This window comes from Salmo trutta, chromosome 16, assembly GCF_901001165.1.
Source record: "Salmo trutta chromosome 16, fSalTru1.1, whole genome shotgun sequence".
NCBI classification, from domain to species: domain Eukaryota; kingdom Metazoa; phylum Chordata; class Actinopteri; order Salmoniformes; family Salmonidae; genus Salmo; species Salmo trutta.
In genome coordinates, this window is record NC_042972.1 from 53977626 (window position 1) to 54265983 (window position 288358).

The 288358-nt window shown below is 42.7% G+C and overlaps 5 protein-coding genes and 2 long non-coding RNA genes across 21 annotated transcripts; 6 read left to right on the forward strand and 1 right to left on the reverse strand.

Moving 5' to 3' along the window:
• The first annotated feature begins 6939 nt into the window (after nucleotides 1-6939).
• On the forward strand, nucleotides 6940-56578 carry LOC115151042 (interleukin-17 receptor D-like). Of its 2 annotated transcripts, none has more exons than XM_029694965.1 (14): nucleotides 6940-7345; nucleotides 39480-39546; nucleotides 40325-40450; nucleotides 47224-47342; nucleotides 47588-47705; nucleotides 47935-47979; nucleotides 48254-48405; nucleotides 49415-49480; nucleotides 49641-49695; nucleotides 49902-50012; nucleotides 51652-51836; nucleotides 52294-52453; nucleotides 52700-53590; nucleotides 54409-56578. In XM_029694965.1, the coding sequence occupies exons 1-14, from the start codon at nucleotides 7226-7228 to the stop codon at nucleotides 54537-54539; spliced, it is 2346 nt and encodes a 781-aa protein (XP_029550825.1). In that variant the 5' UTR covers nucleotides 6940-7225; the 3' UTR covers nucleotides 54540-56578. The 2 variants fall into 2 exon arrangements, with proteins under 2 accessions (XP_029550825.1, XP_029550824.1); XM_029694964.1 differs by having other exon boundaries at nucleotides 6944-7345; nucleotides 47585-47705.
• Nucleotides 33334-40324, reverse strand: LOC115151043 (uncharacterized). Its single transcript, XR_003867198.1, has 3 exons — nucleotides 40044-40324; nucleotides 34644-34818; nucleotides 33334-33554 (listed from the first exon to the last, which is right to left on the reverse strand). It is a non-coding gene; the product is annotated as an uncharacterized LOC115151043 (long non-coding RNA).
• Nucleotides 56579-61474: 4896 nt separating the features above from the next.
• Nucleotides 61475-191192, forward strand: LOC115151044 (rho guanine nucleotide exchange factor 3). 7 transcript variants are annotated; one of them, XM_029694966.1, is made up of 12 exons: nucleotides 61475-61955; nucleotides 96655-96721; nucleotides 109629-109691; nucleotides 169407-169514; nucleotides 174076-174252; nucleotides 183592-183654; nucleotides 184411-184507; nucleotides 184671-184747; nucleotides 188011-188268; nucleotides 188362-188532; nucleotides 189938-190124; nucleotides 190327-191192. In XM_029694966.1, exons 1-12 carry the CDS (start codon nucleotides 61921-61923, stop codon nucleotides 190692-190694), a joined length of 1671 nt encoding a protein of 556 aa, XP_029550826.1. In that variant the 5' UTR covers nucleotides 61475-61920; the 3' UTR covers nucleotides 190695-191192. The 7 variants fall into 7 exon arrangements, with proteins under 7 accessions (XP_029550826.1, XP_029550830.1, XP_029550829.1 ...); XM_029694970.1 differs by lacking the exon at nucleotides 61475-61955 and adding an exon at nucleotides 89453-89480; XM_029694969.1 differs by lacking the exon at nucleotides 61475-61955 and having other exon boundaries at nucleotides 96522-96721.
• Nucleotides 191193-200919: 9727 nt separating this feature from the next.
• LOC115151045 (protein TASOR) lies at nucleotides 200920-221585 on the forward strand. Of its 5 annotated transcripts, XM_029694975.1 has the most exons (19): nucleotides 200922-201341; nucleotides 201484-201697; nucleotides 203350-203495; nucleotides 203592-203684; nucleotides 203772-203844; nucleotides 204526-204617; nucleotides 204700-204834; nucleotides 204998-205128; nucleotides 205214-205245; nucleotides 205427-205532; nucleotides 211757-211860; nucleotides 212497-212600; nucleotides 212708-212780; nucleotides 212902-213149; nucleotides 213373-213922; nucleotides 214827-215104; nucleotides 218159-218282; nucleotides 219201-221085; nucleotides 221281-221585. In XM_029694975.1, the coding sequence occupies exons 2-18, from the start codon at nucleotides 201484-201486 to the stop codon at nucleotides 220370-220372; spliced, it is 3675 nt and encodes a 1224-aa protein (XP_029550835.1). In that variant the 5' UTR covers nucleotides 200922-201341; the 3' UTR covers nucleotides 220373-221085; nucleotides 221281-221585. The 5 variants fall into 5 exon arrangements, with proteins under 5 accessions (XP_029550838.1, XP_029550835.1, XP_029550837.1 ...); XM_029694977.1 differs by having other exon boundaries at nucleotides 200922-201697; nucleotides 212953-213149; XM_029694974.1 differs by having other exon boundaries at nucleotides 200923-201697.
• A 9698-nt stretch (nucleotides 221586-231283) lies between these two features.
• LOC115151046 (zinc finger protein 90) lies at nucleotides 231284-234598 on the forward strand. Its single transcript, XM_029694979.1, has 2 exons — nucleotides 231284-231542; nucleotides 231991-234598. The coding sequence occupies exons 1-2, from the start codon at nucleotides 231362-231364 to the stop codon at nucleotides 232911-232913; spliced, it is 1104 nt and encodes a 367-aa protein (XP_029550839.1). The 5' UTR covers nucleotides 231284-231361; the 3' UTR covers nucleotides 232914-234598.
• Nucleotides 234599-236623: 2025 nt separating this feature from the next.
• On the forward strand, nucleotides 236624-246529 carry LOC115151047 (zinc finger protein Gfi-1b). Of its 4 annotated transcripts, none has more exons than XR_003867200.1 (6): nucleotides 236640-237295; nucleotides 238021-238421; nucleotides 241268-241472; nucleotides 245726-245849; nucleotides 245952-246035; nucleotides 246166-246529. XR_003867200.1 is itself a non-coding variant. In XM_029694982.1 (4 exons), the coding sequence occupies exons 1-3, from the start codon at nucleotides 237118-237120 to the stop codon at nucleotides 241469-241471; spliced, it is 783 nt and encodes a 260-aa protein (XP_029550842.1). In that variant the 5' UTR covers nucleotides 236651-237117; the 3' UTR covers nucleotide 241472; nucleotides 245726-245816. The 4 variants fall into 4 exon arrangements, 2 of the variants coding, with proteins under 2 accessions (XP_029550841.1, XP_029550842.1); XR_003867199.1 differs by having other exon boundaries at nucleotides 246208-246529; XM_029694982.1 differs by lacking the exons at nucleotides 245952-246035; nucleotides 246166-246529 and having other exon boundaries at nucleotides 236651-237295; nucleotides 245726-245816.
• Nucleotides 246530-249003: 2474 nt separating this feature from the next.
• On the forward strand, nucleotides 249004-256518 carry LOC115151048 (uncharacterized). The gene is made up of 7 exons (XR_003867201.1): nucleotides 249004-249154; nucleotides 249319-249375; nucleotides 249493-249554; nucleotides 249759-249964; nucleotides 250097-250350; nucleotides 251886-251977; nucleotides 256075-256518. It is a non-coding gene; the product is annotated as an uncharacterized LOC115151048 (long non-coding RNA).
• Nucleotides 256519-288358: the final 31840 nt, after the last annotated feature.

Consider the following 288358-nt stretch of genomic DNA (forward strand, 5'->3'; position numbering starts at 1 on the left):
AGTGCAGTTCAAGAAGAGTTAAGAAAATATTTACCAAGTAGACTCAAATAAAAAGTAACACAATAAGAATAACGAGGCTATATACAGGGGGCACCGGTACCGAGTCAGTGTGCGGGGGTACAGGTTAGTTGGGGTAATTTGTACATATAGGTGCGGGTGAAGTGACTATGCATAGATAATAAACAGCGAGTAGCAGCAGTATACAAAAGGGAGCGGGGGTCAATGTAAATTGTCCGGAGGCGATTTTATTAACTGTTCAATGGAGACACCAGATCACCTGAAATGTGTGATGGGTGTAACTACACAGATATTGTCCCACATGCATCACTTTCCCATTAGATTCTGAGTCAATTCCCACTTTGATCTCTACATCTTATTTCTGTAGAAATCAGAGAACCTTGGCCAGCAGGAGTGCCACCATTTTTTTGTCTCTGCATCCAGAATGCAGGAAGTTGGAGGTCGTTTCGAATCCACAACTCTGGTGTTGCTAGTGCCATACTCTTACTATACTTTTTTTTTTCTCTCACTCTGGTGCAATTTTCACAAGTATGTGGTACATTTTCACAACTCTATGTACAGAAATCAAAACAGATCAAAATGGTTCATGTTTCAAAACTCTAAGCACATTTTCAATTGACTTTTCACTGCACCAAATCACTCTTTAAATTGATACATATTCAATCTAAGTATAGTTTTTCAAACTGCAATATTCCCTTTACTTTAGATTTTCTTGTCATGTGTTAATACATTTACACTGTAGTGTCACGACGTCCTGACCATAGAAAGCTGTTATTTTCTATGGTAGAGTAGGTCAGGGTGTGACAGGGGTTTTCTAGTTTAGTTTTTATGTTATGTTCTAGTTTTGTATTTCTATGTTGGGTTTTGTTTGGGATGATCTCCAATTAGAGGCAGCTGTCTCTGCCTGGCCGGTTTCCCCTCTTTCCACTGGGATTCTCTGCCTCTATCCCTATTACGGGGGCTGAGTCACTGGCTTACTGGTGTACTTCCATGCCGTCCCTGGGAGGGGTGTGTCACTTGAATGGGTTGAGTCACTGACGTGGTCTTCCTGTCTGGGTTGGCGCCCCCCCTTGGGCTGTGCCGTGGCGGAGATCTTTGTGGGCTATACTCGGCCTTGTCCCGGGATGGTATGTTGGTGGTTGGAGATATCCCTCCAGTGGTGTGGAGGCTGTGCTTTGGCAAAGTGGGTGGGGTTATATCCTACCTGTTTGGCCTTGTCCGGGGGTTTCATCGGATGGGGCCACAGTGTCTCCTGACCCCTCCTGTCTCAGCCTCCAGTATTTATGCTGCAGTAGTTTATGTGTCGGGGGGATAGAGTCAGTCTGTCACATCTGGAGTATTTCTCTTGTCTTTTCCGGTGTCCTGTGTGAATTTAAATATGCTCTCTCTAATTCTCTCTTTCTCTTTCGTTCTTTCTCTCTCTCGGAGGACCTGAGCCCTAGGACCATGCCTCAGGACTACCTGGCTTGATAACTCCTTGCTGTCCCCAGTTCACCTGGCCGTGCTGCTGCTCCAGTTCCAACTGTTCTGCCTGCAGCTATGGAACCCTGACCTGTTCACCGGACGTGCTACCTGTCCCAGACCTGCTGGAACCCTGACCTATTCACCGGACATGCTACTTGTCCCAGACCTGCTGTTTTCAACTCTCTAGAGACAGCAGGAGCGGTAGAGATACTCTCAAAGATCGGCTATGAATAAGCCAACTGACTCTTACTCTTGTGTTACTGACTTGTTGCACCCTCGACAACTACTATGATTATTATTATTTGACCATGCTGGTCACTTATGAACATTTGAACATCTTGGCCATGTGCTGTTATAATCTCCACCCGACACAGCCAGAAGAGGACTGGCCACCCCTCATAGCCTGGTTCCTCTTTAGGTTTCTTCCTAGGTTTTGGCCTTTCTAGGGAGTTTTTCCTAGCCACCGTGCTTCTACACCTGCATTGCTTGCTGTTTGGGGTTTTAGGCTGGGTTTCTGTACAGCACTTTGACATATCAGCTGATGTAAGAAGGGCTATATAAATAAATTTGATTTGATTTGATCATTGTCTCTAATTGGAAATCATACTTATGTAGGTGTTTTTCCCACCTGGGTTTGTGGGAGATTGTTTTTGAGTACGTGCATGTTAACTCTTCGTCACGGTTTGTTGTTTTTGTTTATTCAGTTTATTTTGTATGTATTGCATAGTTTCACAGTTCAATAAAATATGTGGAACGATAATCACGCTGCACTTTGGTCCGCTTCATCCTACGACAATCGTGACATGTAGAACTTTTTGTTTTACCTCAAATGTATCAATTTGGCATACATTTATGTTGGAAGTTGAAACAAAATTATATATGGATGAGCCTGTAAATACTACATCATTCTCCATCACCCAGTGTGCTACAATAAGACAAAGTGGAAAGAGTCACTATGTCAAATCAAATTTTATTGGTCACATACACATGGTTAGCAGATGTTAATGTGAGTGTAGCGAAGGGCTTGTGCTTCTAGTTCCGACAGTGGAGTAATATCTAACAAGTAATCTAACACTTCTGCAACAACTACCTAATACACACAAATCTAAGTAAAGGGATGCAATAAGAATATGTACATATAAATATATGGATGACCGAGCGGCATAGGCGAGATGCAATAGATGGTATAGAGTACAGTATATACACAGATGAGTAATGCAAGATATGTAAACATTATTAAAGTGTCATTATTAAAGTGACTAGTGATCCATTTTTTAAAGTGGTCAATGATTTCGAATCTGTATGTAGGCGGCAGCCGCTCTGTCAGTGATGGCTGTGGAACAGTCTGATGGCCTTGAGATAGAAGCTGTTTTTCAGTCTCTCGGTCCCAGCTTTGATGCACCTGTACTGACCTCACCTTCTGGATGGTAGTGGGGTGAACAGGCAGTGGCTCGGTGGTGGTTGTCCTTGATTATCTTTTTGGCCTTCCTGTGACATCAGGTGCTGTAGGTGTCCTGGAGGGCAGGTAGTTTGCCCCCGGTGATGCACTGTGCAGACTGCACCACCCTCTGGAGAGCCTTGCAGTTGTGGGCAGTGCAGTTGCCGTACCAGGCAGTGATACAGCCCGACAGGATGCTCTCAATTGTGCATCTGTAAAAGTTTGTGAGGGTTTTAGGTGACAAGACACATTTCTTAAGTCTCTTGAGGTTGAAACTGTGGGTTAACTGCCTTGTTCAGGGGCAGAACGACAGATTTTTACCTTGTCAGCTCGGGGATTCAATCTAGCAATCTTTCGGTAACTGGCCCAACGCTCTAACCACTAGGGTACCTGCCGCCCCAAATTACATAGAGTAGCAGCAGAGTAAGGGGGGGGGGGGGACATGCAAATAGTCTGGGTAGCCATTTGATTAGATGTTCAGGAGAAGCTATTTAGCTTTTTTTGATGAAAAGTAACTCTCTTCTGATGTGTATTTGGGTTATTTGAGATTCCCTGTGAGGGTCTTCGTGTCCAAACCCATGCAGTGTGATAAATGTAAATGATTTGATTATGTGTCCTGTTAGGGTGAAGGAGACGGAGCTGGTAAGAATAAGAGCTGTCCAGAATGTCTCCTGTCCGGAGGCATTGAGAAGAGTGTAAGAAAGGCTTGAAGTTGATGAAGTAATGGTAGTAGGAGTAGAGACACAAGATGATGTTCCTTGTCAACAGAGGGATCCTGACATGTTGCATGTTAAGAAGGTGGACTTTGTAGTGTTTATTACTTTAGTTATCAACTTCACAGTGCAAACGGAGAGAAATTCTGAGAAAATATGCATTTTTGTGAGTGGGGCTGAGCGTTTTTTGGGACTCAGGATCTTTTCTTTAGAGGCATTACAAGTAATCCTGTCATTGAATGCTCCGTCCTCACAGGCACCTGAGCCTGTGTAGGGATGTAATTTGAATGTGACTGAAGGAGTGGAATGGTTGTTTTGATTTATTTTTGTATTTTGTATTATCTCAAAACCCGTCTAGTAGGTGGTGGCAGTACACCAATAGGTGTAGTCTGCCATAAAACTTTAAAGAAGAAGAACAAACATGAGCTGTGTTCGAATAACCATACTAACATACTGTATACTGTACTACATACTTAATGGGTTTGTACTACATACTATAAGTTCATTTTAGTATACTGTAAACGAACTGTATCGTTTCAGTTGAGCATACTAGAGCTTTGCCTGTCTACAGGAAGTTGATGCTGTTTCTCAGTGGCGGATTTAGTTATAGGCGACATGGGCAGCCGCCCGTGGCGGGGCACGGGGCGCCCGCACAAAAACATTTGGAATGGTGACATTTGCGCGATTGCTTTTCTATCGCTCATTTGCACGTCACGTCAATTATATCATGTCACCATGTGGGACTGTGGGTCAATTAACCTTATTGGAGTGGGCGCCCTGATTCTAGTTTGTGTGCTAGGCAGGCTACTGCCTGGGAAGGTCTCCCACTCAGAAGTACGAGATGGGCGGGGGTGAGGGTAGGTTGACCTCAGATCTCCCCACTGGAAGTCCAAGAGTAGGGGGAGTGGGGGAATCTATCAAATAGCGCACCTCTAACTTTGTACAGTATTAATGCAATTAGTAAAATCAGTCACCCTACGAAATGCTACCAAATATACCACAATTCATTTATAATACTGTGAATATATAGTTTCACAGACATATTGTTGCATTTTTTTCTGGTTTGTACGAAGTAGTTAACAATAATATAAAACCAGTCTGCACACCACCAAGTTGAATTGGTTTAGCCTTGACTCTTGGTTGACAGTGTTGGGGGATGGGTAATGTATTGATGCTCGAGTGCCAAATCAACACAAATTTGTTTCTATTTGTCTTTGTTACTTCTTTTTGATATTTATGTGTCTTATTTTTGCATATATTTGTATATTTATATAGTTTTAAATGTTATGATTATTTATTTGTGTTATTACAAATGTCTGAATAAAAATTACAGTTAGTGCAGAATGGTGCTTTTTTTTGAGGGGGACGGGGGGGCGCTGTAGGGGCGGTTCGCCCAGGGAGCCATACAAGTTAGAACCGCCACTGCTGTTTCTATGCAACCTCTTGCTAGCTTGTTAGCATAACAAATGACTAGGTAAACATTTTACGATTTCGGGTGTGTTCGTAAATTCAATCTGCAGTGCCAGAGTGTGCTCTGGGCGTTCCAGAGCGTTATCAGATTGTAAATTCAGAGCGTTTCGCTCTTGGAGAGTTCAGAGCACACACTGGACTCTCTGGGCGAGGAGTAGGGTTGATCCGAGCGTTCAACAGCAGTCAAGCATCCAAGCCAACTGGCTAACGTTGGCTAGCTACTTCCAGACACAAATGAGAGAACACCTCACTCTGACCATTTTACTTGCCATAGCAGAGCTGGTTAGGCTGTTTTCATGTTATCCAGAGCGTTGGTGACTGTAACTGTGCTGCTGGCAACAATTTATTACACTTTTTTCCCCCCACGTTTACTGACACCGGCCATATTCAACGGGGCACTAGAGTGCTCTGAAATTTAACCAGGAAAAGCCCATTGAGACCCAGAGTCTCTTTTTCAAGGGAGAACCGGCCAAGAAGGCAGCAACAATCAATACATTACATAACTAAAACATACAACAATACAACATTTTTAAAAAGCATTTACACTCCTCTGTAACAGTCTCCCATCCATATTTTTTATTCATTCAGTGGCAGTAACATATCTATATGAAGCATGGATTGTAGATTATTCCATGCATCTAGTGCACAAGAAGAGAAGGCAGTCTTGACTAATACTGTGAATGTCCTGGGGACTTTAAGTAGCAACCACCTAGCAGACCGGGTATGGTAACTGCTGGTGGTGAAGGAGACTAGACCCAAAAGTGCTTTGTAGATGAACACATACAAATGTATCTTTCTGCGCATAGAAAGTGAGGTCCAACCTACCATTTGGTACAATGTGCAATGGTGGGTGAGTGACTTGGCATTTGTAATAAAGTGCAAAGATGCATGATAAACAGAGTCCAGTCTCTGTAAGACGGAGGAGGTTGCATGCACATACAACAAGTCACCATAAACAATTACAGAGAGAAAAGTGGCCTGAATAAAGCTTCTTTCTAGCCATAAGCGGGAAGCAAGCCTTATTACAAAAAATTAAAATCCAATTTAATTTTAAGCTTTGTCACAAGATTATCCACATGAACTTCAAAGGACAACTTGTCATCCAACCAAATACCTAGGTATTTGTAGGTTGACACTTTTTCAACGGATAAGCCACCAGATGTGACAATGCTAACGTTCTCAATGTCCATTGAAACGCACAACGACTATACCACTTAGCTAAGAATGATGTGAATAAGTCAATAAACGTTGGTTAGTTAGTTACATAGCAGATAGTTAATATACTGCCTGGCAAGTTTGATGTATTAGTATCCAACTAATGTTAGGTAACTAGCTAACATACCTGTACATACTGCTGCAATGCTATGCGGTTCGTAAGGATAGTGTGGCTAACAAATTGTCAGCCAACATAACGTGTAACATAACTTATTTGAAAAGTCATGCCCACTTTCGGAAGAATTGCATTATGGGCCCTAAAAGTATGAAATAGTGTCCTCTGCATGTATACTTTGTATTTTGGCGAATTTAGTACAACATCCGGGAACTTTTGGCATACTAACTATATCCATACTATGACCAATAAGCATACTCAATTCACGTCACAAATAGTATGGTTAGTGCGGTGAGTATGAGATGAGTATGAGTATTCGAACACAGTTTATGTTGTTTTGTAATATGTAAATTATGTCAAATGTAGGCTACAGATACCGGTAGCCCTTATGGAAACTTGAAAATGTAAGGTTTTCAACCCATAGGAGTCAATTGTCAAATGTTCTCTGTATTTGCGTAAGTGAACAGCCTTGGGGTGCTTCAAGACATATTACAGGTTGAAAGGGGGGCGTATACCTGAGGAGCTTGTGAACAGGTGGTGACAATTTAGCAACTTTATTGGAGATTTCCAAGAAGAGGTCTGTGTGATTCCAGGGTGAAAGAACATGATATCACATATTTACGGTGGGCAGATAAAAAGTGACCAAATAGCCTACTAACTTTATGCAAACCAACTTCAAGAGCTGTAGGTAGGCTACTACAGGCCACAGCCCCACTACACCAGCATCACAGAGACAACATTCTGGGACGGATCGAGCTCCACAGTAGATAGTCTGCATGGACTAGAGAGGGTATGGCTGCGCGAGCGAGACTACTTAATCTAGCCACAATTGTATTCCTGTTTTCGAACTACTACTCCGCCTCACAGGCACCAGGCACCAAGAAAGGAAACTCGGAAAAATGCAACAATAAGGTAAAAAAAAATATCCGAGATTTCTGAAAAAGCTACAGATTAACGTCGTGTCATGAGTGCGCGTCAAATTCCAAATCTCGTAGCTTGCTGAGTCCTTCTCATGTTCAATTTCACATTTTGTTTAAACCTAGATGTGGAAATTATAGCTAAACATTTTGGCCGGAAGTTTTTTTAAACAAAAGAAGTGAACACTTCAAGAAGTCCAAGCTTTGGTTGAAAGATATGTATCTTCTACTTTACCTTTTCCGTCAGTGATCTTTTATTATAATAATAGACTATCCCAATAAACCCACGAAGGATTTACATACAACCATGTTACCAGTGGTGGGAAAAGTACCCAATTGTCCTACTTGAGTAAAAGTAAAGAACTTGTTTTTAATTTATGGATAGGCAGGGTATTTGTGTTTAGTGCGTCCTCCAGGTCAGAGGCGGTAGGGATGACCAAGGGATGTTCTCTTGATAAATGTGTGAATTGGACCATTTTCTTGTTCTGCTAAGCATTCAAAATGTAACGAGTACTTTTGGGTGTCAGGGAAAAGGGAGTAAAAAGTACGTTATTTTCTTTAGGAAATGTAGTGAAGTAAAAGTTAAATGGTAAAGTACAGATACTACTTAAGTAGTACTTTAAAGTGTTTTTACACAAGTACTTTACACCTACAAAAAGGTGGAATCTAGCCAGTAGTGGACAGTTTGTAGCCCAACTACAGTTGGAAATGGCTATTAGTTGTAAAAGGTGAAACTGTTGCAGGTGAGGTGTGTGTGTGTGTGTGTGTGTGTGTGTGTGTGTGTGTGTGTCAGATCCATTGTCTCCAAAAAGGTGTTGACCATAGTACAGTCCCATTTCACTGCCAATTGTCATTACAATGTTGTGACAGTAGACATGGCACAAGGGGTGGCATGAAGTATAGAGGGGGCATGAAGTATAATGATTAGAGAATAATCATTGTCATTATGCCTAATTCTGTGTAATAATAATGAAAAAAGTGCCAAGCAACATTCAAAGTTCTTGACATTTTCCGGATTGACTGACCTTCATGTCTTAAAGCAATGATGCACTGTCGTTTTCTCTTTGCTTATTTGAGCTGTTCTTGGTATTTTACCAAATAGGGCTATCTTCTGTATACCACCCCTACCTTGTCACAATACAACTGATTTGGCTCAAACGCATTTAGAAGGAAAGAAATTCCACAAATGAAATGTAACAAAAATGTATCATGTTTAAAAATGCTTGTTAGAACTGTTTCACCGATGGCACAAACCGTCATTCTGTAACGTCAGCCAAACTATGAAACATATTCGTTTGCAAGTGATCGACAGTTGAAGAATGGAACTTTTTCATAATGGATAAATCTGGGAATTGCATCCTTGGTTTCAGCGGAAGTCTGGAGGAAAAATGCAATCAACACATTTTATGTAACAGGCCATGTGTCCCAAATGGCACCCTATTCCCTATGTAGTACACAACTTTTGACACAGTGAAAGTGGTGCACTATAACGGGAATAAGGTTCCGTTTGGGACGCAGGCCAGGTGAAATCACCCCTTTGGTTTCCTTTTGTGCTTACAACCACAAAGTCCCGCCATACTACCTGGGACAACGAGAGTTGTTTGAAGAGGGTCCCTGTTTTACCTCTATGGACCGGTTAAAATGTTTAAAAACATTGCAGAGAACTCGACACGTAACGTTTCTCTGAACTAAATGTAATAAGGGAAATGCATTAGTCTATTTTGAAGAGTACACGGTCCACACACAATGTGTATTTTGTTGGCATAAAATAAATGTTCTGATTTGTAATTTGGAAGACTGCTGCCCAATTGTTTCAATGGTCTGCTGTACTTCCTTTTATGTGGACAGCCATGCGATCAGAGGCAACAATAACATTGATAGCAGCAATAGCACTAATCACAATACGACTCTGTTTTAGGTTCCTTGTTGTGAATAGACTCCAAAAGACAAAACCATAAAACAAGATGTCAATTTGTGTCTGATGTATGAGAAAAGACAGAATTGTGAATTCCTGGAGTGTAACCCTACATTAGTGTGTTTTGCACGCATTGTCAATGTCCTTATGATTCCTAGTCATGCCTTGATTTACAGTGTCAAAGGGATGGAAAGAAAAAGGACAATGTTTTACAATGTCTCCAGACGTACACAAACAGTGGCCTGGCCAAGTCTTTTATTGTGGTGGCCTTGGGATCTCTTACCAGCCCTGGCTTGACTGCACATGTGGGACACATGTTTCCTTCACTTTGTCTTTGTTAATCACAAACTCCAAAGAAAAAAACCCGCTCTTGTTCTCTCTTTTCTTATGTCTGTAACATCTGGCTGCAGATGAATGATGTCGGGGAGGGAGGTGCATTTGCTTCATGGGGTTGATGGTGTGTGGAGGGAGAGAGAGTTTGTAAGAGGGAGAGTGTGTGTTCATGCTGAAATTTGTTCTGTTTATTTTTTTTATTTAACCAGGTAGGCCAGTTGAGAACGCGTTCTCATTTACAACTGCGACCTGCCCAAGATAAAAGTAAAGCAGTGCGACACAAACGACAACACAGAGTTACACATGGAAACTGTGTGCTCCATGCTCGCACCTGTGTGTGTATTGTGGTAACAAGGTTTAGAGTTATTCCTCTCCAGCACCTTGAGGGAGCATTGAAAACCACCCAACCAGCTCGTATCCTTGGAGGCAGTTTTGTGTCTGTTCTGTGGGAAAGTTCCTGGTTGGCTAGCTCTGAATCGGGACAGAGCCATCGCCCCGGAGCTTTTCTCAATGAGGAGGCCTGAGCCTTTCAGATGCATGGCTGCCTGCCTTTGACTGGCAGGGAGGGAGGGAATCCTGCTGCTAGGGAAGAATGGCTGCTTGGCCCTGGTAAACGGGAGGTATGTTAAAAGTGAATTAAAAGTCCAGTGTGTCTGTCCACCCTACCAGGGTGCACTGCATTGTTGATGGGCTGCTCAGAAGCTAGCTTTATGAATGAACCCGTGCAAGAAATGAATAAATAATGAAATGGTCAGAGTTAGAAATAAGTTTTGCTTTTGTGTGGAATTGTTTATCTAATTAAATTTTGTAGAAACGTGTGCAGCCGCACACTTTCAATGACTGGCCGTGTCTGAATACCCATATTAGCGTATTAAATAGTATGCGAAAAAAGAATGTGAAATTTGGAAAATACTACTCTGAATGCGTCATCTAATGCGCGATTGCGTTGAGTCCCGCCATTCGTTCATTTTGGTACAGCGTGTAAATGTATATGATTATCAGCTGTAGTGAAACACGCAAGTCGGGAAAGACCAGTGACTTCTACTAGATCAAACGCCGAATTAGTATGCAGTTTAAGTGTGTAGTACGCTAGTATGGGTATTCAGACACAGCGACTGTATGAGTCTGACAGACTGAAGTCATTACCACCAATTATCCAATCATTCCTCTTTACCTCATCAGTGATCTGCTACCCGGGTCACTTCCTACTTCCTGCCAAAGGCTCAGAGCCCAGAATGAGATTATACAGTGGTCTCTTCAAAAGCTCCAGAGTCAGACATCTCTATGAAGTTACGATACAAGGTACTCTCCTGTGTTTCAATATGACCCGACTGACCAGTATTTTAATTATGACTACTGTGACACAAAGGCGCAGACCCCCAGAGTGAGATTACACAGTGGTCCCTTCAAATGCTAAAGAAACACAAGGTACACTCCGGTGTTCATTGTTAGTCCTCAGTAGTTATTTTATGACTACCACCATACAACGTGAGCAGCCACAGAGGTTAGGGTGCTCAATATAGTAGTTTTGTTACCTTGTGTTGCCGTAGGAAGTGTTACTGCACTTTATGTTGATTTGGTGGCTCAATATCCACAATTTTAGATAGTAAATATAATGTATGCATTTATTCAAGTGAGGGACCCCCCCCCCCTCAAAGACCGCTTAATGTGAGCTCTCACATTTTTCAACATGTTTTTTTTACAAAAAGATAGATTTGGAGTGAGAGAAACTTGGATTTTTCGGCAGGTACATATGCAAGATGCTACACTCCACAGCATGGCCTTTGCTCCAGATCAATTCCAAACCTACAACTTAATTTTGACCATAATTAACTGGAGAAATTACTGCTTCCAAGTTATTTAATTTTGCAAGCTATACGGAGGGTGCTCTAGTCAACAAACAGCAGAGACCTGAGGACACCATTCTAACCTTGAACTCAGCCAGATACAAATTCAATTAGCACTAAGGTGTGAAGTAAAAGGTATTTGGACCCAACAAGTGTGAGCCTTTGACGTGTCCTCTGAAGCCCCCTCCTACTGTTCAAAGACCATTCATTGGCATCTTCAACAAGAAATCTGCCTCCAGAAATAAAAGCTTCTCCCAAGTGGGTGTGACACCTACTCCCTTTGCCTGCTGCACTGCTGCTTGGATTCCACCTGGTGATCTGTTTACTGTCTGTCCTGGCCCGTCTCCCCATCTGGTACAGGTGCCCCCCACCACCCTCCCGCCTCTCTCCCGAGCTTTCACTGCCTCCAGCACACACGCACTGTTGGGGCAAGTGAGTCTGAACTTACGATGGCTAGCTCCAAGTCGTTTTATATATTGAATTTTTTTCTTGTGCATTTTGCTTTTTGCCTCATGACTCCTGCATACTTTGACTAGAAACTTTCTTTACCCAACCGTGGGACAGACTGTTTGTTCCCACACTCGGGATGCTGACTCACTATTGGTTAGACTTTTGGCCTCCACAGCCTATTCTATCCACCTCTCGCTGACTTTGTATTCATGTCACCTGATGAAATTGCTGTACAAAATGATCTTGTTTCCATCTGATGCACATTGATGTCATAAATCAACACTGCAGAGCTCGCCCTGTCCTATGCCATGCCTTGATTCTATTACTGTTGATATCTGGAAATGGTCCAGGGTGTACATGCACATCTACTGTTGCTAGCCCCAATTCTGACTTGTGCTCTATCTGCTTCACTGATTTCTGCTCTTGTAAAAGCCTGTGTTTTCTGCACGTTAACACTAGATGCTTATTACCTAAAATGGATCAATTGAAAGTGTGGGTTCACAGCTCCAATCCAGATGTTGGTCATTACTGAGATGTGGTTAAGAGTGTTTTGAATACTGATGTTAACCTTTCTGGTTATAACCTTTTTCGGCAAGACAGATCTTCCAAAGGTGGGTGAGTGGCAATCTTTACCAAGGATCACCTTCAGTGCTCGGTTGTCTCCACCAAGTCTGTCCCCAAACAATTTGATTTGCTGGTTTTAAGATTTAAACTTTCTAATAGCTCTTTGTTGACTGTTGCTGGGTGCTATCGTCCTCCATCAGCACTGGCCTGTACCCTACCTGCCCTAAGCTCTCTCCTGGTCCCTTACACTAAGTCTGAATTTGTCCTGCTAGGTGACCTAAACTGGGACATGCTTAAACCACTTTACCATGTCCTAAAGCAATGGGACTCCCTAAATCTTTCTGATTGTCACCAATCCCACAAGGTATGACTCCAACCACCCAGAAAAGGCTACTCAATGTTATCCTCACAAATAATCCTTATAGGTATCAGTCTGATGTTTTCTGTAATGACCTTAGTGATCACTGTTTTACAGCCTGTGTTCATAATGGCTTCTCAGCGAAACGACCTGTCCTGATTTGTCATGGACGCTTGCTAAAAAAACTTTAATGAGCAAGCCATCCTTAATGAACTGGCCTCTGTAAAATAGTATAGAATCAGCTTGATCCCCTCTGTCGAAGACGCTTGGACCTTCTTTTTTTTATATATTCAGTGGTGTTAACACGCCCCCATAAAGAAAATGAGAATTAAAAACAGGTTCAGCCCCTGGTTTGACCGTGATCTTGCAGTTACTCTACCTTAAGAATTGCATTTGGCGAAAGGCTTGGCACACGCATACTCGGGCTGACTGGCTCGCGTTCAGGCAAATGAGAAATAAGTGCACTCAGGCTATCCAGAACGCCAAAGTTAGTTACTTTAAGGAGCAGATCTCTCTCTCTGGGTCTAACCCCAAGAAGTTCTGGAAAACGGTTAAAGACCTGGAGAATAAACCCTCCTTCTCACAGCTGCCCATGTCCCTTAATATTGATGTTGTTGTTACTGACAAGAAGCACATGGCTGAGCTCTGTAATCACCACTTCATTAAGTCAGGATTCCTATTTAACTCAGCCATGCCTCCTTGCCCATTCAACATTTGCTCATCTCCCACCCCTTCTAATGCGACTATCCCCAATGCTTCTCCCTCTTCCCCCCCCCCCCTGCCCCGCTACAAAGTTTCTCCCTGCAGGCAGTCACTGAGTCCGAGGTGCTAAAGGAGCTCCTTATACCCCAAAAAACATCTGGGTCTGATGGTTTAGACCCTTTCTTCTTTAAGGTTGGTGCCCCTATCATCGCCAAGCCTATCTCCAACCTTTTTAACCTGTCTCTCATTCCTGGGGAGGTTCCCATTGCTTGGAAGGCAGCCACAGTTCATCCTTTTATTTAAAGGGGGAGATCAAGCTGATCCTAACTGTTATAGACCTATTTTAATTTCCCCTGTTTTATCAAAAGTGTTAGAAAAACTTGTCAATAATCAACTGACTGGCTTTCTTGATGTCTGTAGTATTCTCTCTGATATGCAATCGGGTTTCCACTCAGGTTATGGATGAGTCACTGCAACCTTAAATTGTCACCATTGCCCTTGATTCTAAGCAACATTTTGTTGCTGTTTTTATTGACTTGACCAAAGCGTTTGATACGGTAGACCATTCCATGCTGCGGGCTGGCTAAGGTGTATTGGTGTCTCTGAGGGGTCTTTGGCCTGGTTTGCTAACTACCTCTCAAAGAGTGCAGTGTATATAGTCAGAAAATCTGCTGTCTCAGCCACTGCCTGTCACCAAGGGAGTACCCCAAGGCTCAATCCTAGGCCCCACGCTCTTCTCAATTTACATCAACAGCATAGATCAAGCAGTAGGAAGCTCTCTCATCCATTTATATGCAGATGATAGTCTTATACTCAGCTGGCCCCTCCCTGGATTTTGTGATAAATGCTCTACAACAAAGCTTTCTTAGTGTCCAACAAGCTTTCTCTACCCTTAACCTTGTTCTGAACACCTCCAAAACAAAGGTCATGTGGTTTGGTAAGAAGAATGCCCCTCGTCCCACAGGTGTTAGTACTACCTCTGAGGGTTTAGAGCTTGAGGCAGTCACCTCATACAAGTATTTGGGAGTATGGCTAGACGGTGCACTGTCCTTCTCTCAGCACATATCAAAGCTGCAGGCTAAAGTTAAATGTAGACTTTGTTTCCTTGATTGTAATTGCTCCTCTTTCACCCCAGCTGCCAAACTAACCCTGATTCAGATGACCACGCTACCCATGATAGATTACGGAGACATAATTTATAGCTTGGCAGGTAAGGGTGCTCTTGAGCGGCTAGACGTTCTTTACCATTCGGCCATCAGATTTGCCTCAATGCTTCTTATAGGACACATCACTGCACTCTATTATACTCTGTAAACTGGTCATCTCTGTGTACCTGTCGCAAGATCCACTGGTTGATGCTTATTTATAAAACCCTCTTAGGCCTCCCTCCTATCTGATATCTACTGCAGCCCTCATCCTCCACATACAAAACCTGTTCTGCCAGTCACATTCTGTTAACGGTCCCCAAAGCACACACATCCCTGGGTCGCTCCTCTTTTCAGTTCACTGCAGCTACGACTGGAACGAGCTGCATCAAACATTACATCTGGCGAGTTTTATCTCAATCTCTTCATTCAAAGACTAAATCATGGACACTCTTACTGACAGTTGTGGCTGCTTTGTGTGATGTATTGTTGTCTCTACCTTTTTGACCTTTGTGCTGTTGACTGTGCCCAATAATGTTTGTACCATGTTTTGTGCTGCTACCATGCTGTGTTGTCATGTGTTGCTGCCTTGCTATGTTGTCTTAGGTATCTCTTTATGTAGTGTTGTGTGTTTGTGCCCTATATTTATGTTGTATTTATTTCTTTATTTTAATCCCAGGCCCCCGTCCCCGCAGGAGGCCTTTTGCATTTTGGTAGGCCGTCACTGTGAATAAGAATTTGTTCTTAGCTGACTTGCCTAGTTAAATTAAAAAATATATATATAAAATAAATATCGAGTCAGAGGAGAGGAGCGAGCCGCTTTCTTGTCATTATCCATCATTCTTACAGCATGAACCACAACACTCCAAATCCCACTGTCCCTCACCATGCAGACATTTTCTTGCTGTGTGTTTGTGTTGTAACGGTGTGTTTGGTAATGTCATTTTGCAGATTAGCTCTCTCTCTTTCAGCTAAACCTGGCTGGCCAGGACTAGAACAGACAGGAAGCCCTTCAGCTCTTTAGTACCTGGATCACTGGATCAGGCTTTGGATCATCACTCCGCAGTGTCCTGCTTTAGCAAAGCACACATTGAGAAACCACGTTGTTTATTTATAAGGCTCTCTTTCAGCCCACCATAGGGCTACAGTCTTCAAAAAGCTTGAGTCCAAGACTATTCTTTTCACAATGTCTTCACATATAAGGAAATGTTTTTTATTTTTAATTAAAACAATTAAATTGAATGTTTTATTGGTGTCTAAAGCTTCCCTTTATGGCTTTCTCCCTTTAAAAGGTCTGTCTGAACTTGCCACAGCTTCAAACTTTAATTGAATGTCAAATCCTAATTGACTAAACACAGTTATTGTGTCAACTTTGAGCGGCTGGGGGCAGGTCAGCCCTGCTCTGCCCATGTCTGCTGGGTAAGACATGGGGGGGGTCAGCTATTCTCTCCCCCTGTCTGCTGGGTGAAACAGAGGAGTCAGCCTTGCTCTGCCCTTGTTTGCTACATGGACCAGGGGGTCAGCCAATCTCTGCCCCTGTCCACTGTGAATACCAAGGGGTCAGCTTTGCCTCTGGCCCTGTCTGCTGTGAATACCAGGGAGTAAGCTCTGCCTCTCTGGCCCTGTTTGCTGGGCTATGTCCCAAATGGCATCCTATTTCCTATTTAGTGCACTATGCTCTGGCCCTGTCTGCTGGTCAGGATATGGGGTTAGCGACCATCCTCAACAGGCACGTGTGGTGTGACTGCTAAGGTCAACTGTGCAGAAGCTCCCTAAATCCATTTAACATGGAGAGGGGAGAGAAGAGACTGTGTGTGGTTTCAAAGCTGGAAAAGCCATCAGCTTAGCAGAGAAGCCTGACAAAGTCAAGCTTTCATGGAAGGATAGGACTGTGTCTGGTAAAGGCATGAGTGTTAAAACGCATGTGTTCACTTGCACTTGGCATCCCTCCTCCTGAGGGTAGTTGGGGCATTCTTCACTGCCACGGAGATTTGTCTCTCGCGGATACCAAGGAGGCCCACATATTTGTGTGTGTGTGTGTGTGTGTGTGATCATTCCTCTGTGTCTAAGCACCTGTTTTTGCCTTTGTGTGAGAAACTTGGCCCCTCCGCAGGTTAAAAACAGGCCCTCTGTTTACAAAAATTATCCAGTGAGTTCTTGCTCAGTAATGTCATAGCATATGGTAATGTTTCAGACCGAGGGTCAGGCATGCAGGCTGGAAACAAAATGCATCCAATTCCCTATATTTAGTGCACTACTTTTATCAGGGCCTATACGCCTCTAGTCAAAAGTAGTGCACTTTGTAGGGACACTGGCGTACCGGACAACGCCGCAGCCATTCATAAACCTTTTTAATTTCCGTATGTACTAGGAAGCTAAATATTTGTTTCTTGGGCTTCAAGAATGTAACTGATCAAAGTGCCTCAGGCCTTGAAAAATAAATAATTTAACTGATTGAATGTAAGGGGATATCGGTAAACAAATTCCTTGGTCAAGGCTACGACGAGGCCAGCGCAGTATGTGGAGCTCACTCATGTTCAAAAGCGCATATCAGACCGAGAGGCTGATGCTTCTTAGGTAGACCTTTTTAGTTTAGAAAGCGATCTCCTCGCAGAAGTGACAGTTACAAGGATGGTTAAAAACAGCTTGATTGCCATAGCAACATCAGAGAATCAGGGAAGAAGGGAGTGGTGTATGCAGAACTGCTGTATTTGAAGCATCTTTAATTGAGCCCCTCACATTTGAGGGCAACTCGAGGTAAGCAACCTGTATTCGAAATAAAGCTGTGATTTTTATAGTTGATCAGAAGCAAATTATAGTTTCATGCATGTTTCAATTGCGTACACTTCTTAATGATTGCTACCTGACCTTAGCTAGTTTACGTTAGCTACGTTAGCTTCTAAGTTGGCATGTTTACATTACCACCCGCTTTCCTCAGAACTTTGTTGCCTCCGCTTACTTCACTTCTGTGTAATAACCCACGGAACACTTATAAGCAAGGGAGTAGATTTATAAGCTTGGTTTCTGTATTACGTAGCACAGGTAGGCAGCTGCACAAAAACGGTGTAGGTTGGGGGTGTGACGTTCCAATACTCTAACAATGAATAATGGTGTTTCTCATATCAAAATGAATGACTGAGCACAGAATGCATCCCTATGCGTCCTACAAATAGAATATCAGAGTAAAGAGCGTGATGTCATATCAGAATGAGTGCTTCAACCACTGCCATAGAGGAGCACGGTGACTGTCATGCTTGCACCTTTTACATAACTGAAAACCGCAAGTTTCTAACCCAAACTACTCAAAAGTTACGCTCCATAATACCGGAGCTACCTTACCGCGAATTGGCGCAGATTTTACATTTTATAACCATGTCACCGGCCGTTTCAAACTACTCGCAGGCTGTGAGTTTTCAGTTTATCAAAAACGATCTTGTTTAGTCATGTTACCTGGCTAGCTAACATGGTACCTTGGCTATGCACAAATTTGGATGGTACAGGGAAAAATAGCCTACTCAATGAGATGCTTCAAAGTTAGGATGCATATGCCTAATGTATTCTAAGCTAAATCTGAATTAAAAAGAATCTCTTATGGTGTGAAATTCTGTTGGATGCCTAACTTTTTGAAGCTGTGTGTGTGTGTGTGTTTGCAGTTTAGTTTTTAGTTTTTTTTTTTCGTGCGAAACATGTATCAACTTTTTTTTGACCCTGAAGTTTGCATCCCTGTAGGGAATAGCACGTAGCGTGTAAAAAAAAAAAAAGTAAAAAAATAAAACATCTGTCCTCGGTTGCAGCACCCACTACTGAGTTCCAAACTGCCTCTGGAAACAACGTCAGCACAAGAACTGTTCGTTGGGAGCTTCGTGAAATGGGTTTTGATGGCCGAGCAGCTGCACACAAGCCTAAGATCATAATGCGCAATGCTAAGCGTCTGCTGGAGGGGTGTAAAACTCGCTGCCATTGGACACTGGCGCAGTGGAAACGTGTTCTCTGGAGTAATGAATCACGCTTCACCATCTGGCAGTCCAACAGACGAATCTGGGTTTGGCGGATGCCAAGAGAACGCTACCTGCCCGAATGCATAGGGTCAAGTTTGGTGGAGGAGGAATAATGGTCTGGGGCTGTTTTTCATGGTTCGGGTTAGGCCCCTTAGTTCCAGTGAAGGGAAATCTTAACGCTACAGCCTACAGTTACATTCTAGACGATTCTGTGCTTCCAACTTTGTGGCAACAGTTTGGGGAAGGCCCTTTCCTGTTTCAGCATGACAATGCCCCCGTGCACAAAGCGAGGTCCATACAGAAATGGTTTGTCGAGATCAGTGTGGCCTGCACAGAGTCCTGACCTCAACCACATCGAACACCTTTGGGATGAATTGGAATGCGAACTGACAGCCAGGCCTAATCGCCCAACATAGGTGCCCAACCTCACTAATGAATGGAAGGACATCCCAGCAATGTTCTAACATCTAGTGGAAAGCCTTTGCAGAAGGCTGTTATAGCAGCAAAGGGGGGACCAACTCCATATTAATGCCCATGATTTTGGAATGAGATGTTTGACAAACAACTAAATGACCATGCATTTTTCTTCTATTGGAATATTAGTGCTAGGTTCCAACGAACAGACACTTGGGATATTACTACAACAAACTTATTTTTTATAAAAACAATTCCCCTTGGACATCTATGTATTGCAAAAAAAACATTAACATAGGTGCGGGGCAAACAGTGGTGGCGTTTTCCCCAAATGCAGATTCCATCTTTAAGACGACTTAACTTATTCAACCTCCTTATCCCGAATCCAGAGAGAATTCAGTCTGGATTTCATGTGATGCATACCCATTCATGTTCTTACCAGTCGAGGCTACATAGGGGAGGACGGCTCATAATATTAGCGGAGCAAATGGAATGGCTTCAAACACACAGAAACCATATATTTTGACGTATTTGATATCATTCCAGCCATTTCCACGAGCCCGTCCTCCCCAATTAAGGTGCCACCAACCTTTATGTGGTTCTTACATCGTGTGGATGAAATACCAAGTGGAGAATTTTTATTTATCATCTCTGCATATGAATGTGGCGGTTTAAGACGTCCATTACATTTTCATTAATGCTAGTCTGTCAGTGTGAAGAACGTATTGGGTTTTGACATGGGTCTACGGAGCGGTTTCTTGAACCAGACCCCTAGAGAGATGGAACTGGGCCTCCAGTGAAGCATACACCACTCCTGGAGCATACATCCATTCATGCACGTATACACACACATTTGCACACACAGCCGTGGGAAAAGGAGGGGAGTAAAGAACGAGTGATTAATTAGCGTTAAAAAAGCTTGATAAAGGACACAGGCAATTGTCCCAGGAAAAAAGGTTCGGAATGTGAAATGGGAGCCATATGTTGGGGTAATGAGAACCGCATGGTGGATAGGTACTGGAGAGCAGAGCAGAGCAGTGCAGGGAGGGAGAACTCTGATTAGTCCAGCCCTGCCCTGTTGGAGGACAGCCTGGGATGGGACTGGAGTTAGGGGAAGAACCACAGAGAACCATAGACCACTAGCGTTGGGATAGGGCTGAAATAAAACCGTATAGCCAGGGGAGGGTTAGGGGAAGGACTGAAACCAGCCCCTACATCTATGGTAGGGGCTGGGATAAGGATTGTATCGTTCATTTGTTTATTTAACTAAGCAAGTCGGTTAAGAACAAATTTCTTATTTACAATGACGGCCTACCAAAAGGCCTCCTACGGGGGCTGGGATTAAAATAAAAAATAATAGGACGAAACACACATCACAACATTTGTAGAGCGGGTCAGGGGTGGAATGATTTTATTAGAAATGGCTTTCAGTACCATAAGTATCTACAATTTGGATCTGTCGTTACCATTCAGCTGTCAAGCCATCAGAATCACATCTGCTGCAGTGAAGCTCTGATTAACTGTCTATAAGATGGATCCTTCAGGCCAACCATCTCTCAGGCATAATCTACTATGATTATTTATACTGCCTCACAGATAAATAAACACTGTTGAACCTTCCATTTAATCAAACAATCCAAGTGAAAGTAAGTAGATGTGGCTGCTGCATGTTTTCTCCGTTGTTTTGCTGTTCCTGGTGATTTGTTGGACAAACAGAGGCGTGGTATAGCGTTTTTGGGTTTGTTCGTTTTTCTTTGATCAGTTCAGCCTTGGACTTAGTCCCTCTGAACTGGCTAGCTAAGAACGTCATTATCTGAGCAGACCAATCAGGGCCTGGTTTCCCAAAAGCGTCTTAAGGCTACGTTCGTTAGAACCTTCGTAGGAGCATTGTGAGATTCTGAGTTTCCCAAAACCATTGTTACTAAAGTTGATCTTGAAATTGATCGTTATTTAACGACTGCCTCAGACCAGTGGTGGAAAAAGTATCCAATTGACCCGAAGCTAAACTCTGCCACTGAACAGTGATTGCCCAATCAGAGATTAGCAACCGTAACCAGTCACTTGGACCTCAGACACTTTTTGCAAAAAATCTTCATGGTGTCTATGGGCTGCAGGCAGAAATCCTTTCTCTGCTACAAGTGAACAGAACATTTTAAAACGGTGTGCTTGGGGCACATGTAAAGGCTGGTTTACAGTTCATCTATCAACATGTCTGTAGACAATTGTCATAGCTACATCATGAACAATCTACTGTCGTCCGACATCACTTGTCATTGTAGTTTAAAAAGTACAAAACGTCAGCCTCTGCATGACATCAGCAGCCCGGTGCTCCAGATAGAAAGTACACTATTTTAATACCAGTAAACTACGCCGTTTTAAAAAGGAATTCAGTAAATGTCAACCTAACAAGCCAGGCAACTAAAAAGCAATTTTCTAAGTGTTTTGGTTCGTTCCTAGCTAGCTGGATAGCCAGTTCAAATAAGGACAAGAGTATAGCTGACAATGTCTTCAGCTGCTTTTTTAAAATTCATTATTACAGGAAAATACACCCACAACATTATTTACAAGGTAATGGAGAGCTTACAGAAAATAGCTCCACAATGTGACTAAATAAAAGTAGAATGACCTATCTGAGAATTTTAGAACTCCTGCATCTTGTCACAAGAGGATTTGGTCTGGTTGCTGTGGCAGTCTGGTAACCATGACAACAGACCATGACAGGTGCAGAGACTTAGTGGCAATATGTAACTTTTTGGGCGACCTGACCAAATTCACATAGATCTATAACTCACATTTCTATCATTTTACGTGAAAGAAAGTCTAAGAAGCGGTAGGTATGTTCTGTGTGCTATTTCTATTCATCCCGTTCCTAAGTTTTGTTTTTGCGTCTTTTACTTTCGATTTTGTACACCAGCTTGAAACAGCTGAAACAACACTATTTTCGTTCATGGAAAATTATACTGAACAAAAATATAAACGTAACATGCAACAATTTAATAGAAGGAAATCAGTCAATTGAAATATATAAAACGGCTCTGGTGGACATTCCTGCAGTCAGCATGCCAATTGCACGCTTCCTCAACTTGAGACTTCTGTGGCGTTGTGACACAACTGCACATTTTTAAAGTGTCCTTTTATTGTCCCCAGCACAAGGTGCACCTGTGTAATTGTGCTGTTTAATCAGCTTCTAGATATGCCAAACCTGTCAGGTGGATGGTGAATCTTGGCAAAGGAGAAGTGCTCACTCACAGGGATGTAAACACATTTCTGCACAACATTTTGAGAGAGAAGCTTTTTGTGCATATGAAACATTTCTGGAATTTATTTCAGCTCATGAAACATGGGACCAACACTTTTACATGTTGCGTTTATTTTTGTTCAGTTTAGATTGCACAGAGTTAAAGATGGAGTAACCAAGCTCACTGCTACTGTAAAATCAAACTTATTACAACTACAAGTCTACCAACACACTGAAGCCTCTGATAATGTGATCCACATGACTCAGTTATATTTGCATCCACCCTCTACACAGGATCCATTTCTGACAGAGAAAAATTTATAAAGTGCAGTAACTCTGATGTTACAAAGTCTGCTTCAATGTGGCTACCTTAAGATAGGTGATGGGCTCATGGCAGACAAGGGGTTTCTCATTGAGAAAGGTGAGGAGGAAATTGGCCTGAGATTGAACATTCCTTCCAACCTACAAATGCCAGAACCAGATGTCAAGATGACAAAGAGCAAAGCATAGGGTGCACGTGGAAAGGACAATAGCCAAAATTAAGATGATTTTTTTATACAGTATATGGTAAGATTCCAGATTCGAAACATAAACCAGATATGATTTGCGGTTAGTACGCTGTCCAACTTCCAGCCACACATTCTTAAGAAGTAGGTTAGTCCTCACACACCCATGCAGACAGAAATCTGTATAGGTATTCTTCCTAACATACAGTTGAAGTCAGAAGTTTACATAAACTGAGTTTAAATGTATTTAGCTAAGGTGTTTCACAATTCCTGACATTTAATCCTAGTAAAAATTCCCTGTCTTAAGGCAGTTAGGATCACCACTTTATTTTAAGAATGTGAAATGCCAGAATAATAATTATTTCATCTTTTATTTCTTTCATCACATTCCCAGTGGGTCAGAAGTCTACATACACTCAATTGGTATTTGGTAGCCTTGCCTTTAAATTGTTTAACTTGGGTCAAATGTTTCAGGTAACCTTCCACAAGCTTCCCACAATAAGTTGGGTAAATTTTGGCCCATTCCTCCTCACAGAGCTGATGTAACTGAGTCAGGTTTGTAGGCCTCCTTGCTAGCACACGCTTTTTCAGTTCTGCCTACATATTTTCTATAGGATTGAGGTCAGGGCTTTGTGATGGCCACTCCAATACCTTGACTTTGTTGTCCTTCAGCTATTTCTCCACAACTTTGGAAGTATGCTTGGGGTCATTGTCCATTTGGAAGACCCATTTGCGACCAAGCTTTAACTTCCCGACTGATGTCTTGAGTTGTTGCTTCAATATATCCCAATAATTTTTCTATCTCATGATGCCATCTATTTTGTAAAGTGCACCAGTCCTTCCTGCAGCAAAGCACCCCCACAACATGATGCTGCCACCCCTGTGCTTCACGGTTGGGATGGTGTTCTTCGGCTTGCAAGCCTTCCCCTTTTTCCTCCAAACATAGTGATGGTCATTATGGCCAAACAGTTCTATTTTTGTTTCAACAGACCAGAGGACATTTCTCCAAAAAGTACGATCTTTGTCCCCATGTGCAGTTGCAAACTGTAGTCTGGCTTTTTTATGGCAGTTTTTGGAGCAGTGGCTTCTTCCTTGCTGAGCGGCCTTTCAGGTTATGTCGATTTATAGGACTCGTTTTACTGTGGATATAGATACTTTTGTACCCGTTTCCTCCTGCATCTTCACAAGGTACTTTGCTGTTGTTCTGGGATTGATTTGCACTTTTTGTGCCAAAGTACGTTCATCTCTAGGAGACAGAATGTGTCTCCCTCCTGAGCGGTATGACTGCTGCGTGGTCCCATGGTGTTTATACTTGCGTACTATTGTTTGTACAGATGAATGTGGTACCTTCAGGTGTTTTGGAAATTGCTCCCAAGGATGAACCAGACTTGTGGAGGTCTACAATTTTTTTTCTGATGTCTTGGCTGATTTTCTTTTGATTTTCCCATGATGTCAAGCAAAGAGGCACTGAGTTTGAAGGTAGGCCTTGAAATACATCCACAGGTACACCTCCAATTGACTCAAATGATGTCAATTAGCCTATCAGAAGCTTCTAAAGCCATGACATAACTTTCTGGAAATAATCTGTCTGTAAACAATTGTTGGAAAAATGACTTGTCATGCACAAAGTAGATGTCCTAACCGACTTTCCAAAAGTATAGTTTGTTAAGAAGAAATTTGTGGAGTGGTTGAAAAACGAGTTTTGATGACTCCAACCTAAGTGTATGTAAACTTCCGACTGCATGCATGCATGCATGCATACATACATACATACATACATGCATGAGGGGACTGAGGATGCACCCTTGTGGGGCGTCCCCGTGTTGATAATCTATGTCAGGTAATGTTGCTTATCTTCACCCCCTGTGGTCCAGGACCTAGTTGCATAGGAAGGAGTTCAGACCCAGGGCCATGAGTTTATAGGGCACTATGGTATTGAAGACTGAGCTGTAGTCTGAACAGCATCCTCACATATGCATTCCTTTTTTCTGGGTGGGTAAGAGCATTGTGCAGTGTAATGGCGGTTGTGTTGTCCATAGATCTTTCAGGGCTGTAGGCGAATTGGAGAGGGTTGAGTGTCGGGGAGCGAGGAGGTGATATGGTCTTTGACTAGCCTCTTGAAGCACTTCTTGATGACGGAAGTTAGTACTACTGGTTGGTAGTCATCCAGTTCAGTTACTTTCCCTTTCTTGGCACTGGGATGATCGTGGACATCTTGAAGCAGGTGGGTATAGCGGCCTGAGCTAGAGAGATTTGAATAATGTCTGAGAACACACCAGCCAGCTGGTCTGCACATGCTTTGAGGGCACAGCTAGGGATGCAGTTTGGGCCGGCAGCCTTGCGAGGGTTAGCACGTTTTAATGACTTGCGTACATCCTCAGTGTGTACCTGAACTGTAGTTTGCACGTTTTGTTATTACTTTGAAGCATTTTATATCATATTGGCCAGCAAGCAGATTCCCTTTGACAGCTAGGTGTATTACTGAAGAGAAACCTTGCCTGTTTTGAAGACCAGAATTGCATATGGTTACACTACTATGGTGATGTGTTAGTACTATAGCTCACTAGCAAGCCAAACTTGTATAGTTAGCGAGTAACTGCTACTTGCTAGCTAGGAAAACTCTTGCTGTAGCACCACCATGCACACGTCTCCTGAAACAAGGCATCCCAGCTGTTTACATTTCACCTATACACTTCCACTCATCAGAATAATATACTGTAGGTCTTTTCTTACTCACCGTTTCACCAGCCCATCCAACATCTCCCAACAGTCGAAGTGCATTGCAAGACCACAGTATGCCACAGTAGCAACAGGTTAACAGGAAATGAGGAGCCCACACGGGTCCTATTTACTTACCAAAGTCATAAACCCCACCTATTTCTACAACTTATTTTCTTAAAATCTGATTTTTAACCTAACCATAAACTTAACCACACTGCTAACCTTAAATAAGTCAAGACCAAAAAGCAATTTTTTTGGGGGGGTTTTCCTTCATTTGTACTAAATAGCCAATTTGACTTTGTTGCTGTGGTAACTAGTGACAATGCCCACATGTGTTAGCTCTAACATGTTTGTACGTAGGTGGTTCCAAATGAACTAAAGCCAGCCCTATAACTAACACGTAAGTCAGAAAACACTTGCACGTCATTGACACGTACTTCTGCAAAGTTCCTACTTCAGATTTCCGACTTCAAGCATAAATATATCATACTTTTACTAAAAGGTTGAAACATGGTGAAACTGCAACGTCCGTTTGCGGTATTACATCAATAAAGAAGGTACAGCAAACATTGAGCGTCCCCCCCCCCCCCCCCCCCCCCTAGATGGCATTTCATACGCGATAGAAGAGCACGATGTCATACTGCTTGAAGTTCCTTAGCTCTGCACAAAAAGCAATAATAGTGGTGCGGCGCTGTTTCCCACCTACTTTAGATGGGTTTAATTTTCTATTTTATTTCTTATTTGTGTTGTCCATTTTATTTCTGATTAACAGTCATATTGCTCACACAAACAAGGTCTGCCTGTCCCTTTTTCAAAAGTGGGGTGATTTGTAGTTTTAGGACAAGGGGGTTAGTTGAACCTTACAACACACAACCAACAAATGTTACTGATTTTAATTAAGAGCAAGTCTTTCTTTCCTTCCCTCCAGGCAGTAAGATTAGTTGCCCCCCTCCCCTTTTCCTGCCTACCTCTCTTCTTCCTGCCCTCTCCTACGCCCCCCTCCACCCTCTCCCTCTCCTCCCCTTTCCCTACTCCACAGTGGTGTAAAGTACTTAAGTAGTACTTTAGTATTTTACTTTTTTTTTTTGTATCTGTACTTTACTATTTATATTGTCAAACTTTTCCTTTGACTCCACTACATTCCTAAAGAAAATAATGTAATTTTTACTACATACATTTTCCCTGACACCCAAAAGTACTCTTTACATTATGAATGTTCAGCAGGACACGAACATTTTCTCATTTACACACTTAACAAGAGAATATCCCTGGTCATCCCTACTTCCTCTGCTCTGGCGGACTCACTAAACACAATCTTAATTTGTAAATTAAGTTTAAGTGTTGGAGTGTGCCTCTGGCTATCCGTTAAAAAGAAAATAAGAAAATGGTGCCGTCTGTTTTGCTTAATATAAGGAATTTGAAATTATTTACTTTTGATTAAGTATATTTTAGCAATTACATTTACTTTTGATATTTAAAACAAAATACTTTTAGACTTACTCAAGTTATATTTTACTGGGTGACTTTTACTTAAGTCATTTTCTAATAAGGTATCTTTTACTCTGACAATTGTGTACTTTTTCCACCACTGCTCCTCCCCCTCCATCTCTCCCTCCCTCCTTCCAAGGGTGAAGCTGTAATTTAAGTGTAATTAATCAGTGTTTGGGATTTCTCTCAATGAGGCGTGCATTCTATTTACCAAATGAGAGATGATGGTGTACATGTTTCTTCAAAAAAGTAAAAAAAAAAAAATGGCTCTGATGTTCAGGAGAAGAAATGGATGGGGGCAGAACATAGGCAGGGGATCAAAGAAATAGTTGCCTTTTTACAGATTTCTCAGTTGCTTTGTGTGGAGTTGTCTCCATATGTTCAGCTGCTAATGGGTGATTTTGAAAGGGAACCATCTCCACCTGTAATAATGCTGGATCTGCTTAGTTCTGCTGTGTTCTCTTCAATTAATTACACGTGTTGTGAGGTTATATCACGCCAGAAAGAAAAACAAGTTGTCTTTTAATCCTCTTGGCTCTTCTGAACACTTTGCGCAACTGTGACCAACCGATAGAATAATATTCAAATCTTTTTGCTATTAACTACATTCTAATTTTGACCAACTAAACATCTGTCCTTGTGAGTGGATTTAGCATAGAGGCCTGTGTTTTAACGATATCCTAACAGGGTGAGAGACGCTCATGTTTCCTTAACCGAACAAGCATCTTGAAGGGTTTTGCTGGGCTCGGGGCAGAAGGCTGGCGTGCGTGTGTGTGCGTGAGAAGCGGCTGTCTCTCACATGATATAATTATTGTTATTCTGGAGAGAGGAGCAGGAAGGAACACCTGGTTTTGATAGGTCTGGTCCCGGCAGCTAGAGAGGAGGACGCCCATAGCAGACCTGGGTTCAAATTGTATTTGAAATCATTCCAAAAACTTTAGCTGTGCTTGATTGAGAACTGGAGACGGGCTAATTTACAAACGTGAAAGTATTTGAACGCATTCAAACAGTATTTGAACCCAAGTCTGGCCCATAGATAGCAGCCCTCAGCTACTGTCTACCTGCTGCTGCAGAGCTGTATTCAGACAAGTCCCCACTGAGATTTTGCACTTTCCTTATGATCATACCCTGTCCTGGCTACAAAGCTACTGCTGCCCAAATGTTGTCTGTATGGTGGTGCAGGTTGGGTGTAGAATAAGTGCCTTTGTCTTTATTCCTATTGTGTACAACCACAACTTCCTGTTTTTTTTGTCTCTTTTGATCTTGGAACTCATTCAGTAGTAGTTAGGAGACCTCTAAAGCACTTTGAGAACCTGTTGAAAAAGCACTATATATGAATCAAAATATATATTTTAAATTATAATGATTTTAGTTGGAATTGTGGGCCTGCATTATCAGTTGATCCACAACAACTAACTAAACCCCTTTCCTCCCCTCCCAGCTCCAGAGAGTATGGTATGTTATTAGTCCGGTCCGGCCCAGCCCCCCTGTGTCCTCTACAGCCCTATAATATTCAGGGAGCAGTGTGACCGGGGCCTGACCCTCCCCTCACGCTCAGCCAACAACATGGGACCCCGCTGGTCTGCCACATGGGATACAGCCAGTTAATTGCACCACACCACCACCCCATTCCCTCTCACCCTGAGCTGTTCATTTGAAGTTTTAAGATGCCAGTTGACTCTTGAGGCCATTTGACACACAGGGGGAGAGAAGGAGAGGGAACATCAGAAGGAAGTAAGGAGTGCTGGAGTCTCCCCTGCCTCTCTCAATTCCCTCTCTCAATTCAACTCCTCAAGGGCTTTATTGTCATGGGAAACATATGTTTACACTGCCAAAGCAAGTGAAGTAAATGATAAACAAAAGTGAAATAAACAATACAAATTAACAGTGAACATTACACTCACAAAGTTCCAAAGGAATAAAGATGTTTCAAATGTCATTGTCTATACACAGCGTTGTAAAGATGTACAAAGGGGAAAAGAAATAAACATAAATATGGGTTGTATTTACAATGGTGTTTGTTCTTCACTGGTTGCCCTTGTGGCAACAGGTCACACATCTTGCTGCTGTGATGGTACACTGTGGTATTTCACCCAGTAGATATGGGAGTTTATTCTTTTTATTTATGTTTTATTTCACCTTTATTTAACCAGGTAGGCTAGTTGAGAACAAGTTCTCATTTGCAACTGCGACCTGGCCAAGATAAAGCAAAGCAGTTCGACACATACTACAGCACAGTTACACATGGAATAAACAAACATACAATCAATAATACAGTAGAAAAATCTATATACAGCATGTGCAAATGAGGTAGGATAAGAGGTAAGGCAATAAATAGGCCATGGTGGTGAAGTAATTACAATATAGCAATTAAACACTGGAATGGTAGGATCTGCCGAAGATGAATGTGCAAGTTGAGATACTGAGGTGCAAAGGAGCAAGATAAATACAGTATGGAGATGAGGTAGATTGGATGGGCTATTTACAGTGATCTGTGAGCTGCTCTGACAGCTGGTGCTTAAAGCTTGTGAGGGAGGTAAGAGTCTCCAGCTTCAGAGATTTTTGCAGCTGTTCCAGTCATTGGCAGCAGAGAACTGGAAGGAGAGGCGGCCAAAGGAAGAATTGGCTTTGGGGGTGGCCAGTGAGATTTTCCTGCTGGAGCGCGTGCTACGGGTGGGTGCTGCTACGGTGACCAGTGAGCTGAGATAAGGCGGGGCTTTACCTAGCAGAGACTTGTAGATGACCTGGAGCCAATGGGTCTGGCGACGAGTATGAAGCGAGGGCCAGCCAACAAGATCATACAGGTCACAGTGGTGGGTAGTATATGGGGCTTTGGTGACAAAACAGATGGCACTGTGATATACTGCATCCAATTTGTTGAGTAGAGTGTTGGAGGCTATTTTGTAAATGACATCGCCGAAGTCGAGGATCGGAAGGATGGTCAGTTTTCCGAGGGTATGTTTGGCAGCATTAGTGAAGGATGCTTTGTTGCGAAATAGGAAGCCGATTCTAGATTTAATTTAGAATTGGAGATGTTTAATGTGAGTCTGGTTGAAGAGCATGCATTTAGTTTACTTGCTTTTAAGAGCAGTCGGAGGCCCCGGAAGGAGAGTTGTATGGCATTGAAGCTCATCTGGAGGTTAGTTAACACAGTGTCCAACAAAGGGCCAGAGGTATACAGAATGGTGTCGTCTACGTAGAGGTGGATCAAAGAATCACCAGCAGCGAGAGCAACATCATTGATATATACAGAGAAGAGTCGGCCCGAGAATTGAACCGTGTGGCACCCCCATAGACACTGCCAGAGGTCCGGACAACAGGCCCTCCGATTTGACATACTGAACTCTATCGGAGAAGTAGTTGGTGAACAAAGCGAGGCAATCATTTGAGAAACCAAGGCTTTTGAGTCTGCCAATAAGAATGTTGTGATTGATAGTCGAAAGCCTTAGCCAGGTCGATGAATACGGCTGCACAGTAATGTCTCTTATCGATGGCGGTTATGATATCGTTTAGGACCTTGAGCGTGGCTGAGGTGCACCCATGACCAGCTCTGAAACCAGATTGCATAGCGGAGAAGGTACGGTGGGATTCGAAATGGTCGGTAATCTGTTTTGTTAACTTGGCTTTTGAAGGCCTTAGAAAGACAGGGTAGGATAGATATAGGTCTGTGGCAGTTTGGGTCTAGAGTGTCACCCCCTTTGGAAAGCTGCCGCGGTCATCCCCCTCTTCAATCTATGGGTATCTCAGACAATACAAAAGAGGTTGAACAGGCTTGTAATAGGGGTTGCAATAATTTTGGCAGATCATTTTAGAACGAGAGGGTCCAGATTGTCTAGTCCGGCTGATTTTATAGGGGACCAGATTTTGCAGCTCTTTCAGAACATCAGCTATCTGAATTTGAGTGAAGGAGAAGTGGGGGAGGTTTGGGCGAGTTGCTGTGGGGAGCGCAGGGCTGTTGACCGGGGTAGGGGTAGCCAGGTGGAAAGCATGGCCAGCCGTAGAAAAATGCTTATTGACATTCTCAATTATTGTGGATTTATCAGTAGTGACAGTGTTTCCTAGCCTCAGTGCAGTGGGCAGCACAAAATTGGGTTTGTTTTTGAATTCATCTGTGTAATCTGAGAGAAATATATGTCTGATATGGTCATACATTTGGCAGGAGGTTGGGGAGTGCCTATCTCCCCCTATCCCCCCCGGCATGCAGGCAGGGAAGACCAAACCAACATCCTCTAGCAGCAGGAACAAAGGCATGTATATTGAGGCTGTAAATGGCCATCGGGGGGGGGGGGAGGGTGTCGTAGAGAGTGCGGTGTTGTCGACCCCCCCCCCCCCCCCCCCCGCCCTCCCACACACACCCCTCGGCCTGTATCAGAGGTGTGATGCTGTGGTTGGGCTGTTAGCCTACTGATTGGATACAGGTGAGGCGGGTGGCAAGGGTTTGTTGCAGGTTACTGTGTGTTTTGTCGTCTGTGTGTGAGAGTTGTGACCTCCTGCTGAGAGCAGGGTGTTAAACCCCAGGACGGCAGGCCCAGGAGCCCATAAGTACAACCCCAAGGCACCACTTCATTCCCCTGCTAAATGAGAAATTAGGGAGCTACCGCCTTCCTCTCTGTGGCAGTAAACATTTTGTTAGTTAGTAGTTAGCCTTGTAGCTACCTCTGAAAATGTCCCTTTTAAAACTTTGAAAAAGCCGTGAGCAACGTTCATTTGACTCACAATAAAATGTCAGGTCTTTGCTCTGAAGATTGAATTGAGAGGAGTAAAGCCCAAATCTCACACATACGCTGTCAACTGAGTAAAAATGTGCACGCGATAGTAGAGAACGTCGATTCACATACACTACGCAGTGTATGCCAATGTAATTGTCACCAGCACCCATAATAAACAGTTGTAATTATGTTCGCTATGTAGCCCATGTGCATTATTGTTGTGTGTTCCTTTTTGACTCCCCTTATGTCCTACGGGAGCCACCCTACCTGTCTGCTTTAAACAGTATATAAAGAATTTAGCTAGTCTCGTTCTTTCTTCTAACAGTATTCTCTATTTGAAATTGGACTTCCTGGAGTTTCCCAGCCGTAGCCTGCCTCGGCTATATGCCTGTGATCCAATCAACACCGGTAGGCATAACGTTGTTGTTTTCAAATACGTATTATCATCATCATCAACACTAAATAGACACTTTAACTAAACATGTCACAATTCCAGACGTCACAGTGCACAAAGTCTATTTTCTGGCAATTTATCCTCATATTTTTCCAGCATTGCTTTGCATAGCCCGTGAGAATATACTTGCTTTCTAATTTGACACGCAACGACACTCACTGCCTGTCTATTTTCTCTCCTTTACTACCATGCATTCTAATTCCAGCGTTCACACGCGTAAAAAAAAAAAAGGTTTTTGTTTGATTTGGCCGTTTGATTTGATTGTTTAATTCATCCACGGTGGAAGGGTTACGGTTCAACAAACGCCTTGCAGGCCTGAGGGTTTTCCATGGCTTGTCACATAATGCACTTCAGGTCGGTACAGAACTACCCATACTTCAAATATGGCGTTAACAGAGCGCTGACTGACAAGGTACTTAAAAATAAATGGTTCAAATTGGTCAACAACTCAAGTTTCCTCTCCAGGAGAATGTGTCTTGGTCAGCAACCTTACTGCCCAGGATAAGCAGAGCTCGCTTCCAGAAGAATTCCTCAGCGGAGTGGCCCTTTTCTAGCACATCCTGACCACAAGTGATGGGTTAAAACGCACACGGTATCTGACACGCACAGTACTTGAGTTCTCTATAGGGATATACAGTATGTTGGATTAGAATAATTAAGGATCATTTGCTTCAGCTCCTTGTAAAAGACTGAGGTGTGTTTTTAGCCTAAAGTGTGGGATGGAGAGACTGAGAGAAAAAAAAGTGTTGAAATGTGGAAAAACCTGTTTAAGAGCATGGAGCCTCTCCTGTATGACCTTTGGGAAATCTATTGATGAATAGGTAATGGTTGGGTTAAGAACACATGGAAGTGATGCGGATGGTGGTGGAAGGTGGATACCACAGTTAATGGCTTTTCCTGTTCAGCCGTGGTGGTCTAGTCTCTAGCCGGTCTCCCTCTTTCTGCTTCACTCCAAACACACACACACACATTTTTAATTTATTTAACCTTTATTTAACTAGGCAAGTCAGTTGAGAACAAATTCTTATTTACAATGACTTGCCTACACCGCCCAAACCCGGACGACGCTGGGCCAATTGTGCACCGCCCTATGGGACTCCCAATCACGGCCGGATGTGATACAGCCTGGATTCGAACCAGGGACTGTAGTGACGACTCTTGCACTGAGATGAGGTGCCTTAGACCGCTGGGCCACTCGGGAGCCCACATCTGGAGGTGCAGGTCGGAATCTGTGGGTAGGGGCAGGGAGAGGTGGGAGTTTGTGTGTGTGTTGATGGGAGCGTGTGTATGGGTGTGTGTTGATGGGAGCGTGTGTGTGTTGGTGGGAGAAAGGTTTGAACTTGTTGGGGGCCTCAACACATCCTGAGAGGAGGAGAGAAACGGGCAAGTTAAAGACTCGCTTAAATCCTGCATTGACGTCAGTGGAACATTTTTGCAAAAACTCAAGTTCCACATGGGGATCTGAAGTTAGGACTCAGGGTTTTGTCAATTTGATAAATGAACGGATGCAAATTCCGCTCCATTACATGTATTTACTTAATGCCATTTAACTACCATAGGCCTCACAGTAACAAGGCTTACTATGGTCTGAATGGTCTGTTATTGTTTCCCAGGCTTTGTATAAATCTATTTCCCTAGTTGGGGTTAATTGTGTGGCATTCTGTCTCAGCGATAAGGGCATCCTTTTCTACAACAGCATGATGGATAAGATCTTTGATATACTGGCAGTGCCAGCCAGCTATCCAGACTGTCAGTCAGCGATACAGTAGGGACAGGACTCTTTAGTGGCATGGCAAGGAAACAAAACATGAAGCGGATTTAACTTATTTAGGAAAACAGCCCTAATGTTTGAAACATACATCATGTATTTATTTTGACAAGCTATAACACACAATACTTTACATACTGTAGGTTTTTGAAGAACCAGAGTTTGGTCCACTTTGTTAGAATTATTGCCCTGGAAAAAATATTGCGATACTGGAATCTTCCCGGCCCTACTATACAGTCAGCCAGTTATACAGCCAGGTAGCCGATCCCCATCCCTCAACTGTAGGGTCTAGTTTACATTGCGTTTTCCTTATATTGTAGAATTGTTTTGAGTTTTTACCTTTTTTAAATTGTAGTAACAGCAGTGGTGTAAAAATACTTTGAAGTACTAAAGTAGTTTTTGGGGGTATATGTATTTTACTATTTATAGTTTTAACTACTTTTACATCACTACATTCCTTAAGAAAATGATGCACTTTTTAATCCATACATTGTCATTGACACCCAAAAGTACTAGTTACATTTAGAATGCTTAGCAGGACAGAAAAATGGTCCAATTCACACATTTATCAACAGAACATCCCAACTGCCTGTTTTTTTTGTGTTTTTTTTGCCCCCAGTAACACAAATGAGCATACAAGTATGTTTTAAGCATACATGACTGTTGGGAGTGTGTTGCCATACCTTTTTAGCCCCAGGTGCAGCAGAGCCGACACACTAAAGATGAACTTGCAGCAGATGTCTTGACCACACCCTGGCTGTTGTTCAGACAGCGGTAGCGCTGGAAGGTGTGTCCATGTCACCTCCCTCAGAACCAGTGAATTATCTCCAGGTTCTTACAGCGGGGCATCAGCATAATCTATAGAGTGCAGAACAATACAGGATATGGAATTAGGTTTAGTCTCAATTTTAAAATCCTTAGACATGGGTAAATAGGTAAACGAATGTAGGGCACTGGAGTTTGAGGAAGGTTGAGCGATACAGTATGTGCTAAGTTGTGTATGTAAGGCATTAGAAGACTTGGTGATTCCTCTCAGCGCAATGAAGCGGAAGCCTGACTCCACCTGGTCAAGCGTGTTATCTCTACAGACACTGTACCTGTCTCCTGAGAACTGGAGTGAGAGAAAGGAAAATAAGATGTCAAATGTCGGAGTTGAAGTGTTTTAACATCTTAATGTCCAGTCCATTTCAAGACTGCTGTGGCTGTATCAAAGGAGGCATCTATGGATAATCATTTAGTTAAATGAGTGACAACGCGACGTAGGACTGAATCGAGCTGTAGGGCAATTCCATTCCCGTAGAGTTATGCTACATTCAGATTTTTCAAACAACCAATGCTGTCAAAGTGAAACAAACCATACAAGTCTATGCACAAGGACTACTTTTAACAATTTCCAATCGTTGGTTTGTTTAACACACATTTTAAAAGGGAAAAATCTGAGTCTCGGCATCACTCCGTTTATCATGGAATTGCCCTGTACCAATCCACGCCACTTGTCAGTCAGCATGGCTCAGAATTTAACAGCTTGCTGTCCTTTCATGCCCAACCCACCTTGTGGAGAGCTATCCTCCTATAGGTTTTCACTTCATCCCTTACCTACACTACTCATTGCTGTGCATTAGCTAGGTTTCTATCCAATAGGTGACAGATTTTCATGCAAATATTCCAAAATCTGCATTAAGAAAATCTGCATATTTTCCCACCAGTGGTATGTTTCCACCAAACTGAGGTAGTGCACACAAAATGTACTTTTTCTGCTTAAGTTTTCATGTACCGAATGTTCAATGTGTTTCCATCTCATTGTCAACTTGAACGATAGTTTTGTTACAAACTGTTGCCTGTGCATACTCTGGTCTTGGCACGTGCGCTCTAGCCAACAGCTTGCAGAAAGGCCTACAGTGCGGGGTAGGCACTGCGGGTTGGTTAGTCTATATGATGAGATTATTATGGATAATATTTGTATTTGTCAAACGGCATCAAATCATCGATCATCATGTCACCAGAATAAGACCCTTGACATTTATTCAAAAGGAGCATCAAACTCACACCGAGCACTTTCACCATCCAGTGAAATGATTTATTTTTCATTTTATTTCACCTTTAAATAAATAGTCTGTAGCCTAATGAACTGCATGGTTTCCAGAATCGTAAGTGGGAGGACCACACATTTCATCACATGACTCCCAAGTTTACTTCGATATGACGGTTATTATACAAGATACATTTTTACAGACACAATGTCCCACCATACAGTATAGAACCATCTTTCTAACCAATAGACAGAAGCTGGTCATCCTCTCTATGTGACAAATGTCCTGTGCACAATGTCTTCATACAGCATCAAAGAAATTGGAGGAATTCTCAGTATCACTAATGATTAAGTTACGGGATGATTGGTGGATGACATGGTTACCTACAGGAAGTCCCCAGAGTGCTGTGCATAGAATGGACTCCTGTCTCTGTCAGCTGAGCAGAGAACAACTTCAAATTGTATGCGGCTAGCGGTTTACAATGTTGGCTATCATTTGATTCAGAGCCTGACGTCTGTTGGCTCCCCCTTCTCAGTCACTGACCTCTTCCCTGTCTGTTCTCAACCTGCCTCTCCCCCCTCTTCTGCCACCCAGTCATGCAAATCCTCCTCCTCTACTAAGCCCCTCCTCGACTTAGGTACAATGCTCTTAGTTAAACCAGAGTTGTATAGAAAACGAAACCACCTTGGCTTTGGTTAAACCACATGGTTAAATATTGGCTAGATAGCTAACATTAACCTCGCTTGCCCTTATCAATAGCCTGCTTTTAATAACAGAAGAACAAATAGCTACTTCAATTTCAATATTGAAATCCATAGTTGATTATCTAGCTAGTTGGTTAGCTAGTTTCTCTACTGGAAAACTATCAAACTTACCTCTTATTGTCAGCCATCATTCACCAGAGTTCAGTGTTTGCCCAACATTTGTGTACAAGGCGTCACTTTCAATCGCCAGAGAGGTGACTTCTGCATGTCTTTCAACTCTTAGTCACTGGAAAAGTCCCTCGATCTTTGTTCCTGGCATTCCCTTAGGCTTAGGGGTAGTGGTGACGACAGATGCGTCACTCACGGGCTGGGGCGCAGTTCATGATGAAAATGCAAAAAAACAGAGTATGGACCTCATCTCCATATTGCACACACAAATTACCTTGAATTGCTGGCAGTGCTTCTTTCAATGAAAAACCTTCTACACTTCCTTCGGAATTGTTACGTCTTGATCAGAATGGACAATACGACTGTAGTGGCGTGCATCAACAGCCAGGGTAGCACTCGCTTCCTGTGCTTACACAGACTATCCATCAGGATTATTCTGCTGAGCAGAGCACACCTACTGTCTCTACATGCGACTCATGTCTCGGGCATGCTGAACATAGGAGCAGACTTCCCCATCAAGGGGACCGGAGACTCCTTCCCTAAGTGGTGAAACATATCTGGTAGCGATACGGTCAAGCATCTGCAGATCTCTTTGCATCTCAACAAAACATGCACTGCTCGTTGTTCTTTGCGCTAGCGTGAGACGCACCACTGGGGGTGGACGCGCTAGCACACCCTTGGCCAAGGATTTTACTTCACGCTTTTCCTCAGCTTCGTACTCCCCACTCTGGCCAGAGTGAGGGAAGAAGGCTTATCTCTCATCTTGGTAGCCCCTCGATGGCAAGGCAAGCTCTGGATAGCAGAGATGATTCTCCTGCTACACGGTGAGCCTTGGCAACTCCTGTTAGAGGGCTCTGCTGACCCAAGTGAACAAAGCAATTATTTTTTATTTATAAAAATAAATAAATATCCAACCTCACCCGGAAGCCATGGCCCTCTGGGCCTGGTCTGTGAGAGGTTAAATCTGGATGCGACAGGCTTGGTTCTCTGGATCATAGAGACTATCCAGAGTGCTAGGGCCCCTTCTACATGCTCACTGTACGGAAATAAGTGATGTATTTTGACAAGCTGTGTGACTGAAAAGGGGATCATTCCTTACCAATGCTCTGTATGCAAGGTTGTATGCTTCCTGCAGGACCTTTTGGACAGAGGGAAGGCTTTCTCTTCACTGTTGAGGTCTATCTCGGCCTGTCATGTAAGCTTGTAAGCTTCGGAAAGAACACGGTGGGACCCCCCTCCCACGTTATGTTGTTTCAGGAAGGGGGCACGTTGCTTACGTCAAGTTCCCAGGCATTTAGTCCCGTTATGGGATTTGTCAATTGTGCTTGAGGCTATTTCACAGCTGGCTTTTTTTGAGCTGCTGGAAAGCGTGGAGATGAAATATCTCTCCGTTTTAAGACGCTCTGCTGGTCATCCTTACATCCACAAAGTGAGTGAATTAGCACTGTTAGTTCACCATTCGTGCCTACAGTTTGCCCAGGGCTTTTCCAAGGTTACGTATTTGCCCAACCCCGCCTTTATGCCTAAGGTTAACAGCAATTACAATTGTCTCGCCTTGGAGCTTGTGGCGTTCCACCCGCCGACTTTTCTATGTCCAGTATGCTCATTGCGCATATACTTGGATAGGATGAGAGCTTTGCACAAGTGTGTCTGACTCTTTCTCCTGGGCACCTCCCCTTTCTCGTCAACAATTGTCACATTGCATTGTGAAAGATAATATATTGGCCTATAATAGCAAGGGGTTACTGCCTCCGCAGTGCCTCTGGGCTCACTCCACCAAGGGGTATGGCACTGTTCAAGGTCATCTCCTTACAGGATATTTGCGATGCGGCTTGTTGGGCATCCCCTGTTACTTTCGAGGTTCTACCGACTAGACGTCACTGCACCTTTTGTTGGCGCATACTGTCCTCCGTGTCGAGCCTCTGAGGGTTGATACGTTGATCTACCTGGCTTCGAACTCATGTGCGATCCGAGAGTTGGCCATATCCCACCGTAAAATTGAAAGAGAACTTAAGGTTACTTGCATAACCCCGATTCTCTGATATAATGAGGGAGACATCTCACCACATTCCCCTACTTGCAAGAGTGTGAGGAAGTTTGGTTTGCTCGATGATCAGAGGGCAGGCGAGTAGCTCTTTAGTATGAAGGTAGGGGCTTCCTCATTCGCCACTGTCTCCGACAGACGTGTGTGATTTTGGTTCTTCAAGCTACTTAGGAGATTCTGGTGAATCCCGCTGTAAGATGTCTCACTCATAATTTAAGAGAACTGGGGTCACTCAAGTAACCTTAAGTTTTTCTTTTGGAGTACATTTTAAAGTGAAAAATCTTGAGTCCTCGCCGTAATTCCATTACCATGGAATTGCCCCTCTTACTTTCAGTTTGGCTGTCAATACAACAGTATTCCAACTGCTGGGTTATTGTATACAGATCAAATATTTCATGTAAGTACGTAATTCTATGGATTATTGTTCATTTAAGCAGGCTGATTTTCTACGCATTCCTGTGAGGCTACAGCCTGTCCGTCTGAGCATCGGCAACATGAGGTGGTTGTGTTGTATTGGTATGTATTACTGTCTGCCAGTTGTCCTTGTGGTTTCACCATCTTTCTTTCTTGCAGGGGCTCCAGGTCCAGTCAAGTTCTGACGAGAATGGTCGGAAGCGAGGGGTCACATTCCGAACAGACAGTGAGTCCTTTCTTCTTCTCTCTCGCTATCGCTCTCAATGTGTTCACTATTTCACATGGCCTTGCATGAGAACTGCCTGCCCTTTCCATTCCATACTAAAGTTGACATTTTACCACCTCAAGTTGCCAATTCTGTCTCAGACCCTCCACCAACTAGAAGTTAATATCTCGAAGTCAACGTTTTCTCTCCTGTAACAAATCCTGATTTAAAAAATAAATAAATAAATAATAAATTCTCCCCAGCAGTCAGCTGCTGTTATCCATGACTGTCAGAGGGAACAGCTTTTCTGAAAAGCCCCTCTCTGGTTTAGCATCACAATCGACTGCAGCTCAGAGCCAGGGGGCGTGTGACACAGCCCACTGCTCCTCTTCCTCTACCTCTACCTGAGAGGACATGGGGATCATAGTCAAAAGAGATGGGAGAGGAGGGGACAGCTCCTTGCATGGCTGCACATTCTTGTCCCCAGGCTTGGCTCAGAGAGAATCTCACCCACTCACCTGTCCATCAGTCTTCATCCAGGGAGCCCTGTTCTGAGCTTCCCATCTTAACCACGCTCTGTGATCCATCCTCTTTCTTCTCTTTAAGGTGTGATTTGGGGGTGATTCTCTGTGCGGTAGAAGAGGGAGTCTAATTTTAGGACTCTAAACACTGTAAACAAGTTTAATTGTGACAGTAAGGTTGTTTTGACTTTTAAAAAAATCAACAACCTCTCGTCTCCATCATTAGCATACTCTAACTCTGATATCCTCTTATCGTCTCCTCTGTTCTCCTCCGCCAGACTGCTCTGTGAACTGGAGTCCATTGGGGAAGCATGCCATCCATGGGGTGAACAATATGACATTCAGCCACCTCTCCTGTGACAGCCAGGCTGCTGTGGTGGTCCACTGGATGACCAGCCCTCTAGGTATGAACCATATGCCCTACGCATTTTAAATTCTTCCATATGATAAAATAGTCATTATACAGACGAGATCAACGGGCAAAATCGAATCCAGTGTCTGAGGTTAGATTTGAGCAGTCACTCCTAGTGAGCGGAAATCCGTATCCAGAACTTAGTGGTTGACCTACTTTGAATTGTTTCAAACCAAGATTGTTTTGGGTAGATCATATTACATCTGGGAGACACAAACATTTTAAAACCTCGGTATGTGTGCGGGAAGACACGTGTGCTTCCTACACCTGGTTGCACACAGGAGTCGTTTGTTTATCTTCAGTATCTCAGGCCAAAGAGTCATTTGTGGAGGTAAGAGGTTTGGGAACAGAGAAGAGAAGGGTAAAGAAAAGGCTCATCTTCAAAGCCCCGTGCTGTGTTGTTGGGCCTGTCCTGATCAAAGACCCAGGGCAGTTTACCTTCCCCCCCAGTAGGCTTACTCTGCTACCCTGACAGTCACAGATCTGGCCCTCAGAGGGGAGGAAGGGATCCATATCTTACACCACAACGAGGTTATATGTTTGAAGAAGTGTGTGTGTGTGTGTGTGTGTGTGTGTGTGTGTGTGTGCGTGCGTGCAAGCACTGTGTGTGTTTGTCTTAAGTGTCTCAGTTTGCATGCTATATGTGCATGTGTGTGACAGAGAGAGCAAGACTGCGAGAAAGGGAGGCTTCCGCTTCTTCCGTCAACTGAGGCACTGCTGAAGCCATGGCTGATCCTCAGAACAATGTAGCCTGTTATTCTCCAGGGGTTAATCCCTAAGACAGGGGCACCACTGCTCAGGTAGAGGGTTAAAGAAAGAAGCAGGAAAAATAAAGTAAAAGGGCAGAAGTGAGGGAGAGGGGGGGGGCTCTTTCCTACTTTGAATCAAGTAGAGAGCTGAAGCTACTGACGCCGGGGGGGGAACACGCCGAAAGACAGCCCAACCTGTCTGACAGCTTTTTCCTTCCAGTTTCTCTCTCCTCTGTGTCTGACGTGTTGACATTGAGGTTGATGGTATCTGTGTGGCGGTAAAGGTAGAAGAGGTAAAGGACGGAGTGGAGGTGGTGTAGAGTTACCACCACCGCAAAGAGGAGGCTCTTTCAGCTTCTAAGCGTACACACACACACACACACACACACACACACACACACACACACAGAGCCTCCGCTCCCCACAGTGGTAATAGAAGTCACAGGGAATGTGTGTTTTCTGCCTCTGCTGATGCCTCGGACTGATAAGGCAGAAATGTAATTAACGTGGGAGGTGCGCTGGCACACTTTGAAGGGCACGGGAATACTTCCTTGGCACGCAGACACCCTCCCTCTTGTCCTCTGCATACCTGCATTCAAATACTATTAAAAATATATTTCAAATGCTTAGCTGTGCTTGCTTGAGCTTGCCTGTTGCTATGAACCAATAGAGAAGTTCTAAAAGTGCAAATCCTGCCCACTTGGTACTCCAGAAAGGATAAAACAAACACTCAAATTATTTTAGATTTCAAATGGTCTTTGAACCAAGGTGTGGTCCTCTGCCAGGGCACAGCCTCTCTCTCCTGCCAGCTCAAATCATGGTCTCATAAAAACCTTACCTCAAGCGTGTGTGAGTGTGACTAGCTAATGTGTGTGGACTCCTACTAACTTCACAAACAACATCCGCTTCATGATTAGGATTTACAGCATCTTAAAAGGTTTCCTCACAATATTTGTACTTTGGTCATGTTTGGCCATGTTTTTATTCATTGTTTTGGGCCCCAGTTAATATTGTTTCTTTGTGCTTTATGGAAGTTATCCTAGAAATTATATTACAGTTGCTAACGGTAGAGGACGTATTGTGACCTTGGATTTTATCTGACATGTTTGCTAAAAAAAAGTGTTATTCACATAGTTGCAATTTTTAGATGGTCCTTTACATGTGAGATACAGTGAGCTCCTAAAGTATTGGGTCAGTGACAGATTTTTTTGTTGTTTTGGCTCTGTAATCCAGGACTTTTGAAATGATACAATGACTGAGGCTAAAGTGCAGCCTGTCAGCTTGCATTTTAGGGTATTTTCATTCATATCGGGTGAACTGTTTAGAAATTACAGCACTTTTTGTACATAGTCCCTCCATTTTAGGGGACCAAAGTATTGGGACAAATTTAGATATATCACACAGTTGAAGTCGGAGGGTTACATACACTTAAGTTGGAGTCATTAAAACTTGTTTTTCAACCACTCCACACATTTCTTGTTAACAAACTATAGTCTACTTTGTGCATGATACAATTCGATTCCATACGATTCCAACAATTGTTTACAGACAGATTTCTTCACTTATTCATTGTATCACAATTCCAGTGGGTCAGAAGTTTACATACACCAATTTGACTGTGCCTTTAATTAAACAGCTTGGGAAATTATGTCATGGCTTTAGAAGCTTCTGATAGGCTAATTGACATCATTTGAGTCAATTGGAAGTGTACCTGTGGAGGTATTTCAAGGCCTACCTTCAAACTCAGTGCCTCTTTGCTTGACATCATGGGAAAATCAAAAGAAATCCGAAAATGTTTTGTAGACCTCCACAAGTCTGGTTCATCCTTGGGAGCAATAGTACGCAAGTATAAACACCATGGGACCATGCAGCCGTCATATCGCTCAGGAAGGAGACACGTTCCGTCTCCTAGAGATGAATGTATTTTGGTGTGAAAAGTGTAAATCAATCCCAACAGCAAAGGACCTTGTGAAGATGCTGGAGGACACAGGTACAAAAGTATCTATATCCACAGTAAAACAAGTCTTATATCGACACAACCTGAAAGACCGCTCGGCAAGGAAGAAGCCACTGCTCCAAACCGCCATAACAAAGCCAAACTACGGTTTGCACCTGGACATGGGGACAAAGATCGTACTTTTTGGAGAAATGTCCTCTGGTCTGATGAAACAAAAATAGAACTGTTTGGCCATAATGACCATCGTTATGTTTGAAGGAAAAAAAGGAAGGCTTGCAAGCCAAAGAACACCATCCCAACCGTGACGCACGGGTGGTGGCAGCATCATGTTGTGGGGGTGCTTTGCTGCAGGAGGGACTAGTGCACTTCACAAAATAGATGGCATCATGAGGTAGGAAAATTATGTGGATATATTGAAGCAACATCTCAAGACCTCAGTCAGGAAGTTGATGCTTGGTCGCAAATGGGTCTCCCAAATGGACATTGACCCCAAGCATACTTCCAAAGTAGTGGCAAAATGGCTTAAGGACAACAAAGCCAAGGTATTAGAGTGGCCATCACAAAGCCCTGACCTCAATCCTATAGAAAATGTGTGGGCAGAACTGAAAAAGTGTGTGTGTGCAAGGAGGCCTACAAACCTGACTCAGTTACACCAGCTCTTTCAGGAGGAATGGCCCAAAATTCACCCAAAAATTGTGGGAAGCTTGTGGAAGGCTACCTGAAACGTTTGACCCAAGTTAAACAATTTAAAGGCAAGGCTACCAAATACCAATTGAGTGTATGTGAAATTCTGACCCACTGGGAATGTGACGAAAGAAATAAAAGATGAAATCATTCTCTCCATTTCCTTTCCTTGACATTTCACATTCTTAAAATAAAGTGGTGGTCCTAAAACAGGGAATTTTTACTAGGATTAAATGTCAGGAATTGTGAAAAACTGAGTGTAAATGTATTTGGCTAAGGTGTATGTAAACGTCTGACTTCTACTGTATGTTAAAGTAGTCATAAGTTTAGTATTTGGTCCTATATTCATAATTACATCAAGCTTGAACCCAGATTATTTTGTGCCCAAAAGAATTGAATGGTAAATAATGTATTGCGTCATATTGGAGTCACTTTTATTGTATATAAGAATATATGTTGCTATACACTTCGACATTAGTGTGGATGCTACCATTATTATGGATAGTACGGAATGAATCACACATCACCCCCCGTAATCAAAACTTGTTCCTACTTTAATACACACATGTGAATTGTCCCAATACTTTTGGTCACCTACTGTTGGCGGTACTATTTACAAAAATGTCTATACGGTTCTCTCGATGTGGATGAAAATGCCCTCAAATTAAAGCTGACCGTCTGCACTTTAACCTCCATAATCATTTCAAATCCAAAGTGCTGGCACACAGAGCCAAAACAACAACACAAATGTAATTGTCCCAATACTTTTGGTACTCAATGTATGTCAGATTTTCTTTAAAGTAAATTTATGATAAAAAAAGGGAAAATATGAAAGTTCTATCTGTGCAAACACCTTTTTAACTTGGTGCTATTAGATTAAATCCAATCACACAATGCTTGGTTGTCAGTCAAAAATAATTGCATGTAAGGTGATCTACATATTGAGTCATGAAAGAGGAAGACAAACTACAGTGCATTCAGAAAGTATTCAGACCCCTTCCCTTTTTCCACATTTTGTTATGTTACAGCCTTATTCTAAAAGGGCTTAAATACATGTTTTCCATCATCAATCTACACACAATACCCCATAATGACAAAGCGAGAACAGAGAAAACAAACTGAAATAGCTTATTTACATTTGTATTCAGACTCTTTGCTATGAGACTCAATTGAGCTCAGGTGCATCCTGTTTCCATTGATCATCCTTGAGATGTTTCTACAACTTGATTGGAGTCCACCTGTGGTAAATTCAATTGATTGGACGTGATTTGGAAAGGCACAGACGTGTCTATATAAGGTCCCACAGTTGACAGTGCATGTCAGAGCAAAAACCAAGCCATGAGGTCGAAGGAATTGTCCGTAGAGCGTCGAGACAAGATTGTGTCAAGGCACAGATCTAGGAAAGGGTACCAAAATGTTTCTGCAGCGTTGAAGGTCCCAAAGAACACAGTGGCTTCCATCATTCTTAAATGGAAGAAGTTTGGAACCACCAAGACTCTTCCTAGAGCTGGCCGCCTGGCCAAACTGCGCAATCAGTGGATTAGGGCCTTGGTCAGGGAGGAGACCAAGAACCCCATGGTCAATCTGACAGCGCTCCAGAGTTCCTCTGTGGAGATGGGAGAACCTTCCAGAAGGACAACCACCTCTGCAGCACTCCACCAATCAGGCCTTTATGGTAGAGTGAGCAGACGAAAGCCACTCCTCAGTAAAAGGTTACATGACAGCCGCTTGGAGTTTGCCAAAAGGTACCTAAAGGACACTCCAGACTATGAGAAACAAGATTCTCTGGTCTGATGAAACCAAGATTGAACTTTTTGGCTTAAATGCCAAGCGACACGTCTGGAGGAAACCTGGAACTATCCCTACGGTGAAGCATGGTGGTGGCGTTATCATGCTGTGGGGATGTTTTTCAGTGGCAGGGACTGGGAGACTAGTCAGGACCGAGGGAAAGATGAATGGAGCAAAGTACAGAGAGATTCTTGATGGAAATCTGCTCAGGACCTCCGACTGGGGCGAAGGTTCACCTTCCAATAGCACAACGACCCTAAGCACACAGCCAAGACAACGCAGAAGTGGCTTCGGGACAAGTCTCTGAATGTCCTTGAGTCACCCAGCCAGAGCCCAGACTTGAACTGATCGAGCATCTCTGGGGAGACTTGAAAATAGCTGTGTAGCGACTCTCCCCATCCAACCTGACAGAGCTTCAGAGGATCTGCAGAGAAGAATGTGAGAAACTCCCCAATTACAGGTGTGCCAAGATTGTAGCGCCATACCCAAGAAGACTCGGGCTGTAATCGCTGCCAAATGTGCTTCAACAAAGTACTGAGTACTCTGAATACTTATATAAATGTGATATTTCCATTTTTCTACATTTCTAAAAACCAGTTTTTACTTTGTCATTATGGGTTATTGTGTGTAGCTTGATGACAATTTAAACGATTGAATCAATTTTAGAATAATGCTGTAACGTAACCAAATGTGGAAAAAGTGAAGGGGTCTGAATACTTTCCGAATGCACTGTTACTTTTGTCCCTGTTCTCGCCTAGTAAGCTATAGGCCTACTAAAATGCATTTTTGCTTTTATTGGAATAGACACCATAATATGAATTAAGCTAAAATATCAGAAATACTTAAGTAATAATGGCCAGAATCGGCTTCTTTTCATAAATTATGTGCAAAGAAGCAAGCACCAAGACAGAAACACACACGTGAAAGCTTAATTACATAACGGACTGTTAGTGGGACTATAGCCATATCAACAAGAGAATGGAACGGGAGTTGAATGAGTCACATTTAAATTGAAATGACCGATTTGTCGGCCTTTGACCATACAAATATTTTATATAATATTCTGCCCATATAAGGACTTGTATTAACAGATGTTTTAGGTACAGTGAGCTATAGGCCTACATAGGCAAGTGTAAAATGCATTTTGTTATAGAAACACAAATTCATTAATATTATGGAAACACCGTAATATCCATCAATCCAGCTAAAATATCAGAAATAAATCTTAAAGGCCAGGATCATCTTTCTTTTCGTCAAGAGAAGGGAATACATAATCTAACTGCTGCGGTCAAAAGATGTAGTAGATCGAGTAGATGTGCTCAACGATTCCCTCTGGTGGTTTGAACAAGCATTAACGGTAAGCACGTAAAGTACCACAGCATACCGCACGCTATACTGCTGTATGACTCAACTTTTAATTGAGGAACTTCTGTATGTGATACGTTGAGGATAGTGTCATGGGTGTGTTAGTGGGGATGTTATGCTGTCATCTGACATGGGTGCATTTTTTTGTCACTGATTGAATGTGCATGTTTCTATTCAGGTATTGAACGTGTGCATTGTCTATGTGTGTGTTATTCTGTTCAGGTATTGAGCATGTGAAGGGCTTCAGAGTATACCTAGAGGATAAGAACCCAGAGGGCAAACAGTGTCAGCACATGATCCTCAAAGACCCCCGACCACTCAACTTCTCCTACAAGACTGTGGTAAGTCACACCGTAGACTCAGCTAACAGTTGTTTTTCTTCTTCCATGCACCTGGAAGTAAGGTGTGCGAATGAGTTTAGCTCAAGTCTTACCAAGTTATGTGTTTGGGTGCCGTAGCCGTTCAAAGAATTGATGACCGAAACACATCCATTTTTGACGGCTGATCATACATCGAAGCAATACTTAATTTGTGAGTGCTGGCTGACTTTTACCCTGAAGTATGCGCTGTTATTCCCTGACAGAAGATGAGCTCACAGCCCTTCCCTGGCCTGGCCTTTGAGACAGATTACATGGTCCGTGTTGTTCCCTTCCCCACCGTCATGAACGACAGCTTCTTCCCCCCATCCTTCCTGCGCACAAACTGTAAGTGGAATGCAGCTCAAACTGCAGGCCCTAGTTGTAGGCTAGAACTAGAGCTCAGAGTTAAGTCACTACCACCAACTTGGAATATCAATACAGCCAGGACAGGAGTTTTTCTTAACCTGATCGGGAGGAAAACTCTTGGTCCTATTGATAGCGTTGTAGCTAACAGTAATTGTAATAGTATTATAACTGTTGTTGAAGACTCCTGTTGTCTTTGTTTGTTTTTCAGCCTGCGAAGTTCTGCTGGGCCCAGACAACCTGGTCTGCAAACCATGTAAGTTATCAAGTTTCCCATATCTGTTTGCTAATACTGTAATTACTCTCGTAACAGCATTGTGTTAACATGTACTATATTGTGTAACATAGTAATATTATATCCTAATTGTTTTGTAATTGTATAGTAATTGAGTTGTGTCCGCTACTGTTTATTGAAATAATGTTATGAAAGAATTATGATTTATGGATGAATCCACGAGAAATTCCTATAACGCTCATATACATGAATTAATCTCTTTCTGTCTCTGTCTTTGTCTGGTGGTTGTGACCAGTCTGGAAGCCCAAGACTCTCAACATCTCCCAGCTGGGCTCCAACCTCCATGTTGTCTTCGACCACGCCCCCTCCACCTTCGGCTTCACCATCTACTACCTGTACTACAAACTACGACAGGAGGGACCATTCAGACTTAAACGCTGCAAACCGGTAAGAGCGTGATTACATTATGATTTGGCCACATCGTTTTTACTGCGTCGCTAAGAGTGCTGATCTGCCCCAAAGTCCGTATAATCTCATTCATTATTATCTAATAGGTAAAGGTGAAATCCGAGATAAGCACTCCCACTCTGAGACATTTTTGTAATATGGACCCTGAGCTGCTTCTAATGTGTTTCCCAGACATTGAGGAGGGTGTAGTACGGTTATGGTATGTTGACGGGCCTCTTTCTACCGGGGCCCCTACCGTCTGGGCCTCTCTCTGACATCCTATAACCTCCTGGGACACATCATAGACTGTCCTACTTTCACTGTCAGTCAGTCAGTGACAATCAGAATCACTCTGAGGTAGACCACAGTTTAAATAGTATTTAAATCATTTCAATACTTGACCTGTGCTTGTTTAGGTTTACCTGTTGAAATTGAACCATTATAAAAGTCAAGGTGCAAACCCTGTCCGTCTGGCTGGCAAAAGCAAATCACATTTGAAAGGACGTGTTTGATCAGACCTACTGAGTTACTGAAGATATTCCCAGCAGAACATAATTATTCAGGGCTGGTGGAAAGAAGTCTCCTCTCTCTCTCGCTCTCTCGCTCTCTCGCTCGCTCACTCACTCACGTTGCCAGAACAGACAGCACTTTGTATCCAGGATGCATTGTTTCAGCTGTGGAGAGAAAGAGAAAAATCATATCTCCCCTGTTCCTCCTACTGTCAGTCAAGTCTTCTAGCTGCCCTACTTGTTCTGTCTTCGAACAATGATAAAAGCCAAAGCCCTCCTAGCTAGCTGTAGCTCTCATTCAGGTCCCCTCTCTCTCACATACTGTGTTTAGAAACAGGACCTACTTAGGTCATCAACAATATGATTGGTTAAGAGGTGAAAAAATGAACAATTATGATGTCAGTATTCCAAACCCTCAGTCAGACTCCTCAGCTCTGGACATTGTATCACTACAGAAACAGCACGATAATAATGCACCATTCTACTCTATTTTTGCAAAGGAGTTTCATCTGCCCATAACAACATGCGTTCTTCAAGATGTGATACCAGGAACCTATGCGATTGAGGTAAAGAGTGATTCTCATGGCGCTGGTTAAAAGTAGTGCACTATAGGGAATAATAAGGTGCTATTGTGGACGCACCACTGACATAAACCATGAAGAAACCCACTGAAGCCATCTCAGCTGACGCACATATTTCCTTCCATATACATCTTTTGTCCTTCAGCTGAGAGATGACACCAACACTACCAGAAGACAGGCCCAGTACCACGTAAGCCAAGGTGAGCTGCCTGCTACTAGCTAGCATCAGTCTTGCCTCTGGACTGACACCCTCTTACTAAACTCACATTACATAAGCCTGGATGACTGGGGAGTTGTCCAAGTCTTCCCGGGTGTTTATGTTCACTTTGCTGAGTAAAAGCACATTTATAGTTCATTGGAAATGGATTTGCTTGTTACTTAAATGTCTTTCTGTTGTCCGTCTCAGTCCACTCCCCGTGGGCAGGGCCTATCAGAGCCATGGCCATCACTGTCCCGCTAGTCATCATGTCTGCCTTCGCTACACTCTTCACTGTAATGTGCCGGAAGAAACAGCAAGGTACTTTTCGTTATTCATAATAATAAAACATTTCACGTTCAGGGCTCTATTTGCAGGTGGTATTAAGCCAGTGCAATTGTCAAATGCAATTTTTGACCTGTTAAAAGCTGGCACTCTTCTATTTTCAAACCCTAGCTCCAGGATTGGTAGTTTACCAGTCTTGTCTTAGCAGTCACTTGCGCTGAGGTGGGATGGGTGGCAATATCTGAGGTGTGTCCTTAAAAACATGCGCCAAAGTGCCAATTTCAGTATTCGCTGGTGGGGATATTTAAGACCAACCAAAATCTGGTCTTAGCGGTAACGCGGTTGGTTATGGTGTGGATTTTGACAACGGAAGCGCAGCCTATCCAGCCATGACGTACAGTGCCCATATACACATGGAACAAGAGAGACGTGCATTTTGTGCCCATAAACCTCGTATTTAGAAACATAAGAAACAAATGTTTTTTTCCCCCGTTTTATTTTGATTATAAAGCATAGCCTCCCCTCTCAATGAAGTTTTTTTTTTTGTCATGCCCACTACATTCGCCAAGTAGTCAAGACTATCGATAAAGGGTTTGGCTTGAGACTGCTTTGGAATAATTCTTAATCACCAAGCTTTTATTAAAAGATCAAGTTTGGCAGCTGCGAAACAGTGAGCAGACATCCCCTTTTTGTAGGCTATTACATTATTTTAGATGTATGTTAAAGAAATTTAAATAATTAGGCTATATGCCCATCATGGAAGGAGAGATGAGATAATCTGGTATCTGGTAGATAATCTGGTACATAGGACTACCTGCAGTGCGTACTCCAATTCGGCATGGATCCATCCCATTTCCGAATAGCGCCTCCTTGTTCCGTTACCAAAGATGTGCTCCTTCAAACATAGGACTGACATAGCCTATAACGCCATCTCAGTTGTAGGCCCAGGCTACAGTATCTCTTGCCTATTAAGAACGTTATGTGCCTCACACATACAATAGAATTTACGGGAACCTAGTATTTTTATTTGAGGAGATTCCTAAAGGCCTATACTCGTTGAAGCCAATTACAACAATGTTGACTGTCAACACTGGATTTAAACATTTTTTTTTTACTGTGTCTATCACTCGTTACTGTAGCCTGTGCTATTTAATAAACTGTAGTAGCCCATCAACCCACAATGGACTAGGATGAGATTACTCCGTCCCCCCCAGGCGATTGAAGTTGATGACAATGCAAATACCGTCAATAACCTACAGAACTAGAGACAAATGCATGCATTATTAAGCCATGAAATGCCTTGATTGGCCAAGCCCTCGTCACACCTACAACTTGTTTATTCATCAAACCCAACCATTTCGCATCACCGCCAGCTATTGTGCTCATAATAACGGCTGTTAAAATAGCAACAAAAACCAATCTGACACACCCCCGAACCCATAATGATTCTTACCGCCAGCACTTAGATTTACCAATGACTTAGGTTTGTAAAAAAAGTCCCTCAGTCTACATTCTGTCTGTTTACTGAATCTACCTTTTAAAAAAATCTGTATCCAACATTTACAAACATTAGTAGACGTTTAGTACAATAGGCCAATGCATTTCCCTCCACCTTTCTTCATTGTCTTCATATTGTATTAATACCGTATATTGTGTTGTAACTTGATTTGTGCAGAGAATATCTACTCCCATCTGGACGAGGAGAGCTCGGAGTCATCGTCTCACACCACAGCTCTGAATGCAGACAGACCCTGGCCCCGGACTAAGGTGTTTGTCTGCTACTCCACTAAGGACTGCCCCAAACACCTCACAGTCATACAGAGCTTCGCCTTCTTCCTCCAGGACTTCTGTGGCTGTGAGGTAGGCACTAAACTTCCAAAATAATGCTCCTTCAAGCACACAACTTTGTAGCTAGGTTATAGCTCCTTAGTTTAGCTCTAAGGGTTGGCTCGGGCCAGAGAATTGAATGTGATGGGGTTGGAAATGGAAATCAGGAGTGTGTGTTTTGTGCCACCTGCTGGTGGATCCCATGCAGTGTGTGACTTCATAGTTGAATTAGTAGTAGCGGCGTATATTTTACAGGAACGGCTCAGTAATAGTCTCGTCCACCAGCCCGACGTGATGAGTTTAGCTCAGTAAATACTCAAAAATAGTTTACTGTTCTGTAATATTAATCAATAATAGTAACGATGATGATGATAATATACCATCGGAATCTGACTACGTCTCTCTCTGGTTGTTAGTCCTGGAGGTGATATTATAGTTTAACCTCGCCTCATTCCATTCCCCTGTTCCTATTTCATTTTTTTTATTCCAGGTGACTCTGGACCTGTGGGAGCACCTGCAGATCTGTAAGGAGGGCCAGATGTCCTGGCTGAGTCGGCAGATAGATGAGGCTCACTACATCATCACTGTCTGCTCCAAGGGCCTCAAGTACTATATAGAGAAGAGCCGCAGGGGGAAATCACCAGCCAGAGGTGATTTGATATATCTTTGGGGGGATGATTGTTTGATTTAATTTGTTTGACAAATGAAAACCAAAAGTGTCCAAAACATTGTCCGACCTCTACTGAATTAACATCGGCAGTTACAACAGGTGTCCTTTTGGTTATGTTCAGTTGAATAAATACATATACAGCCAGTACATGCATTTTAACAAACGATCAAGGATAAACGCAATAAAGTCACTGACTTACTTATGTCCATTGTTTCTTTTGGTGTAGGAGGAGGTGGAGCAGCAGCAGCAGCAGCAAACGGATCAGAGCTCTTCATCGTCGCAGTGGCCATGATTGCGGAGAAGCTCTGTGAGGCACGCCAGAAAGACCAGGACCTGTCTCGCTTCATGGCCGTCTACTTCGACTACTCCCACGAGAGCGACGTCCCGACCATGCTGAGCCTCGCTCCCAAGTTCAAGCTCATGGATCAGCTCCCTCAGATGTTTGGCCGCCTCCACTCCCGCCAGCTCAGTTTACCGGAATGCGAGCCGCAGCCGCTCAACATCAGCAAGAGGAACTACTTCCGGAGCAAGTCAGGGCGGTCTCTATACGTGGCCATCTGCAACATGCACCAGCACATCTCGTTGGAGCCAGATTGGTTCGAGAGGCAGGTGAAACCCGCTCCACCGGCACCGTCTCTGAAGCAGCGTGACAGTGCCGGAGCGTCATTGTCATCATCGTCGCCTCACATGGAGAAGTTTGACTCTGGGCTGGTGCTCAACGAGGTTCTATTTAAGTTGCCATCAGAAAGCGAGGGTACTCTGAAGAGGAACGTGCTGCTCACGTCTCTCCCTCCCAGCCTGGCCCACTGTTCCCTGGACAGACCCGGGGGACCTGGCAACAGCCTCTCCAGCTCCAGCTTTTCTCAGGGGGAATCTGGGGTCATGTCGGGGGCCTCGTCTGGTTTGGGTCCTCTGGGTCTGGGGTCTCTGAGGCCTGCCGTCCCTCCCCAGGCTGGAGATGGGTCAGCCAGTCCCCCAGAAATGCCCCGAGACTCTGGGATCTATGATTTGTCAGTGCCCTCTTCTGAGCTGTCCATCCCCCTCATGGAGGGCCTGTCACCTGACCAGGCTGACTTCTCCTCCCTGGCCGACAGCGAATCATCTTCTTCCGGACTGGGTAAGAGACCAATGATGTTTTATGTCTAAAAATGCCTACAATTATGCATGACATTTTCACTTGCAAAATAGTAAGTGGTCATGAACCATAAGTCAAATTGAGAATGAGTCAGATTTAAAGCCCTATTCCTAAAATTATGCTGTATGACATTTTCACATTTAAGTACAAAAGGACTGATAATGAACCATGAGTCAGATTTAAGAATGAATCATCGGAGATGATCTCATTCGGAGATGATTCAGTCAGATGAGTCAGTGACATCATTTCAGACATATACGGACATCATACCAGAAATATTTCTTAATCCACTCCTCACTCGTTTCCACCACTGATTGTTTCTATTCCACCATTAGTACCATTTAGGGTTGCAAAACTACTGTTAATTTACCAAAGTTACCAGAATCGTATGTAATTTTGGTAATTAACAGGTAATCTATGGTAACTCTGGTCATTTATACTTGAATAACTTCAACAAAAAAATGTTTGTCCAAATCGTCCACGAGTTTCTAGCAGATAGATCAAATGGTTCAAGAGAAAATTGCCTAATTAAAAAGGCATCTAATCAACAATGGCATTTTCAATTAAGTCTGCAACTCTTCCAACTATTGACTGCCACCAGTTTGGCACCAAAACATTTAAAACAAAGACATATTGATGTAATAAAATAAATAGAAGTGTGTAAAAACAATGTAAAGGATATTTTATGCTGAAACCCTCATATTAAACACCAATGTTATTCACTAGTGAAGTCCTGTGTGTTTGTTGTGCCTCTGAAATTTGCTGAATATCTCTTCATTGTGTGCGTCTGTTATCTCCAGGTGATGAGGAGCCCCCTGCTGTCAACTCTCTGCACGGCATAGTGCAGTCCATCTGTAAAGCTGAGCTACACAGCCACCACCATCTACAGCAGTCTGAAGGACTGGGACTCGTTCCTGTTCCTCCCTTGTAGTGAACTTAACAACATTACATTACCTGGACATGCATGGCCTGTTCATAAGGAATCATCGGATCCAAGCCCAGTGACCAAGCCCATGGATCCTAGTGATGTCATCTGCTTCAGAATCTCTGTGGACTGTGGGCTGATAAAACACGGAGGAATGATGACAAAGTTTTAGAACGCCGAGGGTGATGTCACTGTTTTGTGAACCTTCTAAGTAGCGGTTGTGTGACTGTGAAGGCAAGGCATTATTTAACCAAATGGTTGTATGTTGTTTTGCAGTGCTGTCCTGTAATTGTTAGTGGTGTAAAGATATTTAATTCAGACTACACCAGATCTGCCCTTTAAAACACCCCACCCCATATCAGGTTACCAGTTCATCAAATGGCCGACATCAATGTTTCTCAACCTTGGTCCTCTGGTGCATCGAAGAGGTGACACATTTTTGTTCTAGACCAGCGCAGAAACACTTGCTTCTACTCCTCTACTGATAATCAACTCCATGATTACTTGAATCTGGTGTGTTAGTGCTGGGCTTGAACACAAATGTGTGACTTCAACGATGTTGTTTGTTAAATACTGGGACAATTATGTTTTGAATGAAAGAGCATTTGTTTGTATGTTACTTTATTTTAATTTATTGTCAATTATGAAATATGAAATCACTTTTTAAAGTATTGTACACCAAGACAAGGATACAAGGTGCTGGAACTGAGTGTCAAAGCACTTTTTTACTTGTTAAAAAAAAAAATGTAATTCTCGCACCAATTTGGTTAACTAATAGAAAAGGTTTTGGCAACTGTTGTGTAAGAGAGCAGATGGGTTGGGAGTACTCCCACATTTCTATCATATTTTTCAAACCAGCAGTTATGAAAATGTTATATCGCACTCACAGTAATGGACAGGGGTTTGATTTTAGGAGCGTTCTCATGTTATAAACTAAATGCCTTTATTTGGAACTTGGGAAATATACTGTTATTCAACTCTTACAGAGCAAAAAGTAACCCCATCTTTGTGGGTCTACTCCAGTGTACGTTCTAACAATGTTTTTCAGTGCCAGTCATTTTGACAACACTTTGTTTTTGGAAATAATCAGTTTTATATAGTTTTTAGATCCTTTTTTCCCCTATGTTTTTATATATACACTTTGTACTGTTTTATAGTACTCTAATGTAGGAATAAGCAAAAAATGAAATTGTAAGTCTCGGACAACCAAGTCAAGGAGACGAGATTTAGAAGGATGGCTCGGCGAGACAAAACCATTTTCCTGCTCAGTGTGTAACTAAACATGTCATTGCAAGAACACAATCTGTAATATTTACACCCTTTACATGGCAACATAGATGTATATTTGATATCTGTCCAATTGAAGTAGTATTTGAAGTATCAATCCAATTGAGTGAGCAACTGATTTCACCAGTAGCACTGTGCCAAGTGCTACTGGTAGTTAAAGTACAATGTAACCTATTGCATGTTTTAGTAACTGTCAAATGTGTTGTAATAATTGGTTGGGATAGAAATATTCCCCCCACACACATTTCTTTTCACCCAACCCCTACATTTAAGTCACGTTAGTTTGCCTATTGTAAACATGGCTTGCATTAGGACTGACAGTCCATCAGCACTGCTCAAGTTCAGTAGCAATATGGAACGTTTATCCATTATTAATCTACATTGTTTTTAGATTATGTAGATTACCATCCCACGATGAATAGACTACTATTCAAAAGAGAAAATCACTGTAAAGAGTATTAGAAATCACACCAATGACTACACTTCCTATAGGCCTACTTGGTGCTGAGTAATGTAGTGTGTTACACTCTACACAACTAGAACATAATTACAGATCATTTGACTGCAAACCTTGCTTACATTTGTATACGATCACGTCTCTTATGCGTGGGAATACTTGAACAGATTTCCAAAATTAAAATCTCTTGAAGCAGATGTCCAACAGTGAAAAATCTATAAAACAAACATGTTTTTATTTATTATGTTTTGCTCAGAAAACTTGGGGGTCCAAATAAAACTATCGGCCACCAGTTGGGGAACCCTGCTGTACTGTGTTATCTCACTGTAAAAGACCCCTTGGGTCTCTCTCACACACACACACAAGGTAAATGTAGTTCAATATTGGATATTCGGTTTTCTCTCGTCAACAGCAATTGAACCAAGCATGCCAATGACTATGAAAATGTTATATTCTGAATCAGGTTTGAATGGAGAACAATCCACAACTTAAAAACAAATATCAAAAAATGATTTATAAATAATACATTTTCGGATTTCAATCTTCAATAGCTCTTAAAGCGTGCCATGCCTATGAAAATTATATATTCTGAATTGGGAATTAAAATCATACTTTATAATTTAGCTAGGCATGTTGGCAAAAAACAAACGTTCAAATTATGCCCACCTGACCCAGATTGCAATTTATAATGGAACATTTTGGGATTGCGTAAACAACAATACTTATCCCAAAATGTTCCATTATAAATTGCAATCTGGGTCAGGTGGGCATAATTTGTAAAGGTGTGGATGCAGGGCTGTGTTCCAAACAAAACAACTACACGTGTGCCTGGTCTAGTTCCTTGATGGCACAGCTACTGTAGGAGGATTCAAAAAGCATCTTTAAATTCAATACTTTAAAAAAAAAAAACGTTTATTTAACTAGGCTAGTCAGTTAAGAACAAATTCTTATTTACAATGAGTCATACAAGTGCATTGAAATTACTTAGGAACTGTACACACTTTGGAGAGGTGTGTGGCCATTGGAAACACCAGTTAAACCTCTCACTCAAACCCCTGTCATTTTTTTGTCCATTGTTGCACCTAGCCCACATTTTCCAATAATATTCTTATCATGCTACTGAATGTATCCAGAATATTTTCAGATTTCGTTATCAACAAATGCGGTGAAACGTACAGTAAATATAAAATGCACATGAATCAACAGTGTAATGTTTTTGGATTCAGTCTCGTCAGGTGAAATGTTGTGTCCTCACCTTTTAGTCTAATAATTTTACCATAATCTCCAAACTGTTCCTTTTGAATTTCTACCATGTTTTTTTCCCAGTGGTGTACTTAAGTAGTACCTTAAAGTATTTTTATTTAAGTCGTTTTTTTGGGGTATCTACTTTAGTTAACAATTAATATTTTTGACAACTTTTACTTCACTACATTCCTAATGAAAAGTATGTACTTTTTACTCCATACATTTTCCCTGACACCCAAAAGTACTCTTTACATTTTGAATGCTTAGCAGGACAGGAAAATGGTCCAGTTCACACACTAATCAAGAGAACATCGCTGGTCATCCCTACTGCTTCTTATCTGGTGGACACACAAAACACACATGCTTAGTTTGTAAATTATGTCTGATTGTTGGAGCATGCCTGTGGCTATCTGTAAATGTAAGAAAAGAAAATTGTGCTGTCTGGTTTGCTTAATATAAGGAATTTGAAATTATTTATACTTTTACTTTTCATACTTAAGTATATTTTAGCAATTGCATTTACTTTTGATATTTAAGTATATTTAAAACCAAATACTTTTAGACTTTTACTCAAGTAGTATTTTACTGGGGGACTTTCACTTTTACTTGAGTAATTTTTTTTATTAAATTATCTGTATTTTTACTCAAGTATGACAATTGGATACTTTTTCCACCACTGGTTATTTAACCTGTAAGAAACATTTTAATTTCGTCCTATCCATATAGACTAATTTCCACGAGTCTAAGGGGTCAGACAAAGCATGCTATGACTATAAAGATTATATATTTTTCTCCATCCTCCCCTGATTCAAAATATAATTTGACATATTACTCATTTATCAGACACTTATCCAGAGTAATTAGGCTTAAGTGCCTTGCTCAAGGGTAAAGACAGATGTTCACCTAGTCAGCTTGGGGATTCGAACCAGCAACTGTTCAATTGATGGTCCAACTCTTTTAACCGCTAGGCTACCTGTCAACTGTGTTTATTTTCAGCCAACTTAACATGTTTAAATATTTGTATGAACATAAGATTCAACAACTGAGACATAAACTGAACAAGTTCCACAGATATGTGACTAACAGATATTGAATAATGTGTCCCTGAACAAAGGGGGGGGGTCAAAATCAAAAGTAACAGTCAGTATCTGGTGTAGCCAGCAGCTGCATTAAGTACTGCAGTGCATCTCTTCATGGACTGCAACAGAAATGCCAGTTCTTGCTGTGAGATATTACCCCACTCTCCCACCAAGGCACCTGCAGGTTCCAGGACATTTCTGGGGGGGAATGACCCTAGCCCTCACCCTCCAATCCAACAGTGCCCAGACATGCTCAATGGGATTGAGATCCGGACTCTTCGCTGGCCATGGTAGAAACACTGACCTTCCTGTCTTGCAGGAAATCACGCACAGAATGAGCAATATGTGGCATTGTCATGCTGGAGGGTCATGTCAGGATGAGCCTGCAGGAAGGGTACCACATGAGGGAGCAGGATGTCTTCCCTGTAATGCACAGCGTTGAGATTGCCTGCAATGACAAGCTCAGTCCGATGATGCTGTGACACACCGCCCCAGACCATGGCGGACCCTTTCCTCCAAATCGATCCTGCTCCAGAGTACAGGCCTCGGTGTAAAGCTCATTCCTTCGACGATAAACGCGAATCCGACCACCACCCCTGGTGAGACAAAAGCGCAACTCGTCAGTGAAGAGCACTTTTTGCCAGTCCTGTCTGGTCCAGTGACGGTGGGTTTGTGCCCATTGATGCCGGTGATGTCTGGTGAGGACCTGCCTTACAACAGGCCTACAAGCCCTCAGTCCAGCCTCTCTCAGCCTATTGCAGACAGTCTGAGCACTGATGGAGGGATTGTGCGTTCCTGGTGTAACTCGGGTAGTTGTTGTTGCCATCCTGTACCTGTCCCGCAGGTGTGATGTTCGGATGTACCGCTCCTGTGCTGGTGTTGTTACACGTGGTCTGCCACTGCGAGGATGATCAGCTGTCCGTCCTGTCTCCCTGTAACTTTGTCTTAGGCGTCTCATAGTACGGACATTGCAATTTATTGCCCTGGCCACATCTGCAGTCCTCATGCCTCCTTGCAGCATGCCTAAGGCACGTTCACGCAGATGAGCAGGGACCCTGGGCATCTTTCTTTTGGTGTTTTTCAGAGTCAGTAGAAAGGCCTCTTTAGTGTCCTAAGTTTTCATAACTGTGACCTTAATTGCCTACCGTCTGTAAGCTATTAGTGTCTTAACGACCGTTCCACAGGTGCATGTTCATGAATTGTTTATGGTTCATTGAACAAGCATAGGAAAGTGTTTAAACCCTTTACAATGAAGATCTGTGAAGTTATTTTGATTTTTACGAATTATCTTTGAAACAAAGGGTCCTGAAAAGGGGACGTTTCTTTTTTGCTGAGTTTACGTGTTGTGATAATTGCGTTGTTTGTTCTACAACCTGTTAGTTCATATGTCTTGCCACAGTGATATATAAGCCTAAGGCTGAGAAAATAAGACAGTGGCAAAATAAATTCAACCACACCTTTGTTTCATCACAAATCCGGACAGCAACATCTGTCTGGTGAATTCCACAAAGCATATTGCATGTAACAAACCGTTACATGACCTATCAATTAATCAAGTTAATATTTCCGATGTTTACGGACCACTGAACAACTATTGATTTAGAACACCGGAGAGTTACCGCAAGTCGCAAAGAAAACAAGAGCTGCCTCCACTATTCCAGCACCATTCCAAAAACAAATTAGTCCAATCAACGTAAGCTAAATATCATGTGGCTGTTCAAGGTACTGATTTGTGTGTGTGTGTGTGTGTGTGTGTGTGTGCGTGCGTGCGTAAGTATAAAAAACATGTTGACCCACCCTACTTGTAAAGAAACACCAATGCCATCCTCCTCTCTTTCATGTTGCCGAAACGGTCTATGACTCTGTCATATAGTACCCGATTTTAGTTTTTGTAGTCCCAGGCTACCTAGCTAACATGCTTGCTCGCTTGCCTAATAGGAGCTGGCAGGGTGAAAAATGCACTAAAATAAGGCCTGTTTTTTCCATGATTACTTCAAAACAACAGCAAGCAGTTAGGAAATATGGTCATCTTATGAAACTAGGTTCAAATAAACTAGTTTGTATCAGAAAAGAACGTTGTTAAAAACTGCAGTATAACAGAACTTTTAAAGGAGGAACCACTAACTTCCTTTCATGGGCAACGATTAGCCAGGTAGTTAACATTAGCCTACTACATCTAGCTACATATTGATCTTTCATTCTTTCAGGCCAGAGGCACAATGTATGAATTTATGGTTGGATCAGAATCACCATTATTATCATGGGCCAGTAAGGAGAACTAAGTAAAGTCCAAATCCTGATCTCCATCCATGGTTAATTTAGCAAAGGGCTAGTTTTAGCTAGCTAGCTAGACACCAGAGAACAACAAAACAACAAGATGCAACAATACAAGTTTTTTTCTGTAAATTACATTTGGCTTCTGATGTGATTGTTGTGAAGCCAAACCACACACATAAATGGTGTGCTAAGACGATTCAGACTAGAGCTCACTCAGTTTAGCTCAACACTGATTGGCTATTATTGTATTTTTTTTATCAAGGGAGGCCAAATGCTCGCTGGCTTCCCTTATGTTCAATGCTACGGGCAGCAACAATATCATACTATTTTTGACCAGACAGCATTAGATAGATGGGCTACACATACAGAGACAGAGGGGCGCTGTTTTGCTCGCTCGGATGCTTTCTCCAGCGAGATTCATTCAGTCTCTTGTGAATTGAATGAAAATTAGGAAACACAGAGAGAAGAAATATACATAATTGCTGGGGGTTTTTCATCCTTTTTGGGGGGAAGCCTGGCTTCCATTGGCATCCCTGAATACACGCCACTGTTTCATCATCATGGCATGTTTGGTTCAATAACTATTGACGAGAGAACCGAATATCCAATATAAAACACATTTTACATTGGTCTCTGGCTCTCTCACACACACACACAGACACACTGTTGATGGGCGGTGCTTGAAGCGGCGATACAACTCCACAGTGGACCATAGTCTGTGTTTCGTGAAGCGTCAACGCATGAAACAACAGTAGCCACAGAAAAAAATAAACCAAAAACCTGATGGTTAAAAAACGACAGCTATGCTACTTAAAGGGCGATGCGTTATGGATGTAGATTTTGGCGAGTCAAAGTGAAAGTTTGCCATTGACGACTTATTTTATTAATATCGGGAAAACTGTTTTATTCAGATTTTATGATCGGGCTGTTTTGAGTTTACAGTCTATGTATGACGACAGAAGATCATAGTCTTGTTTCCTCTTTCCAATAACTTTACCGTTTTGGGGAATAACCTACATCACGTTGGAACACATCTAATCACATGCAAACAGGCGATGGAAACAAAGAAGTTTCAAGGTAAGATGTTTTTTTCTATCATACAAACTTTCTTATTTAGAAAGCTGAAACCCAACCAATAGGACTTGCCATAATTGCTTAATCCATGCAGTCGACACCAACTACGAAATGTTATTATATGCTACTTTTCGTGGGATCCATTGTGATGTTGCAGCCTAGTGTCAATAAAAACAGGTTTTTGTCATTAAGTATTATATCCATATTCTGATTTGAGCTAAATTATACCTTGCCTGAACCTGAGGAAACTCATCAGCGACACTAAAAATGTACTTCCGGGTCACGGAATTTCAAAACTTTCTAAATAATAGTCCTCTACTTAATAGTAGAAGTGTCAATAATATGTATTTATTCATAATATATGAAAAATAATTGTCTAAACATGAATAATGATTCATAATTGGTCATATTTAAGTGACATTTGCATTACATGTATGTTTTAAAACGTCTTCCAAGGAGAAATAAATGCCCCCACTGCAAATAACTGTATATGAAATACATATTGGCTTATAGAGCAAAAATTATTCTAGGTGCCGCAGTAAAAGTATTGTAGGAAATACTCAGTAGGGTCTGTAGAATGCATAGATGGTGTCCTTTCATGGGGCACTGAATAATTAGATCCCCTATACTGGTCTTGACGAGAAGAAGAAAAAAAACTGTCAGGGGAGTTTCTCTTTTGCACTGTGGTGGGGAAAAAGTACCCAATTGTCATACTTGAGTAAAAGTACAGATAACTTAATAAAAGATGACTCAAGTAAAAGTGAAAGTCACCCAGTAATATACTACCTGAGTAAAAGTGTAAAAGTATTTGGTTTTAAATATACTGAAATATCAAAAGTAGCATTGTTAAAATATACTTAAGTATCAAAAGTAAAAGTATAAATCATTTCAAATTCCTTATTAAGCAAACCAGACGGCACAATTGTCTTGTTTTTTTGTAATTTATGGATAGCCAGAGGCACACTTCAACACTCAGACATAATTTACAAATGAAGCATGTGTGTTTAGTGAGTCCACCAGATCAAAGGCAGTAGGGATGACCAGCGATGTTCTCTTGATATGTGCGCGAATTGGATCATTTTCCTGTCCTGCTAAGCATTCAAAGTGTAACAAGTACTTTTGTGTGTTAAGGAAAATGTATGCAGTAAAAAGTACATACTTTGATTTAGGAATGTAGTGAAGTAAAAGTTGTCAAAAATATAAAAAGTAAAGTACAGATACCCCCCAAAAATACTTAAGTAGTACTTTAAAGTATTTTTATTTATGTACTTTACACCTCTGCTGTTCAACCAATCCATTAAATGTATTTGAGGAGTTAAGATGGAGTGTCGCCAGAGATACTTTGGAGGAGATCGGAAACAACATTTACATCGTATTAACGGCCATTGTGTATTTTGCCCATGCGTCGTCAATGGGCCATGCCGTGCATTCTGCGATTCTGAGACAAGGAGAACTCTCCTTGGAGTCAATTGGGCGCTAGCTCAAAAACTCAACATGAGCATGAATTTCGTCAACAAGAAGTACAACATTACAAATCTTTTATGAGATGTGCGATAATTAACTCTGCAATATCGTATAGCTTTGGAATCTTGACGTTATGTACTTTTGAGGAAAATCGTCAGGTTTCTCCACTCATACCCTGACTAGCTTAGCATAACAATGTGAACGCGATTGGTCGATAGTCTGCTGGGCGTTATACGTTCCTCCATTCATTGCCTAATGCGATTCCTATCTCCTCCTTTCTCTAATATCTCTGGTGTCGCAGAGGCTAGAACCTGAGTGGCATTGAGTAATATTCTTATTCTTCTGTAGTAACATAGTCATTGAGTAGGTTGGGTAGTGCTATGAACAGTTAGCATATTGTAGACTCAGTTACTGTGTTGAGGATGATCATGATATAGTAGTTTATAATAGGAAGTGTATCTCAATAAGGCATCTCCATCTCCCAACATTCTCCAATTGTCTTTTTGTCCATCTCTCACATATTGACCAGAGTGAGGTCAGTATGAGCTTACAGTGTATGATGTCACTAAGGAGTTAAAACTATCAGAACATCTCCTTATTCTACTGTAGCTGATGACTCGAGTTTCCCTAGTCGTCTGTGATTTGCTGTCTGTGTCTGTCTATCTACCCAGCAGAGTCAGTCCTCAGGGTCAGACGCTGGTGGCCTCTGCTACTTGTAATGTTTTGTCACCTTTGTCCTCCCATTCATGGTCTTTAGGAGAGCAAACATAGCATCAAGCTGTTGCCTCTCTGTGGCTTGTTTTTTACATTTTATTTCTTTATTTAACCTTTATTTAACTAAGCAAGTCAGTTAAGAACAAATTCTTATTTACAATGACGGCCTACACCGGCCAAACCTGGACGACGCTGGGCTAATTCTCCGCCCTATGGGACTCCCGATCACGGCTGGTTGTGATACTGCCTGTATTGTTGGAACCTTCAGGAATTACAGCCACTGCCTGGGAGTTCTGATTCTTCTTCACAATTCCATTTGTTCCAGTTCTCAGAATGCTTTCTGTTCCATTCTGTCTCATCCACGTGCTTATGACTGTCACATGATGACAGAAATGAACTATAAAGGAACTGTATGATTGTTCTTATCAGCCTCTGCCATTCATACACTTTTAGATGTCTTTGATGGAGAAATAGGAACGTTTCTCTGGTTAAGCTCAGTCGGTATCCTAAACAGTCAAAAGCCATCGTGACAGACGAGGGCGACTGGCTTTTCACCTGTTGTATCTTTCTAGTCAGCAGTTGTTCAGGCCTCAGCTCTTGAGGCAACTGTTAAGTTGAGTTGTAGTAGTACCCTGGTTGTCTACACTGTCTCAGGCTGGTGCATACCAGGATTTGTGTGGTATGTGGGCAAGTCACATCTTTGACTGTGAACACATGGTGTGAACTGAACAGAACAGTAGTGGGTGAACCCAGGGATGTGTCCCAATTAGCACCCTATCCCCTACATAGTGCACTACTTTTGACCAGAGAGAGAATAGGGTGCCATTTGGGACCAGCCGGGCCAGGCCAGGGGAGAGGACCAGCGGAGCGTGCTCACCAGTAATCCCCAACCTAATCCCCTTTCAATGTGTCTGACGAAATCATCTTTTGATATGGACTGATGGCCGCGCTGCTCCTCCGCGGTTCCCACTCCACGTCCCCTTCCCGGGATTAGCTCTCTCGCTTTCGAACTCTCGCTCTCTCAGAGTCCTTCCCTGTGTTTTCTACAGATGGTAGTAGTTCTCACTCGGTCAGGCTTCCCTCAGCTCAGTCCTCTCACAGTCAGCCTCTACTTATATATGGTTTCTCTCCGTCTCTATTTGCACCCAGGGTAGATAGGGACTTTCTATCTCTTCCTCACACACAAGTTCACTCACTGAGTTCAGCATGGCCAGTGAGGTAATGGCAGATTTCGGGGAGATTGTGTGCATGCCTGATTGCGTAGTGGGAGTCACAGAGTGCTGCTGGAAACCTTCTGCGTAGGACTGGACTCTCTCTCTCTCTCTCTCTCTCTCTCTCTCTCTCTCTCTCTCTCTCTCTCTCTCTCAGGGCAGAAGGTGGCAGTGTGTTAAGTAGCGTTCTGTTATACAGTATTCCACTCCCCTCTTTACAAACAATCCCCATATACTGTAATTTTTCATTTTCTGTCACAAATCTCAATGATCGAAGCATTTCTCTCTGGAAAGAAAGGGAGATTCTTTTTACAGTGACAACACTTCTCTATTAGTTTCAGGTGAAAGTGAACGTTCTAACAGTCAGAGACTCAAGGTTATGTCGTCCCTACTATGCCCTGCTGTCCTTAATGAGGGAGAAATTAATTCTGCTCATGTTGCATGCAGTCTCTATGTAGTGCCTCAGTTGATAAGTGTCTTATTACTATGTATTACTTTAGTATTATCATTATATAATAGCTAATTTGATGGGGTTGTCCTTTGCCCTTGAACCATATGTGTTGTAGAGTGAGTCAATACTGTGTTCCCACAGGAAATGGAGGCAGATGGAGTTCTGAGAGCACATTGTGGTGTTTCAATGATATACAGTTTTGTGGTCTGGGGCTTGGGGCTGGTCCTCCTAGCAGTTACAGGGAGGAGGGTGTGGGCAGTGTGAATCTTTCCCTCCCTGCAAACTATGGTACACTGCTACTAACAGAAAGGGGGATACCTAGTCAGTTGTACAACTGAATGCATTCAACTGAAATGTGTCTTCTGCATTTAACCCAACCCCTCTGAATCAGAGAGGTGTGGGGGGCTGCCATAAATCGACATCCACGTCTTCAGCGCACGGGGAACAGTGGGTTAACTGCCTTGCTTAGGGGCAGAATTTCAGATTTTTACCTTGTCAGCTCTGGGATTCGATCCAGCAACCTTTCGTTTACTGGCCCAACACTCTAACCACTAGGCTACTTGCCACTCAAATACTAGGGCTGCATGATATGGGCAGAAAATCTTATTTGCGATTTTTGTACCAAATATTGCGATTTGCGGTTTTACTTGCGATTATACACTGAACAAAAATATAAACGCAACATGTAAAGTGTTAGTCCCATGTTTCATGAGCTGAAATAAAAGTTCCCCATAAATTTTCCATATGCACAAAAAACGTATTTCTCTCAAATTTTCTGCACACATTTGTTTATATCCCTGTATCATTTCTCCTTTGCCAAGATAATCTATCCACCTGACAGATGTGGCATATCAAGTAGCTGATTAAACAGTATGATCAGTACACAGGTGCACCTTGTGCTGGGGACAATAAAAGGCCACTCTGAAATGTGCAGTTTTGTCACACAACACAATGCCACAGATGTCTCAAGTTTTGAGAGAGTATGCAATTTGCATGCTGACTGCAGGAATGTCCACCAGAGCTGTTGCCAGAGAATTGAATGTTATTTTCTCTACCATAACCCGCCTCCAACGCAGTTTTAGAGAATCTGGCAGGACGTCCAACCAGCCGCGGACAACAGCAGAACACATGTAACCACGCCAGCACAGGACCTTGATGGTTAAAGTAATTGACCCTAGGGCCTCCTGAGTGGCGCAGTGGTCTAAGGCACTGCATCGCAGTGCTAAAGGCGTCACTACAGATCCGGGTTCAATCCCGGGCTGTGTCACAGCCGGCCGCAACCGGGAGACCCATGAGGCGGCGCACAATTGGCCCAGTTCGGGTTAGGGGAGGGTTTGGCCGGCTGGGATGTCCTTGTCCCATCGCGCTCTAGCGACTCCATGTGGCTGTATGGTGCCAGCTGTACGGTGTTTCCTGTGATACGTTGGTGCGGCTGGCTTTCGGGTTACGCGAGCAGTGTGTCAAGAAACAGTGCAGCTTGGCAGGGTCGTGTTTCGGTGGATGCATGGCTCTCGACCTTCACCTCTCCCGAGCCCATACGGGAGTTGCAGAGATAGGACAAGACTAACTACCAATTGGGGAGAAAAAAAGAGGTAAAAATAAATACAAATAAAACATAAATGAAAACAAGTAATTGACACATTGTCAAATGCACTGTTAAAGATGCACTATGCAGAAATCGCTCTGGGACTTTTTGGTTGCAAATTTTATTGTTTCAGTTTGTGACAAAACAACCACGTATAGTGTATAGAATCATTGTACCATCTAAACCACTGTGAAATATATTGTCCGTAACCAAAAATATTGTATTTTCAGCTGTTTGAAGCTGGTTACAAAAGTGAAAGTAAAAAATGCAAAAATGAAACTTAAGAACAAGAAGCATAGCATTAACGCACATAGGACAGATCTACTGCTTCTTAGACTTGCTTTCAATGCGAATGACAGATCTATAACACACATTTGTAAGTCGCTCTGGATAAGAGCGTCTGCTAAATGACTTAAATGTAAATGTAAATGTAAATTTCTATGTGAATTTGGTCGGGTTGCCCAGAAAGTTACATATTGCCGCTTTAAGAATGGGAAGCATAGAAATAGTGCACATAGAACAGATCTACCGCGTCTTAGACTTTCAATGTGAATGACAGATCTATAACACACATTTCTATGTGTATTTGGTCAGGTCACCCAAAAAGTTACATATTGCAGCTTTAAATTATTTAACAATTTAATTATTTATTTTTTTGAACTGTTTGTGAACCTTTTTCCCATCAGACTCCACATTTTTATTGCAGAGTTGGTGAGGTGGTCGGTTTTCAATTGGCTTACACTTATCACGTGGTTTGTGCAGGCTGAAATATGGTGAGTTGGGATGCTATTGGAAACTTCAACATTTGTAACAAGCATGGTAACAAGCATTCATTGTTATACCCCTGTAGTTTCAGACTGCAATTACCACCAGTTACATGTTATTACAGTGTAACTATAAATTGTTACAATTAATTACAATACTTGTTACAGTGTAACACTGTTTAATTCATGAGGGTCCTTTGCCAGAACTTTATCAGTAGTTCACTATGGTTGTAAGAGTTGGCTTAATCTCAGCAACCAGAAACAAATCACAGAATGTTAAGGCAGTGAGGAAAGACTATAGTTGGCTAAACATACAGTACCAGTCAAAAGTTTGGACACACCTACTCATTCAAGGGTTTTTCTTTATTTTGACTATTTTCTACATTGTAGAATAATAGTGAAGACATCAAAACTATGAAATAACACATTTGGAATCATGCAGTAACCAAAAAAGTGTTACATCAAAATATATTTTAGATTTTAGAATTTTCAAAGTAGCCACCCTTTCTTTGCCTTGATGACAGCTTTACACACTCTTGGCTTTCTCTTAACCAGTCTTATGAGGAATGCTTTTCCAACAGTCTTGAAGGAGTTCCCACATATGCTGAGCACTTGTTGACTGCTTTTTCTTCACTCTGTGGTCCAACTCATCCCAAACCATCTCAATTTGGTTGAGGTCGGGTGATTGTGGAGGCCAGGTCATCTGATGCAACACTCCATCACTCTCCTTCTTAGTCAAATAGCCCTTACACAGCCTGGAGGTGTGTTTTGGGTCATTGTCCTGTTGAAAAACAAATGATAGTCCCACTAAGCACAAACCAGATGGGATGGCGTATCGCTGCAGAATGCTGTGGTAGCCATGCTGCTTAAGTGTAGCTTGAATTCTAAATAAATCACAGACAGTGTCACCAGCAAAGCACCCCCACACCATCACACCCCCTCCTCCATGCTTCATGGTGAGAACCACACATGCAAAGATCATCCTTTCACCTACTCTGTGTCTCACAAGACACGGCGGTTGGAACCAAAAATCTCAAATTGGGACTCATCAGATCAAAAGGACAGATTTCTACCGGTCTAATGTCCATTGCTCGTGTTTCTTGGCCCAAGCAAGTCTCTTCTTCTTATTGGTGTTCTTTAGTAGTGGTTTCTTTGCAGCAGAGGTAACTCTGGGTCTTTCTTTCCTGTGGCGGTCCTCATGAGAGCCAGTTTCATCATAGCACTTGATTTTTGCGACTGCACTTGAAGAAACTTTCAAAGTTCTTGAAACTTTCCAGATTGACTGACTTTCATGTCTTAAAGTAATGATGGACTGTCATTTCTCTTTGCTTATTTGAGCTGTTCTTGCCATAATATAGACTTACCAAATAGGGCTATCTTCCGTGTACCACTCCTACCTTGTCACAGCACAACTGATTGGTGCAAACACGGAAAGAAATTCCACAAATTCACTTTTAACAAGGCACACCTGTTAATTGAAATGCATTCCAGGTGACTACCTCATGAAGCTGGTTGAGAGAATGCCAAGAGTGCGCAAAGCTGTCATCAAGGCAAAGGGTGGGTACTTTGAATAATCTCATTTGTTGAAGACTTTTTTGGTTACTACATGATTCCATATTTGTTATTTCATAGTTGTGATGTCTTCACTATTATTCTACAATGTAGAAAATAGTAAAATAACTAAATAACCCTTGAATGAGTAGGTGTGTCCAAGCTTTTGACTGGTACTGTATGCGCATACAACAGACCTGAGATTAGGGCAGGCTATAGCCATGCCAGTTTTTGCTGTAGTTGTCTGCCAACACGTGTGTGTGTGTGTGTGTGTGTGTGTGTGTGTCTTTGTGCTGGAAGTGTTTGGATGTCAGTTTCCCTCGCTGTAGAACGGAAAGTGTGAGAGCAGCACCCTCGGGTCTGGGCTGGAAGGCCTGCTGACACACACACGCATGCATACACCCACTCATGCTCATGCTTACTCAAACACTCACAACATCCAACAGGCTCTACCCACACACACCCACACACACATGCACACTGAGGACTGAAAATGTATATTTTTAAGATACACATTCAGTCAATCCAGCCATTCAATTCAATCGTATTATTTTACAAAGCCCTTCTATAATTTCTGCTCCTAATCTGACCATGATATTATTGAACCCAGACTGTGAGCGTTGCAGCTATAGGGCTGAGACTGCAGCTATAGGGCCAAGACTGCATCTAATGACTTTAGCAGGTGTAGACAAATAGCCATAGAGCATGATCCTAAAATAAGACGTCTTCTCCCCTGCAGCTCATTTGAAGCCTATGGTCCCAGACACTGGATAGCCCTGTATTGCCGGGGCCGTGGACTGGCCTCTATCCCATAATATGTCATATTCTGCTGCTGTGAAGAGAGACTTTCTCAGACTGAAACCTGAGAGCTAGGCCAACGCTTTGATATGGAGCTGAGGGGCGAGAGGGGAGGGAATGAGGGATAAAGGGATGGGAGAGAGGGGGAGTGTGGAGAGGGAGGGGTGAGGTGAATCTGTGGCATTCTGTCAGATCATAACATACTGCAGACAGGAGCTCTGGCTAACTCTCTCCTCCTCTCTCTCCCTCTCTCTCCCTCTCTCTCCCTCTATCAATTCAAGTACATTCAAAGGGGCGTTATTGGCACGGGAGACGTTGCCTAAGCACGTGCAATGAACAATAAACAAAAGTGAAGACACAAAACAACATCAACAAAAAAACATTTGAATTTAACAGTAAACATTGCCCTCGAAAAGGTTTTAAAAATATAGACATTTCAAGTGATATATTATCAGCTATGTACAGTGTATTTACAATGTTGTTTGTGCTCCACTGGTTGCCCAAGACAAAATATTTAAGTGCCTTTGAAAGGGTTAGGTGCCAGGCTCACCGGTTTGTGTCAAGAACTGCCATGCTGCCGGGTTTCTTTAACGTTCAACGGTTTCCTGTGTGTATAAAGAATGGTCCACAACCCAAAGGACATCCAACTCAACATTAGGAAGGTGTTCCTAATGTTTCGTACACAATCCATGTCTCAATTTTCTTAAGGCTTAAAAAAATCCTTCTTTAACCTATCTCCTCCCCTTCGTCTACACTGATTGAAGTGGATTTAACAAGTGACCTCAATAAGGGATCATAGCGTTTACCTGGTCAGTCGTGGAAAGAGCAGGTGTTTACTTATTTCACTCACCTCGACATCATCGCGTTCAACGTGTAGTGACGTGTACGAATCCATATCACCAACCAACATAGGTACAGCCTCTTCCACAGTGAAAAGTTATGGCCGCTTCGGCATGATCATTTTTGTGTAATGAAGTGATAAATATATATATATCAAATGACAGCATACCCTATTTTCTGGTGGATGACGACAGGTTGTAAGCAAGTTCATTTTGCAATATTGACACAGATATTATCGTTAGAAAAACAAGGCCGTTAGCGGCTGTTATACTAATTTGAAGAAAGGCCGTCGACGACCGCTACGTGTTTTTATTAATCAGTTGTTTATGATCTGATGAGGTGTGGAGTTGGAGTTATATTGTGTACCTCGCGGGGTGTATCGCGTGTTCCCGGGAGTTGCAATGCTGAAGAATGTTGGGTGGGGTTAGGAGGGCACACATTGCTAAGGAAGCAGCTGTAAGGGCGAGTGTGTGTGCGTGAGCTGACTTTCCTTTCCTGTCCCAGGTACAGTGAGCGAGATCAGGAAACGGAGCACTGTGAATCTCTCGCAGTGCCCCTCCCTTCTCTTGCTCCCTTCTCGCTCTTTCTCGCTCTCTCAATTCAATTCAAAGGGGCTTTATTAGCATGGGAAACAGAATCAAAATCAAATTTATTGGTCACATACAAATATTTAGCAGATGTTATTGCGGGTGTAGCGAAATGCTTGTGTTCCTAGCTCCAACAGTGCAGTAGTATATAACAATACACACAAATCTAAAAGTAAAATAATTTAATTAAAAAATATATAAATATTAGGATAATCAATGTCGGCGTGGCAAAATACAGTAGAATAGAATACTGTATATACATATGAGATGAGCATTATGTAAACATTATTAAAGTGACTAGTGTTCCATTATTAAAGTGGACAGTGATTCCATGTCTGTGTATACAGGGCAGCAGCCTCTAAGGTGGAGGGTTGAGTAGCCGTATGGTAGCCGGTTAGTAATGGCTATTTAACAATCTGATGGCCTTGAGATAGAAGCAGTTTTTCAGTCAATCGGTCCCAGCTTTGATGCACCTGTACTGACCTCGCCTTCTGGATGATAGTGTGGTGAACAGGCCGTGGCTCAGGTGGTTGATGACCTTGATGATCTTTTTGGCCTTCCTGTGACATCGGGTGCTGTAGGTGTCCTGGAGGGCAGGCAGTGTGCCCCCGGTGATGCGTTGGGCAGACCGTACCACCCTCTGGAGAGCCCTGCGGTTGCGGGCGGTGATACAGCCCGACAGGATGCTCTCAATTGTGCATCTGTAAAAGTTTCTGAGGGTCTTAGGGGCCAAGCTGAATTTCTCCAGCCTCCTGTGGTTGAAGATGCGCTGTTGCGCCTTCTACACCACACTGTCTGTATAGGTGGACCAATACAAAATGTCAGTGATGTGTACGTCAAGGAACCTGAAACTTTCCACCACATCGGTCCCGTCGATGTGGATAGTGGCGTGCTCCCTCTGCTGTTTCCTAAAGTCCACGATCAGCTCCTTCGTTTTGTTGAGGGAGAGGTTATTTTCCTGTCACCACTCCGCCAGTGCCCTCACCTCCTCCCTGTAGGTTGTCTCGTCATTGTTGGTAATCAGGCGTACTACTGTTGTGTCATCTGCAAACTTCATGATTGAGTTGGAGGCGTGTGTGGCCACACAGCCATGGGTGAACAGGGAGTACAGGAGGGGGCTGAGCACGCACCCTTGTGGGGCCCCAGTGTTGAGGGTCAGCGAAGTGGAGATGTTGTTTCCTACCTTCACCACCTGGGGGCAGCCCGTCAGAAAGTCCAGGACCCAATTGCACAAGGCGGGGTTCAGACCTTTGACCCCAAGCTTAATGATGAGCTTGGAAGGTACTATGGTGTTGAAGGCTGAGCTGTAGTCAATGAACAGCATTCTGACGTAGGTATTCCTCTTGTCCAGATGAGATAGGGCAGTGTGATGGTGATTGCATCGTCTGTGGATCTATTGGGGTGGTAAGCAAATTGAAGTGGGTCTAGGGTGTCAGGAAAGGTAGAGTTGATATGATCCTTAACTAGCCTCTCAAAGCACTTTATGATGACAGAAGTGAGTGCTATGGGGTGATAGTCATTTAGTTCAGTTATCTTTGCTTTCTTGGGTACAGGAACAATGGTGGACAGAGATTGAATATGTCCGTAAACACTCCAGCCAGCAGGTCTGCGCATGCTCTCAGGACGCAGCTGGTGATGCCGTCTGGGCCGGCAGCCTTGCGAGGGTTAACAGGCTTAAATGTCGTACTCACGTTGGCCACGGAGAATGAGAAGCCGCAGTCCTTGGGGGCGGGCTGCGTCGGTGGCACTGTGTTATCCTCAAAGCGGGCAAAGAAGGTTTTTAGCTTGTCTGGGAGCAAGACATCAGTGTCCGCGACATGTTGGTTTTCACTTTGTAATCCGTGATTGTCTGTAGACCCTGCCACATACGTCTCGTGTCTTAGCCGTTGAATTGCGACTCCACTTTGTCTCTGTACGGACATTTGTCTGTTTGATTGCCTTATGGAGGGAATAACTACACTGTTTGTATTAGACCGTATTCCCACTCACCTTGCTATGGTTAATTGCGGTGGTTCGCGCTTTCAGTTTTGCGCAAATGCTGCCATCGATCCATAGTTTCTGGTTTGGGTAGGTTTTAATTGTCACAGTGGGAACAACATCCCATATACACTTCCTGATGAACTCAGTTACCGTATCCATGTAAGCGTCAATGTTATTCTCAGAGGCTACCCGGAACATATCCCATTCCGCGTGATCAAAACAATCTTGAAGCATGGATTTCGATTGGTCAAACTAGCGTTGAATAGACCATAGCATGTGTACTTCCTGTTTGAGTTTCTGCTTATAGGAAGAGAGGAGAAAAATGGAGTTGTGATCTGATTTGCCAAAGGCAGGGCGTGGGAGGGCATTATAGGCATTTGTCAATGTGTTGATAGAACTTCGGTAGCGTTTTCCTCAAATTTGCTTTGTTAAAATCCCCAGCTGCAATAAATGCGGCTTCAGGATATGTGGTTTACAGTTTGTAAAAAGTCCAATGTAGTTCCTTGAGGGCCGTCGTGGTATCGGCTTGAGGGGGAATATACACTGCTGTCACTATAACCGAAGAGAATTCTCTTGGGAGGTAATACAGTCGGCATTTGATTGTGAGGTATTCTAGGTCGGGTGAACAAAAGGACTTTCTGTATGTTATCACAATCACATCATGAGTAGTTAATCATGAAGCATACACCCCCGCCTTTCTTCTTCCCGGAGAGTTCTTTGTTCCTGTCTGCACGATGAACTGAGGACAGTATATGGGGACAGTATATCCTGAGAGAGCCATGATTCCGTGAAACAGAGTATGTTACGGTCCCTGATGTCTCTCTGGAAGAAGATCCTCGCCCTGAGCTCATCTACTTTATTGTCCACCGACTGAACATTAGCGAGTAATATACTCGGAAGTGGTGGATGGTGTGCTCACTTCCTGAGTTGGACTATGAAGTGAGTTACAGCTGCTCTGATATCCAAAAGTTATTCCCGGCTGTATGTAATAACACAATAAACATTCTGGGCTAATAATGTAAGAAATAGCACACAAAAACACTAAATACTGCAAAGTTGCTTAGGAGCTAGAAGCAGAGCTTCCATGTCTGCCTGCGCCATCTTACTCTGTTTACATCTTACATATGTTTACATTGCCAAAGAAAGTGAAATAAACAATAAACAAAAGTGAGAACAAACAAAAAACTACATCAACAAAAATATAAAATAATGTACAGTTAACATTGCACTCAAAGGTTTCAAAAGGATAAAGACGTTTCAAATGTTATTCACAAATGATGTATTATTTACATTTTTAAATAGTATGGGCAACCGAGAAAAACAAATTGATACAATTTAAGGCCAAGTGGCAAACAATAATGGAGGCACTAGGAATGGGGATGTGATTATGCGGGTTTGGGCAGATGAGATGTAGTCATTGTTTGTGTGCGTCAGTAAGTTGTTTTTCGTATGTATAAGTTGAAATTACCTTTATGTCCTGAATATTGTATTCAGGACATAAAGGTTGTTTCAACTTATACATACGAACAACAACTTACTCTTATGTTTGGGGTTAATCCAACACAACGCATCACTAAGTACCATTCTTCATATTTTCAAGCATGGTGGTGGCTGCATCATGTTATGGGTTATGCTTGTCATCGACAAGTACTGGGGAGCTTTTTAGGATAAAGACAAACGGAATAGAGCTAAGCACAGGAAATCCTAGAGGAAAACCTGGTTCAATCTGCCTTCCAACATACACTGGGAGCAAATTCACCTTTCAGCAGGACAATAACCTAATGTAAAACACAAGGCCAAATATACACTGGAGTTCCTTGCCAAGATGACATTGAATGTTACTGAGTGGCCTAGTTACAGTTTTGACTTAAATCAGCTTTAAAACCAATGGAAAAAACCTGAAAATGGCTGTCTAGCAATGATCAACAAACAATTTGACAGAGCTTGAAGGATTTTGAAAAGAATAATGGGAAAATATTGTACGATCTAGGTTTACAAACTCTTAGAGATTTACCCAGAAAGGCTCACAGCTGTAATTGCTGCCAAAGGTGATTCTAACATGTATTGACTCAGGGGTGTGAATGCTTATGTAAATTCGTTTTTTTCTGCATTTGATTTTCAATACATTTTCTAAAATTGAAAAAAAAAATGTTTTCACTTTGTCATTATGGGATATTGTGTGTAGAATGGGCTCGTGGTAATGACTGGAGCGGAATGGGTGGAATGGTATCAAATACATCAAACACATGGTTTCCAGGTGTTTGATGCCATTCCATAGGAAAAAGTCCTTAGAAGACAGGAACCTAGGGAGACACTGTAGGGGCCAACCAGACAGAATATAACCCCACCCACTTTACCAAAGCACACCCCCCACACAATTTAAAGGATATCAACAGACCACTAACTTACTACCCTGAGACAAGGCCGAGTATAGTATGTTTTCCTAGATTGGCTTTTGAAACCTAACAGTCACTTGTGGCCTGTGAGTTTTGTTTTAAAGTTTATCTTTATTTAACTAGGCAAGTCAGTTAAGAACAAATTCTTATTTTCAATAACTGCCTTGTTCAGGGGCAGAACAACAGATTTGTACCCTGTCAGCTCAGGGATTCAAACTTGCAACCTTTTGGTTACTAGCCCAACACTCTAACCACTAGGCTACCCTGCCACCCCAAAGTGAAGGTTCATCTTCCCTCATATGCTGTTACTGGGCCAGGAATTGTTCCAAGTCAGGTCCCCTGGTTAGAAAAAAAAACTCTGTTGATCAGGAAAAGTCCTGGCCCTACTCTGTCATAACTGCGTAACCATTCAGTGTAGACTAGAGATGCATTAGTTGATGTTGTGCACCTTCTTAACCACTAGATGGCCCCAGAAGTTTGTTTTACTGAGAGGGGATTAACTGTAGAATGGAGGAACATGAGTGAAGTGGCATTTTGTCTGCCCTTTCTAAACAGATGGAAATGGTCACCATATTCTCATCAGGCCTGTTCTAGCCATCCATTTTGAAGATGCATTGTACTGTCATCATTTTATCTAAAAGTATTTTTTAAACATCCTTATCTTGCATTCTGAAGTGCTGTTTTGGCAAATGTTCATATTCTGCATGATATTTCTTCATTTTTTAGTTATGGAGCTTTCCATTACTTTGCTTTTAATGGATTACATAAAACATGCAAGGGGAAGAGGGGAGTGCAGTAGGGTGTATGGAACAATGGAAGCAGAACTGCCCTGAGAGTTCTGACTGTTGAGTGGACATGGGCTCATTAGACCCCAGTCCATTTATGGTCATTTCCTGCTCAAGGGCTAGGTGTAAAATAACAAAGGTTAAAGGCAAACTCCACCCAAAAACAATCTTTTAGTATTTGTTTCATTAGTCCATTGTTGACATAGTCCCAGAATGTTTTGCTTGTCATTAATCATGTTTTCATATGTAACTTTCAAAGTACAGAAATCATCCCCGTTATGATGCGTTTTGAATCATATGATGCTGCGTGTTTTGTACAGATGGAGGACAGGAGAGAGGCTTTGGTTGTGGAGTCATCTGACTGAAAGACGGGTTGATACTGAATTTGGAACTCAGCATAAAAATGAACTTTTTATTGTCTATTGTTATTATTGAATCTAATGGTACTATCAATGGGGGGGTGTAAGGGACACAATACAGGAAGGTATAACGACTGACGTCATTTGGCAAGGTAGCCCCAGCACCACCAGACAAACTGTTGCTATGTACAGTATCTGTATTAGCTGCGAATGACAACTAAAGTTATCAAAACACTGTTTATAATATCTACACAAGTTCAGCAATTGCATTCTTCTCGTATTACTCTGTAGGCTACTCAGTAAGAGAAGTGTGCCATCCTCCTGCATCTCACATCTGCCTGTAGTTATTGAACTCTGCCTGCTGGACCCATGAGGCAAACTCTGTCATGTCCAGGATGGAATGTCATGCACTCATGTCCATAACCTGTAATACATTACATAGATGAAAGGGGCTTCATCACCCACTGGAGACATGAAGACAGAACCTCAGCCAGAGAGCTGTGCATGTCAGTGTGTTAGACAGAACCTCAGCCAGAGAGCTGTGCATGTCAGTGTGTTAGACAGAACCTCACTAACTAGCTAGCGAGCATAGACTAACAATGCTACCTGCTCCCATAAGAGGAGATCTGCAATTGATACTAATCTATTAGCCCTATAATATATTCTGAAATTTCATCTGATGGTTTCTTTGAATCAGTACACCACACACACGATTTCTAGCCAGTGACAGCCACCCAGCTAGAATTGACTCGCCCCTACCAAAATGTAAAAACCTACCTAGCTAGCATTAGCATGAAGCAATAGATTTGTGCTACATGGTCCCATAAGAGACAACCAGTAATTTATACTAGCTTTAATTTCTTATCCTTATAATGAATATCATCCCTATAATTTTATTCTGACATTCCATGGGCTATTTGAATCAGTAACATTCCACCACACAAACGATCTCTAGCCAGCTGACAGTCAGTTAGACCCCATACTGAATTGTCAAAAGCCACGCTCCCTCGTTTTCTGGTTGAGCACACACACAGCATTGCTACCTCATTCATAATATATCTACTGACATGTCCAGGGTTATCTTTTATATTCCAGTATTGAGTGAGTGTCCAAGGTCAGGAAAGTTAAAATCCCAAATTTTATCCATTACCTTTGTTGGTGGTGTATGTACAGTGCCTTGCAAAAGTATTCATCCCCCTTGGCGTTTTTCCTATGTTGTTGCATTACAACCTGTAATTTAATTTGATTTTTATTTGGATTTCATATAATGGACATACACAAAATAGTCCAAAAAAATCGAAGTGTCACATGATCTTAGTATATACACACCTGTTCTGAAAGGCCCCAGAGTCTGCAACACCACTAAGCAAGGGGCACCACCAAGCAAGTGGCACCATGAAGACCAAGGAGCTCTCCAAACAGGTCAGGGACAAAGTTGTGGGGAAGTACAGGTCAGGGTTGGGTTATAAAAAATATCTGAAACTTTGATCATCCCACGGAGCACCATTAAATCCATTATTAAAAAATGGAAAGAATATGGCACCACAACAAACCTGCCAAGAGAGGGCCGCCCACCAAAACTCACGGACCAGGCAAGGAGGGCATTAACCAGAGAGGCAGCAAAGAGACCAAAGATAACCCTGAAGGAGCTCCACAGCGGAGATTGGAGTGTCTGTCCATAGGACCACTTTAAGCCGTACACTCCATAGAGCTGGGCTTTATGGAAGAGTGACCAGAAAAAAAACATTGCTTCAAGAAAAAAATAAGCGAACACCTTTGGTGTTCACCAAAAGGCATGTGGACACTCCCCAAACATATGGAAGAAGGTACTCTGGTCAGATGAGACTAAAATTGAGTTTTTTGGCATCAAGGAAAACGCTATGTCTGGCGCAAACCCAACACCTCTCATCACCCCGATGGTGGCAGGTTCATGCTGTGGGGATGTTTTTCACCGGCAGGGACTTGGAAACTGGTCAGAATTGAAGGAATGATGGATGGCGCTAAATACAGGGAAATCCTTGAGGGAAACCTGTTTCAGTCTTCCAGAGATTTGAGACTGGGACGGAGGTTCACCTTCCAGCAGGATAATGACCCTAAGCATACTGCTAAAGCAACACTCAAGTGGTTTAAGAGGAAACATTTAAATGTCTTGGAATGGCCTAGTCAAAGCCCAGACCTCAATCCAATTGAGAATCTGTGGTATGACTTAAAGATTGCTGTACACCAGCGGAACCCAAACAACTTGAAGGAGCTGGAGCAGTTTTGACTTGAAGAATGGGCAAAAGTCCTAATGGCTAGATGTGCCAAGCTTATAGAGACATACCCCAAGAGACTTGCAGCGCTAATTGCGGCAAAAGGTGGCTCTACAAAGTATTGACTTAGGGGAGGAGGGGGGGGGGGGTGAATAGTTACACACGCTCAAGTTATCCATTTTTTGTCTTGTTTGTTTCACAATAAAAAAATATTTTGCATCTTCAAGGTGGTAGGCATGTTGTGTAAATCAAATGATACAAACCTCCAAAAAAATCTATTTTAATTCCAGGTTGTAAGGCAACAAAATAAGAAAAATGCCAAGGGGGGTGAATACTTTCACAAGCCACTGTAATTAGCTTAATAACAAGCTGTGGCATGCCCAATGTGTGCTCAATGTGTCTGCTTCAGTGCCATCATTACATGAAAGCGAGAAAAAACTGTTTTGCCAAAATGACGTCCACCAATCCCTGTGGCCTAGATGATTATAGTATCCATGGGAATCAAAGTTGCCATGTGAGGGTGCATTAGGACTGTACAACCACGTCAATGCTAGGTTTTCTTTCCTGTCAATGTCCATCCATGCAATCTAAATAAGCATTAGGGCAATAAGAGTCCAATAAGATGGACATCATCACCAAGCTGTGTCCTCTGATGCCTGCAAATCTAAGTCCTGGAATGCCTTGGCTGTGAACAGCATTGCTGAGGACGAGGAGTGATATGGAAGAGCACTTTAGTTTTACTTAAAAATGAAATGAAAATGATACTTAAAAATAAAATGTAACTATTCAGCATTTTATCAATTGTAGGTACTGTAAATGTCATTTGTGTCCTCTTATGAAAATGTAAATCTGTTTAAAATACATTTTTAAAGCTGTTATTTATAAAAAATTGTCTATGTAACTATATATATATATATATATATATATATATTTTTTTTTTTATATATATACAAGTAATTTAATTTGCAATCTCATGCTAATTTTTTATAATTAATATTACCTTACATCATACTTTTATCATGTTCCAATACATCATTATATATTGCAAGATAGGTAATCCTTTCATGTAATTCAAACAATTGCAGCGCTGTTTTTCACATTTATTCTTATAACAAGACATGGGCAACATGTAAAACACAGTATGTTATGTGACTGACGCAGAACCTACATCTCCATGTAAATGTAACTGGCATCTTAGTGGAAGACACAAAGGATGCCGTTTCAACTCTGTTACACTGTCAGTAAATACACTGCTATTTTATTAATATCATAAATGAGAGGTATAGTAAACTAACAAATTAAAATGACAGATACTGCTTTTTGCTTTGGTATTACCCTGCAATTTGTAAAATATCATGCCAATGAAGAAGGCAGTAACTGCCATTTAAGGGTCAAAGGTCATGTCAGAGGTCAGGGTCAACATGAATAAACAAATTGCTTACAGTAAGACAACAGATCACTACATCTCCAATTATCTCCCTAGAATTCATTGGGGCGGCAGCATAGCTTAGTGGTTAGAGTGTTGGACTAGTAACCGCAAGGTTGCAAGATTGAATCCCTGAGCTGACAAGGTACTGTTCTGCCTGAACAAGGCAGTTAACCCTCAGTTCATTGAAAATAAGAATGTGTTCTTAACTGACTTGCCTAGTTAAATAAAAGTAAAAATTTGGCTGGACAATTAAAAACTGAAGTCATTTTTCTCAGTTCCACGCTATGAATAGTTACTGCCTTTTTGCTTAGTAGGGCAGTGTGGTTGTCAGTGTGTTAGACAGACAGAACCTCACCCAGAGAGCTGTGCATGTCAGTGTGCTAGACAGACAGAACCTCAGCCAGAGAGCTGTGCATGTCAGTGTGTTAGACAGACAGAACCTCACCCAGAGAGCTGTGCATGTCAGTGTGCTAGACAGACAGAACCTCACCCAGAGAGCTGTGCATGTCAGTGTGCTAGACAGACAGAACCTCACCCAGAGAGCTGTACATGTCAGTGTGTTTGACAGACAGACAGAACCTCACCCAGAGAGCTGTGCATGTCAGTGTGCTAGACAGACAGAACCTCACCCAGAGAGATGTGCATGTCAGTGTGCTAGACAGACAGAACCTCACCCAGAGAGCTGTGCATGTCAGTGTGCTAGACAGACAGAACCTCACCCAGAGAGCTGTGCATGTCAGTGTGTTAGACAGACAGAACCTCACCCAGAGAGCTGTACATGTCAGTGTGTTAGACAGACAGAACCTCACCCAGAGAGCTGTGCATGTCAGTGTGCTAGACAGACAGAACCTCACCCAAAGAGCTGTGCATGTCAGTGTGCTAGACAGACAGAACCTCACCCAGAGAGCTGTGCATGTCAGTGTGCTAGACAGACAGAACCTCACCCAGAGAGCTGTGCATGTCAGTGTGCTAGACAGACAGAACCTCACCCAGAGAGCTGTGCATGTCAGTGTGTTAGACAGACAGAACCTCACCCAGAGAGCTGTGCATGTCAGTGTGTTAGACAGACAGAACCTCACCCAGAGAGCTGTGCATGTCAGTGTGTTAGACAGACAGAACCTCACCCAGAGAGCTGTGCATGTCAGTGTGTTAGAAGACAAATCCTTAGATATGGGCAAATAGACCATTAAACTAGAAATGCCATTCTAGTTCTGTTTAGATAGCTGAAGTTGTACTCTACACACAACTGATTTGTATTTTGGACGATATGGGTCCCATTATGTCTTGCGAAAACCAAACACTGCATTCCATAGTAAGAACCTCATACCAACGGTCAATGGTTTTGGGAGGCTTTGCTGCCTCAGGATCTGGACGACATGCTTTGATAGAAGGAATCATGAATTCTGCTCTGTATCAGAGAGTTCTGCAGGAGAATGTCAGGCCATCCTTCTGTGAGCTGAAGCTGAAGTGCAGCTGGGTCATGCAGCAAGATAATGACCCAAAACACACAACCAAGGCTACATGAAAATGGTTAAAAGGCAACAAATTTGAAGTTTTGGAAGGCTCTAGTCAAAGTCCAGAACTAATCCCAATTGAGATGTTGTGGCAGGACTTGAAACGAGCAGTTCATACTTGAAAACTCACAAATGTCGTTGAGTAAAAGCAGTTCTGCATGCAAGAGTGGGCCAAAATTCATCCACAGCGATGTGAGAGACTGATCAACAACTACAGGAAGCATTTGGTTGCAGTCATTGCAGGTAAAGGTAGCACAACCAGTTATTGAGTTTACATTACTTTTTCACACAGGGGAATTGGGTGTTGCATAACTTTGTTAATTAAATAAATAAAATAAGTATACTTCTATTTTCTTATTTGTAAACTCAGGTTCTCTTTATCTAATATTAGGTTTTTGTTGAAGATCTGATAACATTTAGTATCAAAAATAGAATTTTTCATGGCACTGTATGTAAATAAGATTTTTCTGTATTTAATTTTCAATAAATTAGCTAAAATTCTAAAAACATGTTTTTACCTTGTTATTTAGGGGTGTTGTGTGTAGATGAGTGAGTAAAAAAATAAATGTAATACATTTTCAATTCAGGCTGTAACCCGACAAAATGTGGAATAAGTCAAGTGGTATGAATACTTTCTGAAGGCACTGTATGTAAAGAAGCACGGACTCTTCTATGAACCAACAACACATGGAATGGTCAGATATACACTCTTGTGGAGGGATAGGGTTCTTCCAAGAACCGTTTTGATCAGAATAACCCTTTCTGGAGACAAGGGTTCTTTGTAAGTCAAAGGTTTCTACTTAGAACCTTTAACATCCTAATAACTGTTTTTAGAAGAAAGGGTTCTTTGATGATTCTTTGGAAGGCAAGAAGGATTGTTTGGAAGGCAAGAAGGGTTATACATAGAACCATATATAATATTTCCCAGCATGCTCTATTACAGGGAGATTTTCAGAATTTTTTGTTTTACTGACATACCTGTGTTTTTGATTTGTTGATAAATTTTATACTACACAAAGGTAACATAGCATATTCTAAACTAATCCAATCTGTTAGTAATTGGATTTATTGCAACCGTTACTGAGATGGTTGTTCCAGTTTAGATGACTGAGGTAGTCTTAATAATCAGTCAGTCATTCTGAATGTAGGTTTTTGGGTAATTAACAATTCCACTTGTTAGATAGCCTAACTCTGGATTCCGATAGGAATTACACATCACTTTGCAAGGCAGCATGATGTAACTTGCCGGTGTGATGTGGCCTGTAAACTAGGAGATTCCCAACACCACTGTGTTAGGATATACAGTTGAAGTTGGAAGTTTACATACACTTACATTGGAGTCATTAAAACTCGTTTTTCAACCACTCCACAAATGTATTGTTAACAAACTATAGTTTTGGCAAGTCGGTTAGGATATCTACCTTGTGCATGACACAAGTAATTTTTCCAACAATTGTTTACAGAGATTATTTCAATTATAATTCACTGTATCACAATTCCAGTGGGTCAGAAGTTTACATACACTAAGTTGACTGTGCCTTTTAAGAGCTTGGAAAATTCCAGAAAATTATGTCATGGCTTTAGAAGCTTCTGATAGGCTAATTGACATAATTTAAGTCGATTGAAGGTGTACGTGTGGATGTATTTCAAGGCCTACCTTCAAACCCAGTGCCTCTTTGCTTGACATCATGGGAAAATCAAAAGAAATCAGCCAAGACCTCAGAAAATAAATTGTAGACCTCCACAAGTCTGGTTCATCCTTGGGAGCAATTTCCAAATGCCTGAAGGTACCACGTTCATCTGTATAAACAATTGTACGCAAGTATAAACACCATGGGACCACGTAGCAGTCATACCGCTTAGGAAGGAGACGCGTTCTGTCTCCTAGAGATGAATGTACTGTGGTGTGAAAAGTGCAGATCAATCTCATAACAACAGCAAAGGACCTTGTGAAGATGCTGGAGGAAACAGGTACAAAAGTATCTATATCCACAGTTAAACGAGTCCTATATTGACATAAACTGAAAGGGCGCCCAGCAAGGAAGAAGCCACTGTGCCAAAACCTGCAGTATGCAACTGCACATGGGGACAAAGATCGTACTTTCTGGAGAAATGTCCTCTGGTCTGATGAAAAAAAATAGAACTGTTTGGCCATAATGACCATCGTTATGTTTGGAGGAAAAAGGGGGAGGCTTGCAAGCCGAAGAACACCATCCCAACCGTGAAGCACGGGGGTGGCAGCATCAGGTTGTGGGGGTGCTTTGTTGCAGGAGGGACAGGTGCACTTCACAAAATAGATGGCATCATGAGGAAGGGAAATGATGTGGATATATTGAAGCAACATCTCAAGACATCAGTCAGGAAGTTAAAGCTTGGTTGCAAATGGGTTTTCCAAATGGACAATGACCCCAAGCATACTTCCAAAGTTGTGGCAAAATGGCTTAAGGACAACAAAGTCAAGGTATTGGAGTGGACATCACAAAGCCCTGACCTCAAGCCCATAGAAAATTTGTGGGCAGAACTGAAAAAGTGTGTGCGAGCAAGGAGGCCTACAAACCTGAGTCAGTTACACCAGCTCTGTCAGGAGGAATGGCCCAAAATTCACCCAACTTATTGTGGAAGGCTACCTGAAACGTTTGACCCAAGTTAAACAATTTAAAGGCAATGCTACCAAATACTAATTGAGTGTATGTAAACTTCTGAACCCCTGGGAATGTGATGAAAGAAATAAAACTGAAATAAATAATTCTCTCTACTATTATTCTGACATTTACATTTACATTTCAGTCATTTAGCAGATGCTCTTATCCAGAGCGACTTACAGTAGTGAATGCATACATTTCATTTCATGCATTTGTTTTTTGTACTGGCCCCCCGTGGGAATCGAACCCACAACCCTGGCGTTGCACACACCATGCTGGCGTTGCAAACACCATGCTCTACCAACTGAGCCACATTCTTAAAATAAAGCGGTGATCCTAACTGACCTAAGACAGGGAATTTTTACTAGGATTAAATGTCAGGAATTGTGAAAAAGTAAGTTTAAAATGTATTTGGCTAAGGTGTATGTAAACTTCGACTTCAACTGTAACTAGGCCCTCAAAGAAGGGCCTTATTGTCACGTTCGTCGTAGGAAGGAGACCAAAGCGTAGCGTGGGTATCGTTCCACATCTTTTATTTCAATGTGAAACTTTGAAAGACAAACAATAAACGATAAACAAAACACAGACCGTGACGACAGAGGTGTAACATGCACTAACTCAAAATAATCTCCCACAAACACAGGTGGGAAAAACAACTATTTAAAAATGATCCCCAATTAGAGACAACGATGACCAGCTGCCTCTAATTGGGAATCATACAAAAACCCGAACATAGAAAAAATAAACTAGATTTTTTAAAAAAACAGTCACACCCTGACCTACTCTACCATAGCAAATAAGAGCACTCTATGGTCAGGACGTGACACTTATGGTATACACTACCGGTCCAAAGTTTTAGAATGTCTACTCATTCAAGGATTTTTCTTTATTTTTACTATTTTCTACATTGTAGAATAATAGTGAAGACATCAAAACTATGAAATAACAAATATAGAATCATGTCGGAAGCAAAAAAGTGTTACACAAATCAAAATATATTTTATATTTGAGATTCTTCCAATAGCCACCCTTTGCCTTGATGACAGCTTTGCACACTCTTGGCATTCTCTCAACCAGCTTCATGAGGTAGTCATCTGGAATGCATTTCAATTAACAGGTATGTCTTCTTAAAAGTTAATTTGTGGATTTTTTTTCCTTCTTAATGCGTTTCAGCCAATCAGTTGTGTTGTGACAAGGTAGGTGTGGTATACAGAAGATAGCCCTATTTGGTAAAAGACCAAGTCCATATTATGGCCAGAACAGCTCAAATAAGCAAAGAGAAAGGACAGTCCATCATTACTTTAAGACATGAAGGTCAGTCAATTCTGAAAATGTCAAGAACTTTGAATATTTCTTCAAGTGCAGTCGCAAAAACCATCAAGCGCTTTGATGATACTGGCTCTCATGAGGACTGCCACAGGAATGGAATACCTAGAGTTACCTCTGCTGTAGAGGATAAGTTCATTAGAGTTACCAACCTGAGAAATTGCAGCCCAAATAAATGCTTCACAGAGTTCAAGTAGCAGACACATTTCAACATCAACTGTTCAGAGTTGACTGCATGAATCAGGCCTTCATGGTCAAATTGCTGCAAAGAAACCACTACTAAAGGACACCAATAAGGATAAGAGACTTACTTGGGCCAAGAAACACGAGCAATGTCCATTAGACCGGTGGAAATTTGTTCTTTGGTCTGGAGTCCAAATTGGAGATTTTTTGTTTCAACCTCTGTGTCTTTGTGAGATGCGGTGTGGATGAACGGATGATCTCCGCATGTGTATTTCCCACCGTAAAGCATGGAGGAGGTGGTGTTATGGTGTGGTGGTGCTTTGCTGGTGACACCGTTTGTGATTTATTTAGAATTCAAGGCACACTTAACCAGCATGGCTACCACAGGATTATGCAGCGATACGCCATCCCATCTGGTTTGGGTTTAGTGGGACTATGATTTGTTTTTCAACAGGACAATGACCCAACACAACTCCAGGCTGTGTAAGGGCTATTTTACCAAGAAGGAGAGTGATGGAGTGCTGCATCAGATGACCTGGCCTCCACAATCCCCCGACCTCAACGAAATTGAGATGGTTTGGGATGAGCCGGATCACAGAGTGAAGGAAAAGCAGCCAACAAGTGCTCAGCATATGTGGGAACTCCTTCAAGACTGTTGGAAAAGCACTCCATGTCAAGCTGGTTGAGAGAATGTCAAGAGTGTGCAAAGCTGTCATCAAGGCAAAGGGTGGCTATTTGAAGAATTTCACATCTAAAATATATATTAACACTTTTTTGGTTATAACATGATTCCATATGTGTTACTTCATAGTTTTGATGTCTTCACTATTATTCTACAATGTAGAAAATAGTAAGAATAACCGGCAGTGTATGTTATGTATTGTCATAAATCATTCAATTTTAAAGTCTAATAAGGCTGGTGGGTTCTACCCGTTCATAGAGGGTTCTTGGAAGAAACCTCCAAAAATAAAAGGGTTCTTGGTAGAACCCTTCATAGACGGTTCTAGGAAGACCCTTCAGATGATAAAATGGTTCTAGGTATAACCTTTCATAGAGGGTTCTAGGTAAAACCCTCTGCAAAGGGTTCTACCCAGCACTTAAAAGGGTGGTTCCCCTATGGGGACAAACCGAAGAACCTTGTATGGTTCTACTTAGCACCTTTTTTTCTAAGAGTGTACTACTCTGTGCAATGATGATGAAAAACAGAGCTAGATGAAGTTAGGCAACAGACTCACATGCAAGGAATCGCACAGGATCAATCTTTTATCCATGGAGTTAGGAGTATCTAGGAAAATAATATTAGCATTATAATATTATGTTATACACTAAGATCATATTAATATACACTTACATCACATTAGGATTTTATATTTATCTCATAATTAAGTTAACCCTAGGAAAATAAAGCACAAATCTAATCAGCTATACTGACTAGAATATTATTACTGTCAAACAGTGGGTTAATGTTCTTCCTGAGTGACCTAAACTAACTTATATTTGTGTAAGGTGTGCAGTAACGAATGGTTGACCCAGGTTGTCAGTAGGTGATTTTAGTGGAGAGTTTCGCAGGGTGTCAATAGCTCCTGGTCAGAGTTTGGGGCAGAAGCTAAGGTAAAGCTTTTAGGTGAGATACAGGAGTGTTTTCTTCCTGCAGGGGGTGAGGGAGAGAGAGAGAAAGTGTGAATGAGAGAGGTAGATAGAGAGAGAAGAGGAATGTTGGTATGTGGATGATGATTGATGCTTGGAGTTCTCAGACAGAGAACAGTAGTCTACTCTACTAGCCTCGTCCTCAGAGCATGCGCAGACCAGCTGGCTGGTGTGTTCACAGACATATTCAATCGCTCCCTATCCCAGTCTGTTGTCCCCACATGCTTCAAGATTGCTACCATTGTTCCTGTACCCAAGAAGGCAAAGATAACTGAACTAAATGACTACTGCCCCGTAACACTCACTTCTGTCATCATGAAGTGCTTTGAGAGACTAGTCAAGGATCATGTCACCTCCACTTTACCAGCCACCCTAGACCCACTTCAGTTTGCATACCGCCCCAACAGGTCCACAGACGACGCAATCGCCATCACAAAAGGAATACCTATGTAAGGATAGTAGAAAGAGGAGGAAGGGAAGCGCTACTAAGGTACACAATAGTAAATGTTGGTAGACAGAAGGTGCTCTTTGGTAAAAGGGTTGAGTTGGTCTTCAAAAAGAAAGGAGGACCAAGGCACTCTTCATATAATTTATTAAAATGCCTTTATTAGTATGGCATGTTCAATAGAAACAATGTTTTTAAAAAACCGACGCGTTTCGGCTGCATGGCCTTCATCAGGGTGCACAAAGAAATAATACAATGTTCTCTGTTTAACAGCTTTTCCAATTAACCCTAATTAGAAGGGGGAGTGGTTAAAATTGATTGGACACACCTAGTAAGCAATAGTATACACACTTTAAAGTGAAATGCTGTAGCTATGTTATCATAAAAATGTAACTCCAAACTAGAAGTATCAGAACACTTAGAAAGGTAGTTCTAACCTTAAATATGTCTGGGCGAAGTGTCAAGAATAAGAAAGCAATACATTCCATAGTACACTAGAACACAGCAAAACATGAACAACAAGAGTCTAAACATAGCTGAGGGCAATTGAGCAAAAATATCCACTAGATGACAGCAAATGTACCCATCACAACCCTACAGGAAGGGTGAGAAATCCATATCTTCATTTAAACCCGGGTATTTAGTGGCCTGTAGTTTGTAAATCCAAAAACTTTCCATTTGGTTTAACTGTTTAAGGCGGTCCCCTTTTCTAATAGAGGCCGGGATATGATCAATACCCATAGCTTGTAGGGAGGCAGGGTTGCCATGGTGTAAGGACTTGTAGTGCCTTGCCATGGGGTAGTCTTCATTTCCTACCCGTATGGCGTACTTGTGTTCCGCTAGGCGATCTTGAAGGTGTCTCTTTGTCCGTCCAATGTAGAACACCTTGCACTGAGGACATTCCAATCTATAGATGACATGAGTGGTTTTGCAGTTAATGAAATGCTTGACGTAATACTCCATTTTGGAAGCTGTATCAACGAAATACTTTTTCTGTGCAATATTTCTGCAATGGTTGCACTGGTTACATTTAAAAGAGCCCTTGGGTTTGTGCCCAAGCCAAGTTTTTTGAGAGTCACCCGGAAGATAACTGTGGACTAATTTGTCCTTTAGGGTAGGACATCTCTTAAAGCTTATGACTGGTGGCTCAGGAAAGACTTGGCGTAGTAGCGTATCACTTTGGATGATTCCCCAATTATTTTTTATGATTCTTTTAATGTTCTCTGCTTCAGTGCTGTATTTTGTAACAAAATACACTCTCTCTGATGCATCACGAGGCACTCCTCTTCGCAACAAGTTCTCTCTGTCAAGTAATCCAGCCCTTATACCTGCATCTTTCAGGACCTGGACGCTGTAGCCCCGATTCAAGAAACGATTCTCCAATTCAGCAGATTTGACAACATAGTCTGTTTCCTGATCGCAAATTCTGCGGACTCTTTGGAATTGGCCATATGGAATATTCTCTTTTAGCCTTTTGGGGTGAAAGCTGTCTGCCCTCAGAATGGTATTCCCATCTGTAGGCTTCCTAAAGATTGATGTGTGCAAACAACCTTTGTCATTTTTACTGATGTCGAGGTCCAAAAAATGAATGTTATCCTTGCTATACTCCATAGTTAGTTTGATGTTAGGGTTAAGGCTGTTAAGGTATTGGTGGAAGGAAATAAGTTCATCTTCTGAGCCGGACCAAAAAAGGCAAACATCATCAATATAGCGTCCCCACCATATAATCCGGTCAAAGAAATGGTTATTAGAAGGATCCAAAATGAAGTCATTTTCCCATTTACCTAAGTACAAACCAGCATAGGAAGGGCTATAGCAAGCTCCCATGGCACATCCTTTGACCTGTTTAAAAATACGGTCCTGAAAGATAAAGATGTTATGATTAAGAGTCCATTCAGTCAGTGAGACAATGAATTCTGTAGGAGGCATCTCAGTTTCAGGTCGGGTACTCAAGAAATGGTGCATAGCTGCCAAACCTTGTTCGTGTTCAATGGTGGTGTAAAGAGACTCCACATCCATGGTGACTAAAAAGGAAGCTGTACCTATATTATCCAATTCCTTAATTTTGTTCAACACATCTGTGGTATCTTGAAGATAGGCTGGGAGTGACGTCAGAAAAGGCTTAATAAAGTAATCAATGTACTTAGAGATGGGTTCTGTCAGACTTTCATTACCACTAATGACTGGCCTGCCTGGGGGATTTTCAAGATTTTTGTGGACTTTTGGAAGAAGGTAAAAAGAAGCCATACATGGACTGCCATTGAAAAGAAATTTGAACTCATTGTCTGAAATGTAGCCATTCTCCTTAGCTTCTGTGAGGATCCCTTTCAACTCAATTTTTAGGTTCTCTGTAGGGTTGAAGCTAAGAGATTGGTAGAATTCATCATTGTCTAATTGACGGTAGGCTTCTGTCACATATTTGTCTTTACTCCACACTACTGTAGCGCCACCTTTGTCTGCTTTTTTATCCACAACCCGTTCATTTTTGGACAATGATTCAACTGCATCCCTCTCTATCTTAGAAAGGTTACGTAGTGATTGGTTGGAGTCAATTTTACCCTTAAACAGATTTTCCACATCAAAATTCACCTTCTTGGCAAATGTATTTAGTGTGGCATTCTGTACAATGGGACAAAAGGTGGACTTGGGCTTAAAAGGTGTTTTTGAGGGAACAGAAACTGCCTGACCTGAGACACTGGCGTCTGTAGTTTGAGAGATGTTTTGCTTATACCAGGCCTTCAGATGTAGATTCCTGTAGAAACGAAAAAGGTCAATCTTTGTATTAAATTCATTAGTTGAGTATGTGGGAGCAAAGGACAGTCCTTTAGACAATACCCTTAGGCAATCATCAGAAAGGGGTTCTCCAGAAATGTTGATCACAGCCTTGTTCTGGTCCTGCTCCGTGTGGTTGGGTAGTCTTGATTTCTTCCTCCCCCTCCGTCTTGGCCTCTTCCGCGTCCTCTCCCTCTCTTGTTGAGGTACCTGCGTGACTCCTCTTCCTGATCTAAAAAATCTTGGGAGGAGCTGGCCTCTGAATGTCTGGGGTGATCCTCATCGTCACTGCTTGTAAAGTTGAAAGAGACAGATCTAGGCTTCCTCCTCTGCAGATATGATTCTGAATGATGATGGGTACATTTGCTGTCATCTAGTGGATATTTTTGCTCAATTGCCCTCAGCTATGTTTAGACTCTTGTTGTTCATGTTTTGCTGTGTTCTAGTGTACTATGGAATGTATTGCTTTCTTATTCTTGACACTTCGCCCAGACATATTTAAGGTTAGAACTACCTTTCTAAGTGTTCTGATACTTCTAGTTTGGAGTTACATTTTTATGATAACATAGCTACAGCATTTCACTTTAAAGTGTGTATACTATTGCTTACTAGGTGTGTCCAAACAATTTTAACCACTCCCCCTTCTAATTAGGGTTAATTGGAAAAGCTGTTAAACAGAGAACATTGTATTATTTCTTTGTGCACCCTGATGAAGGCCAAGCAGCCAAAACGCGTCGGTTTTTTAAAAACATTGTTTCTATTGAACATGCCATACTAATAAATGCATTTTAATAAATTATATGAAGAGTGCCTTGGTCCTCCTTTCTTTTTGAAGACCTATGTAAGGATGCTGTTCATTGACTACAGCTCAGCATTCAACACCATAGTACCCTCCAAGCTCATCATCAAGATGGAGGCCCTGGGTCTCAACCCCGCCCTGTGCAATTGGGTCCTGGACTTTCTGACGGGCTGCCCCCAGGTGGTGAAGGTAGGAAACAACATCTCCACTTCGCTGACCCTCAACACTGGGACCCCACAAGGGTGCGTGCTCAGCCCCCTCCTGTACTCCCTTTTCACTCATGACTGCGTGGCCATGCACGCCTCCAACGCAATCATCAAGTTTGCAGACGACACAACAGTAGTGGGCTTGATTACCAGCAACGACGAGACAGCCTACAGGGAGAAGGTAAGGGGACTCGGAGTGGGGTGTCAGGAAAACAACCTCACTCAACGTCAACAAAACAAAGGAGATCATCGTGGACTTCAGGAAACAGCAGAGGGAGAACCCCTCTATCCACATTGAAGGGACAGCAGTGGAGAAGGTGGAAAGTTTTAAGTTCCTCGGCGTACACATCACAGAAACTGAAATGGTCCACCCACACAGACAGTATGGTAAAGAAGGCGCAGTAGCGCCTCTTCATCGTCAGGAGGCTGAAGAAATTTGAATTGTCACCCAAAACCCTGACAAACTTTTACAGATGCACAATCGAGAGTATCCTGTCTGCAACTGCATCGCCCTCAACTGCAAGGCTCTCCAGAGGGTGGTGCGGTCTGCACAACACTTCACTGGGGGCAAACTACCTGCCCTCCATGACACCTACAGCACCCGATGCCATAGGAAGGCCAAAAAGAGCATCAAGGACAACAACCACCCGAGCCACTGCCTCTTTACACCGCTACCATCCAGAAGGCAAGGTTAGTAAAGGTGCATCAAAGCTGGGACCGAGAGACTGAAAAACAGCTTCTATCTCAAGGCCATCAGACTGCTAAACAGCCATCACTAACTCAGAGAGGCTGCTGCCTACATTGAGACCCAGTCACTGGCCACTTTAATAAATGGATCACTAGTCACTTTATACAATGCCACTTTAAATAATGCCACTTTCATAATGTTTACATATCTTACATTACTCATATAACATGTATAAACTCTATTCTATACCATCTATTGCACCTTGCCTATGCCACTTGGCCATCCATATACTTATATGTACATATTCTCATTCACCCCTTTAGATGTGTGTGTATTAGGTAGTTGTTGGTGAATTGTTAGATTACTTGTTAGATGTTACTGCACTGCCAGAACCAGAAGCACAAGTATTTCGCTACACTCGCAATAACATCTGCTAATCATGTGTATGTGACCAATAAAATTGAATTTGCTTCGATATTTTACTGACATGTGCTTAGCTTGTTAACAGACTTAGGCCTGAAGCCTTTTATCTAACTCTGACCTTACGGTGGAGCCAAGACCTATGGTTGTTGAACTCGGTTATTGTATTTGTGTGCTAGTGACTACTGACTGAACTTATTTCCTATTGTGTGACCCTGACTGTTATTTATTTCAGCTCGTAGCTACTTACTGGCTGGCCACCTTTTGGACTAAGGTCTGAACCCAGAACAAAATCTCCCGTGCGCTGGCCAGTTAACATTTATGTTACAGTGTGTCACAGGAGACTAACCTGGGAGTAGAGGTTGGAATCATGTCTGCTCTTCAGACCGTCCAAGGCACACACTCCACTCATCTCTCCCCCCCCCCAGACATCAAGGCCTTAATGTAACCTCACTGTAGCAGCTGCAGCTGTTTAAACAAAACCCTGCTATCTGTCTCTGTCATTCCTACAGTCTGTGACTCAAGTCTGGCTTCCCAGTTTTGAACTCTTTAGCACACTTTAAACACACCGTCACATAAATACATGGCTCTGATTGTCACCATCGTCAGGTCTTTGAAGGGTCCTGAATCATCAATGAACCATGTATCATGGCCATCTTCAGACTCTTCAGACAATGCTGCTTCTGTCCATTAGCTCCGAGACCCTTAGAAAAAAGGGTTCCAAAAGGGTTCTTTGGCTGTCCCCGTTGGAGAACTCTTTTTGGTTCCAGGTCAAACCCTTTTTGGTTCCAGGTAGAACCCTTTTGTGTTCCATGTAGGACCCGCTGTGGAAAGGGTTCTACATGGAACCAAAAATGATTCTTCAAAGGGTTCTCCAATGGGGACAGCCGATAAACCCTTTTAGGTTCTAGATAGCACCTTTATTTCTAAGAGTGTACCAGAAAGGCACTGGCGTACCACACACCCCTGAACCCCAAACTCTCTGGAGATCTCACCCCCATAGAATTAGGAATTAAAATACTACATAGAAGGGACATGAACCTGCTTATGATGGAATAAAGTTCAGCCATTTTGGTCAGGGAGTTGGTCGACCATGGTTTGCCAGTGCTTTGATAAGATATTGTGTAAAATAATGAATTAGAAGATTTTATCTGCACTCTAGGCTTATGTTTGTTAGCTAGTTAGACAGCCAATTGTAGAGGAATGATTCCATACATTTTTCTAATTAACTGCCAATACATCAACATTCCATTTAAACAATGTAGTCAATCCACAGCCATACACTAGTTGAAATCAGTAGCTGATAGGACTTAGACAAGTTGTAAATGCAACAAGTACTGATATTGCATCATATAATAGCACGCTTAGCTTTCCAGGAAAACAACAATTGAGACATTTATGGTCTGTTTACATATACAGTGTATTTTAGAGGCTATTTATTCAGAAAATAGATATAAAACCTGTAAACACTGCTCTTGCCATTTTTTTATTTTTTTATTTTTTTCACCTTTATTTTACCAGGTAGGCTAGTTGAGAACGAGTGCAGAATGCTGTTGTAGCCATGCTGGTTAAATGTGCCTTGAATTCTAAATAAATCACAGACAGTGTCACCAGAAAAGCACCCCCACACCATCACACCTCCTCCTCCATGCTTCACGGTGGGAACCACACATGCAGAGATAATCCGCTCACAAAGACACAGAGGTCGGAACAAAACATCTCAAATTTGGACTCATCAGACCAAAGGACAGATTTGCACCAGTCCAATGTCCATTGCTCATGTTTCTTGGCCCAAGCAAGTCTCTTCTTCTTATTGGTGTCCTTTAGTAGTGGTTTCTTTGCAGCAATTTGAGGCCTGATTCACTCAGTCTGCTCTGAACAGTTGATGTTGAGATGTGTGTGTTACTTGAACTCTGTGAAGCATTTATTTGGGCTGCAATTTCTGAGGCTGGTAACTCTAATGAACTTATCCTCTGCAGCAGAGGTAACTCTGGGTCTTCCTTTCCTGTGGCGGTCCTCATGAGAGCCAATTTCATCATAGCGCTAGATGGATTTTGCGACTGCACTTGAAGAAACATTCGAAGTTCTTGACATTTTCAGAGCTGACTGACCTTCATGTCTTAAACTAATGATGGACTGTTCTTTCTCTTTGCTTATTTGAACGGTTCTTGCCATAATATGGACTTGGTCTTTTACCAAATAGGGCTATCTTCTGTGTACCACCCCTACAATGTCACAACAAAACTGATTGGCTCAAACGCATTAAGGAAAGAAATTCCACAAATTAACTTTTAACAAGGCACACTTATTAATTACTTTCAAGAATCTCAAATATAAAATATATTTAGATTTTTAACACTTTTTTGGTTACTACATGATTCCATATGTGTTATTTCATCGTTTTGATGTCTTCTCTGTTATTCTACAATGTAGAAAATATTTTTTAAATAAAATAAACTTGAATAAGTGTTTAGGGACCTGCATGGGTGTCGCTTCCGTCAGCTGTGTGTGTGTGTGTGTGTGTGTGTGTGTGTGTGTGTGTGTGTGTGTGTGTGTGTGTGTGTGTGTGTGTGTGTGTGTGTGTGTGTGTGTGTGTGTGTGTGTGTGTGTGTGTGTGTGTGTGTGTGTGTGCGTGCATGCGTGTGTTCAGGTTCCATTAGCTGTTTCCTGAAGTTCAAAGGGCCACTCCACCAGTGCAAGTCCACATTAACAGAGTGGTGATGTCATTTGTTTGGTCTCTGAGGGTATGACTTGAGTGAATGTGATTAGAGGCTGGGGCTGCTGCAGTATCTTCAATGTCTTTGTTTGGACTGTACTGTGGTTTAATGGACAGAGATTTATACTGCTTTTCTTTTCTTTCTCTGACCCTCTCTTACTCTCCTCTCCTTCTTCAGGCAGACACTGCAAAAAAAGAGCTCCTTCTCTCTCCTCCCGTCGCCCGACAGCTGGATGTTCAGAGGGGTAAGTGGTTTACACAATGTTAGAACTATTGTTAGTCAGCATCCGAATGAGACTGTGTGCGCGTGTGTGTGTGTGTGTGTGTGTGTGTGCGCACATGGGTGAATGCATTAACACAGTCATATTCATACTCCCCTGAATCTTCCTCAGAGCAATTTGATTGATTATGATTCCCAATCATTCTGACTACGATGGATCTCTTATCCCCACTTAAATTAAGTAATGTTTGTTTATTTTTTATTTACCAGTAGGACATTATGACATCATGCATGATTTGGGCTCCCGAGTGGCGCAGCGGTCTAAGGCACTGCATCTCAGTGCAAGAGGTGTCACTACAGTCCCTGCTTCGAATCCAGGCTGTATCACATCCGGCCGTGATTGGGAGTCTCATAGGGTGGCGCACAATTGGCCCAGTGTCGTCGGGTTTGGACCGGGGTAGGCTGTCATTGTAAATAAGAATTTGTTCTTAACTGACTTGCCTAGTTAAATGAAGTAATTTTTTTATCCTCACCCAAGATGCCCTGCAATTGTCTCTCCCCTGTATGTGTGTCTGGAGTTAGATTGAAGGACTGGCTCTGCCTGAGAGAGAGGTGCCTGTATGTTCCCTGGTCAAAATTAGTGCACTCTTATGTATGGAAATGGGTGCAATTTCGGACTCAGCCTAAATGTGTTTTGGCCTATAGAATAATTTTGCTTTCACTCTGAAAAGTGTGAACAAACTGGATTGATCTTTAAAGCATTTGATTACTGTTTATATTTCAAATGAAACTGAAGGGCAGAGGAATTAAGAACTTGACGGTTTTGCTTTTGAGAGTCTTGAATTTATTACAGCTTCAGGTATTACTGTCGGGCAGGGAGGAAACAAAGACATCAAAATGTATGTTGTGTAACGTTTTAGAACCCAATGGCCTTATGTAAGAGCAGTTATTATTACATTGTAATGATAAGATAGGTAGGCCCAGAGCCTTCTATTTGGATTGTATCCAAGCCTTCTATAAGGAATATGTTTGGAATATCTAAATGTTAGGCTCTGGGTAAGACTAGTGTCTTTGGAAGTAACATCATCTTTAACACTTACACACTCTTTGGCTGTAGATCAGTTGACTCAGGTCAAAGAACCTATCATCTGAGGTCCTAGTAGCTTGAGGACTCTTGTCAGTCAATATGAAGACATTCCTGTCCTGCCCTGTCCTGTCCTACCTGACAGTCAATATGATAAAGAGAGTGATTCATTGCCCCGCCTTTCCTCTTCCTGCCGTGGCTTTCGGCCTCAGCTCAGCTCGCCCTCCTACACATTGCTGTGACGCAACGCTGGGATTGAGACGTGGTCGGTTGGGCGAGCAGACAGTGAGTATGTTGGTTGGAACGGCCAACATAAACAAGGCCAGGGGCTGGCACCGCTCTGGCAACTCACACTCAGGGATGAGCTCTGGAATCCTGGACTAATTCACCCACTGGAGAACAGAGCCGTGGCCTTGCTTTCTTACTTAGGTTAGGACACAGCGCTATTTGTCTGCTCTGCTGCATCTCTGGTCAGGATGTCGTAGAAGATGAAAGTTTGTTTGAAATATTAGTGTTTTATTGTTAAGCCCAACACATTTTGGAAAATGCCTTCTTTTGGGTTTGAAGCGTCAGAATGTTGTGTTGCACTTCAAGGCTTTGAAGTTTTAAACATTCCAGAGATTTCAGTTGGAGCCACAGTGTATACCGTGTCTTTGATATATCAAACACACTTTGACATATTTATTATCTCTTCGGTAATTACTGGCTTGTTACTTATTTGTTAACATATTATTAATGTAACGTGAAAAGAACAATCCTGCGGGTGTCAAGTGGATCTTTAACATTCTTGAGTCCTTTACAACAGCTTTTGAAGCACAGACCAGCACTTTTTCTTGCTTGTATTTCCTTGATTCTCCTCGCAGTTGCTTTTGATTGCATACAGTTTTCGTTTGGGTTCGTATGATTAGAACAACTTAGCATGACTCTGGTTTACATTGGCAGTGAGTGGATGTTTGATGGTATCATGAGTATGGTATTATTGTACCAGTGACTGTGCCAGTCCATGCCTGGAAAGCACACTGTGTTGTCAGGATAGGAGCAGGGTTTGTCTGGGACTGGGAGGGGGTGTGCCGGAAGAGGCTTGAACACAAATAGGAGTTTCCCCCAAATACGATGCTTTATAGACACAGTAACATCATTTACAGCAGCCAAGTTATCTTAGAGAACATTCCCATCAAAGTTATACAGTTGGCTTTTTCTGTACAACTGTGTTTCTCATAGGATTCCTTCAAATTAAAATAATTTTAAAAAATACATTTATAAATTACCTATCAAATCGTACACAATGTGTAATGGCGGATGGTTGCAAATCTGAGTCCATAGAGGTGTGCTCAGGTGTTCCGCAAGGTTCTATTTTAGGCCCACTGTTGTTCATTTTGTATATCAACAACATTGGGGGTCTTATTGAAACAGCAGATGTTCATTTTTATGCAGATGATACTGTTCTTTATTCAAGTGGTAGTAGTTTATCTTTAGCTTTTGAAAATGCCCAAAGTGCATTTAACATCATACAACGGAATCTGTATGATTTAAAGCTGATTCTAAATTCGGGTAAAACAAAATGCATGGTATTTTCAAATGCCAGGCATGTTACAAATCATGTCATTGCTACATTGGCTGGACATAATATAGAGCAAGTTAAAGTGTACAAATATTTGGGTGTGTGGGTTGATGATAAGCTGAGCCTCACTGTGCATGTAGAGAACTTGATAAGGAAGCTCAAGCTGAAAATAGGATTTTATTACCGGCATAAGGCTTGTTTTTCTTTTGAGGCCAGGAAGGAGCTGGTATCATGTACATTACTGTCGGTTTTAGATTTTAGTGATGTTATATACAGTGGATTTAAAAAGTCTACACACACCTGTTAAAATGCCAGGTTTTTGTGATGTAAAATAATGAGACAAAGATAAATCATGTCAGAACTTTTTCCACCTTTAATGTGACCTATAACGTGAACAATTCAATTGAAAAACAAACAAATCTTTGAGGGGGGAAAATAAAAAATAAAAACTCACAATAACCTGGTTGCATAAGTGTGCACACCCTTAAACTAATACTTTGTTGAAGCACCTTTTGATTTTATTACAGCACTCAGTCTTTTTGGGTAGGAGTCTATTAGCATGGCACATCTTGATGTGACAATATTTGCCCACTCTTCTTTGCAAAAGCGCTCCAAATCTGTCAGATTGTGAGGACATCTCCTGTGCACAGCCCTCTTCAGATCACCCCAGAGATGTTCAATTGGATTCAGGTCTGGGCTCTGGCTGGGCCATTCCAAAACGTTAATCTTCTTCTGGTGAAGCCATGCTTTCGTGGATTTGGATGTGTGCTTTGGGTCGTTGTCGTGCTGAAAGGTGAACTTCCTCTTCATCTTCAGCTTTCTAATGGACGCCTGAAGGTTTTGTGCCAAAATTGCCTGGTATTTGGAACTGTTCATAATTCCCTCCACCCTGACTAAGGCCCCGGTTCCAGCTGAAGAAAAACAGCCCCAATGCATGATGCTGCCACCACCATGCTTCACTGTGGGTATGGTGTTCTTTGGGTGATGTGCAGTGTTGTTTTTGCGCCAAACATACCTTTTGGAATTATGGGCAAAAAGTTCAACCTTGATTTCATCAGACCATAACACATTTTCCCACGTGCTTTTGGGGGACTGGATGTTTGTTTTTGCAAACTTCAGCCGGGCTTGGATGTTTTTCATTGTAAGAAAAGGCTTCCGTCTTGCCACCCTACCCCATAGCCCATTCATATGAAGAATACGGGAGATTGTTGTCACATGTAGCACACAGCCAGTACTTGCCAGAAATTCCTGCAGTTCCTTTAATGTTGCTGTAGGCCTCTTGGAAGCCTCCCTGACCAGTTTTCTTCTTGTCTTTTCATACATTTTGGAGGGATGTCCAGTTCTTGGTAATGTCTCTGTGGTGCCATATTTTCTCCACGTGATGATGACTGTCTTCACTGTGTTCCATGGTATATGTAATGCTTTGGAAATTATTTTGTACCCTTCTCCTGACTGATATCTTTCAACAATGAGATCCCTCTGATGCTTTGGAAGCTCTCTGCGGACCATGGCTTTTGCTCTGAGATGCAACTAAGAAAATGTCAGGAAAATCCTACTAGAACAGCTGAACTTTATTTGTGATTAATCAGAGTTACTTTAAATGATGGCAGGTGTGTAATGACTTCTATTTAACATGAGGTTGAATGTGATTGGTTAATTCTGAACACAGCCACATCCCCAGTTATAAGAGGGTGTGTACACTGATGCAACCAGGTTATTGTAAGGTTTTTATTTTTCATTTTTCCCCCTCGAAGATTTAGGTTTGTTTTTCAATTGAATTATTCACATTATAGGTCACATTAACAGTAGAAAAAGTTCGGACATGATTTATTTTTGTCTCATTCTTTTACATCACAAAAACCTGGCATTTTAACAGGGGTGTAGACTTTTTATATCCACTGTATATGCAGGCCTCAGCCACTACCCTGAGAGCACTTGATTCAGTGTATCATGCAGCCCTCAGGTTCATTACAAATCAGAAACGTCTAACACATCATTGTGATCTCTACAGCGCTGTTGGCTGGTCGTCATTGACCTTGCGTAGGCTTAAACACTGGTATACACTGATTTATAAGACCATATTGGGTAATATGCCATTTTATCTCTGTTCTTTTTTAGTTAGGTCAGTAAATAAGTATCAATTACGGTCCCATTCTGATTTGCTTCTAACAGTACCATAAATTAGAACAGGTCATGGTAGAAATAGTTTTAGTTACTTAGCACTCCTGAACATTTTAAAATGTGATGGTCTAGTTTCGTTGGTGGAGTTCCAACACTTGATCGATGTATATATCATAGAAGAGTGTAATTGTTTTTAGGCCAGCTGTTTTTAGTCAAGATGTTTGTGTTTTTAAATGTAATATGTTTTTGTTGTACTGTATGTGTGTTTATAGTTGTGTTTAATGTTGTGTTAGTGTATGTAATTTGGTTTGTCTGAAACGTTGTTCCCCTTGCTGCTATTGGACCAGGTCTCTCTTGGAAAAGAGATATTTATCTCAATGAGAATAAACCTGTATAAATAAAGGTAAAAAAAAAAAAAAAAAGGTTTTCATTAGATTTGTTTTATCTAGCTAAAGAATAAGAGTTTTGGACATTTGGAGCACATTGCAAATTTGTCCATTTTTGATCACAAGTCATTAACGCTTGCCTTAGACTTGGGCCTCCTTAATCTATCTAGGCCTATACGTCTTTGTCATTGCTATTCACTGTCAGGATATATATTTTTTTGCTTGTCAATGTCTCATTTGGCAGAGTTCTCTCTCAGTTTTGTGATAGTCAGGAACAGGAGATCAGAACAGGGCAGTAGGGCGGGCCTTCTCTGGGTCTGGACCGGGACCTAGTCATGCTGCTGCAGCGTTTGTTTCTGTCTGGTCAGCTCCTAACGGACAGGACAGCATGACCGTTTCTCCTACCTGGCTCCTCATCAAAGCCTTTTGTCTTCAACACACACACACGTGCATGCACGCGGACGCACGCACGTACACACACACACGCGCAGCAAACGGACCAATTTGACTTTGTTTTTTCCCTACTCCAAGGCCCGGCAAAGCAGCCAAGTTGAGTATGAAGAGAATAGAAAAGCAATACCCTCTACTCTTTGAGATGTCGTATCCATCTCAAAGAAAAGACCATGTCCTGACTAGATAAGGGGCCTGGAGGCGTGCTACATCTAAACCATGGTAACCAGAACAGCTTCTCTCTAACTGTTTCGATAGCTGAATAATAGAGGAGGAGTGAATGAAACAAAGTGTTTCAGCGTGAATCCTTCATCAGAGTGTTATTATGTGATATTTTAGGGTCCCATCACATTGTCAGCTGCTATAAGTGCCTGATCTGAAGGATGTACGTCATTGTATACAATAAGTATCCTTGCTTGAAGACAGGGTGGAAAGAAGACTATTGTATAGGTGACTGACTAGTACGTACCTCCTTAGAGACTGGCAGGGTATTCTTGGTTTATTTCAGTCTTTCCTGGTACATAACAGCACAGAACTTGGGAGTAGTCCCGCCTCCCTGTCTCCTCCCTGCCTTATTCTGCCTGTTATGTCATAGCAGGGAGAGCTGGAGGGGAGTTGATGCCGTTTTCCACTCAACTCAGCCTTTATCCAACTCAGATGATTTATCCCTGCTTACTGAAGAGGTTTCATTTGTCTTCTGATTTGTTCATTTTTGAATGACCTGGCTATGTGCCCAAAATTAGAATGGCACACATAGCAAATGTTCATTCAAATTCATTAGTGCATAGTTCATACACTAAATAGGCCTGCAAATGATTATTCATGATATACTGTAATGTTACAATAAATCATTCTAAAGGGCAGCCATGTTCTTTGTTGTGTTAAGTCCCAAGACAACACTATCTTTCTCCAGGGCATGAATGTCCTGTTCCCTAAACCAGGAGCTCAGCCAACCAGGGCTGTGTCCCAAATGGCACCCTACTCCCTATATAGTGCACTAGGGGAAAGGGAGCCATTTGGGACATGCCCTAATGATTTCTATTATTATTATTTAAGTTCACTGCTGTCCTCACCAACTCTCCCCTCCACCATTTAGACTGACACAGAGTTTAAAGGAAACCTGTTCCGGCTAAATGTTGCTCCATTTCCCCATAAATAGTTGAGTCTGTGCTTTTAATAATTTTCCTCTTACACTTCTTAGTGAGATGTGTTGTTTGCGTGACCTCTCATTTTAGTGTTATTGGAGCTGTAGCTGTCTGATACATTGGTTTGCCCTGTTCCTAAGAGTGCAATAGACACTATTGAATGCTCCCATATTCTTAATTGCAACGCTTCAACCAGAGACGTTAGTTAGCTGGGCACAGTTATCTATTTCTCTCTGAGGATTTCTTTCCCCAAGGAGAGTGGAATTACGCTCTGGGACACGTGTAGTCCGTGTTGACAGCAGCACCAGTAGACCAGACTCTACCTGGCACCTTCTGAAATGTTTTGCACCCTCTGCACCTGGGTAATTGGTGACTGTGTGTACACTACAGACGAACTGGGTGCGCTGACGTGTGCCCCGTTCTTAACCTTCAGAGTAACGTGCAGCCTCCTACCCTGCGGCAAAGAACAAGACCGTAAATCTGGAAAGTATTCTTGTAATCTCGAACCACAAGATTATGACAAGACTATAACATTTTGTTTCCAGTGAGGTTATCTAATATTTTTATAACATCATGTCTATGTTGTAGTATGTACGCCTGCTAGGCTAGGGCCTCTGTTTAATCTGTATTGTTGAAGCGTCACCAATTCCCGAGATATAAATGTGAAGGTAATCTCTGATTGAGCCGACATATGCAGCGTTTACTGTGAATGCAGTCTCCGCTAATGCGGGCATATTGCCTTTACATTTAAAATCACGCTGAACTTCCGCGATACAGACTGTATAGAGCCCTTTGTCTAGCTTCAACTCAAAATGCTACGTTTCTCATATTGATCAAACACCTTAAGTGTGGCTTTCAGACAGGAATTGGATTAAAGCCTAAAGTAACAGGCAGTGAATGTGATGACATCATTAATGGTAAATACAGTTGGAGTTATTCAAATGTGAACCTGTACTGCAGCACATAAAACACTCGCTTTAAAGTGGATGTAACTCCACCTTCAGGGGCATATTTCAGAAATGTGGGGGACCACTACGTTTTCAAAAACTCACTCTGGGAACAACCACATGTTAAACAATTCAAACTTCTGCAAAGGACAACAGAAAACACACCTCTTTTAACAGGGAAATCATAATGAGTACATTGGACACACCTGAGTGTAGTTAATGTCTCTAGGACGGTCTCTGCTGCCCTCTGGTGACAGGTGGAACCATGACAATAACAAAGAGATTTCCAAACCTCTGCCAGTAACAGCTAGTTTTCAGTTTTGTGTATGATTGACTAAATACTTTACCATCCACTGTACAGTATGACGTTTGTTTTATATGGCCTCGCCCTGGTAAGTGTATTTATGTCATCAGGGTTAGAATGACAAATTATTGAATAAACTTTAATTTCCCCAAAGGAAAGGCAGTGAGATGATCAAATTGATCGTGAGGGTAAACATTGATTTGCAGGATATAAAGTATTTCATACTATCACGCATTTCCAATAGCATGGATTTTTTCTGTGGAAATAGAGATTTTAAGGCCTGTACTACTTCCAGATCATTATTGACCCCCAGTAGTGGCCTAGCTAATGGATGCATTGTACTAGTCATAGGGAGAGGGCAGAAGCATGGCACCACAGGACTTTTCACACTACTGAACCAATCAGAACTGAGCCAAACCAAGCTGTAGTTACTGGAACTGTGCTCGAAAGGACAATGTGAAAAGAAAACGACGAAGCCATTACATTGCGGTTCAGGTTAGCAAGATAGTGGGATGGGGGTATCTCTGTGACCGGGGACAGAACTGTCTGTCTGTGTGTCCGAGAGGTTGCAAACCAGGCAGTGCACAAACTCTCCGGGACAACGAAAATAATAAAAAAAAACAAGGTTGTCTACCGGCCATTGTGGCTCCACAGGCCGATATAACATCAGCTCAGTTTCCCCTCTCGCTAGCACATCCTGTTACGAAGCAGCACAACTCGGCCTCTCTCTCACATACACTCATACAGATACAGACACACACCTCTGCGGACCTTGTGTGTGAAGAGCAAGCTGGATGTGAGACCTTGTGTCCTTGGCTAGCAGAGGAGCAGACTAGATTTGAGTTTGTGTGCCCTGGGCTAATGGTGGTAGAAGCCTGGATCTAAATGTGTGTGTCCATGGGCTAGCTGAGGAGCTGGATCAGAGTGTGTGTGACCCGCACTATCTAAGGAGCGGGCTGGATCCGGGCTAGCAGTGGCCCTTACTGTGGAGGGAAAGCATTGCCGTGACTTTGTGACTCTGGGGAGCAAACCGGCTCAGGGGTCCCTCATGATGGGGTGCTGTCTATTTGTGCATCAGAAGGTGAGTGAGAGGATAGGTCCTATATGTACCAACCATGCTGTGAAAGATATTTATGGTGAGAGAGTCCTACCAGAGCTGCTCTGTTGTTGAGTACAGTTATTGTCCTACAGTAGTCTGCCAACGCTGGTAACACTGACAAAATGGTACTCTTGATGTTTGAATCAGAGCATAGCATGTAATTACCATGTATTTTCTAGATTTCTGTTTCAGGCTGCATTATAAGGTCAGCGGTAGTTGAGTTGCATAACTTGTTAGTAGTAGTCAGGCAATGTTAGTACATGATATGCATAAATGCATAAACAAGCATGTCTCAAAATAATTGATTCTTTATTCAACCTTGAATTCTGCAATGTTCTATTGGTAGGTTATCCAATTTTAGCTGACCTTTTTGTTTTTTTGCTGCATCATCCAATCACATACTTACCACCTTTTAGGACAGACCGGTCACATATTAGTGAGACAAACAGTTGTGCTCAACATCCTCTGGTCTGGAGGGAACAGAGGTAGTTTCACTGTACAGATGTAGGATCTTAATTTAAGCACGTTTGTTACAGCAGGAAAATAATGTGTAGAGGTTGACATTTCAAAGTGGAAGTTAAACTTCAGAAGCCTTTTTTTAAATCTCAAATACACTACAATTTTAACATTTTCCTGCATTGCAGGAAAGTTTTCCTGCAACAGGGTGATCAAATTAAGATCCTACATCTGCATAGTGAAACAGAGAGCTACAGTAGTCACCATCTGTTGTGTCCCCATGCACTCGGTGCCCTGTGTGTGTGTGTGTGTGTGCGTGTGTGTGCGTTTGTGGAGGAAGGCTCTTGTCGCCTGTTACTCTGCACAGGAAGTGTTGTTGCATGTTCCCTGGGGCGGCTGCACCTGCTGTGCCTCTGCAGCAAAGACCTGAGTTACTATAAACTAGGCTGAGTAAAAGTTTTGAAATTAAGTCAGGTCGACAGTTTCTATGTGTATGATTTCTTTCAAATATTGACCGCCGAGTTTCCTACTGGATGAAAATTGTGTTAAATTGTCTTTTTACCTAGCGATGGGGAGATGGGGGCTGGGCGTTATAGGGCTGGGGAAGTTGCACTGGAGAAGAAAAGGGGGTTGGTAATGGAGATGCTGAATTGTTTCCAGGCTTCATCATATTCTCCATGTCAGAAAGTCTCTCAGCTAACTAACTGCAGAAAATAATGTGTGTAGGGGTTGATACATTTTTTGCAAGGGAAAATCAAGTCTGTCATTTCAAAGTGGAAATTGCATACCGGTAAATATCAGATACAGAGCTCTGACTAAGGATCCAAACCATTTTTTCCATTTTCGCCTAAAATGACATACAGGCAAGGATGCAAGGATGTGCATATTCTTGATACCATTTGAAAGGAAACGCTTGAAAGTTTCTGGAAATGTGAAATTAATGTAGGAGAATATAACACATTACATCTGGTAAAAGATAATACAAACATTTTCAAGTGCATAACTATAGAGAACATACAAAAATTCTATGGTAATACAACATACATGATGGATCATTAGCTTTTACACTAACTTTCACACATCTAGATGGCCGTCCGGGGTGGGTGTGGAGACAGAGACAGCAGGGGTTCAAACTGTAGAACCCAGTTCCTACATTTGAATATAAAAATAGATTTTATCAAACAAAACTATGCTACATTTTATCTCTGGGACCCTCAGGATGACAAATCAGAGCAAGATTACAGAATGTAAGTACATTATTTACCTTCAGAGGTAAATGTATCAAACCAGTTGCCGTAATAAGTTTTTTGTTGTTGTGCACTCTCCTAAAACAATAGCATGGTATTTTTTCACTGTAATAGCTACTGTAAATTGGACAGTGCAGTTAGATTAACAAGAATTTAAGCTTTCTGCCCTTATAAGACATGTCTATGTCCTGGGAAATGTTCTTGTTACTTACAACATCATGCTAATCACATTAGCGCACGTTAGCTCAACCGTCCCGGTATAGGGACATCGATCCCATAGAGGTTAAAATATGAGCAGGAAATGTTAATCATAAGGAAATATCTCTGATGCAGATGATATTTAAACCTTCAGAAATGTATTAAGACAGTGACCCTCTCTTCCATGAACTATTACTAATTATATTTTCAGTCTGACTGACCAGTTATTTTTCTCTGAATGCTCAATATCATAGTTAAAGGATGATCTAGAATAGTCCGATTACAGGAAAACATTTACTCCACTGGATATCATAAGGTGAATGCACCAATTTGTAAGTCGCTCTGGATAAGAGCGTCTGCTAAATGACTTAAATGTAAATGTAAATGTACTCCAGAAACCACAGTGGGCCTATGGGCACCAGTCATTCCCTGTTAATCCCCTGTGTATTTCCTAAGCAAAATAAATAGACCAACATCACAGGTTGTTGGTGGAACCTTATTGGGGGAGAACGGGCTCGTGGGAATGAGTGGAACGGAATCAGTGGAATGGTTTCAAATACATCAAACACATGGTTTCTAGGCGTTTGATGCCATTCCGTTTGCTCATTTCCAGCCATTATTATGAGCCTTTTTTCCCGTCAGCAGCCTCCTGTGACCTACATTTAGAACCTGATTTGTTTGGGTCTGTTGGATGTTGTGTTCAATCAGCAAAAAATTGAATTCTGGAATGAGTTTTTTGGCCAGTCTTCAGCGATCAGAGAAATGAATGTAGCTTTATCTGGACTTCAGAGTTCTTTGAGTTCACCTGCGTTAGAGAAAAGTGTTTACATCATATGTAACGTAATTGTAACAATGCCCTTTGCGTAAGGGTTCCATATACGTAACAACTCCAACCAACACATCTGTGTTGAGCTCCACTTGCCCGATTGTTCGGTCTGGAAGATCCGTTGGAGTGTGCTGTGGGAGTTCTGTTGTAGTAACGACGTGTCATTGTTGTGTTCAGCTCCATAAGATGTGTGTGGGTCAGCTCTCCTGTTAGAAGGCTATGTAATGTTGTGTTCCATTATAGAAGGACTTCTATCTGTGTCATATAGAACATAGTCAGGCCTCAGAAATATGCAGATTTATCGCAGAGTTGTTCTGGTCTCATATTCACCAAGAGTAGGACTGCTGTTTTAGGATACATTTGCCTGTTCATTTTTTTTTTTTTTGAAATCATACTGAATACGATTATATGGACAGAGGGGACTCAGGGGACCTGATCCTAGATCCGTGCTTCTAGTCTTAAGAGATTTTTTTTTAAAACACAGGCTTGAGTTCATACTGTATACATAACGCACCTCAACACAACTCTTTTTCTGACACAACCCTTTGCTTCCCATGTCCCATTGTTCAACTCCTCTCCCTGACCTCAGAGAAGCCTCCCGGTAGCCAGGCAGGAGAATTCTTGTTGTCATGGGAATTAAACTGTTATACGGCAACAATAATAACACACTACAGCTTGTGTAGAATACAATGCCAAGTAGAAGGAAACAGTGGACGGAATCCATTTAGATTGACTGCTGCTAGGCCTGTAAATATAGCATCCTAGTTTATCTACTAAATGGTTGGAGATGAGCCAAAACTATTAAGTGCTCCACTGATTGGCTTATTATATGTTGGATTTATGTTAGCCTAAAGGCATCAGCATGCTTCAGTTCGGCTGGCGGCTAGCCGAAGTCGGCTAGGCAAACCGAACGAGTGTGCTCGCATACTCCCTTAAAAGACCATTTCTTGAAAAACCTCTTTTGGTTTTCACAGGGCAACCTGTAGTTTAGCAAACGTATTGAGTGTGTGCCAGTAAATTACTTTTATTCAGTTCCTCACATGTTACCTAGCTTCCATGTTCTCTATAAAAACTCACCCTTTGTGTTGTTTTTGTTGTGTGTTTACAGAAGAAGAGGAAACAGAGGAGGAGGGATGTGGACTCTCTCAGCCTGTGCAGCCTGGACATCAACGTGAGTACAGCTCATTCTCAGAATACTGGCTTTTCCTTTGCCCCTTTCTCCTCACTCTCTTCCTTTCTCTATCGTTATTGCTATCTCGCTCTCTCACTTTCTGCCCCCCTCTCGCTGTTCCTAATGCCTCTGACATAAACTTGTAACGACCATCTTAGCGTCCATCTTTGACTTATGGTCCCTCCGGTTTTTTTTCTGTTTTTAAACTTCGTACGGTTACCCCCTTCCCCTCCTCTTACCAATAAGTGATAACTGAGGAACCTGCAGAAAGTACGATTGTACAACACTGATCAGAGGGAGAACACTGTCTCTCTCGACCCCCTCTCCCCTCTCTCTTTCGATGGGCTGTGTGATTGATACAAACAACAACTTACATTACGAGACTCTCTGCTTCCCTAAAGGTCAGGCCATTTCCACGCTTATTTCTATCTCCTAAGGTCCGTGCTACGAAGACCCTTCCCAGTCCTATAGTACATTGTGGTAGGCAACCTGTCTGTCTAGGCTAGGGAGACTAGTAAATAGCAGCAGTAATAGCTGGATACTTATTTCACTATTTTGTTCTCCTTGGTTGGGCCTGTGTGTATGAGTGCTGTGTATGAACCACTGAATGCTGATCTACTGTGTGTCTTGTACTGAAGTACCTTACAATACTACACAGCAAATTCTCCATTGTTAAAAAAGGGCCTCCCAAGTGCCGCAGCGGTCTAAGGCACTGCATCGCAGTGCTAGAGGCGTCACACGGATCCGGGTTCAATCCCGGGCTGTGTCACAGCTAGCCGCAACTGGGAGACCCATGAGTTGGCGCACAATTGGCCCAGCGTCGTCTGGGTTAGGGGAGGGTTTGGCCGGCTGGGATGTCCTTGTCCCATCGCGCTCTAGCGACTCCTTGTGGCGGCCGGGCGAATGCACGCTGACTTCGGTCACCAGCTGGACAGTGTTTCCTCCAACACTTTGGTGCGGCTAGCTTCCAGGTTAAGTGAGCAGTGTGGCTTGGCAGGGTTGTGTTTTGGAGGACGCATGGCTATCCACCTTCGCCTCTCCCGAGTCCATATGGGAGTTGCAGCGATGTGACAAGACTAACTACTGTACCAATTGGATATCATGGAATTGGGAAGAAAAAAGGGTAAAAATTACAAAACAATATATATGAACACTGAAAACCACTGGAACAGTGTTAAATTAACACACTGCTTAGTGTAAAGCCTTATTCAAATAAGTTTTTCCCATTTTCGGTCCTATGGACCAAGTGAGAACTTAAGCGAATATGTTATCATGAAAAAAAACATTATTTAACACAATACATATTTCAGAAAGCCTTATTTTGAGGGCCTAGTTTTACCCTATTTCAGAAGCCTGAAACTCATAAACATCACTTTGAATCAAAACCACATCCATCATTATCATATTTCCCAGCATGCTCTATTGCAGGTAGATTTTTAGAATGTTTGTTTCAACTTAGTTAGATTTTCTGCACCCGTTTCTGAAATGTTTGTTCCAGTTTAAGGTAGTCCTCACAATGTTCCGAACCTTGGCACTCATTCTGAATAGAGAACGACTGATATGGATTTTTTTTTAGAACCAATACCGATTTTTGGGGGTCAAGGAGGCCAATATTTAATATCATTAAATTACAAAATGTTGACAAAATATCCCAGAGACAGCCATGTATGCATTAATGCATACATTTTTTAATCAAACAAAGATTTGACTTTACCAATCTAACTACATAAAAACATAATGGTAATAATTGTATTTTAATTATACATTTTTGAAAAAAGTGGGTAAATTAAGATGGCATAGGCCTACTCACAATACAGGTGAATACATATTCAATAGGAGTGTGTGCATGCATTGTGTTATTGAGCTTGTTTTGGCTGATCAGTGGAGTCTATGTTGCCACTGATGACAAACAATGAGTTTGCCTTCAATTTGGGACAGCTGAAAATGGTTGTGCTGATTTAAAGAAGCAATAAAACTGGCCTTCTTTAGACTAGTTGAGTATCGGGGCGGCAGGTAGCCTAGTGGGGCGGCAGGTAGCCTAGTGGGGCGGCAGGTAGCCTAGTGGGGCGGCAGGTAGCCTAGTGGGGCGGCAGGTAGTCTAGTGGTTAGCATGTCGGACTAGTAACCAAAACGTTGCAAGATCTAATCCCTGAGCTGACAAGGTAAAAATCTGTTGTTCTACCCCTGAACAAGGCAGTTAACCCACTGTTCTTAGGCTGTCATTGAAAATAAGAATTTGTTCTTAACTGACTTGCCTAGTTAAATAAAGGTAAAATAAAATAAATTACAGGCTCAAAATGGCCAGAAACAAAGAACTTTCTTCTGAAACTCGTCAGTCTATTCTTGTTCTGAGAAATGAAAGCTATTCCATGCGAGAAATTGAAACTGAAGATCTCGTATAACGCTGTGTACTACTCCCTTCACAGATCAGCGAAACTGGCTCTAACCAGAATAGAAAGAGGAGTGGGAGGCCCAGGTGCACAACTGAGCAAGAGGACAAATACACTAGAAGGCCAGCATCCCAGAGTCACCTCTTCACTGTTGACATTGAGACTAGTGTTTTGCGGGTACTATTTAATGAAGTTGAGGACTTGTGAGGCGTTCCTGAAGTACCATACAATGCTGTTGGCTCTTTGGCTGCTTGCGTTGACATGGACACTAATTAGCAGCCATTTCCACATTTTTAGAAGTAAGAGAACTCTACTTAGCTAACAACATAAAACACACAACAACAACATTAATTTGCTCAAAGGCTGTACTTTTAAAGCCCAGACTGAATAAGCCTTGCTTTCCATCTCAGACAACAGCAGAGTCAAATAACAAAATAGCTTTGGGTGGTGTCAGGAAAATGCTTCCAAAGCATTGGTGCTAAATTATATGCCTTGAAGTTGTTGGCTGTTTCCACAGAGTACATTCAGCGTGTCCTAACACAAAACCAAGCTGTGGAATCTGGTTCAAGGTGTTTTGCTACTTAGGTTTTTAAGTATTGAGGCAGTAGGGAGAGAATAGTTAAGGTCTGGGTGATAAGGGAAGATGTGAGCATCTCTGAGTGGGGTGGCAGTTGATTGACAGGTCCAGAGCTGGGTAAGACAGATCTGGGTATTTTACTGACACAATGAGGTCAGATCTGAGGTGGAACTATGGTGTTTAAATGCAGACCATTGTGATGAGTACCGTCCGATCATTGTTTTTAAAACAGCACTCCTCCTCTTACCGATTCTAATGACTCAAGGGTGTAAACTCAGACAGAAATAGGAAACAAATATATCCATGGAATAAATTGTTTATTTAATTTCCAAAATTCTATTAGAAAGTTTGTATTATCTTGTAAACTCTTCAATGTGTTATTATCATCAGCTATAGATAGTCAAACGTGTGCTGTTTTCAGTACTCTAGTCAACATGTCCATTGTATTAAAAAGGTCCCCACAGTGCCTACTATTACCAATACAAAACTATTATTTTAGGATTGACAGCCAAGCCAGGTCCTGTGTACTGTAATCTATAGGCCCAGTGTTAGTTTGACTGGAGTCCAGGGCACACAGAGTGACTGTAGAGCCAGGGCAGGGCTAGAGCCAAGGGTAGGGGGAAAGGTGGTGTCACATGCCTGCTTGGCGTGTGTTCAGCAGGGTGACTGACTGGCTCACACAATGGCCGGGCTCATACCCCGCTGCTGGCGGGGACCACTGGAAAAGGAGGCTAATCCCATTGTTTCTCCCCTTGCTCCTTCTGATGAGGGAAATAGCCTATTGATTGATATCAAACGACTCAAGAGTAAATCCACGTGTATATTCTATGTAGGACTCAGGACTCTATAAAGCTCCACTCTCCAGGTCGTCATTGTACATACAAAGTTGTTTTTAACTGACTAGCCTGGTTAAATAAAAGGTTAAATAAATAAACATATTCTGGACTACACTTTTTTTGACAGGGTTCAACATGAGTATTCATCCACTCTTTGAGGACAATTGAACAATTCTGTAGTTAAATTGACCTTAGTCTTGTGCTTCCATTTTTTCCAAGTCTCGTTTTTGCTCGGCTATTGGAACAAACTTGAGAAAGTGGGAAATTGAGGTTCATTTGACTCGAACTGGTGTTTACCGGTCTTGGGGCAGCAGTAAGTAACAACCGTTTATTTTTTCTGTCTAATCCTCTTGTGCTCTACCTAGATGCTGAGAAAGCATTTTACCATGTGGAGTGGTCTTACTATTCTTTGCTCTGACTAAATTTGGTCTAGAAGACAACTTCATAAAATCGGTTAAAGTTTTATATGATGATCCTCAGGCTGCTGTCCTTACTAATGGGGCGGGTTGTTAAATCTGGGTTGTTAAGAATTGGGGTAAGAGCAGAGGTTAGTTTGGACTGACAGAGGTCAGTTCAAAGTTTTTTTGGGAAGGTCCAAACTAACCTCTGCTCTTACCCCAATTCTTAACAACCCAGATTTTGGTCCAGGATTGCTGGATGCTGGCTTTAACTTTTGGCTTAATAAGGGCACAGGCAGACTAAATGATTTATTTGCTGATAAGATTATGTCATTTGAGCAGATAGTTGAGAAATTCCGACTCCCAAAGCAGGACTTTTTCCGCAAGACATTATATTTTGAGGAGCACCACCTTAATTGACAACCCTGATGTATCTGTCATTGAAATAATGCTTTTTTTCCCCACAAAGGAAAATGTCTGTAAGTTTGTTTTATGATGCTTTAAGGTCCTTTTCTACTGTTGAAACACAGAGAGTGAAACAAGTGTGGGAGAAAGAATTGTCTGTTACTATTGACGAAGAGATGTGGGAGGACATTTGGAGATATGCAAAAACAATATCTGCACATACAAAGACAACAATGCAATGGTCCTTAAATCCAGATTAAACTATTCTCACGCTGGATTAGACAGAGGGGAAGATGATGTATGTATGTATGTATGTATGTATGTATGTATGTATGTATGTATGTATGTATGTATGTATGTATGTATGTATGTATGTATGTATGTATGTATGTATGTATGTATGTATGTGCTGTTTTTGCTTTTTGTCTTTGTATCTCTTAATATGGGTGAAAATTTTGAAATTTCAATAAAAAAATACCGTTACAAAAAAAAAAATCTGTCGAATCCAGCGTGAGAATAGTTGAATCTGGATTTGAGGACCATGGCATTGTTTCTATGAACTAGCTTCCCACAGACCTGTAGAAGGTAGTGGGGAGAATGTGTGCAGGACTTCCATCACCACACAAACAAGACTAATGAGACGTTCAAAGTATTCAATCTGGACCAAACACGATCCCTTATTCTTAGCCACAAATATCCTTTTAAGACAACTACTGGAATTTTACATGAGAACGTTGTTCTGGGCTGTTAGTCAAGTTTATGCATCTACTCTTGTGTACATTTACAAGTTGCTGTGTATCCCTCTTGTGTATCCAAGATTGTCTATTTTTGTTTGCAATGACAATCTATGCTGTGTGTGTGTGTGTGTGTGTGTGTGTGTGTGTGTGTGTGTGTGTGTGTGTGTGTGTGTGTGTGTGTGTGTGTGTGTGTGTGTGTGTGTGTGTGTGTGTGTGTGTGTGTGTGTGTGTGTGTGTGTGTGTGTGTGTGTGTGTGTGTGTGTGTGTGTGTGTGTGTGTGTGTGTGTGGTTAGATTCAGGAGTGTGAAGAGCTGACTATTTAACAGGAGACAGGGGAATAAACACAACTGAAACAACCTTCAACTGTCTAGACCATTTATACAAACAGAACAGTCTCTCTGTCACTAAAATATATGGATGTGTGCGAGAGGGAGACAACAGATTAAATTTATACGAGTTGAACCATTTACAGTGTGTCATATTATATACTCAATCCAAGTTGGTCAAGGCCTTCTGTAACAGACTCCCTTGGTATCACGACAAACAACAAAGACACCTCACATTGTAGCAAAGTGTAATTTCTTCAGTGTTTTCACATGAAAAGGTATACTCAAATATTTACAAAAATGTGAGGGGTGTACTCACTTTTGTGAGATACTGTCTATTTTATGGAAAAGAGAAGTATGTTTCTGGATGATGCACCATGCTGCCTTGTTGACAACATGATCGAGCAGCGCAGATTACTGTTCGATTTGAGACGGGTGCTCCTCCCTCACCACTTTTGCCCATTCACGTCACCCCGTGGCTCAGCATAATCAAATCCGCACATAGTGTTAGGCTTAGCTCCTAACTCTTTTAGTAACATCAACCTCCTTCTCCAGAGGGGTTGGGTTAAATGCGGAAGACACATTTCAGTTGAAGGCATTCAGTTGTACAACTGACTAGGTATCCCCCTTTCCCCTAACCTGCCACGCTAATTCACCTAATCTGCCACGTTAATTATCCTAACTTGCAACGTTAGTCATTCTAACCTGGGCCCAGTTTCCCAATAGCAATGGAACTTAGACTTACAAGTGTTTTAACGATGCATCTTTCCTACAAGGTCAAAGATGTAACACAAAGTAAGTAAGTAAATCAGTAGCCTTGCATGAGCGAGTTGGAACAGGACCCAATCTCCTGTTTCAGTAGCTTGAGGCAGCTTGATGTACAAGTACACCCCATGGACAGGGCACTAGTCTATCGCAGGGCCTTACCCCAAATCTACGCTACCGGTCAAAAGTTTTAGAACACCTACTCATTCAAGGGTATTTTAGATTAAAATCTAAAATATATAGATTCTTCAAAGTAGCCACCCTTTGCCTTGATGACAGCTTTGCACACTCTTGGCATTCTCTCAACCTGCTTCACTTGGAATGCTTTTCCAACAGTCTTGAAGGAGTTCCCACATATGCTGAGCACTTGTTGGCTGCTTTTCCTTCACTCTGCGGGCCAACTTATCCCAAACCATTTCAATTGGATTGAGGTCGGGTGATTGCGGAGGCCGGATTATCTGATGGAGCACTCCATCACTCTCCTTCTTAGTCAAATAGACCTTTTTTTAAATAAAATATTTAACCTTTATTTAACTAGGCAAGTCAATTAAGAACAAATTGTTATTTACAGTGACAGCCTACACCGGCCAAACCCGGACGACACCGGGCCAATTGTGCGCCGCCCTATGGGACTCCCAATCACAGCCGGTTGTGATACAGCCTGGATTTGAACCAGGGTGTCTATACTGACTCCTCACGCACTGAGATACAGTGCCTTAGACCACTGCACTACGCTGCCTGGAGGTATGTTGGGTCATTGTCCTGTTGAAAAGCAAATTATAATCCCACGAAGCGCAAGACAGATAGGATGGCGTATTGCTGCAGAATGCTGTGGTAGCCATGCTGGTTAAGTGTGCCTTGAATTTTAAATAAATCACTGGCACCCCCACACCATCACACCTCCTTCTCCATGCTTCACAGTGGGAACCACACATGTAGAGATCGGTCTTATGTCCATTGCTCGTGTTTCTTGGCCCAAGCAAGTCTCTTCTTCTTATTGGTGTCCTTTAGTAGTGGTTGCTTTGCAGCAATTCAACCATGAAGGCCTGATTCATGCAGTCTCCTCTGAACAGTTGATGTTGAGATGTGTCTGAGGCTGGTAACTCTAATGAACTCTGGGTCTTCCTTTCCAGTGGTGGTCCTCATGAGAGCCAGTTTCATTTTCTGCAAATAAATGCTCTAAATGACAATATTTTTATTTGTAATTTGGGAGAAATGTTGGCAGTAGTTTATAGAATTAATCAAAAATGTTAATTTTACCCAAACACATACCTATAAATAGTAAAACCAGAGAAACTGATAATTTTGCAGTGGTCTCTTTGTTTTTTATATACAGCTCTGGAAAAAATTAAGTTAAATGTCCCCTCCCCCATTCTAAAACCAAAGTTGTGACTACAAATAGCCATTGGCGCATTTGTTTTGAAGCTATCGTCTGTCACAGGAAGACAGCTAAACATCTTGATTTTGTGTTTAATGGAGATCTTCTGTGTATAAAGTGACGCGGAAGGACAAAAAAGCATCTAACTTCCCCGGGACTGCCGCACAGAAGAAATATTTGCCCACAGAGAGAAGCAGGAGATTGAACTTAACTTTCTAGAGCAGTGATCACCAACCGGTCGATAGCAATCGACTGGTCGAAATCCAAGGCATTCCTAGACGATAGCTAAACATTTAAAAAAACAAAAACAAAGATAAAGCCTTGTGTTCCTATTTGTTTTTATTTGTCTAGGGCTGTTAACGGTAGGTGCACCCGATTCAGCTGCCCTGCGTGCCGGGTACATATGCAACTGTTGTCATTTTGAACCATTTCATGTGTCTGAAGGCACAAACTCTGCCTTCACGGCGGGCCCAGAGAGCATTTCAAGTGCACTATAGGCCTACCGCTGGCCAATCGGATGTCTCAGATGACCATGTATGCAGTAACGTAGCAGGCATAAAAGAAAGCTACAGCAAAGTTGATACTGTGAGATTTCAAAACGTTTAAAACCATGACTAGAGAGAGACTCAATGAATACAGCAAAGAACTGCTGCTTTTATGAGTGAGTTCATGTTTAAGTTCTTAATCAGTGATGTCAACACTTTGTATTCAACACTTTTATAAGCCATAAAATGCGCGTTCTTCCTGTTTCCACTCAGCGCCACAACAAGCACTGCAGAAGTGATGAATGAGTAGGAAAGTGTATCCATAGGATTGCGTTGTTATTATTAGCGACTTGGGTCTTTTTTAATGTCGAGGAATATTTCACTTTGCTCTGTTCATCGGAGTAACAACATGAATTTGTGCATGAGGCACAAATAATGCAGTGTGACTCGAATTTCGCCATCAGCTGGAAGACGTGATCCTTTTTGGTCAGTGTCAGTGGAGGAAAGGAGGAGCTGAGACTGACCATCAGATGCAGGCACCATAAGCCCAGTAAAATAAAAATAAAAAGCAAATTATTTAAATGTATGCTCACTCAGCTGTGCTTTATATGTAATACAACAACAGATCTGTTGCCGGTGTGATCATATAGCCTCAAACTTTGAAACATAATTTTAAAAAATTGCCGAACAACAATTCATTGGCAGGGCAATTCAAGCAATATGCGGTGATAATGTATTGGGCCTATAGCTTACTGCACATACATCATTGCTACAGTACTGTTTTTAATTGGTTAATGTTGCATAGGCTCACGTTGTTTAAGTCACGTTAACAAGAAATCTGAGCGGTAGATCTCAGCTTGCATTTTGACTCAGAACGTGATCTTGACCAGAAAAGGCTGGTGACTCCTGTTCTGTTGTTTTCCCTGTTAACACTATCAACGTTTCCCTTTACTGTGGCAATTGTGATCTAATCAACGCAATTTTAGCCACTTTCAATACAACATACCGAAACAAAATAAACTATGCAAGAGACTTTGTTGTAAGCCTCGAAGTAGGATTCTATTGAATTGACACGCACGACTCAGCCCGTACTCTACACAGACTGGTGCAGCATAACCAGAGCTGCAGTAGGCCTATATGGAAATAGTTCATTGCCATATATTGATCTGTGCCATTTACTGATCTGTGCCATTTACTTTGAACTGGACTGTGTTTACACTACAGTATGAGTGGTCATGAGTAGATGCGCTTGTTTTGATATCAAAGCGAGAGCTGCATGTAGCCACGCGTGCACATTTTGTTCATATCCTTTGTTAGTTAGTGAGTTATTAGCCCAGTTACAGGACATTTGTAGTCAGCAATAGGGGAGTGATTGCTTCCTACAAGAGCACAAAAGGTGTAGATTACTAGACATCTTTGAAAAGCGGGTCAGGTAAAGAGCTTTTTTTGTCTTAAAGGGGCAGGCCTGAATAACCTAATTAGCCAATAGGCAGAGGTTAGCATAATTTGTCTGATTCTTTGTAATAATGGTATGGGAATAATTATGCATTTTATTTTGTAAAGTGGTTTCTTGCATCAAACAACACAACAACATTTTCAGATACCTCCTTGTCCTTCGGACAAGTGGATAAACAGGTTAACGTCAAACCCTCTATGTTTTTTTCAAAAGTCTCATGGAATGGAGGCCTACATTGGCTGCTACTGTAGGCTGAATGATAGAAGAGCTATGTCCAAATAAAAATCTTAAGGGATGCATTTTCACCATTGTTTTTGATGGTAGGCCACTCTGGTAGGCCTACATTATGATCAAATAACCACAGTAGCCTACTTGGCCACTGTTAAAACCAACTTAAACTGTGTACTGTAAACGCACGCCGGTAGTTGCACAGAATTTTCCTAACTTTCAAGTTTGCGCTCAGCAGACCTGTAATTTGCTTAGTGTCAAAAGAAATTTGAGGGAACATTGCTAACAACGCTGTTTTACAAGTGGTCTGAAGCGGTTGTTTCAAGTGCAACTTTAGTAAAGATAGTTTTGGGAAACAGCTCTGAGATTTAACGATAGTCAGGTATGGCAGGTATCAGTGGACTGACCAATGGTAGGAACCAATGGGAGTTTCCTGATATCAAGGAACGCCCACATCAAGAAACGCCCCGAATTGCTGTCTGCTATTATACCATATTGTGTATTAGGGTAAAGCTATGCCTTCAAAATAAGGCCTTATGAAATACGTATGGTAGTGGGAGGGGTGTGGCTGTGTGACATCACACAAGCAGCCGCTCACCGATTTGACAGCTCATAATTCAGTTATCGCCGGTTAACACTTGATCTGATTGAATCCCAGTCTCTGTGTAAAAAAAGTTTAACACTGGAACATTTTCTGTGTAAAATAATGAATATGATCACACTTCTTCAATTGAAATATTATGGGGACATCTATACATTTGGCAGCCAAGCACGAGTTATCATTGTAGCCTTTCATCATCAAGACATGATGTTGAAATATCTTCACTCCTAGAATAAAACCCTCCAGGCTTCCATCATAGAATTACAGGGGGCAGTTTGGAAAAACTAATCCTGTGCGAATTATCCTCTGGAATAAAGCACATGCTGGGCTAATAGTTACTTAACCAACATCTCTAGTAATAAGAAAATATGAAATGGCATTTTACGTTCCCCCAGGCGAAATGCCTGGGGGAACAGTAATTTCAAGACAGGTGGGTTTGTAGTTTACCTTCCCCGTGACCCTCAGGCCAGAGTATAGAGACCCCTGGTTGGCATCTGGAGACCATTAATTGGCATCTTATAAATAACCTTCGCATGGCGCTACCCCCTCTTTCCACTAACAATGCAGCATAATATAGTCCTGAAGGCATGGTTCAGGTTTGTGTCAAGGCATTTAGGTATATAGGTAGTACTTATGTACATAACATTGAGCTGCATTGAACCATATAAATTTGCCAGTTAGATGAAGTTCATGTCTGACATGGCTTTTAGTCACTGCACCCAATAGAAAACAACAACACAAACAACAACACAGTGTGATGATTAGGTGGTCATTGGATATGTGTGTAGAGAGTATAAAATGAGTTGCTAAATCCACACAACTAGCAGTAGTTATAGAGGACACAACTCCTTATCTCTAGATTACACAACTAGAAGTAGTCCTAGAGGACCCCATTATCAGTAGACTTAGAGGACACAACTAGCAGTAGTCCTAGAGGACCCCATTATCAGTAGACTTAGAGGACACAACTAGCAGTAGTCCTAGAGGACCCCGTTATCAGTAGACCTAGAGGACCCAGTTATCAGTAGACCTAGAGGACACAACTAGCAGTAGACCTAGAGGACCCAGTTATCAGTAGACCTAGAGGACCCAGTCATCAGTAGACCTAGAGGTCACAACTAGCAGTAGTCCTAGAGGACCCAGTCATCAGTAGACCTAGAGGACACAACTAGCAGTAATCCTAAAGGACCCAGTCATCAGTAGTCCTAGAGGACCCAGTCATCAGTAGTCCTAGAGGACCCAGTTATCAGTAGTCCTAGAGGACCCAGTCATCAGTAGTCCTAGAGGACCCAGTCATCAGTAGTCCTAGAGGACCCAGTTATCAGTAGTCCTAGAGGACCCAGTTATCAGTAGTCCTAGAGGACCCAGTTATCAGTAGTCCTAGAGGACACAACTAGCAGTAGTCCTAGAGGACCTAGTAATCAGTAGACCTAGAGGACACAACTAGCAGTAGTCCTAGAGGACCCAGTCATCAGTAGACCTAGAGGACACAACGAGCAGTAGTCCTAGAGGACCCAGTAATCAGTAGAACTAGAGGTCACAACTAGCAGTAGTCCTCGAGGACCCAGTCATCAGTAGACCTAGAGGACACAACTAGCAGTAGTCCTAGAGGACCCAGTCATCAGTAGACCTAGAGGACACAACTAGCAGTAGTCCTAGAGGACCCAGTCATCAGTAGACCTGGGGGACACAACTAGCAGTAGTCATAGAGGACCCAATTATCAGTAGACCTAGAGGACCCAGTTATCAGTAGACCTAGAGGACACAACTAGCAGTAGTCCTAGAGGACCCAGTTATCAGTAGTCCTAGAGGTAACAACTAGCAGTAGTCCTAGAGGACCCAGTCATCAGTAGACCTAGAGGACACAACTAGCAGTAGTCCTAGAGGACCCAGTCATCAGTAGACCTAGAGGACACAACTAGCAGTAGTCCTAGAGGACCCAGTCATCAGTAGTCCTAGAGGACCCAGTTATCAGTAGTCCTAGAGGACCCAGTCATCAGTAGTCCTAGAGGACCCAGTCATCAGTAGACCTAGAGGACACAACTAGCAGTAGTCCTAGAGGTCCCAGTCATCAGTAGACCTAGAGGACCCAGTTATCAGTAGACCTAGAGGACACAACTACCAGTAGTCCTAGAGGATCCAGTCATCAGTAGACCTAGAGGACACAACTAGCTGTAGTCCTAGAGGACCCAGTCATCAGTATACGTAGAGGACACAACTAGCAGTAGTCCTAGAGGACCCTGTTATCAGTAGACCTTGAGGTCACAACTAGCAGTAGTCCTAGAGGACCCAATTATCAGTAGACCTAGAGGACCCAGTTATCAGTAGACCTAGAGGACACAACTAGCAGTAGTCCTAGGGGACCCAGTTATCAGTAGACCTAGAGGTCACAACTAGCAGTAGTCCTAGAGGACCCAGTCATCAGTAGACCTAGAGGTCACAACTAGCAGTAGTCCTAGAGGACCCAGTCATCAGTAGACCTAGAGGACACAACTAGCACTAGTCCTAGAGGACCCAGTCATCAGTAGACCTAGAGGTCACAACTAGCAGTAGTCCTAGAGGTCCCAGTTATCAGTATACCTAGAGGACACAACTAGCAGTAGTTCTAGAGGACCCAGTCATCAGTAGACCTAGAGGACACAACTAGCAGTAGTCCTAGAGGACCCAGTCATCAGTAGACCTAGAGGACACAACTAGCAGTAGTCCTAGAGGCCCCAGTCATCAGTAGACCTAGAGGACACAACTAGCAGTAGTCCTAGAGGACCCAGTCATCAGTAGACCTAGAGGACACAACTAGCTGTAGTCCTAGAGGACCCAGTCATCAGTAGACCTAGAGGACACAACTAGCAGTAGTCCTAGAGGACCCAGTCATCAGTAGACCTAGAGGACACAACTAGCAGTAGTCCTAGAGGACCCAGTTATCAGTAGTCCTAGAGGACACAACTAGCAGTAGTCCTAGAGGACCTAGTAATCAGTAGAACTAGAGGTCACAACTAGCAGTAGTCCTCGAGGACCCAGTCATCAGAAGACCTAGAGGACACAACTAGCAGTAGTCCTAGAGGACCCAGTCATCAGTAGACCTAGAGGACACAACTAGCAGTAGTCCTAGAGGACCCAGTCATCAGTAGACCTGGGGGACACAACTAGCAGTAGTCATAGAGGACCCAATTATCAGTAGACCTAGAGGACCCAGTTATCAGTAGACCTAGAGGACACAACTAGCAGTAGTCCTAGAGGACCCAGTTATCAGTAGTCCTAGAGGTAACAACTAGCAGTAGTCCTAGAGGACCCAGTCATCAGTAGACCTAGAGGACACAACTAGCAGTAGTCCTAGAGGACCCAGTCATCAGTAGACCTAGAGGACACAACTAGCAGTAGTCCTAGAGGACCCAGTCATCAGTAGTCCTAGAGGACCCAGTTATCAGTAGTCCTAGAGAACCCAGTCATCAGTAGTCCTAGAGGACCCAGTCATCAGTAGACCTAGAGGACACAACTAGCAGTAGTCCTAGAGGACCCCGTTATCAGTAGACCTAGAGGACCCAGTTATCAGTAGACCTAGAGGACACAACTAGCAGTAGACCTAGAGGACCCAGTTATCAGTAGACCTAGAGGACCCAGTCATCAGTAGACCTAGAGGTCACAACTAGCAGTAGTCCTAGAGGACCCAGTCATCAGTAGACCTAGAGGACACAACTAGCAGTAATCCTAAAGGACCCAGTCATCAGTAGTCCTAGAGGACCCAGTCATCAGTAGTCCTAGAGGACCCAGTTATCAGTAGTCCTAGAGGACCCAGTCATCAGTAGTCCTAGAGGACCCAGTCATCAGTAGTCCTAGAGGACCCAGTTATCAGTAGTCCTAGAGGACCCAGTTATCAGTAGTCCTAGAGGACCCAGTTATCAGTAGTCCTAGAGGACACAACTAGCAGTAGTCCTAGAGGACCTAGTAATCAGTAGACCTAGAGGACACAACTAGCAGTAGTCCTAGAGGACCCAGTCATCAGTAGACCTAGAGGACACAACGAGCAGTAGTCCTAGAGGACCCAGTAATCAGTAGAACTAGAGGTCACAACTAGCAGTAGTCCTCGAGGACCCAGTCATCAGTAGACCTAGAGGACACAACTAGCAGTAGTCCTAGAGGACCCAGTCATCAGTAGACCTAGAGGACACAACTAGCAGTAGTCCTAGAGGACCCAGTCATCAGTAGACCTGGGGGACACAACTAGCAGTAGTCATAGAGGACCCAATTATCAGTAGACCTAGAGGACCCAGTTATCAGTAGACCTAGAGGACACAACTAGCAGTAGTCCTAGAGGACCCAGTTATCAGTAGTCCTAGAGGTAACAACTAGCAGTAGTCCTAGAGGACCCAGTCATCAGTAGACCTAGAGGACACAACTAGCAGTAGTCCTAGAGGACCCAGTCATCAGTAGACCTAGAGGACACAACTAGCAGTAGTCCTAGAGGACCCAGTCATCAGTAGTCCTAGAGGACCCAGTTATCAGTAGTCCTAGAGGACCCAGTCATCAGTAGTCCTAGAGGACCCAGTCATCAGTAGACCTAGAGGACACAACTAGCAGTAGTCCTAGAGGTCCCAGTCATCAGTAGACCTAGAGGACCCAGTTATCAGTAGACCTAGAGGACACAACTACCAGTAGTCCTAGAGGATCCAGTCATCAGTAGACCTAGAGGACACAACTAGCTGTAGTCCTAGAGGACCCAGTCATCAGTATACGTAGAGGACACAACTAGCAGTAGTCCTAGAGGACCCTGTTATCAGTAGACCTTGAGGTCACAACTAGCAGTAGTCCTAGAGGACCCAATTATCAGTAGACCTAGAGGACCCAGTTATCAGTAGACCTAGAGGACACAACTAGCAGTAGTCCTAGGGGACCCAGTTATCAGTAGACCTAGAGGTCACAACTAGCAGTAGTCCTAGAGGACCCAGTCATCAGTAGACCTAGAGGTCACAACTAGCAGTAGTCCTAGAGGACCCAGTCATCAGTAGACCTAGAGGACACAACTAGCACTAGTCCTAGAGGACCCAGTCATCAGTAGACCTAGAGGTCACAACTAGCAGTAGTCCTAGAGGTCCCAGTTATCAGTATACCTAGAGGACACAACTAGCAGTAGTTCTAGAGGACCCAGTCATCAGTAGACCTAGAGGACACAACTAGCAGTAGTCCTAGAGGACCCAGTCATCAGTAGACCTAGAGGACACAACTAGCAGTAGTCCTAGAGGCCCCAGTCATCAGTAGACCTAGAGGACACAACTAGCAGTAGTCCTAGAGGACCCAGTCATCAGTAGACCTAGAGGACACAACTAGCAGTAGTCCTAGAGGACCCAGTCATCAGTAGACCTAGAGGACACAACTAGCAGTAGTCCTAGAGGACCCAGTCATCAGTAGACCTAGAGGACACAACTAGCAGTAGTCCTAGAGGACCCAGTTATCAGTAGTCCTAGAGGACACAACTAGCAGTAGTCCTAGAGGACCTAGTAATCAGTAGAACTAGAGGTCACAACTAGCAGTAGTCCTCGAGGACCCAGTCATCAGAAGACCTAGAGGACACAACTAGCAGTAGTCCTAGAGGACCCAGTCATCAGTAGACCTAGAGGACACAACTAGCAGTAGTCCTAGAGGACCCAGTCATCAGTAGACCTGGGGGACACAACTAGCAGTAGTCATAGAGGACCCAATTATCAGTAGACCTAGAGGACCCAGTTATCAGTAGACCTAGAGGACACAACTAGCAGTAGTCCTAGAGGACCCAGTTATCAGTAGTCCTAGAGGTAACAACTAGCAGTAGTCCTAGAGGACCCAGTCATCAGTAGACCTAGAGGACACAACTAGCAGTAGTCCTAGAGGACCCAGTCATCAGTAGACCTAGAGGACACAACTAGCAGTAGTCCTAGAGGACCCAGTCATCAGTAGTCCTAGAGGACCCAGTTATCAGTAGTCCTAGAGAACCCAGTCATCAGTAGTCCTAGAGGACCCAGTCATCAGTAGACCTAGAGGACACAACTAGCAGTAGTCCTAGAGGTCCCAGTCATCAGTAGACCTAGAGGACCCAGTTATCAGTAGACCTAGAGGACACAACTACCAGTAGTCCTAGAGGATCCAGTCATCAGTAGACCTAGAGGACACAACTAGCTGTAGTCCTAGAGGACCCAGTCATCAGTATACGTAGAGGACACAACTAGCAGTAGTCCTAGAGGACCCTGTTATCAGTAGACCTTGAGGTCACAACTAGCAGTAGTCCTAGAGGACCCAATTATCAGTAGACCTAGAGGACCCAGTTATCAGTAGACCTAGAGGACACAACTAGCAGTAGTCCTAGGGGACCCAGTTATCAGTAGACCTAGAGGTCACAACTAGCAGTAGTCCTAGAGGACCCAGTCATCAGTAGACCTAGAGGTCACAACTAGCAGTAGTCCTAGAGGACCCAGTCATCAGTAGACCTAGAGGACACAACTAGCACTAGTCCTAGAGGACCCAGTCATCAGTAGACCTAGAGGTCACAACTAGCAGTAGTCCTAGAGGTCCCAGTTATCAGTATACCTAGAGGACACAACTAGCAGTAGTTCTAGAGGACCCAGTCATCAGTAGACCTAGAGGACACAACTAGCAGTAGTCCTAGAGGACCCAGTCATCAGTAGACCTAGAGGTCACAACTAGCAGTAGTCCTAGAGGACCCAGTTATCAGTAGACCTAGAGGTCACAACTAGCAGTAGTCCTAGAGGACCCAGTCATCAGTAGACCTAGAGGTCACAACTAGCAGTAGTCCTAGAGGACCCTGTTATCAGTAGACCTAGAGGACACAACTAGCAGTAGTCCTAGAGGACCCAGTTATCAGTAGACCTAGATGTCACAACTAGCAGTAGTCCTAGAGGACCCTGTAATCAGTAGACCTGGAGGTCACAACTAGCAGCAGTCCTAGATGACCCAATTATCAGTAGACCTAGAGGTCACAACTAGCAGTAGTCCTAGAGGACCCAGTAATCACTAGAGGACACAACTAGCAGTAGTCCTAGAGGACCCTGTTATCAGTAGACCTAGAGGACACAACTAGCAGTAGTCCTAGAGGACCCTATTATCAGTAGACCTAGAGGTCACAACTAGCAGTAGTCCTAGAGGACCCAGTCATCAGTAGACCTAGAGGTCACAACTAGCAGTAGTCCTAAAGGACCCAGTCATCAGTAGACCTAGAGGACACAACTAGCAGTAGTCCTAGAGGACCCAGTCATCAGTAGACCTAGAGGACACAACTAGCAGTAGTCCTAGAGGACCCAGTCATCAGTAGACCTAGAGGACACAACTAGCTGTAGTCCTAGAGGACCCAGTCATCAGTAGACCTAGAGGTCACAACTAGCAGTAGTCCTAGAGGACCCTGTTATCAGTAGACCTAGAGGACACAACTAGCAGTAGTCCTAGAGGACCCAGTTATCAGTAGACCTAGATGTCACAACTAGCAGTAGTCCTAGAGGACCCTGTTATCAGTAGACCTAGAGGACACAACTAGCAGTAGTCCTAGAGGACCCAATTATCAGTAGACCTAGAGGTCACAACTAGCAGTAGTCCTAGAGGACCCAGTCATCAGTAGACCTAGAGGTCACAACTAGCAGTAGTCCTAAAGGACCCAGTCATCAGTAGACCTAGAGGACACAACTAGCAGTAGTCCTAGAGGCCCCAGTCATCAGTAGACCTAGAGGACACAACTAGCAGTAGTCCTAGAGGACCCAGTCATCAGTAGACCTAGAGGACACAACTAGCAGTAGTCCTAGGGGACCCAGTTATCAGTAGTCCTAGAGGACCCAATTATCAGTAGACCTAGAGGACCCAGTTATCAGTAGACCTAGAGGACACAACTAGCAGTAGTCCTAGGGGACCCAGTTATCAGTAGACCTAGAGGACCCAGTTATCAGTAGACCTAGAGGACACAACTAGCAGTAGTCCTAGGGGACCCAGTTATCAGTAGACCTAGAGGACCCAGTTATCAGTAGACCTAGAGGTCACAACTAGCAGTAGTCCTAGAGGACCCAGTCATCGGTAGACCTAGAGGTCACAACTAGCAGTAGTCCTAGAGGACCCAGTCATCAGTAGACCTAGAGGTCACAACTAGCAGTAGACCTATAGGACCCAGTAATCAGTAGACCTAGAGGTCACAACTAGCAGTAGTCCTAGAGGACCCAGTCATCAGTAGACCTAGAGGACACAACTAGCAGTAGTCCTAGAGGTCCCAGTTATCAGTATACCTAGAGGACACAACTAGCAGTAGTCCTAGAGGACCCAGTCATCAGTAGACCTAGAGGACACAACTAGCAGTAGTCGTAGAGGACCCAGTCATCAGTAGACCTAGAGGACACAACTAGCAGCAGTCCTAGAGGACCCAGTCATCAGTAGAACAAGAGGTCACAACTAGCAGTAGTCCTAGAGGACCCTGTTATCAGTAGACCTGGAGGTCACAACTAGCAGTAGTCCTAGAGGACCCAGTTATCAGTAGACCTAGAGGTCACAACTAGCAGTAGTCCTAGAGGACCCTGTTATCAGTAGACCTAGACGTCACAACTAGCAGTAGTCCTAGATGACCCAATTATCAGTAGACCTAGAGGTCACAACTAGCAGTAGTCCTAGAGGACCCAGTAATCAGTAGACCTAGAGGACACAACTAGCAGTAGTCCTAGAGGTCCCAGTCATCAGTAGACCTAGAGGACCCAGTTATCAGTAGACCTAGAGGACACAACTACCAGTAGTCCTAGAGGCCCCAGTCATCAGTAGACCTAGAGGACACAACTAGCTGTAGTCCTAGAGGACCCAGTCATCAGTATACGTAGAGGACACAACTAGCAGTAGTCCTAGAGGACCCTGTTATCAGTAGACCTTGAGGTCACAACTAGCAGTAGTCCTAGAGGACCCAATTATCAGTAGACCTAGAGGACCCAGTTATCAGTAGACCTAGAGGACACAACTAGCAGTAGTCCTAGGGGACCCAGTTATCAGTAGACCTAGAGGACACAACTAGCAGTAGTCCTAGAGGACCCAGTCATCAGTAGACCTAGAGGTCACAACTAGCAGTAGTCCTAGAGGACCCTGTTATCAGTAGACCTAGAGGTCACAACTAGCAGTAGTCCTAGAGGACCCAGTCATCAGTAGACCTAGAGGTCACAACTAGCAGTAGTCCTAGAGGACCCAGTAATCAGTAGACCTAGAGGACACAACTAGCAGTAGTCCTAGAGGACCCTGTTATCAGTAGACCTAGAGGACACAACTAGCAGTAGTCCTAGAGGACCCAGTCATCAGTAGACCTAGAGGTCACAACTAGCAGTAGTCCTAGAGGACCCAGTCATCAGTAGACCTAGAGATCACAACTAGCAGTAGTCCTAGAGGACCCAGTCATCAGTAGACCTAGAGGTCACAATTATCAGTAGTCCTAGAGGACCCAGTTATCAGTAGACCTAGAGGACACAACTAGCAGTAGTCCTAGAGGACCCAGTCATCAGTAGACCTAGAGGTCACAACTAGCAGTAGTCCTAGAGGACCCAGTCATCAGTAGACCTAGAGGACACAACTAGCAGTAGTCCTAGAGGACCCAGTCATCAGTAGACCTAGAGGACACAACTAGCAGTAGTCCTAGAGGACCCAGTCATCAGTAGACCTAGAGGTCACAATTATCAGTAGTCCTAGAGGACCCAGTCATCAGTAGACCTAGAGGACACAACTAGCAGTAGTCCTAGAGGACCCAGTCATCAGTAGACCTAGAGGACACAACTAGCAGTAGTCCTAGAGGACCCTGTTATCAGTAGACCTAGAGGTCACAACTAGCAGTAGTCCTAGAGGACCCAATTATTAGTAGACCTAGAGGACCCAGTTATCAGTAGTCCTAGAGGACCCAGTCATCAGTAGTCCTAGAGGACCCAGTCATCAGTAGTCCTAGAGGACCCAATTAGATCTTCGAGAGACATCACTACAATGTAAACTTGCACATTTCTCATGTCTCTAACACTACCTCCAGAGGTCGTGCACGACACTCAAGACTGTTTTTAAAACAGCTCAAATGTATAGACATTTTCATTATATTTGAGACTTGTTTTATTGAGTTTTCACCTGAAATTGCAGTAACAGTCTGTTACATTCTGAAATTGTCGCCAAAGAGAATCTCAACTGTATTTTTTCTCCCTTGGCTGCTCTGAGCCACCGTCCAGGCAAGAAGCCATACAAGCTAGCTAGCTATGCAAGCAATTTGTGTTAACCTCATATAATGACGTTCATGATATTGATCAAATTAATCCAGGTTTGTTTTAAGGTAACAGTAATACGCTGAAATTGTAATGTAGGCCTCAGAGCTAGCTATCCAGCTATGGTTCAGCTAATGTCAGCATTCTGCCAACAAGTAGCTAGCTGTTATGACATAGCCAACTAGCTAGCTAGCTAAGGAGAAGGCAGAAGTCATTTTGTTTAGCTTGTTACCTAGCAAGCTCTGTACTATACTATGAATGACACTATGATAACATTACTGTACTTTTATATTCATATGTTTGATATGCAGTAGCTAGCTAGCTCTGTGCTGTCTTATCTGCAAGCTAGCTAACTTACATTTAATATCTGTACGAAAGAGAAAATAAACCATTGAATTGTCTGCACATGCTTGTGAATTGTTGCATTATTCAAAAGTGCAATATGGTTTGTTTGCATTATTCAAGAGTGTAGTTAATACGTTTTAGAGGAAAAGTTGTTCACATTGTTGAATAATGCTTACTGGCTAGTAGCTACTGTGATGCTGACATTTCCGGTAAATGTGGAGGTGCAGGGCAAGAATGTATCATTGCCAACCACAACGAAAGGTAAGGCAAGGATGTAATGTAAATTGGAAATTCTATATACATTTTATATCAATTAAAATCTCGTTGCGTGCCTCTCCTTAAACATTCATCAATGGGAATAGCCCATAGAGAGAGGGGGGTTGGGGTTGTCGTTGCTCAACATGTACAGGGTCATGTGCAGTAGGCACCAAATGGAAGAAAACTGAGCAAAATGTGTAGGGACTATTTACATTTTCCAGTAACAAATGTAAATGTTCGTTTTCCTTTGACATTTTGTAACACAACCTGGTATGAGCTGTCAGACAGGTGTGCGTTTAGGTAAACCCCTGGGTTAGCTGGCTTGCTAGCTGGTTTAGGTGAGGCCAGCTGTGTGCTTGGACCTGTGATATCTGGTCTCTGGGGGAGTTGCTGGGAAATTGAAGGTTATAAAAGCAGAGTGCCGGGCAGGCACCATTCCTTGGTCTGGCTAGCATGTGTGTGTGTGTTGCTCATTGAGGAGCAGATGGCTAGTTCTAGTTCTCCTCAGTGGAAATAATCTGACTGAGGCCTGTTACAGCAGGAAGCTGTGCCCAGTCACACACAAATCCACGTTCCCTCAAACCTGTCTGACCAGTGGAACATCACTGATGGACAGTGTGGTCATTAGGTCAAAATTCCTGTTCTAAAATCAATTCCCTGCTGAAAAAACAGCATATACCAGCATAGGCTGGTGACCAGCCTTCGTTGTGTTTTTGTCTGTCACCCACAAAACAAGCATCAAGTCACATGCTAGTTCACAAGGTGATGTCTAATTCCTATTGTAATGTAGCCTGAGTGGAGATATCTAACAATGTGGTATTTTACTGCCAAGGTTAGAATAATAAATAAATGAGACCTAAACCATCTAAACTGGAACAATCATTTCAGTAAGGGGTGCAATAAATCCAATTAAAGATCGAATTTGTTTAGAATTTTTATTTATCTTTGTGTAGCATAAGATTAATTAATTTATTAATTAATCAATCAATGTACACGCAAAAACACATATTGAAACAAACAATTCTAACAATCAAACTGCAATAGAGCATGCTGGGAAATATGATAATGATGGGCGTGGTTTTGCAGACCACCTTGACCAGCGCTACATCATGCTGAATCAGCATACACTTTGTCAGGGTTGAGGGTGATATGTGTAACCACTATTTTTTTAATTTTGCATTTCAGGAAGGGTTCTTTACTGCTGTGATGGTTGTGAAGAACCATGCTGTTCTTTCCCTCCCCACCATGTTTTCCTTTTATGCCATGAAATGCTACATTGTTAAGAAGTTCCTGTAATTTTAGGGTACACTACAGGATACTGGTTGCAGTGAAAGTAAGGTAAACAACAAGTTAATGCATTTTTACAGCTGAATTAAGGTGTTATTGCTGTAAAGGGACAGTATGCTGCTGAATGCTGGTTACTTGAGACTATACCTCACTTGGGATTTGAACTCACAACCTCTTAGTTGCTAACAACCTGAATTTCCTGCTATGCCATCAAGTCTGTGAGAATGATAGAGATCGGACACAGATTTAATGGCAATAATAAATGTCTGGACTTTGCTAAAAGTGGCCCAGAATCAAGTCAATAATTGACAGATTACCTGACAACACCAATGTAAAAATAGCAGTGCTCAGGGACACTTGATGTAAAGGGTACATAAACGCTTAGGGGATTTGAACTTGCAAGCTTTTTGGTGGAAGTGCATTACTGTTTCAGCAGTGCCACCAGGTACATCTTTATTACCAAGAACATATATCCACACACTCTCAAAATTAGGGTACGGTTATTGTACATTGTTGTTCCCTGGGGTACAAAAAGGTCAAAGGTACACATAAGGTACCTTCAGAGGTATACATAGGAACTCATTGGTTGGTTCCTTTTAGGGTACATGTGCGAATAATCTAGTATAATGGTACATTTTTCTACCCAATATTTTTAATATAAGGTACAATCATCACTGTGCTTTGAAATGTAGGTGGGGGCAATGTACCTGTGGGGCTCATTAACATATTTGGGGGCATGATCTAATATGTGTGTACTTGTGCCGACCATCAGTGGAAGTGTTGTACCAGTTTAAGTGGTTGATGGTTATGTTGTCAAAGGATGAGCACCCCCCTTTTAACACTGTGAATTATACAGGCTGTGTAAGGGTATGTGATGTTAAAGAGCTGCGCCATTAAGAGGTGACTGTGCATTTCACAGTAACTTAATAATGGTTAGTTGCCTGAAAGTTGTTGTGAATTTTGTGTTAATAAGCTAGCAACCAGTTGTCAGTAAGTTATTGTAAAATTCACAGTAACTTAATTGCTAATAACTAACTGGCAACCAGATGTCAGTAAATTACCTTAAAATACACAGTGATGTACTTGCAATTAGCTGCCAGTAGCTCACTGTACCTTCACTTAACTTTTCTGATTACAAGAAAGCTTATAATATTAGGTGACAACCATTAAGCACATTTGGGACCTGTCCTCAACCTGGCAGCAAACTGACCTTCCTGCCACTATAGATGTTACATTTAATACCAGAGCTCCGAGGCATGCGTCGAAATCATTAACCAACCAACTTCAAAGCAGTGTGGCATTGTGTGTATCACTTTATCATTAGTACGTCATCTATGATGTACGTGCTTATTCAAACCTTGTGTTGCAAAATGCAAGATCCCACTGATTTCGCTGTGGTTCTGTTGCTTTCTTCTATTCCAAGCTGTTTTCAAACACCAACATCTACTGGACACCATAATTAAAAATATGTGACCGACCAGCTCGATTTGGTCTTATGTTTACATTGGATAAAAGTAGAGACTCGGAGTTAGAAAATGGTATATCATACACTACAATTGAGGAACAATGGGTAAGTAATTCTGCTTGGAAAGTTTATAAACTTGTAACATCACTTTTGAGAAAATGGCCCTTGAATGTTTTGGTGCGTACTGGAGAGCTCTTCTTTGTCTACACCCATTCAGCATTGTTCACACCCTTTTAAGCTTTAGCCACACCCATCTCTTTAAGGATTCACATGTGAGGCTATGTACTAAACAACCAAAGATTTCAAGACTAAACGCAGGTTTATACTACGGGTGTGTTCATAAATTTAATCTGGAGTGCCAGAGTGTGCTCTGGGCGTTGTCAGATTGGCCGTTCGTAAATTCAGAGCGTTTCCCTCTTGGAGAGCCCACTTGACGCTTTGGAACAAAAGTAGGGTTGATTCGAGCGTTCTTACCTAACAACAGCAGTCAAGCACCCAAGCTAAATGGCTAACGTTGGCTAGCTTGCTAGCTATTTCCAGACACAAATGAGAGAACAGCTCACTCTGACCATTTTACCTGCCCTAGCAGAGCTGGTTAGGCTGTTATATTATCCAGAGCGTTGGTGACTGCAGCTATGCGCTGGCAACAATTTAATCACAATGTTTTTTGCCAACGTTTACTGGCCATGGGTGTTCAGCGTTCGTAAATTCGTCAGTTATTCTGCGCTCGAATTTACAAGCTATGTCTATCGACAGTTGTCGCAGTGACATCATAAACATTCTATTGAAATAGTTACTTGCATAGTGGAGTATTTTGTTTAGACATGTAGCTAACTAGCTAAACAATGAACCATAATCCCAACTCATAATCTTACTACCGTGCATGAATCTGCATATAGACTTTTTCTACTGTATTATTGATTGTATGTTTGTTTATTCCATGTGTAACTCTGTGTTGTTGTACGTGTCGAACTGCTTTGCTTTATCTTGGCCAGGTCGTAGTTGTAAATGTGAACTTGTTCTCAACTAGTCTACCTGGTTAAATAAAGGTGAAATATATATATATATATATATATATATATATATATATATATATATATATATATATATATATATATATATATGTAGCTAACCAACCAGGTTCAATGTTAGCTAGCTAACATTAGGCTATAACTAGCAATGCAAATGTCTCTGAGATATGAATAATATTACTACACAGATCATACGCGTAATGTTAGCTAGCTAGTCAGCCAACTAACGTTAGCTAGCTAGCTAACAGTACACTTTAACTTGAAATGAAAACGACTTTCTGACAAAATTAGAAACGTGTAATATCTGAAAATGTAGCGAGCTAGACTCTCTTACCCATATACATGGATGGACGCTTCTCCCTCTCTGTCACGGATACCATGGTTGCCCTTAGTTTGAAGATGTAACCCAGAGCCTTCTGTGTTCTCTTTTCGACTCTGTCTGCATATTTGCAAACAAATGCCAGGATTTTCTCCATCTCCTTAGCTATCAAGTGGAGAGCAACACTTATGCAGTTCTACTACGTGATATCTAAAAAAAAACTGTGTTAGAAAGGATTAACTACACATACTGACCAGCTCATATTATAGACAGAAGCATGCTACATGGGAGACCAATCCAAACTCAACTCTTGGCATGTCCAGCCCACTCATTATCTCAGCCAATCATGGCTAGTGGGAAGGTTGCTCACTTTTTCCATGGCTAAGCCAGCTAGGCTCGTAATTTAGTTAGGATTTTGTACCAGCAATTTCACTTGACTGGTGGATTATCAGGGAGAGTAGAGAGCTATGGAACGTTCAGTTACGTGAGGATATGAGGTCAAATCCCATTGAAGGTACACTATTTTGAAAATACTTTAATGTGAAACCACACTTTCTGCACCGTTGTTAAAATATTTTTTACATTTATTCCAACTGATTGTAGGGAATTAAAACTAACGATTTACTGCTGCGCCATGGAGTTTTGATGAAAACTGAGGACCACAAAAAAGATGCCTATCTGGTAATCACACATTGCTATTTATTGCTGACCAGCAAATGTCATTAATGTGCATTGTGAACAGATAATGAAGCTCAGAGTAATGAACCTATCTTCGACACAATTGGCTGGAATTCCTCAATGTTTCAGGAACCTTAATTTCCCCATCACTACCTGCGACACCATCAGGTCAGTGAGAGTGAGCGTGACAGAGATCAGCCACAGTAAAATACTATGAATTTTACAATAACTACTTGCAGCAAGCTGACAGCAACTTATTGAACATTTTATATAAAATTCCCAGTGACCAACTGCCATTAAGTTACTGAAAATGCACAGTAACCTCTTAACAGTGCCACTCGTGACTGACACATATTACAAAGATTGTAATTGGGTATAGACAATAAGATGCTCAGCCGTCATCAACATAACAATAAACCCACTTAAACTGGTACATCACTTCCACTAACGGTTGGCACAAATACAACCTATATTAGACCATGCCACCAAATATGCTAATGAGCCCCCTCCAGCACACTGCCCCACCTATATTTCAAAGTATAGTGAAAGTAAGGTAAACAACAAGTCATTTTACAACAATAACACGTTAATTCAACTGTAAAAATACTATATTTTACTGCAACTCAGTAGCCAGTAACTTACTGTCAAATGACAGGTCATTTTTAACAGTGTGCCATAAGCACATCTGAAGTATCCTATACGTTTATCTGTAGAACATGTCATTGGTTCTACCTGGAACCAAAGGGTTCTTCATGAGTGTTCTAAATGGAACTCAAAAGGGTTCCCCTACAGGGACAAATCAAAGGGTTATTCTTGGCACCCAGAAGGGTTCCCCCATTGGAACAAATGACAGAACTCTGTAACCAGAGGGTTCTTCATGACAGGTTTCTACGTAGAACCCAAAAGGGTACCCCTACAGCACATGTCAAACTCATTCCACGGAAGGCTGAGTGTCTGCAGGTTTTCACTCCTCCCTTAGTTGATTGATGAATTTATTATTAAGGAACTCCCCTAGCCTGGTTGTCTAGGTCTTAATTGAAAGGAAAACCCCAAAACCCGCAGAGACTAGGTCCTTCTTGGAATGAGTTTGACACCCCTGTCCTATAGGGACAAAACGAAGAACCCAGGAGTGTTCCTTGTGAGAGAGTTCTAAAAAAATCAAAAGGGTTCTACATGGCAGCCAAAAGGGTTCCCCCATAGGTACAAATTACAGAATGTTTATTAGTTCTAATCTTTTAACAATCTTTATCATACCCACAGATCCAGTGGCATAGCAGGAAATTGAGGTTGCTGGCAACCGAGAGGTTGTGAGTTTAAATCCCTAGTGAGGTTAACCCCCAAGTAATCAGAATTTTGCTGGTCTGCAAAACCACACCCATCATTATCATATTTCCCAGCATGCTCTTATGCAGTTTGATTTTTTTTAAATTGTTTGTTTCAATATCTGTGTTTTTGCATGTACATTGATTAATTAATCAATGCATTTATCCTATGCTACACAAAGATAAATAACATACATTTTTCAAAACTAATCCAATCTGTTAGTTGGACTTAGTTATACATGTTACTAAATGGTTGTTCGGTTTTATTTAAGTATTCTCATTTATTTATCTACCTATCTAACTCTGGCAGTCATTCTGAATGCAGATTGTGGGAATCCTCTCTGACTGAAGTCCAATAGGAATTAAATAGCACTTTGCAAGCCTGCATAATGTGGCTTGATGCTGGTTTTGTTTTAGTTTTATGCTGGTCAGTGTCCAAAAACACAACTAAGGCTGGTCACAAGCGAAAACACAATGACGGCTGGTCACCAGCGAAAACAAAATGAAGGCTAGTCACCAGAAAAAACACAACGAAGGCTGGTCACCAGAAAAAACACAACAAAGGCTGGTGGCAACCGTGGCAACACAATAAACATTGGTCACCATCGAAAACACAACAAAGGCTCGTCTGCCAGCATAACCAGCTAGACCATGCTGGTCAGACCAGCTTGACCAGTTAGCCCATGCTGGTCTGCCAGCATAACCAGCTAGACCATGCTGGTCAGACCAGCATAAACCAGCTAGACCATGCTGGTCAGACCAGCTTGACCAGTTAGCCCATGCTGGTCTGCCAGCATAACCAGCTAGACCATGCTGTTCAGACCAGCATAACCAGCTAGACCATGCTGGTCAGACCAGCATAACCAGCTAGACCATGCTGGTCAGACCAGCATAACCAGCTAGACCATGCTGGTCAGACCAGCTTGACCAGTTAGCCCATGCTGGTCAGACCAGCATAACCAGCTAGTCCATGCTGTTCAGACCAGTCCATGCTGTTTTTTTTTTTAGCCGGGGTTAATGTACTACTCAGATTCTTCCTTGGCAGCTCTGTGTTTGTAGTGGTTGTGAGTTGCCTCTCTCTCGCTCTCGCTCTCTCACTCTGTCTGTCATCTAGACAAACTGTAAACTGTATGTGTATACTCTTAGAGATGTTTTACATATCCAGATGTTTGGGCTTTCAAGAGCTTTCCATTCAAAGTCTGTGTTGTCAACCCAGTTGAACAGATTGTCAAACCTGATTTGAGTTCTAACGTCTGTGTAATTAGACACAGAGAGAAAAATCTCTGCTCCTCGGTTTTAATCAGCTATAGTTCTGATTCCTTGACGGGTTGTAGTGTCTAGCGCTATCTCGCTGTTGGAATAAAGCAGTGTTTTTCTGAAAGAAATAAACAATAAACAAATTCACACAAACACGTGTGTGCACACGTACATATGCACACACACACACATTTTGTTCTTCTATCCTTGTGGGGTCTTAAAATTGATTTCCATTCAAAATACTATTTCCCCAAAACCTAACCATAAACGTAACCTTAACCGTAACCCAAACTCTAAACCTAACTGCTAACCACTAACCCCTAACTAATTCTAATGCTAACCCTAACTCTAACATTAACCCTAAACCCTAATCTTAAAATAGCCTTTGTAATCATGGGGATGTGGGAAATGTACCCACGAGGGAGCATTTTCCTTGTTTTACTATCCTTGTGGGGACAAAATAAAAGAACCAACCCACACACACATGCACACAGCTATGTCTTACTATACTTGTGAGGAGTTTTAGTGGACCATCAATTGATTCCCATTCAAAATCCTGTTTTCCCTCACCCCTAACTCTAACCCTAATTCTAACCTAAACCTAAACCCTAAGCTTAAAATAGCCTTTTTACAAGTAAGGACCGGCAAAATGTCCTCACTTCTCAGATTTTTGGTTTGTTTAATATTCTTGTGAGGACTTTTGGTCTCTTTTACTCTGACCCTGGCCTGTACCCTACTGCCTAGTACTCTACTGCCTAGCACCCTACTGCCTATACCCTGCTGCCTGTACCCTACTGCCCAGACCCTACTGCCTGTACCCTACTGCCTGTACCCTACTGCCTAGTACCCTACTGCCTAGTACCCTACTGCCTGTACCCTATTGCATAGTACCCTACTGCCTACCATCCTACTGCCTACCACCCTACTGCCTAGCATCCTACTGGCTGTACCCTACTGCCTCTCCCCTACTGCCTGTCCCCTACTGCCTGTACCCTACTGCCTGTACCCAACTGCCTAGGACCCTACTGCCTGTACCCTACTGCCTAGCACCCTACTGCCTAGTACACTACTTTCTGTACCCTACTACCTAGTACCCTACTGCCTAGTGCCCTACTGCCTACTGCCCTACTACCTAGTACCATACTTCCTAGTATCCTACTGCCCAGTACACCCACCAGCTCCTGACCCAGATTCTAACAGGTTGTTTGATAAAACAGAAAAGCAAGAGCTGTTTTTACTGCTCTTTGAAGGCCACTTTACTGAGCTGACTGAGCTGAGCCATATAACAACAACTGTGACCTCAACCTAGATATCTTCTGAAGAGCTTATTCATCCATTCCTTTGCTCAGAGTCACTATCCATCTCTTTTATCCTCTCATCTCATTTCTAGTTCACAGAGATGGTTACAGAGCATGATTACAATTGTGAATTAAATACAATTACATGTGAACTACAGCGAGCTCTTCATTAATGTCCCCATCAAAACAGATGTGTACCTGACAAGATGAGCATGAGAATTGATGTTGGATCGATAATTCAAATCATATCAAATCAAATTTTATTGGTCACATACACACGGTTAGCAGATGTTATTGCGAGTGTAGCAAAATGCTTGTGCTTCTAGTTCCGACAGTGCAACAACATCTAACAAGTAATCTAACAATTCCACAACAACTACCTAATACACACACATCTAAGTAAAATAATGGAATGAGAATATTAGTGATGGCTGTTTAAGAGTCTGATGGCCTTGAAATAGAAGCTGTTTTTCAGTTTCTCGGTCCCATCTTTGATTCACCTGTACTGACCTCACCTTCTGGATGGTAGCGGTGTGAACAGTCAGTGGCACGGTTGGTTGTTGTCCTTGATGATCTTTTTGGCCTTCCTGTGACATCGGGTGCTGTAGGTGTCCTGGAGGGTAAGTAGTGTGCCCCCAGTGATGCATTGTGCAGACCGCACCACCCTCTGGAGAGCCCTGCGGTTGTGGGCGGTGCAGTTGCCATACCAGGTGGTGATACAGCCCGACAGGATGCTCTCAATTGTGCATCTGTAAAAGTTTGTGAGGGTTTTAGGTGACAAGCCACATTTCTTCAGCCTCCTGAGGTTGAAGCGGCTCTGTTGCGCCTTCTTCACCACACTGTGTGGGTGGACCATTTCAGTTTATCCGTGATGTGTACGTCGAGGAACTTAAACTTTCCACCTTCTCCACTGCTGTCCGGTGGTTGTGGATAGGGGGATGCTCCCTCTGCTGTTTCCTGAAGTCCACGATCATCTCCTTTGTTTTGTTGACATTGAGTGAGAGGTACTTTTCCTGACACCACACTCCGAGCGCCCTCACCTCCTTCCTGTAGGCTGTCTCGTCGTTGTTGGCAATCAAGCCTATTACTGTTGTGTAGTCAGCAAACTTGATGATTGAGTTGGAGGCATGCATGGCCACGCAGTCATGGGTGAACAGGGAGTACAGGAGGGGACTGAGCACGCACCCTTGTGGAGCCCCAGTGTTGAGGATCAGTGAAGTGGAGATATTGTTTCCTACCTTCACCACCTGGGGGTGGCCCGTCAGGAAGTCCAGGACCCAATTGCACAGGGCAGGGTTGAGACCCAGGGCCTCAAGCTTAATGATGAGTTTGGAGGGTACTATGGTGTTGAATGCTGAACTATAGTCAATGAACAGCATTCTTACATAGGTATTCCTCTTGTCCAGATGGGATAGGGCAGTGTGCAGTGTGATGGCGATTGCATCGTCTATGGACCTATCGGGGCGGTAAGCAAATTGAAGTGGGTCTAGGGTGACAGGTAAGATGGGGTGATATGATCCTTGACTAGTCTCTCAAAGCACTTCATGATGACAGAAGTGAGTGCTATGGGGCGATAGTCATTTAGTTCAGTTATCTTTGCTTTCTTGGGTACAAGAACAATGGTGGCCATCTTGAAGCATGTGGGGACAGCAGACTGGGATTGGGAGAGATTGAATATGTCCGTAAACACACCAGCCAGCTGGTCTGAGCATGCTCTGAGGACTCGACTAGGGATGCCACCTGGGCGGGCAGCCCTGCAAAGGTTAACACGTTTAAATGTCTTTCGTCGTCCATGGAGAAGAAGAGCCCACAGTCCTTGGTAGCGGGCCGTGTCGGTGGCACTGTATTATCCTCAAAGCGGGCAAAGAAGGTGTTTAGTTTGTCTGGATGCAAGACATCAGTGTCCTTGACGTGGCTGGTTTTCCTTTTGTAGTATGTGATTGTCTGTAGACCCTGTCACATATGTCTTCTGTCTAAGCCGTTGAATTGCATCTCCAATTCGTCTCTATACTGACATTTTGCTTGTTTGATTGCCTTGTGGAGGGAATAACTATACTGTTTGTATTTGGCCATATTCCCAGTCACCTTTCCATGGTTAAATTCGGTGCTTCGCGCTTTCAGTTTTGCGCGGATGCTGCCATCTATCCACGGTTTCTGGTTAGGATAGGTTTTAATAGTCACAGTGGGTACAACATCTCCTAAGCACTTCCTTATAAACTCACTCACCGAATCAGCGTATACAGTGGATTTAAAAAGTCTACACGCCCCTGTTAAAATGCCAGGTTTTTGTGATGTAAAATAATGAGACAAAGATAAATCATGTCAGAACTTTTTCCACCTTTAATGGGACCTATAACGTGAACAATTCAATTGAAAAACAAACTGAAATCTTTGAGGGGGAAAAATAAAAAACTCACAATAACCTGGTTGCATAAGTGTGGATACCCTTAAACTAATACTTTGTTGAAGCACCTTTTGATTTTATTACAGCACTCAGTCTTTTGGGGTAGGAGTCTATTAGCATGGAACATTTTGATGGGGCAATATTTGCCCACTCTTCTTTGCAAAAGCGCTCCAAATCTGTCAGATTGCGAGGACATCTCCTGTGCACAGCCCTCTTCAGATCACCCCAGAGATGTTCAATTGGATTCAGGTCTGGGCTCTGGCTGGGCCATTCCAAAACGTTAATCTTCTTCTGGTGAAGCCATGCTTTCGTGGATTTGGATGTGTGCTTTGGGTCGTTGTCGTGCTGAAAGGTGAACTTCCTCTTCATCTTCAGCTTTCTAATGGACGCCTGAAGGTTTTGTGCCAAAATTGCCTGGTATTTGGAACTGTTCATAATTCCCTCCACCCTGACTAAGGCCCCAGTTCCAGCTGAAGAAAAACAGCCCCAATGCATGATGCTGCCACCACCATGCTTCACTGTGGGTATGGTGTTCTTTGGGTGATGTGCAGTGTTGTTTTTGCGCCAAACATACCTTTTGGAATTATGGCCAAAAAGTTCAACCTTGGTTTCATCAGACCATAACACATTTTCCCATGTGCTTTTGGGGGACTTGATGTTTGTTTTTGCAAACTTCAGCCAGGCTTGGATGTTTTTCATTGTAAGAAAAGGCTTCCGTCTTGCCACCCTACCCCATAGCCCATTCATATGAAGAATACGGGAGACTGTTGTCACATGTAGCACACAGCCAGTAGTTGCCAGAAATTCCTGCTGGTTCCTTTAATGTTGCTGTAGACCTCTTGGAAGCCTCCCTGACCAGTTTTCTTCTCGTCTTTTCATACATTTTGGAGGGACGTCCAGTTCTTGGTAATGTCTCTGTGGTGCCATATTTTCTCCACGTGATGATGACTGTCTTCACTGTGTTCCATGGTATATGTAATGCTTTGGAAATTATTTTGTACCCTTCTCCTGACTGATATCTTTCAACAATGATCCCTCTGATGCTTTGGAAGCTCTCTGCGGTCCTTGGCTTTTGCTCTGAGATGCAACTAAGAAAATGTCAGGAAAATCCTACTAGAACAGCTGAACTTTATTTGTGATTAATCAGAGTCACTTTAAATTATGGCAGGTGTGTAATGACTTCTATTTAACATGAGTTTGAATGCGATTGGTTAATTCTGAACACAGCCACATCCCCAGTTATAAGAGGGTGTGCACACTTATGCAACCAGGTTATTGTAAGGTTTTTATTTTTCATTTTTCCCCCTCGAAGATTTCAGTTTGTTTTTCAATTGAATTGTTCACATTATAGGTCACATTAACAGTAGAAAAAGTTCTGACATGATTTATCTTTGTCTCATTCTTTTACATCACAAAAACCTGGCATTTTAACAGGGGTGTGTAGACTTTTTATATCCACTGTACGTCAATATTATTCTCTGAGGCTACCCGGAAAATATCCCAGACCGCGTGATTAAAACAATCTTGAAGTGTGGATTCCGATTGGTCAGACCAGCGTTGAATAGTCCTTAGTACGGGTACATCCTGTTTGAGTTTCTGCCTATAGGAAGGGAGGAGCAAAATGGAGTCATGGTCAGATTTGCCTTGTATGCATCGCGAAGTTAGATTAGCAGTGATCCAGTGTTTTTCCAGCGCGAGTGCTACAGTAAATATGCTGATTGAATTTCAGTAGCCTTAGGATATATGGTTTCCAGTTTGCATAAAGTCCAGTGAAGTTCCTTGAGGGCCGTCGTGGTATCGCCTTGAGGGGGGATATATATGACAATAACCAAAGAGAATTCTCTTGGGAGATAATATGGTCGGCATTTGATTGTGAGGAATTCTAGGTCAAGTGAACAAAAGGACTTGAGTTCCTGTATGTTGTTACAATGAGTCTTTAACCTCTCTTGGGTAGGGGGCAGTATCCTCTCTTAGGCAGGTGGGAAGCTAGCGTCCCATTCACGGTTCACACTATTCAACAGCCAGTGAAAAATCAGAGCGCCAAATTCAAAACCACAAAATGTCATAATTCAAAGTTCTCAAACATACGACTATTTTACACCATTTTAAAGATACACGTCTTCTTAGTGTAACCACGTTGTCCGATTTCAAAAAGGCTTTACGGCGAAAGCATAAAGTTAGATTATGTTAGGACAGTTCCAACACAAGAAAAACCACACAGCCATTTTCCTAGCAAGGACAGACGTCACAAATACCAGAAATTCAGCTAAAATTATGCACTAACCTTTGACGATCTTCATCAGATGACACTCCTAGGACATCATGTTACACAATACATGCATTTTTTGTTCGATCAAGTTGATATTTATATCCAAAAACAGCCTTTTACATTGGCGCGTGATGTTCAGAAAATATTTTTCCTCCAATACTGCCAGTGAATCAGCACAACAATTTACATTACATTTTAGATTTTAGTCATTTAGCAGACGCTCTTATCCAGAGCGACTTACAGTAGTGAATGCATACATTTCATTTAATTTCATACATTTTTTTTCTGTGCTGGCCCCCCGTGGGAATTGAACCCACAACCCTGCCGTTGCAAACACCATGCTCTACCAACTGAGCTACACACGTTTAGGATGAGTACAAAAATACTCATCCTAAACGTCGATAAAATATTAAACTGTTATTCAAAGAATTATAGATGAACATCTCCTTTATGCAACCGCTGTGACAGATTTCAAAAAAGCTTCACGGGGAAAGCACACTTTGCAATAAGCTGAGTACTGCGCTCAGAAAAATACACTAGGCAATACAGATACCCGCCATTTTGGAGTCATCTAAAATCATAAATAGCATTAGAAATATTCACTTACCTTTGATGATCTTCATCAGAAGGCACTTCCCGGAATCCCAGGTCCACAATAAATGTTGTTTTGTTCGATAAAGTCCATAATTTATGTCCAAATAACTCCTTGTTGTTTCCGCGTTCAGTAAGCTACTCCAAGTGTAGGAAGCGTGCCGAAAATTTCATGACGAAAAGTAAAAAAAAGTTATATTTACATTCGTTCAAACATGTCAAACGTTGTATAGCATCAATCTTTAGGGCCTTTCTAACTTACAACTTCAATAATATTCCAACCGGACGATTCCAGTGTCTTGAAAAACATTTTGGAACACAGCTAACTCTCACGTGAATGCACGCCAATGAACTCATTTGCTTTCCTGAGTCAACAACTTCCAACTCCTCTGTTCGCTCTCTGTTCATCATAGACGCCTCAAACAACTTTCTAAAGACTGTTGACATCTAGTGGAAGCCTTAGGAAGTGCAAAATGAACCCTAAGACACTGTGTGTTCGATAGGCAATGACTTGAATGGACTACAAGCACCAGACTTTCCACTTCCTGGTTTGATTTTTCTCAGGTTTTTGCCTGCCATATGAGTTCTGTTATACTCACAGACACCATTCAAACAGTTTTAGAAACTTCAGAGTGTTTTCTATCCAAATCTACTAATAATATGCATATTCTAGGGCCCGAGTAGTAGGCCGTTTAATTTGGGTACATTTTTCATCCGGCCGTGAAAATACTGCCCCCTACCCTAGAGAAGGTATTTTGATGTCTGGATGAAAAGCGTGCCCAAAGTAAACTGCCTTTTACTCAGGCCCAGAAGCTAGGATATGCATATAATTGGTAGATTTGGATAGAAAACACTCTAAAACTGTTAAATGTACGTCTGAGTATAACAGAACTGATAGGGCAGGCGAAACCCCGAGGACAAACCAACCCAATTTTCAATGGCTATCACTTTTATTATAAGGCCAAGTCCTCCCAGATTGCAGTTCCTAAGGCTTCCACTAGATGTCAACAGTCTTTAGAAAGAGTTTCAGGCTGGTTTTTGGGAAAATGAGCCAGAAATTGTAGTTTTTCTAGGTGGCTCCCATTTTGCCTGTAGTGTTTCCAAGCGCGTGGAAGAGAGCGCGTTCTTTAGTATTTTCTCCGGTAAAGACAGTAACGATTCTCTGTCTTAAATTGTATCATTTATTTACGTATTAGGGTACCTAAGGTTTGATTCTAAACGTTGTTTGACTTGTTTGGAAAAGTTTATTAGTAATGATTGGGATTCATTTTGTATGGATTTTGATGGAGGGAAACTGGGTGGATTATTGACTGAAGCGTGCCAGCTAAACTGAGTTTTTATGGATATAAAGAAGGACATTATCAAACAAAAGGACCATTTGTGATGTAACTGGGACCTTTTGGAGTGCCAACAGAAGAACATCATCAAAGGTAAGGCATTTTTTATATCGCTAATTCTGACTTTCGTGTCGCACCTGCCTGGTTGAAAGATGTTTTTCATGTGTTTGTATGCGGGGCGCTGTCCTCAGATAATCGCATGGTTTGCTTTTGCCGTAAAGCCTTTTTGAAATCTGACACTGCGGCTGGATTAACAAGAAGTTAAGCTTTATTTTGATGTATTTCACTTGTGATTTTATGAAAGTTAAATATTTATAATACTGTCATTTGCATTTTCGCGCTCTGCAATTTCACCGGATGTTGGCCAGGTGGGACGCTACCGTCTCAGCTGTCCATAAGAAGTTATTCATGAAACATACACCCCCTTCTTCTTCTTCCCGGAGAGATGTTTATTCCTGTCGGTGCGACGCACAAAGAATCCAGGTGGCTGTATCGACTCCGACAGCATATCCCGAGAAAGCCATGTTTCCATGAAACAGAGTATTTTTATTTTTTTATTTCACCTTTATTTAACCAGATAGGCTAGTTGAGAACAAGTTCTAATTTGCAACTGCGACCTGGCCAAGATATAGCAAAGCAGTTCGACACATACAACAACACAGAATAACACGTGGAATAAACAAACATACAATCAATAATACAGTAGAAAAAGTCTATATACAGCATGTGCAAATGAGGTAGGATAAGAGAGGTAGGCAATAAATAGGCCATGGTGGCGAAGTAATTACAATATAGCAATTAAACACTGGAATAGTAGAATGTACAGAAAATTAATGTGCAAGTAGAGATACTGGGGTGCAAAGGAGCAAGATAAATAAATAAATACAGTATGTTACAATCCCTGATGTCTTTCTGGAAAGCAAGCCTTGCCCTGATTTCGTCGACCTTGTTATCTAGAGAATGGGCATTAGCGAGTAATATACTCGGAAGTGGTGGGTGGTGTGCACGTTTCCGAAATCTGACCAGAAGACCGCTCCGTCTTCCTCTTCTCCGGCGGTGTTGTTTTGGGTCAGCCTCTGGAATCAGTTCAAATGCCCTGGGTGGTTCGGACAAAGGATCCACTTCGGGAAAGTTGTATTCCTGGTCGTAGTGCTGGTAAGTTGACATCGCTCTGACATCCAATAGTTCTTCCCGGCTGTATGTAATAACACTTAAGATTTTCTGGGCTAACAATGTAAGAATTAACACATAAAAAAACGAAATAGTGCAAAGTTTCCTAAGGACTAGAAGCGAGTCTTTCCTCTCTGTCGGCGCCGTCTTGATCTCAGTTAATGATTTTTTTAATCAAATAATTGCACATTTTCAGAAGAATGCTTATTTCTAAATGTGTAAAGTGACATTTGGGTTCACAGTGGGCATAGAGAAACAATGTGTAGGGAATTTAAATGAGATCAGACTGACAAAAAATAAATACCCTTTTATGATGACCAAATTGTCTTTCTCACCTTCTTAATTTCCTCTCTGAAATTGTTACATAATCAGTCAAATGTCACAGAGACCTTTATGGTTAGTTGATGAAAACGGGCCTCACTCAACCCCATTCATTCTACATTCACAGACTGTCACAACGTTGGAAACTAGACAAATATAGCCTGTTTTTCTGTTAACTCTATGTGCAGGTGGGTTTGTGCAGGCTTTAGCCCTTAACGTTACATCCAGCATGACCTCATATATAGTGTTTTCATGAAGGGAGATTGATGTTCAAAGGAAAATTGAACACTTACTTAACACAGATATAGATTTCCAATCAGCAGTGAGGTAGAAAGAGGCCTCCCTCCTTTGTAGTGTTGATGTGTATGAAGTGTCAGGTTTGCATTTAATTTCTGACATCAAAGAGCTGTTTTGCTCTTTTTTATCACCCTGTGCCCCTTTCCTGCAGTCAAATGACCAAAAGAGCCCTCTAATGCCCTCATGGGTAGAATGTTTTTCATCTTTTTCATAATTAATTTAAAAAAAATCAAAAATACACAAAATAATCCATTGTTTTTATGTTAAACAATTTTGTTATATTTCAGTCTTCTATGATGTACTGTATGAAAGTGTAATATTAGAATGCAAACTCAAAATTAATACATTTCAACTCTATATCTGATGCAGTACACATGTTTTCATTTTTTTCCAAGACACATCATATCTAATACCTTTGTCATCTGGAAAGGGGGGTCAGGGGGTGTCTTTGGGAGTCAAGGCTGCAATAGCTTAGTCACCCAAACACTTTCAAACCACATTGAAGCAAAGGTGTGGTGTATTATGTTGGCAACAAGATACTGCAGATGACATGTGGTGCGATGTGGTATGAGTATGAAAACCTTTAATTTCTGTTATATTTCACTAGAGAGCATTGATACAATTTCGACCAATCCATTGGTCGAAATTTTAAAACATGTATTTTTCTATAAAGACACACCCTATGTGTTTGAATAAAATCAACTATATGTACTTAGCTCATCTGATGCGTTAAGCGCACTGTTCGATTAAATAATTAAAGCACACAAATGGCTCAAGAGGGAGCCCGATGGCCACACTGTGTTAAAAAAAATGACAGCGAATAGGCCTCTGTGACTGGCACACATTGTCTCTCCTCCCTTCTGCAGCGAAAAGGTACCACAGCACAGCAAGTTTTGATCACACTGTCAGTGCTGATGCTGCAACATAATTTCAGCCATTTACGGTAGTTTCTTACTTCTTTCTCTGACTGAAAAGTTCTGTTACCGGAATCCCTCATTTGTTGAGGAAAAACATTCCCTATTCCCTCAACCCTTGCTCTCTTTATGTGAAATATTTGCATCGCATGCACGTGACCAATACGGCCTGACCTATAGCCTATTATAATCACATAAATAAATTGGTTATAACAAACTCTGAACACCGTAACACATGGCAGTAAAATGGAAGTGGAAGACATGAAAAATAAACTTGAAACAGGTGAATGTTTACCGGTTGCTCAGGAGGGAAAGGGGAAGTCAGATCTGTGGAAGACATTTTACTTAGTTGTGGAAACTACTGAAAATCAAGAAAAAGCTACCATTGCGTGAGTATTATGTGTGACAAACAGGTGATGTTAGATTACAATATATTTTTTGGTGAACATTTGGAACAGTGTAAACACTAAAAACATTATAAGTGTACCAGAGTCTGTTCTAACAAGAAAACAAATATATAAAGCCTTTATTACAGCAAAGAAAAGTAAACAACAAAACAACTTGGAAGATGGCGAATAGCGATGCTTCTGCGGTGGTGTTCAAATGTAAGTAGTTTTTGTTCTTCTTAAAATGATCACAACTATTTCATCGTAACGTTACATCTTGGAAAACAGATTTGCAGCCTGCTGCCTGCTGTGCCTTTTAGCTAGCTACGTGCTTCAGTAGGACTCGAGGGTGAAAGTAGATTTAATTTCTTCCCAGTACGGGACCTCCAAATAATTTTATGGTCGTAATCAAAGAATTACATATAGAATCTCTATTAATTCAATAGGATCTCTGTGGGCCTAGTCGTAAAGATGTGTGATTTAACTTTTAAAATGTGTTACCTTTTATTGTGGCATAAACACAACCAGTCATGATGTTTTCATCTGATTGTCAAACAACTACTCAAACAGTGGTGAATGGAAAGAGACATCTCCACAAAACACCAACAAGTGTAATGACATTTGGCGATTTTCATTAGGCCAGAATTTATGTCCACTGCTGTATGCAGTGTCGGGCACTTATCTCTGCCTTGGCAAAATGTAGGTGTTATTGTCGAACCACATCGTATTTTGGAGCGTTTTCAAGTCCATTCTGCCATAATGGTGTAATAGCCTACAGTTTTCTTGACCTTCTGTTGTAATTATTGTGATGGGCTCATGTTTTACCAGTACGGCGTACCTCCACTATTTATTTTGCCGGGATTCCGTACCGGACCGCCTTACTTTCACCCTTGGTTGGACTAGAAGTTAACTGTTCGAACAGTCATGTTAGCTACAGGGTTAACGGTAACGTTACTTGCTGTTGAGCGACAACTTCATATTTAACATTAGCCTAGTTCGCTAGCTAGCTACTTGTTGTAAATACCATTGCTTGTGTTCAAAACTATGCACTGGATATAGTGTTAGTAACGCGGTAGCCTATATTCCTATTTTCCACAGCGGTGCTGGTCCCAACACTTCTCTTTTCTTCTAGTTCTCCTGATTTGTCACTTCATTTTATCTGTGATGAGCTGATTGTAATGTCCATGCTGAACGGTTACAGTCTGAATGGGTCTTGATATTTTCATTGCAGATAACCTGTTATGGTGAAAGTAACGGTAAGCTGCACTCCTTACCGTTTCACCTTGGTACTCCAATTTGATAAAGTATGTGGCAGTCTAGCTATCTACAGAAAGTTCACACACTCTACTTTGGTCATGTTTTGGTTAATGTTGTACATCTTGTGTCTTTTCAGGATCTATGGTAAGGAGTGTGAGCTGGAGGGGCAGCTGTCACCTGTATGGGTGAAAAAGAAGAGAACCTTTAGCAAAAATACACAGTACGCTGCTGTATGTTATCTTGACATTTATTGCTGTACTTGGCTAGTAAAGTTATCCTTTTCGTGCAACAACACTTTCCCATCTATTTCTTATGTTTCACCAGAAAATGAATGTACGTGTGAAGACACACTTGCTAGAAAGGTGCAAGTATTCCAGAGAAATGTACTGCAATTGGCATAATACCTTTTATGGGGCTTTACATGTACTATCCTTTTCCATATTTTTTTAGCAATTAAAAGCTCTCTCCACCGGAGTCAGCACGGAGGGACTGGAGGCCATAGACGCATCCTGGAAGTGGTATGCGGTGATGGATCAGGTGCTAGCAGGCTGCCACTTCATCGCCCCATCGGTCATCCTCCCAAGGTGCAGCTATGGGCTCCCCTCCTTCCCAGAATGGCCCAAATGTGGGCAGGAGCGGGAGAAGGCAATGACTGCCAGGGAGGCACGCCTTATGGCCATTTTAGAGGCCATGATTAAGAAGTAGTTTTACGTATTTTGTATGTACAGTATTGTATTTCTTTTTTTAAACCCAAAGTGGATTTTTTTTTAAAGTGTTTTCTTGTTTGTAATAAAACACAAAAAGTGATACCGGTACATCTACTGTTGGTGTATTTAACTACAAAAAAATTGTACATAAAAAAATGCACTTCCACATCTGAGCTATCTTGTTGCAGGTGCATGGTAACAATTAGATACGTTAAAAGAAACCAGTACACTGCTCCTGCTGGTATCACATTTTTATTGAAGTTTATTTGTCGGCCTCTTGGCCTTCATCTGAGCTTTTTTGCTCTACTAAACTAAATAAACCATCTGTGGAATAATAATAATTGATGACATTTCTATAGAGCTTTTCATAACAATCTCAAAGCGCATCAAAAGTATAAAAAACAAATAAACAATACATGATCACAAGTAGCCTGGCTATAGGTCAACCACTAGAGGCCAAGTCTGAGTGCATGCATCCTCCAGAGATGGAGAGGGACAGTTCATGGCTTGATCAGAGGAAGGTGGTCAGGGAGATGGTCGATGAAGATGGAATTTGGTAACGATCTTGTAGAGGGCTACTCTGGGAACCAGCCTGATTCGTGTAGCCACTGGACTTCTCCTTCACAATGTATGGCACCTACTTGGGTGATGCCTCAGCAGCTGTGGGTGCCAGAAAGCTCACGACACACAGTTCAGAGTAGTAGCCAGTCTTACTCATTACGAGCCCTCTGTCTCAGCACTGCATTCCGCTACTGCATCTCCCATTACTCTCAAGCTTCAGGTGACTCTTCAGTTGATATATGCGTAGGCCTACAGTACACTCAAGTTTCCAAATACGTCATTCCAAATGCTAGCTACTTAGCTAACGTTAGCCCAAAACAACAACACTCCGACGAATGGAAATGTCAGTGGGTGGGGCTACAGACAATCCTTTCCAGTCCATGTGAAGCCGTTACTGATGGTGTGTTCAAGACATTGAGGTATAAAATAACAAGACAGCTGGGAATTTGGGAAAAAAACGTGCTTTGAATTTTTTTAAATTTTTTTTACGGCCAGCCAACTCGGAATTACAAGTGACAAACTCTGCATCTTCCTAGAGCTCCGATTTCGCCGACCTGAAGATCACCGACGTCACAATTTTTCACTGTCTCAGCTCGTTTTGCTTTTGAGTTCCCAGTTGTTTTGAATGCACCAAAAGTAATATGTTTCGGCTGTGGCATACTGCATACAGTATTTGCTAAAAAGTACGTAGTACGATTAGTAAACAGTATGCAGTTTAAGTAAGTAGTATGCAAGTGTAACGTAGACGCTGGGAGGCGAGAAGCAGGTGCTAAGTTTAATATAACAAACAACATGGAGCGAAACAACGTAGGAGTAACGTCTAGACATTAACAACATACAGCCTGGGGAAAGAACCTAAGGGAGTGCCAGATAAAGGTGAGGTAATGAGTGAGGTAATGGAGTCCAGGTGTGCCAAATGATAAAGTGCAGGTGCGCGTAATGATGAATGCCAGGTGCGCGTAATGATGGTTCTCAGGACCGGTGGTTAGTAAACTGGCGACTGCAAACGCCGGAGGGGAGGAGCAGGAGTAGACGTGACAGCAAGCCAGATTTCATACACTGCCATTGTATCACATTCCCTAAATACCTTTATGGCTTGAAAATTATGCAATTCATGCATTCAATTAAAAGTGTCATAAATAAATGATAAAAAAATAATTCCTAAATAGCAAAGGCGCATCGGCCCAATGTTGGGCAGCCTACATGGGGTCAATATTTTAGCCCGCATTGGGCCCACATCGTGCCAATGTGGGCATGTTTGATGGGAAAAGACGGGCTTATTTCTGGCAAAGTGAGGGCTGTCTTCACAAGAGGGCTGCCTATACTGGGCCACACTGGGCAAATGCCTTGGGGGCCAACGTGTGGGGGGGAATTCCGAACTGTGTGTGAACTGAGGACAGGCAGTGTGTGTGTTTGGACAGCCTTGTGTTTATAGCCCACCTATTACTACTTATCTATTTTGAAACTGACAATACATCAGGTAGAATGTGAAATCAAACAAAGTACATAAGGACATTGTGAAGCTAAACATTCTGTTACAATACATGCTGGTTGAACAATGAGTGACTATGATTAGCAATTGTTCAGTAATGGGGAAAACACACAAATGTGTTTGTGTTGAGATTAGTATCCAAAGAGAAACCCAAATAGGTTATTTGTTCCAGAGCTTAAGAAACCCACTGATCTAATCTAAAGGCTTTGGTTGAATTCATTTGTGCATACCGTTGCAAAACATTTGGAACTGAAAATGAAAAAAAGCATTTCTTATTGGACAGGTCTCTCCCTGTTTGCCTGTTTTCTTCCATTTGGTGCCTAATGAACATGACCCTGTTGTGATAAAGAAAGGAAGGTCCTGACTAAGAGCCCTCCTGTATAACACTGATCTACTGTGCGAAAACAAATACCATGCCCTAGATTAGGGATGGGCAACTCCAGTCCTCGGGGGCCTGATTGATGTCACACTTTTGCCTCAGCCCCAGCTAACACACCTCCAATAATCAACTAATCCTGATCTTCAGTTTAAAATGCAAATCGTTTAGCTGTGTTAGCTAGGGATGGGGAAAAAGTGTAATACCACTCTGGTTCCGAGGACTGGAGTTGCCCATCCCTGCCATAGATGTACTAGAAAAGCCAATATGGACATGGCTACAACGCTGAAGGGCTGTTGACATGATGAGACGGTGAAAAGAACCCGATGCAGAGTAGCACGCACACATGCAGCATTCACTGAAACATAAGCATAACGACAATAAATTCTGAAAGGCACTTGCCCGTCCAGCAAGTCGGGAGTATTTTATCGTTACCCAAAGATTATGATCACTTGCCCGAACATTTCAATGAACTATTTACACACAGAAGTGCAATATACTGTATTGCCTGCCTTTCACCTACATATACAGTAGGGGAGGAATCAGAAAGATCAGTACTGGAATTCTTTGTATTTTGGTTGCTACCAGAAAAAAATTCTCAGAGTAAGCTCAACTTGCCCAACTGCCGCAAATGATCTGTATTTCACTTAAACAATGGGGATGAACCAGAAATATACTTTGTAGGCTAGGAATTCTTTGCAGTTTGGTTGTTTTCATATAACTTGCCCAACTGCTCAGTTCACCTGCCCCAGGCAATAGGACAACCCTTAATGTCAATCACTGGAACTGATAATGACAACCGTGATGAGAGGGTGTCAGCGAGGACGGTGGGGTGGGGGTTTAATTGTATTGTATTGCATTGTAGTCATGTGCCACATGAATAGTAAAATAGCAGGCTGTTGGACATGGACAGAGAGAACAGAGAGAACACCCAGTCAGTCAGTCCTGTCATTTGCACTAGGGTAAATCGACCTACTGGATGTAACAGACTATAATTTGATTTTCGGGACGCAGAGCTGCTCTCCTGGTGTGAGCCTTGTTTGTAGAACACCAAGCCTGCCTACACACACAAACACACATCTTTGTTTCAGACACACACACACACACACACACACACACGTTGCCTCTAATTAAATTAATGAACAATGAAGAATTAAGCATCTTTTATATGGTTCAACGAGTCTTCCTTTCCGCCCAACAACACCCACACAATGCCATCTAAAACACATACACACACGCAAAAACACACACACACACACACACACACACACTCCTCTCAACACCACGGGACTGTGTGAGTCCCTAGCTAATTAGCACAGTCTCTCATCTCCACTCATCAGAGCATCAGACCAATGTAATATGCAGGAAGTTCAGTCGACTGCTTCACTCTGCACTTCATCAGGCTCAAAGGATTACTCAACCCTGCCAGACAAGCTTGACTGAGCTGAGCTCCCTCAGCGTTCAGAACTCAGACCATAGAAATAGAATATTGGGTTGGATAGGTTAGAAATGACATCTATCGGACTCACATCCAGGTTTCCAATACTTTCTATAGAAACATGAATTTGTCTTGTGTTTCCCTCATTCAATGTTGTTTGAAAGTCACTTTCAGATGAATACAGGTGCCAGAGGGCAGGATTTTGTACAGGCATGGGGTGTGTGGAGTTACACGGTCTGCTCTGACTGACATGGATCTGCAGAGCTGCCATTTGATCTCTCTGGTGGGTGGAAGGTTATCGTAAAGGTCATGTATTAATAGTGTACCTTCAGAACAACATCCGATCAGATTTTCCTTTCTCACCGTTAACAAACTGACACAGGGTTCAGTCAGGACCAGAAAGCCTGTCTGACTGACTGACTGCTCTAGTATGTTGTTTAATAAAGGGGGGGGAAAACATCACACGCTAAAAATAGTCTTGGAATATCTAATAGATCTTTGTTAACCCTGATGAAGGCTGGAAAAAGCCACAAAAGGCTATTGGATAACATACTGTCATCATCACACATCCTTTCTGCTATTCACACTTATTTTTTTAATCACACATAATTGACCCACTTTGGGGGAAATCTGGTTAGCAGACGTACATAAAGAAATATATATATATATCAAATAAATACGGCTTTGCTTATAACCACTATGTAAAATTAATGTTGTTTTTTGAAATATAACAGCTGAGGTCAGATGTTTATCAGCAGTGGGCCTGCAGGATGCTTGAGAAGAGTATAAACAATATATCTAAGTCTCTGAGATATCACATATATTTGCCAACAACCATACAATTCTGTTTTTTTATTTGATTAGCTGCATTAACATAACTTGATTTGTGTATTGATTGTCCATATTGACACTTTAAAGTTCACACTGACCAGCTTGTCGAGTCAAGTCCTATTGAAATGTGATACTGAGAGCTATTCTGCCTTTAAACAGAGTCGTTGACCCGTGTAGCAGTCCTGACATCTGACCGACACACAAACAGACACAGACCCCCCCCCGGCTTGTTTATTTTGCAGTCTACTCATCATCAGCTTCCTCTTCTCCTCTCATCTCAACTCTTTCTCCACCTGAAAACAGGATGTAATCGCAGGCTAAATCCAGCACGTCACCTCAGCACGTCATTTCCTGTCACGAACTCAGATACCTCCTGCGCCCCGACCTGTTGTTTTCGGCCTGTTGTTTCCGAAATTGTATTTATTGTTATTCTGTTCATAAGAGTTTGTGTCAACACCTGCTACCAGATAGCTAGCTAGGTTGCAATGGAGACCGCTTTGCCTGGAATAGCCAACGAACATTTCCAGAGCTGTAGAAGCTATGTTTATTACGTTCTCGTCCGGGACAATATTGACCATCTGGAGTTCCCTTGTGGCTATTGTTTGCTTGCGGAGGATTTTAGGAATGAGGTGGCTATCCTGAGCAAGCAAATTTCTATTCTGCACGCACTTATGGAACTTTCTTGTTCTCAACTCCTGTACCTATGAACTAGAGTTGCAGTGCATTCGGAAAGTATTCAGACCCTTTGACTTTTTCCACATTTTGTTACTTTACAGCCTTATTCTAAAATGTATTGTTTTTTTCCGTCATCAATCTACACACAATACCCCATAATGACAAAGTAAAAACAGGTTTTTATACATTTTAGCAAATATATCTTAAAAACACAGTGCAGTCAAAAACTGGATTTCCTGTTTTTTTATCTACACTCAGTGGCCAATTTATTATGTCAATCAAAATGGTTCGCTCCTACAGGCAGTGAGTCACGTGGCCGTGGCTTGCAAGCAGGCAGACAGTCGTCAAGGCATTCAGTTACTGTTCGATTGAATGTTAGAATGGGCAAAACGAGTGACCGACTTTGAGCATGGAATGAGCGTCGGTTCCAGTATCTCAGAAACGGCCGGCCTCCTGGGCTTTTCACACACAACAGTGTCTAGGGTTTACAGAGAATGGCGCGAGAAATGAAAAACATCCAGTCTGCGGCAGTCCTGTGGGCGTAAAAACAGCTCGTTGATGAGAGGTCGAAGGAGAATGGCAAGAATCGTTCAAGTTAACGGGCGGGCCACAAACAGGAAAATAACGGCGCAGTACAACAGTGGTGTGCAGAACGGCATCTCAGAACGCACAACTCGTCGGTCCTTGTCAGGGATGGGCTAATGCAGCAGACGACCACACTGGGTTCCTCTCCTATCAGCTAAAAACATGAAGAAGCGGCTCCAGTGGGCACGCAATCACCAACACTGGGAAAACATCGCCTGATCCGACGAATCCCGGTTACTGTTGCGTCATGCTGATGGCAGAGTCAGGATTTGGGGTGAGTCCATGGCCCCATCCTGCCTGGTGTCAACGGTACATGCTCTACCAACTGAGCTACACAGGACCATAATGCTCTTTTAGTGTAAGAGCTGTTTGAAAAGACCGCCTGAAATTTCAGCCAGTTGTGGTGGGATGGGGTTTTGGCCTGCCTGGTGACATCACCAGGCAGTAAATTAGTTAAAGACCAATAAACCTCTGCCATTAACAGTTTATTTTTCCCCATTACACCCTTCCCATTCAGACCACTCCCAGACAGTCCTAGCTTAGTTCTAGCTTGAGAAATTGCTCACCGCTAAGAAGTTATTTTTGTTTCTTTTTGACCATTTTTAATTGAAAACAATCACAGTAAGGTACTTAATTGTTATCCAGAAATGGTTCGATACTGTGATAAAAATGGCAACAAACGGCTGCATTGGACCACACTTCAGGTTGGAGAATGGATAAGCAAGAAATTACAGAAAAAGTGACTCAAAAAGGGATCGACATGAATACCCTGTAGTTGTTATGAATATTAAGAAACTGCAAGTTCCCAGCAGATGTAGTTCTACTACTGTATGATGATGCAAAGAAAAATGTCAATCCTCGGGTGGACAATAAAGTGATATTATATTCTACTCTATTTTTACTCATGTAGTGTGCTTCAACACCATGCTCACAGTGATGCCAATGACTGCCAGAGGGCTGGTCCATTGTAGAAGTACACTAATTAGAACAGGTCCCCATGTTGATCTTTTATTAGATGGAACACCATCACAACAAGTTCAACTGGGTCACTAGGCACTGGCACAATATGACACATGAATAGTATAGTTGTAATTCTTAGTAGTTGCACCTATTCTTTCCTCTCGAGCTCCTTTTGAGTTATCATATCACCTACTGTATATCACGTTTGTATTTGTGCCGTCTGACTGTACCTGCGTTTTATCTATTGACCTATTTATTAGACTGATTGCTGAACAAACAGGAAGCTGTAGATTGGACAAAAACAGTTTGGACCGAGACATAATCCAGGGGTCAGTGAGTTATCCTATAAAGTCCCCAGCCAGGCAGCCAGGTCAGGATAGACCGACTATTTTCTTTTGTCTGATTTCGGGTACCCTGAGGAAGGCACAGTGATGCCGAAACGTTGGTAAATACCCATTAAATTGCTGGGAGATTATACGTGGATTGTGCGACTTTCTTTATTTTGATAGTTTATAGTTTATTCGCCGTTAGTCAGCACCTCCACACAAACTATCGTTCTGGGTGTGTGCCAACTCGTGTTTTTCTTTTCTTTTTTATGATGCTGATAAAGACAGCAAGGCCCAGATTCACAAAACACTTCTTGTGCAAAAACTTAAGAAGCTTCTTAAGAAAAAAAAAGAAGATAGTTTGTAATTGCAATACCTCAACATTATCTTAAGATTTAATGATTTTCCTACAAACTTCTCAAATATCTTCTTACAAATCTTCTTTAGATGTTTGTTACTAGACAACCGTTTTAGCTATCTACAGTTGAAGTCGGACGTTTACATACATTTAGGTTGGAGTCTTTAAAACCACTCCACAAATGTATTGTTAACAAACTATAGTTTTGGCAAGTCGGTTAGGACTTTGTGCATGACACAAGTAATTTTTCCAATAATTGTTCCAACAATTGTTTAATTATTTCACTTATAATTCACTGTATCACAATTCCAGTGGGTCAGAAGTTTACATACACTAAGTTGACTGTGCCTTTAAACAGCTTGGACATTTCCAGAAAATTATGTCATGGCTTTAGAAGCTTCTGATAGGCTAATTGACATAATTTGAGTCAATTGGAGGTGTATCTGTGGATGTATTTCAAGGCCTACCTTCAAACTCAGTGCCTCTTTGCTTGACATCATGGGAAAATCAAAAGTAATCAGCCAAGACCTCAAAAAAAATGGTAGACCTCCACAAGTCTGGTTCATCCTTGGGAGCAATTTCCAAACGCCTGAAGGTACCACGTTAATCTGTACAAACAATAGTACGCAAGTATAAACACCATGGGACCACGCAGCCGTCATACCGCTCAGGAAGGAGACGCGTTCTGTCTCCTAGAGATGAATGTACATTGGTGCGAAAAGTGCAAATCAATCCCATAACAACAGCAAAGGACCTTGTGAAGATGCTGGAGGAAACAGGTACAAAGTATCTATATCCAAAAGTAAAACGTGTCCTATATAGACATAAGCTGAAAGGCCACACAGCAAGGAAGAAGCCACTGCTCCAAAACCGCCATAAAAAAGCCAGACTACGGTTTGCAACTGCACATGGGGACAAAGATCGTACTTTTTGGAGAAATGTCCTCTGGTCTGATGAAACAAAAATGCGGTGATCCTAACTGACCTAAGACAGGGAATTTTTACTCAGATTAAATGTCAGGAATTGTGATAAACCGAGTTTAAATGTATTTGGCTAAGGTGTATGTAAACTTCGGACTTCAACTGTATCTAGCGAGAAATGGCAATCTTGTTTTGCAAATGTCTTACTAAGATTACTGTTCTAAAATATGTTCTTGGGTTTAAAATAATCAATACGGAAACTTTCAGATGAAGTTTGTGAGTGAATTAAACATGTTAAATTACACTTCACTGAATGACAATATGAAAGCCAGTGTTTGTTTACAGGCAGGCAGTACCTTTAGGGGTGAGAACTGCTAGGGCCTGGGCTCGTCCACACTTGCACACTCTTACACACACACACACACACACTTTCCTCACCACTGGCTTTGTCCCTAGCCTACACACTTCCCTGGTCTGTTAGGAAAACACAAAGCCAGGAACTTCTCAGCCCTCCAGAACAAAGACTTAAAACTGGGATCAATTTCTTGTTGGCTGGAACAAGAGCTGCAGATGTTTTGTGCTTCAGGGGAGCCACTTGCGATTGACTAATAGTTGTTGTTTTCCCTCCTTTAATACAATCATTACTTTACCAAATCATAAAATGCAACATGCAAGGGAAGGCAAGGCACCCCACCTCTGCTCACTGAAACAGAAGCTGCTGCTGTTCATGGCGAGCAACTAGGGGATTGAATTAATACATGTTGTTTTCTCTGCTTTTATCTCGACAATAATTACTGTACCAAATCATAAAAGGCAACATGCAAGACAAGGAACCCCATGTGGAGGCATCAGATTTAGGTTTATCGCAAGACTTTGAGACAAGTATTTGACTCTGTGTGCCACAGAAAGTATTTGACTCTAGTGACAAAATTAAGGAAATTTAAAAAAGGGGGGTGGGTTTCGGCAAGGCCATTTTCTTGCCTGCCAAAATGCCCCCCCCCCCCTTCTAATTTCCTTAATTTTGTCACTAGAGTCAAATACTTTGTGGCACACATCCGAGTCAAATACTTTCTATAGAACAAACTTCTTGTCAGGATAGGCTACCGAAATGAATAATTAATGTATGTGTGTTATATTAAACATAGAGGAGGGAGTCAAATGTAGGCAAGCAATAAACATTTCAGAACAACTACTTGTCGAATAAGACATGGGGGGAGATGCCGATTTTTGGCAAAGAGATTTATTGCTAGACTAATACACTTGAATCAAATAGCCAAACCGAAAACTGCAGACATTACGAGTGGCACCCCCGCGATCAAAACGCCATTAAAAATACAATGAAACGCAGCCTAACGTGATCATTGACAGCTGCCTTGAAGAACACAAATAAAAAAATGCTTTCTGCTACTAAGATCAGTGAAATGTTGGCTAAACTGAACGGAGTGAAGAGCAAAAATCTCAACGAGCAAGCAAGTCGCAGCAATGAAGAATTGAGTGTGTGCGCGTTCACGTGAAAGGGGATTCTGGCAAGGGGGGGTAGATTTTCTGCACAATACCTGTTACTTGCAAAGAGAGAGGGTGGAGCTCTTCATTCTGCTTCTGATCCTTGTTCTATCTTTTCGCTTAACAGGTATGGACCCGGAATTTAATCGAGCGTCTGACCAATTACACTAGACTTTAGTTCTGGGTTAACCGACATGACTCTTAATAGGATAGCTGGCTTTCCCATAGTGCACAGAACACACTGAAGTTATTAGAACAGGGTAGCGGAAAGGTGTGCGTGAGAGTCTATCATGACAGAGGATATGTTCCAAATGGCGCAAATTGAAAAAACGGATGCACCTGCAGAGCATTTAAAAGTATAAGCACATTGGCCTAACGCATGGCTGGGCACATTCTGCAGCTCAGTTGAGCTCTATTCAGATCGGATGCGGGTAAGGAGATATTTCTCTCCAATGCGCGACGCCCTCACTCGCTCTCTGATCCTGAGTGCAATTTACACACTGAGCGCATATAGTAGGAGGATTTCACTCTTGGCAGTCGCAGTTTCCACAACAGCGGAGAAGGCGCACACAACTCGCCTGGGATGAGTTGGCAGGAAGAGCGGTTTGATTTCACGCTACTTGAACTTTACTTCTCGTAGCCCTGGCGAGCACCGTAACTGCTGGAAGACGTGCATGTGACTGCACTGCTGCGTTTATAACCTCCGTGGACTGGGAAGGTGACAGCAGCATGGTGGCCAAGGATTACCCTTATTACCTCGTCGTGAAGAGGATGAACTGCTCACTGGAGGTGCAGACAGTTAGCAGAAACATCCATCCGGCTAAAGAAGTGGAGGTAGGGAGTTTTTAATTTGCGATATAACTTATCGATTGCATTCAATTGTTGCAGTTTGTACATGGTGAAAATGCACTTTCGCGCATGCATGTACTTGCACACTAAGTGGAGGCAGACAGTTTATAGGACATACACTGCACTACTACTTTGTTGCGCGTTTGTTGTGGCTATTTAATCAAACTGTTTAAAAAATGTGGAGTCCTAAGGAATACATTTAATCTTTTATGAAATGTTGACGAAACAATATAGTGAAGTACCACGATAGAGCACATTTAATGCCAAGCTGCACTGGTTTGGATGATTTCACAATTTTTCAAGTAAAACAAATAAATACATAAAGGAAATGTCATGATATAGGAGTGAATTACATGAATCGCATTGGTAGTGTTATTATTGCTTTTTAAGTATGGAGTATTTTGTGTGTGTCAGTCAAAGTTTGGACACACCTACTCATTCAAGTGTTTGTTTATTTTTTACTATTTTCTACATTTGTAGAGTAATAGAAGACATCAACACTGAGATGATACATGGAATAATGTAGTAACCAAAAAAGTATTAAACAAATCAAAATATATGTTAGATTCTTCAAATAGCCTCCCTTTGCCTTGATAACAGTTTTGCACACTACTGGCATTCTCTAAACCAGCTTCACCTAGAAGGCTTTTCCAACAGTCTTGAAGGAGTTCCCACTTATGCTGAGCACTTGTTGGCTGCTTTTCCTCTCTGCAGTCCAACTCATCCCAAACCATTGCAATTGATTGTGGAGGCCAGGTCATCTGATGCAGTACTCCCTCGGTGAAATATTTAAATGTCCTTGGTGAAATGGACCATACACAGCCTGAAGGTTTGTTGGGTCATTGTCCTGTTGAAAAACAAATTATAGTCCCACTAAGCGGAAACCAGATGGGATGGCGTATCGCTGCAGAATGCTGTGGTAGCCATGCTGGTTAAGTGTGCCTTGAATTCTAAATAAATCACAGACAGTGTCACCAGCAAAGCACCCCTACACCATCACACCTCTTCCTCCATGCTTCATGGTGGGAACCACACATGCGGCGATAATCCGTTCACCTACTCTGCATCTCACAAAGACACGTTTTTTGGAACCAAAAATCTAAAATTTGGACTCATCAGACCAAAGTCCAGATTTCCACCGGTCTAATGTCCATTGCTCATGTTTCCTGGCCCAAGCAAGTCTCTTGTTATTGGTGTCCTTTAGTGGTTTGTTTGCAGCAATTCAACCATGAAGGCCTGATTTCATGCAGTTTCCTCTGAACAGTTGATGTTGATGTGTCTGTTACTTGAACTCTGAAGCATTTATTTGGGCTGCAATTTCTGAGGCTGGTAACTCTAATGAATTTATCCTCTGCAGCAGAGGTACCTCTGGGTCTCCCTTTCCTGTGGCGGTCCTCATGAGAGCCAGTTTCATTATAGCGCTTGATGGTTTTTGCGACTGCACTTGAAGAAACTTTCAAAGTTCTTGGAATTTTTCCGGATTGACTGACCTTCATGTGTTAAAGTAATGATAGACTGTTGTTTCTCTTTGCTTATTTGAGCTGTTATTGCCATAATGTGGACTTGGTCTTTTACCAAATAGGGCTATATTCTGTATACCACCCCACCTTGTCACAACACAACTGATTGTCTCAAATGCATTAAGAAGGAAATAAATGAACTTTTAACAAGGCACACCTGTTAATTGAAATGCATTCCAGGTGACTACCTCATGAAGCTGGTTGAGAGAATGCCGATAGTGTGCAAAGGTATCATTAAGGCTACTTTGAAAAATCTCATAAAATATATTTTGTTTAACACTTTTTTTTTGGTTACTACATGATTTAATGTGTTATTTCATAGTGTTGATGTCTTCACTATTATTCTACAATGTAGAAAATAGTAAAAATAAAGAAAAACCCATGAATGTGTAGCTGTGTCCAACCTGGTGTTGTGTCTATCTACACAACAGGAACAAAAGTAGCTGTGTCCAACCTGGTGTTGTGTCTATCTACACAACAGGAACAAAAGTATGTGGACACGTGCTCGTCGAACATCTCATTCCAAAATCATGGGCATTAATATGGAGTTGGTCCCCCCTTTAATCTTATAACAGGCTCCACTTTTCTGGGAAGGCTTTCCGCTAGATGTTGGAACATTGCTGCGGGGACTTGCTTCCATTCAGCCACGAGCATTAGTGAGGTCGAGCACTGATGTTGGGCGATTAGGCCTGGCTTGCAGTCAGTGTTCCAGTGTTCCAGTTCATTCCAAATGTGTTGGATGGGGTTGAGGTCAGGGCTCTGTGCAGGCCAGTCAGTTTCTTCCACATTGATCTCGACCAACCATTTCTGTATGGACCTCGCTTTTTGCATGGGGGCATTGTCATGCTGAAACAGGAAAGGGCCTTCCCCCAACTGTTGCCACAAAGTTGGAAGCACAGAATCGTTCTAGAATGTCATTGTATGCTGTAGTGTTATGATTTCCCTTCACTGGAACTAAGGGGCCTAGCCCAAACCATGAAAAACAACCCTAGACCATTATTCCTCCTCCACCAAACTTGACAGTGGCACTATGCATTGGGGCAGGTAGTGTTCTCCTGGCATCCACCAAACCCAAATTCGTACGTCGGACTGCCAGATAGTGAAGTGTTTTTCATCACTCCAGAGAACGAATTTCCACTGCTCCAGAGTCCAATGCAAGCAAGGTTTACACCACTCCAGCCGACACTTGGCATTGCGCATGGTGATCTTAGGCTTGTGTGTGGCTGCTTGTCCATGGAAATACATTTCATGATGGAAATACATTTCATGATGCTCCTGACGAACAGTTCTTGTGCTGACGTTGGAACTCGCTGAGTGTTGCAACCGAGGACAGACGACAGACGTGCTACCACTTCAGCACTCTGCAGTCCCGTTCTGTGAGCTTGTGTGGCCTACCACTTAGCGGCTGAGCCGTTGTTGCTCCTAGACGTTTTCAATACTCCACAACAGCACTTACAGTTGACCGGGGCAGCACTAGCAGGGCAGAAATTTGACTAAAGGACTCGTTGGAAAGGTGGCATCATATTGCATGACTGTGCTACCTTGAAAGTCACTGAGCTCTTCAGTAAGGCCTTTTGTACTACCAATGTTTGTTTATAGAGATTGCATGGCGATGTACTCATATATATATATATATATATATATACATACATACATACATACATACATACATACATACATACATACATACATACATACATACATACATACATACATACATACATACATACATACATACATACATACATACACCTGTCAGCAACAGGTGTGGCTGAAATAGCCGAATCCACACATTTGAAGGGGTGTCCACATACTATGTGCGTAATATATAGTGTATCTAATCTACAGTTGTGGCCAAAAGTTTTGAGAATGACACAAATATTAATTTTCAAAGTCTGCTGCCTCAGTTTGTATGATGGCAATTTGCATATACTCCAGAATGTTATGAAGAGTGATCCAATTAATTGTAAAGTCCCTATTTGCCATGCAAATGAACTGAATCCCCCAAAAACATTTCCACTGCATTTCAGCCCTGCCACAAAAGACGAGCTGACATCATGTCAGTGATTCTCTCGTTAACACAGGTGTGAGTGTTGACGAGAACAAGGCTGGAGATCACTCTGTCATGCTGATTGAGTTCGAATAACAGACTGGAAGCTTCAAAAGGAGGGTGGTGCTTGGAATCATTGTTCTTCCTCTGTCAAACATGGTTACCTGCAAGGAAACACGTACCGTCATCATTGCTTTGCACAAAAAGGGCTTCACAGGCAAGAATATTGCTGCCAGTAAGATTGCACCTAAATCAACCATTTATCGGATCATCAAGAACTTCAAGGAGTATAGTTCAATTGTTGTGAAGAAAGCTTCAGGGTGCCCAAGAAAGTCCAGCAAGCGCCAGGACCGTCTCCTAAAGTTGATTCAGCTGCGGGATCGGGGCACCACCAGTACAGAGCTTGCTCAGGAATGGCAGCAGGCAGGTGTGAGTGCATCTGCATGCACAGTGAGGCAAAGACTTTTGGAGGATGGCCTGGTGTCAAGAAGGGCAGCAAAGAAGCCACTTCTCTCCAGGGAAAACATCAGGGACAGCCTTATTTTCTGCAAAAGGTACAGGGATTGGACTGCTGAGGACTGGGGTAAAGTCATGTTCTCTGAATCCCCTTTCCGATTGTTTGGGGCATCTGGAAAAAAGCTTGTTCGGAGAAGACAAGGTGAGCGCTACCATCAGTCCTGTGTCATGCCAACCATAAAGCATCTTGAAACCATTCATGTGTGGGGTTGCTTCTCAGCCATGGGAGTGGGCTCACTCACAATTTTGCCTAAGAACACAGCCATGAATAAAGAATGGTACCAACACATCCTCCAAGAGCAACTTCTCCCAACCATTCAGGGACAGTTTGGTGACGAACAATGCCTTTTCCAGCATGATGGAGCACCTTGCCATAAGGTAAAAGTGATAACTAAGTGGCTTGTGGGAACAAAACATCGATATTTTGGGTCCATGGCCAGGAAACTCCCCAGACCTTAATCCCATTGAGAACTTGTGGTCAATCCCCAAGAGGCGGGTGGACAAACAAAAACCCACAAATTCTGACAAACTCCAAGCATTGGTTATGCAAGAATGGGCTGCCATCAGTCAGGATGTGGCCCAGAAGTTAATTGACAGCATGCGAGGGCGGATTGCAGAGGTCTTGAAAAAGAAGGGTCAACACTGCAAATATGGACTCTTTGCATCAACTTAATGTAATTGTCAATAAAAGCCTTTGACACTTATGAAATGCTTGTAATTATACTTCATTATTCCATAGTAACATCTGACAAAATTATCTAGACACTGAAGCAGCAGACTTTGTGGAAAGTAATATTTGTGTCATTCTCAACTTTTGGCTACAACTGTACTATCAGTCTTTTTTTTTTTTCTTTTTTTTTTTAAGGCAGCCTTCCGCACCTCTGATTCAGAGGGGTTGGGTTAAATGCAGAAGACTCATTTCATTTACTGCATTCAGTTGTACAACTGACTAGGTATCCCCCTTTCCCTCATCTCTCCCCTGTAAAGATCAACAACTAAGTGACTGGCATTTCACTGAGATGGGATGCTGCTGATGATGATATTGATTGGCACATGAACAGATTGCAGAGCCCGAGGTCCTATCGCTAATATCAGTTAGTCTATGGTGGTCTATGGTGGTTGGATTGCATAAGAAGAATTTTTAAACAACATTGATTTCACAGTAATGAATCTCTGCTGACAAGTCATATTCCCTACATAGTGCAAATAGGGGACTTTGGCTGAATCTCAAATGGCACCTAAGTAAGCAAGTAGTGTTTGATTTAAACTGGGAATGGATCACGTTTTGAGTAGATGATACTGTTCAAATTGACACCATTTGTAAAGTCTGACTTGTACTGCCACTCACTTCTCTCCAGTTGAGAGAATATAGATAGATCTATATCTATATCTATATCCCTTATCTATGGATAAAAATACCAACATAGTGTCTTAATCGGGGTTTGGGCCACCACAAGCCCGAACAGCTTCAAAGCACCCCTGCATAGATTCTACAAGTGTTTGGAACTCTATTGGAGGGATGCGACTCCATTCTTCCACCATCCTTTGGTGTTTTGTTGATGGTGGTGGAAAATGCTGTCTCAGGCACTGCTCCAGAATCTCCCATAAGTGTTCAATTGGGTTGAGATCTGGTGACTGACACAGCCATGGAATAGGGTTTACATCGTTTTTCATGCTCATCAAAGCATTCAGTGATCACTCATGCCCTGTGGATGGGGGCATTGTCATCCTATGGGGCCATAGCCATGGTAGCCAAAAGAATGGCCTGCCCAGCATTTTTATACATGTCCCTAAGCATGGTGGGATATTAATTGCTTAATTAACTCAGGAACCACACCTGTGGGGAAGCACCTGCTTTCAGTTTACTTTATCCCTCATTTACTCAAGAGTTTCCATTATTTTGGCAGTTACCTGTATCTTGTATGAGTCCCAATGGCCCTGCTTTTTTGCTGCATAGCCAGACCGTATATGTGTGTGTGTGTGTGTGTGTGTGTGTGTGTGTGTCTGTAAACGTGTGAAGCAGGCATGTGTGAATTGTGACGAGAGGGTACCCAGTCTGAAAAGACTTTGTTCCCAGAATACTGATCAAATAGCTGCAGTGACGTCACAAGGAGAAGGGAGAAATGGAGGATGGGAGAATAGTGATAATGCTGCTGCCAAGGGGGTTTTGCAGGTTGCAGATATTTTCTCGTCAGTCTTTTTTTTAAAATGTTTTCTCCCTGATGATTCTGACTGACTGCAGCAGCTGGCGGTCGGATCTCATCTTCTAATGTTATCCTGATGGAGTGCTGCGGAAGGAAACAAAGGGCATTCTAAACCTCTTCTCCCTGCTGTAAGGTCAAATCGTCTGTCGCGATACGAACAGGACACTGAAGCCAAGGCACAGCCTGAGAAACCTGCAGAGGTGACGACGAAGGAGGGAATGAAGAGGGGATGGGGAATCATAAAAAAAAAAGGGAAACGTGCACATCTCACTGGTTAAGATGCTGGAGTTGCGGGCAAGACATCCTTCATTTCTCGCTCACCTACCGGCAACCTGTGTCTGTGTTCTGATTACAGGAAACCTTGTATGTTTGACTGACTCTGTATACTGTAACCTTGAGGGGCACCGAGGAGAGAAGACCTTACATGTTTTTGGATGTGTGTAGATGGGACAGGGGTAACCCCTGGTTGACGGTGCAACAGCTGGTCAGGAAGGCTGAGGCTCTGTGGTCGTGGCGGGGGGGGGGGGGATAGAGAGAGGACTAGGTGCGATGAGGATGAATATTATCCTCCTGGTCTCAGATCTGGTTAGTAATGCTGGTTCACCTAAACTGGCTCCAGTCTTGAAGATTTGGTGTTGATGGGATCTAATGGAGATTGTGACGCAGAAGGTATTAACTACTGTGACTCCACAAACTTGCATGTTTAATCTGCACCACCACCTTTTCTTTCTCCATCTTTCCTGTTTTTTTTATTTTTATCTGCTGTCTCCCCTCTGCCATTTAACAGTCAGATACAAACAATCACAAAGTGTCTTTGGTCTCTCCAGGAGCCCTGTAACAAGCGGGTGAAGCCTCTTTCTCGGGTTACATCACTGGCCAACCTCATACCGCCAGTCAAGGCTGCACCTCTGAAGCGGATCGGACAAACACTGCAGGTATAACTACACCACCATTATAGTCTACTGAAATAACTATTCTGACAAATACGAGCACAGGACAAAACACTACAGATAAAGTGTTAAATATCATTGGTAACTAACTTTTTTTGGCCTGAAGGTATGAGGCATTATGATGCGGAAATAATGCATTGTTAGACTTGTCATGAGTACAGTTCCTTCAGAAAGTATTCACACCCCTTGACTTGTTCCAGATTTTCTTTTTTTACAGCCTGAAATAAAAATTGACTAAATTTAGATTTTTGGTCCCTGGTCTACACTTGATACCCTATACCCTCAAAGTGGAATAGCTTTTTTTTCGTTTTTTTTTTGCAAAATGAAAAGACCATTTCCGGAGACCTTCTCCCCTACCTCACCTCGCTCATCAACTCATCCTTGACCGCTGGCTACGTCCCTTCCGTCTTCAAGAGAGCGAGAGTTGCACCCCTTCTGAAAAAACCTACACTCGATCCCTCCGATATCAACAACTACAGACCAGTATCCTTTCTTTTCTCTCCAAAACTCTTGAACGTGCCGTCCTTGGCCAGCTCTCCTGCTATCTCTCTCAGAATGACCTTGATCCTAATCAGTCAGGTTTCAAGACTGGGCATTCAACTGAGACTGCTCTTCTCTGTGTCACGGAGGCTCTCCGCACTGCTAAAGCTAACTCTCTCTCCTCTGCTCTCATCCTTCTAGACCTATCTTCTGCCTTTGATACCGTGAACCATCAGATCCTCCTCTCCACCCTCTCCGAGCTGGGCATCTCCGGCGCGGCCCACGCTTGGATTGCGTCCTACCTGACAGGTCGCTCCTACCAGGTGGCGTGGCGAGAATCTGTCTCCGCACCACGTGCTCTCACCACTGGTGTCCCCCAGGGCTCTGTTCTAGGCCCTCTCCTATTCTCACTATACACCAAGTCACTTGGCTCGGTCATATCCTCACATGGTCTCTCCTATCATTGCTACGTAGACGACACACAATTAATCTTCTCCTTTCCCCCTTCTGATAACCAGGTGGCGAATCGCATCTCTGCATGTCTGGCAGACATATCAGTGTGGATGACGGCTCACCACCTCAAGCTGAACCTCGGCAAGACGGAGCTGCTCCTCCTCCCAGGGAAGGACTGCCCGTTCCATGATCTCGCCATCACGGTTGACAACTCCCTTGTGTCCTCCTCCCAGAGTGCTAAGAACCTTGGCGTGACCCTGGACAACACCCTGTCGTTCTCCACTAACATCAAGGCGGTGACCCGATCCTGTAGGTTCATGCTCTACAATATTCGCAGAGTACGACCCTGCCTCACACAGGAAGCGGCGCAGGTCCTAGTCCAGGCACTTGTCATCTCCCATCTGGATTACTGCAACTCGCTGTTGGCTGGGCTCCCTGCCTGTGCCATTAAACCCCTACAACTCATCCAGAACGCCGCAGCCCGTCTGGTGTTCAACCTTCCCAAGTTCTCTCACGTCACCCCGCTCCTCCGCTCTCTCCACTGGCTTCCAGTTGAAGCTCGCATCCGCTACAAGTCCATGCTGCTTGCCTACGGAGCTGTGAGGGGAACGGCACCTCCGTACCTTCAGGCTCTGATCAGGCCCTACACCCAAACAAGGGCACTGCGTTCATCCACCTCTGGCCTGCTCGCCTCCCTACCTCTGAGGAAGCACAGCTCCCGCTCAGCCCAGTCAAAACTGTTCGCTGCTCTGGCACCCCAATGGTGGAACAAGCTCCCTCACGACGCCAGGACAGCGGAGTCAATCACCACCTTCCGGAGACACCTGAAACCCCACCTCTTTAAGGAATACCTGGGATAGGATAAAGTAATCCTTCTACCCCCCCCCCCCCCGAAAGATTTAGATGCACTATTGTAAAGTGGTTGTTCCACTGGATATCTTAAGGTGAATGCACCAATTTGTAAGTCGCTCTGGATAAGAGCGTCTGCTAAATGACTTAAATGTAAATGTAAAAGCTGAAATGTCTTGAGTCTAAGTATTCAACCCTTTGTTAGGAGAGCCTAAATAAGTTCAAGATTACACATTTGCTTAAGAAGTCAGTGTATTCGGGAAGTATTCAGACCCCTTGACTTTTTCCACATTTTAAAATGGATTAGATTGTTTTTATTCCTAATCAATCTACACACAATACCCCATAAGCAAAAACAGGTTTAGACATTTTTGCAAATGTATTAAATATAAAAAAATTCACATTTACATAAGTATTCAGACCCTTTACTCAGTACTTTGTTGAAGGACCTTTGGCAGCGATTATAGCCTTGAGGCTTTTGTATAACGCTACAAGCTTGGCACACCTGTATTTGGGGAGTTTCTCCCATTCTTCCCTGCAGATCCTCTCAAGCTCTGTCAGGTTGGATGCGGAGCGTTGCTGCACAGCTATTTTCAGGTCTTTCCAGAGATGTTCGATCGGGTTCAAGTCCGGGCTCTGGCTGGGCCACTCAAGGACATTCAGAGACTTGTCCTGAAGCCACTCCTGTGTTGTCCTTGCTGTTTGCTTCCTGTTCGAAGGTGAACCTTCACCCCATTCTGTGGTCCTGAGCGTTCTGGAGCAGGTTTTCATCAAGGATCTCTCTGTACTTTGCTCCGTTCATCTTTCCCTCGATCCTGACTAGTCTCCCAGTCCCTGCCTCTGAAAAACATCCCCACAGCATGATGCTGCCACCACCATGCTTCACCGTAGGGATGGTGCCCAGTTTCCTCCACACGTGATGCTTGGCATTCAGGCCAAAGGGTTCAATCTTGGTTTCATCAGACCAGAGAGTCTTGTTTCTCATGGTCCGAGTCCTTTTAGGTGCCTTTTGGCGAACTCCAAGCGGGCTGTCATGTGCCTTTTACTGAGGAGTGGCTTTCGTCTGCCCACTACTATAAAGGCCTGATTGATGGAGTCCTTCTGGAAGGTTCTCCCATCTCCACAGTGGAACTCTGTCAGAGTGACCATCGGGTTCTTGGTCACCTCCCTGACCAAGGCCCTTCTCCACCGATTGCTCAGTTTGGCCGTGCGGCCAGCTCTAGTAAGAGTCTTGGTGGTTCCAAACTTCTTCCATTTAAGAATGATGAAGGCTACTGTGTTCTTGGACCTTCAATGCTGCAGACATTTTTTTTGGTACCCTCCCCCAGATCTGTGCCTTGACACAATCCTGTCTCGGAGCTCTACAAAAACTTCCTTCGACCTCATGGCTTGGTTTTTGCTCTGACATGCACTGTCGACTGTGGGACTTTTTTATATAGACAGGTGGGTGCCTTTCCAAATCATGTCCAATCAATTGAATTTACCACAGGTGGACTCCAATCAAGTTGTAGAAACATCTCAAGGATGATCAATGGAAACAGGATGCACCTGAGCGAGCGCAATTTCAAGTCTTTATGTCCTGAATACAAAGCATTGTGTTTGGGGTAAACACAACCGAGTACCACTCTTCATATTTCCAAGCATAGGGATGGGTGCATCATGTTATGGCACTAGGGAGTATTTTAGGATAAAAAGAAACGGAATAGAGCTAAGCACAGGCGAAAACCTGGTTGTCTGCTTTCCAACAGATACTGGGAGACAAATTCACCTTTTGAGCAACACAATAAGCTAAAATGCAAGGCTAAATATACACTGGAGTTGCTTACCAAGACTACTTTGAATGTTCCTGAGTGGCCTAGTTACAGTTTTGACTTAAATCGGCTTGAAAATCTATGGCAATACTTAAATGGCTGTCTAGCAATGATCAACTTGACAGAGCTTGAATAATTTTTTGAAGAATGTGCAAATATTGTACAATCCAGGTGGGCAAAGCGAGAGACTTGAGACTTTTCCAGAAAGACTCTCAGCTGTAATCACTGCCAAATGTGATTGTAACATGTATTGATGTGAATACTGTAAATGAGGTATTTAATTTGTACATTTGCAAAACGTTCTAAAAACACTTTGTTCACTTTGTAATTACGGTGTATTTGTGGGGTGTGTGGATGGGTGAGAGGGAAATAAATGAACTTAGGCTGTAACATAACAATGTGGAATAAGTCAAGGGGTATGAATACTTTGTAAAGGCACAGTATGTATTAATGTCTTATCTCATAATGACTAAAAGACAGCCATTTGAGTCAATGCAATTTAAATTATACCACATGTGTCTACAAAAACATGAATAGCGTGATTGTCCGACCTAGAACATAACAGATAAGCTGGCTTCTAAGTCCAAATCAATCACTTTCCCAGACCATCATCCACTAAGTACGCCAGCCCTCATCTGACCTGTGTATGATGTCTTGCTGTAATGTGTTGTGTTCTAGATTATTCTGACCTCACTATCGTCGCACAGTGTTTGAATAGAATAGCATTACAGAAAGGATCATCTAGACAATAGTACAGTAACATACAGATATCAGACACAAGGTAAGTGGCATATGAGAACAAATGTGTTGGTATGGTCTTTTTTATATCCTTCCTAGTTGGTGGTATCCTATGAAGGACAATTTTTCTAATATTTGTCTTTTCATACTCTTCTCTCAATCACTCACACAGGACCACTCACCTTCCTGTGTGTCTCTCTCTCTCTATTCCGCAGCGTTCCATCAGCTTCCGCAGTGAGAGTCGGACAGAGTCGGTCATGCCTCCCAGACCATGGACGCGGCCGGCCCCGCCTGCCAACACCAAGCGGCGTGACAGCAAGCTGTGGAGCGAGACCTTTGACGTGCGACTTGGACACCAAATGCTGTCGTCCAAGGAGATCAATCGCCAAGAGGTGAGGAAAGCTTTTCAACAGGGGTAGTACAGGAGGTTACTATGGCAGAGCACTGTTACTAACACTAGGGTAACCTGGTCTCCAGAGAGCCGGCTTATGGACGAGACTATCAGGGTTACAAAGGGAGTACACAGTTACTATCAGAGGAATAGAAATACTGTCAGACTTGTATATGCACCTGTATAGTTTTGGCTGGAAGGTTTGTCTGGCTTTGATTTCAACTGACATTTAAAATGGAGGCCATGTCATAAACATTTAGAATAGCATGGCTATACCAAGGATGTGCGTCTCCTAGAATGCATGGAAGACTTTAGATTGAGGGGCCCATAGCAAAATCCAAAACCAGAGAGAGAAAATCCCTTGATCCTAGTCCAGGGATGGGCAACTGGCAGCCTTTTATAGGCCCATGGATCAATTTAGAAAAACCCGACCCCAAAACAATTTAAATATATATTTTTAGGAACTCAGTCGGTCTCTCAACTTACTGTTGAGAGTTAGAATGGTAGTATACACAAGGTGACATTTTCATCAGTAGTTTTTCTCGTTATGTAAGTCACTCAATAAGCCATGTCGGCTAATGATTTTTTGCCAGCTATCTAAACTTGTAGTAATGATGTCTGAATACCATCTGGGCAATCAATCAGGGCATGTGACCAGGGGCAATGACCTCGAGGGGGCCCCCATTGATATCATATTAACATGGCATAAGTCATGGCAATATGTGTAGAATTGTAAAAAATTTGCTTTAAAATGGCAACATTTTCTCTCCGCCCCATAGCAAAATGTGTAGAATTGCCGGAAATTAACATTTTAAAACAAAACAAATGATCTCTGCTGTCAAGACGGGAGCCAGTAAAATGCATTGCATGCAAATCTCGTTTAGGGCCCCCAAAAGGCCAGGGCTGGCCCTGGCTACTGGTATAATGCATTTAGTTAAAGGTCTAGTGCAGCCGTTTTTATCTTGATATCAAATCATTTCTGGGTAATAATTAAGTATCTTACTCTGCTTTCAAGTAGCCCTTTACACTCGTACGGGTCGAAAATGGCAGATTTGGGCACTAATAGCCGTGTACATTGGATTATAGTGGCTGTACAGTAACATGCTATACATGACGTCAGAGGTCTGGCCCTGCACTTCAAAGCGCTGCATAGGTTTTGACTGGCAAACGTACTGAATTTGAGCACCGCATGCAACAAGAAGTTGACCCCATCCCTCCCGGTAATTGGGCAACTTTTGCAACAAAAAAATGTCAGAGGGAAATGCTGTAAATTTAAGAACATTTTATTTTGAAAGATGAGACTTTGAGGATTATAATAAATACCGATTTTTGATGTCGTACAAGCTAGCCAAAAACATATGTGCGCTTCCCGTATCCAAATCATCATTGTCACCATTTATGATCACTATGTTTGATGTACAGTTGCAAGATTACATGTCGTCATACCCTGGGTTGTTCCGAACAGAATGAGCCTATTATTATTTTTATTTTTTTGTGAAGAACATTTGCCTTGGCGCATGCAACTGAAGGCACTGATGACTCCTTTCTATGCGCACCAAAGTTACCATCTGTTTCTCTGAATTGCCTTGTGATAGCCTAACACTGTAAGATCATATTTTATCATTTAGCTACTCATGTTGGCAATGGAACAAGCTTTCAAATCATGCCCAACTGACCCAGATTGTGATTTATATTGGTCTGTTTTTGGATTGCGTAAACAACAGTAATTGTGTGCTTGCTCTAGTTTCTGAACGGCACAGATAGGAGAGCTCAAAAAAGTACCTTTTATAGTTGAAGACTCTTCTTTGAGTCATAAAAGAGCATTGAAATTGCTTCGGAACTGTGTACATTTTGGAGAGGTGTGTGTGTGTGTGTGTGTGTGTGTGTGTGTGTGTGTGTGGCCACTTGGGAGACACCAGTTAGTCCTCTCACTCAAACCCTTGTCATTTTGTTTGTCTTATGTTGCACCTACCCCACATTTTCAGATTTCGTTATCAACAAATACGGCAAAGTACAGTAAATCTAAAATGCACATTAAATCAACAGCGTAATGTTTTGGATTCAGTCTACATTTCAATGGAGCCCTATCTATATAGGCCAATTCCCACGAGTGTAAAGTGGTCAAAAAGAAACAAAAATAGGTTCTTGGCAAAGAGCAATTTCTTGAGCAAGAATTTTGTTAGGATTGTCTGGGAGTGATCTGAGAAGGGAAAACTGAAAACGAGTTGTTATTGGCTGAAAGTTTGGAACAAATGTACTGCCTAGTGATGTCACCAGGCAGGCCAAAACTCCATCCTACCAAAACAGGCTGAAATTTCAGCCTGTCTGAAATGTTAGCTAGCTGCCTATCAAGCTAGTGGGGTTTCTTGAGGGCTTGAAAGCAGCCCGCGACACGGTTAGCCATTGTGGCTGTGACCGTGGATTGTCCCGGGTTTGTGGCTGTCTAAATCCCTGCTGTTTTTTGTTGTGTTCAATCTTCCCTGTGACCTGCCCTGTCTGTAACTGCGAGGGGTAACCGCGTAACCTACGTTGCCTGTTACCATGACAAAGACCAAAGCCAGTGGGACTACTGTTGAGGACAGTGGGGTCTCTCTATCACAGCTGAAGGATCTTTTAAACTAATAAAAATTGTTCTACAAGCAGAATCGGCAGTGTTTTGACGATTAAAATAATAGATGACCTGACTAGAGAGATCCAGGACCTGAAAAACGGGACAAAGTGAGGGAAATTCTCTGAGAAATTGAAGATTGACCACCAAAAGATTGAGGTGGAATGCGCCCACAGGACTGGAAAAATCACCACCGGCCCAGGTGACAGGCCCAGGCCGATAGTGGTCAAGTTCCTGAGGTTCAAGGACAAGGTAGCTGTTCTGGAAAGAGCCAAGAACTTAAGATCAAATCAAATTTATTTATATAGCCCTTCTTACATCAGCTGATATCTCAAAGTGCTGTACAGAAACCCAGCCTAAAACCCCAAACAGCAAGCAATGCAGGTGTAGAAGCACGGTGGCTAGGAAAAACTCCCTAGAAAGGCCACGACCTAGGAAGAAACCTAGAGAGGAACCAGGCTATGAGGGGTGGCCAGTCCTCTTCTGGCTGTGCCGGGTGGAGATTATAACAGCACATGGCCAATATGTTCAAATGTTCATAAATGACCAGCATGGTCAAATAATAATATTCACAGTTGTCGAGGGTGTAACAAGTCAGCACCTCGAGTAAATGTCAGTTGGCTTTTCATAGCCGATCATTGAGAGTATCTCTACCTCTCCTGCTGTCTCTAGAGAGTTGAAAACAGCAGGTCTGGGACAGGTAGCACGACCGGTGAACAGGTCAGGGTTCCAAATCCGCAGGCAGAACAATTGAAACTGGAGCAGCAGCACGGCCAGGTGGACTGGGGACAGCAAGGAGTCATCATGTCAGGTAGTCCTGAGGCATGGTCCTAGGGCTCAGGTCCTCCGAGAGAGAAAGAGAGAATTAGAGAGAGAATACTTAAATTCACACAGGACACCGGATAAGACAGGAGAAATACTCCAGATATAACAGACTGACCCTAGCCCCCCCGACACATAAACTACTGCAGCATAAATACTGGAGGCTGAGACAGGAGGGGTCAGGAGACACTGTGGCCCCATCTGACGATACCCCTGGACAGGGCCAAACAGGAAGGATATAACCCCACCCACTTTGCCAAAGCACAGCCCCCACACCACTAGAGGGATATCTTCAACCACCAACTTACAATCCTGAGACAAGGCCGAGTATAGCCCACAAAGATCTCCGCCACGGCACAACCCAAGGGGGGGTGCCAACCCAGACAGGAAGACCACGTCAGTGACTCAACCCACTCAAGTGACGCACCCCTCCTAGGGACGGCATGGAAGAACACCAATAAGCCAGTGACTCAGCCCCTGTAATAGGGTTAGAGGCAGAGCATCCCAGTGGAGAGAGGGGAACCGGCCAGGCAGAGACAGCAAGGGTGGTTCGTTGCTCCAGAGCCTTTCCGTTCACCTTCACACTCCTGGGCCAGACTACACTCAATCATAGGACCCACTGAAGAGAAGTCTTCAGTAAAGACTTAAAGGTTGAGACCGAGTCTGCATCTCTCACATGGGTAGGCAGACTATTCCATAAAAATGGAGCTCTATAGGAGAAAGCCCTGCCTCCAGCTGTTTGCTTAGGAATTCTAGGGACAATTAGGAGGCCTGCGTCTTGTGACCGTAGCGTACGTGTAGGTATGTACGGCAGGACCAAACCTTGATCAGCCCTTGCCTTAACAGGAAGCCAGTGTAGGGAGGCTAACACTGGAGTAATATGATCCAATTTTTTGGTTCTAGTCAGGATTCTAGCAGCCGTATTTAGCACTAACTGAAGTTTATTTAGTGCTTTATCCGGGTAGCCGGAAAGTAGCGCATTGCCGTAGTCCAACCTAGAAGTAACAAAAGCATGGATTAATTTTTCTACATCAATTGTGGACAGAAAGTTTCTGATTTTTGCAATGTTACGTAGATGGAAAAAAGCTGCCCTTGAAACAGTCTTGATATGTTCTTCAAAAGAGAGATCAGGGTCCAGAGTAATGCCGAGGTCCTTCAGTTTTATTTGAGACGACTGTACAACCATCAAGATTAATTGTCAGATTTAACAGAAGATCTCTTTGTTTCTTGGGACCTAGAACAAGCATCTCTGTTTTGTCTGAGTTTAAAAGTAGAACATTTGCAGCCATCCACTTCCTTATGTCTGAAGAGGAATGTATATCTTCCACAACAAGGACTATCCTGAAGCTGTGGGCCAGAAGAGGAAAGAACTGATCCCAGCCATGAAAGCTGCCACTGCGCGTGGGAACATTGCTTACATCCACTATGACAGGCTCATTGTCCACCCTCGCTTCCAGAAGCCTGGAAGGGATGAGAAAGCCAAGCCAGCAGCGCACGCACACACACAAATATATATTAATCAAATAGTATCTCTTTGTTTGCTCTTTTCCATATTATGTCTATCTCTGATAAGCTACCCAGGAAAGGGCTGAAAATATCCCGTTAATATATGTAATCTTAAAAATAAGGTTCATGAATCAATAACTTGCTAACATCAGATAACGTTCATACAGTGGCAAGAAAAAGTATGTGAATCCTTTGGAATTACCTGGATTTCTGCATAAATTGGTCATACAATTTGACCTGATCTTCATCTAAGTCACAACAATAGACAAACACAGTCTGCTTAAACTAATAAAACACAAACAATTATACATTTTTATGTCTATATTGACCACACCGTGTAAACGTTCACAGTGCAGGGTGGGAAAAGTACGTGAACCCCCTTTTAATAACTGGTTGACCCTCTTTTGGCAGCAATAACCTCAACCAAACGTTTTCTGTAGTTGCGTATCAGACCTGCACAATGGTCAGGAGGAATTTTGGACCATTACTCTTTACTAAACTGTTTCAGTTCAGCAATATTCTTGATGTCTGGTGTGAACCGCTCTCGAGGTCATGTCACAGCATCTCAATCAGGTTGAGGTCAGGGCTGGGCCACTCCAGAAGGCATATTTTCTTCTGTTGAAGCCACTTCTGTGTTTTGGGTCGTTGTTCTGTTGCATCACCCAACTTCTGGGTGATGTCCTATTGAGCTTCAATTGGCGGACAGATAGCCTAACATTCTCCTGCAAAATGTCTTGATAAACATCAATTTTTCTGTCAATGATAGCAAGCTGCCCAGGCCCTAAGGCAGCCCCAAACCATGATGCTCCCTCCACCATATTTTACATTTAGGATGAGGTTTTGATGTTGGTGTGCTGTGCCTTTTTTTCTCCACACACAGTGTTGTGTGTTCCTTCCAAACACCACAACTTTAGTTTCATCTGTCCACAGAATATTTTGCCAGTAGCGCTGTAGAACATCCAGGTGCTCTTTTGTGAACTTCAGACGTGCAGCAATGGATTTTTTTTAGACAGCAGTGGCTTCTTCCGTGGTGTACTCCCATGAACACCATTCTTGTTTAGTGTTTTCCGTATCGTAGACTCATCAACAGAGATGTTAGCATGTTCCAGAGATTTCTGTAAGTCTTTAGCTGACACTCTAGGATTCTCCTTAACCTCATTGAGCATTCTGCGCTGTGCTCTTGCAGTCATCTTTGCAGGACGGCCACTCCTAGGGAGAGTAGCAACAGTGCTGAACTTTATCAATTTATAGACAATTTGTCTTACCGTGGACTGATGAACGTCAAGGCTTTTAGAGATACTTTTGTAACCCTTTCCAGCTTTATGAAAGTCAACTATTCTTAATCTTAGGTCTTCTGAGATGTCTTTTGTTCGAGGCATGTTTCACATCAGTCAATGCTTCATGTGAATACCAAATTCAGATTTTGTGAGTTTTTTATATTGCAGGGCAGCTCTAACCAACATCTCCAATCTTGTCTCATTGGTTGGGCGCCAGGTTAGCTGAGTCCTGACTCCAATTAGCTTTTGGAGAGGTCATTAGCCAAGGGGTTCATATACTTTTTCCAACCTACACTGTGAATGTTTAAATTATGTATTCAATATAGACAAGAGAAATACAATCATTGGGGTGTTATTTGTTGAAGCACACTGTCTATTGTTGTGACTTAGAGGAAGATCAGATAAAATTGACAAATTTATGTAGAAATACAGGTAATTCCAAAGGGTTCACATTCTTTTTCTTGCAACTGTATATTAGCCATTTCTGAGACTCTCACTTAAATAATTAATTGATGATACAGCAGTAGCAATACAAGGACATAACATCTATAGAAGAGACAGAAATGCTTATGGGGCATGCATTTTATTGCATGACATAAGTATTTGATACATCAGAAAAGCAGAACTTAATATTTGGTACAGAAACCTTTGTTTGCAATTACAGAGGTCATACGTTTCCTGTAGTTCTTGACCAGGTTTGCACACACTGCAGCAGGGATTTTGGCCCACTCCGCCATACAGACCTTCTCCAGATCCTTCAGGTTTCGGGGCTGTCGCTGGGCAATACGGACTTTCAGCTCCCTCCAAAGATTTTCTATTGGCTTCAGGTCTGGAGACAGGCTAGGCCACTCCAGGACATTGAGATGCTTCTTACGGAGCCACTCCTTAGTTGCCCTGGCTGTGTGTTTTGGGTCGTTGTCATGCTGGAAGACCCAGCCACGACCCATCTTCAATGCTCTTACTGAGGGAAGGAGGTTGTTGGCCAAGATCTCGCGATACATGGCCCCATCCATCCTCCCCTCAATACGGTGCAGTCGTCCTGTCCCCTTTGCAGAAAAGCATCCCCAAAGAATGATGTTTCCACCTCCATGCTTCACGGTTGGGATGGTGTTCTTGGGGTTGTACTCATCCTTCTTCTTCCTCCAAACACGGCGAGTGGAGTTTAGACCAAAAAGCTCTATTTTTGTCTCATCAGACCACATGACCTTCTCCCATTCCTCCTCTGGATCATCCAGATGGTCATTGGCAAACTTCAGACAGGCCTGGACATGCGCTGGCTTGAGCAGGGGGACCTTGCGTGCGCTGCAGGATTTTAATCCATGACGGCGTAGTGTGTTACTAAAGGTTTTCTTTGAGACTGGTCCCAGCTCTCTTCAGGTCATTGACCAGGTCCTGCCGTGTAGTTCTGGGCTGATCCCTCACCTTCCTCATGATCATTGATGCCCCACGAGGTGAGATCTTGCATGGAGCCCCAGACCGAGGGTGATTGACCGTCATCTTGAACGTCTTCCATTTTCTAATAATTGCGCCAACAGTTGTTGCCTTCTCACCAAGCTGCTTGCCTATTGTCCTGTAACCCATCCCAGCCTTGTGCAGGTCTACAATTTTATCCCTGATGTCCTTACACAGCTCTCTGGTCTTGGCCATTGCGGAGAGGTTGGAGTCTGTTTGAGTGTGTGGACAGGTGTCTTTTTATACAGGTAACGAGTTCAAACAGGAGCAGTTAATACAGGTAATGAGTGTAGAACAGGAGGGCTTCTTAAAGAAAAACGAACAGGTCTGTGAGAGCCGGAATTCTTACTGGTTGGTAGGTGATCAAATACTTATGTCATGCAATAAAATGCAAATGAATTACTTAAAAATCATACAATGTGATTTTCTGGATTTTTGTTTTAGATTCTGTCTCTCACAGTTGAAATGTACCTATGATAAAAATTACAGACCTCTACATGCTTTGTAAGTGGGAAACACTGCCGATTTCGCCAGTTATCAAATACTTGTTCTCCCCACTGTATATAGAGCCATTATTGCATGGAACTCCATTCCATCTCAAATTGCTCAAATGGACAGCAAACCTGGTTTCAAAAACGGATAAAGCAACACCTCACGGCACAGCGCCTATCCCCTATTTGACCTAGATATTTTGTTTCTATTGATACGTTGGCTACGTGTGCCTTTTTTTGGTGATTTCAAAAAAAAAATGTATTAATGTAGTTCTGTCCTTGAGATGTTCTTGTTCTGTATTATGTCATGTTTTGGGTGGACCCCAGGAACAATAGCTGCTGCTTTTGCAACTGCTAATGGGGATCCTAATAAAATACCAAAATCATCCTCTGAGGTAATGGCAAGCAATTTTTAAACTGTCTGTTTGAGATACAAGTTTTGATTTAAAAAAAAAAAAAAAAAAAAAAATTGTGTGTGTTTTCTCTCCAATTTATGCTTTGGCCACATACGAGTATAGGGTGAGTCAACAAGATTATTTGGGTATGAGTTAACCTCACTTTTAAAAGTTAGTGTTCTGTTTTCACTGGACAGTTACTGTAAAGAGGAGCAGCAGGAGTGGGTGGAGGGGTTCCATTGATTCTCCATCTGGTTCACCACTCTACCAGGGCAGAGCATAGTCAGAGGGGAGAGTCTAGACTACAGGATCAAATGCTATATAACTCCACCGTTTTCACAGTTCAAATTAGTTAGGCCTGTCTGAAACAACATGCCCTCCACACAAACTGGGACTCCACCTCCCAGGCCACGCAGAGTAGACATCAAAGGACAGTGGAAATGGAATAGGGTGTTTTTTAGAAAATAATCCATCTGTTCACTGGGAAGTATTCAGGGGTCAGTGGGGTCCTGTGTTTTCTTCTGTGTGCGCACAACAGAAGTCGTCTTGTGGCGAAGTCTTGTGGCTTTAGAGAGGTGACGCGTTGAGCGCTTTAGATTAGTCTGTCACTGTTGTGAAACGCATATTTCATATTGACTCCTTTTTCTAGAAAATGATTGCATGTTTTAGTTTTTTTTTATCTTTGAAGGTGATGCATGAATTGTTGTTTCTCACAGATGTTTGTCTACGTGGAGAGCCTTGTTTCACCGTTCTCTCGTTATCTTCTGTCTTCCTCTGTGTGTTTTGCAGGCGATCTTTGAGCTTTCTCGAGGGGAGAAGGATCTCGTTGAGGATCTGAAGCTGGCCAAGAAGGTACAATCTGCTTTTCCAATAAAGATAATTTCCCTTTTCGAGTTATTCTACCCTGCTGATCAGCCAGGCTCCAGTTTCCCCTGCGCGCTGACAATCACACACTTGAGACCCCTGTGGGGTGTGTGTGTTTTTGACCATTACAGTAGATGTACAACAATATGCCAACAGATGTTTAGTGTATTTTTTTTAAGTGTAATACTGTTGCGAAAATATATTTTGTATCTGATGGAGATGTCCCATTTTTATTTTATTAAACCTTTATTTAACTAGGCAAGTCAGTTAAGAACAAATTTCTTATTTTCAATGACGGCCTAGGAACAGTGGGTTAACTGCCTTGTTCAAGGGCAGAACAACAGATTTTTACCTTGTCAGCTCGGGGATTCGATCTTGCAACCTTTCGGTCACTAGTCCAATGCTCTAACCACTAGGCTACCTGCCACCCCATTTGACGTCCGTTGCCTTTTCTTTAGTGCTGTTTTGTCAAGGGGACAAAAGTTTTTTCCACTAATATTGGACGTGTTGTTTTATATTACGTCTGAGCTATGATCAAGTAGCTTATCAAACACTTGTTTATTCGTAACTTATGACATGGATGTCTACATTTGAAAAACACCAAGGGTTTATCCATCTTCAGGGCTCACACTTGATTCACATTTTAATGCTTCTAAAACTTGTTTTAATGTAACAAGTGAGAAATGGTGTTGGGTTGCATTGTTACTGTTCTAACTTAACGTTCTCCTTTCTCTGTACCTGTAGGCGTACCATGACCCAATGCTGAAACTGTCCATCATGACAGAACATGAGCTCAACCAGATCTTCGGAACCCTGGAATCTCTCATTCCGCTACATGAAGGTGAGAATGAACGCTTACAAAAGGACAGAACCACAAGATAGGGGAATTGCAAAGAAACACAGTTGCTCACACACAGAAGTCAACACACACACGCACACACACACTAACACCCAAATGAGCCGTTAGACAGAGGTTGAGACCGCTCCTTCTACTCACTATTCAGATCTGCTGAGTCGACTGCGAGAGGCCAGGAAACCAGACGGCTCCACAGAACATGTGGGACACATCCTAGTGGACTGGGTAAGACCATCCGTTATGATCATATGTAGGGGTTGAGGGTTTTCCTCACCATGTGACCTAAACAGGAAAAACTGATGGATCAACTTGATTTATATAACAGTTTAATGCTGATTGTACTTTGCAATCAGACAGTTGTATGTTCATACTACACATGCCCGAGGTGGGAATATCTAACAGTAAACAAGTTAGACATACTGACACATTTTCTAAAACAATGTTGGAGGTGGGTTATGGTAGAGAAATAAACATTAAATTCTCTAGCAAAGCTCTGGTGGACATTCCTGCAGTCAGCATGCCAATTGCACGCTCCCTCAAAACTTGAGGAATCTGTGGCATAGTGTTGTGTGACACAACTGCACATTTTAGAGTGGCCATTTATTGTCCCCAACACAAGGTGCACCTGTGTCATAAACATGCTGTTTAATCAGCTTGTTGATATGCTACACCTGTCTGGTGGATGGATTATCTTGGAAAAGGATAAATGCTCCTCAACAGGGACGTAAACAAATTTGTGCACACAATTTGAGAGATGCGTTTTGTGCTTATGGAAAATGTATGGGATCCTTTATTTCAGTTGATGACAAATGGGACCAACACTTTACATGTTGCGTTTATATTTTTGTTCAGTATACATATGAAATGGGTAAAACGGTATGTAAACATTATTAAAGGTGTCTAGTCCTTGCCAATGATAAGCATACCCATAACATTATGCAGCCATCACCATGCTTGAAAATATGAGAAGTGGTACTCATTAATGCATCCATGCAACTTATTATGTGACTTGTTTTAGCACATTTTTACTGCTGAACTTAATTAGGCTTGCCATAACAAAGGGCTTGAATACTTATTGACTCAAGACGTTACAGCTTTTCATTTGTAAAGAATTCTAAAAATATAATTCCACTTTGACGTTATGGGGTATTGTGTGAAGGCCAGTGGCAAAAAAAATCAAAATGTAATCCATTTTAAATACAGACTAACAGAACAAAATGTGGAAATAGTTAATGGGTGGTGTTTTGGTGGCAAATCAAAAACAGTAAACTGAACTGGCCTGTGGGGAGAGAGGGAGCTAGATTTGTCCTTGTATCACTGGCAAACTAAGTGGTTTTGTGTCACTTCACTTCAACAGCATCAATTTACTCAAGACTTTTCTGGGGATGGATTCAGCCATCGAGAACCCCCAAAACAGCTAGTTCATGAGGCAGCCTGAGATGTTTGTTTTTCGTAGCATAGCTAGCTTATGAATACAGAGTCATCCTGTGTCTTATTGACATTTTGGCCCAGTGTACTTCTTCAACTACCAACAATCCCTCTGTGTGTGTGTGTGTGTGTGTGTGTGTGTGTGTGAGAGAGATCAGAGCTCTGTATAGGGTGTGCACTCCAAGCTCGGTCAGTTGACATCTGGGGTTCACACACCCACAGTAGCCGTTGTTGCAACACCCAGAGAAATCTCCTACTGGTGTGGAGTTTGGTTACCCTGTGGGGAGGTTAAAGGCTCTTAAGTAACATGTCATGATAACTTCCTTAGAATGTGTGCAGTGACACTTTAGCTGGACACCTTAGCAAAGAGCTGGAATCAGGTTAGTTCTGCAGTGCTGTGAAGTGTGTTAGTGTGTCCAAGGCTCTTAGTGTAGGGATGCTGAGTGGCTCCTCTCCATCCCTACTTCCTGTTTACACTAGGTAGTTATGGGGAACAATGTATGCCTCACAAGGATGCGGAGAGCCTCCTCTGCTCCCCTGCTTCTCAGGGGTTTACTTGCCCTTCTCCTCTGAACTCTGCTCCACCACGGAAAAATGTGGTTGCGTAATAGAGTAAAGATTTCCCAATTCCACTTCATCTCCAAATCATCTATTGGTCACTTTTAAACAATGAAAAGTGAAACAAAGCAAGTTCTCTGTCCTATATTTCCTCATGCTAGAACTTCAGATCAATCCACCATGAAAAATGACCTTCAAAGATTAAATGATCATCCTAAGCCTTTCTTCTTCTTTTTTCTCCACGAAGAACAAGGTGATTGTTAGTGGTGTTCCTATGAAAAAGGGCTGTGAGGCTAATGCCGCCTTGGGGTTAGTCATGTGGATGTACGAATGTGAACCTGCACCCATCAACCCCCTCTTCCATCGACATCACCTCCCAATACACTGCACAGAATGAAGCACCAAAAATATATAAGTACTATTTTAGATTTCTTCTTGCCTCTGACTGTATTAGAGGAGGTCCAACATCCTTCCCTTCTCCAAAGCAGTTTTAAAAAGGAGGTGGAGAGATTATTCGAGGAATCAAGGAAAGATTAATAGGGAAAGAGCCTCTGGCTCACAGTAAAAAAGAAATAAAAAAGATATCCTGGTCAAACTCTTGGCTCGATAATAGATGATACCAAGAAAGCTTATCTGATTATTTACTTGAAAGAGCGTGATCGATGTCAGGGCCTATGTTATCGTTCTCATCAGGCCTCTCCCCCTAGCTTTGTATGAGTGTGTTCAGTATTAGTTGAGTGATTGTTTTGACTGTACATTCCTGCCTGCCTCCAGAGTTGGGCTCTGGACATACTTCACCTACTGTAGGTAGTATTAAATACGCTGTACAGTTTAGTGGCGGCGGGATGGCCTGCTCCCCCTCCCTAATGTCCTTGTTCTCAGAACTGGCTGATTGGGACTGGGGGGGGGTGTTAGTGCCTTCCCCGTCGGACCTGGGATTCGAACTGGCAACTCCGGCTGCTGGCTCGCCTGTAACCGCTAGGCTACCTGCTGCCCCTTCAGATAAGGGGAGGTGCTAACAAAATTAACGAATGGTTGCTTACTGCATACATGTTTACTAAACCGTATGTTCGAAATGGTATGAGTAGTACACAGAATGTAGTAGGCAAGAGATTTCATCCCCACACCCACTCACTTAGCCCCTCCCTCTCTCTGTACTTCTGTTCATCTTCTGTGCTCTGGCTGCACATGCCCAGTTACAGTACATTCCTAAAGCTTTCAATGTGATGTAGTCCAGGTATATGGAAGAGCAGTTTGACAAAAACTCTAGCACACTGGTACTCCATTCTTGTATTCTTCTCAATATATAAAGACTTGGGAGTCGTTGGTCACATGGAAATGCTACACAGAACTAGACCAGGAACGTATGGAGGCCTAACATCTGAAACATTTGCACAATAAATAAGAGATACTTTGCAAGTGTGCACTTATCTGAAGCAGAAACACCATTACTGACCTCTTCCTCGATCTACCTCCTCCTCTCTCTCTCTCTCTCCCTCCAGCTTCCCTGTCTAGACTCCTACAACTCATACTGCAGTAATCAGGTGGCAGCCAAGGCTCTGCTGGACCATAAGAAGCAGGACCACCGGGTGCACGACTTCCTGCAGCGCTGCCTGGAGTCGCCCTTCAGCAGGAAGCTGGACCTGTGGAACTTCCTGGATATACCCAGGAGCCGGCTGGTCAAATACCCCCTGCTGCTCAGGGAGATCCTCAAACACACGCCTAACGACCATCCGGACCGTCAACACCTGGATGAGGCAGTGAGTAGAGGGGGAGACCCACATATTCGCAAACACACACACAAATCACATAAATTCTCACTCACAACCCCCCCCCCCCCTCCCTCTCTCTAGATCAACATGATCCAGAGCATCGTGGCAGAGATCAACACCCAGACGGGCGAGTCAGAGTGCCGTTTCTACAAGGAGCGTCTCCTCTACCTAGAGGGCAGCCAGAGAGACCTGCTCATTGACAGCTCCCGCATCCTCAGCTGCCACGGGGAACTGAAGAACAACAGGGGTGCTGTGAGTAGTGCTCTGTCAATCATAATAACACAATACTTAGGAGTGGGATAGGGTAGGGAGGGATACAAAAGGATAGGATGGACATTTGCCCGAATAATAACATGCACGCTGTGAGTGCCTCTGTCCATTTACTTTTCAGTGTCACTCACAAAAAGCAGAAACAGTACCATAACACTGCACTGTAACATCCACTGACAGTAAATGAAAATGCTTACTGATACGCCACTGCTAGCTATGTCCTCTGACATAAGTAAGGTCAATGGTGAGGTGTTTTTTAAGAGAGGGGGCAGTGTCTTCCTCCTAATAGATTTACCTTATTGCCATTTAGATATATGAAGAGCCTCTAAATCCACACAGGCCCGTGATGGTACGAGCAAACCCTTTGACCATGACCCCTGAAGCACCTCTCTCACCACATATCAATCTGTCTACTGGAGGTTAGGAGTCAGCTCTGAGAGAGTAGGTTCACCTCTAGGCCCTCGCTGGGGTCATCTTTCCTACTGAGATAACAACCGAGTAGAGGGGAGGCGTCCTGACCTGGGTTCAAATACTATTTGAAATCCATTTTAAATGCAGGGCAGTCCATAAGTGCAGATGATGGACATTTAAGGATCTGTAAAGATTCTGTATGGAGGAATGGTCTAAGATCTCTCCCAATGTGTTCTCCAAGCTCAAAGAGGGTGGCAGGTTGCCTAGCGGTTAGAGCGTAGCGCCAGCATCCGAAAGGTTGCTGGTTGGAATACCCGAGCTGACCAGGTGAAAAATCTGTTGATGTGCTCTTGAGCAAGGCACTTAACCCTAATTTGCTCCAGGGGCGCCTTACTACTATGGCTGACTCTGTAAAACAACACATTTCACTGCACCTATCCGGTGTATGTGACAAAATAATAAGTAAATCATTTTAGAAAAAGGCAGTTTTTAGTCTTTTTTGCTTATCTTTATCAAGGGCGGCAATAATTTTGGACCTGACTGTATCTCTGAGACTTGTGTATGACACACTCCAGTTGCCATGCTGTATATTTAAAGTAAAAAATACCTTCCACACTGGTGTTAACTATTTTCTAGTCTGAGGAGTATAGAACAGTTGATATATTAAAAACTAGCTTGATCTGCTGCTGAAATGCATGCATCTGTCCCTGTTTGGTCCAATTACATTATCTCCAATGCCGTTCTTAATTGTTTTGTATTATGATGCGTTGCATTTTATTTTGGGATCGCTTACTGCTGCCTCCAAGGCTCCCTTAATCTCTTGTGGACAGACTACTACGTAAATGAGCATCTGACAAATTACGCAAGATCTTAGTTCTGGGTTAACTTCCTACCTCAATGACAAACCTTGATGAATATATGTTTTAAATTAGGCAAAAACATTATACCCTAACACCTTCGTCTCCTCGTTCTCCAGAAGCTGCACGTGTTCCTGTTCCAGGACGTGCTGGTCATCACTAGAGCCATCACCCACAATGAGCAGCTGTACTACCAGCTGTACCGCCAGCCCATCCCCGTCAGAGAGCTGCAGTGGGAGGACCTGCAGGATGGGGTGATACGCCTGGGAGGCTCCATCAGAGGAGCCTTCAGCAACAACGAGAGGAGTGAGTGTTTACTCCATACAATTACATATAGAACATTTTAAAATGAATTCTAGGATCTCTTTGGTTTATCACTAGCGGATAAGGACTGTTGCCGCTGATGACTGGCACTTGGCACCCCCTGGTCTATTAATGCTGTGGTCATTAACTTGCAATCTGTTTGTATCGAATTTCCCCTGTCTAACCTAGTCTCTCCTCTCCTCAGCCAAGAACTTCTTCAGAGTGTCGTTTCATAGCAGTAGCCAGCTCCACTCCCACTCCTTCCAAGCCAGCGATGCCTTCAACAAACAGCAGTGGCTCAACTGCATTCGACAGGCCAAAGGAGCTGCTGAGTCGGCCATGGGGGTGGGGATGGAAACCAGTAGCAGTGACCCAGAGCCCCCTCCAAGCCTACTCAGCCCTCTGAGCCCTACAACACCTCCCCTCTCAGGACCACTGGCTCCCCAGCCAAAAAGCATGGACCATTGCGACAGTGACTCGTCTGTAGACTCTCCAGGCTGTAGCATGGACATGGACACAAGCGAGGCGTTGGCCTCCCCCACAGGCTGCCCTGATGGACCAAACAGACTCTAGTAGTAGCAGGCCATCAGAAGTGTGACCTTTGGGGTGTCATGGCCTCTCTGGGTTAGAGAGGCTAGAGGCTAAGCCTTGGCAGTATTGGTGGCAACATGGCAATGCTCCCTATATACGGGAGGGAAGAAAAACACTGTGGACATTGGAGCACTTTTTTATTCTACCCACTTTTTTCATTTGTTAGTTTTCTTTGTTGCTGAACTTGGACAAAAAAACTCTAATTCTCTCTCTTGGGCATCCTTCTATGAGACTGTGGTGTAGTCTGTAGCAGTGACAACCATGTAACTTAGCTGTGACTGTCAGGTCTACTATGGATGTCTACCTGGAGAGGAGAGAAGGAAGACATGACAGGGACCTCAGGACTATTGTTTTTTTTTCTCCTGGTCCGACTCTGGGCCTCTAGAGACACTGCCATCACACGTTATCCCACTGCAGTACTACTGTGGCCTCCCAGAGCTAAGAGAATACACTGATATTCTCTTTGTGTTGAACTAAAAATATAAATGCAACATTTAATGTTCCATACGCACAAAAAGCTTATTTCTCTCAACTTTTGTGCAGATATTTGTTCACATCCCTGTTAGTGAGCATTTCTTCTTTGCAAAGACAATCCATCCACCTGATTGGTGTGGCATATCAAGAAGCTGATTAAACAGCATGATCATTACACAGGTGCACCTTGTGCTGGGGACAATAAAAGGTCACTCTAAAATGTGCAATTTTGTCAGATAACACATTGTCACAAGTTGAGGGAGTGTGCAATTGGCATGCTGACTGCAGGGAATGTCCACCAGAGCTGTTGCCAGATAATTAAATGTTAATATCTCTACCATAAGCCGCCTCCAATGTTTTAGAGAATTTGGCAGTACGTCCAACCGGCCTCAACCGCAGACCATGTGCAACCATGCCAGCCCAGGACCTCCATATCAGGCTTCTTCACCTGCGGGATCATCTGAGACAAGCCACCAGGCCTGCTGATGAAACGGAGGAATATTTGTGTCTGTAATAAACACCATTTGTGGGGGAAAAACTTGTTCTGGTTGGCTGGGCCTGGCTCCACAGTGGGTGGGCCTATGCCCAGTCATGTGACATTCATAGATTAGGGCCTAATGAATATTTCAATTGACGGATTTCCTTATGTACTGTAACTCAGTAAAATCGTTAATTCTTGCATGTTGTGTTTTATATTTTGTGTGTGTGTGTGTTGATGTAAGAATCTAGAGAACATGGTGTTTGCAATACCCAGTCAAAATGACCAGCAGAATGTTTTCAAAGACAATCAATGTTATTATTGTAGTACTTGGCATGGGGTTGCAGGGTGGTTCGTTAAGGACAGGTTACCGCAACGCTGTAAAAGAGGTTAAAGGTGTTCACGACAGAATCTTCCCACATCTTGGCCAGAATTGAAAGCTATGGTGTTCCATAAGTCAAGAACTGGCAATTCTAGAAAAGATGCTAAAGTAGAGAGATTTCCCCTCCCCATATGGCCTCTTGGTTATGTAACCTAATGTCACTCAGAGGGGAGAGCTGTTGGTGGGGTTTGATTCGTTTCATAATCGATTGTGTTTATTTAAATCTCCTCTATAAAGTAAATTAGTCTCAGTAAGCGCAACATTAAATTACTACATGAATTTCCAAATTATTTAGAAAGACCTGAACAGATTCCATAGTTGGGTAGTTTGACCACGTCTATCTCTACTAAATTCTGCAAGAAGTGGGAAACTTAACATTTTACAGCAAGTAAAGAACCCATCCTGGAGGAAGCAGGATTTTCTGTGATGTTAAGAGTCAATGTCTTAAAGATACGTTTTGGATTAAAGCCAGTATTGAATGAATTACTGTTGGTGTGTTTAATGGTCATGTTTATCACCCACAAAGTCACTCACTGGTCGCTCCTGTAAAACGTGAAGCAGAGACCTTTATTGTTTAAAAGAAGTAGTCACTTATGTATTTATACTCTGACCAGTCCTCTGTCACTGGGTGCTCTGTGTTGAACTGACTAACTACTAAATTGTTGCCAAAACTGCGTGTGTGTGTCAGGTAATTATGACCTTGTGAAAGTTTACTTGTGGGGCCTCATGTTCTCTCTCATTTGTATAGAAATTCACGCATTTAAAAGGAATCGGTTTGACCAAGTAAACACTAAAATAAATATCCCAAAACAGTATTATTTGTTTTATAAAGAAAATGTATTAATCTATGATTTAGGATGTCTATTTGTAGTTTTATTTTTCCACTATGAATTAGTTCTATATGCTTTTATTTGGTTCATGTTGGAGACTGGATGTGAGAAGGTTGCACAGGGAGGTATTGGAATGGGAGGGGCCTAACGAACAAGACCGGAAAAAATAAGGATTTCAGAACGAGCTACTGCATGTTGTTGTAGGCTATGTACTGTAAGCCAAGCCCTCAGATAAATGGAATTGAAAGGAAAATACAGTGGTGAGTTTGAACCCTTTAGGTCAAATTTATGCAGAAAATCCTCAAAAGTCCTAATAATAAAGTGAACTTGATATAACAAAAATAATTGTGCTTTTTTGTTGTTGAGGAAACTGATCCAACATTCAATGGATTTGTCAGAAAAAGTATGTGAACCTCAAGAGTAATCAGCGATTAATTAAAGTATTTGGTCCCATAATACAAAAAATTCTAAAGGGTTCAAACTTTCTCTCACCACTGTAGATACTAGATACTTGACATTGTAAGATGATGGCTATATGAACTGACTGAGAAAGATGGACATGAAAAGACTGGACCAAGTCATATTTGTCACTTGTATTATGGTCTGTTGTGATAGAGCTACAGTGCCTTAAGAAAGTATTCACAACCCTTGACTTTTCCCACATTTTGTTACGTTACAGCCTTATTCTAAAATGTATTTAAATTGTCACCCCCCCTCAATCTACACACAATATCCCATAATGACAAAGCAAAAAAAAAAATCTTGAATTTTTTGCTATTTTTATATATTTTTTAAAACTTAGATTCAATTTACATACAGTACCAGTCAAAAGTTTAGACACCTACTCATTTAAGGGTTTTAATTGATTTGTACTATTTTCTACATTGTAGAATAAAAGTGAAGACAAACTATAAAATAACACATATGGAATCATGTAGTAACCAAAAAAGTGTTAAACAAAATATATATAAAAATATATTTTATATTTGAGATTCTTCAAAGTAGCCACCCTTTGCACACCATGACAACTTTGCACACTCTTGGCATTATCTCAACCAGCTTCATGAGGAATGCTTTTCCAACAGTTTTGTTCCCACATATGCTGAGCACTTGTTGGCTGCTTTTCCTTCAAGCTGTGGTCCAACTCATCCCAAACAATCTCAATTGAGTTGAGGTCGGGTGATTGTGGAGTCCAGGTCATCTGATGCAACACTCTATCACTCTCCTTGGTAAATAGCCCTTACACAGCCTGAGAGGTGTGTTTTGGGTAATTGTCCTGTTGAAAAAAAATTATAGTCCAACTAAGAGCAAACCAGATGGGATGACGTATCGCTGCAGAATGCTGTGGTAGCCATGCTGGTTAAGTGTGCCTTGAATTCTAAATAAATCACAGACAGCGTCACCAGCAAAGCACCCCCACACCATAACACCTCCTCCTCCATGCTTCACGGTGGGAACCACACATGCGGAGTTCACCTACTTTGCGTCTCACAAAGACACGGCGGTTGGAACAAAAAAATCTCACATTTGGACTCATCAGACCAAATGAAAGATTTCCACCGGTCTAATGTCCATTGCTCGTGTTTCTTGGCCCAAGCAAGTCTCTTCTTATTGCTGTCCTTTAGTAGTGGTTTCTTTGCAATTCGACCATGAAAGGCCTGATTCACGCAGTCTCCTCTGAACAGTTGATGTTGATATGTGTCTGTTACTTGAACTCTGAAGCATTTATTTGGACTGCAATTTCTGAGGCTGGTAACTCTAATGAACGTATCCTCTGCAGCAGAGGTCACTCTGGGTCTTCCTTTTCTATGGCGGTCCTCATGAGAGCCAGTTTCATCATAGCGCCTATAGGCAGAAACTCACAGGATTTACTGTTGACTAGAGCCATTCAATGCTGGTCTAACCAATCTGAATCCACGCTTCAAGATTGTTTTGATCACGCGGACTGGGAAATGTTCCGGGCAGCCTCAGAGAATAACATTGATTTATACGCTGACTCGGTGAGTGAGTGAGAAAACCTACCCAAACCGGAAACCGTGGATAGATGGCGGCATTTGCGCAAAACTGAAAGCGCGAACCACCGCATTTAACCATGGAAGGTTGACTGGGAATATGGCAGACTTATAAACAGTGTAGTTATTCCCTCCGCAAGGCAATCAAACAAGCGAAATGTCGGTATAGGGACAAAGTGGAGTCATAATTCAATGGTTCAGACACGAGACGTATGTGACAGGGTCTACAGTCAATTACGGACTGCAAAAAGAAAACCAGCCACGTCACGGACACCGGCGTCTTGCTTCCAGACAAACTAAACACCTTTGCCCGCTTTGAGGATAATACAGTGCCACCGACGCGGCCCGCTACCAAGGACTGCAGACCCCCCCACTCCTTCTCCATGGCCGACGTAAGACATTTAAACGTGTTAACCCTCACAAGGCTGCTGACCCAGACGGCATCCCTAGCCACATCCTCAGAGCATGCGCAGAACAGCTAGCTGATGTGTTTACAGACATATTCGATCTCTCCCTATCGTAGTCTGCTGTCCCCACATGCTTCAAGATGGCCACCATTGTTCCTGTACCCAAGAAAGCAAAGATAACTGAATTAAATTACTATCGCCCCGTAGGACTCACTTCTGTCATCATGAAGTGCTTTGAGAGACTAGTCAAGGATCATATCACTTCCACCTTACCTGCCACCCTAGACCCACTTCAGTTTGCATACTGCCCCAACAGGTCCACAGACAATGCAATCGCCATCACACTGCACAATCCCATCTGGACAAGAGGAATACCTATGTAAGAATGCTGTTCATTGAGTCCAGCTCAGCATTCAACACCATAGTACCCTCCAAGCTCATCATCAAGCTGGAGGCCCTGGGTCTCAACCCCGCCCTGTGCAATTGGGTCCTGGACTTTGATGGGCCGCCCACAGGTGGTGAAGGTAGGAAACAACATCTCCACTTTGCTGATCCTCAACACTGGGGCCCCACAAGTGTGCGTGCTCAGTCCATTTGTGTACTCCCTGTTTACCCATGACTGTGTGGCCATGCACACCTCCAACTCAATCATCAAGTTTGCAGATGACACAGCAGTAATGGGCTTGATTACCAACAACGATAAGACCGCCTACAGGGAGGAGGTTAGGGCACTCGGAGTGTGGTGTCAGGAAAACAACCTCTCACTCAACATCAACAAAACAAAGGAGATGATCGTGGACTTCAGGAAACAGCAGTGGGAACACCCCCCTTTCCACATTGACAGGACAGTAGTGGAGAAGGAGGAAAGTTTAAGTTCCTCGGCGTACACATCACAGACAAACTGAAATGGTCCACCCACACAGTGTGGTGAAGAAGGTGCAACAGAGCCTCTTCAACCTCAGGAGGCTGAAGAAATTTGGCTTGTCACCTAAAACCCTGACAAACTTGTCCAGATGCACAATTGAGAGCATCCTGTTGGGCTGTATCACCGCCTCTGGCTCTCCAGAGGGTGGTGCAGTCTGCACAACGTTTCACTGGGGGCAAACTACCTGCCCTCCAAGGACACCTACAGCACCTGATGTCACAGGAAGGCCAAAAATATCATCAAGGACAACAACCACCCAAGCCACTGCCTGTTCACCTCGCTACCATCCAGAATGCGAGGTTAGTACAGGTGCATCAAAGCTGGGACCGAGAGACTGAAAAACAGCTTCTATCTCAAGGCCGTCAGACTGTTAAACAGCATTCACTAACTCAGAGAGGCTGCTGCCTACATACAGATGCAAATCATTGGCCACTTTAATAAATGGAACACTAGTCACTTTAAATAATGTCACTTTAATAATGTTTACATATCTTACATTACTCATCTTATATGTACAGTACATACTGTATTTTATACCATCTATTGCATCTTGCCTATGCCGCTCGGCAATCACTCAGCCATATATTTATATGTACATATTCTTATTCCATCCCTTTAGATGTCTGTGTATTAGGTAGTTGTGGAATTGTTAGATTACTTGTTAGATATTAATGCACTGTTGAAACTAGAAGCACAAGCATTTCGCTACACTGGCATTAACATCTGCTAACCATGTGTATGTGACCAATAAAATTTGATTTGATTTGAGCTGTTCTTGCTATAATATGGACTTGGTCTTTTACCAAAGAGATCTATCTTCTGTATACCACCCCTATCTTGTCACAACACAACTGACTGGCTCAAAAGCATTAAGAAGGAAAGAAATACCACAAATTAACTTAACAAGGCACACCTGTTAATTGAAATGCAGTCCAGGTGACTACCTCATGAAGCTGGTTGAGAGAATGCCAAGAGTGTGCAAAGTTGTCATCAAAGCAAAGGGTGGCTACTTTGAAGAATCTCACATATAAGATATATTTTGATTTGTTTAACATTCTTTTTGGTTACTACGTGATTCCATGTGTGTTATTTAATAGTTTGTCTTCACTATTATTCTACAATGTACAAAATTGTCAAAATAAAGAAAACCCCTTGAATGAGTAGATGTGTCCAAATATATATTCAGACCCTTTACTCAGTACTTTGTTGAAGCACCTTGGGCAGTGAATACAGCACTAATTCTTCTTGGGTCTGACACTACAAGCTTGGCAACCTGTATTTGCGGAGTTTCTCCCATTCTTCTCTGCAGATCAACTCAAGCTCTGTCCGGTTGGATGGCAAGCATTGCTGCACAGCTATTTTCAGGTCTCTCCAGAGATATTCGATCAGGTTCAAGTCTGGGCTCTGGCTGGGCCACTCTAGTACATTCAGAGTCTTGTCCTGAAGCCACTACTGCGTTGTCTTGGCTGTGTGCTTAGGGTCATTGACATGTTGGAAGGTGATCCTTGGCCCCAGTCTGAGGACCTGAGCGCTCTGGAGAAGGTTTTCATCAAGGATCTCTCTCTGTACTTTCCTCCATTCATCCTCCGTACTTTGCTCCATTCATCTTTCCCTCGATCCTGACTAGTCTCCCAGTCCCTGCTGCTGAAAAACAACCCCAAAGCACGATGCTGCCACCACCATGCTTTTTCGTAGAGATGGTGCCAGGTTTCATCCAGACGTGACGCTTGGCATTCATGCCAAAGTTTAAAATCTTGGTTTCATCAGACCAGAGAATATGGTTCCTCATGGCCTGAGAGTCTTTAGGTGCCTTTTGGCAAACTCCAAGCGAGCTGTCATGTTCCTTTTTACTGAGGAGTGGCTACCAATTGGCCACTTTATCATAAAGGCCTGATTGGTGGAGTTCTGCAGAGATGGTTGTCCTTCTGAAAGGTTCTCCCATCGCCACAGAGGAACTCTGGAGCATTGTCAGAGTGACCATGGGGTCACCTCCCTGACCAAGGACCTTATCCCCCAATTGCTCACTTTGGCCGGGTGGCCAGCTTTAGGAAGAGTCTTGGTAGTTCCAAACGTCTTCCATTTCAGAATGATGGAGGCCACTGTGTTCTTGGGGACCTTCATTGTTACAGAAATGTTTTGATACCCTTCCCCCTCGACACAATGCTGTCTCTGAGAAGACGCCAAAACACTTTGGATAAAACCTTGGCTGCTTTTCAAACTATATACAAGACACCATTGGCCTACCCTCCCCTTATGCCCTTGGGGGAATCCCCGCGGGCAACTTTGTCGTTGGTCTAAATGATTAGCCAAACAAGGGAAATTGGCAACATAGCCTCTGAGCCCTCGTTTTCATCAATTGAAACGCCCCATAATTCAATTTGCGATGATTGTACTAAGAAACGTCCGTCAAAACTTAAAACCAACATTAATATGGAGAAGTCAACGTAGAAGTGAAAGTAAAAACGAATGTAAATAAGTTAGAAATGGTGTTACTAATTGTAATATTCATATGTGAATAAACAAGACATGGTGTCAGAGTAAATGGTCTTAAAAGATGGATTTTTCTGGAGTTCCTTCACCTCGAATGGACAGAGAGTCTACAAACTTACCCGATGCATGGCGTAAGTACAAACAGCATGTGGAGCTGATGTTCACGGGTCCTCTGAAGGCAAGAGAAGAGGAAAAGTGTAGCTACCTGCTCCTCTGGATCGGTGAAAAAGGGAGAGATATTTACAACACATGTACACTTACCGAGGCTGAATCAAAGGTACTGAAAACATACTACGATCGTTTTGAAGCATATGTTGTGCCGAAGACTAATACCATTTTCGCTAGGTACAAATTCCATGAGAAAGTACAGGGAGCTAGCGAGTCTTTTGAACAGTTTGGGACTGAGCTGCGTCTGCTTGTGAAAGACTGTGATTATGCAAACAAGGATGAGATGGTCAGGGACCGTATTGTATTTGGAATACACTCACCGCGAGTGAGAGAGAAACTTTTGAATGTTGGGTCTGAGCTAACGCTGGACAAAGCTATCGACATAGCCAGATCTCACGAGCTAGCACAGGCTCAGATGAAAACCATTTCGCGCCGCAGCACGAGCGCATCACGTGAACAAGCAGTGCACGCAGTCAGGCAGACATCAAAGCACACCTCCGGTGCCCAGAGAGCGCGTTTCAGAACGGAGAGACATAACTCCAAAACAGAGCGACACAGACTCAAAACGCCCCGAAACATGTGGATATTGTGGATACAAAGTGCATGTCGAACAAGGAAATTGCCCAGCTAAAGGCAAACAGTGTACTAAATGTGGTAAATGGAATCACTTTGCAAAAGTGTGCAGAGCTTACCGTGGAAAAACAGTACACACAGTGAGTGAAGATAAAATGTAAATCAAAGAGTCAAATGATGATGAACTGTTTATTGATTCAGTGACACAGAAAAGTCACATATCAGAGACAGAGCAAGCCTTTGCTGACATTGAGATAGGAACACAAGGCACAAAGCTAAAGTTCAAACTACTAAAGTTCAAACTAGACACTGGTGCACAAGTAAACATTATTCCTCTGAATAAGTACCGCAGCTTGACATCTGAGTGCGAGCTACAGCCCACCATGCGCAGACTGACTGGTTATGGTGGTGAACAGCTCCCAGTAAAAGGCACATGCACTTTCAAATGCAAATACAAGGAAAGTGACATGATGTTGGACTTTTACGTTGTTGACACTAGAGCACCTGCAGTGCTAGGTCTTAAAGCATGTTTAGACATGGACCTCATCAAGCTAGTTTTATCAGTAACAGCACCAGTAGAGACAGAAAATGTACTGGAGGAGTTTGCTGATGTCTTTACAGGAATAGGATTATTCCCAGGAGAATGTACTATTCACCTTGACCCAGACGCAACCCCTGTGGTCTACCCACCGAAAAAGATTCCCCTTGCTCTCCGTGCCTGTCTGAAGAAAGAGTTGGAGAGCATGGAGCAATCTGACATAGTCACCAAGGTTACAGAACCGACTGACTGGGTAAACGCGTTAGTGGTGGTGGAGAAACCACGCACAGGCAAGCTCCGAGTATGCCTCGACCCAAGAGACTTGAACAAGGCTATCAAACGGCCCCATTACCCTTTACCGACGCTAGATGGCATCACACACAAGCTAGCGGGAGCACACTACTTCAGTGTCATGGACGCTAGATCAGGCTACTGGGCTATCAAGCTCATAGAAGAGTCATCTAAACTCACAACATTCAACACACCGTTTGGACGCTACAGGTTCTGTCGCCTGCCTTTTGGGATTATCTCAGCCCAAGACGAGTTTGAAAAGTAACAGTATGTTGGATCATTGTTTCAGAGTCTATGTTGATTCAGTTGGTGTATTATGCAATATAAATGGTAACTTACATTGAGTTCAAACTACAGAGCATGTATTCAAAAGAAAAGCTTAGAATATGTAAAACATTTGTATTTTATTTTAAAAGAAGGGGGACGTAATATTCATATGTGAATACATACTGAATTATAATTGGATGCATTTTACCGCCGTATCCTACTGTGCGGTGATTGGTTAAGACCACCCAGACGGTTAGGTCATGGTCAGTTGATCGTGGTTGGAGATAGGCGAACATGCAGTTGTAGCTAGTTAATAAAGAGTTATGTTAAGAAATATCCTGTAGTTCTGCGTTTTATTATTTTGTACAAAGCGTACAAAACAAGACACTAATGATCATGACGGCTCAAATACGTATCATAAAAGTAATGATGTTTTTGTTTGGTTAGCTTTTGGAAACGTTAACTTGCGCACATAACTTTTCCTGACATCACACTTATACGTTGTAATAGTCGATTTACCTGATATAGTAGGATGGCTAACATTCGATGTCTGCGGATGCAGCCATATAAGGCACACACAACAGTTCCATGATGACTCAAAACACAACGGTGGTATGAACGCGTTTCCGTGCATTAGCGGTCCATTTAAAAAAAACGATTCATTCTTCCCTCGTCCTGCAAGTGTCAACCCGTCAGACGTCGTCAGAAGTGTACACTTCATTTGAGGGCTGAGGGTATAACTATTTTAAAGAGTTTGAAACGCAGCCCTCGATTGTCTGATCCAGAGTCAATACGTACGTCAGTGAAACACAACGGCGGAGATTTTTGTTGTTGTTGAGTGTCTGCGTTCAGAGTGTACAGGAAACCAACACTCGATTTAAAAAAAAATATATACCTAAGTGTTGGTTACGTTTGTTGACAAATTGTTTATCTAAGATGGAGAGCCACAGCGGTGACAACATCCCTGCATCGAAATACAGCTCAGTGAAATATTACACAACGTTACCCTCCGAGACTACACCAACTGAAGATGGCGAGCAAGCTGGTGGTACCGAGACGAGACCGAGAAGTGGAACGTCGACGCAATATATTCCAAAAGCGGGGTACCACTTCGACTTTCAGATACCGAGAAAGAACAAAGAAAAGAGAGGTACTTTCTCAATGGCTAAATTAATTTTTAAACGAGCTGTAACAGTTGGCTCCCGAGTGGCGCAGCGGTCTAAGTCACTGCATCTCAGTGCTAGAGGTGTCACTAAGAGATCCTGGTTCGATTCCAGGCCGTATCACAACTGGGACTCCCATAGAGTGGCCCAGCGTCGTCCGGGTTAGGCCGTCATGGTTAAATAAAATAGATACACATGTTGTCTGGAAGCTAACTCTGGGGCGGCAGTTAGCCTCATTGAAAATAAAAGTGAGTTTTTAACTGAATTGCCTAGTTAAATAAAGGTTAAATATTTTACATTCCAATGGCTATATATTTTACATTCCAATATATATATATATATATATATATTATATTACTTACTTACTTACTTGTAAACAGTGTTTCAGCTGTCAGATCATTGAATTTGACCCGGGTCACTGTTCAGGTAACTAATAGCTAGACTATTTAGCATGTTCTTCGTTTGCTTAGTTAGGCCACCTGCATTTATTGCACCTGGAAGTGAAAGATGGTTTACTTGGCCAGGTAGGTAGCTCGATAGCCATTGGAATGTGGAGTGGTGGTGAGCATTGTGTACAGTAAGGTTAGACGTGTTGTGTGAAATGTGATATGCTGGTAGATCAGCACACTACTGTAGGCTAGCCTACATCTTGCACACTTTTTCTGCAGGTTGATACAGTGTAAATCTCTCTAGGACAAGGTGATTTTAATCAATATATTTGCCTGTATTTACCCCCCCCCCCCAAAAAAAATGAAATGCTAATGTTGCTATCATAAAGAACTATAAATGCCATAATGATTAGACTGCCAAATCGAGGCAAAGGTAAGAATCTCTGGATTATAACTACCTGTTCGCAATTTTTTATATGTTGTATATTATATATTGTGGTATGTTTTTTGTTGTTGTTGTTTTTCTGTCGCCAACCACTAGAACGATAGACATATCAGGGAGCTACCACTCTCCATGATTGCTGTTGCATATCCTTCCCGACAAACTCTGTTCTACAGGACACAATTTATGCAGATGTGTACATCTCTTGAGCCCCAATGTCGTAAATGAGTACACTGCCAAAATGTTCTCGATGGATCTATGAATGTTGTAGAGGAGGTGTTATTCTTGTCAACCAACACAGAAGATACTGCGTTTCATAATGTGGTTTAGTTTGTGTACGGCCTGCATCCCAGCACATCATACATTGTGGTGCACAGTGGAAGATGTTACCACATTGAGACAGGCTTCCTGTTATTTGTGTCACTTTTGAGAGTCAGAAGTGTGGCTTTTCTCACTTCTGTAAAAGTAGACTTCGCAGTGTCCCGTCAGAAATGTTCCCCGGTAGTCACATTTTCCTGTTATTTTGGGCCGATGTAGCTTTTTAGAAGCCTAGCGTCTGTAGTTGCATTTCTGGGAGAGAGAAAAATGGGTGAAAAAGCATTGCCTTGCTAACACTGAGGGGGTGATCTTTGTGTTGCGTGATGGCTTACATGGAACCAACTTTGTTTTTGTGTGTGGGTCAACATTCTGACTGAGCATAGAATAGATTGTGCATTATTTTGTCTCAGAAGACAAAATTTGTTTAGATTGGGATTTGGGAAAGAACTGAACTGACCAACCTGACTGTCTCTCGTCTCTGTCCCTGTAGCGTTGTTCCAATATGTGTCCTCAGAGTCCAGGGAGTTTGAGGACATCTTGACTATTCTGTCTTCCAGCTACATAGAAGCCAGCTCCAACGGGACGTTCACGTACACCAAGCTAAGAATCGTCCACAGCGAACTGCTGGAGAAGAATGTAAGCAATGCTTTAGGGTGACATTTTCGTTACACAAAAATACCACTCATCTGCAGCACTGATGGTTCATCTTTTTGATCATTGTTTGATTGACAGTTTGTAGAGAAAAGGAGGGAGCTGAAGCTGGATGGGAGGACAGAGAAGGAGCTGGAGGAGACCCACTGTTTCCTGACTGCTGACACCATCAAGGTGAAGGACCTATAGTATCTGCACATTTTATATGTATATTGAATGTTCATATTACATGTAATAATACTGTTACACGCCTGGTTATAGCTACCATGGATCAGTGAGAATGGCCTTCTTGTGGGGCACAGCTGGATCACAGCTCTGGGTAATCCAGCTAAGGGTAAGGTTGTCATTCAAGCAATAGTGGGCTATTTAAACCTGAGTGTTGAAGTGTTGGCAGATGCTAGTTTATCTTTGGTGTAGTTATTGTTTGTATGTGTATATAGGGAGATTTAAACTGAAGTGAGGATTATTGTTGAAACATTGTATTTTTCTGGAGAGTAAAAAGTAGTGATGGGGGATGTATACATTTACATATCGCAATATTATTTTGGATGTTATTGTATCGATACTTTGACTCCCAAGTATCGATTTGTAAAAAAAAAAAAAAACTAAAATAGTTTACAACAATTCTAGGTAGCATTAGCCAGCGCTAGTCTGCACCAAAACTCCGGTATTTTTTATCCTATAGCTTGCTCTCAATCATATATTTTTTTACATGGTGATCTGAAATGTTTTCAGTACTTTTATTTCCACAACGGATCAAAACTCATTTTCTCATGCTCTCTCTTGTCTCGTGAGCAATATCTAGTGAGCATTATGTTTTGAATATCAAATCGTAATAAAATCGCAGTATAGAATTTCAATACATGTAGAATCGTGAGATTCGCAATACATATCGTATCGGCACCTAAGTGTCGCGATATCGTATTGAAAAGGTCCCTGGCAATTCCCAGCCCAAGGGGGAAAAAAATGGTTATGAGGAGGAATAAGACTGAATTGTTTCCGTTGTATCTTTCAGGTGTTTATTTGTCTAAATACTCAGACTTACTGCAGGTCAATCCTTTTAACCCTGGAGTCATGGGAGAGATCATCATATTCAAGGTCATCAAGGTAAAAAAAAACGTGTTGTTTTTCGTAAAAAAGTGGTCCGAATATGAATGAAAGTTAACAAGCAAATCTCTCACTCCAACAGGGTAAAGTAAAGAGCGTCTATGATAACATGTCTAAAAACCTTTTGGACCCCACACCCAAGTTTGACAGCCATTTATCCAAGAATGCCAGCATAGTCACATCTCTCACCTCCTATAGAGCCTATGAGCTCACTCAGGTACTGGTACTAACTACATTGCATGTAGAGGATAGGGCTCTCATTTGGATTATAATCGATTATTATACCGGCAATATTTGTAAATATTAAGAGGGAAAATCTAACTCAAATGCAAGTGTGGCATAGAGGTTTCTTGTATTTACTATACATCTCATTCTGACAGCAATACTTCTATGAGTATGACTTTGATGAGCTGAAGGCTCGGCCGAGGCATGTGTGCCCCTATGCAGTGGTCTCCTTCCAGTTCAAAGGCAAAGATGCTCCGTTACAAGCCAAGCCCATGGCTCCCATAAGGTACAGGTCTATGTCAATTATGTATGAGTGTTGATGTAGAAATGTCAATCAATCCACTAATTCTTTTGTTTGGGTTCTCTAACAGGTCAAACAGCCAAACATCTGCAGGAAGTAAAGGTAATGTCATAATTTGTTATGTGGAAGTAGGATTCTGATATTATTACTATGTGTAATTTACATTTGAATCATTAAGCAGATGCTGTCACTCAGACCAACGTACCAGGTAAGTACTGTCATTGTGTTCATGTTATCTACTGGCGGATGTTTTTGACTGTCATGCCCTTGTCTGTGTCTACAGGCAGGAGTAAATATACAGTGTGGAGTGGAGAGCTTGTGAATGAGGGTAGAGCAGTATCCCAGGTCTCCTTCTGCTCCTTCTCTCCCCCCTTTCTGCCTTTCAAACTGTGAGTCATGTGACCTTTTTACATATCAATGTTAACCTGATAATGAAGTCGCTATTTTATTGTTTACATTTTTTTTTTAAAATCACCCACACTTCTTCGTTGCCCATGCTATTTCAATAAAAAATAATTCGATTTTTCCATTGTGTTAATGATGGCAGATTCATTGATTTCCAAGTTTTAAAATACCTTTTTTAAAGATCAGTGATGGGAAGAGAATCATCCAGCCTATTGGGTATCTCACTACACCCCCATATGCCATGACTTGAAATATGTAGACAGACGGATTAAAAATATGTTTACATTGTACAGTGCATTCGGAAAGTATTCAGACTCCTTCCCCTTTTCCAAATTTTGTTACGTTACAGCCTTATTCTAAAATGTATTCAATTATTACTTTTCCTCAATCTACACACAATACCGCATAATGACAAAGCGAAAACAGAAAGAAAGACAGTTTAAGAAATGTTAGCAAATGTATTAAACATAAAAAAACATAAGTATTCAAACCCTCTGCTAGGAGACTTGAAATTGAGCTCAGGTGCATCTTGTTTCCATTTATCACCCTTGATGTTTCTACAACTTGATTGGCATCCACCTGTGGTAAATTCAATTGATTGGACATGATTTGGAAAGACACACACCTGTCTATATAAGGTCCCACAGTTGACAGTGCATGTCAGAAAAAACCAAGCCATGAGGTCAAAGGAATTGTCCGTAGAGCTCAGAGACAGGATTGTGTTTGAGGCACAGATCTGGGGAAGGGTACCAAAAAATGTCTGCAGCATTGAAGGTCCCCAAGAACAGTGGCCTCCATCATTCTTAAATGGAAGAAGTTTCGAACTACCAAGACTCTTCCTAGAGCTGGCTGCCCAGCCAAACTGAGCAGTTGGGGGAGAATGCCCTTGGTCAGGGAGGTGACCAAGAACCTGATGGTCACTATGACAGAGCTCCATAGTTCCTCTGTGTAGATGGGAGAACCTTCCAGATGGACAACCATCTCTGCAGTACTCCACCAATCAGGCCTTTATAGTAGAGTGGACAGACAGAAGCCACTCCTCATTAAAAGGCACTTGACAGCCCGCTTGGAGTTTGCCAAAAGGCACCTAAAAGACTTTCAGACAATGAGAAACACGATTCTCTGGTCTGATGAAACCAAGATTGAACTCTTTGGCCTGAATGCGAAGCGTCACGTCTGGAGGAAGCTGGGCACCATCCCTACGGTGAAGCATGGTGGTGGCAGCATCATGTTGTGGAGATGTTTTTCAGTGGCAGGGACTGGGAGACTAGTCAGGATCGAGGGGAAAAATAAACAGAGCAAAGTACAGAGTGATCCTTGATGAAAACTTGCTCCAGAGCGCTGAGGACCTCAGACTGGGTCAAAGGTTCACCTTCTAACAGGACAATGACCCTAAGCACACAGCCAAGACAACGCAGGAGTGGCTTCAGGACAAGTCTGTGAAAGTCCTTGAGTGGCCCAGCCAGAGCCCGGACTTGAACCGGATCGAGCATCTCTGGAGAGACCTGAAAAAAGCTGTGCATCGACACTCCGCATCCAACCTGACAGAGCTTGAGAGGATATGTGGAGAAGAATGGGAGAAACTCCCCAAATATAAGTTGCCAAGCTTGTAGTGTCATACGCAAGAAGACTTGAGGCTGTAATCGCTGCCAAAAGTGCTTCAACAAAGTACTGAGTCAATGGTCTGACTACTTGTCATTATGGGGTATTGTGTTTAGAATGATGAGGGATTGGTCCTATTAGTCACATGCATGCGATGCTTACATGTTTCACGTAAAGAGGGTTGAGGGAATAGCTTTTCGCTGGAGTAGGGAGTAGAGCGAGACAACGTGCGCCATAAAACTAAAATGCTTGATTGCATTTCAAAGCATGAATGTCTCGTATGCTGTGTAATTGCATGAAAGAATTAAGGATTGATTGATTGATACAGTATCCTGTATATTGAAATATAGGCCTAAGTTCGTTACAGCTCTCGATGGTGGTTATACAAGGATACTATACAAAGCCTACTAATGATAGACATTACTTATTACTATAATGATGATCATAATAATTGTAATAATAAGAAGGAGATCAAGAAAAAGGAGGGTAAAGGAGCAAGCGCTGCGTGCATATTATGTGTGGCAAACCGGTGCTTTAGATTACAATATAATTGTTCTGCCTGTTTGGAACAGTGTAAACGGCACTAAATACATTAGTAATACCACTGTTCTAACTATTTTTTGTTGTTGTAAAGCCTTTATTAGACCATGGCAAAGAATAAAGGCAGCCAAATCTGTGAAATTGCTTTATCTGACATTTTGCTGTAGCATGAGGCTTGGTGCTCACGGAATCAGTAGGCTATTAAACAAACACTCAAACAGGCAACAGAAGCAAGAGCTGTCTTATTTCTGTAGCTATATAAATGGATGATTTATAAAGCCAGGCACACTTAATAAGTTAGGCTATTGATTATAGACCTAGTTAAGTTGGTTTCCTCTCTCCTCAATTTTCTTAGACAATTAGGCTAAGGCAAGGGCTGTTTCCTACGTCTCTGCTGCTACCTCCGCCGCATTGTTCTCCATCCCAATATGCTGGTTAATTTAGCTATTATGCACATAGCAACATAGGGAAAGGCGCCATTTCTACAGCCCACTGAAGATTGTTTCAGAACTGCGGACAGCGACCGTATCGAACGCGGGAGAAAGCACGTTTGCTATAGTATTAGATTTCGATTTTTTGTTGTTGTGTTGCACATTATTTTTGCATCACACAACCGTAAATCTTTTCAGTATCACATGTCAGAGTGATGGACTGTGCCATCCCCATGGCCTCTGCAAAGGATTAGTCCAGCGGTTCCCAACCTTTTTTAGTTACTGTGCCACCAACTGAATTTTGCTCTGCCCCGAGTACCCCTGAAGTACCCCCTCATGTGGATTTTACCAGGAAGCCTATGGTCTCATGAATCTTCTCAAGTACCTCCTGTGGATAGGCCAAGTAGGGGTCCTAGTACAACTGTTTGGGAACCACTGGATTAGTCTACTGAGACCTGCGGCAAATCAGACGGGTGCACCTTGAAAAAAAAATATTGTGACTGCTCGACTAAAGAAATCTCGGTCGACCAACAGCCTATCGACCAAACAGTAGATCACTCGACTAAATGGGGTCAGCCCTACACACACACAACTTTTGGACTTTATAGGGTTCCCAGAAAGCATGGACTACTGAATCATTGTTAGTTTTACACTTATGACATGACTCTGCCGTTGTGCTGTAGAATTTGTCCATTTTGTCTCTAAATTCGATACCTTTTGTTTATACTGGATTAAGCATACATTTTCTTTAACTAATTGAATGTTATGTTCCAACTTTCCCTCCATCTTTTACCAACAAGTCATTTTTAAGTCTTAGTTCCAATAGTTCATATTTTTCTAAGACAGTGGTTCCCAAGCTTTTTATAGTCCCGTACCCCTTCAAATATTCAAGCTGTGTACCCCCTCTAGCACCAAGGTCAGTGCACTCTAATTTTGTTTTTTGCAATCATTGTAAGCCTGCCACACGTACACTATACGATACATTTGTTAAACATAAGAATGAGTGTGAGTTTTTGTCACAACCCGGCTCGTGGGAAGTGACAAAGGGCTCTTATAGGACCAGGGCACAAATAATATAATCAATAATTTTGCTCTTTATTTAAACATCTTACATATTAAACCTTATTTGTTCATCGAAAATTGTGAATAACTCACCACAGGTTAATGAGAAGGGTTGCTTGAAAGGATGCACACGACTATGCAATGTTGGGTTTTCTTTTTTTATTTAACCTTTATTTAACCAGGAAGGGCTCATTGAGATTTGAAATCTCATTTTCAAGAGCGTCCTGGCCAAGATAGGCAGCACCAAGTCATTACACAATTACAGACAGACAACATGAAAAACTACAAGTAATCTAGTAAAAACCATAAATTCACAAGAGTATAACAAAATCATAAAACAGCAACTTAAAAACATTAACAGGTCAGAGAATCAGTCTCAAAATCCTTCATCAGTGATTTAAAAACACCAATCGGGACAAGAGGCTTGGAGGTATTGGAGAGGGGCTCAGTCTTAAATTATTTTCCACACAGTCTGTGCCTGTATTTAGTTTTCATGCTAGTGAGGGCCGAGAATCCTCTCTCACATAAGTACGTGGTTGCAAAGGGCAACAGTGTCTTAGCAGCTTGATGGGCCAATGGCAGGATACACTGAGCGCAGCCCAATCCAGAAATCTGGCAGTGGCTTCTGATTTAAATTACATTTTCACATAACCGCTTGTTGCAATTTCGATGAGGCTCTCTTGTTCAGATATCGGGAAGTGGACTGAAGGCAGGGCATGTTTGTGTCACCCGTTTTAGGAAAGTACCTGCGTAATTGCGCACCCAACTCACTCAGGTGCTTCGCTATATCACATTTGACATTGTCCGTAAGCTTGAGTTCATTTGTACACAAAAAATCATACAATGATGGAAAGACCTGTGTGTTGTCCTTGTTAATGCAGACAGAGAAGAGCTCCAACTTTTTAATCACAGCCTCAATTTTGTCCCGCACATTGAATATAGTTGCGGAGAGTCCCTGTAATCCTAGAATCAGATCATTCAGACGAGAAAAAACATCACCCAGATAGTCCAGTTGTGAGAAACTCATCATCATGCAAGCAGTCAGACAAGTGAAAATTCTGGTCAGTAAAGAAAACTTTAAGCTTGTCTCTCAATTAAAAAAAAATGTGTCAATACTTTGCCCCTTGATAACCAGCGCACTTCTGTATGTTGTAAAAGCGTTACATGGTCGCTGCCCATATCATTGCATAGTGCAGAAAATACACGAGAGTTCAGGGGCCTTGCTTTAACAAAGTTAACAATTTTCACTGTAGTGTACAAAACTTCTTTCAAACTGTCAGGCATTCCCTTGGCAGCAAGAGCCTCTCGGTGGATGCTGCAGTGTACCCAAGTGGCGTCGGGACAAACTGCTTGCACGCGCGTTACCACTCCGCTATGTCTCCCTGTCATGGCTTTTGCGCCATCAGTACAGATACCAACATGAGCAGCAGCTATGTTTGGCTACATACAGACCATTAGTGGAATTCCCACAAGAGAGAGTAACTGTTAATGTGATTGGATGTTAATTATTTGACTAGGCTACCTGTTTTTGACATTGTGTTGTTATTTCGCTGAACACTAGATGGTTTAATTTTATTTTTAGCAGTGAAACGAGGCTACTCAGGTGAGGGGGGGGGACCTCACCCAAATGTATAGCCTCGTTGGAAAATATAACTGTTTGAAAATGGGAAGAAAAAAATGTGTTAATTATAATTTTAACTGTGAATCACATTTTTATTTGGTGTACCCCTGACGGCATTGCGCGTACCCCAGTTTGGGAATACCTGCTCTAAGATTGTCAGCTGGATATGCTCTCCGTAAGGTTTTGTATATCTTCTCTATGATATGAACGTTCTTTTCTGACTCAAGTAAGATTCCCTCAAGGTTGCTCTGATGTCCAAAAGATTTAAAATAAAAATGTTGTGATATTTAACTTTTTAAGTTGCATGTATTTGAAACTATGAGTATGAGATTGCATCCCCCTAATGTACGCTTTAAAGGCATCCCAAATTAGTTGAAGTCGGAAGTTTACATACATTTGGTTGGAGCCATTAAAACTAGTTTTTCAACCACTCCACAAATTTCTTGTTAACAAACTATAGTTTTGGTAAGTCGGTTACGACATCTACTGTGTGCATGACACAAGTAATTTTTCCAACAATTGTTTACAGACAGATTATTTCACTTATAATTCACTGTATCACAATTCCAGTGGGTCAGAAGTTTAAACAGCTTGGAAAATTCCAGAAAATTATGTCATGGCTTTAGAAGCTTCTGATAGGCTAATTGACATAATTTGAGTCGATTGGAGGTGTACCTGTGGATGTATTTCAAGGCCTACCTTCAAACTCAGTGCCTCTTTGCTTGACATCATGGGAAAATCAAAGGAAATCAGCCAAGAGAAATAAATTCATTAGGCCCTAATCTATGGATTTCACATGACTGGGCAGGGCTGCAGCCATGGGTGGGCCTAGGAGGGTATACGTCCACCCACCACTGGAGAGCCAGGCACAGCCAATCCGAATGAGTTTTTCTCCACAATAGTGCTTTATTACAGAAAGAAGGTAACCTGTGTCATTGTGTGTCCATTCTAGGCCAGAGAAGCTGGAGCTGAGTCTGGTGATGAGTATGGACCAGGTAACTCAGATGATCCCCTCAGCTCTGTTCTCCTGGAACCTGTACGCAGGCAGCCACCAAGGTACACATTACAAGGGGATCACATTACACAAGTGCTTGAGATCAAAGAATATATACGCAGTACTGTATGCTCAGCGAAAAGTACAAGACTGCATAGTCACACTGCGATCTATGCTCCCATGTTGTACGACATGGGTACCTTTTGTCATTCTTACTTGTGACTACACTGGCCACACGTGCTTGTATGCCATCATGCACATGATTGATGTTGATGATTTTCACCAGGTGTGATCATGACACGCATGTTAAAATACCCAAATCAATTATGTTAATTTCGTGGCAGGTCGAAACACACATGGACCATTCATGGACATTTAGCTAGCTAGCTGTTGCTAGCTAGTTTGTCCTGGGAGATGAACATTGGGTTGTTATTTTACCTGACATGCATATGGTCCTCTTTTTAGCTGGTTCTTTGTGGAATTTTGACCCGGAGTCATACAAAGTCGTGTTTCTCTACACTGACAATTAATCCAATTAGATTTCATGTGTCTATACATGTGCCATTTTCTGCGATTTGAAGAAGACTCACTGATACTGATACAGGGCTTCAAACGCCTCTAATGTAGTGTGTGTGTGTGTGTGTGTGTGTGTGTGTGTGTGTGTGTGTGTGTGTGTGTGTGTGTGTGTGTTATTGTAGTGTTGAAGAGTGGGACACACTGCAGTCTGCTGGAGGTGGTGGATAAGAGCAAGTCAGGAGACTGTCTGGCAGCACTGCTTCAAGGCATGGAGACACAGAGGCTGGTAGGTCCAGGTCCAGCACATCTTAATTAGACAAACCCTCCTCCTGGAGAGCTATTGGGAATGCAGGCTTTTGCTCAGCCCTGCTCTAACACCTCTTCTATGTGCAGGTTCTTGTCCACATGTTGGCTGACAAAGGATTCCTGTTCCTCCTGTCTTCAGTTCAGATGGCCACTCCAACTGGTAAGTCAAATCACTTTACATTAAGTTGTTCTATGCCTGTGTAGTAACTATGTAATAACATAGTATTAACCTGTTGCATAGTCATTCACTAATTATTTACTAACTATTTTTTATTTTTCAGAAAGAAGAGATGGGTTGAAAAAATGCCTTCAAGCGCTATTTGTTTTTCAAGAGTCCAGGGATGTGGCAAAATACAGTACAAGGTGTCCAACTACCCAGGAGCCTTTACAACCCATGCCCCAGCTGAACAGCTTTGTCCCGGCCCTGCATCACGCCCTGGTCAAGGTGCGCTGCAACCCGCCCGCTGACCTCTCGGCCGGGGTCGAGCGCCAGGCCAGGGACTACCTCAGTGGACTCTACCATGGAAAGGTATAAATGTGTGATTATATGATAATATAAGCATATTGATGACGTGTTTTGACTAGTCAAACTTTTAACCCAATTTTGACTAACCATATGTGTTCGTTATTGACATGTGTTTTGTGATGATGGGTTGAATGTTATGTGGTGTTTTACTTTGTACCTTTTTGTGTGACATGGAGCTTATTTCCATTCAAGAATACAGTAAAGTACTGTATCATCTCCTCTCTAGCGCCGCCACATCCCCATGACTGAATACGACGCCAAGCTGGATGACTGGGGGAAGCTGTTCCCGGCTCCCAAACACCACAAACTCAACATGGAGGGCTACCTGCGCTCCTACATCTACAACCCCAACCTCTACACCATGCCTGTGGTCCAAGCCAAGGAGATGGTAGAGAGTTACTGCACTGTGCCTGATGACAACAGCCCAGTAATGGACTGGGAGGGCAGTGGACCCAGCAGTGACAAGTCAGTGGTAGGGTCAGAGGTAAATCCTTGCGGTGCCACTGCTGCCCAGTCCCCGGGGGTCCAGGTCAACCACTCTCCCTCTCAGTTTCCCACTGACGCCAACACTCAGAAGTTGAAGGAGCTGATTAACCTGATACTGTGTCGGAGGAACACAGAGGGGGACGTCTGGAAGAAGGGAGTGCCGCAGGGAGGACGAAAGCAGGGGGCAGGTGGGTTGGACCCCCGAGGACTGAAGAGGAAGACTGCAGAGAGGACTCTGAACTACCGGAAGAAGGCCTTACAGGAAAGAGGCAGAAGGGACAGGAGAACAGGTATGGAAAGCCTTACTGAGGATTGGGGCCTAACACGGAACCCAAACCGGCTGCGCACGTGCGCCATCGTGCATACATTTATTTTGTCCCCCCACACCAAACGGGATCACGACACACAGGTTAAAATATCAAAACAAACTCTGAACCAATTACATTAATTTGGGGACAGGTCGAAAAGCATTAAACATTCATGGCAATTTAGCTAGATAGCTTGCACTTGCTAGCTAATTTGTCCTGTTTAGCTAGCTTGCTGTTGCTAGCTAATTTGTCCTGGGATATAAACATTGAGTTGTTATTTTACCTGAAATTAATTAACAATTAATCCACACATAAAATGGTCAAGCGAATCGTTTCTAATCATCGCTCCTCCTTCTAGGCTTTTTCTTCTCTTGACTTTATATTGCGATTGGCAACTTTCATAAATTAGGTGCATTACCGCCACTGACCTCATTCGTCTTTCAGTCACCCACGTGGGTATAACCAATGAGGAGATGGCACGTGGGTACCTGCTTCTATAAACCTATGAGGAGATGGGAGAGGCAGGACTTGCAACGCGATCTGGGTCAGAAATAGAACTGACTTCTATTTTAGCCCTTGGCAACGCAGACGCTCGTTGGCGCACGTGAGCAGTGTGGGTGCAATAATTGAATAACATAGATTTCTAAATTTATTTTGCAATGCTCGCGCACACGACGTGAGTGGTGTAGTCAGCCTGTTAGGTATAAGTAGTGGAAACAAGATTAAATTAACTTGAAATCCAGTCCTTCAGATGTTCAATCCAGTTCCTCAAATGTGTTTCATGGATAATTTGCTGACTCACCTAGCAAAAGAGATCCACAAAGTGTTTGGAAATGAATGCAGTAAATGTCTTTTTTTTCTCTTTTCTTTTCTCTCTTCCTCCCAGCAGCAGCTGCTGAAAAGGGCCAGAGCCCTTCTTGTCTGTCCTCCGTGATGCTGCAGAGTGTTGGTCTGAGAGACGTGGACCTGAGGAGAGACCGCTCAGAGGCTGCTTTCAAGTTCTCTGAGGGGAGAGGAGGAGGAGGATGGTCAAGAGAGGGGATGGAGCAGACTAAAGCTCTGCTGTTTGATAGGATGATCAAGCTGGGCCTGCCGCCCAATCAGGACATTGACCTGAGGAAACGACCTCCTGGGGGCCTGCAGGTCAAGGCTGACTACTTGGAGGTAATAAATCGATACCTTTGTTTCCTAAACCTTTCCTCTGCTCAAGCCATACCACTTAGTTGATCTATTCTAGAACCAGTTCAATGACTGTGAAAGTGCGGTAGAACGGCATCGGAGGGGAAGGCTGATGTTTTTTTGCGTTGTTTGTAACTTATTTTGTGCATAATGTTGCTGCTACCATCTCTTATGACCGAAAATAATTATGGACATCAGAACAGCGATTACTCACCACGAATGGTAGAAGCTTTTTCCTTTAACAAGTCTGACAGATATACTGCTTTCTCGGGAACAGGCCCAAATCCCCGTCATTTGCGTGAAGAGAAGACTGAAAAAAGGTGAGCGGAGGTCGGGCTGGCTTCTGAGAATTCGTAGGCGAGCGAGTAAGCCACCACTGCCATCCATTCAATTGGCAAACATGCAATCATTGGAAAATAAAATTGATGACCTACGAGCAAGATTAAACTACCAACGGGACATTAAAAACTGTAATATCTTATGTTTCACCGAGTCGTGGCTGAACGAAGACATGAAAAACATACAGCTGGCAGGTTTTACACTGTATCGGCAGGATAGAACAGCAGCCAACTGGTTAAGGAAGGGGTGACAGTCTATGTATATTTGTAAACAACAGCTGGTGCGCAATATCTAAAGAAGTATTGACATTTTGCATCCGCTTGAGGTAGAGTTTCTCATGATAAGCTGTTGACCAAACTATCTACCTAGAGAGTTTATATCTGTATTTTTTTGTAGCTGCCTACATACCACCACAGAACGATGCTGACACTAAGACCGCACTCAATGAGCTGTATACCGCCATAAGCAAACAGGAAAAAGCTCACCAAGCGGCAGCACTCCTAGTGGCCAGGGACTTTAATGCATGGAAACTTAAATCCGTTTTACCAAATTTCCACCAGCATGTTAAATGTGCAACCGGAGTGAAAACAACTCTAGACCACCTTTACTCCAAACACAGAGATGCGTACAAAGCTCTCACTCGCCCTCCACTTGGCAATATGTACAGTGACTGTACGTACATACCCCAACCAGAAGCCATGGATTACAGGCAACATCCCCACTGAGCCAAAGGCTTAGAGCTGCTGCTTTCAAGGAGCGGGACTCTAACCCAGAAGCTTATAAGAAATCCGCTATGCCCTCCAACGAACCATCAAACAGCCAAAGCGTCAATACAGGACTAAGATCGAATCGTACTACACCGGCTCCAACGCTCGTCGGATGTGGTAGGGCTTGCAAACTATTACAGACTACAAAGGGAAGCACAGCCGCGAGCTGCCCAGTGACACGAGAGTACCAGACGAGCTAAATTACTTCTATGCTCGCTTCGAGGACGACTGTGTGATCACGCTCGCCGCAGCCGATGTGAGTAAGACCTTTAATCAGGTCAACATTCACAAGGCCACAGGGCCAGACGGATTACCAGGGCGTGTACTCCGAGGATGCGCTGACCAACTGGCAAATGTCTTCAATGACATTTTTATCCTCTCCCTGTCTGAGTCTGTAATACCAATATGTTTCAAGCAGACCACCATAGTCCCTGTGCCCAAGAACACTAAGGTAACCTGCCTAAATGACTACCGACCCGTAGCACTCACGTCTGTAGCCATGAAGTGCTTTGAAAGGCTGGTCATGACTCACATCAACACCATTATCCCAGAAACCCTAGACCCACTCCAATTTACATACCGCTCTAACAGATCCACAGATGATGCAATCTCTATTGCACTCCACACTGCCCTTTCCCACCTGGACAAAAGGAACACCTATGTGAGAATTATATTTATTAACTACAGCTCAGCGTTCTACACCATAGTGCCCTCAAAGCTCATCACTAAGCTAAGGACCCTGGGACTAATCACTTCCCTCTGGAACTGGATCCTGGACTTCCTGACGGGGTGCCCCCAGGTGGTAAGGGTAGGTAACAACAGATCCGCCACGCTGATCCTCAACACGGGAGCGTGCTCAGTCCCCTCCTGTACTCCCTGTTCACTCATGACTACATGGCAAGGCACGACTCCAACACCATCATTAAGTTTGCCGATGACAACAGTGGTAGGCCTGATCACCGACAACGACGAGACCGCCTATAGAGAGGAGGTCAGAGATCTGGCCGTGTGGTGCCAGGACTACAAACTCTCCCTCAATATGATTGTGGACTACAGGAAATGGAGGACCCGAGCATGCCCCCATTCTCATCGATGGGGCTGCAGTGGAGCAGGTTGAGAGCTTCAAGTTCCTTGGTGTCCACATCACCAACAAACTAACATGGTCCAAGCACACCAAGACAGTCGTGAAGAGGGCACGACGAAACCTATGGGGACTGAAAAGATTTGGCATGGGTCCTCAGATCCTCAAAAGGTTCTACAGCTGCACCATCGAGAGCATCCTAACTGGTTGCATCACTGCCTGGTATGGCAACTGCTCGGCCTCCAACAGCAAGGCACTACAGAGGGTAGTATCTTTCGGCCCAGTACATCACTGGGGCCAAGCTTCCTGCCATCCAAGACCTCTATACCAGGACGTGTCAGAAGAAGGCCCAAAAAATTGTCAAAGACTCCAGCCACCCTAGTCATAGACTGTTGTCTCTGCTACCGCACGGCAAGCGGTACCGGAGTGCCAAGTCTAGGTCCAGGAGGATTCTAAACAGCTTCTACCCCCAGGCCATAAGACTCCTGAACATCTAATCAAATGGCTGCGCAGACTATCTGCATTGCCCCCCCCCCCTTTTTTTACACTGCTGCTACTCTGTTTATTATCTATAATAGTCACTTTAATAACTCTACCTACATGTATATATTACCTCAAGTAACTGGTACCCCCTGTATTTAGCCTCGCTATTGTTATTTTACTGCTGCTCTTTAATTATTTGTTACTTTTATTTCTTATTCTTATTTTTTTTTTTAACTGCATTGTTGGTTTGGGCTTGTAAGTAAGCATTTCACTGTACACCTGTTGTATGTGACAAATACAATTTTATTTGAATATGTGTACATAACTTTGTATTGTTCTGTCTCTCTCTGTGTCTGTGTGTAAGAGCAGACAGCAGGGAGCACAAACAGTCTGGAGGGCTTCAGCCCCAGTTCCAATGGTGAAATGCCCAGAAGATCACAGTCCCAATATCAGGGGGAAGAACAGATGCCATGGGTCCTCATCCCCATCACAGGTATGGACCGTCACTGCACGTACAGTAGAACTCGGGCCGGGCAAAAGTTTTTCCAATTAAGATCACATATCACATACTTAAAGCTGTATGTTCCCATAGTATATCCCCACTGGTATGGACTATCACATAACACATAGGCTTTCCCTGTAGTGTGCACTTGTTCAGTGAAATATGTTTGAAGAAATATATGCACATACAGTACCAGTCAAAAGTTTGGACGCACCTACTCATTCCAGGGTTTTTCTTTATTCATACTATTTTCTACATTGTAGAATAATAGGGAAGACATCAAAACTATGAAATTGCACATATGTAATCATGGAATCATGTAGTAACCAAAAAAGTTAAACTAATCAAAATGTTTTATATTTGTAGCCACCTTTTGCCATGATGACAATTTTGCACACTCTTGGCATTCTCTCAACCAGCTTCACCTGGAATGCCATAATATGGACTTGGTCTCTTACCAAATAGGGCTATCTTCTGTATACCACACCTACCTTGTCACAACACAATTGATTGTCTCAAATGCATTAAGAAGGACAGAAATTCCACAAATGTACTTTTTAACAATGCACATCTGTTAATTGAAATGCATTCCAGGTGACTACCTCATGAAGAGATTCTCTCATTGAGAGAATGCCAAGAGTGTGCAAAGCTGTCATCAAGGCAAAGGGTGGCTACTTTGAAGAATCTCAAATATGAAATATATTTTGATTTAACACGTTTTTGATTGCTGCATGATTCCATAGGTTATTTCATAGTGTTGATGTCTTCACTATTATTCCAGAAAAACCTTACAATGAGTAGGGGTGTCCAAAATTTTGATTAGTACTGTATATTTTCATTTCCGTGAGATAATTTGGCTGATATGTGAAACTATTATGATATTTACTAATACATTTTACTCCTGTGCAGGGCTGAAGTCAAACAAGTACTGCCTGAGCGAGAAGGACAACCCTCAGGACCCACGCTTTGTTCACCAGATCCCAATGGCAAACAGCAGCTACCCCCCCTGTGTCCCGGAACGACAAGAACGAAGCAACAACTCTACGCTAGAGGAGCTCCCACAGCATAGCCTCAGTACTTCCCTAGAGGTGTCAGAAGAGCACAGCCCCTACCCCAGTCCCTGCCCAAGCCCCTGCTCTAGCCCCAGTCCCATGGAGGATGAGCAGCAACTAGCTGAAACCCCCTGTGACCCCACCAAAATAAGCGACAACCATACGACGAGCACAGACAAGAAGACAAGCACAAACCAGAGCTTCCTTCAAATCCCTGGTGCTCCAGCGAGCACCAGGCTACTAGACAAGTGCCGCAGCCCCTCACCTGAGACAAAGCCAGCTGGAGAACCAACCCCTACTATCCCTAGCCCTGTGGAGGCTGGGCAGGAACAGGCTGAAGGCAGCACAGGAAAAGTTATATCTGGCGTGGTTGCTGAAGATCCAACCACAATGGATGTTGGACAAGAAGAGGGGGAGGAGGTAGGGGAGGAAGCAAAAGAGTTGGAGGAGGAGGACGATGTGATTGAAGAGGTGGAGATGGAGACGGTTATAAAGCAGACAGAAGAGGTGTCATCACCATCTCTTGACCTCAGTTCTCCTGAGCAGATTCCCGTCCAAAATCCTCCTCCCGTCCAGAACACTCCTCCCGTCCAGAGGCCTGTGCTGAGCAGAGTGAACTGTGTCCTGGACCAGCAGTTCAGTGACTTCTCTACAGAGATGCAGATCCTCCTGCTCAGAGAGAGTGTCCACTACAGCTCCCCCCTGATCCCTAGCCAGAGTCCTCCAGGCCAGCCCCCCATCCTGCCCTTCTCTGAGTATGTCTCCTTCTACAACTCCTCCCCTTCTATGCAGGCCTACGTCAGCTCCCTGAGAGACCGCATGGGCACCGTCATAGATACACAGGAGCAATGGATTCCTAGCATGGTGGCCACTGACTCTCCCCTGGTCTTATCGAACAATAACCACCACCATGCTAACCACATTCATAGAACTACATACAACTGGTACCCTTCTTCACGTGGCCCTGTTTCTCACTCTGTCCCCAGCCCTCACCCTCCTTCCCTGTCTTCCCCTGGTCCTGCTAGTTAAAACTCTTACAGTTCTCTACCTGTGTCTCATTCTGTCCCCAACTGCCACTCTCCTCCCTCTCCTTCTGACCCTGGCCTTAACCTTGCTAGTTTAAACACTTACAGTCCTTTAGCAGTTTATCAGTTTCCCTCAGCTGTGTCTCAGTTTAATAGTAATAATAACAATAATGTTATTATTCGCTCTTCATCCTTCCCCGGTCCTGGCACTGCCTGTCTTTTTACCACTCCCCTCTACAACAACCCACCTCAGACAGAGCTGCCTCTATCTCAGCTGCACTCTAGTCTAGCGCCCCTCCCCATCCAACCACTGGCACTGGGCAACCAGTGGATAACAACAGCGCAAACAACAACAGAGAACCCTGACTCAGACTGCCGAGAGCAACTGGGAACGTGCGAGCCAAGTGCTATGTCAACCACAACAAAGAACACTGACTTAGATGCGCGAGGGCTATACGAGGAAGTGTGAGCCACAAGCGTGTGCAACGTTTCAATCAAAAGACAAATGTCATAATTGTTGATCCTCTGGTTTCAGAAGCCACCATGGAGGCTCCACATCATCTCACTCAGATGATTGAGAGTTCTTCGGGGGGGGGGGGTCAGGGCCGGATCCACCTGCAGCCATCAGTAGTGTGATCAGCCAGCTGAAACCTGAGCTGTTCAGTAACCTGGTGAAGATGATTAAAGATTGTCCAGTTCTACATCCACCATATCAAGGTACTAAACATGTGGGGTTATTGTAAAGCACTTTATGACAACTTCTAATGTTAAAAGGGCTTTATAACTACATTTGAATAATTGAATGGGGGTGCACACATGCAGTCACACACACCAACCTCTCTTTTCGTTGCATGTTTATGTGCAGTGTCACTTTATGAAACAGACCTTGTTTCTCTCTCGTTGTCCTACCAGGAGTACCTCCAGAGATTGGGGAACATAGAACACAGTCCTGAGAGTTTCTTGGAAAGAGACGAACCATTTGGAAATGTATGGTTCTAATGCAGAACAAGGAAATCACAGCTCACGTTCGTAAGGTCCTTTACAACAATATCAGTCATACCACGAAATGAGTACCTTTTGTGTCCCTTGATATTTTAAGTAGAAATTGTGCACCGATGTTGGATTTTAAAAGCCTGTTCAATTATATGAAGTGCCCTTAATTCAACACATTTTTGTATGAATAAAGACTTCTACTTTGAAGAATCTCAAATATCAAATATTTTGATTTGTTTAACACTGTTTTTTTGGTTACTCCATGATTACATGTGTTATTTCATAGTTTTGATGTCTTCACTATTATTCTACAATGTAGAAAATAGTAAAAATAAAGAAAAGGCCTGGAATGAGTAGGAGTGTCCAAACTTTTGACTGGTACTGTGTATATATATATATTTATTTTATGACACATTAGACGCCTGTCTGATTTGCGCCTGTCTAAGTGGACTAATCCATTGCGTAGGCCACTGGGATGGCACACCAGTATCACCAGTAGTACATTTAGCCTACCGTTAATTCACATAATTTCTAATCTACAATGTTTGTTTGTTTACGGTAATTTCTATTAATGCATTCAATATATTAAGAGTATTTTACTGTTGTCATTGTCGGAGTGGACATGTTGTTTGCGGAGCGCACAAGCTATGCTACACTTGTGAGAAACAAGTTTTGGTTAATTTCATTCGATTTATGAGTTTTGTCAATTTCTTCATTGTCTTTTTGTTTGAAGCGCTCATGTCAGTGTTAAGTATGGACGCGCACCTGATTACGCATTGAAGTAGGCCTAGGCTACCTGGCCTGTGTGCTAATGTACGCCTATGAATGTGCCCATTTGGGGATCTGATTGTCCTAACTCACCACCAATGAGCTGTGGAGCTTCTCAAAGAAACTGTTTACTTGCTGTTTGAGGTGAAGAAACAAGGTCTGTTTACATCCATGGAGAATGACAATAGTTCCTCAATGTAGCCTATTAGAAAAATCTTGCCAGCTCTCTACTTTTCGATAACCACTCCACGTGGAAGGAGAGAAAAATGTAATGGTCTGACCCAGTGGAAACATAATAAAATAGGCCTACCTGGTTACTTCTTATCTGTTGAGCAAATAGCCTACAGCTGTGTCTGTCAGGAGATGGAAATCACTGGCAGAAAACTGAGGCCCTAGTAGGGCTGGACCAAGTTGATAGTTGATACAATGTTTCAAGTTCCTTGCAGACAGATCATGCATAGCATAGGATATTTATTTTTATCAGGATATTTTCTGCCTGCAGGCTGCAATGTTTTTGTTGGCTTTGCACTGAGTAAACCAAACATTACATAAGCATTTCACTACACCTGCAATAACATCTGCTAAACACGTGTATGTGAGAAACTAAATTTGATGAGGAACACCTTCCTATAGTGTTAAGTAGCACCCCCCCATTTTGCCCTCAGAACAGCCTCAATTCGTCGGCGCATGGACTCGACGAATTGTGTATATATATGTGTATATATATATATATACACACATATATACATATATACATATATACATATATATATATATATATATACATATATATATATACATACATATATACATATAAATGTATATATATATGTGTATATATGTATATATATACATATATATACATACATATATACATATAAATGTATATATATATGTGTATATATGTATATATATATATATACACATATATATATATATATATATGTGTATATATATATATGTATATATATGTGTGTATATATATATATATATATATATATATGTGTGTGTGTGTGTGTATACATATATACATATATATATATATACACACATATATATATATATATATATATACATATATACATATATATACATACATATATACATATACATACATATATATATATACATATATACATCCGTAATGGGTCAGCGGTCAAACGACCTCCACTCATCACTGTCAAACGCTCCCTGAAACACTTCAGTGAGCAAGCCTTTCTAATCGACCTGGCCCGGGTATCCTGGAAGGATATTGACCTCATCCCGTCAGTAGAGGATGCCTGGTTATTTTCTTTAAATGCCTTCCTCACCATCTTAAATAAGCATGCCCCATTCAAGAAATTTAGAACCAGGAACAGCTATATCCCTTGGTTCTCTCCAGACCTGACTGCCCTTAACCAACACAAAAACATCCTGTGGCGTTCTGCATTAGCATCGAACAGCCCCCGTGATATGCAACTTTTCAGGGAAGTTAGAAACCAATATACACAGGCAGTTAGAAAAGCCAAGGTTAGCTTTTTCAAGCAGAAATTTGCTTCCTGCAACACAAACTCAAAGCTTCTGGGACACTAAAGTCCATGGGGAATAAGAACACCTCCTCCCAGCTGCCCACTGCACTGAGGATAGGGAACTCTGTCACCACCGATAAATCCACTATAATTGAGAATTTCAATAAGCATTTTTCTACGGCTGGCCATGCTTTCCACCTGGCTACCCCTACTCCGGTCAACAGCACTGCACCCCCCACAGCTACTCGCCCAAGCCTTCCCCATTTCTCCTTCACCTAAATCGTCAGCTGATGTTCTGAAAGAGCTGCAAAATCTGGACCCCTACAAATCAGCCGGGCTAGACAATCTGGACCCTTACTTTCTAAAATTATCTGCCGAAATTGTTGCAACCCCTTTTACTAGCCTGTTCAACCTCTCTTTCGTGTCGTCTGAGATTCCCAAAGATTGGAAAGCAGCTGCTGTCATCCCCCTCTTCAAAGGGGGAGACACTCTTGACCCAAACTGCTACAGACCTATATCTATCCTACCCTACCTTTCTAAGGTCTTCGAAAGCCAAGTTAACAAACAGATTACCGACCATTTCGAATCCCACCGCACCTTCTCCACTATGCAATCTGGTTTCAGAGCTGGTCATAGGTGCACCTCAGCCACGCTCAAGGTCCTAAACGATATCGTAACCGCCATCGATAAGAAACAATACTGTGCTGCCGTATTCATTGACCTGGCCAAGGCTTTCGACTCTGTCAATCACCACATCCTTATCGGCAGATTCAATAGCCTTGGTTTCTCAAATGATTGCCTCGCCTGGTTCACCAACTACTTCTCTGATAGAGTTCAATGTGTCAAATCGGATGGCCTGTTGTCCGGGCCTCTGGTAGTCTCTATGGGGGTGCCACAGGGTTCAATTCTTGGGCCAACTCTTTTCTCTGTATACATCAATGATGTCGCTCTTGCTGCTGGTGAGTCTCTGATCCACCTCTACGCAGACGACACCATTCTGTGTACTTCTGGCCCTTCTTTGGACACTGATGAGATGGTGTGAGGATCAAGGCAAGAGGCTGAGAGATGATGGACAAGAGGCTGAAATATTGAATGGGCAAGAGGCTGAGATATTGAATGGGCAAGAGGCTGAGATATGTTGGATGGACAAGAGGCTGAGAGATGTTAAGATGGGTGGGGTGGTGCAGGTGTGGGGGTGGACTCAAATGGTCAGTCGATGTGTATGAGTGGCACAGCAACAAATTGTCTTCCATGACGTATTAGGAAAGCCTTACCTTCTACCAGTCCAACATTGCAGTAGTATGCTGTGTCCAAGACGCCATTTACTAAGTGTATGCCAAATGTGGAAGAAGCCATTGGATATTCAAAAGAATTGATGGGCAAATTCTGAGTACACCAGATATGCCACCTCCTCAACAATGGTATTCCTGATCTTTGCGACCTTCTCCTGAATAAATACATGGCTCTCAGCTTGATCTAGGTTGAGGGTGAAAAGCTCTGTCGTATTGAGGGTACGACAGAGCTTGGTGGCAGAGATTGGTGGCAGATTGGTGGCAGAGGCCCTGATGCATGTTCTCTTCTTGCACCCAAATGTTCTACTCTCCGCACTCTCACAGCTGCTTTCTCAGAAAGCCTCTCAACAACCTGACTACAGGGAGCTCCAGGTTCTGACAAGCCTCTAACTTTTGCATAAAACTTTCAAACTTGAAGGCACCGAAAGAGTCCAGATTCCCATGCACCTTGACGTCTTGTGCAAGATACACAAGCATTTCGCTACACCCGCAATAACATCTGCTAAACACGTGTATGTGACCAATACAATTTGATTTGTCCAAGGGGCCATCTATAGGTGTATGCCAAATGCAAGGCATGGGATCTTCAAAGAAATACTCTTGATGGGAGAATTCTGAGTAGATCAGATATAGCTGATGGTTTTAATCAGCATTTCTCATCTATCTGTTACCTCAAATAATAATTCCAACCACAATACCATCCATGCTAGGTATACATCGAACCAGGGGCCGGATTCACAAAACCATACTTATGAAAAAACGTAAGAAGTTTCTTAAGGGAAAAAAATAAGAAGTTCAATAGATAGTTCGGAAATGCAATTCCTCAAAATGTTCTTAGGAATTCATAGTTGTTAGGAACTTTGTAAATATCTTTCCTAAGAACTTCGTAAATATTAGTGACATGCTTGAAACCAATAAATAAGCCTATATGACAGGGATTATAGAATTTGGCCAACTATAACAAAGTGTTGATATTTCCATTTCATTATTTATCTGCTTTTATGTCTCGAATATTACTTTTTTTGTTGGCTCGCAAAGCCTTTATGCACAAAAACAAATGTTATCTTTCACACATTATAGCCATCAGACTAGCTATATAGCAAAAACAAAAATGGATAACAAAGGAAAGCGCAATAAAAACTTCAGCAAACAAGAGCTTGAAGTGACGGTGGAGAAAATAGCAGCCAGGAAAAGGTTGCTGTTGGAGAGACTCAATAACTGCGGGGTCACCGCAGACACCAAAAAGAGAGGAGGGGCGAGAGTGGCCGAGTCGGCCTCTGCCGTCGGGGGTGTGGAAAAGGACAGTGACACTGTAAAAAAAAAAAAAAAAAGTGGTCAGACATCAAGTCGGATGCTAAGAAGAAGGGAGCTGAGAGAAGCAGGGAGTTGAAGAAGACTGGAGGGAATAGTGAGGCTATATACAGGGGGTACCGGTACAGAGTCAATGTGCGGGGGCACCGGTTAGTTGAGGTAATATGTACATGTAAATAGAGTTATTAAAGTGACTATGCATAGATAATAAAGAGAGAGTAGCAGCAGCGTAAAAGAGGGAGGGCAATGCAAATAGTCTGGGTAGCCAAAGGCTTCTTAACAGCTTCTACACCCAAGCCATTAGACTCCTGAACAGCTAATCAAAGGGCTACCCAGACCGCTCTTTTACACTGCTGCTACTCTCTGTTTATAATCTATGCATAGTCACTTTAACTCTACCGACATGTATATATTACCTCAACTAACCGGCGCCCCCGCACATTGACTCTGTACTGGTACCCCCTGTATATAGCCTCGCTTGTTATTTTACTGCTGCCGTTTAATTACTTGTTAGTTTATTTCGATTTTTTTACTAAACACATTTTTTCTTAAAAGCATTGTTGGTTAAGGGCTAAGGGCTTGTAAGTAAGCATTTCACTATAAGGTCTACACCTTATGGCGCATGTGACAAATAAAACTTGATTTCAGAACCTCCCAAAGCATCCGCCATTTGTCATCGGACTGTTTTGTGGAAACAGCTAACCATCGCCACGTGACTATCGAGAAGACTTTGTTGCTGACGTCTTGCAGTTGGATATGGGATTCCTGTTCCAAGGCGAGATGTTCCTTTCATACAATGTCCACAACCTTGGACACGACACATCCATTGTCTCTTGTGGTTTTTGTTGTTGTACTTTTACCCCCTTTTTCTCCCCAATTGGTTAGTCTTTTCCCATCGCTGCAACTCCCGTACGAACTCAGGTGAGGCGAAGGTCGAGAGTAATGTGTCCTCCGAAACACGACACTGCCAAGCTGTACTGCTTTTTGACACAGTGCTCGCTTAACCCGGAATATGTGTCAGGAGGAAACACCGTACAACTGGCAACCGAAGTCAGCTTGCCCACCACAAGGAGTCACTATAGCACGATGGGACAAGGAAATCGCAGCCGGTCAAACCCTCCCTTAACCCGGACAACGCTGGGCCAATTGTGCGCCGCCTCATCGGTCTCCCCGGGTCGCGGCCGGCTGTGACATAGCCTGGGATCGAACCCGGGGTTGTAGTGACGCCTCAAGCACTGTGATGCAGTGCCTTAGACCGCTGCACCACTCCGGAGAGCCTGAAGATGATATTGACAACCATTAGGAAAATCGAAAGTATTTGTGGATGTGTAGGGGTTCACGCTGTTACAACATGGTAGGTATGGGACCAAAACAGCAGAGAAGTTTGGGTTAAATGGTTTCCAGATCTATGCACGGCTAGGTATGTGCGCGGGTGCGCAACACCACATACCTTCAAGAACAGGCCTGGATGACCAACGGTTGGAGTCATGATGATGGTCGCTTCTTGAAGGAACGAAAAGAAGAGCAAGAGAAACACACATGAATACATATAGAAAAAATACTTATTGGAAGCAAGCCTATATCCGGCCAGAGATTGAATGATTTTAGTTTAATGGAAACCGTTATACAGTACAGTGTATAATATGATATAGAGAACACAGTGAAAGTCTAGGGAGCGGAAGGCAGGGCTAGTTTTCAACACCCCTTCTACATGTGCAGTACTTTCAATTACATCAGAAGACTACATGAATACAGATGTTACACGCAAAATGGTACTCTATTCCCTTCATAGTAAACTACTTTAGACCAGCAACCTATAGACCCTGGTCAAAAATAGTGTACTATATGGAGAATGGGGTAGAAACATCGTAAGGCTCATCAGTAATGTTTCCCTTGTCGCACAGATGGATAACGTTGTGTGAGATTCGTCGTCTTATCTGCTTGGGGTTTCCCCCCCAAACTAAGACATTTCGATCGATATCGCCTGAACCTAACGTAGCTACGGTTAGCTAGCTATATAAAGGAATGAACGACGACAATATGAGCTTGTCATGCGGCCCTGCATGGCGAGTAAAATGCAATAACTAGAAACAAGTGAGTGTTCTCCAGTCCAAAGTTTTAGATAGTTCACGTTATCGGTGTTATCGGTGTTAGCTAGCTAGCTACATTAGTTACTGTAGCTAGCAACCGTCCTTAAATTAACGTTATCACAACTCCGAAGCCCGATAGCATAAACTTGATTTAACGTAATTGCATTTTAATCTAATATGTGTGATAGTTAACGGTAGATAGCTAGCAAACTAACGCTAGATTAATTTCAGCTATAGCTAAACTAACGTTACCGTTAGCTATACAGGCGACCGACGGTACGGTAGTTAGCTAGCTAGCTAGAGTAGATGATATAACGTTAGCGATGATATTTTAACGTTAATGTTAGTTAGCGTTTACAAACTTTTAGCAAGTTGCAAATTAGATGTAATAATAATAATAGATAATTACCCAATTTGACAGTTAACGTTAGCTTCTTCACCTTCAACGAGTAACTACTGGCAACACAGGCAAACAAACAGTCAAATAATTCTGAGCCTTGCCTGAGTGCTAGCTTTGATCATGTCTGTACTGTCTTTTTCTGATAGTCTTCTATTTACCTGTAGATGACAACCCTCAATTATTTTTATTTATTTTTATTATTTCAATACATTTATTTTATTGGAATTATATGACTGGATAATTTGATGTGGTGGCTGCATGCATTCTATACCGGATCAGTTTGTAATTTAAGACTATTTCGTAAAATTGCTTTATTAATCCTAGTCCAGATCTCCCCATTTTTTAAATAAAATTTCTTCCTTTTGGCATTTTTTTTATAAAATGTTCTTCCATTTGGCATCACAGCATCTTTTAGTAATTGTAAGATTTGCATAATTTTTTAAAAAGTGTACGAGTAAAATGTGGTGGGGGAAAATGGTGGGTGTCAAATGTGGTCTCTCGCTTGAGAATCCCGTTTGAGAACCCATTGACTTCTCAAGTGTTAAGCATTGATATAAGATGCAATGTGGATGGATGATTCAGTGATTTCATTTCACATTGTCAACTCATTTCTTCGGATTTCTTATCTTCTACACAGTTCAGTAGAGGTGGCCACTTGGTTTATAATTTGCCAAATTGACTCCTGCGCTTTTATTCATTTATTTAAGCCTATAGGCTTTATACAGATTTTAGGATAAAAATATTGCCAACCATGACCCGATAATGTTTGGGTATGCTATGCCTAAAATATGTGAAACGTAGGTGAGGCATGATTATGCATTGAGAGAAGGCAGCCATTCAAGCAAGTTGCATTTTAGGCGTTCTCTGCCGGTCGGTAGTTATTTTTGCATTGACTTGCATGTAAACCAAAACTGCCCAAGTGATGGTTGATAGTTCCAGAACCTTGGTTTCTAGGGACGCTGTCCATGGTTCTGAAAACATGAAAACAGCTCACGTCTGGTCTGTGCATAGAATGTCAGATCAAAACATTGTATAGGGCTCGCTGTCCATGGATCTGAAAATAGCGCTGAAACGTTGTAGCAAATACATTTGATACAGCAGATCAGAACAGAAACAACAATAATTATTTGGCCCGGATGGTCCAGCATCAACAGTTATTTATTTATGATACTGAATTGCACATTTTCACTGGGCAGAAGTCGTTCCCCTAGGTTCTCATACATGCAGCCACAACGATACTCTCTGTCTCTTTCCATTGTATTTTTGTGGTTCTTAGTTTCTTCATTTTTATATTTTATCACGAATGAGTCTGTCTTCAGTTTGCGATTTCCTTCATTGCCTCTTCGGCCAAAGTGCAACTGCTAATCAAACAACACCTTATTCAGGTGGCGTTGAAACTCCGGAGAATATTACCCATCTACTGTTTTGCAACAGTTGACAGATCGATGTTTATCCCCTTTTGTGACAGCCATTCCAGAAAGCACTTCACGGCCCAGTTGGTTTGTCTTGATGTGGCTAGCTTCTTAATTTCTCTCATTTTCTATGTCGTCAATAGCAGTGCTAACGTTACTGATTTCTGCATCTCTAATGTTAAAGCTAATGTTTTTCTCATTTTCAAAAGCTGCATTCACCCAATTGTGTGTGGTTATCCTTAGATTTATTCTTCAGACTTGCCCAATTTTGTCTTGTCGATAACATTTGCTCTGGATAAATCCGGTTCTGAAGTGTCTTAACAACATTAAACCAACATATTTAGACTGACTTAAAGTGTCCAGAAATGTTTTATTCGCGTGATATGCAAATATACTTAATGAGATCGCCATATTTGCATATTTTAATAAGACATTTCAGGAAAATTATATTACAAAAACGTATTACTTGTGTCTACATTAAAATGGTAAAAGTGGATTGTGATATGATTATGGGGGGAAATGACCCTATTAGGGTGTGGTACCTGGCCTTAAAAAAAATGTTGTCTTCCTCTTGTGAAAGTTCAATTCCAAATGTTTCCTACACCGTATCGCAAGCGAGGCGTATTTGTGTTTAGACAGAGCGTTTGGGCAGTGTCGAAGCCTTGTTGCAAAAAGGGATGTAGAATGACGACTGTAACGCACGCAATGGAATTTTAGTAATTATAAGGGCCATATACAACATTGAGTTAATATTTTTTTATTTCATCTTTATTTAACTAGGCAAGTCAGTTAAGAACAAATTCTTATTTACAATGACGGCCTTCACCGGCCAAACCTGACGACGCTGGGCAAATTGTGCGCCGCCCTATGGGACTCCCAATCACGGCCGGTTGTGATACAGCCTGGAGGTAAGATGGTAAACATTTTTCTAGCTCTTGTAAAAATAAAAATAAACTCGCTGCATAAGGAGTTGACTGTATTGTGTACTTATACACTGGTATTTCTTTTTGCTAAATCTTGAATGTATTCCATTGATAACAATAATACCCAAATAGGCTATGAGCTGAACATATGTATTTTGGCCCCATTAGATTAAGGGCCTCGTGTTTTCCTATTATTACGGTAACCGCGGGCATTCCGTGTCACGTGATCAACGAGAGCATCTTTTTGGTCCATTTTGGATGATAGCTGAGTCCTTGTAGCTAACCACGACCCGAAAATGACAAAATTGCAGTTTTTAAACGTATTTTTGACCGAGCGGCTTATGCTCGCTGCCCAGGAGATCTACAAATCTGTCGAAGACACGATTTTGGAATACCAAGAGGAGATTGCGCTCAGGGAGAGGGAGAACGACCATCTGAGACGCAGACTCCGAGACGCTGGGATTGAAATATGGCCAGGTTAGTAGCTAGCGTAGGCTATTATGCTAACGTTAAAGTTAGCGCCGAAGCCGCACGCTAAACCAAATTGGTTGCTACACTGTTGTAACGTTACATGCATTGCCAAGCAACTAAAAGGCAATACTACTTTTTTTTGACAACCTTGTATTAATGTTGCGAGAACTAACTAACGTTAGCTAATTAATGTTTTTCAGAAAACTAATAATGGTAGCTACGCTAACGTAGCTCCTTCACGTAACTAGCTAACTAGCCACCTTTGTTCGTTAGCCAGCTAACTAGCTAGCCAACAAGTTATCTAGCTAGCTGCAGAGATTCAGACTCATTTGACTCAGCTGTTTTGTTTATCATTTCTGAAATCTAGTTCCTTTGATACGTAAATGTAGTTGATAGTGTTTTTCCTCGATCGTAAACCATATGACTGCCAAGTCCCTCCCTCTCTTCCATCCAGACCGTCAGTCTATGGCACAATTGGAGGAGGAGGATGGCGAGCATCCTCGCCGGGAGTGGAGCCCCAGCATGGGCCATGAGGAGCGAGTCCCCATCCTGATCAAGGAGAAACGGGAGCTCAGGTCCAGCCAGGGGGACGAGCAACTCCGGGGCCACGGCTCCTGCAGCACCCCAGAGTCCATGTTCACTCCTCCCCGCGTCACCAACGAATACCCCCAGGACCCTCCCCACTCCTCTAACCTGCCCCAGAACCCGTCGGTGGAGAACAGAGAGCGGGACCCTGGTCCCAGAAGCTCATCCAGACATGTCAAGTCAGAAGTGTCCCACAGAGGCTCATCATCATCATCTTCGTCCAACAGCGTCCCGCAGCCCCTCGCCACAGTCAACCCCAACTGCTCCAACGAGAACAACATTGACATCATTGGAGTGGAGAACGGAGGACAGATGTTGGTGTCTGGGTCTAAAGGACGAGCTGGTGGGAGCAGAGGTCAGGGCTCCCACTTAGGTGACCAGGGCAGTAACGCGGCCGCAGAGTGTGGAAAATCCCCCCTCCAGGTGCACGTGTCATCGTTCTGCTGCAAGGTGTGTGGGGAGGCATTCAGCCACGTTGGACACCTGCATGTCCATGTCCAGGTGCACACTCGGGAGAAGCCGTACCGCTGCGGGGTGTGTGGGAAGTGTTGCAGCTCCTCCGGCAGGCTCCAGGAGCACGCCAGGAGTCACACTGGAGAGAAGCCATTCCGCTGCCAGATCTGTGGGAAGGGATTCACCCAGATGGCCCATTTGAAGGTCCACATGCGGATCCACACTGGAGAGAAACCATACAGCTGCCCAGTGTGTGGAAAGTGCTTCAGCCGCTCCGACAAAATCAAACGTCATCTCCAGACCCACAGCCGTGAGGGCACTTACTTCTCAGGGCAGTAAGATGAGGGAGACCACCGGTGGTTGTGGGTGGTTGTTAATGAGCGACTGAATCTGTTTGAATGAATGAATTACTGATTATGGGCCATTTTTTAAAAGCTAAAATTGCTGCCATTAAGACGGCTTGTTATTTTTCTCTTTCTCTCAAAGAGCTAGAGATTCTGCGACTTTCTTAGAGAATGTTTTATCTCCTAGTTAACACTTCTCGCCATGCCATAGTTTCTCTCTCATGCAGTAGATTTGTATAGTCGATTTAGTGTGTCCATTTACTTTTTGTACTTGTCACTGAATGGGATCATAGGGAATCTTTAAACACCAAATTGAACTATTTAGTAGCTAGTCTTTCTGAATGATTTAGTCTTTACTTTTAGTAATGAACTTGGTAGCATGATGATAATGAAGTCTTCCACTATGCGCCTTGAAACGGAGATGCATTCAGGCTTATAACAATAAGCAGCATTCCAAAACTTGGTGGTCTTGCCCCAGACGATTCGCACAGGGCTAATTTACACATTTAAAAAAAAAAAAGTTTTTTTTCCTCAATTTTTTTAAAATAAAGTATCACAGCTTCTTCTAAAACCCACAAATCTTATTTCCTCAGTCAGCTGGCTGAAATACGTAAGATGTTTTTATTTGTAATTCTATTTAAATGGCTAACCGTATGGGCATTGTCTAAACAGTTGTCCATTCCTTGAGTTTACAAATATGAATATAAGTACACATATTCACCATTTGTTAGTTAGGGTCAGGTAGGTTTAGCAATAGCCCTGCCTGCTCGATTCAAGGTTTCTGTACGGTTAGTCACCAAAAGCCTCCCTGATACAACTGATGTTAAAGGACCATTTGCCTCTCTCCTTTGTCATCGTTGCAGAACTGTGTACTGCCACCTGAATTTCAGTCAACTAACTTATCTTACAATAAAAACATACTTATCAGTGAGGATTCAATGCAGACTGCTATTTTGCAAGATAAATGTTGCCTTGATAAGGATTGTTTTCTAATTCTGTATATGACCACTATCTATCCCCCACCTCTGATGCATATAGTGTGTGTGTCCTCTCTATGACCCGCACTACAGAATTTGACCAACAGATTCCCCAGCTGAGCCATACAGTATTACCCTGTATCTGAGCTGCTTGTTCCCGATTGTTGGTCCTGAGCTCAGCACTGCACATACTGTAATATTCACTATAGTAAAGATCTGTTCTTGATGTCCAGTTGTTTATAAGTGTAACATATGTTTTGTTATAGACAGATCAAGCCTACTCCTGGAATAAAAAGCACTTTAGATAGTTTATATTGCAAGTGCTTGTAATCTAGGGGTAGACTTAATCCAAGTCTTTACCTTTTTAGAAGTTTTTATCAGAACTTGAGCAGTGCCTAGCTGAGAACGAGGCTAATGAACAAGCAGTAGGCCTATGGCCCGGACCAGAAACAAACCATTGTCCCATCCCCTAGGCAAGTGTCTTGGGCAATAGGTGCTTGGGGTTGTTACTAGTAGACAGGGTCTTTATCTCCTCTCAGGACTGAGGCTACTACAGTAGGCCCTCTAATTTAACCAGCATTCCTCCCCCTCCTCTCCCACACAGTTTATTCTGGGACACCGCTGCTCCCACACACACATTACTGTACAGTGTTGTATCATTATGTAATAAATGTAATTTTTTAAATAAAGTAGTCTTTGAGTACCTCGTCTAAATTGTCAGGTTCCTTCTACACAAGGCATAGCTGAGCTTTAGATTGAATAGTGTTAGAGTGCATTATCTGACAGCGGATCAAATGAAAGTTTGTTTGAACACATTGACCAACCTTAACCTAGAAGTACATTGTAACAAACTTAACTTTTATATCTTATGTTTAACTCTATTGTTGGAAAAGGACATGTGAGTAAAAGTTTCACCGTTAATCTACACCTGTTGTCTTTGAAACATGTGACACATTTTTTTTGATTTCGATAGCCACTGCAGAGAAGCTCAATCCCCAATCAAGATGGTGCTACCCATGCCTATCCAATCCTTTCTGATCTACAAAAGTGGTTAGGGCTTGATTTGGGATTCAGGGTTTAGGTATCACATACATTCTGGAATAGATGTATCTATAGAGCCTCACAGCGGAGGTGTCAAAACCTAGCGGAAAAACAGGGAAATGGGTACAATTGTTTTTCCAGCATTCATTTTTCACATAGGGGATTTTAGAAATACTCCAAAGGCTGTGTTTTGTGTAGGCGTACGTACCCAGGCGTGATGTTTTGATAACCATGTAAATCTCTCGGACATGGTGACTTATCAATATAGTTGGCTCTATTTACTCTGATTTGAAAATGCTAATTAGTGTCAAAGCATGATGCAAAACTACAAATCCCTGCATGTCATCTCTAGCTGACATCTTAGCTAACAGGTATCGTGTCAATTTAAAACGTGCACAAAACAGTTCACAGAATTGTCCCTCTTAAAGAAATGTAGACAATCCAGATATTCTTACCTTTGCCTCGATTTGGCAGTCTTGCCCAGATCGTGGCATTTGTAGTTCTTTAATGATAGCCACATTAGGAGCTAATTTGTATTTCATTTTTGGGGGTAAATACAGGTGAATATATTGACAAGTCACCTTTTCCTAGAAATTTACAAGGCTATCAAAACGTCATGCCAGGGTAAGCCTACATGAAACACAGACCTTATTTTAAGTGTTTCTAAAATCACCTGTGGGAAAAACGATTGGAACCCTGTTAGATCACTAGGTTTTATGGGTATTATGACTGATACTGTGGTACTCTACTAATCTATTGTATTCCATGTGCTAATTCATTTGTCTCTGATGGTACAATTATTTCAACTGCCCCAGGTTCTCAAGTACTTACGGTAACTAACAGCGGGCCAATTTCTGATTGCGTCACCAGCAAGCGTCACATTCGCAAAGCGTTTTGTTGTGTCGAAGATTATCTATTATATTGACAAGATGGTCTACAGACCGATTTAACAATGGAAATACATGGAAACAGTCTAGATCTAGCCCATGATTTAATGTAGGAAACATCCCAGGAGGTTTGTGGCCCCTTATTGGGGTGCACGGGCTAGTGGTAACAGCTGGAGCGGCATGAGTGGAATGGTATTGTAATGAAACAGGCAGGGAGCAGGTCTCGAACCCTCAACCTTCTAGCCCGAAGTCCAGCGCGCTATCGACTGTGCCCCAAAAGCATGCTCAAGCGGCAGTGTCGATATCCACGCTTATAAACCCAGGTTAGTTTCAATTTATTTGCTGTTCCATTCCAGCCATTATTATGAGCCGCCATCCCCTCAGCAGCCGCCACTGATTTCAATAAACAACCAGAAGTTGGAACCGGTTCAGGGAACGAAAGTGATCTCTAGTGTTCCAGAACAGAACCGTTATAGTGAAATCTTGAGAACCGGTTAATAATGTTATTTTTTTGTAAAAAAAAATATATTCCTAATGTCTAGTATACAATTTTGTAATTCGGTGAAGTTATGACGCTAGTAATAGCCTAAACCACACGTGTCAAACTAATTCCACGGAGGGTCGAGTTTCTAAAGAATTCCACTCACCTGGTTATCTAGGTTTTATTTGAAAGGAAAAACCAAAAAACCTACAGACCCTCAGCCGTCCGCTTCAAGCCAAGCCTCCTCCATGTCCACTCTTTTCTCTCTCCCCACCCGTGAAATTTCAGTCGCATCTCAGCCCTGCACTTATTTGTCCATCAAACATGTAGACAACTAGTTTACCCGTGACATAGCAAGCTGCTCTAGCCACGCTAATTGGTGGAGTAATTTAATTAGCTAAAATGTAAAACTGTTGATTTCACGGGTACAAAATTAAGGAAAAGGAACTATAAGAACCGTTACTTTTTGGGGGTTCGAACCGGTTCGGAACTTTATGCTGGTTGGACCAGTGGGACAGGACGAAATATATAGGGGTTCTGCTCAGAGAACAACGATTGGAAACCGTTAACAACCTAAGCATTATGAAACGTCCATTAGATCAAATAACGCTCACCTATCAAAATAGCAATTCACTTTTATCTTGACCAAATTCGACACTCTCGTTGCCCCTCAAAACAAACAAAAAAATAATACTTGACACTTGGTCTGCTTAACGCTATAAATCTGGGAGGAGTCGAACCTCCCGCTTCGCCTCTTTCCTCTCTGCTTGTGTTTAGCGGGTAAATGTGCCCTGGCTGCCGTCGACTCTCAAAATGACGAAATTACAGTTTCTAAATGTATTTCTGACAGAAAGGTTGATGTTAGCTGCCCAAGATATATATAAGCAAGTGGAAGAGACCATATTAGAATACCAGGAGGAAATATTCCAGGGGAATCGAGAGAATGATAAACTGAGACGCAAGCTTCACGAAAATGGGATTCCGTGGCCAGGTTAGTAGCTAGCTTGCTCTTAAGAAAATGACCCAGGGGTTTATAGGCGATAATTTGTGAAAAACTGGGCCGAGGTGTTCGGAGCATGCTAAGATACCTAATTAGCACAGGTGGTCGCCTCTGCCTAATGTAAAAAAATAAAAAAGGGCTGTAACATGAAAATATGGCATTGTGGGAATCCTAACCTTATAAAGGTGTGTAGTAATTTAACCTTTCGTTTTTTGACAATTCTTTATCGCTGATATGAAAGATAAGGGCCTTATGTTAACAAAACCGTACCACACCACGCATCACTTAACGTTCAGACCGAGTCGGGGCTCTTATTACCAAATCCCCCGGACAGAAGATACTTTCGTGAATAGTTAGCTATCTACTAGCCTATTCATAGATGCTAACGTTTGCTGACTATCAAGCTGTGCAAGCGTGGTTAATAAGCACACATGTAATTTGCTATTTTGTCTGTTATACACCGTTATGCTTCAGCTAACCAACAATTAATGTGCCATATGCCAGTGGCTATTTTGGCAGATTAGCTCTTTATCTGCAGACTGCTAGCTAGCATTCATGCCTAGCAAATCCCATAGTTGTCTATACATTCTGTGTATTCTGTTTCTCGCTAGCTATGAGTTAGTTAACTCAAACTCAGAACTGGGTGGTAGCAGGTCGTGATGCTCAAGTAAAGGTGCCTAGCTAACAACACTACATTTTCCCTTCTTGACTTTCAGACCTAGAGCCATTTTCTCCTGTAGAATCTGAGGAGGAGGAGGGAGCCATTGGGCATAAGCAGGAACAAGACCCCGGACAGACTTTGGAGAAGCAGGACGGAAGGGCCAGAAGGGAGGAAAAGCTGTTTAGGGGACTGGCCCCTCTGTCTAGATTCACTCCTTCTAATGGAAATGATGACTATGATCAGAACCCACCTCAACCCAGCTCACATCAGTTCCAAATACAAACTCACACTGGGAAGACTATAGAGGGAGGCTTTCTATCCAGCTCAACAACCTCCAATCCAATCAAAACAGAGACTGATAGATTGGGCGTCTGTCCATTGGATGATCCATCAAGTGACCCAAATACGTTCTCTTCAGGGAACCTTGACCTTTCGGCAGCACAGAGTGAGAACAGTGTAAGTATGATGGGGGTGGAAGGTGGTGACGAACTGCTGTCAGGATTTGAGGCTCTACAGATACCGCTACACACGGAAAATTCAAATTCCCTTCAAATCCACCACGACACATCATTGTGTTGCAAGGTGTGTGGGAAACCCTGTAGACACATGGGCCATTTAAATGAACATGTGCGAATACACACGAAAGAGAAGCCATTTCTCTGTGGCTTGTGTGGTAAGTCCTTTAGCTCGTCTGGGAGGTTGAAAGGCCACCAGAGGATTCACACAGGGGAGAAGCCCTACCAGTGTCATATCTGTAGGAAACGTTTCAATCAGACAGCGCACCTGAAGGTACACCTGAGAGTCCACACAGGGGAGAAACCATTTAGTTGTCCCGTCTGTGGGAAAGGCTTCAGTCAATCCAACAAGGTGAAAAGACACCTTGTGACACATTCTAGAGATTGCTCATTCCTACCAGGCCTATAAGGGAGATGTTTGTTTAAGGAAGTGAAATGGACATGATGGGAGTTCCAATTCTATTTCAAATCCATTCCGGTGTCGGAAATGTTTAGGCTACTGGTTTATAATGAGGATTTTAACGTGTCTTCCCAACCGTACAATGCATTTGAAAAGTATTTGGACCCCTTCACTTTTTTCACATTTTGTTACGTTACAGCCTTGTTCTAAAATTGATTAAATACATTTTCCTCATCAACCTACACACAATACCCCATAATGACAAAGCAAAAACAGGTTTTTAGAAAAAACTGAAATACCTTATTTATATAAGGTCCCACAGTTGACAGTGCATGTCAGAGCAAAAACCAAGCCATGAGGTCGAAGGAATTGTCCCTAGATCTCCGAGACAGGATTGTGTCGAGTCACAGATCTGGGGAAGGGTACCAAAACATTTCTGCAGCATGAAGGTCCCCAAGAACACAGTGGCCTCCACCATTCTTAAATGGAAGAAGTTTGGAACCACCAAGATTCTTCCTAGAGCTGGCCGCCCGGCCAAACTGAGCAATCGGGGAAGAAGGGCCAAGAACACGATGGTCACTGACAGAGCTCCAGAGTTCCTCTGTGGAGATGGGAAAACCTTCCAGAAGGACAACCATCTCTGCAGAACTCCAACAATCAGGCCTTTATGGTAGAGTGGCCAGACAGAAGCCACTCCTCATTAAAAGGCACATGACAGCCCGCTTGGAGTTTTCCAAAAGGCATCTAAAGGACACTCAGACTATGAGAAACAAGATTCTCTGGTCTGAAGAAACCAAGATTGAACTCTTTGGCCTGAATGCCAAGCGTCACATCTGGAGGAAACCTGGCACAATCTCTACGGTGAAGCATGGTAGTGGCAGCGTCATGCTGTGGGGATGTTTTTCAGCAGCAGGGACTGGGAGACTAGTCAGGATTCAGGGAAAGATGAACGGAGCAAAGTACAGAGATATCCTTGATGAAAACCTTCTCCATAGCGCTCAGGACCTCAGACTGGTGCAAAGGTTCACCTTCCAACAGGACAACGACCAACACAGCCAAGACAACACAGGAGTGGCTATAGGACAAGTCTCTGAATGTCCTTGAGTGACCTAGCCAGAGCCCGGACTTGAACCCGATCGAACATCTCTGGAGAGACCTGACAATAGCTGTGCAGCGACGCTCCCCATCCAACCTGACAGCTTGAGAGGATCTACAGAGAAGAATGGGAGAAACTCCCCAAATACAGGTGTGCCAAGCTTGTTGCATCATACCCAAGAAGACTCAAGGCTGTAATCGCTGCCAAAGGTGCTTCAACAAAGTACTGAGTAAAAGGTCTGAAGACTTATGTAAATGTGATATTTCAGTTTTTTCTTTTGATAAATTTGCAGAAATGTATAACCTGTTTTTGTTTCATTATGAGGTATTGTGGGTAGATGTGGGGTAAAAAATTTTTTTAATCAATTTTAGAATAAGGCTGTAGCGTAACAAGATGTGGGAAAAGTCAAGGGGTCTGAATACTTTACGAATGCACTGTATTACCTCAATGGCATTGTATATGTAAAGTATTTGTCAAGTTTATTGTTATTTTTAAATTGGTAAGCCTACAAGTACAGAAATATAATTTCCTGTAATACATTTGTTAGTCGAAGGACTCAAACATCCAAACTATTCTCTTCATTGACTGACATCTATTGGTAGTCCATTTCAATGTTATTTACTTTGAATATTCTTCAAGCATTTGACTCCTTTCACACTGTATTTTGATACCTTTTGAAAAATCGAAATAACGCTATTTTGTCATTTTAGGCCTTTAGGCAAGTAGCCTAGTGTAGGCTAGTGACCTTCATAAACAGAAGTGCAATGTGATCTTGGTGAAAACAGTTATTGGACAGTTGGATGTGAATGGGATGTTTTGGACATTTTTGTGTTGTGTGTTTTAGTAAATAAAGGTCAGAATTGTTGAAACAAAACATCAGATTTTTTTCGTTTTTATTTAGTGGTGGGTGTTTGGATGATAGTCGTCCCTTAAAATGTTAAGCCTAGATGTCAAGAAGGTTTTAGAATCTGCAAAGTTGGGTGCTGCTGATTCAATGCCAAGAAACAGCGCTCCAAAGTGGGAAAGCTTCATAATCACTCAAAATCAGCTTCACAGTGGTCGGTTGACTTAAAATATTCCTTTAGTCGAGTTCAGTATGTAGAACTTATAGAATCTATTCTGGGAACAGACAACTATACTGGCTATGTCTGGTTTTGTGGCCTATCCACCACCTCAACTGTTCACCCCTCTTCTGAATTGTGAGGTCCCCCCCAGAAAATGTTAAACCATTCATAATAAATGTAATAATCAAGAAAGTCTTGTATATATTTTCTACCTATGTGGGTTCCAGGACTATGAGAACACTGATGACTTCTGGTGCTGTGCGGTGTGGAAGGAAAGCAAGGAGGAGGTGGAGGGTGTGGTTCCCAGTACCTGGGTGGTGGGCAGGAAGGTCATTTCGCCTTCAGCCAATGGCAGGAAAATCCTGAAAGAAAGACACAAGCCAGGAGCCAGTTGGACAGCATATGACCTTGTTAAGGTTAAACTATTCTGAGGTACTGAAGCATCTAACCCACCACGTACAGTGCATTCGGAAAAGTATTCAGACCCCTTGACTTTTTCCACATTTTGTTACATTACAGCCTTATTCTAAAATGGATTAAATAGATTTTTTTCCTGATCAATTTACAAAAATACCCCAAAATGACAAAGTAAAACAGGTTGTTTAGAAATTTTAGCAAATTTTATAAAAAAACAACTGAAATATCACATTTACATAAGTATTCAGACCCTTTACGCAGTACTTTAAAGCAATTCTGGCAGCGATTACAGCCTCCAGTCTTCTTGGGTATGACGCTACAAACTTGGCACACCTGTATTTGGGGAGTTTCTCACATTCTTCTCTGCAGATCCTCTCAAGCCCTGTCAGGTTGGATGGGGAGCATTGCTGCATAGCTATTTTCAGGTCTCTTCAGAGATGTTCGATTGGGTTCAAGTCCGGGCTCTGGCTGGGCCACTCAAGGACATTCAGAGACTTGTTCCGAAGCCACTCCTGTATTGTCTTGGCTTTGTGCTTTGGGTTGTTGTCCTGTTGGAAGGTGAACCTCTGAGAACCTGCTCCAGAGCGCTCAGGACTTCATCAAGGATCTCTCTGTACTTTGCTCCATTCAGCTTTCCCTCGATTCTGACTAGTCTCTCAGTCCCTGCTGCTGAAAAACATCCTCACAGCATTATGCTGCCACCAACATGCTTCACCGTATGGGATGGTGCCAGGTTTCCTCCAGAATTGATGCTTGGCATTCAGGCAAAACGGTTCAATCTTGGTTTCATCAGACCAGAGAATCTTGTTTCTCATGGTCTGAGTCTAAGCGGGCTGTCATGTGCCTTTTACTGAGGAATGGCTTCCGTCTGGCCACTCTACCATAAAGGCCTGATTGGTGGAGTGTTGTAGAGATGGTTGTCCTTCTGGAAGTTTCTCCCATCTCCTCAAAGGAACTCTGGAGCTCTGTCAGTGACCATCCGGTTATTGGTCACCTCTCTGACCAAGGCCTTTCTCCCCCGATTGCTCAGTTTGGCCGGGCGACCAGCTCTAGGAAGAGCCTTGGTGGTTCCAAAATTCTTCCATTTAAGAATGATTGAGGCCACTTCTTGGGGACCTTCAATGCTGCAGACATTTTTGTTACCCTTCACCAGATCTGTGCCTCGACACAATCCTGTCTCGGAGCTCTACGGACAATTCCTTCGACCTCATGGCTTGGTTTTTGCTCTGACATGCATGAAAATGTAATTATGTTGAAACCATTGGAAATATAACTGATGCGTGCCACTGCACTGTACGGAGATTATGAGGTGCAAGCCGTTGCTGTGCGCTCATTGGGTCTTATTTGAGCCGCTTCTCGCTCTGTTTGCTACAAATATACACTGCCGTTCAAAAGTTTAGGGTCACTTAGAAATGTCCTTGTTTTTGAAAGAAAAGGCACATTTTTTTTTTTGTTAATGTTGTAAATGACTATTGTAGCTGGAAACGGCAGATTTAAAAAAAAAAATGGAATATCTACAGTGGGGGAAAAAAGTATTTGATCCCCTGCTGATTTTGTACGTTTGCCCACTTACAAAGAAATGATCAGTCTATAATTTTAAGGGTAGGTTTATTTGAACAGTGAGAGACAGAATAACAACAGAAAAATCCAGAAAAACGCATGTCAAAAATGTTAAAATGATTTGCATTTTAATGAGGGAAATAAGTATTTGACCCCACTGCAAAACATGACTTAGTATTTGGTGGCAAAACCCTTGTTGGCAATCACAGAGGTCAGACGTTTCTTGTAGTTGGCCACCAGGTTTGCACACATCTCAGGAGGGATTTTGTCCCACTCCTCTTTGCAGATCTTCTCCAAGTCATTAAGTTTTCGAGGCTGACGTTTGGCAACTCGAACCTTCAGCTCCCTCCACAGATTTTCTATGGGATTAAGGTCTGGAGACTGGCTAGGCCACTCCAGGACCTTAATGTGCTTCTTCTTGAGCCACTCCTTTGTTGCCTTGGCCGTGTGTTTTGGGTCATTGTCATGCTGGAATACCCATCCACGACCCATTTTCAATGCCCTGGCTGAGGGAAGGAGGTTCTCACCCAAGATTTGACGGTGCATGGCTCCGTCCATCGTCCCTTTGATGCGGTGAAGTTGTCCTGTCCCCTTAGCAGAAAAACACCCCCAAAGCATAATGTTTCCACCTCCATGTTTGACGGTGGGGATGGTGTTCTTGGGGTCATAGGCAGCATTCCTCCTCCTCCAAACACAGCGAGTTGAGTTGATGCAAAAGAGCTCCATTTTGGTCTCATCTGACCACAACACTTTCACCCAGTTGTCCTCTGAATCATTCAGATGTTCATTGGCAAACTTCAGATGGGCATGTATATGTGCTTTCTTGAGCAGGGGGACCTTGCGGGCGCTGCAGGATTTCAGTCCTTCACGGCGTAGTGTGTTACCAATTGTTTTCTTGGTGACTATGGTCCCAGCTGCCTTGAGATCATTGACAAGATCCTCCCGTGTAGTTCTGGGCTGATTTCTCACCGTTCTCATGATCATTGCAACCCCACAAGGTGAGATCTTGCATGGAGCCACAGGCGAGGGAGATTGACAGTTCTTTTGTGTTTCTTCCATTTGCGAATAATGATACCAAATGTTGTCACCTTCTCACCAAGCTGCTTGGCGATGGTCTTGTAGCCCATTACAGCCTTGTGTAGGTCTACAATCTTGTCCCTGACATCCTTGGAGAGCTCTTTGGTCTTGGCCATGGTGGAGAGTTTGGAATCTGATTGATTGATTGCTTCTGTGGACAGGTGTCTTTTTTACAGGTAACAAGCTGCGGTTAGGAGCACTCCCTTTAAGAGTGTGCTCCTAATCTCAAGCTCCTAACCTGTATAAAAGACACCTGGGAGCCAGAAATCTTTCTGATTGAGAGGGGGTCAAATACTTACTTCCTTAATTAAAATGCAAATCAATTTATAACATTTTTGGCATGGGTTTTTCTGGATATTTTTGTTATTCTGTCTCACTGTTCAAATAAACCTACCGTTAAAATTATAGACTGATCCTTTCTTTATCAGTGGGCAAACGTACAAAATCAGCAGGGGATCAAATACTTTTCCCCCCACTGTACATAGGCGTACAGAGGCCCATTATCAGCAACTATCACTCCTGTGTTCCAATGGCACGTTGTGTTAGCTAATCCAAGTTCATCAATTTATAAAGCTAATTAATTGATCATTAGAAAACCCTTTTGCATTTATGTTAGCACAGCTGAAAACTGGGGCCTCCCACTCTTTCTATTCTGGTTAGAGCCAGGGGCCTCCCACTCTTTCTATTCTGGTTAGAGCCAGTTTGCGCTGTTCTGTGAAGGGAGTAGTACACAGCGTTGTACGAGATCTTCAGGACAGTTTTATTGTTTCTTTAATCAGAACTACAGTTTTCATCTGTGCTAACATAATTGCAAAAGGGTTTTCTAATGATCAATTAATTCGCTTTATAAAATTATGAACTTGGATTAGCTAACACAACGTGCCATTGGAACACAGGAGTGATGGTTTCTGATAATGGGCCTCTGTACGCCTATGTAGATATTCCATAACAAAATCAGCCGTTTCCAGCTACAATAGTCATTTACAACATTAACAATGTCTACACTGTATTTCTGATCAATTTTATGTTATTTTAAATTGACAAAAAAATAGTTATTTTCTTTCAAAAACAAGGACATTTCTAAGTGACCCCAAACGTTTGAAAGGTGGTGAATGTTGTAACTAACTAACACTAATCTTAAAGGGATAGTTTGATATTTTGGCAATTAATCACTTTTTACCTTTTTCATTCTGGGTAAGTAGGACAAAGGGCGTAATTCCCCAAATCTCTCACTATCAGAAATATTTAAAATTAACTAAAGTAAATCTCACTTTTAAAAGTTAATATTCTGTTAACTCGTACCCAAATAATGGTGACTCATCTTACACTGGTATTTGTGGCCAAAGTATAAATTAGAGAAAAATAAATAAATAAAAATAAATAATATTTAAAAAAACCTATCTCAAGCTGACTGTTTCAAAATTGCTTGCTATTTCCTCATAGAGGATGGTGTCGGTAAATGTAAGATATAAAAAAATACCTTATTTGGGGTCACTGAATAAGATCCAATTATGCTGGTCTCACTTCCCTCTTTATTTTTGTTTACGCTAAGGATTGGTCATATACTATTGGTTAACAACCAATACTCAAAATGCTTTAAATACAGCTTGAGCTACTCTGTATGGTTTCAGAATCTCTGGAGGAGTGTGAAGGGTACAGTAGGTCCAGTGATGAGCTGACTGACAACGGAGACAACACGTGAGCCCAACACGCAGACAAAAAGGAAGAGGAAGACGGGCGAGGGACACGTTACTGGTCAGTGTGAGATGTCCTAAACATAGACGCCGATTAATTAGGATCGTTTATGTAGAACAGTGTGTTTAACTAACATTTGATTTCCATAAACTTTTACAAAAGACACTGGGCAGATACCTCAAGGAGGACCCCATGGAGATGGGACACACAGGCGAGAGAATGTTTCGATTGTATTCGGCCACACAGGTGAGAATGTTTCGATTGTATTCGGCAACTGTTTTACTTTCACTGTACTAGCTATATGTATGAAACACAATTTTGAAGTGTTACATGAAGTGTACTCAAACATGTATACTCATTGCCTGTTTGTTGAAAGTTGTTGCAGGTTCATCAAACTCCCCTCTGCTCTCCTCTTCAGAAACGTCCAACTTTGAAACCCTGGAGGAAAGTTCTGCAGTTCTAGAAGCAGAACCTCATCTCGATCCCTACATCTACCAGTGTTCTTTCCCATTGGCTTGCCACACACATGGTCTATGTCAGTTTGAGGCGCTGTGCACTACATGACCAAAAGTATGTAGAACATCTCATGCTCGTCGAACATCTCATTCCAAAATCATGGGCATTAATATGGAGTTGGTCCCCCCCCTTTGCTGCTATAACAGCCTCCACTCTTCCAGGAAGGTTTAATACTAGATCAGGTATTCCCACCCCTGCCGTCGGGGGTACGCCAAATAAAAAAAGTAATTCACATTTATTAAAAAGAAAGGTGAATCTGTACTGATGGCGCAAAGGCCATGACAGGGAGACATAGTGGAGTGGTAACGCTCGTGCAAGCAGTTTCTCCCGACACCACTTGGGTACACATCCACCGAGAGGCTTTTGCTGCCAAGGGAATGCCTGGCAACATGAAATACATTTTAGACACTACAATGAAAATGGTTAGCTTTGTTAAAGCAAGGCCCCTGAACTCTCGTGTATAGTCCCGTGTGGCTTAGTTGGTAGAGCATGGTGTTTGCAACGCCAGGATTGTGGGTTTGATTCCCACGGGGGACCAGTACGGAGAAAGAAATGTATGCATTCACTACTGTAAGTCGCTCTGGATAAGAGCGTCTGCTAAATGACTAGAATGTAAATGTAATGACCCAGTCTGTACACTCCCATGGATTCTGCTTCTGTTCTGTTTTGTCTTCCCTGTGGCTCAGTTGGTAGAGCATGGTGTTTGCAACGCCAGCATGGTGTGTGCAACGCCAGGGTTGTGGGTTCGATTCCCACGGGGGGCCAGTACAAAAAAAAATAAAAAATGAAATGTATGCATTCACTACTGTAAGTCGCTCTGGATAAGAGCGTCTGCTAAATGACTAAAATGTAAATGTATTTTCTGCACTATGCAATGATATGTGCAGCGACCATGTAACGCTCATTATCAAGGGGCAAAGTATTGACACTTTCTTTTTTTTTTTTTTTTTTTAATTGAGAGGCGAGCTTAAAGTTTTGACTGACCATAATTTTCACTTGTCTGACCGCTTGCATGATGAGTTTCTCACACGACTGGCCTATCTGGGTGATCTTTTTTCCAGCCTGAATGATCTGAATCTAGGATTACAGGGACTCTCCGCAGCTATATTCAATGTGCGGGACAAAATTGAGGCTATGATTAAGGAAGTTGGAGCTATTCTCTGTCTGCATTAACAAGGACAACACACAGGTCTTTACATCATTTGTATGAATTTTTTTGTGTGCAAATGAACTCAAGCTTACAGACAATGTCAAATGTGATATAGCGAAGCACCTGAGTGAGTTGGGTGCGCAACTACACAGGTACTTTCCCAAAACGGATGACACAAACAACTGGATTCGTTATCCCTTTCGTGCCCTGTCTCCAGTCCACTTACCGATATCTGAACAAGAGAGCCTCATCGAAATTGCAACAAGCGGTTCTGTGAAAATTGAATTTAATCAGAAGCCATTGCCAGATTTCTGGATTGGGCTGCGCTCAGAGTATCCTGCCTTGGCAAATCGCGCTGTTAAGACACTGATGCCCTTTGCAACCACGTACATAGGATTGAGGTCAGGGCTTTGTGATGGCCACTCCAATACCTTGACTTTGTTGTCCTTTGTTGTCCTCAACTTTGGCAGTATGCTTGGGGTCATTGTCCATTTGGAAGACCCATTTGCGACCAAGCTTTAACTTCCTGACTGATGTTGCTTCATATTGAAGCTATTTTCCTACCTCATGATGTCATCTATTTTGTGAAGTGCACCAGTCCCTTATGCAGCAAAGCCCCCCTACAACATGATGCTGCCACCCCCGTGCTTCATGGTTGGGATGGTATTCTTCGGCTTGCAAGCCTCCCCCTTTTTCCTCCCAACATAACGATGGTCATTATGGCCAAACAGTTCTATTTTTGTTTCATCAGACCAGAGGACATTTCTCCAAAAAGTACGATCTTTGTCCCCATGTGCAGTTGCAAACCGTAGTCTGGCTTTTTTATGGCGGTTTTGGAGCAGTGGCTTCTTCCTTGCTGAGCGGCCTTTCAGGTTATGTCGATATAGGACTCGTTTTACTGTGGATATAGATACTTTTGTACCTGTTTCCTCCAGCATCTTCACAAGGTCCTTTGCTGTTGTTCTGGGACTAATTTGCACTTTTCGTACCAAAGTACGTTCATCTGTAGGAGACAGAACGCTTCTCCTTCCTGAGCGGTATGACGGCTGCGTGGTCCCATGGTGTTTATACTTGCGTACTATTGTTTGTACAGATGAACGTGGTACCTTCAGGCGTTTGGAAATTGCTCCCCAAGGATGAACCAGACTTGTGGAGGTCTACAATTTTTTTCCTGAGTTCTTGGCTGATTTCTTTTGATTTTCCCATGATGTCAAGCAAAGAAGCACAGAGTTTGAAGGTAGGCCTTGAAATACATCCACAGGTACACCTCCAATTGACTCAAATGATGTCAATTAGCCTATCAGAAGCTTCTAAAGCCATGATGGCATTTTCTGGAATTATCCAAGCTGTTTAAAGGCACAGTCAACTTAGTGTATGTAAACTTCTGACCCACTGGAATTGTGATACAGTGAATTATGAGTGAAATAATCTGTCTGTAAACAATTGTTGGAAAAATGACTTGTGTCATGCACAAAGTAGATGTCCTAACCGACTTGCCAAAACTATAGTTTAAGAAGAAATTTGTGGAGTGGTTGAAAAACGAGTTTTAATGTCTCCAACCTAAGTGTATGTAAACTTCCGATTTCAACTGTATAGTGTATATGTTCTGATCAGCCTCTCTTGTGTTATTCAAGCCTTGACGACTCATTCAACGAGGAGAGCTACCTCATAGAGGGTGGACCACACTCTTCTACCTCATGTAAGACAGGCACAGTCTAATGGGACTGTGTGAATGTTCCCCATATGAGGGTGTTGATATGTTTAATAATACATATTAATACGTTACACGTTTTATTGTATATAGTTGAAGAGAATACATAAACCTTCTGTATGTGATTTACTTCCTTGCTTATTCCACTCTAGCTTTTTGTAGGGGATGTGGATTTTCCTTCCACAGTCCAGAGAGGGAGCATACCTAAGGTATGTGCTGCAGCTGAAGAATGTAACCTTGGCACTACCGATGACAAAAGCAGATAGATAAGAAGTGCTGTGGAATTAAATGTCCTCCCTCTGAAAAATGATTTTGTGTGTTTTTAGTGGACAGGATATGATAGGAAACCTTTTAAATCCAACCAAAAGTTTTCCTCTTCCAAATGACCGTGAGTATAACGTTTATTTATTCAATCTGGTCAGTCACACAGAAATGCTTAGGGCATATGTCGCGGAACCACATTAAGCCTATTCCATGTTTAAAAGCCATTTCCATTGAGCATGCTTTTCAGTCAAGGTTTAGGTTTAATCAGGATCTGGGAAAATGGCCCATAAAGATACAATTCCATTGTACCACATTCTGACACCTCCAGAGTTCCAGAAGCTGGTCCCGGGTCTGCTGTTGGACATCAGTCAGTCAGTGAAGGAGCTGGTACGATGGGTGGGAGTTCTGTAACACTGGGATTCTACTGAGGATTCTGGACCTGGAACAGACTTCCAGTTTGATGTGTGTAGAATCCTGGAAGACATGGCCAACCTGGGGAGAGTTCTAGAGCCTCCGGAGGTAGCTGCCCAGATGGTATGTAAATCTGCAGAGGAGCTTTGAATGACAAACTGGCATCAATGAATTTACCTCGACTTAAAGTTGTAGGTGTAACTCCAATACATATTGAATAATACATTTTTGTAGTTTTTTTGGTTTGTTTTTCAGAAACAGTTCCTGAATAGGATCGGTGGGAACACGTTGAGGGACAATGTCACTGGAGTGATGGAGAGGTGGACACACACTGGCTAAAATACTGTTGTACTCCTGTGTAAATCTCTCTTTCTGTGACTGCTATTTGATGGGTAACAGTGTTCTCTTACTAGGCTGATGACCAATGAAGCGATGAGCAACTTCAACATGAAAGGAAGGAAATGGACCAAGAAGAGTTCTCTCACACTCCCTGAGCAAAATCTTTATTGGTAAGAGTACAGAGTATATAAGCAGAGTGGAGCGGTCGGAAATAACGCTCATCGCTTACTGAGCCAGCGCTCCACATCCTTTCCAACCGCACCAGAAAAAAAAACACTGCTCAAAATTTGCTCCATTCATTCAAATCACCAACACCCATCTATTTTTGTGACTACCTGGACCTACCATTTGCTTTCGAAATATTGAAACCAAACTATATGATTTGAATCAAATGTATTTTAATAAACATGAAAGGTGACTGTAAGAAGCGCTTATCATTTCAAATAGGCTACAAGTCGTATTAAATAACATATGAACACACTCTAAATCGGTCAGAAGCCAGACAGGTACTCTATGAAGGAATGGAAATTAATTATTTAGGCCAGTGGTTCCCAAACTTTTTATAGTCCCGTACCCCTTCAAACATTCAACCTCCAGCTGCATACCTCTCTAGCACCTGGGTCAGCGCACTCTCAAATGCTGTTTTTTGCCATCATTGTAAGCCTGCCACACACACACACTATACGATACATTTATTAAACATAAGAATGAATGAGAGTTTTGGTCACAACCTGGCTCGTGGGAAGTGACAAAGAGCTCTTATAGGACCAAGACACAAATAATAATAATCAATAATGTTGCTCTTTATTTAGCCATTTCACATATAAAGCCTTATTTATCCATCAAAAATTGTGAATAACTCACCACAGGTTAATGAGAAGGGTGTGCTTGAAAGGATGCACATAACTGCAATGTTGGGTTGTATTGGAGAGAGTCTCAGTCTTAAATAATTTTCCACACACAGTCTGTGCTGTATTTAGTTGTCATGCTAGTGAGGGCTGAGAATCCACTCTCACATAGGTAAGTGGTTGCAAAGGGCATTAGTCTCTTAAGTCGGATCAGCGGGGCCCTTTGGTTTGGGATATACGTGGGTGAATCGCTTGATGGGCCAGGACGAACTGAGCTATCAACTCGTTCATGCTGATGCTGCATAAACATCAACTCTGATCTGAACACGTTATCCGAATGCCCACATTCTCCACCACTTATGGCAGACCAGGGGGTTTGGTCAAGACGTTTACACAGATCAGACAAAATTGTATTAGCTCGGTTTCACAGATGTTTATTTAAAAAATATATAATAATAGGTCCTCCAGAATACCATCTTCTGGGCTCCGGGGTCTTGCTGTATCCTGTGGGGAACAAAACCGAACTCCCTCTTTTATCTCTTGTACTGAGCACGACTATACAGAAGTAACCTCTCACCCCCATGTGCTGCCCTTCTGTCCGCTGTATGGTACTCGTCCAGCTGGTGAGCAATCAGCCCCTTGATTACTCACCAACCACAATCAGCCCCAATTAGTCCTGGCCGGAGAGCCCTTCGAGACCTGGCACGTCCAGCAGAGGGATCCATCGCCGCGTGATGTAGACTCCATCTATCACCAGGCCTCGACGAGTCTCCCCCTGGTGGCCAACCTGCGGTACGCCACAATCCCTAATCCCTAACTAGTGTTCTCTCCTCTCTGAACCTCTGCCTATATTCCAGACTTCATCATGATCACCCACCCATATGCCACTGAGTCTGCTGTACTGAATACGCCCAGGACAGACGTGGAGGGGGAGGCCTACAAATAAGTTGTAGGTATTATTTATTCTCTGCGGTAGTAGAGTATTAATTAATTGATAATGCCAGAGAAGCCGGTGTTTTGGAGGATATATGGGCACGGGTCGGTCTCGTGCCTGCAAACCATGCCAATATATCCTCAACACTGAGGGCATTATCACTTTTATTCAACGGGTTACCAACATATCAAATAATGATTTACATATTTTCATTAAAAATGTTATTTTCATAAATTTATTCATATTATTTCATCCTTCCACAAGATATAGTCCCAACATAAATATAGGGTTGCTACCCAAAGTAGGCTGGTCGTTCGTTTTATTGGTTCGGTTGCCAGAGACGTGACCGTCGTTCAGCCTTTTTGTTCTGTATCTATGGATGCGACCCAGTCGTTCGTTCTAAATGTTCCATTGCCATACTGGCTGGCAACGTTCTTATCCCTTGCTAGCTAGCCAACTACGGCTAACTTACAGTCACGTCAAACATTGCAGACAGAATAACAGCAAAATAGCTGCATTTGTGTTTAAGCTGTTTTTAGCTACATTTATTTACATTTATCCATAACAATGAGCTAATGATACGCAGTTTTGCCTGGCATAGAAAATGTGCTTTCTCGTCAGGACACTGTTGTTCAGAGGAGCTAGCCAACAACAGAACTAACACAATCACTTCAAACTGAAGCTGGAAAGACTGCAAACTAGATTAATTTCGTTTAACCTGTTTTCTATTCACATTTCTTTGTATATATCCATAAATATTATGCCAGCTGATTCATGATTTCGACTGGCTGAGAAAAGCTGCCTGCTTGTCTGTCTCATCTCGACTCCCGAGTTCATTACTATGGGACAGCTGGAGACCGAATTTCAATATTGAAACAATGTTGCAAATGTCAGAGCGACAGACAGCAAGTTTTATACAACTCTTTTCTGTTGAAAATCAAATGCTAGTCTAAAAGAAATGGGAGATAATGTCTAGGTGGTTTTTATAGTGGAGATCAAGTTTATAAATTGCCTGGCTGGGCTGATGAGACAGTGGATTGCGCTGAGAGATCGAACAGAGTAAATAGGCATATCACCGTCATAGCTTTAGCCGGTGGTAACTTGTGGAATACTCAAGGTTGTAATAGCTACCAAAGGTGCTTCAACAAAGTACTGCGTAAAGGGTCTGAATATTTATGTAAATGTGATATTTAAGTTTTTTTATTTTTAATACATTTGCAAAAATTTCTGAATCTGTTTTTGCTTTGTCATTATCGGGTATTGTGTGTAGATTGATGAGGATCTATTTTTTTTAATACATTTTTAGAATGAAGCTGTAACGTAACAAAATGTGGAAAAAGTCAAGGGGTCTAAATACACTGCTCAAAAAATAAAGGGAACACTAAAATAATACATCCTAGATCTGAATGAATGAAATAATCTTATTAAATACTTTTTTCTTTACATAGTTGAATGTGCTGACAACAAAATCACACAAAAATAATCAATGGAAATGCAATTTATCAACCCATGGAGGTCTGGATTTGGAGTCGCACTCAAAATGAAAGTGGAAAACCACACTACAGGCTGCTCCAACTTTGATGTAATGTCCTTAAAACAAGTCAAAATGAGGCTCAGTAGTGTGTGTGGCCTCCCTACAACGCCTGGGCATGCTCCTGATGAGGTGGTGGATGGTCTCCTGAGGGATCTCCTCCCAGACCTGGACTAAAGCATCCGCCAACTCCTGGACAGTCTGTGGTGCAACGTGGCGTTGGTGGATGGAGCGAGACATGATGTCCCAGATGTGCTCAATTGGATTCAGGTCTGGGGAACGGGCGGGCCAGTCCATAGCATCAATGCCTTCCTCTTGCAGGAACTGCTGACACACTCCAGCCACATGAGGTCTAGCATTGTCTTGCATTAGGAGGAACCCAGGGCCAACCGCACCAGCATATGGTCTCATCTCGGTACCTAATGGCAGTCAGGCTACCTCTGGCGAGCACATGGAGGGCTGTGCGGCCCCCCAAAGAAATGCCACCCCACACCATGACTGACCCACCGCCAAACCGGTCATGCTGGAGGATGTTGCAGGCAGCAGAACCTTCTCCACGGCGTCTCCAGACTCTGTCACGTCTGTCACATGTGCTCAGTGTGAACCTGCTTTCATCTGTGAAGAGCACAGGGCGCCAGTGGCGAATTTGCCAATCTTGGTGTTCTCTGGCAAATGCCAAACGTCCTGCACAGTGTTGGGCTGTAAGCACAACCCCCACCTGTGGATGTCGGGCCCTCATACCACCCTCATGGAGTCTGTTTCTGACCGTTTGAGCAGACACATGCACATTTGTGGCCTGCTGGAGGTCATTTTGCAGGGCTCTGGCAGTGCTCCTCCTTGCACAAAGGTGGAGGTAGCGGTCCTGCTGCTGGGTTGTTGCCCTCCTACGGCCTCCTCCACGTCTCCTGATGTACTGGCCTGTCTCCTGGTAGCGCCTCCATGCTCTGGACACTACGCTGACAGACACAGCAAACCTTCTTGCCACAGCTCGCATTGATGTGCCATCCTGGATGAGCTGCACGACCTGAGCCACTTGTGTGGGTTGTAGACTCCGTCTCATGCTACCACTAGAGTGAAAGCACCACCAGCATTCAAAAGTGACCAAAACATCAGCCAGGAAGCATAGGAACTGAGAAGTGGTCTGTGGTTACCACCTGCAGAATCACTCCTTTATTGGGGGTGTCTTGCTAATTGCCTATAATTTCCACCTGTTGTCTATTCCATTTGCACAACAGCATGTGAAATGTATTGTCAATCAGTGTTGCTTCCTAAGTGGACAGTTTGATTTCACAGAAGTGTGATTGACTTGGAGTTACATTGTGTTGTTTAAGTGTTCCCTTTATTTTTTGGAGCAGTATACTTTTCCCCAATGCGCTATAGATTGCATTATTTTAAGTCTGGTTATGACCCCTACATAAGTGTCGAAACCTACCACACAAGGCAAAACATTCCATTACACCATAACCTACTTGTCAACAGTATGTTTATGTTATTTAAAACATATTATATTGTCATTGTAATTGCGCACACGTTGATTTCAGACATGCACCTACCCCAATGCTCTGTTTCTGATGACTGGGATGAATGCAGGAACAGATTTCAGGAGCAGCACAAAACACCCTCTTTTTGACTGATGACTGACATATGGGCATGTACGTGATAGGCCTATCTGGCTTGTATGATTATGATGGTCATAATGCTTCTTGACAGTGTCAAAGTGCATTTTCTACAAGTTATTTAAAATATGATGAGAAAAACGAAAGGAAAGTTCTTGGCAGGGAAAAAACACATTTGAATAAATGTGGGTTTTGACACTGATGTAGGGGTCATAACCAGCAATAAAATAATGCAAAATATGTCACAACAGGTGTAAATATATGGGTCATGACAGTGTTATGACCATATTATGACAGGTTATGTCAGCTGTTCTTACATATTATGACATGGTTATGACCATGTCATAACATGTTATGACGCTGGGTATCAAGTAAAGTGTTACTGAAAAATCTGATTTTGGAACCAGTCCTATTGGACTCCTATGGGATTCTATCCCAATACAAGAATCCAATAGAAAAACCCTATCAGATTTTGGAACCAATCTTATAGGATAAAATCGTGTAGGATACTCAGCAAAATACACCAACTACAGCTTTATGGATGACGCCACAATGGACTTGTCTCTCTTTCCTCTCCAGCAGCATACTACCCTGCATCCCACTGCTGGCTTGCTTCTGAAGCTAAGCAGGGTTGGTCCTGGTCAGATGCTGCTGGAAGTGGTGTTGGAGGGCCAGTAGCAGGCACCCTTTCCTCTGGTCTAAAAAATATCTCAATGCCCCAGGGCAGTGATTGGGGACATTGCCCTGTGTAAGTTGAAGTCTTTCGGATGGGACGTTAAACGGGTGTCCTGACTCTGTGGCCACTTAAGATCCCATGGCACTTATTGTAAGAGTAGGGGGTGTTAACCCTGGTGTCCTGGCTAAATTCCCAATCTGTCCTTCATACCATCATGGCTACCTAATCATCACCAGCTTACAATTGGCTCATTCATTCCCCCCTCCTCTCCCCTGTAACTATTCCCCAGGTCAGTCTCAGTGGAGGGATGAATGCCTTGGAGTTCAGCAGTGGTCACCATCTGGTCAATCGTGGTAGACTGGTCAAGTCCAGTGTTCCCTCTAAACTGGGTGCGCAGTAGCCCGAGACTGCCGTGCAGCTCCCCGGGAAAGAAATATTAGCCCAAAGAGATTGAACTTCACTCGACCTTCTTGAGCAGTGGTCACCATCCGGTCAATCGCAGTAGACTGGTCGATCTTCAAGGCATTCCTAGTCGATCACCAAACATTTCTGTAACAAAACCAACAACAAAGCCTTGTGTTCCTATTTTCTTTGTATCGTTGACGGTAGGTGCACCCGATTCAGCAGCTCTGTGCGCCGGGTAAGCAACTGTTGTCTTTGTATCGTTGACGGTAGGTGCACCCGATTCAGCAGCTCTGTGCGCCGGGTAAGCAACTGTTGCCATTTTGAACCATGTCATGTGTCTGATGGTACAAACTCTGCCTCCCCCCCCCCCCCCAGAGAGCCAATCAAGTGCACTATAGGTTTACAGCTGGCCAATCAGATGGCTCAGATTACCGTGTATGCAGGAATGTAGCAGGCATAAAAGAAAGCTACAGCAAAATTCATACTGTGAGTTTTCAAAAAGTTTAAAACCATGACCAGAGAGAGGAGACTCAACGAACACAGCAAAGAGCTAATGTTATAAATGTGCGTTCTTATTTCCACTCAGCACTACAACAAGCACTGCAGCGGTAATGAACGTGTAGGAAAGTTTATCTATAGGCTTGCGTTATTATTAGAGGCTTGGGTCTTTTTTAATATCAAGGGAATCTTTCACTTTCTCTGTTCATAGGAGTAACAACATGAATTTGTGCATGAGGCAGAAATGGTACGGTGTGACATGAGTTTTGCCATCAGCTGGAAGACGGTGTCCCTTTTTTGGTCAGTATCAGTGGAGGAAAGGGAGAGCGGAGGGAGGTTGAGAGGCGGACCCTCAGTCTCCTGCTCTCTCCCTCCGCTGAGACTGACCATCAGATGCAGGCACCATCAGCCCAGTAAATACAATTTTTAAAAAGGAAATGATTTAAATGTATGTTCACTCAGCTGTGCCTCACAACGGATCTATTACTGCTGTGATCATATAGCCTACCACAAATTTTGAAATATAAGTAAAACAAAAACAGCCCCAACAACAATACATTGGCAGGGGAAATCAAGCAAAGCCAATATGCACTTATAATGTATTGGGCCTATAGCTTACTGCACAAACCTCATTGCTACAGTAAAGTTTTTCATTGGTTAATGTTGCATAAGCTTTTGTTTTTTAAGTCATGTAAAAACAAAATCTGAGCGGTAGCTCTCCGCTTGCATTTTGACTCAGAACGTGATCTTGACCAGAAAAGGCTGGTGACTCCTTTTCTGTTGTTTTCCCTGTTAACACTATCAACATTTCCCTTTACTGTGGCAATTTTGATCTGATCAACGCAATATGAGCCACTTTCAATGCTTGTTGTAGGCAGAATGCATCGAAGTAGGATTCTATTGCATTGACACGCACGACTCAGCCCGTACTCTACACAGACCGGTGCAGCATAACCAATCAGAGCTGCAGTAGGCCTATATGCAAATAGGCCATTGCCATATATGGATCTGTGCCATTTACTTTGAACTGGACTGTGTTTACACTACAGTATGAGTGGTCATGAGTAGATGCGCTTGTTTTGATATCAAAGCGAGAGCTGCATGTAGCCACGCGTGAACATTTTTTTTCATATCCTTTGTTAGTTAGTGAGTTATTAGCCCAGTGTTATGTTCCCCAGTTTCTGTGTTGTTGTGGGTTTGTATGTGTTTATGTGTGTATTTCAGGAAATGGCTTCCTGAAGTCTAAAGCAGCTGATTGGTTGGCCCCATTGCTAATTGGAGTCCTGCTGATGTTTTGTGTATGCCTTAGGACTGTTTTTGATTAGTGAAGTTGTTCACTTTTTAAGTCTGTATTCTGTTTCATTTGTTCCCAGGGGGGAAGGGGAAGGCACCTTGGGAGTGCTTAGGCAAGAGGCCTGCGGGCATACATATACCTGTAGTGTGCTATGTCTATGCACACTAGGTAAGACCTGGGGGGACCATCCCCTGTCTTGGTTAGTGTGCTAAGTAAGTAACGGGTAGGAGAGGGGGCTATAACTTTCTTTGCTTTGATTCCGTCCAGCCCCTTTTCCCTAAATTACTGTGTGACAGAATAAATTCCCTGTTAACTATAATATATTCTGCATCTGTCATCCTTACCCGCACCTGCAGTCACATACCTCTTTCATTCCACGGGGAGTTGAGCGTAGCAGGGTTTTGCGTTCCCTCCAAGAGGCGTGCGTAACACCAGTTCTATAAAATTTGTAGTCGGCAATAGGGGAGTGATTGCTTATGATGAGCACAAAAGGTGTAGATTTCTAGACCTCTTTGAAAAGCGAGTCGTAAAAAAAAAAAACTTGTCTTAAAGGTGCAGTGTTTATTTTGAGACAGGCTTGAATATGCTAAGTATCCAATAGGCAGAGGGTAGCATATTTTGTCTGATTCTCTGTAATAATGGTATGGGAATAATACCTTTTTATTTTGTAAAGTGGTTTCTTGCATCAAACACATCAATGTTTTCAGTCACCTCCTTGTCTGAAGGACAAGTGGATAAACAGGTTAATGTCAAGCCCTGCTTGTCTCATGGAATGTAGGCCTATATTGAACACCACACATTGGCTGCTGCAGTAGGCTGAATGATAGAACAGCTATTTCCATGTTAAAATGTTATGGGATGCATTTTCTCTTTTTGATGGTAGGCCACTCTGGTAGGCCTACATTATGATCAAGTAGCTGACTTGGCCGCTATTAAAACTGTTACTTAAAGCAGGTACAGCCTCAGTTTTCACAGTAAACGCGCGCTGGAAGTTGCACAGAATCTTCAAAAAGTTCAAGTTTGAGCTCTGCAGGCTTGACATTAGGTTGGTTTTCTTGAGTATTTACTAGACAATGGAATTAGTGTAGATGTGTTGGCCAACGACAGAACACCATACGTCCGCAAGAAGATGGAGGAGTCATACCCTGACGTCAAACATTAAGTTTGACACCTGGCATGTAGCTAAAGGTAAGTTACACATCTGAGATTTGAGGCAATCACGACTGCAGTAATGCAACGTTGCGTATGCTCTAGGTCTTATTCTAATTACCTTTGTATTGTGGTGACCTTGTTTAGTAAGCAGAGATATCCACTCTACCTAACAGCATATCTATGGTGGCAGAGTTGATAGTGCGCTGGGCTTTGAGCTGGAAGGTTGAGGGTTTGCGCAACGCATACATGTTTCAGTGGCGTCACAAGTGTAATGACGGCTGTTGGGACATCAGAATGCAAGGTCTGACCGTGTAAGGGGGCTGAGATTATGTTGTGGTGCATTTCAGGTCTTGCAGGGTCCAGCATGCCAGAACTTGCTGTCTGCCGATCAAAGGACTGCCTGGGATGTTTGGACAGCGGGGAACTGGAGGGAGGGCTGGCCATATCAGATTCTGATGTATTGCTACAGTTGAAGTCGGCTGTTTACATATACCTTAGCCAAATACATTTAAACTCAGTTTCACAATTCCTGACATTTAATCCTAGTAAAAATGTCCTGTTTAAGGTTAGTTAGGATCACCACTTTATTTTAAGAATGTGAAATGTCAGAATAATAGTAGAGAATTATTTAAGCTTTTATTTCATCACATTCCCAGTGGGTCAGAAGTTTGCATACACTCAATTAGTATTTGGTAGCATTGCCTTTTAAATTGTCTAACTTGGGTCAAACGTTTCGGGTAGCCTTCCACAAGCTTCCCACAATAAGTTGGGTGAATTTTGGCCCATTCCTCCTGACAGAGCTGGTGTAACTGAGTCAGGTTTGGAGGCCTCCTTGCTCACACAATTGTTCAGACAGAGTATTTCACTTATAATTCACTGTATCACAAATTCAGTGGGTCAGAAGTTTACATGCACTAAGTTGACTGTGCCTTTAAACAGCTTGGAAAATTCCAGAAAAAATGTCATGGCTTTAGAAGCGTCTAATAGGCTAATTGACATCATTTGAGTCAATTGGAGGGGTACCTGTGGATGTATTTCAAGGCCTACCTTCAAACTCAGTGCCTCTTTGCTTGACATCATGGGACAATCAAAAGAAATCAGCCAAGACCTCAGAAAATAATTTGTAGACCTCCACAAGTCTGGTTCATCCTTGGGAGCAATTTCCAAACGCCTGAAGGTACCATGTTCATCTGTAGAAACAATAGTACGCAAGTATAAACACCATGGGACCACGCAGCTGTCATACCACTCAGGAATGAGATACGCTTTGTCTCCTAGAGATGAACGTGCTTTGGTGCAAAAAGTGCAAATCAATCCCAGAACAACAGCAAAGGACCTTGTGAAGATGTTGGAGGAAACAGGTACAAAAGTATCTATATCCACAGTAAAACGAGTCCTATATCGACATTACCTATGTCGGCAAGGAAGAAGCCATGGCTCCAAAAAAGCCAGACTACGGTTTGCAACTGCACATGGGGACAAAGATTGTACTTTTTGGAGAAATGTCCTCTGGTCTGATGAAACCAATAACTGTTTGGTCATAATGACCATTTATGTTTGGAGGAAAAATGGGGAGGCTTGCAAGCCGACGAACACCATCCCAACCGTGAAGCATGGGGGTGCTTTGCTGCAGGAGAGACTGGTGCACTTCACAAAATAGATGGCATCATGAGGTGGGAAAATGTTGTGGATATATTGAAGCAACATCTCAAGACATCAGTCAGGAAGTTAAAGCTTGGTCGCAAATGGGTCTTCCAAATGGACAATGGACAACTTCCAAAGTTGTGGAAAAATAGCTGAAGGACAACAAAGTCAAGGTATTGGAGTGGCCATAACAAAGCCCTGACCTCAATCCCATTGAAAATTTGTGGGCAAAACTGAAAAAGCGTGTGCTCGCAAGGAGGCCTTAAAACCTGGCTCAGTTACACCCGTTCTGTCAGTAGGAATGGGCCAAAATTCATGCAACTTAATGTGGAACTGTTACGGGAATTATCAATATCAATGTTCTTAAACCGAACTTCAATTTAACTACTTGGTTTGTATACCAGAAGGTGTAAGGTTCCGGTTGAAGGAAACAGACTGAGACCCAGCCTACAATAATCAGAATGTTTATTTACGAGAGCTCCAAAATCCATACAATGCACACAGCCTTTTATATTACACATTTTGTCATACAAATTAACTTATATCAGTAGAGAACTCCACCCCGCTTTAGGCGGCTGTATTTTTCCACAGTACACAGACCACCTGTCTCCTTATCTTTTGCCAGCCTAGCCATTTTCGGGCAGTTGTTCCCCTCCCTAACTTAGGGAGGCCCGTTTTCCTGTTCCTTTCACAGGGTCGTCTTATCAACTATGCCCTGTTCATTTTGAAATAGTAAGTGTCTTAGTCTTAAACAGTCTACTCACACACAGTATTGGATTATAGTTAACACATTATTAGTGTTATAACTTTGTGAAATGTATTAGAATAATATGGTTTCAGAGTGGAATACTTTAGTCAAAACCTCAGACATATAAATCCTTTTATCAATTCTCCCTATTGACTAAATATTTCACACAGTATTACACATCTATTTTTATTGGATTCATAAATGTAACACAAAATCAAACTAATTCAGGACATCAATGAAAACAAATGCATATACTGTCATCACAGTCTTAGAATGGTTATCGATAAGTACACTGCTCAAAAAAATAAAGGGAACACTTAAACAACACAATGTAACTCCAAGTCAATCACACTTCTGTGAAATCAAACTGTCCACTTAGGAAGCAACACTGATTGACAATACATTTCACATGCTGTTGTGCAAATGGAATAGACAACAGGTGTAAATTATAGGCAATTAGCAAGACACCCCCAATAAAGGAGTGATTCTGCAGGTGGTGACCACAGACCACTTCTCAGTTCCTATGCTTCCTGGCTGATGTTTTGGTCACTTTTGAATGCTGGCGGTGCTTTCACTCTAGTGGTAGCATGAGACGGAGTCTACAACCCACACAAGTGGCTCAGGTAGTGCAGCTCATCCAGGATGGCACATCAATGCGAGCTGTGGCAAGAAGTTTTGCTGTGTCTGTCAGCGTAGTGTCCAGAGCATGGAGGCGCTACCAGGAGACAGGCCAGTACATCAGGAGACGTGGAGGAGGCCGTAGGAGGGCAACAACCCAGCAGCAGGACCACTACCTCCGCATTTGTGCAAGGAGGAGCAGGAGGAGCACTGCCAGAGCCCTGCAAAATTACCTCCAGCAGGCCACAAATGTGCATGTGTCTGCTCAAACGGTCAGAAACAGACTCCATCAGGGTGGTATGAGGGCCCGACGTCCACAGGTGGGGGTTGTGCTTACAGCCCAACACCGTGCAGGACGTTTTGGCATTTGCCAGAGAACACCAAGATTGGCAAATTCGCCACTGGCGCCCTGTGCTCTTCACAGATGAAAGCAGGTTCACACTGAGCACATGTGACAGACGTGACAGAGTCTGGAGACGCCGTGGAGAACGTTCTGTTGTCCGCAACATCCTCCAGCATGACCGGTTTGGCGGTGGGTCAGTCATGGTGTGGGGTGGCATTTCTTTGGGGGGCCGCACAGCCCTCCATGTGCTCGCCAGAGGTAGCCTGACTGCCATTAGGTACCGAGATGAGATCCTCAGACCCCTTGTGAGACCATATGCTGGTGCGGTTGGCCCTGGGTTCCTCCTAATGCAAGACAATGCTAGACCTCATGTGGCTGGAGTGTGTCAGCAGTTCCTGCAAGAGGAAGGCATTGATGCTATGGACTGGCCTGCCCGTTCCCCAGACCTGAATCCAATTGAGCACATCTGGGACATCATGTCTCGCTCCATCCACCAACGCCACGTTGCACCTCAGACTGTGCAGGAGTTGGCGGATGCTTTAGTCCAGGTCTGGGAGGAGATCCCTCAGGAGACCATCCGCCACCTCATCAGGAGCATGCCCAGGCGTTGTAGGGAAGTCATACAGGCACGTGGAGGCCACACACACTACTGAGCCTCATTTTTACTTGTTTTAAGGACATTACATCAAAGTTGGATCAGCCTGTAGTGTGGTTTTCCACTTTAATTTTGAGTGTGACTCCAAATCCAGACCTCCATGGGTTGATAAATTGGATTTCCATTGATTTTTTTTGTGTGATTTTGTTGTCAGCACATTCAACTATGTAAAGAAAAAAGTATTTAATAAGATTATTTCATTCATTCAGATCTAGGATGTGTTATTTTAGTGTTCCCTTTATTTTTTTGAGCAGTGCATATCTCCAATCATAACTCTTCGGGTTAGGATTTTCATTATGACCTTCATTTAAAGAAACAGTCTAACATGGGCCTTTTTATCTCATGGCTCTGCCCATGTATCAACATTGCTGCATATTTAAACAATGACTTAGGCAGTATTGGCAATCTATCCTTATACCAAATCCCATCTGTCTAGACCGCTCCTAACCTTTCCCATTTCGAAATCTCCTTAACTGGTGCTCTACATTGACTGTCCTGTAATATTGTTCTGTCTATGCTCACTTCCTCTTTTAACAAATGCTGTGTCAGCAGCTGTGGCTTGAGGCCTGCCCGTTTTGCTTCCTGATCCGCCTTCCTGTTGCCGTTACTTACATTTACAAATAGCTACTTTTTGTGGCAAAAGTACAGCATCTAATAGATTCAAAATTAACTGAGCATGTGTAATAGGTTTCACAGAAGTGGTTACCATTCCCCTGTTTCTCCATTGGGCTGCAAAGATGTGTACTGTGTTAAATGCGTAGGCACTGTCGGTGTAAATAGGGAAAGGAAAACGTATTACTAACTTACACGCCTGGGTGAGTGCCACCATCTCTGCTTGTTGTGCTGAATCATTTCTCGGTAACGGTTCTGCTTCCAAGACCTCTGTGTCCGTAACTACAGCATATCCTGTCGCGTTAGTGCCATCAGGGTTCTTTCTGGATGAACCATCTACAAACAGTCAGTTCCCCATCAGATAAGGCTAGGTCAGTCAAATCAGGCCGTGGTAGGACAACTTTCTCCGTTTCTGTTACACAATCATGTGGGCTGCCATCTGTTGCAATAGGAACTAATGATGAGGGGTTCAGGGTAGTACAACGTTCTATTGTCAAGTTAGGCATATTCAAAAGAATTATCATTCAGGACAAATGTCTAGCTGGTGACATGTAAGCCATCTTATGTTCTAACAACAGTATGGATACGGCATGAGGACCTTTTAAAGTCAAATCATGATAGAGCACCACAGAAGCTGAGTCCTCCACTGCATGAGCTGCTGCTACCACAGACTGCAAACACAGTGACATGGCCTGGGCTACTTCATCTAATCGAGAGGAATAGTAAGCAATAGGCCTATATATTAATTTTTTTCTCCCCCCCGTGTCTCTGGGTTAGTACTGACGTCATGAACCCCTCCCTACAGTCCACTGTCTGTTCAAAGGGGCGATCATATCTGGGAAACGCCAGAACTGAGCTAGATGTCAACTTTTTTTATGTTTACAAACTGGTTTTCAGCCTCATCTGTCCACTGGATCTTATCTTTTGCTGCCATAGCTTTACCATATATCAACTCACTGAGCTTTCCTGTATGTAATGCAAAATAGTGTATCCACGCACGGCAATGGTTAATCATTCCAAGAAAACTCATCATTTGTTTCTTATTGAGTGGTTTAGGTGATTCTAGAATGGTCTATCTGGTGGAATTAAGTGTTCTCCCTTCCTGTGTTATGGTGTGTCCCAAATAAATGACCTGTTCCTGCCAGAGCTGTAACTTCCTCTTACTTACTTTATGACCCTGTTCTGCTAAGAACACTAACAGAGCTAGTGTCAGCTTTACAGCCCTCCTGTGAGGGATTCGCCATCAAGATATCGTCTACATATATTAACATTTGGCTTTTCGGAGGATCAAATTGTCCTAAATTTCGGATAAGGGCTTGGCTGAATATTGTTGGACTTTCCGAAAATCCCATTGCCCGTCTGAAGTTTGCCAATGAACATCTTAATCACTCAGAGGACAACTGGTGAAAGTGTTGTGGTCAGATGAGACCAAAATGGAGCTCTTTGACATCAACTCAACTCGCCGTGTTTGGAGGAGGAGGAATGCTGCCTATGACCCCAAGAACACCATCTCCACCGTCAAACATGGAGGTGGAAACATTATGCTTTGGGGGTGTTTTTCTGCTAAGGGGACAGGACAACTTCACCGCATCAAAGGGACGATGGATGGGGCCATGTACCGTCAAATCTTGGGTGAGAACCTCCTTCCCTCAGCCAGGGCATTGAAAATGGGTCGTGGATGGGTATTCCAGCATGACAATGACCCAAAACACACGGCCAAGGCAACAAAGGAGTGGCTCAAGAAGAAGCACATTAAGGTCCTGGAGTGGCCTAGCCAGTCTCCAGACCTTAATCCCATAGAAAATCTGTGGAGGGAGCTGAAGGTTCGAGTTGCCAAACGTCAGCCTCGAAACCTTAATGACTTGGAGAAGATCTGCAAAGAGGAGTGGGACAAAATCCCTCCTGAGATGTGTGCAAACCTGGTGGCCAACTACAAGAAACGTCTGACCTCTGTGATTGCCAACAAGGGTTTGCCACCAAGTACTAAGTCATGTTTTGCAGAGGGGTCAAATACTTATTTCTCTCATTAAAATGCAAATCACTTTATAACATTTTTGACGTGTGTTTTTCTGGATTTTTTGTTGTTGTTATTCTGTCTCTCACTGTTCAAATAAACCTACCATTAAAATTATAGACTGATCATTTCTTTGTCAGTGGGCAAACGTACAATATCAGCAGGGGATCAAATACTTTTTTCCCTCACTGTATGTAAACTTCCGACTTCAACTGTACATGGAGACTTAATCAAGCTAGTCGTCTTGACTACTTGTCTATTTCTCACTTGCATCAAAGGTTAAAGTTATTAAAGGAGACAGAATGCGATCGGCTCATCTCTTTCCCTTCACATGACTCTTATATGACTCTTAATTAACATGACTCTTAATTAACACGTGGACGGGGATATTGGAATTTAATCAGTTTACTGGAGGACAACTTATTTTTAACAAAAACAAAATAATTAACTGAATTTTTCCAGTATAATATAGGTTCAGCAAATCACCTTATTGTTTGGGATATTTTTAAATGTATCTTTAGAGGTCATTCAATATGCATTAATTAAATCCAAGATGGCGTAGCAGTCGGCTGTGTGTTTTTTGTCTTGTCGTTTTCCTGGCTTTTTTGTATTTTTGTATTTATTTTTTAATCACTCTTTCCATCTACGGACTGAATATACTTTCCTGCAACCCGCCTCACCCAATGTGGTACGGATCTGCTATTTTTATACTTTAGAATTGGAACCCCCATCAGAAGCTAGCCAGCTTACTAGCTAGTAGGCAATTAGCCGCTGCTAGCGGTCTTCGCCTTTAACATGGACGCCAGCTTCAGCTTGGTCAGTACTTGCCAGTCTGCACAGCGCGATATCAACCCAGAGCATATCGGACTGCTTTTTCTCTATCACATCACTGGATTCCTACTGCAACCTCTGGACCAGTACACCAGATCATCGCAGCTAGCTAGCTGCAACTTGAGTGGCTACTGCTGGCTAATGCCTCTGTCCCGATGCAAGCACCAGATGAGCCTTGAGCTAGCCTCGAGCTAGGCCATCTCCCGGCTAGCTGAAGAGGTCTACCAGCTAATTATTGGGCTACAATACCTCTCTTGCGAATTGTCCTGGACCCTTTTGGCCGCCAAGGAGCCTCGCCGATCCATCACGACTGGTCTGCTGATGTAATCATCCGAGGAGGTTTCAACAGGCTTTTCCGTTGTGCCATTGCCATAGACACATCTGCTAGTCCCGGCCCGCTAGCTTTCTGAATCACTGTGTCTACAGCTCGCCTAGCAAAGTAGCGACTACCGAACGGCTCCCTGACCCATCTATTGCTGCTCATTGGACCCTATGATCACTCGGCTACACATGCCTCTCCCTAATGCCTTGTCTACTGTTTAGGTTAGTTATTGTTATTTCAATGTAGAGCCCCCAGCCCGCCCTATATGCCTTAGCTCTTTTGTCCCCCCACACATGCGGAGACCTCACCTGGCTTAACTGGTGCCTCCAGAGACACTACCGCTCTCATCGTCACTCAATGCCTAGGTTTACCTCCACTGTACTCACATCCTGCATACCCTTGTCTGTACATTATGCCCTGAATTTATTCCTCTATGCCCAGAAATCAGCTCCTTTTATTCTCTGTTCCCAACGCACTAGACAACCAGTTCTTATAGCCTTTAGCCATACTCTTATCCTACTTCTCCTCTGGTGATGTAGAGATTAACCCAGGCCCTGTAGCCCCCAGCACCACACCTATTCCCAGGCCCCAGGCACTCTCATTTGTTGACTTCTGTAATTGTAAAAGACTTGGTTTCATGCATGTTAACATCAATAGCCTCCTCCCTAAGTTTGTTTTATATACTGCTGTAGCACACTCCGCCAACCCTGATGTCCTAGCCGTGTCTGAATCCTTAGGAAGGCCACCGAAATTTCCATCCCCAACTAGAACATTTTCCGACAAGGTAGAACTGCCAAAGGGGGCAGAGTTGCAACCTACTTCAGAGAGAGCCTGCAGAATTATGTCATAATATCCAGGTCTGTGCCCAAACAATTCGAGCTTCTACTTTTAAAAATCCACCTTTCCAGAAATAAGTATCGCCATTGCATTGTTTTTGACCGCCCTCGGCTGTGCCCTGGACACCATATGTGAATAGATTGGGGGGGGTCAATCAGTCTTCAGAGTTCGTACTGTTAGGTGACCTAAACTGAGATATGCTTAACACCCCAGCCCTCCTACAATCTAAGCTAGACGCCATCAATCTCACAAATGTATTAAACAACCTACCAGTTACAACCCTAAATCCGTAACCATGGGGACCCTCATAGATATCATCCTGACCAACTTGCCCTGTAAATACACTTCTACTGTCTTCAACCAGGATTTCCGCGATCACTGCCTCTGCCTGCGTTGCGTCCGTAATGGGTACGCGGTCAAACGACCACCCCTCATCACTGGCAAACGCTCCCTAAAACAATGCAGCAAGCAGGCCTTTCTAATCGACCTGGCCCGGGTATCCTGGAATGAATTTGACCTCATCCCATCAGAGGATGCCTGGTTGCTCTTCAAAAGTGCTCTCCTCCATCTTAAATAAGCATGCCCTATTCAAAAAATGTAAAACTAAGAACGGATATAGCCCTTGGTTCACTCCAGACTTGACTGCCCTTGACCAGCACAAAAACATCCTGTGGCGTACTGCATTAGCATCGCATAGCCCCCGCGATAAGCAACTTTTCCTGGGAAGTCGGGAACCAACACCAACAAAAAGTTTTGGGACACTAAAGTCCATGGAGAATAAGAGCACCTCCTCCCAGCTGCCCACTGCACTGAGGCTAGGAAACACTGTCACCACCGATAAATCTACGATAATCGATCATTTCAACAAGCATTTTTTCTACGGCTGGCCTTGCTTTCCACCTGCCTACCTCTACCCCAGCCAACAGCTCTGTGCCCCCGGCAGAAACTTGCCTAAGTCCCCCCCCCCCCCCCCGCTTCTCCTTCACCTAAATCCAGACAGCTGATGTTCTGAAAGAGCTGCAAAATCTGGATCCCTACAAAGCAGCTGGGCTAGATAATCTGGACCCTCTTTCTAAAATTATCCGCCGAAATTGTTGCAACCCATATTACTAGCCTGTTCAACCTCTCTTTTATATCGTCGGAGATCCCCAAAGATTGGAAAGCTGCTGCGGTCATCCCCACCTTCAAAGGGGAGACACTCTAGACCCAAACTGTTACAGACGTATATCCATCCTGCCCTACCTTTTCTAAAATCTTCGAATGCCAAGTTAATAAATAGATCACCGACCATCTCGAATCCCACCATACCTTCTCCATGCAATCTGGTTTCAGAGCTAGTCATGGGTGCACCTCAGCCACGCTCAAGGTCCTAAACGATATCTTAACCGCCATCGATAAAAGACAATACTGTGCAGCCGTCTTCATTGACCTGGCCAAGGTTTTCTACTCTGTCAATCACCGCATTCTTATCGGCAGACTTAATAGCCTTGGTTTCTCAAATGACTGCCTCGCCTGGTTCACCAACTACTTTTCAGACAGAGTTCAGTGTGTCAAATCGGAGGGCCTGTTGTCCAAACCTCTGGGGGTGCCACAGGGTTCAATTCTCGGGCCAACATTCTTCTCTGTATACATCAATGATGTTGCTTTTGCAGCGGGTGATTCTTTGTTCCATCTCTACGCAGACGACACCATTCTGTATACATCTGGCCCTTCGGACACTGTGTTAACAAACCTCCAAACAAGCTTCAATGCCATTCAACACTCCTTCCGTGGCCTCCAACTGCTTTTAAATGCTAGTCAAACTAAATGCTTGCTCTTCCACCGATTGCTACCCCCCCTGACTAGCATCACTATTCTGGACGGTTCTGACTTAGAATATGTGGACAACTATAAATACCTAGGTGTCTGGTTAGACTGTAAACTCTCCTTCCAGACTCACATTAAGCATCTCCAATCCCAAATTAAATCCAGAATCGGCTTCCTATTTCACAACAAAGCCTCCTTCACTCATGCTGCCAAACATATCCTCCTAAAACTGACTATCCTACAGATCCTTGACTTCGGTGTTGTCATTTACAAAATTGCCAACTACATAGTTTGCTTAGTGTATCACAGTGCCATCTGTTTTGTCACTAACGCCCCATATACTACCCACCACTGCGACCTGTATGCGCTCGTTGGCTGACCCTCGCTACATATTCGTTGCCAAACCCACTGGGTCCAGGTCATCTATAAGTCTTTGCTAGGTAAAGCCCCGCCTTATCTAGCTTTCCCTGTGGCTCAGTTGGTAGAGCATGGTGTTTGCAGCGCCAGCATGGTGTGTGCAACGCCAGGGTTGTGGGTTCGATTCCCACGGGGGGCCAGTACAAAAAAATGCATGAAATGAAATGTATGCATTAACTACTGTAAGTCGCTCTGGATAAGAGCGTCTGCTAAATTACTAAAATGTTATCTCAGCTCACTGGTCACCATAGCAACACCCACCCGTAGCACACACTCCAGCAAGTATATTTCACTGGTCATCACCAAAGCCAACACCTGCTTTTGCCGCCTTTCCTTCCAGTTCTCTGTTGCCAATGACTAGAACAAATTGCAATAATCACTGAAGCTGGAGACTCATATCTCACTCCCAAATTTAAGCATCCACTGTAAGAGCACTTTACCAATCACTGTACCTGTGCACAGCCCATCTGTAAATAGCACACCCAACTACCTCATCCCCATATAGATTTTTTTATTTTTTTTTGCTCTCTTACACCCCAGTATCTCTACATGCACATCTATCACCCTAGTGTTTAATAGCTAAATTGTAATTATTTCACCTCTATGGCCTATTTATTGCCATGCCTCCCTAATCTTTCTACATTTGCACACACTGTACATAGATTTTTCTATTGTGTTATTGACTACATTTGTTTATCCCATGTGTAACTCTGTTTTTGTCACACTGCTTTGCTTTATCTTGGCCAGGTCGCAGTTGTAAATGAGAACTTGTTCTCAACTGCCCTACCCGGTGAAATAAAAAAGCAATTTCTGTCTAACAAGGGAAATGCATTAACTAGTAGTACAGGTAGATAGCAATAAAAACGATACTACAGAGATACAAAATAAGTTACAGGAAAAATAACTTGAACTTATTTAAGAATGATCTAATGTAATCTATTACTAAATTAAAGCAAACTGGATGGTGAAAAATGCACAATTCTTCCTGAATTTCCAATACAGGAACGCTAACAAAAATAATTTGCAGAAACTCGTTACTGAAAACATCTGATTCTCCGAATGATATTTTAATAGAGAAAGCTAAATATTTTAGGCAGATGTTCTCTTTTCTGTCTCATCCTCTCCCACTGAATGAAGATTACGGTAAAGAATTATTTCCAAATAATATAAAGGGAAAATGAACAATGCGAAGGCCAAATTACAGAGGAATAACTTTGAGGCGATAAAATCCTTTCAGTCTGGGAAAAACCCCAGAGCTTGATGACATACCGGTATAGGTGTATTTTGCCTTTTTTGATATATTAAAATCTCCATTGTTTTAACTACTATAGAAATTGTAGTCTGTCAGGTACTCAGCAGGAAGGTCTGATTTCCCTATTAACTCCTTAGTCATCTGTTTACTCACTTATGGCACTGCCTACTCCTATTTCTTTTTTTTTTCAAATCAAATATTTTGCTTTATCTGGGACGCTAAACCAGACAAAATAAAGCATGTATATCTATATAATGAATATGAATTGGGTGGGTTGAGATGATTTAAATATAAAAGCACTAAATCTCTCTAAAAGCTTCACTTATTCAAAGGTTTTACTTGAACCCTAAACGGTTCAATTAATTGAAAATGATGCAGCGTTACAGAGCTGGCTTCAATTTCATCCCCCTGAAAAGATAGAACAAATATTATGGCTGAACTCAAATGTGCTGGTTGATTAACATACTGTATTTATGGGAAAGATGTTTGAAAAGGGTGTTTTGTTCTTAAATGTATATTGTAAGTTGGAATGGTAGAGTTATCAGAATTGTATGGAAGGTCTGCTCAATCCAGGAGTACAACCAATTGATTACAGCATTACCCCAAAAATGGAGGAGGCAGGGAACTGGTCTGTCTGCCCAATATAAAGGATCAAAACTTGCGGAGGAATAAAAATGGCATAAATAGGAAAGTATACCAGTTTCATTTGAGGACCAGGATGTTGACAACTGTGCCATACAGATTGCAAAATAGTTTAAGAGATTTTTGATATACTGATTCCATGACATTTTACATTTACATTTTAGTCATTTAGCAGACGCTCGTATCCAGAGCAACTTACAGTAGTGAATGCACACATTTTTATTTTTTTCGTACTGGCCCCCCATGGGAATCAAACCCACAACCCTGGCTTTGCAAACACCATTACAAACACCATGCTCTACCAACTGAGCCACAGGGAGCCCAGTTGGTAGTTGATATATATAAAACGATTCAAGACTTTCAGCTAAAATTCCAGACTTTCAGCTAATCATCGAAGCTCTGCAGATTTTGTTGTGAGGATACAGAATCAATAGACCATTTATTTTGGTATTGCCCTCAGGTAGCCTGTTTCTGGTCTCAGGTTCAGGAATGGCTGAAAATGCAGAACATTGATCTAAAACTGACCCTAGAAATAGTGCTGCTAGGAGACTGGGTCAGTCAATTATTAATACTCTATGTAAAATTATATATCTTCAACTCGTTATCTGTGGATTCGATTAGATTTAAATTGTACTTTAAATATCACAGCATAGTTGAAAGATGTGTGTATGTGTGTACAAACACCTGCACGGCTTCAGCCATAGGCAAACGCTGTAAAAACACTGCCCCTCAGTGTCATTCAAACATAATAAAAAGTATGTTTTTAAAAAAAAAACACTTATCTTTGACCATCATTCTAACTCCACATATATATATGTGTATATGTTGCGTAGAAATCTGAGGGTGGCCAGCAGAGATAGGTGGGCTGGACTGAGGGAAGCTGAGGGTTGGAATGTGGGAGTGGAGTTAGAATGATGGTCAAAGATAAAAGTTTTTTAAACACTTTTTATTATGTTTGAATGACACTGAGGGGCAGTGTTTTTACAGCGTTTGCCTGAGGCTGACGCCGTGCAGGTGTTTGTACACATGCATATACACACACTCTAATTCAAATACACGGACACACACACGTAATAGTGCCAGACATGCACTCAAACATGTACAGCTGGCATTGCTGTTATGACTAGTTGTTCTTGATGTCCTTTGTTAAATAAAAAAACAAGTAGACGTGTAGAGAACCGTGCTACCATCTAAATATCCGTGAAATGTATTTTCCATAACCAAAAATATTGTATTTTCAGCTTTGAAGCTGGTGTACAAAACCGAAAGTAAAAAAAACGCTTAACCGAACTTAAGAACAGGAAGCAAAGAAATAGCGCACATAGAACAGCTACCGCTTCTTAGACTTGCTTTCAATGAGAAATCTATAACGCATATTGGTCGGGTCGCTCAAAGTTACACATTGTAGCTTTAAAGAGAAAATGGAGTATGTAATTCGCAGTGACTACAAAAACCAAGGCAAACGGCAGTAAATGAAGTTGTCCACCGTGTTTTGACTGCAAACGCAAAGCGCAGTAATTATGCAAACACGGAAATTGAGAAATGGCTTTAAAGTTTTTATATATTTTTTGCTGTCCAGACAAATGTAGTTACATAATACATCAGTGAATTATAATTTATATTATTATGATGTACTTTTTTATGCATATCAACCATGACCACTGATCTGACGTATGAACCCAACTGTCACTGGAAAACATGGTTACAGACCTAACGTTATATAGTATTCTCTCCTTTGTGGAGAAAAGCACAAGCTAAATATAATACACAAAGTAAGGAAAACAATGAAATACATAATTCCAACATTGCCTAAAATGATCAATAAGATGGACCTATATAACAAGTGAGATGTACAAACTATGACATAAGGAAACAATGAGCAGATAAGAGGCAAGCTGTAATTTTGATTAAGACAATGAGCGAGAGTCGATATGCCTATTGGTCCAGCACATTTGAAATGGAAAACGACAGAATTCAGAACATGGGACGTTCTTACAGCATTTTCCCTGTACACCATTTCAGAACTGTTGGATAAATAACAGGGGTATATAAGTAGACAAACTCTTCAAATATTAGATGACATTTCTCAAAAACAGGTTACATGTGCACCACCAATTTCAAAAATTAGGCTAAGTTCTGAGGAGGAGAGGGGTCAAATTCTTGAAGTGAGACTAACAGCTTACTACACACACTTAGTATGAATTTATTAGCTACAGTATACATATTGTGGCATATAACCTTAGTTATGCAGCAGCATATAATTTCTTTTTTTGTGCTCACTTGAACATGAAGGTGGTTGTTTAGTGGTTGTTCTTTTGGGCAAACTGTCATTAAACTTTTCATCAAAGTCTGGCATGCTCTGGATTTATGGTGCTTTCAAGACAACTGGGAACTCTGGGGGAAGACAAGGTCATGACGTCAGTGATTTTCAAGTCAGAATGTCGGACGTCTAGAAAGAGGCCCGTGTTCCTGACTTGGAATTTCGAGTTGGATGACCGTTCAAAACTTATTTTCCCAGTTTGTTTTTCGGAGCTCGAGTTCCCAGTTGTCTTGAACGCACTTAAGTCGGAAGTCTGGGATTTCCCAGTTGTTTTTGAATGTGGCTGGATTCAACCTTTTCTGGCTCATGGTGTTTATCCTTTTATACTTAGAAAAGAGAACCCTTTCTGAAAGAGGTTTTAAATCCTTAAACCCAGACATGGACCACACACCCTCCACCGAATAGCAGGCAGGGGAAGCAAAATAGTGATTGCTTTGCAATGCTTGCAGTTAGTCACTGATTAGTACCAAACTTGATTTTCAACTTGTTCTGTAGTGTTCGTCCTATGGCCGATAATTTCTCTTCATATGATAAGGATTGAAAAGCATTTGCCAGTAGATTGGGGCTCAAAACAGAATGATAGGTTGCCACTGCTCAAAGCACTTTACATTCCATGGGAGTTACTCACCCTATCGGTCACAGGGTCACTCAAATTATGCTGAGCTCAGTTAAACTTTGCATGGGCTGGTTTCCCAGACACAGATTACACCTAGTCCTGAACAAATTCTTTCAATGGAGATTGATCATCTTAGATTCATTCTCAATCTGTGTCCAGGAAACCATCCCTGTTTAATTAACTCAGACTCAACGATCAGTTAATAAACATTTGGCCGCCCCCTGGACAAATGAACGTTTTTAATTAAAAGAAGAGGCAAGAGAAACGTTTTGTAAATATGGATCAGGGGTCCAGATCTGGCTTGTGTCTGTGGCTTCACAGAGAAGACCAGAGTTTATGGGGAATTATTTTATTTTTAACTACCAGTGTTCCTTGCCAGGATCTGAAGCCTGAAGGAATCTGTCACACCAACGACCCAGCCAGTGGTTTCAGACCTATCTCGGGAAACACTGCCTAAACTTCTGAGAGAATGCTGATTGTTTCACTAGTCCTCAGGAAAGATCATGCGATCTTTTAACCCAATGTACTTAGTCGCTAGTTAAAGTCTACACAACCCTTAAACAGTCTTCACATTTTGCTGCCAATTGAATTGTCAAAGTGAAAGGCAAATTCGAGAATTTGATTTAAAAAGAATTTAATTCCAAATTGAGCAGCAGCTGCTGAAAAATGAGCTCCTACAAATATTGAAATGTACATGGTTTTTAGAGTGAAGTACATCGGAAAAAATCAAAAGAAAACTGCAAGACTGAATAGGAGAAAAAACAAGCAACAAACAAAGAAGATAGGCTTTTGAAAAAAGTTACTATTTTTCATAAAATTGTAGTTATCTTAGCTAGCTGAATTGTTTACCAGTTGCTAAGCAGTTGCTAGGGACTCTTTTGGAAGAAGCTAGCTAGCTAACGAAGAATAACAAAGAATATCTAGTTAACAGAAGAAAAGAAAGAGAAAATCAGGACAGAAGAAAAAGGATATCAAAGTGAAACAGTTCTCTAAAGACACGAGACAATAATACAAGAAACAACACTTCTGTAGCTTGTCAACTATGTGTCTGTCTATCCCTGTTCTCTCCCCTCTGCACAGGCCATACAAACGCGTCACACCGCGTGGCCGCTGCCACTCTAACCTGGTGGTCCCAGCGCGCACGACCCACGTGGAGTTCCAGGTCTCCGGCAGCCTCTGGAACTGCCGGTCTGCGGCCAACAAGGCTGAGTTCATCTCAGCCTATGCTACCCTCCAGTCCCTAGACTTCCTGGCGCTGACGGAAACATGGATTACCACAGATAACACTGCTACTCCTACTGCTCTCTCCTTGTCTGCCCACGTATTCTCGCATACCCCTAGAGCATCGAGCCAGCGGGGTGGTGGCACTGGAATCCTCATCTCTCCCAAGTGGACATTCTCTCTTTCTCCCCTGACCCATCTGTCTATCTCCTCATTTGAATTCCATGCTGTCACAGTTACCAGCCCTTTCAAGCTGAACATCCTTATCATTTATCGCCCTCCAGGTTCCCTTGGAGAGTTCATCAATGAGCTTGACGCCTTGATAAGTTCCTTTCCTGAGGATGGCTCACCTCTCACAGTTCTGGGTGACTTTAACCTCCCCACGTCTACCTTTGACTCATTCCTCTCTGCCTCCTTCTTTCCACTCCTCTCCTCTTTTGACCTCACCCTCTCACTTTCCCCCCCTACTCACAAGGCAGGCAATACGCTTGACCTCATCTTTACTAGATGCTGTTCTTCCACTAATCTCATTGCAACTCCCCTCCAAGTCTCCGACCACTACCTTGTATCCTTTTCCCTCTCGCTCTCATCCAACACTTCTCACTCTGCCCCTACTCGGATGGTATTGCGCCGTCCCAACCTTCGCTCTCTCTCTCCCGCTACTCTCTCCTCTTCCATCCTATCATCTCTTCCCTCTGCTCAAACCTTCTCCAACCTATCTCCTGATTCTGCCTCCTCAACCCTCCTCTCCTCCCTTTCTGCATCCTTTGATTTTCTCTGTCCCCTATCCTCCAGGCCGGCTCGGTCCTCCCCTCCTGCTCCGTGGCTAGACGACTCACTGCGAGCTCACAGAACAGGGCTCCGGGCAGCCGAGCGGAAATGGAGGAAAACTCGCCTCCCTGCGGACCTGGCATCCTTTCACTCCCTCCTCTCTACATTCTCCTCTTCTGTCTCTGCTGCTAAAGCCACTTTCTACCACTCTAAATTCCAAGCATCTGCCTCTAACCCTAGGAAGCTCTTTGCTACCTTCTCCTCCCTCCTGAATCCTCCTCCCCTCCCCCCCCCCCCCCCCCTCCTCCCTCTCTGCGGATGACTTCGTCAACCATTTTGAAAAGAAGGTTGATGATATCCGATCCTCGTTTGCTAAGTCAAACGACACCGCTGGTCCTGCTCACACTGCCCTACCCTGTGCTTTGACCTCTTTCTCCCCTCTCTCTCCAGATGAAATCTCACGTCTTGTGACGGCCGGCCGCCCAACAACCTGCCCACTTGACCCTATCCCCTCCTCTCTTCTCCAGACCATTTCCGGAGACCTTCTCCCCTACCTCACCTCGCTCATCAACTCATCCTTGACCACTGGCTACGTCCCTTCCGTCTTCAAGAGAGCGAGAGTTGCACCCCTTCTGAAAAAACCTACACTCGATCCCTCCCATGTCAACAACTACAGACCAGTATCCCTTCTTTCTTTTCTCTCCAAAACTCTTGAACGTGCCGTCCTTGGCCAGCTCTCCTGCTATCTCTCTCAGAATTACCTTCTTGATCCTAATCAGTCAGGTTTCAAGACTGGGCATTCAACTGAGACTGCTCTTCTCTGTGTCACGGAGGCTCTCCGCACTGCTAAAGCTAACTCTCTCTCCTCTGCTCTCATCCTTCTAGACCTATCTGCTGCCTTTGATACTGTGAACCATCAGATCCTCCTCTCCACCCTCTCCGAGTTGGGCATCTCCGGCGCGGCCAACGCTTGGATTGCGTCCTACCTGACAGGTCGCTCCTACCAGGTGGTGTGGCGAGAATCTGTCTCCGCACCACGCGCTCTCACCACTGGTGTCCCCCAGGGCTCTGTTCTAGGCCCTCTCCTATTCTCGCTATACACCAAGTCACTTGGCTCTGTCATATCCTCACATGGTCTCTCCTATCATTGCTATGCAGACGACACACAATTAATCTTCTCCTTTCCCCCTTCTGATAACCAGGCGGCGAATCGCATCTCTGCATGTCTGGCAGACATATCAGTGTGGATGACGGATCACCAACTCAAGCTGAACCTCGGCAAGACGGAGCTGCTCTTCCTCCCGGGGAAGGACTGCCCGTTCCATGATCTCGCCATCACGGTTGACAACTCCCTTGTGTCCTCCTCCCAGAGTGCTAAGAACCTTGGCGTGATCCTGGACAATACCCTGTCGTTCTCCACTAACATCAAGGCGGTGACCCGATCCTGTAGGTTCATGCTCTACAACATTCGCAGAGTACGACCCTGCCTCACACAGGAAGCGACGCAGGTCCTAATCCAGGCACTTGTCATCTCCCGTCTGGATTACTGCAACTCGTTGTTGGCTGGGCTCCCTGCCTGTGCCATTAAACCCCTACAACTCATCCAGAACGCCGCAGCCCGTCTGGTGTTCAACCTTCCCAAGTTCTCTCACGTCACCCCGCTCCTCCGCTCTCTCCACTGGCTTCCAGTTGAAACTCGCATCCGCTACAAGACCATGGTGCTTGCCTACGGAGCTGTGAGGGGAACGGCACCTCCATACCTTCAGGCTCTGATCAGGCCCTAACACCCAAACAAGGGCACTGCGTTCATCCACCTCTGGCCTGCTGGCCCCCCTACCTCTGAGGAAGCACGGTTCCCGCTCAGCCCAGTCCAAACTGTTCGCTGCTCTGGCACCCCAATGGTGGAACAAGCTCCCTCACGACGCCAGGACAGGGGAGTCAATCACCACCTTCCGGAGACACCTGAAACCCCACCTCTTTAAGGAATACCTGGGATAGGATAAAGTAATCCTTCTAACCCCCCCCCTTAAAAGATTTAGATGCACTATTGTAAAGTGGTTGTTCCACTGGATATCATAAGGTGAATGCACCAATTTGTAAGTCGCTCTGGATAAGAGCGTCTGCTAAATGACTTAAATGTAAAATGTAAATGAGAATATTTTCCCAATTAATAAAAAATGTAACATTATGATGTCTTGATTGTGTATGGCTTCATAGGGCAGAGTCAATACTTGGTGCAAGCCCCTTAGGCAGCCATTATAAGTGTGAATCCTTTTAAATAAGATTCTACCAACTTTGCACAACTCTTCGGGCAACATTTATCCATTGTTTTGTCAAAATTACTCAAACTCAGCAATATTCAAACCTTGTCTCTTATTTTCAGCATCAATAGGTTTTGTAATTGTCTCACTGACAAATAAGACTCTATCCCAGGGATAGGTTTTCAGAAGACTGAAGTGGGTTTTCCTCCTTTTTACCTCCTTTTGATATTTATTTTGATCCTGACAAACTCCCCAGTCCCTTCCGGTGACAAGTGTTAGGTTCTTATTTTTCAGAGTAAATAACTCACGGACACTAGAGAAGCTTTAACCAAGTTTAATCTTTCCCAAAGGTTCTTTAGAGCTGAAATCAGACCGCTAAACATTTCAGACATCACAGTTTATATATATCTGACTTAAGACACTCCTCTTCCTTTCAGTTTATGGCTCCACAGGAAAGAAGGTAACCAGATAACAACCCTGATTACTCCCTTAAGGGGATCTAACCTCACCCCTCACCTCCTGATCCACAGATATCCACCTGTCTTCCCTATATCAACACATCGCTCTCCTTTCCTCCATCAAACACATTCCAAAGCCTTCTGGCTTTTTGCAAACTCTTTCTTTTCAAGGCTTTGTCTCATTAAATAAATGATCATCTCAATGTTCAAAGTTTAGTCGATTCCAACACAAGCATACCAATCACTTGATGCTGCGACCACAATACTTAAATACAGAGAGGGTTTGTTTTTGGCTTGACTCAAGTCTGTCGTTCTTTTAAAATTTAGGCCAAAAAGTAAATTTTCTTTGCTGTTTTGTCTTGCAGTATTGGTAAATGGCCTTGTTGCAAACGGAGTGGATGATTTGGAGTGGATTTTCTTTTAACAAAGGCTTCATTCTTTTCACTTTGTCATACACTATATCTACAAAAGTATGTGGACACCTCTTCAAATTAGTGGATTCAGCTAGTTCAGTCACACCCGTTGCTGACCGGTGTATAAAATCGAGCACACCGCCAAGCAATCGCCATAGACAAACATTGGCAGTAGAATGGTCTTACTGAAGAGCTTATTGACTTTCAACGTACCACCGTCATAGGATGCCACCTTTCCAACAAGTAAATTCATCAAATGTCTGCCCTTCTAGAGCTGGCCTTATTGCAAGTGCTGTTATTGTGAAGTGGAAATGTCTAGGAGCAACAACGGCTGAGCCGTGAAGTGGTAAGCTCACAGAATGGGAGCTCACAGAATACAACACGCACTACCGAGTTCCAAACTGCCTCTGGAAGCAACATCAACACAAGAACTGTTTGTCCGGAGCTTCATGAAATGGGTTTCCATGGCCGAACAGCCACACACAAGCCTAAGATCACCATGCGCAATGCCAAGCGTAGGCTGGAGTGGTGTAAAGCTTGCTGTTATTGGACTCTGGAGCAGTGGAAACGCGTTCTCTGGAGTGATACATCTCGCTTCACCATTTGGTAGTCCGACGGACGACTCGTTTGGTCATGTAGCATGTATGTTGCCCCGAAGAGTTGTACAAAGTTGGTAGAATTTTATTCAATATGATTCACAGCTGTAATGGATGCCAAAGGTACTTGCACTAAATGTTAACTCTGGACTAAGACATAAACAATCAAGACATTTTTTTATTGATTAGGATCATTTTCTATAATGTTTCTTTATCTTTGGAAATGTGTATTAGGTTGTACATCAGTAGAACAAAATATAACATTTAATAAATTGTTGGGTTTATTTTGAAGGCAGCAAAATATCAAATCACATTTTATTTGTCACGTGCCAAATACAACAAGTGTAGATTTTACTGTGAAATGCTTGCTTAGGAGCCTTCCCAATTATCCTAGGCTGGAGTGGATAGATGTTGTGAGGCCAGTTGGACATACTGCCACATTCTCTAAAACGACGTCATGGTAGAGAAATTTGCTTGAAATTCTCTGCAACAACTCTGGTGGACATTCCTGCAGTCAGCATGTCAATTCCATGCTCCCTCAACTTGAGTTTACATTGTAAACATTCGTTCATAGACTAGGTTGTAGATACTTCATGATGGTTAGTCCTATAGGGAAAATCTGAGTTTCATGTAATAGCCTGAAGCTATTGATGTTACATTGAACTGGGTGACTGGAATATGAATGAGTCATCCAATATGGTGTAAATAGAAATAAGGCCATGCTCATGAACTGATTCTTTAGAAGGTTGGGTAATCTTGGTAATGTGTCACAACCTCTCTCTCTGATGACTGACTGGCTGTCTCTAATGTGGGAAGGGAAGTTGGTGTTGGCTCCCCACCATGAGAAAATACCTCAGTGAATATGTGCCAGTACAGACTTGTTTAACTGTGCTGCTTCTTTGGAAATGGCATGATGTTGTGGTGGGCAGTGTCAGTACTAGTAACTGCGGCAGTCTTACAGTCAACAGTAGACACTAACATTCTCACCGTCTTCATCCATCCCCTCTTTCTCGCTCTCTCTCTTCTCCAATCACAGAGTGATTCAGATCCGGTCTTTACTCTAGCTATCTATCCAGACTCCAACACTTTGAGATGGTCTATAAATAAATATATTATTGAATTCGGTCGTGCTTCTACCCCTGGTTGTCACGACTCCCGCCGAAGTCGGCCCCTCTCCTTGTTCGGGCGGCGTTCGGCGGTCGACGTCACCGGCTTACTAGTTGCCACCGATCGATGTTTCACTGTTTGTTTGGTTTTGTCTTTATTGTGTACACCTGTTTTTGATTTTTCCTAATTATGTTCATTATTTAAACCTCTGCATTTCCTGTTTGTCTTGTCGGTGATTGTTTCCTGTTTTGTGTGTTGGAGGTGTTTCTCCGCACTATGTATTTTCCTATGAGAAGATTTATTGATTTTTCAAGTAAACACGTTTTGTTTACATTGATCCCTGTGTCCTGCGCCTGAGTCCTCTACTTCTCTAAAAGAAAACCATTACACTGGTATCATATAAACTCACAAGACATGGAAAAATGTGTAGAATTGAAGGAAATGAGCTTTTAGACAGAAATATATCTTCCCCATGCAAAATCTGTAGAATTGTTGGAAATTAGCTTTAAAACTGAACCATTTTTTTTCTTTCCCAATGGTTGTGAACAAACAGTTTGGGGTCGCATGGGTGGAGGTTAGTTACTATGCTGATAAATGACTATATTTTAGTAATTGTTTTATCTTGGTATAGTGTCCTGGTTTATGTTCTGTTTAAGGTTTACTAATGCAGAAATCGATCCGCCATTTCTCCGAGGCCAACTATTAAAATTCTAATAGTTGGCCTAATTTCAGTTTAAGTGACAAGACAAGTAGGCATTGTGTAGAGAATCATTGTACCATCTAAATCACTGTGCAATGTTTTTTCCATAACCAAAAATATTGTATTTTCAGCTGTTTGAAGCTGGTGAACAAAACCGAAAGTTAAAGACGAAACTTAAGAACGGGAAGCGATGAAAGAGTGCACATAAATTAGAACAGATCTACCACTTCTTAGACTTACTTTCAATGACAATGAAAGATCTATAAATCATATTTCTATGAGAATTTGGTCGGGTTACATATTTTATGTATGAAATTACATAAGAAATAGACAATGATTATGAAATTTACAGTAACTACAAAATCCAAGGCAAACGGCAGTAAATGAAGTTACTGCAGTGTGTCTTTGTTTCAGCATGTTTTGACTGCAGTTACCCGCTCTGCCCTACAAAGGCAAAGAGCAGTAACTATGCAAACAGTGAAACTGAGAAAAATGGCTTTAAAGGTTTTTTTGCTGTCCAGCCAAATATGTTTGGTATTTTGGTATATTATTAGCATCCCCATTAGCTGTGGCAAAAGCAGCAGTTACTCTTCCTGAGGTCCACAGAAAGCATGAATCATAACATAATACAGAACATTAGTAGATAAGAACAGCTCAAGGGAAGAACTACATCAATATCATGGAACTCCTTTCTCCCATGAGCTAATTAATAATGTTATTTATTTTAGAGTCACTGTGAAGTCACAAGTTTGCTTCTCGCCTATCAGTTACCAAACAAATGATCTTCAGCTAGAGTGAGTTAGTAATCTGCTTCTATAGTCACAGCTAGTGGTGCTCATGAGTTTCCAGAATAGCTGTATTTGCGTAAGCTACACTGTCTGCTACTGTGCCTAATTGTTAGTGTTGCCAAGGAAGAGCTAATTGTCCGTTCACACTGCTACTATCCCGTTCTATGAATGACATTAAGTCTAAGTCCAATAGTGACAGTTTTTATTTCCCTTTTCTGTAGTTCAATGTCCACTCAAAACCCGCCCACAAGTCCTGAAAACTATCCCATTTTTTTTCACAGAAAGAGAAGGATTGCCATATTTATACAATAAACCCTTTTTCCATAATTCTATCGAGCCAGTTAAGGAATATCGTAGTAACTTGTAATAACTGAATTTTGCTTCTAACGTCGTTTTCTTCAAAATAATAATTATTGCGAGCAATGAAATGAAAAAAGGAATTTGAATATGTCGCAAGAAAAAATATAATTCACCCTTATTAAATTCGCCAGATCATTTTCCATCAATGGATGTCGATATAACTTGTTTGACTGCTATGATTAAGCAATAAGGCACAATGGGTTAAGGTATACGGCCAATATACCATGGCTAGTGCCCCGTGTACACTAGCACAAGATGCTGCGCGGTGAAACACCGCTTCCCATTCATTTTCAATAGAAGGAAAGCGGTGAGAAGTGAAGAGGGCGGAGACCTTTGGGCAGTGCAAACGTGGTGCGGGAGGTGGTGAAAAATGTACTTTTCCCAACGTTATGCAAATCACCAGTGGCGACTGCTGGGCAATGACCAATCATATTGAATGGTTCCCATGATGAATTTGAAGCTATGTGACCCAAGGCTGGAGACTTTCTTCAGCAAATATGGCTGACAAAAATACTAGGATGGAAGCAAATGTAAGTGATTATAACATTATAACAAATCATGCAAAAAATGTACAGTTGAGAGGAATGCTAGTTAATGTAGAGACAAACGATTATGCATATTTTTTTTGTTTTATCATAAAGCTAATTTATGATAAATGTTAGCCAGCTAGCTAATATTTATTTAATAAGGGCAAACTCAACAGCCTTGGTTTCTCTGATTGCCTTGCCAGGTTCACTAATTACTTTTGAGACTGAGTTCAGTGTGTCAAGTCGGAGGGCCTTTTGTCCAGACCTCTGTGGCACCCCATAGAGACTGCCAGAGTTCAATTCTCGGGCCGACTCTTCTCTGTATATATCGATGTCGCTCTTGCTGCGGGTGATTCTTTGTTCCATCTCTACGCAGAGGACACCATTCTGTATACATCTGGCCCTTCTTTTGGACACTGTGCTAACAAACCTCCAAACAAGCTTCAATGCCATACAACACTCCTTCTGTGGCCTCCAACTGCTCTTAAATGCTAGTTAAACGAAATGGATGCTCTTAAACGGATCGCTACCCGCCCTCCCGACTAGCATCACTACCCTGGATGGTTCTGACTTAGAATATGTGGACAAGTATAAATACCTAGGTGTCTGGCTAGACTGTAAACTCTCCTTCCAGATTCACATTAAGCATCTCCAATCCAAAGTTAAATCTAGAATCGGCTTCCTATTTCGCAACAAAGCATCTTTCACTCATGCTGCCAAACATACCCTTGTAAAACTGACTATCCTACCGATCCTTGACTTCAGCGATGTCATTTACGAAATAGCCTCCAACACTCTAGTCAGGAAATTTGATGTAGTTTATCACAGTGCCATCTGTTTTGTTACCAAAGCCCCATATACTACCCACCACTGCGACCTGTATGCTCTCGTTGGCTGGTCCTCGCTACATATTCGTCGCCAAACCCACTGGGTCCAGGTCATCTATAATAAGTATTTTCTAGGTAAAGCTCCGCCTTATCTCAGCTCACTGGTCACCATAGCAACACCCACCCGTAGCACGCGCTCCAGCAGGTATATTTCACTGGTCATCCCCAAAGCCAACACCTTATTTGGCCGCCTTTCCTTCCAGTTCTCTGCTGCCAATGACTGGAATGATTTGCAAAAATCACTGAAGTTGGAGACATATCTCCCTCACTAACTTTAAGCGTCAGCTCTCAGAGCAGCTTACCGATCGCTGCAGCTATACACAGCTCATCTGTAAATAGCCCATCCAACCAACTACCTACCTTATCCCCATTTTTGTTTTTCTGCTCTTTTTCACACCAGTATTTCTACTTGCACATATCACTCCAGTGTCAATTTCTAAATTGTAATTACTTCGCCACTATTGGCCTATTTATTGCCTTACCTCCTTACTTCATTTGCTCACACTGTATACAGATTTTTCTATTGTGTTATTGACTGTTTGTTTATCCCATATGTAACTGTGTTTTTGTCGCACTGCTTTGCTTTATCTTGGTCAGGTCACAGTTGTAAATGAGAACTTGTTCTCAACTGGCCTACCTGGTTAAATAAAGGTGAAATATATTAAAAAAAATACTCAAACTGGTTCATCTCAATATCTAATTTCCTTAATCTGCATTGATCTGATAAACACAGGATAGGTGTAGTATTTCAACCAGTAGCAAATGTGAAACGCTTTATTGAAAGAAGTTCATTATTCAAGTGGTATAATTACATGCAGTATACATATTGTAATATTAGAAATACAAGTTCAATCTTTACTTCAATGCACATCTGTTGTGCATTATAAAAACAGAGGAAGAAAGAGGGGGTGAGAGAGATGGGAAAGAGTTAAGAACATAGGATAAAGGAAGGCAGCATATGATTAATGAATCACAGTGCTACCCTAATATTCTCTCAGTTCATCACAATTACATAATAGTGTCTCTAGCCAGCCCGAAGGTTATCTTAAGAGCTGGTGATGACTGGACTGGGGGTTGGCATCCTCTCTCACATCAACACATACCTGCAGATGAAAGACAGATGGAGAGAGAGCATGTTTAAGCCTTGTGGTTTTTTTTATATTCTTACACTGTCAGTCATCATAATCATCAGGAGGTGAAATGCAAAACTGACCTTGGATCATTAACTCTGGGACTACTACATCTCTGTCTGTATTTCAATGTAAAGCATCTCTTTAATGATAGTTCCTGTTGGCCTGACCTCTCACCTCTGATCATGCTGTGCCCTCTATGTAGCCAGTTCAGATGCGGGAGGGGTTCACCGACACAGCTGATATAACCTAGAGGATTTAGAGGGGAGAGAGGGATGAAGTGAAGGAGAGAGACTGTTATTGAGAAAATAAGGTAGTTATAGATTCCTGTTGAACACTGTGTGTGGCCTCACCTGGTGTCCACACTAAGTGGCTGCAGAGTACTTTATGCTGAAAAACATGAATGGACACACAAGGACAAACAATATTGCGTAGTTATAGAAATAAAGAAGTGTCTTACTATTCTCCATGGTTGGCCCTCTTGCCTATTCTTTGAAGGTGAGCCTGCTTACTACACAACACAATCCATCAATCAGATTGATACATGAGTGTGTGTTGTTCAAAATTTTTTCAATATGGGTGATTTAAAATAGCCTGTTTTGTTTTTGTACAGACATCACACCCTTAAAGTGGGTGGGGTTACATCCTACCTGTTTGGCCCTGTCCGGGGGTTTCTTCGGTTGGGGCCACAGTGTCTCTGACCCCTCCTGTCTCAGCCTCCAGTATTTATGCTGCAGTAGTTTATGTGTTGGGGGGCTAGGGTCAGTCTGGAGTATTTCTCTTGTCTTTTCCGGTGTCCTGTGTGAATTTAAATATGCTCTCTCTAATTCTCTCTTTCTCTCTTTCTTTCTTTCTCTCTCTCGGAGGACCTGAGCCCTAGGACCATGCCTCAGGACTACCTGGCTTGATGACTCCTTGCTGTCCCCAGTTCACCTGGCCGTGCTGCTGCTCCAGTTCCAACTGTTCTGCCTGCAGCTATGGAACCCTGACCTGTTCACCGGACGTGCTACCTGTCCCAGACCTGCTGTCCCAGACCTGCTGGAACCCTGACCTATTCACTAGACGTGCTACCTGTCCCAGACCTGCTGTTTTCAACTCTCTAGAGACAGCAGGAGCGGTAGAGATACTCTCAAAGATCGGCTATGAAAAAGCCAACTGACACTTACTCTTGTGTTACTGACTTGTTGCACCCTCGACAACTACTATGATTATTATTATTATTTGACCATGCTGGTCATTTATGAACATTTGAACATCTAGGCCATGTGCTGTTATAATCTCCACCCGGCACAGCCAGAAGAGGACTGGCCACCCCTCATAGCCTGGTTCATCTCTAGGTTTCTTCCTAGGTTTTGGCCTTTCTAGGGAGTTTTTCCTAGCCACCGTGCTTCTACACCTGCGTTGCTTGCTGTTTGGGGTTTTAGGCTAGGTTTCTGTACAGCACTTTGAGATATCAGCTGATGTAAGAAGGGCTATATAAATACATTTGATTACCTAAACAGCACCCTCACCTGCGAAGTAGAAATCAAAGGGAGAGAAACTGGAAATTGAATAATTGCAGTTGACATAGCTAAGTAAATGGAAGAATACTCTTATTGCAATATGAATGGCTCTTAAAAGAGCCTTTGGTTGTGCATAGTGTAGTCTATGGTGTTGCCAGGGAACAGCATCCTCTGAAGAAGTAGGAGGTGAAGATCTCCCGCACACGGATAGCCTCTCTTGCTGCGTTGTTGGACCCCATCCTTGATACATCCTGCAGAGCAGCAGACTTCTCCTCTGGCACACGGTGGCAAGCTGCAGATCCCTGCTGGTCCTCGTGTCTGTCCTCGTGTCCATCCTCATGAACTTATGCAGGACATATGCAGGACATTATGCAGCCTTCACACACCTGAATTTCTCCAGGAGGAAGTCCCAGATACCCCTGGTCACCCAACCTTGCAGTGCCCTACATGTTAACTGTAGGCAATTGTTTTGAAATAATCTCCAGTTACAAGGTATCTGTAGGAATATGGAAGATAGTCATTATTACACTTTTACGTCACTAGGTCATTGTGGATTATTGAAGTATAATATCCCTTATAACAAATCATGATAACATTGGATTGATAGATGCATGTGACAATAACAGGATCATATCAAGGAAGCGTCACAAATGAATACATAAATACCACTTGAAGCTTGATGATGAGTTGGTCATTTGAATCAGCTGTGCAGTGCTAATGCAAAAACAAAAATGTGCACCCTTTTGAGTTCCCAGGACTGAGACCCACTGCTCTTCATTGGGACTTCTTCATCTCTAGACAGGCTTTCACAGCTCTCTGTATCTGA

What these genes read in the sequence shown, in the direction of transcription:
- LOC115151045 (XM_029694975.1), top strand. Translation starts at nt 201,484, where the DNA reads ATGGAGAGCCACAGCGGTGACAACATCCCTGCATCGAAATACAGCTCA. An exon ending in AAAGAACAAAGAAAAGAGAG is followed by an intron (nt 201,698 to 203,349) that starts GTACTTTCTCAA and finishes CTGTCCCTGTAG; the next exon opens with CGTTGTTCCAATATGTGTCC. An exon ending in AAGCCCATGGCTCCCATAAG is followed by an intron (nt 205,129 to 205,213) that starts GTACAGGTCTAT and finishes GTTCTCTAACAG; the next exon opens with GTCAAACAGCCAAACATCTG.
- LOC115151044 (XM_029694966.1), top strand. Translation starts at nt 61,921, where the DNA reads ATGCAAACAGGCGATGGAAACAAAGAAGTTTCAAG. An exon ending in AGGAGATCAATCGCCAAGAG is followed by an intron (nt 174,253 to 183,591) that starts GTGAGGAAAGCT and finishes TGTGTTTTGCAG; the next exon opens with GCGATCTTTGAGCTTTCTCG. An exon ending in CTTCAGCAACAACGAGAGGA is followed by an intron (nt 190,125 to 190,326) that starts GTGAGTGTTTAC and finishes TCCTCTCCTCAG; the next exon opens with CCAAGAACTTCTTCAGAGTG.
- LOC115151046 (XM_029694979.1), top strand. Translation starts at nt 231,362, where the DNA reads ATGACAAAATTGCAGTTTTTAAACGTATTTTTGACCGAGCGGCTTATG. An exon ending in TGGGATTGAAATATGGCCAG is followed by an intron (nt 231,543 to 231,990) that starts GTTAGTAGCTAG and finishes TCTTCCATCCAG; the next exon opens with ACCGTCAGTCTATGGCACAA.
- LOC115151042 (XM_029694964.1), top strand. Translation starts at nt 7,226, where the DNA reads ATGGCTGCGCGAGCGAGACTACTTAATCTAGCCACAATTGTATTCCTG. An exon ending in CTGGATGACCAGCCCTCTAG is followed by an intron (nt 40,451 to 47,223) that starts GTATGAACCATA and finishes TATTCTGTTCAG; the next exon opens with GTATTGAGCATGTGAAGGGC. An exon ending in ACTTCTCCTACAAGACTGTG is followed by an intron (nt 47,343 to 47,584) that starts GTAAGTCACACC and finishes ATTCCCTGACAG; the next exon opens with AAGATGAGCTCACAGCCCTT.
- LOC115151047 (XM_029694981.1), top strand. Translation starts at nt 237,118, where the DNA reads ATGACGAAATTACAGTTTCTAAATGTATTTCTGACAGAAAGGTTGATG. An exon ending in AAATGGGATTCCGTGGCCAG is followed by an intron (nt 237,296 to 238,020) that starts GTTAGTAGCTAG and finishes CTTGACTTTCAG; the next exon opens with ACCTAGAGCCATTTTCTCCT.